This window comes from Acanthaster planci, linkage group LG08 (assembly GCF_054643075.1).
Source record: "Acanthaster planci isolate LZ-2023a linkage group LG08, COTS_SCS, whole genome shotgun sequence".
NCBI classification, from domain to species: Eukaryota; Metazoa; Echinodermata; class Asteroidea; order Valvatida; family Acanthasteridae; genus Acanthaster; species Acanthaster planci.
In genome coordinates, this window is record NC_141784.1 from 11287528 (window position 1) to 11504766 (window position 217239).

Below are 217239 nucleotides of genomic sequence, written 5' to 3' on the forward strand. Positions count from 1 at the left end.
GCTAAACTATCCTCAGGATTTGATCGGCCCTGCCCTTGCCAGATCACGTTTGTCCTGTTCACTGTTGTCTGCGTTTTGTCAGTCATTCCTGTATTTGCTTGTTTATTCTGTCATCCACTAACATTGTTGTTTTGACAAGTGACTCTCGTTTTAGTCCTTTTGTTTTTCCTGCAGATACTGACTGGACGTGCGACTGCCTGGCTGACTGGATGTGCGACTGCCCGGTGTCCAAGTTGAGTAGTTTTTACTTCTTGTGCGGGTAGCAGGGGTAGCTATACTATCCTCAGGATTTGATCGGCCCTGCCCTTGCCAGATCACGTTTGTCCTGTTCACTGTTGTCTGCGTTTTGTCAGTCATTCCTGTATTTGCTTGTTTATTCTGTCATCCACTAACATTGTTGTTTTGACAAGTGACTCTCGTTTTAGTCCTTTTGTTTTTCCTGCAGATACTGACTGGACGTGCGACTGCCTGGCTGACTGGATGTGCGACTGCCCGGTGTCCAAGTTGAGTAGTTTTTACTTCTTGTGCGGGTAGCAGGGGTAGCTATACTATCCTCAGGATTTGATCGGCCCTGCCCTTGCCAGATCACGTTTGTCCTGTTCACTGTTGTCTGCGTTTTGTCAGTCATTCCTGTATTTGCTTGTTTATTCTGTCATCCACTAACATTGTTGTTTTGACAAGTGACTCTCGTTTTAGTCCTTTTGTTTTTTCCTGCAGATACTGACTGGACGTGCGACTGCCTGGCTGACTGGATGTGCGACTGCCCGGTGTCCAAGTTGAGTAGTTTTTACTTCTTGTGCGGGTAGCAGGGGTAGCTATACTATCCTCAGGATTTGATCGGCCCTGCCCTTGCCAGATCACGTTTGTCCTGTTCACTGTTGTCTGCGTTTTGTCAGTCATTCCTGTATTTGCTTGTTTATTCTGTCATCCACTAACATTGTTGTTTTGACAAGTGACTCTCGTTTTAGTCCTTTTGTTTTTCCTGCAGATACTGACTGGACGTGCGACTGCCTGGCTGACTGGATGTGCGACTGCCCGGTGTCCAAGTTGAGTAGTTTTTACTTCTTGTGCGGGTAGCAGGGGTAGCTATACTATCCTCAGGATTTGATCGGCCCTGCCCTTGCCAGATCACGTTTGTCCTGTTCACTGTTGTCTGCGTTTTGTCAGTCATTCCTGTATTTGCTTGTTTATTCTGTCATCCACTAACATTGTTGTTTTGACAAGTGACTCTCGTTTTAGTCCTTTTGTTTTTCCTGCAGATACTGACTGGACGTGCGACTGCCTGGCTGACTGGATGTGCGACTGCCCGGTGTCCAAGTTGAGTAGTTTTTACTTCTTGTGCGGGTAGCAGGGGTAGCTATACTATCCTCAGGATTTGATCGGCCCTGCCCTTGCCAGATCACGTTTGTCCTGTTCACTGTTGTCTGCGTTTTGTCAGTCATTCCTGTATTTGCTTGTTTATTCTGTCATTCACTAACATTGTTGTTTTGACAAGTGACTCTCGTTTTAGTCCTTTTGTTTTTCCTGCAGATACTGACTGGACGTGCGACTGCCTGGCTGACTGGATGTGCGACTGCCCGGTGTCCAAGTTGAGTAGTTTTTACTTCTTGTGCGGGTAGCAGGGGTAGCTATACTATCCTCAGGATTTGATCGGCCCTGCCCTTGCCAGATCACGTTTGTCCTGTTCACTGTTGTCTGCGTTTTGTCAGTCATTCCTGTATTTGCTTGTTTATTCTGTCATTCACTAACATTGTTGTTTTGACAAGTGACTCTCGTTTTAGTCCTTTTGTTTTTCCTGCAGATACTGACTGGACGTGCGACTGCCTGGCTGACTGGATGTGCGACTGCCCGGTGTCCAAGTTGAGTAGTTTTTACTTCTTGTGCGGGTAGCAGGGGTAGCTATACTATCCTCAGGATTTGATCGGCCCTGCCCTTGCCAGATCACGTTTGTCCTGTTCACTGTTGTCTGCGTTTTGTCAGTCATTCCTGTATTTGCTTGTTTATTCTGTCATTCACTAACATTGTTGTTTTGACAAGTGACTCTCGTTTTAGTCCTTTTGTTTTTCCTGCAGATACTGACTGGACGTGCGACTGCCTGGCTGACTGGATGTGCGACTGCCCGGTGTCCAAGTTGAGTAGTTTTTACTTCTTGTGCGGGTAGCAGGGGTAGCTATACTATCCTCAGGATTTGATCGGCCCTGCCCTTGCCAGATCACGTTTGTCCTGTTCACTGTTGTCTGCGTTTTGTCAGTCATTCCTGTATTTGCTTGTTTATTCTGTCATTCACTAACATTGTTGTTTTGACAAGTGACTCTCGTTTTAGTCCTTTTGTTTTTCCTGCAGATACTGACTGGACGTGCGACTGCCTGGCTGACTGGATGTGCGACTGCCCGGTGTCCAAGTTGAGTAGTTTTTACTTCTTGTGCGGGTAGCAGGGGTAGCTATACTATCCTCAGGATTTGATCGGCCCTGCCCTTGCCAGATCACGTTTGTCCTGTTCACTGTTGTCTGCGTTTTGTCAGTCATTCCTGTATTTGCTTGTTTATTCTGTCATTCACTAACATTGTTGTTTTGACAAGTGACTCTCGTTTTAGTCCTTTTGTTTTTCCTGCAGATACTGACTGGACGTGCGACTGCCTGGCTGACTGGATGTGCGACTGCCCGGTGTCCAAGTTGAGTAGTTTTTACTTCTTGTGCGGGTAGCAGGGGTAGCTATACTATCCTCAGGATTTGATCGGCCCTGCCCTTGCCAGATCACGTTTGTCCTGTTCACTGTTGTCTGCGTTTTGTCAGTCATTCCTGTATTTGCTTGTTTATTCTGTCATTCACTAACATTGTTGTTTTGACAAGTGACTCTCGTTTTAGTCCTTTTGTTTTTCCTGCAGATACTGACTGGACGTGCGACTGCCTGGCTGACTGGATGTGCGACTGCCCGGTGTCCAAGTTGAGTAGTTTTTACTTCTTGTGCGGGTAGCAGGGGTAGCTATACTATCCTCAGGATTTGATCGGCCCTGCCCTTGCCAGATCACGTTTGTCCTGTTCACTGTTGTCTGCGTTTTGTCAGTCATTCCTGTATTTGCTTGTTTATTCTGTCATTCACTAACATTGTTGTTTTGACAAGTGACTCTCGTTTTAGTCCTTTTGTTTTTCCTGCAGATACTGACTGGACGTGCGACTGCCTGGCTGACTGGATGTGCGACTGCCCGGTGTCCAAGTTGAGTAGTTTTTACTTCTTGTGCGGGTAGCAGGGGTAGCTATACTATCCTCAGGATTTGATCGGCCCTGCCCTTGCCAGATCACGTTTGTCCTGTTCACTGTTGTCTGCGTTTTGTCAGTCATTCCTGTATTTGCTTGTTTATTCTGTCATTCACTAACATTGTTGTTTTGACAAGTGACTCTCGTTTTAGTCCTTTTGTTTTTCCTGCAGATACTGACTGGACGTGCGACTGCCTGGCTGACTGGATGTGCGACTGCCCGGTGTCCAAGTTGAGTAGTTTTTACTTCTTGTGCGGGTAGCAGGGGTAGCTATACTATCCTCAGGATTTGATCGGCCCTGCCCTTGCCAGATCACGTTTGTCCTGTTCACTGTTGTCTGCGTTTTGTCAGTCATTCCTGTATTTGCTTGTTTATTCTGTCATTCACTAACATTGTTGTTTTGACAAGTGACTCTCGTTTTAGTCCTTTTGTTTTTCCTGCAGATACTGACTGGACGTGCGACTGCCTGGCTGACTGGATGTGCGACTGCCCGGTGTCCAAGTTGAGTAGTTTTTACTTCTTGTGCGGGTAGCAGGGGTAGCTATACTATCCTCAGGATTTGATCGGCCCTGCCCTTGCCAGATCACGTTTGTCCTGTTCACTGTTGTCTGCGTTTTGTCAGTCATTCCTGTATTTGCTTGTTTATTCTGTCATTCACTAACATTGTTGTTTTGACAAGTGACTCTCGTTTTAGTCCTTTTGTTTTTCCTGCAGATACTGACTGGACGTGCGACTGCCTGGCTGACTGGATGTGCGACTGCCCGGTGTCCAAGTTGAGTAGTTTTTACTTCTTGTGCGGGTAGCAGGGGTAGCTATACTATCCTCAGGATTTGATCGGCCCTGCCCTTGCCAGATCACGTTTGTCCTGTTCACTGTTGTCTGCGTTTTGTCAGTCATTCCTGTATTTGCTTGTTTATTCTGTCATTCACTAACATTGTTGTTTTGACAAGTGACTCTCGTTTTAGTCCTTTTGTTTTTCCTGCAGATACTGACTGGACGTGCGACTGCCTGGCTGACTGGATGTGCGACTGCCCGGTGTCCAAGTTGAGTAGTTTTTACTTCTTGTGCGGGTAGCAGGGGTAGCTATACTATCCTCAGGATTTGATCGGCCCTGCCCTTGCCAGATCACGTTTGTCCTGTTCACTGTTGTCTGCGTTTTGTCAGTCATTCCTGTATTTGCTTGTTTATTCTGTCATTCACTAACATTGTTGTTTTGACAAGTGACTCTCGTTTTAGTCCTTTTGTTTTTCCTGCAGATACTGACTGGACGTGCGACTGCCTGGCTGACTGGATGTGCGACTGCCCGGTGTCCAAGTTGAGTAGTTTTTACTTCTTGTGCGGGTAGCAGGGGTAGCTATACTATCCTCAGGATTTGATCGGCCCTGCCCTTGCCAGATCACGTTTGTCCTGTTCACTGTTGTCTGCGTTTTGTCAGTCATTCCTGTATTTGCTTGTTTATTCTGTCATTCACTAACATTGTTGTTTTGACAAGTGACTCTCGTTTTAGTCCTTTTGTTTTTCCTGCAGATACTGACTGGACGTGCGACTGCCTGGCTGACTGGATGTGCGACTGCCCGGTGTCCAAGTTGAGTAGTTTTTACTTCTTGTGCGGGTAGCAGGGGTAGCTATACTATCCTCAGGATTTGATCGGTCCCTGCCCTTGCCAGATCACGTTCGTCCTGTTCACTGTTGTCTGCGTTTTGTCAGTCATTCCTGTATTTGCTTGTTTATTCTGTCATTCACTAACATTGTTGTTTTGACAAGTGACTCTCGTTTTAGTCCTTTTGTTTTTCCTGCAGATACTGACTGGACGTGCGACTGCCTGGCTGACTGGATGTGCGACTGCCCGGTGTCCAAGTTGAGTAGTTTTTACTTCTTGTGCGGGTAGCAGGGGTAGCTATACTATCCTCAGGATTTGATCGGCCCTGCCCTTGCCAGATCACGTTTGTCCTGTTCACTGTTGTCTGCGTTTTGTCAGTCATTCCTGTATTTGCTTGTTTATTCTGTCATTCACTAACATTGTTGTTTTGACAAGTGACTCTCGTTTTAGTCCTTTTGTTTTTCCTGCAGATACTGACTGGACGTGCGACTGCCTGGCTGACTGGATGTGCGACTGCCCGGTGTCCAAGTTGAGTAGTTTTTACTTCTTGTGCGGGTAGCAGGGGTAGCTATACTATCCTCAGGATTTGATCGGCCCTGCCCTTGCCAGATCACGTTTGTCCTGTTCACTGTTGTCTGCGTTTTGTCAGTCATTCCTGTATTTGCTTGTTTATTCTGTCATTCACTAACATTGTTGTTTTGACAAGTGACTCTCGTTTTAGTCCTTTTGTTTTTCCTGCAGATACTGACTGGACGTGCGACTGCCTGGCTGACTGGATGTGCGACTGCCCGGTGTCCAAGTTGAGTAGTTTTTACTTCTTGTGCGGGTAGCAGGGGTAGCTATACTATCCTCAGGATTTGATCGGCCCTGCCCTTGCCAGATCACGTTTGTCCTGTTCACTGTTGTCTGCGTTTTGTCAGTCATTCCTGTATTTGCTTGTTTATTCTGTCATTCACTAACATTGTTGTTTTGACAAGTGACTCTCGTTTTAGTCCTTTTGTTTTTCCTGCAGATACTGACTGGACGTGCGACTGCCTGGCTGACTGGATGTGCGACTGCCCGGTGTCCAAGTTGAGTAGTTTTTACTTCTTGTGCGGGTAGCAGGGGTAGCTATACTATCCTCAGGATTTGATCGGCCCTGCCCTTGCCAGATCACGTTTGTCCTGTTCACTGTTGTCTGCGTTTTGTCAGTCATTCCTGTATTTGCTTGTTTATTCTGTCATTCACTAACATTGTTGTTTTGACAAGTGACTCTCGTTTTAGTCCTTTTGTTTTTCCTGCAGATACTGACTGGACGTGCGACTGCCTGGCTGACTGGATGTGCGACTGCCCGGTGTCCAAGTTGAGTAGTTTTTACTTCTTGTGCGGGTAGCAGGGGTAGCTATACTATCCTCAGGATTTGATCGGCCCTGCCCTTGCCAGATCACGTTTGTCCTGTTCACTGTTGTCTGCGTTTTGTCAGTCATTCCTGTATTTGCTTGTTTATTCTGTCATTCACTAACATTGTTGTTTTGACAAGTGACTCTCGTTTTAGTCCTTTTGTTTTTCCTGCAGATACTGACTGGACGTGCGACTGCCTGGCTGACTGGATGTGCGACTGCCCGGTGTCCAAGTTGAGTAGTTTTTACTTCTTGTGCGGGTAGCAGGGGTAGCTATACTATCCTCAGGATTTGATCGGCCCTGCCCTTGCCAGATCACGTTTGTCCTGTTCACTGTTGTCTGCGTTTTGTCAGTCATTCCTGTATTTGCTTGTTTATTCTGTCATTCACTAACATTGTTGTTTTGACAAGTGACTCTCGTTTTAGTCCTTTTGTTTTTCCTGCAGATACTGACTGGACGTGCGACTGCCTGGCTGACTGGATGTGCGACTGCCCGGTGTCCAAGTTGAGTAGTTTTTACTTCTTGTGCGGGTAGCAGGGGTAGCTATACTATCCTCAGGATTTGATCGGCCCTGCCCTTGCCAGATCACGTTTGTCCTGTTCACTGTTGTCTGCGTTTTGTCAGTCATTCCTGTATTTGCTTGTTTATTCTGTCATTCACTAACATTGTTGTTTTGACAAGTGACTCTCGTTTTAGTCCTTATGTTTTTCCTGCAGATACTGACTGGACGTGCGACTGCCTGGCTGACTGGATGTGCGACTGCCCGGTGTCCAAGTTGAGTAGTTTTTACTTCTTGTGCGGGTAGCAGGGGTAGCTATACTATCCTCAGGATTTGATCGGCCCTGCCCTTGCCAGATCACGTTTGTCCTGTTCACTGTTGTCTGCGTTTTGTCAGTCATTCCTGTATTTGCTTGTTTATTCTGTCATTCACTAACATTGTTGTTTTGACAAGTGACTCTCGTTTTAGTCCTTATGTTTTTCCTGCAGATACTGACTGGACGTGCGACTGCCTGGCTGACTGGATGTGCGACTGCCCGGTGTCCAAGTTGAGTAGTTTTTACTTCTTGTGCGGGTAGCAGGGGTAGCTATACTATCCTCAGGATTTGATCGGCCCTGCCCTTGCCAGATCACGTTTGTCCTGTTCACTGTTGTCTGCGTTTTGTCAGTCATTCCTGTATTTGCTTGTTTATTCTGTCATTCACTAAAATTGTTGTTTTGACAAGTGACTCTCGTTTTAGTCCTTTTGTTTTTCCTGCAGATACTGACTGGACGTGCGACTGCCTGGCTGACTGGATGTGCGACTGCCCGGTGTCCAAGTTGAGTAGTTTTTACTTCTTGTGCGGGTAGCAGGGGTAGCTATACTATCCTCAGGATTTGATCGGCCCTGCCCTCGCCAGATCACGTTTGTCCTGTTCACTGTTGTCTGCGTTTTGTCAGTCATTCCTGTATTTGCTTGTTTATTCTGTCATTCACTAACATTGTTGTTTTGACAAGTGACTCTCGTTTTAGTCCTTTTGTTTTTCCTGCAGATACTGACTGGACGTGCGACTGCCTGGCTGACTGGATGTGCGACTGCCCGGTGTCCAAGTTGAGTAGTTTTTACTTCTTGTGCGGGTAGCAGGGGTAGCTATACTATCCTCAGGATTTGATCGGCCCTGCCCTCGCCAGATCACGTTTGTCCTGTTCACTGTTGTCTGCGTTTTGTCAGTCATTCCTGTATTTGCTTGTTTATTCTGTCATTCACTAACATTGTTGTTTTGACAAGTGACTCTCGTTTTAGTCCTTTTGTTTTTCCTGCAGATACTGACTGGACGTGCGACTGCCTGGCTGACTGGATGTGCGACTGCCCGGTGTCCAAGTTGAGTAGTTTTTACTTCTTGTGCGGGTAGCAGGGGTAGCTATACTATCCTCAGGATTTGATCGGCCCTGCCCTCGCCAGATCACGTTTGTCCTGTTCACTGTTGTCTGCGTTTTGTCAGTCATTCCTGTATTTGCTTGTTTATTCTGTCATTCACTAACATTGTTGTTTTGACAAGTGACTCTCGTTTTAGTCCTTTTGTTTTTCCTGCAGATACTGACTGGACGTGCGACTGCCTGGCTGACTGGATGTGCGACTGCCCGGTGTCCAAGTTGAGTAGTTTTTACTTCTTGTGCGGGTAGCAGGGGTAGCTATACTATCCTCAGGATTTGATCGGCCCTGCCCTCGCCAGATCACGTTTGTCCTGTTCACTGTTGTCTGCGTTTTGTCAGTCATTCCTGTATTTGCTTGTTTATTCTGTCATTCACTAAAATTGTTGTTTTGACAAGTGACTCTCGTTTTAGTCCTTTTGTTTTTCCTGCAGATACTGACTGGACGTGCGACTGCCTGGCTGACTGGATGTGCGACTGCCCGGTGTCCAAGTTGAGTAGTTTTTACTTCTTGTGCGGGTAGCAGGGGTAGCTATACTATCCTCAGGATTTGATCGGCCCTGCCCTCGCCAGATCACGTTTGTCCTGTTCACTGTTGTCTGCGTTTTGTCAGTCATTCCTGTATTTGCTTGTTTATTCTGTCATTCACTAAAATTGTTGTTTTGACAAGTGACTCTCGTTTTAGTCCTTTTGTTTTTCCTGCAGATACTGACTGGACGTGCGACTGCCTGGCTGACTGGATGTGCGACTGCCCGGTGTCCAAGTTGAGTAGTTTTTACTTCTTGTGCGGGTAGCAGGGGTAGCTATACTATCCTCAGGATTTGATCGGCCCTGCCCTCGCCAGATCACGTTTGTCCTGTTCACTGTTGTCTGCGTTTTGTCAGTCATTCCTGTATTTGCTTGTTTATTCTGTCATTCACTAAAATTGTTGTTTTGACAAGTGACTCTCGTTTTAGTCCTTTTGTTTTTCCTGCAGATACTGACTGGACGTGCGACTGCCTGGCTGACTGGATGTGCGACTGCCCGGTGTCCAAGTTGAGTAGTTTTTACTTCTTGTGCGGGTAGCAGGGGTAGCTATACTATCCTCAGGATTTGATCGGCCCTGCCCTCGCCAGATCACGTTTGTCCTGTTCACTGTTGTCTGCGTTTTGTCAGTCATTCCTGTATTTGCTTGTTTATTCTGTCATTCACTAAAATTGTTGTTTTGACAAGTGACTCTCGTTTTAGTCCTTTTGTTTTTCCTGCAGATACTGACTGGACGTGCGACTGCCTGGCTGACTGGATGTGCGACTGCCCGGTGTCCAAGTTGAGTAGTTTTTACTTCTTGTGCGGGTAGCAGGGGTAGCTATACTATCCTCAGGATTTGATCGGCCCTGCCCTCGCCAGATCACGTTTGTCCTGTTCACTGTTGTCTGCGTTTTGTCAGTCATTCCTGTATTTGCTTGTTTATTCTGTCATTCACTAAAATTGTTGTTTTGACAAGTGACTCTCGTTTTAGTCCTTTTGTTTTTCCTGCAGATACTGACTGGACGTGCGACTGCCTGGCTGACTGGATGTGCGACTGCCCGGTGTCCAAGTTGAGTAGTTTTTACTTCTTGTGCGGGTAGCAGGGGTAGCTATACTATCCTCAGGATTTGATCGGCCCTGCCCTCGCCAGATCACGTTTGTCCTGTTCACTGTTGTCTGCGTTTTGTCAGTCATTCCTGTATTTGCTTGTTTATTCTGTCATTCACTAAAATTGTTGTTTTGACAAGTGACTCTCGTTTTAGTCCTTTTGTTTTTCCTGCAGATACTGACTGGACGTGCGACTGCCTGGCTGACTGGATGTGCGACTGCCCGGTGTCCAAGTTGAGTAGTTTTTACTTCTTGTGCGGGTAGCAGGGGTAGCTATACTATCCTCAGGATTTGATCGGCCCTGCCCTCGCCAGATCACGTTTGTCCTGTTCACTGTTGTCTGCGTTTTGTCAGTCATTCCTGTATTTGCTTGTTTATTCTGTCATTCACTAAAATTGTTGTTTTGACAAGTGACTCTCGTTTTAGTCCTTTTGTTTTTCCTGCAGATACTGACTGGACGTGCGACTGCCTGGCTGACTGGATGTGCGACTGCCCGGTGTCCAAGTTGAGTAGTTTTTACTTCTTGTGCGGGTAGCAGGGGTAGCTATACTATCCTCAGGATTTGATCGGCCCTGCCCTCGCCAGATCACGTTTGTCCTGTTCACTGTTGTCTGCGTTTTGTCAGTCATTCCTGTATTTGCTTGTTTATTCTGTCATTCACTAAAATTGTTGTTTTGACAAGTGACTCTCGTTTTAGTCCTTTTGTTTTTCCTGCAGATACTGACTGGACGTGCGACTGCCTGGCTGACTGGATGTGCGACTGCCCGGTGTCCAAGTTGAGTAGTTTTTACTTCTTGTGCGGGTAGCAGGGGTAGCTATACTATCCTCAGGATTTGATCGGCCCTGCCCTCGCCAGATCACGTTTGTCCTGTTCACTGTTGTCTGCGTTTTGTCAGTCATTCCTGTATTTGCTTGTTTATTCTGTCATTCACTAACATTGTTGTTTTGACAAGTGACTCTCGTTTTAGTCCTTTTGTTTTTCCTGCAGATACTGACTGGACGTGCGACTGCCTGGCTGACTGGATGTGCGACTGCCCGGTGTCCAAGTTGAGTAGTTTTTACTTCTTGTGCGGGTAGCAGGGGTAGCTATACTATCCTCAGGATTTGATCGGCCCTGCCCTCGCCAGATCACGTTTGTCCTGTTCACTGTTGTCTGCGTTTTGTCAGTCATTCCTGTATTTGCTTGTTTATTCTGTCATTCACTAACATTGTTGTTTTGACAAGTGACTCTCGTTTTAGTCCTTTTGTTTTTCCTGCAGATACTGACTGGACGTGCGACTGCCTGGCTGACTGGATGTGCGACTGCCCGGTGTCCAAGTTGAGTAGTTTTTACTTCTTGTGCGGGTAGCAGGGGTAGCTATACTATCCTCAGGATTTGATCGGCCCTGCCCTCGCCAGATCACGTTTGTCCTGTTCACTGTTGTCTGCGTTTTGTCAGTCATTCCTGTATTTGCTTGTTTATTCTGTCATTCACTAACATTGTTGTTTTGACAAGTGACTCTCGTTTTAGTCCTTTTGTTTTTCCTGCAGATACTGACTGGACGTGCGACTGCCTGGCTGACTGGATGTGCGACTGCCCGGTGTCCAAGTTGAGTAGTTTTTACTTCTTGTGCGGGTAGCAGGGGTAGCTATACTATCCTCAGGATTTGATCGGCCCTGCCCTCGCCAGATCACGTTTGTCCTGTTCACTGTTGTCTGCGTTTTGTCAGTCATTCCTGTATTTGCTTGTTTATTCTGTCATTCACTAACATTGTTGTTTTGACAAGTGACTCTCGTTTTAGTCCTTTTGTTTTTCCTGCAGATACTGACTGGACGTGCGACTGCCTGGCTGACTGGATGTGCGACTGCCCGGTGTCCAAGTTGAGTAGTTTTTACTTCTTGTGCGGGTAGCAGGGGTAGCTATACTATCCTCAGGATTTGATCGGCCCTGCCCTTGCCAGATCACGTTTGTCCTGTTCACTGTTGTCTGCGTTTTGTCAGTCATTCCTGTATTTGCTTGTTTATTCTGTCATTCACTAACATTGTTGTTTTGACAAGTGACTCTCGTTTTAGTCCTTTTGTTTTTCCTGCAGATACTGACTGGACGTGCGACTGCCTGGCTGACTGGATGTGCGACTGCCCGGTGTCCAAGTTGAGTAGTTTTTACTTCTTGTGCGGGTAGCAGGGGTAGCTATACTATCCTCAGGATTTGATCGGCCCTGCCCTTGCCAGATCACGTTTGTCCTGTTCACTGTTGTCTGCGTTTTGTCAGTCATTCCTGTATTTGCTTGTTTATTCTGTCATTCACTAAAATTGTTGTTTTGACAAGTGACTCTCGTTTTAGTCCTTTTGTTTTTCCTGCAGATACTGACTGGACGTGCGACTGCCTGGCTGACTGGATGTGCGACTGCCCGGTGTCCAAGTTGAGTAGTTTTTACTTCTTGTGCGGGTAGCAGGGGTAGCTATACTATCCTCAGGATTTGATCGGCCCTGCCCTTGCCAGATCACGTTTGTCCTGTTCACTGTTGTCTGCGTTTTGTCAGTCATTCCTGTATTTGCTTGTTTATTCTGTCATTCACTAAAATTGTTGTTTTGACAAGTGACTCTCGTTTTAGTCCTTTTGTTTTTCCTGCAGATACTGACTGGACGTGCGACTGCCTGGCTGACTGGATGTGCGACTGCCCGGTGTCCAAGTTGAGTAGTTTTTACTTCTTGTGCGGGTAGCAGGGGTAGCTATACTATCCTCAGGATTTGATCGGCCCTGCCCTTGCCAGATCACGTTTGTCCTGTTCACTGTTGTCTGCGTTTTGTCAGTCATTCCTGTATTTGCTTGTTTATTCTGTCATTCACTAAAATTGTTGTTTTGACAAGTGACTCTCGTTTTAGTCTTTTTGTTTTTCCTGCAGATACTGACTGGACGTGCGACTGCCTGGCTGACTGGATGTGCGACTGCCCGGTGTCCAAGTTGAGTAGTTTTTACTTCTTGTGCGGGTAGCAGGGGTAGCTATACTATCCTCAGGATTTGATCGGCCCTGCCCTTGCCAGATCACGTTTGTCCTGTTCACTGTTGTCTGCGTTTTGTCAGTCATTCCTGTATTTGCTTGTTTATTCTGTCATTCACTAAAATTGTTGTTTTGACAAGTGACTCTCGTTTTAGTCTTTTTGTTTTTCCTGCAGATACTGACTGGACGTGCGACTGCCTGGCTGACTGGATGTGCGACTGCCCGGTGTCCAAGTTGAGTAGTTTTTACTTCTTGTGCGGGTAGCAGGGGTAGCTATACTATCCTCAGGATTTGATCGGCCCTGCCCTTGCCAGATCACGTTTGTCCTGTTCACTGTTGTCTGCGTTTTGTCAGTCATTCCTGTATTTGCTTGTTTATTCTGTCATTCACTAAAATTGTTGTTTTGACAAGTGACTCTCGTTTTAGTCTTTTTGTTTTTCCTGCAGATACTGACTGGACGTGCGACTGCCTGGCTGACTGGATGTGCGACTGCCCGGTGTCCAAGTTGAGTAGTTTTTACTTCTTGTGCGGGTAGCAGGGGTAGCTATACTATCCTCAGGATTTGATCGGCCCTGCCCTTGCCAGATCACGTTTGTCCTGTTCACTGTTGTCTGCGTTTTGTCAGTCATTCCTGTATTTGCTTGTTTATTCTGTCATTCACTAAAATTGTTGTTTTGACAAGTGACTCTCGTTTTAGTCTTTTTGTTTTTCCTGCAGATACTGACTGGACGTGCGACTGCCTGGCTGACTGGATGTGCGACTGCCCGGTGTCCAAGTTGAGTAGTTTTTACTTCTTGTGCGGGTAGCAGGGGTAGCTATACTATCCTCAGGATTTGATCGGCCCTGCCCTTGCCAGATCACGTTTGTCCTGTTCACTGTTGTCTGCGTTTTGTCAGTCATTCCTGTATTTGCTTGTTTATTCTGTCATTCACTAAAATTGTTGTTTTGACAAGTGACTCTCGTTTTAGTCTTTTTGTTTTTCCTGCAGATACTGACTGGACGTGCGACTGCCTGGCTGACTGGATGTGCGACTGCCCGGTGTCCAAGTTGAGTAGTTTTTACTTCTTGTGCGGGTAGCAGGGGTAGCTATACTATCCTCAGGATTTGATCGGCCCTGCCCTTGCCAGATCACGTTTGTCCTGTTCACTGTTGTCTGCGTTTTGTCAGTCATTCCTGTATTTGCTTGTTTATTCTGTCATTCACTAAAATTGTTGTTTTGACAAGTGACTCTCGTTTTAGTCTTTTTGTTTTTCCTGCAGATACTGACTGGACGTGCGACTGCCTGGCTGACTGGATGTGCGACTGCCCGGTGTCCAAGTTGAGTAGTTTTTACTTCTTGTGCGGGTAGCAGGGGTAGCTATACTATCCTCAGGATTTGATCGGCCCTGCCCTTGCCAGATCACGTTTGTCCTGTTCACTGTTGTCTGCGTTTTGTCAGTCATTCCTGTATTTGCTTGTTTATTCTGTCATTCACTAAAATTGTTGTTTTGACAAGTGACTCTCGTTTTAGTCTTTTTGTTTTTCCTGCAGATACTGACTGGACGTGCGACTGCCTGGCTGACTGGATGTGCGACTGCCCGGTGTCCAAGTTGAGTAGTTTTTACTTCTTGTGCGGGTAGCAGGGGTAGCTATAATATCCTCAGGATTTGATCGGCCCTGCCCTTGCCAGATCACGTTTGTCCTGTTCACTGTTGTCTGCGTTTTGTCAGTCATTCCTGTATTTGCTTGTTTATTCTGTCATTCACTAAAATTGTTATTTTGACAAGTGACTCTCGTTTTAGTCTTTTTGTTTTTCCTGCAGATACTGACTGGACGTGCGACTGCCTGGCTGACTGGATGTGCGACTGCCCGGTGTCCAAGTTGAGTAGTTTTTACTTCTTGTGCGGGTAGCAGGGGTAGCTATACTATCCTCAGGATTTGATCGGCCCTGCCCTTGCCAGATCACGTTTGTCCTGTTCACTGTTGTCTGCGTTTTGTCAGTCATTCCTGTATTTGCTTGTTTATTCTGTCATTCACTAAAATTGTTGTTTTGACAAGTGACTCTCGTTTTAGTCTTTTTGTTTTTCCTGCAGATACTGACTGGACGTGCGACTGCCTGGCTGACTGGATGTGCGACTGCCCGGTGTCCAAGTTGAGTAGTTTTTACTTCTTGTGCGGGTAGCAGGGGTAGCTATACTATCCTCAGGATTTGATCGGCCCTGCCCTTGCCAGATCACGTTTGTCCTGTTCACTGTTGTCTGCGTTTTGTCAGTCATTCCTGTATTTGCTTGTTTATTCTGTCATTCACTAAAATTGTTGTTTTGACAAGTGACTCTCGTTTTAGTCTTTTTGTTTTTCCTGCAGATACTGACTGGACGTGCGACTGCCTGGCTGACTGGATGTGCGACTGCCCGGTGTCCAAGTTGAGTAGTTTTTACTTCTTGTGCGGGTAGCAGGGGTAGCTATACTATCCTCAGGATTTGATCGGCCCTGCCCTTGCCAGATCACGTTTGTCCTGTTCACTGTTGTCTGCGTTTTGTCAGTCATTCCTGTATTTGCTTGTTTATTCTGTCATTCACTAAAATTGTTGTTTTGAGAAGTGACTCTCGTTTTAGTCTTTTTGTTTTTCCTGCAGATACTGACTGGACGTGCGACTGCCTGGCTGACTGGATGTGCGACTGCCCGGTGTCCAAGTTGAGTAGTTTTTACTTCTTGTGCGGGTAGCAGGGGTAGCTATACTATCCTCAGGATTTGATCGGCCCTGCCCTTGCCAGATCACGTTTGTCCTGTTCACTGTTGTCTGCGTTTTGTCAGTCATTCCTGTATTTGCTTGTTTATTCTGTCATTCACTAAAATTGTTGTTTTGACAAGTGACTCTCGTTTTAGTCTTTTTGTTTTTCCTGCAGATACTGACTGGACGTGCGACTGCCTGGCTGACTGGATGTGCGACTGCCCGGTGTCCAAGTTGAGTAGTTTTTACTTCTTGTGCGGGTAGCAGGGGTAGCTATACTATCCTCAGGATTTGATCGGCCCTGCCCTCGCCAGATCACGTTTGTCCTGTTCACTGTTGTCTGCGTTTTGTCAGTCATTCCTGTATTTGCTTGTTTATTCTGTCATTCACTAAAATTGTTGTTTTGACAAGTGACTCTCGTTTTAGTCTTTTTGTTTTTCCTGCAGATACTGACTGGACGTGCGACTGCCTGGCTGACTGGATGTGCGACTGCCCGGTGTCCAAGTTGAGTAGTTTTTACTTCTTGTGCGGGTAGCAGGGGTAGCTATACTATCCTCAGGATTTGTTCGGCCCTGCCCTCGCCAGATCACGTTTGTCCTGTTCACTGTTGTCTGCGTTTTGTCAGTCATTCCTGTATTTGCTTGTTTATTCTGTCATTCACTAAAATTGTTGTTTTGACAAGTGACTCTCGTTTTAGTCTTTTTGTTTTTCCTGCAGATACTGACTGGACGTGCGACTGCCTGGCTGACTGGATGTGCGACTGCCCGGTGTCCAAGTTGAGTAGTTTTTACTTCTTGTGCGGGTAGCAGGGGTAGCTATACTATCCTCAGGATTTGATCGGCCCTGCCCTTGCCAGATCACGTTTGTCCTGTTCACTGTTGTCTGCGTTTTGTCAGTCATTCCTGTATTTGCTTGTTTATTCTGTCATTCACTAAAATTGTTGTTTTGACAAGTGACTCTCGTTTTAGTCTTTTTGTTTTTCCTGCAGATACTGACTGGACGTGCGACTGCCTGGCTGACTGGATGTGCGACTGCCCGGTGTCCAAGTTGAGTAGTTTTTACTTCTTGTGCGGGTAGCAGGGGTAGCTATACTATCCTCAGGATTTGATCGGCCCTGCCCTTGCCAGATCACGTTTGTCCTGTTCACTGTTGTCTGCGTTTTGTCAGTCATTCCTGTATTTGCTTGTTTATTCTGTCATTCACTAAAATTGTTGTTTTGACAAGTGACTCTCGTTTTAGTCTTTTTGTTTTTCCTGCAGATACTGACTGGACGTGCGACTGCCTGGCTGACTGGATGTGCGACTGCCCGGTGTCCAAGTTGAGTAGTTTTTACTTCTTGTGCGGGTAGCAGGGGTAGCTATACTATCCTCAGGATTTGATCGGCCCTGCCCTTGCCAGATCACGTTTGTCCTGTTCACTGTTGTCTGCGTTTTGTCAGTCATTCCTGTATTTGCTTGTTTATTCTGTCATTCACTAAAATTGTTGTTTTGACAAGTGACTCTCGTTTTAGTCTTTTTGTTTTTCCGCAGACACTGACTGGATGTGCGACTGCCTGGCAGACTGGATGTGGGACTTCCCAGCCTACTTGAAGTGGAACTGCCCGGCTGACTGGATGTAGGACTGCCTGGCTGAGCAGAAGTCTTTCTGGCTGATGGGACATGGGACTGCTTGGCAGTTTGTTACCGATGGTATAACTGCTTAGCTGACTTCATGTGGGACCGACACCCTAACATCACGTGTCGGGCTGAATGTGGAAATGTGTGTTTCTCGGGATTATCAAATGGACTGCACTCGGGACTGTCAGGCGGAATGGGTTACTCTCTTGACCACTTCACGTTTGGCTGACAGGGTGTATGACTTCCTGAATGGAGTTTTGACTAGGGTGAAACATATTTCAAACAACCTACCTCCAAGATATGTCCAACACACCAGTCCTGATAAAGGCACCACTTCTTCAACTACTCGTGCTTTCCATCTCAACTGCTTCTGGAACAAGTGCCACCATCTGCTGCTCCGAACTTGTTTTATGTATCACTGTACTTGGAAGTCCCTCCCTGTAACCTGGCCATAACCAAGGGTGAAGTGGCCTTGCAACACCTGCATGCACTGAGAAATAATGTACAGCTGTTGTAACACCAAGCATCAGGCTGCCGCGGACATCTCACAGTTTAGATGAAGAGAATGAGATAATGTGCTTCTTGTACATTGTGTCATTTTACATTTGAAATACATGTACCTGTCGAATTTCGTAATCATTATATTCAGTTTGCACTAAAATTTATTGCAGCATTTTCTAAAATTATCATACTTGCGCTTTACAAGCAAAATTTCTTGGCTTTTAAAATTCAAATTTCTACTTTGTTTTTGTAACAATGTGTTATTATAGTAAAAGGTTACTCACAAAACATGCAAGAGACATCCAATGTACGTTTAACACTTGTATGCAACATATCATCTGGACCTTTGGTATACAAGAAAGATCACTTTCTGAAAATACATACAGATACTAGGCGATAGCTTGGATGTAGTTTGTACTCATTCTTCATATTTATGACAAGTTATCTGTTTGCATAAAACATCCATGAAAAATTGTCAGCTTACTCATATGCGTTAGATATGTGTTTCATTTACCATTGTGTAACTCCAACCAAATATTCCAGACCAGACACAGTATGATTGACTCCGTCAGGTGGACCCCAACAGTAATCGATCAACTTTAAGCTCAGAAAAAGTTGTTTGCCCTTCATTTCCATACCGAATAGTATTTAAACACTAAAAAGTTCCATTTGCTAACTTGCACATGATAAAAATCAATTTTCTGCCAAATTTTTGCCTGTCTTTCTTACGAACCTCGTAAGTCAGAAGTTGGAAATGAAGCCAACATTTTAGAGGGGAAATTTTTATGTTCGATACTAGGATCCGTGGTTGACATTTCAGATACAGTGTTCAACTGTACACAGGGCTCATTCTAGACAGTATTGCATGCATTCTTTAAAACCTGGCTCTACAAGTTGGCCAAGCAAAAAAAAGCTAAAGCTGAAATTTATGTCTCTCATAAATGAGTTAAGTTACATGCAAGTTGAATTTTGTACATACAAAATACGCTGTTTATTGGGTCTCGTATGACTTATTCAGCTTAATAATTTTAACCTTGAACATAAACTTGGCTTGTACATGTATCTCATACTCGGTTACGTCAAATGAGAGAGGAAAATTACTATTTCTGTCATGCAGCTTTGTACTGCACTAAAACATAATGTCTTTCTAAAAACATTACCGGGTAATTACTACCTGTATGCACTTTGACAAACTTTAAAATGCAAGATATCTTACAGCTCAGATGCCAAGTTTCTTCAAAGACAATGCACTTCTATTTTTGATGTGAACATTTTGAAAAATAACATTAAAATGATGAGTTATGGAAGCATTTATGTTATAACTAGGTATGTAAGAATCTATATATGTAAGAACAGAATTCAGTTGTCCCAATTTGATGAAATAGCTTGTATGCAGTAATATGAACTATATGCACTTATAAGTAATACTAGTATATATATTTTTTGTAGAAATGCTGATTTTTTGTATGAGTTTCAACCTTTCTAAATATCCAAATTAATTTTGTTTTGTACCGTTGCATGATTGATCATTGTTGCAAGTCGCGTAATACAGATTTTGAAATAGTTTATTATTTTTGAAGATCTGCTTTGACATTTTACTGCAAGTAACTGAACCAAAGACAAAACTTGCAGAATGTAGTTACTTGCTAAGTACAGTATTTCTCACTCATGCTTTGCTGTCATTTTTTAAAGAACTGTAGTTGCAGGTTAACTTGCATGAAAACTGTTTCCTTGCGCTTAAAGTTGTAGGAAATCTATTTTTCTGCTAGATTAAAAGACCCTTAACAGCTTTCTTCAGAAACTAATTTCTTGTCAATTTATTTGCAATTGCAAGGGTGTAGGCTGGGGGTGCCCCCCACCAGCAGAAGGGAATTCTGCTTGAGGTGTTCACATTTTTATTTTTTAAAATTAAATAGCAGTACGCTATTTTATTAAGATGAGAGTACATGGGATTTTGATGACAGAAAATTAGAATAGCAAATACATGTATCTGGGGCAATCTGCTTTTCACATGCACACTTGCCTTCCTCGTAAAAATGCTGGTAGTTTGTAACTATTTTGGGTTCCATCCCTCATTTAAGTTTTCTTTAAATGTGGTTAAAACATATAGATCTAAAGACAAATTTTACATTCTTCAGTGGCATAACTGACACAAACTTGCAGTGAAGTATTATTTCGTGCCAAAATAAAGTTAAGCCCACTATCAATTCAATATGGCTGACTTGTACAGCAAATTTGCTAAGATTTTACACGTTCAACACTAGTACTACCTTTGTTTTTGGAGTACCATCTTGAATTGAACATGCAAAATCTTTGCAAGGTCAGATTTTGATTTTAATGCATGTTTAGAATTTGTTTTAACAAGGATGTTTATTACTTGGGAGGTTTTCTGTATGGTGACTAGAATTTGCTCAAAGCGGACATGACGCACACAGTTTTTAATTTCACAGAATTATGGAACATAAGAATAATTGTTTTGCTACATTAACTTTTAAACTTGCAGGCAGAGACAATAAAACGGGACTTCAACTGTTAAATTTGTGAATCTTTCCCAAAAGATGTTTGGATCAACTGTTTGTCCATGTAAATTAGTGCGATAAACAAAATTATTTCACACTAGAATGTAACTAGGGTTAAAATGGCCAACTGGGATCCAGTGGGAACATATGAAACAGCCCCACTTAAAAACCAGGTGGCCCCAGTGTCAGCCATCCATTTATCACTATTGCTACACTCCTAATTTCAAACCCCAATAACGGGAAATTAATATACAGGGCCCACTATACAAACCACAATTTCCATGGCTTTCCATGCCCCCTTGAAAATTAATTGCACTACAAACTGTATTAAGAGCAGAGGAACTTCCAAGTTCATTCAGGAGATAAACAAGATAATATGCATAATTTTTCCAGTTTCAATGAACTGGCAAATTTTACAGTAAATTGAAATTATTTGGCAGGAGTCTCCTACGGCAGCTCATAAAATTATACAAAATGAAACTTCTGTTTTGAGAACACAAAGTATATTTATCGCCTTGTAGCAAGTAACAAATCAGGCTTTTCCTTGCTTTCGGTAATCAAAGTGACATTATCAAATGTATTTTCAAAGTGTCAAGTTCGTCTTAATGAAATTGGACTCTAAAAGTAGAATGCTGTATCATCAAATGGAATTGTAGATCATTGCCTTCTGGTGTTCTTTTAAAGTCAGTGAACAAAAAGTTTGGTACTGTGGTTTCACTTGTCTTTCATTAATGGTTTATTTAGCCTTCAGTGACTTCAGTCAACAAATTAGATTAATTTCATGTCCTAGTCTCAATATTACATTTTAGATGAATCCTTAAGGGGAGGGGTTTGTTGTTTGTCCAGATAGGCAAAGACAAGCCGCACCATTTCAGTGGATTGAAAGAAGTCAGCTTGGTCACAAACCAGCAACCAATTCCTAATGTTGAATAGTCTGAAAAAATTTCTTCATACATACATGTACAAAACAAAAAGAGAATGTGCACTGCAGCTCTGTGTTTGACCCCAAGATACCGTCACACTTCTGTTCTTCTGCATATGCCATGAATTGTGTGTTTAAAGATTCTAGTGCACAAAAAGCTGGGAAATGTCAGGGTCAGCTTGGGCTTGCGCTGGTTCTCAACACCATCAGTAGATCGCCCTCTGGAAGTGTGGTGACGGGTGCAGTAGTTGACATTGGAGGAAGGGTGCGAACAGCTAGTGAGGCAGCATCCGTATGGGCCACAAATGACGACGTCAAGTCAGGATGGCCAGCTGCCTACAAGTAATGTTTGCCACTTTTGGTGACATATTTCTACGCTCTGTAGTAGTGATGAAGGGATGAAACATGAACAGAAAGATCGTAACGAGATGCCAACAAAATTCCAAACTCTGAGCCAGCGCTGTAACTTGTCCAGTTGGACAGCCATGCGGTAATGCAGTCCACCGTCTTGAAACCAATGTGAGTAAGCCCACATAACCAACCATGCAGTTCTGCATGCTGCAAAAACATCCAGGATCTTCTCTGCAAAGGCGTTACATGAAGACACCACATCTGCAGAAGCATGGCTGTATGTGATAAGATACTTAATGAAGCCTTTGTGCATCTAGCTGTGACATGGTGGCCGTCTCTTTCCTCCAACAACAAACAACAAACCCCAAAATGTCACCCCGCCAGTCAAAGGACATTTTATATGGATAGCGTGAGACACAAGATTTGCATTCACAATGGACCTAATCTCCGCAGTACACCCACGGTTATCATCCCAAGCCCCTCAAAAAAACATCAAAACAAAAACAAAAGAACACAGTCAAGAAAGCTACAGATGCACATGGTTATCATGGTTGATAGGAATGAGCATTTTTTTAAACATTTAGGCCTATTCTCACTTTGGAAATGTAGTTAATGGTCCAAAGCAGCAGACTCTCCTCCGAGAGAGGGACTTGGTCAAGAGGCGAGTTTGCTGGGGGGGGGCGAGTTAGTAAGGGGGCCAAGTCAGCCAGGGGGCAACTTAGCTAGGGGGTGGAATGGTAATGGGCGAGTCGGTCAGGGGGCGAGTTGGCGAGGGGGTGAGTCAGTAAGGGGCGAGTTGATCTACAATCCTTAGAAGTGGGTGTTATAAAATTGTCATGTTCTGAAAAGTATATGTCTCCAAAAAAATGTCACTGCTGTTACAATTTCAAAATCTGGTTTTGCACCTTACAGTGTTTTGTCTAAACCTTTTCATCGAGATGAAAATTGTTAATTCTTCCCCTTCAGCTTCACCAATCATCATTACATATTTTGTGGTGATAATCTCCGCACCTGAACGTGTTAAAATCCTAGCTAAGTCCTTTGATATTTGTCCAAGATTCATCTTGGTGTCATTTTGAAGTAGCCTACCATTTCAACTCTAGGCCGGGTTCGTCAGCCATCGAGCTTCCATGGACAAAGAACCCCGGAGTTCTAGGTAATTTTTGAAGCTGATTTCTTGCTCTTGACGGAATAACAATTAATCTGTTGATGGATGTTTAAAAGAAACTTATATTCTTTGTCAAATAGGCCTACTTAACTTTCCCTGACTCCCATCAGTTAACAGCGCAACGCAATCCGACATAGGCCCTACCCACTGTACATGATCAGACCTCTGCAGGACCTGCAAACTGAGTTTCGACTTGTCATTTTTCCTTTCAGGAAGATTCTGATGGGATTTCAGTGTCAAACCTTTACCTTTTTAACGTTTCTACATTTTTAAAAAAGTTGTATTGTAGGCTTACGTTTGGCGTTGTACCAAGGCTGCAATGCCACTGCACTAGTCACCACGCGGTCGACCGCGCCCACTTTCCCCGCTCTCGTGGCGTGGCTCTCTCCTTCATAGAGGGCGCTATTTATGAGGTCGTGCTGGGGCCGGAAGAGGGCGTGATGAGCTGAGGGGTGCATTCCACCAAATGGTTGTATTTCTGCGCGCAAGATCATTAATATTTTGTGATCCCACCGGGTTTTTACAATAGGACAGGCCATAATCAGGAGGCACCATAGAAATATTTCTGTAAATCTCGAATTTAGGGCTGATGATCTTCAGTACTGGGTATTTCTTTCACAAAAAGCCCGAAATTGCGGACATATCTTGGAGCGGGTGGTTACATTCAGAAATAAGCGCTTAGTTTTATTGCTATTTTGGGGGTATCTTCATTCAAAGGCGAATAAAAAATTTTTCGTGGCTAACCCCTACGAAACTGAAAAGAAAAGTGATCTTCTGGCCGTAATCTTGAATTTCCAGTGAAAAAAAACGGAGGCCAACCTCTTCCCGAGAGTCAACAGGCGGCGCTATTTCGGTCCGATTTTGCACTGTTTTCTATGGGCGCGTACAATTACAATTGATGTAGTGCAACCTGAGCTGGCCTACGGACGTGTATAATAAAATCTGGACTCGCAATGCCCTTAATCAGCTTATAGAGTCATTGAATCCACTCGCAGCCATTTTACCGAGCCGAATACAAAGCTTTCCTGGTAATCCCGCCTTTGTTCTTCCTGACGTCAATAGTAGGGAGCCAACCCACGCCTTTGTATTCGGCTCGGTAAAATGGCTGCTGGTTGGCTTCTTTTTCATACAAAGGCGTTGCAAGTCCAGGTTTTTTTTATATACGTCCGTGAGCTGGCCAGCTAGCTAGTCTGGTTCCCTGCCCAAAGATTCCCTCTGCACTGATCTCTGCTATACTGACAGTGGATTCCCTGACGACACTTGACATTTGCTCTTGACAAAAATCGACAAAGTAGTAGGAGATTCTTGGTCTGGGAACCAGACTAGCCAGCTAGCTAGACTGTCACAGCTCGAGATGGCCGGTGTTGTGCGACCGAGGTGAAGTGTTTTTCCTTTTTTTCTTTTACATGTACAGTGTGTTTCCTTTGAAACTCTTTTATCCATATTTAACGCAAATGACTAGCCAAAGTCATTTCCAAAGATATTTTTCTGCCTGATACCCATGTTTTCCTAGCTTGGGAAACCACGAGAGCAAATTTGCATGATTCGGCATGCGCATGTTACGCCCCAACTATAGCATAAGTCCCAACTATAGTTGGGACAGTCCTAACTGCAGTGCTGCAGTTGGGCTGGCCCAACTATTGTTGACCAAGGTCTGTGGGAAATGTCTCAACATTATCCAAGTCAGTGTGTCTCACACTTGACACAAGTCATCTAAAATGTGGCACTTCATCTCTTCATCTAGCCCTATGACCAATGACATGACATTTGTAAACAATATGCACATGCTGGGCACATCATGCACACAGGACCTCTCTGCTATAGGTGGGCCGGCCCAACTGTAACACTCTAGTTGGGACGGGCCTAACTATAGTTGGGACGGGGCCAACTATAGTTGGGACTGATGCTATAGTTGGGGCGTAACACGCACACTAGGGCCTATACTTATCTGCTTATACTATAGGCCTAGGCCTTAGTCCAACTTTAATGGTTTGCTCACATAGGCCTAGGCCTATGGGAGGAAAAGAGAAATTTCCCCTTCAAACGGAAATGCTCTTGTCGACGAGCTCAAACTCAAAGATGCCATCTTTCCTCAAATAGCCCCTTATATTGTTTATATCAGTACATGTATATGTTTATGTCCTGTTGACAACGTCATGGCACGCCAGCCTAGCGAACCATTCACAGACAGCATGCTGTGTTAGCACATGTGCACCGACGACTGTTTCCTGAGAAGTGTAATGTTTAGTGTACAGTTTTGATTAGTTCAAGTAACTTGAACCGTACAAATTGCCTTTTTTTACCATTTGGACTAGCCCAGGTGGACTCCCTGACTGTACTACGTTACGTTATGGAGGGAGTTCAGCGGGGTTCTCCCACGTACAAACTTGCGTATCCGATCTGATATGCAATTATTTCTGCCTGATACACAAAAAACAGGCTGATACCCATTTTTCATCCCCAATACGCACAATGTTATTATGATAGTATGGCTCGGAATTATCTTACAAAATGCAGATTGCATGTCTGGAAAATCTAGACGAAAAAGCAGTTAATAGTCCTGCATTTTTCAGTGTACATATACATACGATAGGTAGCCTAAATAGTATACGCATTGTGCACCATGCGTCGGCAGCCACACTGCACACCGTACATGTACATTGGCACCGAACATTCCTTGTGGGAAGTGTCGCATGAAATCTGAACTTCCGTCATGGGCGTCGTACATGCACCCGCGCACATGTGTGTTTTCTCTGTGCCGTGTGCTCAATACGCCAGTGGGGCTGCATTTACGAAGGTCAACATTTTATACTACACCATTCACAGAACTTACAACGTTGGCAGCAGTAGCCCTGTGTAACAGTATTAACCCTAAGCTTTCCCAACCACACAGAATTAAACAGTAATAAAGTGTTTAATTCTGTAGGGATTGGTCTGGTAGGCCCATAACAGTTGGCTTTTGCATTGGGTTTGGCATACCTCAGAAAATCAAAGTCCAACAGCCTCTGTGCACAAAGTCCCATATGGGTGTTTAACTCTGTGAATGGGGAAGGTTTGGGCCAGCAACCCTTGGGGGTTAGGGTTAATGGCATCCACGACGGGGAGGTATTTCCGCGCCAGGGCTTCGCAAAATGTTGGTAAACCACAATGGAAATCCCCCACAGTTTTGAAAAATCCTGGGGAGAACCCAGTCTAGGACATAAAGGGTCAAAAATTGGGCGGCAAATTTTATAACTTAAATTTTCAACACTTCCATCTTTTCCAAGGAGCCAATGTCACATCTGTAACTCCTGTACCCCCAGAACTGTAGGGTGCAACATCTACCCTGCTCCCACAAACTCTACAGAAAACGCACTTTTTTCACCAAGAGTTCTATGTATGTTAGCTTACATACCTTCCTACTTTGTACCAAGACAAAAACGGGCCAAAACCATGCCGATTTTCAAAAAAAGGTGCAAATATTTCCAGATCAGCTTCCGAGAATCATGTGGTTCACATGTGTACTTGTGAAAACGAGCCGTGACCAAATGGTTGACTATGGCTGCTATCAGTACACAGGACATGGAAATTGGCTGCAGCCGCTTTCCGTACAGAAAGGGGGAATGGAGCAGCATTTCTATGGGTACATAACCAGAATAAACCATTGCACGTTCGTGCCCTGTTAAACGTCATGTAGAGCCTATGGCACTTATGATTACAGAGGACAAACAACTACGCGTGAAAGTTTCCAGATGGTTGATGTACATGTAGGCCTACGGGAGGCTGAGGGTTTAAGAAAGCATCTGCTTTCCCCAACCCCCAAACCGTATGGATTAGGAGATTTTTTTTTTTAAGTCGACACAGTGTAGGTATATGTCAGTTGCTCTAAAAATTAACTCGTCACTGCCAATTACAAATTAAGTCTGCTTTATTATATGTTCAGTTTACGAATGAAAAAAAGGAAATGCCAATCAACGGCACAATTTGTGCGTGATTGCTACTTACAGCACGTGCGCGCGCCAGCACTGCCTCTGCATACTATGTTCCCGATCAGTATAGCATCGTTCATCATGATCATCATGCCCGCAATGCAATCCTCTGTTTTTATTCCTCAATTATCAAGATAAGTAACTGGTTCATTTTAATAAAAATCAGATCTCTACAATATTGTGTATTTATACATCTTCAATCAATAAAAATCTACTAACAAATTAAACATGTTCAACACTTCAAAGAGAGATCGTTGATGGACATATTCCCATACAAGAACCCTGCATATTATAAAGCCGGCTATGCTGACCGAAGTTATTGTTGTAAAATAGCAGGTTGTTTTGCAAATTAACTCTATTAATGTTTATAAACCCAAATATAAAGCAGAACAAACTATGAATATTTAGGGCCAACCAATAGGGGATTAATCGGTCAGTCTGAAGCCGCCGATCTGACAAAATGGGAACTGCATTTTTTTATATCGGCAATTTGGTTAAAGCCAGGTACCAGTCACAACCTCCGTGTAGCAGGAACGTGCAACAGACCATCACTGGAAATCGCGCAAGCGTAGTGCGTGCACACAGCTCCGGGTTAATTTTATAGAAAGAGGGCAGGGTTTTGATTTTTTACCGAAAATTATAGGGTAAAAATTATAACACCGACACAGACTTTTTCAGGGCGGCCCTTATTTGTAAAAGTAACTAAAAAACATGGTCCCAACATTTACAATAGACCGTCATTCAAAAATTCTGTTCTTTCAATAAAATCTTCCCCCAAAAGCTGTCTAAACTGATCCATTTCTCTCTTAAACTTATGACCTGGGGTTTAAGACCGTGCACCTGACTATTTTGAGAAGAAGTGAGGGTTAGTGAGTTTTACTCATTACCCTCTCATTCTGACAATAACAGTCCAAACACACCACATACTTTGTAGGCATTATACACTGCACTTGTGTCTGGTAATGGCCGACCATTGTACAGCATACCAGCTTGACCAGCTTCAGAGGTGGGGGATAGAAACTTGTTCTCAGTGCTCGTCCGACCAGTACAACTGTAAACAAACAGGTTCTAAATCTGCCTTCATGTACAAAGATTGTGTTATTGCAACATTTCAGAGTTTGTGGATAAACCTTCAAGAATATCCCTTCCCTCCACAGCTTTACTGTGTAGTGGACAGTGCATACCTGCCACATCAACCCGAAGACACACAAGGGAAAATAAAATTACATCCCCCCTCCCCACCTCCGAAAATTGCCCTGTTGAGCTACTTGAGTACTTCAGTTGAAATCAGTGCTGTATTACACTTCAGCTGTTCCATCGATTTCAAATGTTATTTTGTAATGCTGTTAAAGGAAAATACATGTATCATGGTTTCGGTAAAGAAAGCCACTTCGTAAACATAAATAAGAAAATGTTTTAATTGATTAATGGTAAATGTGAAAAACAGAGAAATGTGCATGTTATCTTTTACCTTGGACAGCATTAATTTTCTCTGTTCACCACTAGCGGAAGGTTTCACAGAGAAGATTTTTATACTCTCTAAGGCCAGCAATGTTCATGCATGTGTATCGTCCATTTATTTACAGTGTTAAGATAGGCGCTGGTGCAGTGGTTTGTGTGGAGGCCGAAATTCGTGGTGATGTTACAATAGGTGAGTACCGTTGTGTTAATCTACTGTTTTATGCCAGTTTCCATCTATGGATTAGATGACACAAATCAAACAAGCTGTACCAACTCTTCAAAGAGGATGCTGATGTCTAAAGAACCATAGGTGTTAGCTCAACGTTTTGGTTGGCTGTATGCTGATTGCCTGCCAAAAGAATGATAGTTGCCAGAGCCTATTGATCAAAAAAGACCAAATTATGAACCAGTTAACCAGCAATAGGTTTGCTAATTAGGATGAATCATCCTCAAAGGCTGGTCATACTTCAGGTGAACGCAAAAGTGCACCGAAGTTGATGTTGTGAAATATTTGCAGCGAAGTTTGCTCGAGTTGAAATGCATTGTGCATTTGCAAATGTGCAGCAAGAGTATTTGATCCAATGTCACTGTTTAGCATTTGTGTCCAAGTGTGAACCAGTCTTAACTTTGTTCGCATGTTTGTCATTCAAACCCCAAGGTGCCCGGACGGTGGTGCATCCGAAGGCCAGAATCATAGCTGAGGGGGGACCCATAGTGATTGGCGAGAGTAACCTGATTGAGGAACAAGTTCTTATCATTAACAGGTGCGTTTAGACTGGACCACAGTGCTCTCCACAAATGGTTTGAAGAAGATAGGCCACCCTGTTTATGAATATTATGTGGCTTGAGTTGTGTTATCCTGGAAATGCTATTCCGTTCCAGGTCTTCCAAAGTCTGCCAGGAGGTTTTGAAGTGTTTTTTGGGGCCTTCTTTTTGCACAAGGTGCATTCCTTGATGTGGTTGTTTTATTGTGACACAGTGAAGGATTTTGGAAGATGCAGGAAAGTTCCTATAAAAACTGATCAATCTTAATTAATGCCCTTGGCATTATTGCTAGGATGCAACCTGAATCTTTCAAAATCGTCCAAGTGTCTCGATGTAAAAATATGGATACGCCCCCAGTCCTCCAAAATCTTTTTGTCTTGAATGCATTCCTTGGATGTGTGCCCGCAGCCTCAATCCTTCAAAATCCTCTGGCATTTCCTGTCATTACGTTGAGGCAGTGCAAATGGTAATAGTATCCTGTTGTAGTGTGGATGATTTCACATATACATGTATACTCTGGGCTTGAATTTATGAAAGGCTGAGCATAAACAGCACAAGGTCTTACCCAAGACCTTGACACGATGCACCCTTGACAATCAGCCAAGCCTCTTTGCCGTACAGTCTCAATCTTACGAAATCCTCTGGAACTGTTCTGAGAATTTTGAAGGATTTGGGAAGGTTAGGGTTCCATTGCCATTCTACCAAATCCTGACCTTCCTAGTACTGTTTACATCTCGTTTTGTCTCATTTTACCTGCCAACCAAGAAGGCTACCAGACTTTGTGCATTCCTGATTGATGAAAGGCACATTAACTTCGTTACATGTCGTTCTGTACAGGCAAGCTGATGATTCGCCAACAAAAGAAGGTGGACAGAAGATGGTGATAGGTGCCAACAATGTCTTTGAAGTTGGCTGCCGTATCCTTTCACAAAGATGTGTCTAAACAAAGAAGGGCATAAGTTGTTAACAGTGAGCCAGTGCATCTGTTAGACTCTGCTATGAATCTGTGCCAGTGTTTGCTCCGAGTTTGTTTGTCCTTTAAACAGCAAGCGTTCCATCTGCTTTGTCTTTGTTAAGTTCCTTGATGCATTTCCCTGATAGGTTGTGAAGCGCTCCGCGTCGGTGACAACAATGTCATAGAGGCTAAAGGTGAGAAAAGCCCAACCCTAAAGTCTGTCAAGTGCAACAATATCCAACTTTGGTTAATGCTGTTAGATTATGCTTGAATAACGAGTCAGCAGAATTGGCAAGGTACACGTGGAAGGAAGTTAGCGACGGAGCCAGATTGTCGGCAGTAGTTAGGTAGTAGTAGGTAGTTTCCTCATCTTCCACCTCTGTCGCCTTGGTTCAAATCCCACCCAGGCCATTGTGGATTCAGTTTGTAGTTCCTGTCTCATTCTGTAGGGTTTTTTGGTCTGAAATGTCCTTCTGGGACATTTTTCTTGGTTTTCCTCCTCAAGGGGTATAGTGTCTGCACGTTTTTGAGGAACCCTTTTTTTTTTTTTTTTTTACCATAAGGAATTCAAACAGGATAACCATAGAATACAGCAAAACCCACTTGTGCATGTTTTTTTCATTCAGCAGTATTCTCATTTCAGATTTACATGTAGCTAGTTGCCTGTAGAAACCCTGATGAGGGTTTCTCAACAGCTTATCTTGTTCCCAAAATGGGCAGTTTTCGATTTGGTTAATTTTGGGTTACCACAGTTCCCAGAAGTTTGGACATCCTGTAAAGTTCCAGATAAATTAAGCCTTTTCATGGCACTTTTAATTTTCCCCCAAACACAACCTTAAGCTTCCCCTTAAAAGCAATCAGAAAACACTAAGCAATCAGTAACTTGTCAAATTATGTCAGTGGAAGGTAAATCCCAGTATTAAAAGTCTGAATGTATGTCAGTGTCACAGCAAAAACCTGTAATTAAAACAAGAAATGAACATCTCCCCGATGCAAAGAACATCTTGGAAAAAAGTCTAACAGTGTTGTGGGAATCTGAAATATGTCAGTTCCATTTGCTTTTTAACCCAGTGCCCGCCGTGGGGCAGGTCAACTGTCTGATATCTAACCCACCCCCAAGGAGCTGGTAAAATTTCTGGTATCTTGTACTTTTTGTTGAGACTTCACTACACTCTTCATTCTCTCTTCAGCTGTGGTGGGGCGAGATATTGAGCTAACCAGTGGCTGTGTCATTGGGGCCTTCTGTCCAATTACCAGCAACGAGACCTTGCCCGAGAACACGGTCATCTACGGTGAAAAGTGTGTGCGGAGGGTTCAGGCTGAGAGACCACAGGTAAAGAAAGAAACTGCAGTCCCATCACAATCCAACATAGCTGAGGAGACTTGTATTGGTCTCTTGCCTCTTTGGCATGACACAACTGAGAATGTTCCCCCTTAGGCATCATCCCCAAATTGACTACCTGTTCAAAGACGCAGACATTCTGCAGATTCTGCACAAGCACGCTCACCTGTGCCAAATAAAAGAGCCCTTGACAACCTGGCCAGTCTGCGTACAGTTCACAATATGTAAGGGTCATGTTAATTAGCAACTCATGAATACGGCCGAGATTCTGCAGATTATCTGCCGGCTGCATTGTAGGAGTATTAGTAATTTGAATATGAATGAAAGAGTTGCAGATGCCCACCAATTGGCAGTAAAGTGTTAAAGTGAAGTGTTAAAGAAATCACTACATTGTGATCAGATCCCGACTGTAATGAGTGCAATGATAAAAGTGTTTCATTGACAAACACAAAATAGGAGACAAATGTACGACGGTTTTATCTACATAGGGGCCAGCTTGTCAGTGTTGTTGGAACTCAGATGGACGGACAATTTCATCCTGACAAAGTCTTCTATGGCTGATGTTGTGTAACAAGACTTTATCGACCAGGATGTATAGACTGGTTACCACATTTCCATCGCGTGCTCTTTTGCATGGGCGTGGCACGATGGGAACCAGTACAGCATTCCTGTAATGCATTGAGTTTTGCACATGTGTTTTCAACACGGCAATAGTGAAACGTGAATGGAATTAATGAAAATAAATTCCTTTTCAAAAGTCACTAATTTATTTACTGAAACATATAAAACCAAGCATTTTAACGTTAACAAGATTGTTCAGAGGTGTTTTGCAAAGACAAAAAAGGCAACAGAATTTATTATTTTATCTTTTTTTTTTCTAAACTTGCTGATATAATAATGAAAAAAAAAAAGAAAAAATTTCTTTATTTCCATAGCCAACTACCATGATTACATGTACGGCTGGATCATGTAGGACGACATTAGGGGAATATCACTGTCTTTTAATAGGGGCTTGTTGGCAGGGGTATTAAAATAAAAATAAACTAGACACAGGTACCACCTTTGTTTTCATTCGCAGGAATCTCTTTTTTTAAACTGGGGGGCTCTGAAAAGAGTCGTTGGGTTTTATGCTTGGATGATGTGATACACGTCGTGGGACTCTTCATGTTTACTTCTTGTTCTTGGTTATTTTTCATGAAACTGATTCAACTAGTAAACTATTGTATTTGATATATTTGAAGAACCTTGGTCTCTAGTCAGCATTCTTTCCAAGGACGGTGCCCACGGCCATGTGGCCAAAGGGGAAATTTTCCATCAGTCTTTTTTTCGAATGGATATCGGCATTTTGATTTTTGAGATTTGCAAACACTTCACAGATCTGGCAAAATTCTGTCACAACGTATACATAGTCGAATTTGACCAAATGAAAGACAATTTTAGTCGGCCACCGCGAGCGCTAAATCCAGAGAGCACTGCCCTGCCCGGCAAAATCTTTTTTCCACCAGGGTTGCCTTCAATCATGCTTCGATTAGCACGAGTCCGACTACTATCAGAATCCAATCAAATTTCATTCTGCACAGCCATTTATAACGTCATTGACTGAATATGGAGCATAGGGGCGCGGCTATTGGAGATTAGCGTACAAAATTTCTGTCTGAATATACACATTGGATGTAGTGAGAATTTAGGATTATTTGCAGTAGGCATACCGTACCTTGCATGTACCTTGCATGTGCTTGCTTGGTTGTTGCTTAATTCTCACCACGTGCAAGTTACAACCATTGTGTGAAGCAGGGCCACTGTAAGTTTACTGTACATGTGTTTATGTTCATGCACATACATCTGTCTAGCCCCGCAGGTGCGGCCTACCTTGTTTACCATTTCTCGTTGTATTTGCTTTTTATCAAGTTTTCTAGCGTGCATTACGTTTGCTATCAATTCTGTGCCATATTAAAGCCAAACATCCGAACCAACCAGTTCGGTTCTAAAGAGCCATGTTCGATGATTTTTAGTTCAGTTTGGCGGTCAGACTGCAGCGCTTGTCTAAAGTAAAAAAAAGAGTGACTCCAGTCCGAATCAGCGACTCGTCAACACACATAATTTCGCGGATGATAAGGGACTAGTAATAAAAATCACCTTAAGAAACCGATTGAAAGGAAGCTCCATTCCATGGAGTGCGCTGCTCCCAAACAGTTGCTTTTCAAAGAATTCCAGCTGCCTTGTATAACATCCCTCTACTTTAAAGAGACGCTTCAGCTATGCTGGTTCGCAACAAGCTTGGTGTTAGAAAATTGAGTCCTTAAATACAGTTGCCTCTGACAGGATTTTTGTTTTTGAGGCGCAAACAGGTGAGGGCAGAATTGTAAACCCTCATAAAATTGAGCAAAACTCCTCAAGTTTCCCAGTGGAACTAGTGCCACTAGATATTTTTATTTTCTTTATCTTTATTTCAGTTAAGAAAACTGCAATACAGACATTTGAAATTTTACAGTGATTGGCTTACGACATACATGTAAAAATTTTTAAAAATGAAATTCCCCAGTTAAATTGAAATAAAAATTACAGTAAAACAGTCATAAAAATTATTTAAAAAGTAATCAAACAGATTAATAAAGTTAATGACATGAACAGTTAATGGGATGGTGATTTTTGGTATCTGCTTGTACGCCAATAAGGAATCACAAGACAAACTTTCTGCAAGTTCGAATGATAGGTTGTGAGGTTCAAAAAAGGGGTGACATTACTCATTATGAAAATACCTACGATGAATGTCCTTTCGGCTTGTTGCACCCAGAAAATGTGCATCATTACAAGTTTGCAGAGTTGCTTTAGGCATAGCCAATTCATCTTGGATTTGTGTGTTTGGCTCCCCTCCCTGATCACTGCAATCTTCAATGCAGGCACAAACTCTCCAGCTTGACTTCCTGATGAAGATCCTGCCCAACTATCACCATCTGAAGAAATCAACTCGACCCAAGAACCCGGAGAAATGAACAACCCCAAACCGGTTCTTCCAGTTGAGGAGTGCGACAGTTGCTTGAAGGATACACAGGAACACGTGCACATTCAAGGTGGACCATTCCTTCAATTTTGTTATTGTTTTACTTTGTTTGGGGGGGCTCTTGTTTCGTTTGGAGCTTTGGACATTTTGAGCATATCCCAGGTTTTGTTGTGTTGCAAATTCTTATTTGGTGTATACATGCAGTTGCAACTCTGCTGATTTTTCTGGTTTCTGCTTATTTGCTGTGTTCCGGAAGTTTTTACGATATTCAAATTGGGGAAGGAAAATATGTATAATGCTGGAAAGCTTGATCTACATTTTGTCTTTGTGAACTTGTTGACTGTACTGCTCGCAACTTGCTCGCCATTTGCATGACGTTGATTCCTGAACAAATCTGTTGATTCTTGTGGCAAAACACTTGCAAACAAAAACCATCAGACTTTGCTTCTGAATTTCACGCCCAACGTTGGTTTTTGCCACGGATCGAGATGATATTGAAACTGCTTTGATACTGTCAGCCTTCTCTGCTTAATCAACGGGAGCCATATGTGCGGTATGATTTTGTGCAATGCCAAGAAATTTACGTGCATGTGAAATGGAAGTAAGGTAAGGCCATAGGACATCTGAGATTAATACTGCATCAATGCATCCACTGCCCGAATAAAGACAATCTCACCTTGTGGATAACGACTTTGGGAAGACGTCGTCTATTGACACGGGCACCGCACAGTTATAAACCACTACTCACTGGCTCGACTTCTGCTCCTAGTGACCTCAGACATCAGTCGCTTTGTGTCACGCCAGTCCTTGTGGAAAGGAAAGCTGTCACTTTATAATCTTACTGTGTCCATCTAAGATTCCAAAAGATGTCTAGCCTGAGGGTTTGCCAAGAATTAGAATTTATAGTAGTTGTTTTTGCCCTTCGATAAGGAAAACTAAGGTTTCAATGTGCAATTTAAGTTCTATTTGCGGAGATACTGTTCAAACGAAGCCTCCTGTGTTTCCAAGTTTTAAATTCTTATGTTGTTTTTGCGGAAATAATTGAATTGTTGTTTCATGTCATTGAGTATATTATGTCATTTAGTTATTTCGGCGAGCATTTTTGGTGAGAGAGAGGTTAGTATTGGCAAGTTTTCAAGAAATCCAGACATAGTAAGACTTAGTCTTTTGAAGCACTTTTAATTGGGTACATTGCTGAAGAGGCAAAATTTGGTCTCTAACATTTTAAAATGATTGAAGGGTTTTGTTCGCTCTGTGTGTCTACTCTACACTGATGATGGCTTTGTACCTAATTCTGTGAGTATTTATGTCTGGCTTGCATGCCAGCATTTGATTGGACCGTATTTAGGGAATATTACATGTACCATCATTTTGAAGCAAAATGTAAAGCGCACTGCTGCTAACAAAATTGTGCTGTTCTCGTGTGTTATCTTGAAGCAAGGTTATTGTTTCATTAGACCATTTATTGTTATTGACTGTGCTTTTTGAGTGGTTTATTTTGGAGTTGGGGATATAGTGTTTGCCACACCCATGGGAAGCATGGCACCAGTGCAAAGGCCAAGCGTGCCATGCTTTCATACGGGTTTTTAAAAAATCCATATCCCACTCCACTGCAGTCAACAGTACTTAACAAATAATCTTGGGAAATGCAAAATGTAGTAAATGCGCCGAGTATGTGTGTGCAGCACTGCAAATCTGACAGACAGTTTCCCTATTCAGTTATGCGCAACGTGACCATGTATTAACATTTGATAATGTCTGCTGCGATTTGATAATGCCCACTGCATATAAACTCGCTGACACCTGGATATGAGACAGTTTAGTTTATTCCTATTGGTCAAAGAGTCTGTGTGCCCCATGGCACACGGAACTTGCCATGCACGCACGAAGTTCATATAAGGAAATTCTCCTGTACTACTTGCACAAGGAATATACCATGAAATTGACAGGGGTGTTCAGGAAGATAAAAGTAGTAGCCTTGAACAAAATCCTTGGAAATGTATTGTATACTTACTTCTTTTGACTCTCTGACTAAAAAGGTATTTATAAGTGGGAATAAATATGTGCTTGGTTGGTCTTAAACTAACGTTGGCATTAGTTGTGTCAATTCTCCTGAGCCAGTCTTGAAGGCATGTTTAAGACCAGCCAAGCACATATTTATTCCCTTGTTATAAGCATCAGTAGACCACACTAGACTGAATTGGAATGTCTTGTGTGCTTCTTTTGGGGGAAAGGGAATGGCCCCATTGGCCCCCCAGGATACGCCCCTGATTTCATGAGGATATTGCGTTCACTGTGCAGTTCGCTAATATCAAGTTAAGAACACATCATTGAGCATCATTCCAATAGTAAAGACATCATGTCAGTAGAGTTGTATTAGTCTGTTTGAAAATAAGTAGATTTACCCTGCCACTGTTTAGTGCTTTTTTTTCCCCTTCAACTCATCCTGTTTCAACTCGTCCTGTTCATCTGTAATCAGCACATCATATATCATCAGGGTAAACACATACGTGCATGATGATCAAACATTAAAAAAAACAGAATCCTGTAACTTGAAAGTTGTCCAAAGCGCTGGATTTTTCTTTCTTTTTTTTTCCCCTCTTTTTTTGCCTCATGTTCCCCAGAGACAGTGGTTAAGGTCAACAAGAATAGGCCGGAAATTCAAGAGTCCATCTAATTTATCCCTTTGGGCTTCAATTTCTCTCGTCCAAAAAAATGGAGGAGAAGAATAGCAGTGACGTGGTCAAGCGCAGCATTTCACACTGGTCCGTTATTAGGTTTAATTGACACTCCCAGGTCTGCCATTGCTCTGAGAGTGCATTATCATGGTCCAGTAGTGACACTTTTCGATTGCAAATTGCGATATGCCATCTAGACCAGTGAACAAGTAAGCTGCCCTTCCACTAACACCGACACATCAAAAGGTTTGCCTAACCCCACGTTCACACCGTGGCTCTTGATGTGAAGAATTTCTTCCCGCCAGCATTGAAAAAATTGTCATAATTTAAAATAAGTACTGTTACTCTAGAACTACAGATGTAAAATTATAACAGAAATAAGGGACCTTCCAAAGTTTACATTCTGAAATGTGTGGCAAGAGCATACCAGAACTATACTCAGAATGTGGTCCCCTGTAGAGACTTCCGTAAATCAGCCGATTTCCCTTTTTTGTTTTTAAACTTCTTATCTCAGCCATTCATTGATTTGAATATATTGTTCAAATTGTGCAACTTGATTTTCCTTTCCCCCCAACTACCTAGTTTCATGTTTGCTCGATTGGGAAACCCAACATCTGAGCTTATCTGTGACTTTTTAATCAACCTGCCATACCTTTGACTTTGCTTTGGGTCACTGCAGTGTAAGGCAGAATCCAGCATTTGCAGTCATGAATTAGATTTTGAATGGTCTCGTTTATTGTCAAGAGGAAAGTTCCCCGGGAGAAAACAGATTTTTCATTTCTTTTTCTTGGGAAATGCTAATAAAGCAGTACTGATCAAACTTGTTCCTTGCCAAATGAATTTATTTTTGTGTCTGTTTTTCCATTATTTGTTTATTGTGTATGAGAGGGGTTTGGTCGTTTTAACCGTGAAATTCAAGACAAGATGAATACGGCTATCACAGCACATTATAGAGTTGGGGGCCATTTTATGATCTGCTCATTAGCTACAAGTACGAGCCAAGTGTTTACTCCTGATACTGATTTGTTGGCAGTTGAGTTTCAGTAGGCAGTTGAGTTTCAGTTTTGTAAAGGGATCGCAGGAGGGAATTCAGAGGATAGCCACAACAAACAGTGAAATCCAGTTTCTCAGTAAAGCCCCAAAAGATTAGATATTTTGCAACTTCCTGCTTCTCAACATAATACATTTCAAAATTTCAACATGTCTGGCTTTGCAGCAATGGCAAGCATGCAAGGATGTAGAATATCAAGTTTTGGGGGGGGTTCCTAAACAGTAACTGTGGACTGGTACCTTGGTATGTTAGCACAGTGTGTGGTCTTACATTAACGAAAGCAGATGCCATGCCACCCAGCCACTGTGAATATGCAGTAGTACTTCGCTGATTCACTAAGTCATTTCACCCTTATGAGGTTTTCACAGTGAGGAAAACTCAGACCATCAGAGCATCACCAACATCAGCGTTTTTGGTCAACCTTGTCTGATGATGATAGTTGTTCCAATGTGGCATCTTCTGCTGTGGTGTACTTTGGGGTTGGGGGGGTTAAGGTGTTCAAAAAAGGGGGGAAAGGAACAGGGTTGAAAATAAAATTCACAGAAACATCAGAGTTAGAGCTGAAATGTGGCTTCATGTGTACACTCAGTTATGACCAAATAGTATCCATCAAGTCCCCCTTCCTCCTTGAACCGTACGTTTTGCCTTTGGGGTGTAACTGGGATACACATTGTGGGGAGGGGGTACTTTGGGCTCTCATTTCTGAAGAGGATCACTCTATGGGTTGAAATATTGACCAAGGTAGAAAGGCATACTATCAACAGATTACATTTCCTTCCCTAATTTCTGAGTGGGGCAGGGAGGGGTTTAGGCCTGGGGGGATTTCCCTGTCCCTATGTCCCCTTTAGTTATGGTAAGTCTGGGTTTGGTTACCTACCTGGGTTTAGTTACCTTTCAACTCCAGTGTGGAGATTTAGTCTCTTCAGAAGTGACAGTTCCATGTGTTTGGGGCATTGGAGTATTGTGAGGGGTGGGGATACAATTACCATGTTCATTATGACAATTGTGTGGTGTGAAATTGTGCAGCTTGAAGTGTGAATATGTCTTGTTGCCATTCTTGTTCCAGTATGGGTGTAGGCTGTTGTTGGGGATTAACCTTCGCACGTGAACATTTCATGAACCTTCAGAGTCAAAATTTGTAATGTATTGACTTGAATAGCACAGTAAAAAGTGTGCTACTTTATCGTTCGTTACCTGTGCAGTTTGTTGGAATTTTATATTTTTTATGTTTAAATGCTTTGAGAGAATTTAGAAATCGCAGTGTTGACACAACTGTAAGCTTTATTTAGGTTTTTGCCAGTTTCTGTTTTCAAATTCACTATTTTCCTTTCCAACCTTTCATTTTTGTTTTCAGTTCATTGTTATCTTTCTCTGGAAAAAAAAAGGTTGGAAATCTTTAATATGCAAGGTATGGAATGTCAGAATAACTTTACTTTCCTTTTGGAATACTTGTGTGTTGGGAAATGTTTTCAGAGTGACAGAGAGACCTCTTTTTGTTTTTCATTCTCTTGGTTCCATATCAGGCCAAGTTTTGACAACATGGAATTTTCAAGCTGTTGTGGTATTTCAAAACAGTGCCATATTTATCTCGGAGATAAGGGAAGGAAATTTCCAGTCGATTGTTGTCCTGAGAGAACATTCCTTTGTGGGGTGAGGAGTTCTCGCAATGTGGTGTGGTCAGGTGTAGGATTTTGAGTTTTCCCCTTTGTCTTGAAATTCATTTTGGCAATTTCTTGTGAATGCCTGGAATCAGATACCACATTAGGCTATTGTTGTCATTGCAAAATTAGTCAAATACTAGGAGAAAAAGCATGCCACATTTTGATAGGTAGTTGCTTACTGCTTTGGGAAATGTCATTATCATCTCTTGCACAAATCAGTGTGAAATTTAGCAATAATGTTGTGAATGCACAAGTGCCATTACATTTAATAGGAAATGTGATAAACCTCAGCTTAGTGTGGCAGTGTTGAATACGGCCGTTTCACAATAGTGTGCCACCAAGTGTTCCCAACGCATTGGCCAATCACAATGTGCAAAATTTGTTGACCCAATGCGCATTTGGAAAGGGTCGACAAATTTTGCACGTTATGATTGGCCAATGTGTTGAAAACTCTTGGTGGCGCACTATTGTGAATCGCCCGTATTGTTCCTGGATCAAGCTGGTGCTGAATGAGAAGATAATTGGGGATGCCAGCTTTCAAAAGATAGTCATATTCCTAAAAAAAAGTAAATTAAAAAAAAAGGCATCCAGAATAAAAAGTTTCATAAAAATGTATTCCTTAATTCTTTTGTTTTCTAACTTTTGTAGGGAATTCAGCTCAAGTATCCTTTCATACACTGTTGTTTTAGAAAATACAAAAAGACCGATTCTTGTAGTATGTACGCCTTGAGGGCACCACACATGTTAATTTCATGTGCTCCAGTCTCAGTGGAGAGTGGTGATATTTAAGCTTGGAAAGTGAGGAAATGTCTACATCATCATAACAAGGTAAGTTGCTTAGGTCATCAAATGTCCATCAGCCCACACCCGATGCAACCATCCGCGAGAAAGGTTGAATTCTGTGGTGAACAAACTTTGTGTCATTGAGACCTGTACCTGTCTCTGGTTGCCATGGCAACAAATAGCTGAAGATACACTGAGCAACAACCCCCCCGGAAAGCGAGAGATTAAGCTATCCAGTGTGTCATGCCGTTCAGTCAGTTGGCAATTCTTGGGTTGTGTTTAACTCGGCCGAAGGCATCTATACATTGTTGGATTTGGTTCAACGTGAGAGATTGATTCACTGCAACTCCTCATGACAGCCATGTGGCAGTGACTTGTGAGAACCACATAAATATTCATGAGATTGAAATGATTTTGTGTGCATATTCAGAGAAAATTATCTGAAGTTCCAATAACGTGCATGAGAACATTAATGCAGGTGCCATCTTAATCCTGATCAAAAATCTCCCAAATGGGAGATAGCTTCAGAAAGCTTGAACGTAGCCGGAAAAGCATATGCTCACTGAGCACTGAAAACAATTGCTAAGAAAGGTAGCTAGGTTAATTGAAGTTAGTGAACAATCAAGGTGTTAATTGTTTGTGTTGAGTATTTGACATCTTCTGTTGCTGCTGCATGAATGAGGTGTCTACAACTTTAATATGAAAAGTCTGTGACACCAATCTAGTAGAATATACACACAGTTTTCAGGGTGGCAGACCCTTTATCCTTCTTAAGCGCGACCCAGCATTCCTAAATCCAAGTGAAAGTGAGCAATTTTGATGTTTACAATCACCTACTGTCAATTTTCACCATCCAGGATAATCCAAAATAAAAGAATAACGAATCAACTGCAGAATGCCTTGCTAGTAATGGGAAATGAAAGTTGTGGAATTGTATTTTTTAGGTTTCCGTGAAATGCAAGTTGCCACTACTTGTTTATTTGAAGCAAAGCAGTAAATGGTTGACTTCGCGTCGGAAAAAGATTTGGCTGCTGCGGTTTGCTATCTATTGCCATCCTGAAGGTTCATAATCAGATGGAGGTCAGTGATACCTACATTCCCACACCCCCACTTCAGAAAACGATCTGTTGCTAGGAAACCAGCCCAATTTGCTTCCCAGTTTACGGGCACCTGGGATCTTGCAGAACTTCAAAGCGTGCAGCCACTTCTTCATTGATAGTCAACCCCTAATTCCTCCACCCCTTTAATTTTTTTCTTTTTAAAGATGGTCAAATTTAATCTCAGAGTGTTGACCGAGTGGATTATATTTACTGAAACCATATTTGCATTTCCCTGGAAGTCTTTGGCCAATGTGGGCCCTGCTGGTTCTGGTCTGTGCCTGATATTTATTGTAGGGCAAGATCAAGTTTGTAAAGGGTCATTTTGAGTCACAAAGTGTGTAAAATTTCATGCATAAACATCGGCCTGAAGAGTGTAATTTGGTAAGTAAGTTGGTCTTCTAATTACATGAAATTCATGTGAAGGTCTGTGGTTCATAACCAACAGTTTTATTTTATATGTATGTTGTGGTTCTAGACAAACATGGGGAAGGTGTTACATAAAAATTGACCAATTATTTGTGGTTATTTATTGATCTTTAAATTTTTAACCAGACAGATTTTGAAGAATTAAACAATCTCAGGTTAATATCAGTTTTTTAAATAATTTATTTATTCTTTAAATTTTTTGGGCATTAAGGGTCCTATCCACCCCAAGTAAAATATTTGTTTTTCTTTGTGAAGTCACAGGCACTAACAAAATGCCCATGGCAGTTAGGGGCCATCCAGACTTTTCAACATTTTCACAGTTGTACAAAGCATACAAAGGGTGGAGGGGGTCGTAGGCTGCATACGACTTTTCAGGTCCTGTAAAATGTTGATTCTTCAGTAGTATTTTTCATTTGTACAAAAAACATGAAAAATCAAGACAAAACAAGCATTACATGTAATCACCAGTCATGCAATGAGAGCTGGCTCCGATGGAGAGTAAATCCGCAAGGTTCACATGCATTGTGCATGTACATGTACTGTCCATGTACCACACTTTCCAACAATGTAGTGCCTTCAGGAGTTAGTCGATATTTCAGGATACCGATAGAAAAATGTTGATACGCTGTAAATACTGCCTTGGGTGAGGGAGGCGGCCTTGAAAAATAGTACTCTGGGTACCACTGTGAAAATGTTGAAAACTTGGGACGACCCCTTACCTACAGAATGGTTCATGTTCACAGCCACATGTCACGAAGAATGGAGAAATTTATGCAGGCTGTTTTATAGTAGGATTTGATGTTAAGGTTGGCAAGACTGCTCCTATGGGACTTAGTAGTCGGCAGATTAAACCCCAAGTGCTTAGAACTCATAGCCACTTACCTAACCCAATTCTTTATGACATTAAATGTTGTGCAAACCTGCCCTCCAGTCAGGTTCCCGTAAAATTGTCTCCAACTACATAATGTGTTTTCAACGTGTGTACTGTGGTTATAGCACAAGATACCTAAACATGTGGAACTCCCTCTCTGTCCATCCACCTGCTACTTCATGTGGAATCAGTTGTTGAAGTTCCTTGTTTAATAGCCACATGTCAAGTTGGGGCACTTAGACCGTAACCCTCTAGGGTGTATGTAAAACAGTATTGAAATCAGAGGATTTGGGACTGTTAGGGATTTATAAGACAGAATTGTTCATGTAGTACAAGTACTCGGAATGAAGTCTGAAGTATCACACTTCTTTGCATGTTATCATATCTTTGTGCTCTGTGTTCCATCCAAGCTGAACCATTTGTCAGTTTCGTGGACCTGCCGAACACAGAGGCATGCTTTATCACAGACGATATCTGCTTGGTTGTTACAACACAAGTCAGAATATCCAGCCATTTCTTTTGCTTCTTCATGAGATTTGTTCCTTGCAGATATTTGAAATTTGGTCCTTGTTGTAATGGTGGCTATTAATTAACCCTTTGTGTTTTCAATGTTCATGGCTATAAGCATGGAGGAAGGAAGACATAAGGATGCCTTTCAGACACAGAATATCAGGGTAAAATTTATGTGCATTTGCCCACAAGCCCTTTGGGGATGAGGCAGAGAAATTGCTCCATCCATTACCATTTTGAGGCCTGGAGCTTTTCAAGAGCCTTGAAATTTGCACGCCACCAAGGGAGCAAGGGGTTGTTAATAATGTTACCGTGCGTTTATAATCAAAATATTGACTTCTCAAGCTGTACTCTCTGAGAAATTATGCAGTTTTTTTATTGCCAACAGAGGGCTCAGTAGGCTGGTTTTGATGCTTGCCCTTGACACTGAAGTGGAAATTGAACTGGTTCATATAGCCTTGCAGGAGCACTACCTCTCATGTTGGACAGTGTGAACAACTGAAAAAAAATGAAAAGAACAACTAAGAAAATTAACTAATGAGAAGGTCTGCTGTTGAACTGAAGTTATTGACTGAGCACAGGCTGTAGAATCATCGCCTGAGTTATGCCATTCTTCCTTCATCACTTAACGTAACTACAGAGGGGGGCGGGGTGCTGGGGGGTGCCCATGCTCCCTTGGGTGCTCCCCCCCCCCATTTGAAATGTGTGAATAATCTCCAATGAGTTTATGTAGGCCAGTTTTAGTTTTTGGATTAGGAAGTGAGCATTTTATCTGTTTTGATGGCTTTTCTTTACAGTCAGTATGTGCTTTGTGGACGATCCTTGAGCAACAGAGACCAAGTCGATTACCTCCCCAGCTTTCTTTAGTTTGTTAATCTTGTGATAGTTGCCACAGCAACGGCTGCTCAAGCCAGATTATTGGCTATGTAATTGTATTCTTCAGCAGCACCACGAGTTGCCTTCGGGGCCCAAATCGAAGTCGTGGGAAATTAAGGTCAGCCTCTTCTCTCTTTTTTTTTGTGAGGGAAAGGAGGACTGTGGAGGAGACGCCTGGCAATCTTGGAGGCAAAAAACAATTTGACGAGGGTTTTCCCGTCTTCCATCTGGAAGAGCCTGTGTGATTTTGGGCGATAGAAATTCTGCCCTGATTAGATGATGTGCCAGGCTTCTGGCCCGCTCTTACGCTCCGATGGGAAGGAGGCAACCTTGAGTGCAAAATGGAGAGAAAAAAAGATGCAGATAAAGGGGAGAAGTTCTATTTATCCAGCCACGCCGACAAAATGTGAGGCACCCTGTAATGTTCGCCTCCAAGGTCCGAATGACTCATTTTAAATATCTTTTCTCCTCTTTTCCCCTACTTTTTAGAGACCTCAGTGCTTTGAAGCAGAAATCAGAAGAGCAAAGAATGTTTACATAGCTCAAATCAGTTATGTGGTTAGGATGTCACAGAAATGTTATCTGATGTGTCATTTTGGTTTTAGATTTCCCCGAACATTCAGCACATAAGTTTAAAGTGTAGTCAATTCTGCGGCAGGAGAAGTCCAAGAGTTTGTTCCATGGAAGAAATATTTTTGTTTGCCCATCGCAGCCAACACTGGAGTCATAGCCTAAAGGTAGCCCAGGGATGGCTAGACCAGGCTGAAAAAGGTTGGCCCAAGCCCTGCTTGCCACAGCTGGCTCAACTCTAGCCAACTTTGGGCCGACTGCTGCAGGAACTGGTCCAGGTCAGTTATGGCTCACCCGGGCCAGATCTCGGACAGATGTAGTATGTCAGTTGTGGCCCAGAGCTGGCAGCTGGTTGGCCCAGAGCTGGTTCATATCATTTCATCTTAGTTACTTAAGAGTGCCGACAATATGAAGAGGCAACAGAATTTCTCAATGTTTGGCCTTCTAACATTTCTTGCAGATCTATGTCCACCCAATTCAAACACTATTTCAGTAGCCATTGATGATTGCTTTAAGTAACTTTGGTTTGCTTGGACACTGATCCCAAATCGCGAAAAGAAGACAATTTTAGACCTGAAATAATGTTTACTCTGTGAAATGAAAACATAAATGTGGTACAATTTTAGGTGGTGATTCCTAAGTTTTATGGTCATATAGCTCCATTTTTTAAAGGGTAGGGAGATGATTCCACCCCCCTTCCATCCCTTTCTTACCGTCTACTTATGCCTGGAGTGGACTGGCCCAACCCTGACCCAAAGCTGGTACCAGCTTATATGGTATATTAAACGATGCCAGCAGTGGGTCATCAATGGTCCAGGGCACAGCTGAGCCAACCCCTGCTGGATCATCCCAACTCTGGGCTATGCCTGGGCCGACAGTTTGGTGTTTGCTGGGTTGTGTGTGTTATAAAAATACAGAATTGGGTTTGGAGGTTTGTAAATGTCAGTGTTAGCTGAGGATGTCAAGGCACGTCTTTGTGTGTTCTCCTTTTAGTGAACTGAAGAGGGTGAGATTTCATTACTTAATATGTAATGCCTAGATATGTTTCTTTTGTTCGTGAAATAATTTCTAATATCGGAACTGCCCCAAACCACTCCTGAGATAAGAATTCAGCAGACATAATTTTTGACTGTCGTCTTCAAGAGAAAAGGGAGTATAGCCCTAGTTTCTGAAATTGACCTAAGAGGCATGTAAACTTTTTCATTATATTTTTCAGTCAAATTTAACATGAAAAACAAATCTCCAGACAGTGTCTCCCAATGTATGCCTGGTCAGTACACATTTGACATTTTGTAAACTGAGCCATCCGCACGTGCTGGTTTGAATCAAACCGGTCCCATGTAGTCAGTGGATAGTCACGACACTCATGGAAGTTATCATCTAGCTGTACGTCATCTTGAGTTCATTGTAGGTGAAAAGATGGCTACCCATTGGTTGAACTGAATGAGGGACCTTCTGCACATGCACACATACGTCTACTTTGGTTGTTTTTGTGTGCCATTTAAAATACTGTGTGCCATTTTTTCTTTTTTTTAAAAACTCTTTTCTAAGGGTTGAGTTTCATTTGAAGTTGTGAAAATAATATCAGACTTGGGGTGAAAGATGTTCTTCTGACAAACAGATACCGTTAATCATGACACCAGATTAACATATTACTCGGGCAGATATAACTTACATTGAAAAAAAATCTGTTTAAAAAGTTCCTTTTTTGCGCAGTGCAAAGCCCGTTGGAAACCTTAGAGATTAGTTGAACAAATTGTCACAACAGCTCGTCTCAAAGTCCCCAGAGAAAGGTGATTAGTTAGGAGTCTTTCAATCTTGCGAGTGTGGTTTTGTCAATGCTGTGGTAATATGACAGCCCAGACACGCAAATCTTCCACGTGTCTGGAGTGACCAATGAAGCAGCGACTCCAAGCCATCTCGTTTGACAGTAAAACTGCCGCCTCATCTCCCTAAAATACTAAATGACATCGTATTCCGCCCCTTCCTCTCTAACTGCCTCTCCCTTCTCTGGTCCTTTTTTTTCTTAACCTTTCTCCATTTTTGCCTTCAGCTTGTACTTCAACCATCCAGAAAGATAAAAAAAAAAACCACAACCTGAACGCAAGGGTAGGGCGAACCGGTGCGGGTTAAAGTCGCAGAAAATGCCTCGATTGCATGCTCGGTTGGGCAACCGAAGAATAGCAATGGGGGGCCCTGGGGAGAAGCAATTTGTACATTGCTTTTGATTGACTTGTCGATAATTGGAAACGGGGGAATAGTTGGAAAGTGCAGGACCGCATGTAGTTGGGAGAGAGCGCAGAGGGAGGGGAGGTGAGTTGGGAAAGACAAGGGAAGAGATGCACAGACAGAAGGACACAGGGACATGGTAACAGACCGAACGACAGACTAGGTGGGGCCGAAAGCACTTTCACAGTATGTAGAGCCATATTGATTTCAATGGGGATTAAAAATTCTGTAGCTCTGATACTTTCAGTAAACATTTTAGTAATGATAGAACAGTGATTTATGTGTTCATTTGCCTTGGGGGATGGATACTGTTAGGGTTTGTAGAAACACACCGTGTCCAAATTAGTAGATATCCATAGTAAAAAGCTGCACACAGTGGCGTACCAAGGATTATCAACAGGGGGATTCAAAATGCATTTTTTTTTATATATGAGTTTATGATTTTGTAAGTATTTATTGGTAAAGACAGATGTATCTTTTTGTTTGTTTTTTGCTGTCTGCAGTTGATGTTACTCTGTTTTAGCACAAAAAGACAATGTTGAAAATGTTGCTTAAACATTGAGATTGAAATAGAATTCACAAAGGAGAGAAGATAAAGTCGCACTTGGAGAAGCAAGAAAAATCACAGAGGAAAGAGATGGGGCACCAGCCTGAAAAGCAATGTAGTTGGATTGCAAGGAACAAGACAAATGGCAAAAAGAAAAGCATTGCAGTGGATGAGGTAATCAAAAAGTTCAATTCAACTCAAATGAAAGTGGCTTGAAATTAAAGAGAATGAGAAAATTATAAGGACTGAAAAGAAAGAAGAAAAACATGAGACTGGAGGAAGAGGCTAAGATGCTGGAACTTGATGGGTTGGGAAGAAATAAGAGTGCACAGCGTCCTGTAAAGGAGCAAGACACAATGGCGGGAACAAGAAGGTCAAAAGGAAAAACAACACCAAATCAACTCGCGGGAGGAAATCAGACAGGAGTGAGGACAGTTGGCATCAGCAGAAAAGGAGTTAGTACAATGAACACCAATCAGCAAAAACAGCAGGAGTGAGACCAAGACAAGATGAAGAGAGTAGGAGCCTGTAGTAGTGATAACAAATGATGAAAGAACAGCAGGAGGCCTGCGTTTTGGTTTTGCCTTCACTGTTGTCTTTTCGTCTTGGCTGTTGTTTGCATTTTACATTCTTCTTGCCTTTTTCATCTGAATTATCTCTGTATTCCCCTAACCTGGGAAAATGAAGGAAGAGACAAGAAGTTAATGAAGGAAGAAAAAAGATTTAAGCAAAGAATGGAAAGTACTAGCTGTAAATTACCTTGTTTCTTTAAATGAAACTTCAAAACGTGATCTTTATTTTAAATCATGTATTATTGCAATGATCGGTCTTTATTTCTGATGAACTCAGAAGTGCCTCTTTTGCTCAAGAAGATACTCCTAAAATCTCTGCGGCCCCTTCCAGATGCCAAGGTGATTGGAAATAGGAAAATCTAATATTTTCACCATGAGTGGCTTCCTTGCGTAAACACAGCTGGATTGAATAAAACATGAGCAAAATAAAACGGCTGGAAAAAGAAAAACTTGCATGAAAAAAAAATTCAAGCACGGTTGAGTTGATGCCCTCTTGCGGCCCTTTAGTCAAATGGGCTGGGTAGGTCGCATGGCAGGATCTTGACCGGCAGTGAAGGTCTTACCATCTCAAAGATTTGATCATGGTTGGGAGGGAGGTGACAACATGAAGGAGTCGACAGGACAGATCTGGACGTGCAGCGTAGGGGTTTTGCTTGGTCTCTCTCTCTCCCTCTCTAAAGTGATGCTACTGACTGGATCGCATCGGATTATGGTAATTGAGGCTCCGTCTTCCCTTGGCAATGACTTTCCAAGAGGTATGCCGACCTTGACAAGCCTCGAGATGCGATCAGGCAGGGATGCAGGATCGTTGAAGCCCCCCGTCTAAGTGGCAGGCACGTATCCGGTCTTTGTCAGTCTGGACAGGCACGATCATAATTGCCATCCTGTGCCACTCTACTGTTTCCCCTTTTTTTTGTTAAGTGTGTGTCCATCAGCTATGTACATGTATAAACCTTTTTGAAATAATCACATACTTGTGCAGAATGAATTCATTCTTTCAGTCTTCATCTGCATTTTCATATCATGGTCAGTCTCACCTGTGATGTTTTCCTTTTGTTTCTTTACTTGTGAAAAAAAAGAGCTATTGGAAAGTCTGTATAAAGTCAGATATGCTGATATTTTATTGGCTAATTACTTCTTGCATCACAAGCCTCAGGTTTAATACCTGTCCTGCAACAAGATGTACATGCACAATTATATGTACCAGAAAATCATTTGATACACCCCAGCAATAGTGTGTTCTCATATCTAAAAGTTGAGTTAAAATGTACCAAATATTTCAAAAAAAAAAATCACTGCATCTGTTCCAACTGATTTTAGCTTGCATTGGGTGTACACATAGGACCCTTTTGGATGAATCATTGCACGCTGACTCTGGAACAAATTTTGGAACAGATTTTTCTCCTTGCCTCCCCCCACATGATTGCAAGGGTTTTATTGGTGGATACAAAGGGCCCCCCAAAAATAAAAATTTATTTTGTTATAATGATTAAAAAAAAATTGGGGGTTGGACTGTATCACGGCTCTTCTTCCCGATCACATGTGAAAAGCCCAAAGATATAACCTCACACCACAGAAAGGCTGGAAAAGGTTACATAAAAATATATATATATTTTTTTTTTGGCTTCACCCCACCTAACACTTGGTTCTGGATCCACTCTTGCACATTTTTTAAGGTTCAGCTCATGTGAATACATGACTACATCATTGTTCACAGATGTATTTTTTTTTTCATTGTTATATTCGACATTATATCTTCAGCGCCTTCTCCCCAGTGCACAGAATGCCCTCCTCAGGAAGGAACAAAATTGCCCCTTCCCCAAGAAACGATGGGTAATATGCATGATTTCCATCCGATTGGATGTGAAGTCAGTAACCTCTACGACATGTGAGACTTAACCGCATGATTGATCCAAAACTGTAGAATAGCTGAGGAAGAAAAGGCCTGATTGGTCATTCTTACACCCAAATAGGACCTACCACATCAGCTTGGGTCATTCCACAGAGTCATCCTCTTTAGAGTTTCCACCAAGGGAACTCAAACCTCCAAAGGATACATTCCCCAGCATTCAATACAGTGAACTCAATGGCTGTAACCCCCGTTTTGAAATTCAGTTCCATTGGAAATGCATTTTGTAGGGGAGTGAAGTTGGTTCAGTGGTTACTTCTCTTGCCTTTCACCTCTGCAACCTGCGTTTGAATCCTTCCAACAGCAGATGTGTGGATTGGGTTTTCAGATTTTATATTCCCTGAATACTTCTTTTACATCCCTAAAACTGAGCATTTTTAGGGCCTCCTCTCTTTCAGTTTGTCCTTCCTCTTTTACCAATGAACTGCGCTGGAAAAAACAGTGAGAAAATACGTGTGGGCTATCCATGATGAATGTAAAATAAGTACTATAGTAGAAACAATTTCCTTAACTTCAGAGAGATCTGTCTAGGGGTCCCTTTTGATAGCAAGTTTATTCCATCTTTAGGTTTTTATTCATAGAGATGATCCTTAAAAAGTAATGTGTTATGAAGAAAGTCATATTTGAAGTAATTAATCATTCATCATAGCAAAAGAATCCAGCTCCACCTAAACAGTATAATGAGGGAAAAAAGCGTGAACATGCCATGAGATATTTCACCTCGAAACCCTGAAGCTCCTGGTCTTTAATTCCCCCTCCCTTTCATGAGTCCATCCTTCACACTGCCTTCACTTACGTTTGTGATGCATTCTCTCCCCTGGAAAGTATCACAGTGAAAATCTCTTTTTTTTTTTGGGCTCAAATGAATTGTTTGCAAAGCCTGCCTGCACCGGATGTTATCCCTTCTTTCTGAGATGGCAAGGTCACATGTCTTGGCTGCCTTGACTTTTTGCACTTTATTGGGTGAAACAGTCGGCCGTCGAACCCTTGATAAGTGCAGTTTCATCAGTACAAAACAGGAAAAAAATTACAGTTATGTTGACTGATCAGTGTGGCATACGTGTATGTGTGTAGGACTTGGTTACTGATACGAAAGTACATTCATGTGAAAATTCTCAGTACGGTTGATTTTCCTTCATTTGTTTTTTTATATTTACTTCAATTAATTCTACCATGTTTAATGCACTTTCTCCAGAAAAGGGATGTGAGTAACCTTTTGTACTTCCAGTATGTCACAACATAGACATCGGGAGGGGGGCTTCACTACACCCACAGAAACAACTGACAAATTAAAACATGGGGAGAATAGAAATGAAAAGTGACTGAAATAACAGGAAACCGTGATAAAAATCACTAAAATGCTCAAACAGTCCCGTAAAGTTCTCCCTTTTGGTACTGATGAGAGCCTGCTCCCTGGAAAATATTCTGGCAATGCCAATGCTTAGACGCATCCTCACTGCAGACATCTTGGGATAGTCTTTGACTTCTCATCACTTAATTGTTATCAGACTTTCTACTTTTCTTGTAGCCCATTCAGGTAGCTTAATCCCCCCCCCTCATTTGACTACGTGTTGTGATAAATGTTGTATGGTGCTAAAAACTGGATCTCATCCTCGAAATGGATAGGGTTGTAGTTATGTCAGTCTGATTAAGTCCCAGCGTAAGTCACTGCCAGTCCATCACAAGTAATCTGGTCTCAAGTTAGATCACAAGTTACTGAACTTTGGCACAAGTATTCCGTTGTTGTCACTTATCCTGTCACTTGTAAAAGGACTTGTGGCTGGACTTGTGTGATAGACAATGGTGCTGCAAAATGCCCTTAGATTACAAGTCTATAAGATTTTGGATGCATTCTGTAATCCCCATGACATGTCCCTCTTGTTTCAAGGAGGGGAGGGGGAAGATAACTATTATAGGGTCGTAATGAGAGTCAGTATTGATTCAGTGTTGTTACCAACTTTATTCAAAAGAACAACCGAGAAGGTTGCAATAGAATTGTAAGCTACTGTTGACTGAATTGGAGAATGAAAAGCAGACTATTATAATAATACTTGAAACCGAGGATCTGTACAGTGATGCAGGACTTATACACAGTTAGAAACAGGAAGTACAGTAGTTAAAAATGAAGATTCTGAATGCTAAATTCACTAAAAGAAATAAATGCAAAATAATTCAAGTGATTGTGCAGAAAAGGCGACACTACCCTGGCATCTTTCCAGGGCTTGCCAGCTGATAATTCCAACCCCTATGTATAGCTTTAAGCCCCACAATTGACTAGCAATATTTTTATCCCCTTAGAAGATATTGATGCTTTTTCAGGAGCTACATGTATATATAGATAAAGATGGAGTGATTTCAAGAAGCTTCCTCTTCTTTGAAAGTCAATTATTGACCTGTTCTTTAAAAAGTGCAGTTTCGATTGGAATAGATTGGGTGCACTGACCTTAACACTCAGACTGTCCAATATGTGTACATCTTGCATTGAAGCAGACAGAGCGTATGTTTAAGCAATTTGTTAAACAGAGAGGTAAAAATTAGTGCAAGCACCAAACAAATGACTTGCTTGTTTACATGTCAAGTGTTAAAACTATAGACTGCTTGTTTGCTTGGTGCATGTGTACATTACCAGCGGAGTTACTACTTGATGATAACAAAATCTTACAGTTTTTGTAAAAGTACGGGGCAACTTGAGGTGTTAACCTTATTTTTTAAAAATCGAATATAAGTGTACAGTGTCAAAATGACATGTATGGGACATGTAGAAGGAAAGATGCAAAATTGAAAGACTGAAAATAGTTAAACAGGCTGAAAAGTGTGTTGGAAATGGGACAACAAATGTGCAAAGAGGCAGATTTTTCAGTTAAAATATGTATGTGGTGCACACACATGGGGTACTTTGGTGGGCTGTTTCTTTTTTTTTTACCTGTAATTGGCAATGCATTGTCAGTGCATTTGGCATGGTTTGGGGAAAATAAAGCAATAACAACGGTCAAACGATAGATCACAGTGATTGCAAAAATTGTTTATGACAAGTGAGTCGGGAGAATTGTGCCAGTGCATGGTACCTTTGAAAAGGGGCTAGGGAGGAGGGCTGGTCATCGAATCTAAACAACAGTGCTTTCATGGTGAGTACATAACCTGGCTACTTATTTTAGGAGCTTTTGTTGGCCACTGTTGAATGTTAATATATCCATGTATATGAAAAGATTGCTGTGGGTCATCCACTCTGTGTTCTCCCCTTTGTTCCTCTCTCCTCATTTGTCTCCTGTTCCATGGGGGAGGTGATTTTTAGTGGGGAGTGGTTGAGGGATATGCTTGTTAGCTCCTGACCAGCAAAATAAGGGGGAAGAAATGTCTCCCCCCCCACCAGAACCCGCATTGAGGAAATAATGAGGCAAGTGATTAGACTCATTATAGTTCTAAAACGAATGGCTCCTCGGCCTCCAATGTCAGATAGGCTCCAGTGCATAATTGCAGTTGTTATGCAGTGAGATGACAACAAGATGAGATTTCTTTGTCATTTTGACTTGTCAGTAGGAATAGATCCGATTATCCCAGCAGGTATTGACATCTCCCCATTTATTGTCCAAATAATGAGGGTATGGTCTTTCTCCCAGTTTTGATTTAGATGAAAGGGTTTCTTCAAATTGTTCTGAATCATTGGAAGTTATTTTTTTAAGTGTGAGGATGTACAATATGCCTTTTGCCACCCAGATAATGTTGTCATTACTTCGCTCTCAAACATATCCGCAAATGAATATTTTTGAAGGGGATTAATTGATTTTTGCATTGATTTAGTTTTTGGAATTTTCTTTTGTTTCATGGGCTTTGTGAGTGGTGTTTTCTAAAACTAGATATATATATATAAAAAACATGTTTTGAAGGTGGTATGAAGGGAAAAGATTAAAGTAAAATTTGTCACATGGAAAGGTTGACAAAAAAAAGAAAGAAAGTGATACACTTTTTATTTGCAGACAGTACATGGCAAGAGACATTATTCTGCCACTCACAGCAGTTCCCACGAGGAGCAAGATTACACACATTAGCTCACCTATTGTGTCTGACAAACATCAAGCATTTATTCCCTGCGGCTGTCATGTCCATCAGTCATGCAAATAGTCTTTTTTTTTAATTGTATGTCCAATCAGACAGAAGCACAACCTAGCGATCAGGAAAAAAAGTGAGCGGGGATAGGGGGAGAAAGAAATATGTTCTAAACAAAAATCAATGCGAACCAAGGAAAAGAAATATGATTATCGTAGTGTGCAGATGGGAATTTCTGCCCTTTGTGGTCTGGCTTGGAGTACTGTGACTAACTGAATTACAGCGGCTGTATGTGGAAGCCCCTCTGAAGCGGCATTAGTTTAATATAATGACACAATGCATTTAATGGAATCTGCCTGTTCCCTCTGTCAAGGTTATTCCCTGCCAGTCTCCCTGGAGTAATTCTGAATAAATCTTTTCTGTTCCCAGAGAAGGACAGTGAGGGAGTTAGGAGTTACTGGCCCTGCCATGCGAGTTAACCAAAATGTGTTCCGGACGCACACGGTCGAACCTCTGCTCTTAGAGCATCAGCTCGTTTATGACACTCGACCCTCCACAGACTTTGGATTTGGGATCCTCTTCTCTTTTAAGCCCCGTCTTATAATGCCACGGGAGAGACAAAGATTTCAAACAATGAAGGAGCCATGGATCTGAGAACCTGGACCATTGTTCTTTCAATTAGCGAAGTACAAGCTTAGATGGCTTCCACCTCGGAAGAATTTAGGCATGGATGAGATAAAAAGAAGAAAAAGCTAAGCAGCTATTTGTTTGGATGAAATGGGCCCAAGGGAAGAAAGGGGGAAAAAAAGGCAGAAAAGTCTGGGGAAAGTAACTTTGTAGAGTTTAGTTTCAGTGAATGTGTTCAAATATTTAAGCTGAATGCCACCAGTATTACCCAACGGTTTTTACCTTGACATTGTGGCCGAACATTCTCGTCTTCAGATTGATTCTCTGCATCCCCGTACTTTCTTTTGTCTGCACACTGAGCCATGCAGTGGCCTTCAGGGAAACAGTAAGCAAAAAGTACCGCACAGGTACCCGATGACAAATGCACCCATTCCATTAAGCTCTTTTCGAAAAAAATTTATTTCCATGTATTCGTTTAAAGGATGGCATTGAATAAACAGGAGAATGCGCATAGCTGAGCTCAACAATAAATGCAAAAGGTAGAAATAAATTGCTAAAATACTGAACTGTATGGGGAGTCAGGTTGGCATATTGGTCGTTTCCTCACCTTCCCGGTCTGTGGTCCTGGTTGGATTCCCACTTGATCCGCATGTGGGTGAGGTTTTCAGTCCCTGCCTGATTCCCATGGGTTTTACCCAGAATATTCACCAAGGGTTCTCCTCCCACCTCTAACACTGTGACTGCTTCTCATTGTCTCTTTGTATGCCTTTCTTCAGGCTTGTAAGCTACAATGCCCAGGGGCTTTTGAAGAATCCTTGATGTCATTACCAGAAATAACTGAAAACAGTAATAATAGTATGATGGTAAATGCAAGTGATTAATTAATTTATGAGCAGATGTGTGAATGAAGGAATGTGTATCGAAAAGAGTTTTCTTCCCCATAAATGTTGAAAAAATCACTCAAACTAGGTGCGCATGAGTAAGGATGCCTGCTTAGGGTTCACAATCTTCTGTTTGGATGTGAACTATCAAGAGTTGGCTCGGACATGCATCACATCAAATGTGGCAGGTACAAGCTCAATCCAGCGACTAATGAGACAGCCAGTGAGTCCACACAATTGCACAGTGAGTCAAAGGGTTCTTTCCCAGCACAAAGCAAGTGTGCAAATCAGAGAAATGGACTCGCTCTGTCTACCGGCATAATGTGCTGATGAGACTCTGCTTGGTTGATGAAAACAAAACAAAAGTTCAGTTCCTTTTGATCCGTAAATGAGACACAGATGTCAATGACCTTTCATAATTATCTGATTCATGCTAATATATAGCTGACCAAAAGCGACATTTGTCAATGTAGCTCACCTCAGGCTGTTGTACAAAAGGGCATGCATTGTGTGCCCTTTGACCCTTTCCTCCCCACTTAAAAGCACTTCATTTTTCTTCTTTTCCTTTTTCTTTGTTGGTAGAAGTTGAAGTAATAGGATTGAGACTTGAGGACATTAGGATCAAGAGACTCCAAAGACCAACCTTTCATGAATGTTATCTCCTTTTGGCCTGAAATATCCATTGCTTTGCTCTCCAGATTTTTCTGCAATTTTTCAGTACCTTCATCTCAGTTGGAGGTATTTTTCTTGGGTTGATACTCATCTGTAAAAAAACATTTCAGTGATTATTTGGGAGACGTTAGATTTTTAGCATACAGCATGGTGGCCCACCTATCAACCCCATACATGTACATCAACATTCAATCTCCGACTGATCATGTGACTAAATCTTTTCTGAAGTTGAATTCAAATCAAGAGCATGTATGTGCTTGATTCTTTGATATTCATTAGGAGTAGTGCTGTCAAGTTTTACGGCACTTTTGCATATCGGTAATTCCAGAAATAAAGGGGCCCATTTTCTTTGTGTCCCTGTCACATCTGACATATGATTTTGTAAGTTCAGAACACATTTTCTAATTCCCAAGAGTGATAAATTTATACAAATTACTTGCCAAACAAAGAGTAATAGTTTGTAATCAATCCCAGTGATATTTCCATGTCAAATAACAAAGGTCAGATGTAACAGGGACACAAAAATGTCACACTTTTGGACCCCTAATTTCTGGAATTACCTATATAGCAGCAAGAGGAGCAGAAAACCACGTAAATTGCAAACAAAGGAAGAACTGAAAAAAATCCAGCTGTTACAGGCAGTTTTCCTAAACCTCAGGTGGGCATACAAAGCCTATTCTTGGAATGGCACAATTATTCTTGACTTGCCTTATGATGATACGTTGCACCTGCACAATGCATTTTTCGGAATCACTTCATTTCCTGTCTGAGCAGTAATTTCTCTCTACCTTTTGTTCCTCATTTGGCCCCTCCTTTGTGGTTGTTAATGCTTCATTATAAATGAAGAGTGTGCTCTGTTGCAGTGTTGAAATGTGAGTGAACATCGGTAGTAATGCATTTCCATATTTCTGGAAAATGTGAAGTTTTTGTTCCTTTTTTAAATTGCTTACAGGAAAATCCTTTGGCTGTCTAATGTATGAGAAACAGCTTATACAAATACAGGAAATTTGTCGCTCTAGGAGAATTGTCCAATCTTTTGTTCGCATAGATAGAGGCAGATGTACATTACCAGATGAGGGAGGGAGGGAGGGTGGAAACAAAACTCTAACCATAAAAGTGCTTAAATGATGGGTGATTTCTGGAAAAGACTTCCCTTGTGAATCCCTCTCCTACTTCCAGTTTGGACTGGTTGACTTGGACTCATACTGGAAGTCTTTCCTGGCTGTTTTGAGCATGGTACAGAATACTGTGATCACCGCTCCATGCTAAATGTAAGCTCAGAAGCCACAGTGTTGAGACACACATGTGCATGCACACAGCTAAATTCTTTGCCAACCAGCAGAACAGAACAGGCTTATACCTTTTTGCACATTCCCTGGCCATAATAGCCAAGATTTTTCATATACAGTAAGCAGCTTTCCCTGTCTTAGCTCACTTGCTGCTTGGTTTCCTTAATAAATTTTTTTCCAATGATATTAATTGGCTCTGTGCTGGGATGGTATTTTTTATACTAGGTTTTGCCCGTACACAAGCATGTATATTTTTACTGTATTGTCAGTATCATCCAAGAGTTGTGGAAAAATCAATGTATTCATGCCAAACTTTGCCCGGAGAGTTGCAAGCTTTATGTCCAATAAAGATTCTGTACCATTATATGACGCTGTGAACCTCAAAGCTACGTGCAATACTGTTCAAGTCAGGCATACTTAGCATGGACCTTGACTCAGAAGTCCACATAATGTGGGGTTAGAAGGTGATATGTGGACTTGCACACGTCCACACACCCATCTCTGAAAAATTAGTTCAGAGGAATTTGGGAATCAGGGTTAGGCCTATTCATAGCGAAGTGAAGAGCATAGTCTGGGAAATCATTGTTAAAAATGCAGCTCGAGTGAGCTGTCAGGGTGGAAGAAAAAGGAGCATTTTCCAAAAGTTTTTTTCGCACAGGATAACAAAAGCATACCCACACTTGACATGTGAAACAAAAGTGGGTGTGCATGCTGTAAAAGCCAAGACTAGAATTTTTTTGAATGCCCCTATCTTTAACTCCCAGCCTCCAGCAAAGCAGCCCACAAAAACACACTGCAATCCTGTCACATTTGGACAGAGGGCACACCTACAGTTACTTGAAAGTTCTTTGAAATTAACCTTGTCATGATTGTAAACTTTGGCCTTGATTTTGCAAGTCTACTGTTGAAAGATCTCGTATTTGTCTATTCCTCTTTTTCTGTTAGCATAAACGACTCCTTCACAGTATACGTGTACATGCTGTAGAATCTCAAAGACTCGAGTCCTGATCCAGTCCTCAGCAGAGTAAAGTTGAGCTCCACTGCTGATGCCTCCAATAGAGTCTCATGCATACAAGAACCTTTCCTTGTACTTCTGCTAATGCAATTAATTAAGATCGTGCTTTGATTTGGAAGGAAAAATCTACCTGATCAGGTTTCTTGTGCTGGTTTGTGGCATCATGTGACTGGCTTGATTGATTTTGGCTGTAATGATATCCAATTTTGACAATCTTTGTCAAAGATAATTTCATTTCGAGCCTGAGAGGACATCAAATGCAATTAATGTGGTATTTTTATCTTGATTACTTGAATATTTGTTCTAAAAACAAGTTAAAGAGAAATCCATGCAGATAAGAAATGTTAAAAGAGAAATGTGTGAATATAATCAATTTTTCCTGGAGAAGATTTTAAAAAGATGGAAATCATTGCCTTTGTATGCCTTTGTACCGGTACTAATTTTTGAAATTTTTTGTGTAGTTGAGACTTCTATATTGGCCACCAAAGCTTGTTGTTCAGAGCTGTAAAATGAAGTAAAAATATGGGTATGGGTAAGGTCACATTAACAGTTATTTAAAAGGTGCATTTATTCACAAGATGTCATGAGCCATTTAAGTTACCATGAAGGGGTGGATCCATGTGTGAGTCGAGAAGGTTTGGCTTTATGGTAGGTCAGCTGTCGAGGGGAGTCAAAAGTTGTCTGTCGTTGTTTTTCTTTCAGTTTCCCTTCTGTATTTTTTCTGCCTCCGTAAGACAAGAACTAGTATTTGAAGCATACACATTTGGGGAAATAGAGAAAAGTTTGGAAGCAGCAACAAAAAAAATTGAATTATTCATGTGCATTTTCTACAAATAAAGCAGTGTTGAAAAGAAAGCATATGCAAGTGATTTCCTGATCCTGTGTGTCTTTTCGGACTTGTGATAACTGAGATAGATGGTCAGTCGTCAGCCACTGATAACACTTAATCTGAATGTGAAACACGAGAAGTGAACATCCACTTCATTGCATACCATGCATGAATGGGGCATTCCCATCCAGAGTGCTCAAATTTTGCGAGAACGCCAATCTCCCTACAAAGGTAATCCAAGTCTGTGAATTTGTCAGTGAGCCATTTGATTGTCACATGAGACCATTTGATGACTGTTGTCTTTACTTTGATGTTATTCAAAGCTGTATCTGATTTCAATTGAAAACAAAATCACTCAACCAAAAGAATCTTAAATGAGACTTGTAGGTTTGCATCCATAGTGGATATGAACAAAGTGTGGAAGGATTGCAGTTAAACAACATGGAAGTTAATCTCTATTTTGAGTTGTGTGGTTCTGAGAAGATTCTAATGAACCTGCTACCACTACATTTTCTTAAAATGCAGTCAACTCCCCCACCAAAAAAGAATAAATCTGGAAATTTTGGCATTCAGAAAATGGTTGTATTTCCCCAAATCGTAACCTTCTTTGAGCATTTTTTCATATCTACATCCACAATGCAATTGAGTTCTCAAAGCTGGACTGTAGTCTCTCACTGTCGTGACTCGTTCTTCAATCTCGTCTGTACTTCTGGAGTGTAGCTTGCTTGTGCCATACACTACTGTCCCACCCTTGCCATGTCGACACCCACAACCCATGCCACACTGTTCTTTTTCTTTTCAGTTAGGTTTTAAAAAGTAAACCCACGTCAGTTTTGTACATGCCATCTGTAATGGGTGAAATCTTGAAATCCAGTTAAGCTGTACCTTTCATTTTTTCAGGATTACTGCTAATCACCCTACTCATCAACACTGGATTGCAGGATGTGGATAAACAATCACCTTAAAACTTGGGTTTATTTATTTTGTCTGTGAACCGCTCTGTAGTGCATAGACCTGAATTTTGGCTAGCACCACCTCCTGCTGGTTTTATTACAATCACTCTTTCACCGGCCTTTCTCGTCCGCTGTTTTTTATCAAATTTGAAAAGAGGCAGTAATTTTGTTTCACACATGGCTCCCCCAATGAAATTTTTTATTATCTCTGCACTGCATGGGAACATAGTGGTTACTACCACTGTTATTATTTTGGTTATTAGTTTCTCTACCTTTGCAGTCAGCAAGGGTTGGGACTTTAGGAGGAAAATTATAGCACACAACTTCCGATACCTGATAAATCAAGTTATTATTTTTTTCCTTCCTCTTCTAGTTTGCTTCCTCTTTTTTTAGGGGGAAGTAAATGTAATATTTTTAACTGAAACACAGTGTTTTGCATTGCTTCTCAAAATTGAATTCTAAGGTACGCACAGAAAAAGCTCAACCTGTCACAATTTTTTGATGCTCAGAGAAAGGCCAAGGAATTTGTTGTCGGAGTCATGCAGTTTCGCTTTGGCATTGAACCTAGTGCAAGGGAAAGGCAGTACTTCAAACTTTGAACAAGCAACTTGATGCAAAGATTCAATTTTCTATTGGCACAGCCTGATTAACTTTGAACTGCAGTCTACTACAAGTACTTGCATCCCTCAAAATGATTCGGCTGGCTTGAACCACAGCATTATGACTCACCTTAACTCTGCATCCAAAAGTACCACATTTATTCATGCTATGCTATTATTGCCAGTATCTCGTCAATTTCAACATCAAATTATGTTATGCTTTCCCCTAAAGTGCATTTTTTATGAGGGCATAATCCGTAGTCCTGATACACTATGAGTCGCACATGGTTTGTTCTTGTTTAATTACAAATCATATTTTTAAGGGAGAGATATTTCGCATTTTTTTATTAACAACCCACCCCAACATCTCTTCCACCCCAACATCTTATTTCAAGAGCGCAGGTGGTTGGGGTTAAATCCCTACCCTGGGGACTAAGCACCACTCAGGTTAGATTCCCAGGCTCTGAAAGTCCAAGCTCCAATGGCCATCATTAGACAGTAATTCAAGCCTTTAGAATAAATGGAGGCTGGTGATTACAAATCTCTCACATTACTGTCATTTGAAGGTAAAGTCAGCTCCACAGGCATAAAGTATATCTACACTTTTGATCTCACGCTTGTTATGTGGCGGAACAGCGGTGACAGCTAGACGCTCTGGATTTTTTTCTTGAACGCTTCTTTGAAGATGATGCAAACTTGCATTACACTTGATGGTATTTAAGACAAAGTGGCTCTCATACAACTGTACTCCATGATGACCGTTGTTTAAAAGCCAGTCGGAACGGTCTGTTGTTCAGACTTTGCTGAAGTATTAACAAAAAGACTTTAAGGATAGATAGCTGTTGTGCAGAGGACCTGTGAAGTAATTTCGTGTAATCTACAGTTGTCAAGGAGACCAACATTAGGGGAAAAAAGCCAGAAAATAAGCAATGAAGGGAAGTAAAACCAACAAGAAATTCAACAAAACCCCTCTGTTTCAAACAAGTCCTTTGGAGGAACTTACAAAGTGATCAGCAAACAGTACTTTCCAGAATTAACACACAACAGAAAAAAAAAGTTTCAGAAGACGGTAAATGCAGTTTCACCACAAATTTGTACCACTCTTAATTTTTCTAATCCACAATAACAGGCTGGGACACCAGCTAGACTAGACACAGTATAACCACCGAATGTCACTTTTGAATTAGAAATTGTTCTCTTGGCATCAACAAACAGTTTTGATCATTGTTCCGAAATATTAGCAGCCAAGATGCTTTAAAACATCGTGGCATTTGTAGTCTCTCAGAAAAAGAATGTATAAGCCCCATGACTGAATACACTTCATTCTTGTAAAAGAAGTATAGTGGTTAGTTGTGCTGGTTTATCCAGTCTTGTAATAGAAGTGTGTTAGTTGGTTGTGCCGGTTTATCTGGTCTTGTAATAGAAGTGTGTTAGTTGGTTGTGCTGGTTTATCTGGTCTTGTATTAGAAGTGTGTTAGTTGGTTGTGCTGGTTTATCCGGTCTTGTAATAGAAGTGTGTTAGTTGGTTGTGCTGGTTTATCTGGTCTTGTAATAGAAGTGTGTTAGTTGGTTGTGCTGGTTTATCTGGTCTTGTATTAGAAGTGTGTTAGTTGGTTGTGCTGGTTTATCCGGTCTTGTAATAGAAGTGTGTTAGTTGGTTGTGCTGGTTTATCTGGTCTTGTAATAGAAGTGTGTTAGTTGGTTGTGCTGGTTTATCTGGTCTTGTAATGGAAGTGTGTTAGTTGGTGGTGCTGGTTTATCTGGTCTGGTCCTCAAAATGACTTGTATTGAGGTTGTACATGATGAGCCCAAATTCATCCAACCTTTTTTTTGCACAGGTAAGGGAAAAACATTGCGAATATAAGATGGTGAAATTTGGTTTGGAGTTGTGTAGCAGATGTTACATAATTATGTTTTTACTTCATTGTGGTAGAGGCTTGAATGTCTGTACATAAGTTTTCCCTTTTCAAGTGATTTGGTAAGCTGCACATTCATTTTTTGGTAATATGTGCCCAACATCCTGTATATATGTGTATATGTAAAAATGAATTAATATACACGTAGAAAGAAAAACTTCACACAACTGTGCACTTATAATTGTACTTCCTGTTCTAACAAAAAAAAAAAGAAAGAAGAAAAATGAAGTTTAGCTGTACATCAGCACTGCAGTTCAGGTCAGTTAGTACTGATGTTTATGGAAAATTAAGAAACAACATTCTTGTTTAAAATCATTTGGGAGATCTTGCCACAGTTGTGAAACCTATCATATTTACATTGGACCTAACACTCATCAAATATGAGTTAATTTACCAACTAAAGTTACAGCCAAGATGAGTTTTCTTGAAATCCTACACACTGGTCACATAGATAGAAAATGCACTGCATTTTATAATCATCTTTCAACATAGAATTTCCAGATGATTTGCATTAATGTGTTGTTTTGCTGGAATACAATTTACAGCATTTCATACATTGGCACCTTTAAAGTTAATCCATTGCATTTGAAATGTTATGTTTAGATTTTAATTTCAGAATGTCTACCTATGATGGAAAACCATGGAACCAGGCTTTGGTTCTTAACCCTTTCCACCCTGTCTTTTGATTGGTCTGAAAGTTTCATTTACATGAATTATTTATCAGCTATCCCTATCTTCACAGGCAGTTTATCCAATGTCAAAGTCCACCCAGCCAATCATATTTCCTGTTAGATTAAACACATTGAAATATCCAACATTAATTATTCATGATTTCTTACCTTGCCCACTTCATGCACTACTGACTGGTGTGAGTGTACATGTACTCATTAATCATTCAAAACCCCCAGCCAATTGGAGTCAGCACGAGACCCTGCTATTAAGTATTCATGAGAGATTTGGGGGTGTTTTACAAACAATTATTGATAAACTGGCATGCACACCAACAAACTAAGAGGGGGAAGAGTGTCTTCACTTTCTGTACAGACCAATCATAGTCAATCACTGTAAATTTTTTATCAGGGTTTTGCCTGAATGATTCATGGTACACTCCAGCTGAGAAGGTTCAGGGAGGGTATTTGGTGGTTTGGAAAAGCACAAGAAGAAAGACCCGTGGAACTACCCTGATTAATTGATGCTAAGCTGGTACAACCTGTTTTGGAGCAGCAGACACTTGTGAATATTTCATGCCGAGCCGTCCATTCCCTCCATGTTTAACAGCCTTTTCTAGATGAAGTATACTTGCTGGCCGTGGACACATTCTCTGGTTGCTAAAGCAAACATCTCTCCAGGGGGCGTGGTCTTTTCTTCTTTTGTATATGGCAATATTTAATTAATTAATCAAACCATGACGAAATAAACATTTTGAAAACCAACTGTAAACTGTGAAACATTCATGCATCTCAGTGGCAAGTACAAACTGACTTACAAGTGAGCAATTAGTGTACATATGTAGATCCAACAATGTACATGTAGTACTCTTCATTCAGACCAATTTATGACCGCTGTTAGTTGTGTTCTGTTGGTGTTAGATTCAGGCACACAGCCCAAAACAAAGACACTTGGACTTGGAAGTAGTGAAATAGGAGCTTTCATTTGTAATTGATTGCTTACAGAAGGGGGCACCCTGCAGTGTTACACCTTCAAAACTAGGCAAAACTAAACTCTGAAACAGAATAGGCCTATGTGCTTCTTGATTGACAATGTATTTTGGAGTTAATAGTGCTAAATGTAGGATGTAGCAAGCCACATGGTATGTTGTGGCATGCATTTGTGCTACGGAGTGGGAGTGATGTAAATTAACATATTGCCCGGCCATGAGAATTTGGAGGGGGGGGGCTGGTTGACACCATGTGACACTTAGGCTGTTCATGAAACAAATATACATTTTAAATATGTATACTCATTTTTACACCCCTGAATGGTTTATATATTTCCTGTTTACATTTTGGTTGTTGGGAGTACAAAAATTCCACACAATCTGTCTTCAATTATTTTTTTCTCTGTTGGGGCTCTCTTAACCACAGAGTAGGCAACAGACTTTTGCAGCACTATTAAGATGTCGATGTCCAGTCTGTCCAGAGGAGTCCAATTTTGGTGCTTGGGATGGGAAGCATGCATGAGTTTCCATGTCCTTGTCATGATTGGCTCTCCATTTTGTGGTTAAAGGGACCATGTAATAGAAATTTTGTACCGATCCTTGAAATTGCCTTTTGCGTTTAAATTAACCTTATTTTTAATTTTTGTTTTACTATTTTTTGGTCTATGTTCTGAGGCCTTTTCAGTTTATGCTGATATGTATTTGCCTATTCATAAGCAAAACTGTGATGTGATGCAAGGCACTGAACCTCAATATTGCATTGATACGTGTGCGAAAAGCCAGATTTTTATACTTTGCTATTGAAGATTTCCATTTCCCTTAGCATTTTTGTTGTATAAGTATATAGATGGCATTAACCTTTTCTCAGAAATGTTTTTAAAGATCAAATTCAATACATTTTGGTTGTTTGGAAGTAAAAATATTCCACACATCAGTTGTCTGGGGGATGATTCATTAGCCCATCACTCAGTCAAAAATTGATGGAGGTATATACTTCATTCCCCTATATAAATATATGTACCCCTAATGCTAAAGCAGACAGGACTATTCATTCTATGTAGCTTTATATGTACACTAACAGTACTGACATAGTATGGTGCTTCACCCCATTAGGTATGTACGTTCCTCATTCTAAATGGGCATTCATATATTTTGTGAACACTTGAAGTTTATTAGCTACGTACGTACTGCTTTCTACTATCATCAATGTTTTTGCACAGCAGTCACTGGTACCACTGAGTCTCATATTTTCATCCATGCTGTGTCTTAAGTCCATTTGGTGGAGCTGTCACCCAACATCTATTTTATTATGTAGACTTCTATAACCCCATGAACTGACCCGAATCCCACACCCCGCCCTATATCTTTCATTCTTTGTTTAATTTCATACTTATAGGGGGAATACTTGAGCCTTAAAAAGGATATCCTTCTTTTTGTGTCTAGAGGATATGGTGATGTGTGAAATGCCCGTCTTTCTGCCTCAGCTTATTCGTTTTCAATGTTTTTTGACCTGGCCATCCCAGGAGCTACCTTATGAGAACAGATGCGAATAAGATGAGCACGAGGATGTTCCAGAGCTCTCAGATATTAAAACCTCCTTGTCTGGAGTGTGTACTCTCCTGATGTCTTCCAAATCTAATCATCTCTCGTGGCCAGGGAGCTCGTGTCGCAACTCCTCTGGAAGAGCGACCGCTGCAGCCCGCACGCACAGAGATATTATGTTGTCATGCTTCCATTGATCCAAGGAACATTGTTATAATGTGGATATATTAAGTACCAGAAAGTAACTTGTCGATACAAAGACATTTTGACTGTTACTCAGCACCTCTGAATTGCAAAGCTGATAAGTATTCAGGGACTGATCTGAGAAGTCTTTTTTCCATTATATTGCATCTAATTACAATGGAATCAGTCATGAGTTGTATTTTCACTAATGAACTGTGGCCTGGAAATTTGTTATTGCTTTTTAATTGTTTGGTTCATTTTTGTTTCCAGAGGTGTCTTTGTTTCCTAGTCTGCACTCATTTTTGTCAAATTTCTACAATAAATGTCACCTTTGTTCTGGAAGGCATTGCATACTTAAGCTATCTGAAGACACTTCCTATAAAAGTCACAACATTGGTGATGATAGCTCTCAAGCCTTTCTAACATCATTCATTTTATTGTTTCTTGGGTGGGCCCCAAATGATCAGTGATGTCATGCAAAAATGTGGCACACTGAAAATACTCCCAAACCAGTGTGCCCAGCTGTTTTCTGACTAAATCAGTGTAAAAATGAAACCAAAAAAGTCATTGGATGTCATTTCCTGGGGTTATCAAGGCAAGGATAACCTTGCAGCCCTGTGTTGTCTAGGCCTCAGTTCCCAGCAGTGACATAGCAAGATAAACATTGGAAACCGCACCCCAACCATGAGTGTGAGACAGTTCAACCTTCCTCCCCTCTCCCATCAACATGGTTAAAAGCCACAGGTTGATGAACTGGCCATAACAAGTGGAATCTCACCATATCCCTGTATTTCTATGCAGAAGAACCCCTGGGAAATTTCACCGCTCAATATTCCTATTTGCTCTGTGCACGATCCATTGAGGGCGCTATACCTGCACAAAACTAGTCTTTTCTTGTTACTTTCACAAGAAGTAACAGAAGTCACAGAAGTGCATGCCAATTACATGTGCAACATAGCACAGCCATGCATTAACACCTTTCACCCAGACTACACTTAGGGAGCCAAAGTGTACCCGAGTACAAATAAGACAGGACACAAGAGAAAATGTCACCAGGCCATCTGGTTTTCTTCTTTCTTAAAAATTTTCACTGTTAAAGGGACAAACTGCACATTGTGTTCAGCTTGGTTAACATTTATAATAGTAATATTTTACCAAATCCATGAAATTGCCTTTTGCATTTAGATTACCTTATTTTCAATTTCTGTTTTTTCCTATTTAAAGTTGGGGACCACTTCTACAGCTTTATGTGTCACAGATGCGGTGAAAGACAGCATATCTCCGTCTCTCAAGATTTGGGGGAAACCTACATACTTTTTAAATTGTTTGACTATTGTCCTAATCCATGCTTGTATAAATTGTCTGGTCTGTCACAAAGTAATACTCCAAATTGGTCAATATTTGTGGATTCTCAGTGTTCTCAAAATTGCTTTTATGCATAAAGAAAGTGAGATTAAGAGGAATAGAGTTCAGACCATTGAGCCACTTAATCATCTTCACCACAGCCTTTCATATTCCTTGCATGAATTATTCCTGAACAGTTTTACCAAGTTCCTTCAAAAAGAGGCAACTTTTCAGATGGAAATTATTCTTTTAGTTAAATTTATTCCTTTTCCCTTTATTGTTTGTTTTCATCCTTAATTCCCCATTTCCAACTTACTCCATTTAATTCCCAGAGATCAATTTTCAAATTGAAAATGATCAGGGGGAGGGGGAGACTTCCTCAGTAGAGACTGAATTTCAGTTTGCTATTTTGTTGCTACGGATCTAATACTTTGCAGTTGTCCAAAGAAAATAATAATTCATGTTATTCATAACTCTTGTACATTGAATGAAGGATTCAGAAAGATAACAAACATATTATTTTCTGTGAAGTTTTTCTCATTTCTTATCCTGTAACTTCTGCTCTTCTTGTCCATAGTTCCGTCTGCCACCCCCCTCCCAATTTCTCCTTATAAAGTCCTTGCCTGCAATCTTTAGTAATGAACACACCGTAATGAACAATGAAACAAGAAAGAAGGAAAAAACACGTCTAACTATATCCTGCCCAAAAAATTAACGTTCGGTCTTGGCGTAGTGAACAAAAGATGCTCCTAAACAAAAGTAATCACACAAAAGCAGCCCCGATGGCAAAATTTGATTATTTTGCCGTTCTGGACGTAATTATCATGTGCGTCCTTTGGTGTTCATCTCCCAGGGTAATATGCAGTATTTTGACATTGCCGGCGGGATTTTGTTTTCACCAGTGTTGTTGTAGATGCCCAGCAGAGGGAAATGAACTGCCTTTTTTCTCTCAGTAGTTGTGTACCAGCACTTTGGAGTTGGAGATAACAAAGGTAGAAAAACTCACAGACAGACCAACCATTCAATCAGGCAGATTGGTTGAAGAGAAAAAGTGAGTATGCTAATGAATGTGGTCTCGGCTATTGCTGGGAGGCGCTGTGCTTGCCCTCTGTAGTGTACTATTCAAATTAAGAACTGAAATTTCGAACATGCATGGAGAAAAACTTTAAGATTAACCCATCATATTCAACCATCACTCCCTTTGAATATACACAAGATCCTCACTATGGGTTTATTGTTAGGAAAGCACCAAACATTTACCTCAAAATGCATGTTTTATATCTTTGAATCTCAGGCTAATTTGTTAACCACAGTGCAAACCCTGCTACTCAATCCACATTTTGACAAGGGTTATGATAACGTTTTGTTATTTGGAAACATGAACTTAGTGAAAGAAGACTAGCAATAGGGAAAATATGAAAAGGAAATGTTTGGAATTTAAAAATGCTAAGATTGAGAGTGAAGTCCACAGTGCAAAGAAGCGTCTAAGTAGAAGGTTTCTTTAAATCTAAGTCCCTGCCAAGTGATAAACTTTGTACATCTAAGATCATCACGTGCCACATTCAATTTACTGAAAAAGTGTTTTAAATTAAATTTATGAACAAATAACACATCTTTCATCAGCCTAGCTAATTTGTAAACCTTATGTTTTTATCTTAACAGAATTCATTGAACACTTGTTCTATTTTTAGGGGGCTTGGCATTTCTCTTTTAAATTGGAATCTCAGACTGAACAAAATAATATTAAAAAATGAGTCTAGTAGTTCTGCATATTTCACTGACAAGTAATTATGCACATTTCACTGATAAGCAATTGTCAGGCTTCTTCATCGCATACTGTCTTCTGACAGAAAGAAACATTGTGTTTCAGCTTACTTCAACTTATGAAGGAAGTCTCTGAATAGGGTGCATATTATCAATGGAAGTTCTGATATACATATTCAAAATTGTGGTACTCGTGAATTTTTTTCATAGTGTAAAAAAAAACTGTGGGCAAATGCATGATGTGACCATGAATTATCAATAGCAGCAGAGTCTGTTTGTTCGCCACCTGATTTGAACATCTTTGGAGAAGTTGCAGCAGAGTAATTCACCTTCGGTCGTTCCCATTCTATAGAAAAAAATGTGCTTCCCCTCCAAATCTGAGGGATGGAATAAACCCAACTTTCCTGTCTCATCACATGTATCCATCAGATTTTTATCCTCTTCTCCCTCAAATCCCAAGAGGCCCAAGTTGAAACCCCTGATTCCCTCAATCCTTTAGAAAAAGGGGGATTTTCATATTTGATAAGTCTTATTTGCCGTTTGGTATGAACCTGCCGGCACACTTAAGCCCCCCATTGTGGTGGCATGGGATCAACTGGAAAAGGGGAGTGGCCAACTCTAGAGAAGAAAGAGAGAGAGGGAGAGAGACACGGAGAGTGCCTCCGTCTGCTCACTGCCAGCAGATAAGATGCAGAGGTAGGGAGAGCAAAGCAGCATTGTTTTATTTCCCTCTCAGCAGTGTAGACCCACGTCGTCCAAAAAGGAGAAGTAGGATTGCACTTTCTGTTTTTTGCTCCGAATCAGTGCCTCTAAGATAAAAAACATAGAAGTTGGGATTGAGAGCTGCTTGCTCTGGAGTCATTCTCTCTCTCTCTCTTTCTTTGCCGAAAGGTAAGTTATTTTTCTTCTCCAAAACTTCTCTTTGTAAATTTCTCCCTCGGTCAACGCAGGCACTTTCCATGTTTATTTAGTGTCATGTTTGATATTGGTGTTAGAAATACATTTGGTGGCCAGAGTTTAACAAAACACTAAGCTGAAGAGTCAGTCCAGTGCTGCCAAGACTTCTTGCAGCAAAGAAAATATTACAAAAAAAATCAGTTTTAAAAGTGTTCTTGGCATGTGACAATATCATGGCACAAACCCATAGTCACATTTTTTTTGCCACCTGCTGTATCTTTTTAGACAAACAAAAGGTCACATCATATGTTAAGTGACACCATAGTTAGTCTTGAGTCAGTCATCTTACTAGCAACTGTACCTTTACAACTAGTAGATCTTTTGTCAATTATTGATTTTTAGCAGTTTATTGACCTCCACAGAAATGGGAATAATGCATCAACATACACATTCACTTGTGAAAGACGTTAGAGAGGAAGACAGTATTCTTGTTTGTGTCTTTACTACATAATAATAATAATGAGTAATAACTACCTGCATAAAAATTCTTTGTATAGAGAGCAAACATCATGCCATAGGCCTGCTGCTACTGTATAATGTGACCCTAAAAGATGATTGGGTCATTCGCAAAAGTGAATGTTCAGAGGATTGATTTTCAATCATGTAGAAAATAGCGACAATGTTTTCTTTTTAAATCATAGAAGATATTTTGTACATCCTTGTATTGAAAACTTATCACTCTTGAGGTAGTGTGTGTGCATGTTCTGTGTTCTTCCCATATAAAAATCTTACACCATCACATGGCTTAAATCCAACAACAGAAAGGTTTTTAGATTTAGATTCAGGAAGGGGAGTGAGGCAACAGCTGTCTTCAGTAGCCATGTTGATTATGTTGGTCATATGAAGAGAGACCATTTGTAGTTTGAGTTAGGAGATATGCAGATTCTGATCTACTGTTGCAAATGAACTTCAGTAAGCATTGCCCGCTGATCCCAAATCTCTGGACAACAGGCAAAAAGTGTTACAAGTGTGTCACTGTTGCCTTAAAACAATGAAATACAGCAGCAAAAGTGTTCATGGCTAGTGGATTTTAATGGTTTTAATTGATCTTTCATGTCATCATCAGGTTGTGATGTAACACAGTTGATGATTTTAAGCCCTTCTTGTTTGAAGCATTTGCTTTTTCATTAATACTATTTTGATTCATTTCATTTTGCAGCTCCTTGAGATCATTTATCTCCAATAAGGGTAAGTTGCTTTTTGTGAGGCTGGCTGAGTTTTCTTACCTGGTTGCTCTTCCGGGCAAATGGGAGTGGGTAAAGGGGTCGCATTGGCAATGACTTGACCTATGTCATCAATCCCAAGATAAGTTTACCCTTTTATCACTGTTGGAAGTCAAAGATGGATGGATTCTTGATGAGACTGAATTGTTTTTTGGTGAAGGGGGGGCATGTTTTCAAACAGAGAATTAGGTTATCTTAGTATTTTGGAGGGAAGGGCTCGGTTCCCCCAATTGGTGTCTTGTTGGTGAATTATGGGGAATTTTATTAGAGCAAAGGGTGGGAATTGTACATGCACCCATCATGGTAACACCACACAAGTGCCATGACCATCATCATCATCACCATCATCAGTGGCACCTCAATTTATCACCATTACACCATCACCGCACCTTCTTATTTCCAGTACAACTAGCTCACCCACCACACAGCTGCCCCACAAAAACAATATTTTTATGTGAAAAGAAAAATCAGTGCTGGATAGCCCCTTGTGATCACTTTCTGATGCAAGTTAACTTGTCAGAAAAGTTTGTTAAGCTGAGCAAAATTTTCATCCACACATTGATGGATGTGGCCCCTGATACATCACCAAGTGGGGCGCAAATTGTGTATTACCACTTAAACATGACAGAAATCTAAAAAAACTAAACAAATCCAACGGCAGAAGGTCAGTGGTTTTTTGTCTTCTTTTTTGCATACTACAGAAAAGCATGCCCAACTGGCAATCAAATAAAATGCTCCTTCAGAGTGCAGCTAAGATTTCAAATTACCTTCATTTGAACTTGGCAAGATATTTGTCCCTTTTTCCAAGCATTTTTGTGCCACATTCTTATGATAAGGGCCTCTCCCTGAAAAAAAAGAATGGTGTCATTCTCTCGAACTGTTAGGGGAAAATGATAACAGAAAGCTAAGAGTGCATTGCCTAGGGGCAAACCCTTACAGCTTACACAGTTTCTCTCAGGGCATTTGGAAAAGCAGCAAATATTCCCTTTCGTAAGGGAAAAAACTCTCTTCATCCAAAACAAGAATAAGAAAATATTTCGATTAAAAAAAAATTCAAACCATTTCGTTTGATGAAAACCAAAAGCACTCATCCTCTTAAAAATGCACCGCTCCCTGTCTTGCAAAATGTACGCTCATCCTTAGATGGCTGTCTTGTTTCCATGGCAACGGGGATTGTCAATGCTAGATTTGTCATCTGATTACTAGATGGGATGCTCTGCTGAGTCTCATTAGGATGTCGGGAGAGGCAGTTTTCTTTTCTTTTTCTAATTTTCCCCATGCCGTAGGGTTTCTCTCAACCTCAAGTGCTTTTGGATAATTAATGCAGGTGGTTGATTGCGTGTATCAGGTTTTGCAGAGTTTTCTTAAGGTTTGAGTCAATGTGGAATTTTGGTAATGTTAAAAGTTACTTTAACGCTTTTCATCTTTTTGCTTGCTAGTTTTTAAAAGGCCAAAAAACAGTTCTCTTGCATTGTAATGCGTGGAATAAATTATCAAAATATAAGAAATTAAAAGCAATCTGTGAAAACCCTCCATATTACATTTAGATCCTAATGTCAGACAGGACAAAACGAAGTTCTTAGGCTGAATGTAATATTTCCACCAATAAATTCCCTATCCAAAGCGAAATTATGCTGTTAGCTTGTATGCTGCCCATTGATTTCAACAAAGTTTAATTCAGCAGCCCTCCGTTTCATTAAAAAAGATAGACATGATTTTTATTGTTCTGAGTCAGCTTCCTTATATTTTGCTTCCGATCCGCCCCGGGATCTTCTCATGAACTTTGAATGATGCAGTAACAGTGTTGGGGTTTCCTAGCAACTTTGTTGTCTCTTGTCTTGCTTATCTCCACTCTACCTTGAGAATGAAATAAGGGAATTCCACCGTCAGTTCTGTTCAACCCTTGAAACAGCTAATAGGTGCCAGATACAAAGTGACTGCAGATTTGTGTCATCACAACACACGAGTCATTCTTAAAAAGTTGGGGGCCTATTTGTCCTTTCCCTGTCACATCCAGCATGTGATTTTGTAAGTTTAGAACACATTCTCTAATTTCCAAGAGTTATTAACTAATGCAAATTACCTGCCAAACAAATAAATGATGTAGTTCTTTTTCAAATTATACAGGTCGGATGTAACAGGAACAGGGAAAAATATCATACGTGGACCCCTGATTTATAGAATGATTCAGATGGATTTATAGTTCATATTCCCATACCCCAAATTCACCATGAGGCAAAAGGGGGCATTACACGAGTACATCAACTGAAGAATGGTTGCATTATATTCAAAGTTTGAAAACAAAGATGCAGACTTAGTGCCACAGTAGTAAAAGGTCGGTACTTTCAACTTTGTCCAAATTAACAGTCTTCCGGGGAAAAAATCAGTCTTATTTTATTTTATTCTAAAATGAATTTTTTTTTATCATTTTCCCAAATGAGGTACATTTGTGACAGACGGAAAGAAGGAGAATTTGCAGCTATAAATGTGGCTCATACCCGCAGAACATTCAGTATTTAAAATAACCAAAAATGAAAGTATAAATGCTGCTGTAGACTTACTGGAATCTTAGATTCTTAAGTTTTTCAAACGAAGTTCCAAATGACATTGTTATGCGTATGCTTTTATCAAGTAACCAGCAAACATTTTTTTCTGTTTTGCAACTACTTCTAAATAAGGAAAGAAAGAGGAAAGACTTCGATGAATGTGACAGAATTGTTGTTTCTTTTTTATTTCAAATCTATTTCCCTTTATAAAAAATGCACACAGAGGCTTTGATTTGGAATCGAAATAAATTGACATGTAAATGTAGCACTGATTATCATTACGAGTGAAGCACAGTGCAAGTAAAAAAAACCGAACATGATCAGTTTTCCTCCCAAATGTGTTCTTTTACGTTTGACAAAACGTTTTGTTCGAATAAAATCAAGGGAGAGGTTTTAAAAGTTTTAAGGAATTGGCCTTATGTACCTGCTTATTCTTGGCTGTTGAGCAAACGATCTGTGATTGTTGTGGCGCACTCGCGCGACAGGTGTAACGTCGTTGCCAACCCGCCAATTATTTTATATGTCCAGCTCTCCCATTGGCCAATCGAAAAAGCAAAATCTAAATAATAATCAAGGAGGCAGTGCCTAAAGTGATGTCCAACGGCCGTTTAATTATGTATGACATGTACATCTGCAACAGTCGTTGTATTACAGCAGGTTGACTTTCTGGCTAGCTGGCTCGTCGATCGAGCGAGCGTGCATGTTTTTCAGCTATCCATTTAGTGAAATGGTTGTCAGCGGCGGCACGCGTACGCACAGCACTGTCAGTTGCTCGCAAGCATCACACTCACAAACCGCATGCATGCCACCATTTGTCGTGTAACATCGTAGATCGAAAATTTTCTGGCCAGTTTTAGAAGGAAAAGAGTAGCTAGCAAGCCGTTGCTGGTGCTTGACAATCACTTTTGTCACCGTCAAACAAGCCGAAACACCCTTTCCACATGCACCGACACTACAGCACCCGTGTTTCGTAGTAGGTTTCATTTTCTTTTTTTTTCCTTTCTACTGGTTCATTTTATTTTTCGTGTTGGCTTGCGGTCACTTTGTATGCATAAAATTTTTATTGCGTCTGTATTTTTTCTCAAGTGAAAACAATGTCCTGTCCCGTATGTCACCACAGGCTCACCAAGTATTCCAGCCGCCAGGTTTTAACCCCTATTATCGCCAGCCGTCAACACGAATTCCCTAAGTCACCCGGTTGGGCCCACGGTGAGCTGTTATCTGCAGCAGCGCCAGGGACCACCGCCATCCACCTCGGCCGGCGTTCCAGCCGACCAACTCGCACCGACGCCGCCCGCCGCCGTTCGACCACAGCCGCCGCATCACGGCGTCTTGGTCGGCCCCGGCGCGGAGAGCCAACCACCCGGTAAAGTGGGGAGCTACGTGGAGTGCACTGCTGACGAGTCGGAGCCCGTCAGGAAACGGCTGAAAATGTCCACAGTTAGTATGGACTCGTCTGCTAGCACCGCCGGAGAGGACGAGGTGAGTTCATAACCATATTTCATTTTTGATCCCTTCCCCGCACCGGTTGGATGTCCCGATTTGCCCTATTTCTTTGCAAGCTCAGGGATTTTATTACATTCATGATGGATGCAGTGTTTTTTGTTCTTTTATTTTTTTCTTTGTTTATTAGGTATAGCTTTTGTATAATTATAAACTAACTGAACTTTTTATACCCAAGTTTCATGCTTTTTACCAACCTGCTTTGGGCAGGCACGCTCTTTATTTTGTAGGATTTTCATAGACTCCTCTAGAAATTCTTAAACTAACTTAGTCTTGCAATACTGGACTGTTGAATATATTATGTGTGCATGCATACATCGTGTTTACACTTTGTTCAGTGCCATTCTTAGGTGAATTCATAAAAACTGATTCAATGTTGGAAGATTATTTCTTGTGAACAACACGAGACAGTGTTTAGTCCATAACCTATTCAAGGCTGCAGTCGTTGATACCTGATAGAAATATGCACGCACAAGGGTGATTGGACACCCACAGTCGGCGCGTTGCTTGTGCCTTGTGACACATTCATGGCACCTTCGACAGTGGTGCATTCATGGCTTACTGTGATGATTTTTTCCACTCGCCTTAAGCAGTTGTCTCGATGTATTTAGAAACTGCTCAAGAAATGTCAACAGAGTAAAGATTGTGCTTCATTGTGTGGCTCGAAACAAGCAGGTGATTTTAAAATCCGTTTGGATTTCATCATCACTGCCAAACGAGGAGGTGATATCAGACATGAGATGATTTCAATTGATTCAGTCAGCTGTTTGCCAACGTTCCTGCTGGCACCGTTGACTTCCATTGAGCTGCTTGGACGCCACCGGCCAGCTCAGATATTGACATTGAATATCCCCTTCATACATTTAGCCATGGGCTTGCTGTTGTTAGTCTGCCCAAAGTGTGGAGAAAAAAAAAAACCTCTACCCCCTGGCTCAGAAGTGTCAGATTTCCTGCATTGCTTCAGAGCAAATATGATCGTACCGATGAGTAGAGTGTTACTGCATAAATTTCATGCAGAGTTTCAAAATAATGTCTGCATTTAGAAGGTAATAATTTGCTGTGGGAAGTTGCCACAGTGTCATGTCCTTTCCGTGCTTTTGCGGCTTCGGGTATTATAGATTTTTTTTTTAAAAAGCCTAGTAACCCTTCTCTCAAACCATTGTGTGGTTGAGTTGATCCGATTCCATTTACAATAGTGATCCAACTGGGCTGATTATGTAAGCATCTTCATGCTGGGCCATTGGAACCTTTCATGGCCATTTCAATGGATGCTAATGAAATTTAGTGAACCAGAGGCCATGAGATAGACTTGTACTCCCATACTTGCCTGTGTATTAAGGGTCATACGGTACCTGTGATCTGTTGAACATGAACAAGGATCCCATCATCCCTACCAAGTGTGCCTATTGCAGTGGCCAGAGCACACAATACAGAAGCTAAAGTCAATTTATTGGACATGTACTCCATTTCCGTCTTATCTGCTCTCACACCCCCACTTTTCCTCAAGTCTGCCAGCAGATGAGTCACTTCATGGCCATTGTCCACCTCATCTTACTCATTATTCAGTGGTGTGGCTTTAGCCGATTAAGCCCCCCTGCAATAGGAGGGCTTGTAGGAACTCTGTGCAAACAAAAAGGTAGATCTTTCCTGCTTAACAACCCTTGGTCATGAGAGCACCTGAAACTGATCTGCTCTGGGAAAGTACTCTTAATCTCTAAAACCCTGTGATCCATCCCAAGACCCCATTATCATATTGACGGATTACCATCCTTGGCTTGAGAAACTAGTGATGTCAGTCACTGTGTACCTTGAAGGACCAGCGCACGCACCCATGTTCCAAGAAATGCTGTATGAATTGTGAAACACTCCTGCTAGCAGCAAGGAAACCCAACAACTGCTTGTGCCTCAAACACTTACACTAAATTGAGTCATCTACCCTCTTCACAGTCATCAAGTCACAGTGCATGAAATTAGGCAAAAAAAGTATGGACAAAACATACTAGCACGATCCAGATTGCTCTGCAGTTATTGGGCTTACACCCTGTGATCAGACATACACCAAGGTCACGCATGAACACACTCTTACACCAAATGCCATTTCAGCACAAAAACCTGAGCCAATGCCAGTAGGTTTTTGACTTAGACACTTTTACTGTGATAATTCTTTCAATCGTTTTGTCCAACCAAGTCCGCTTTTGGTCACACAAATATCCAAAGTGGCTGGAAAATGTCTGATGTCCAATCATAATTTCACTCTCTGAATATTGTTAAGGAGTTTGCCTTTCACAGAAAACTACATTTCAGTAGTTCTCAAAGCAGCATGACCCCCCCCCCAAAAAAAGTTCTCCATCTTTGAGAATGCATATACATGTTCATACCGATCTGGGGGAACATTTTCACAATGTTCGAGAATGACCGATATCTTTAACATGCTTCTATACTCTTTCAGGTATATGGTACTTTGATCACAAGTGCCTTTAGATGATCATAAATTTTAGCAATTATGGAGTAAGGTTGACTCCATCAATATCTTACTTGTAAATTATCGTCTGAAAGCATGCAAACAAACACTCTAAGTGCATATCAGCACCAAAGTATGTATTTGTGTACACAAGCCTGCATGATATGCATACAGCACTTAACACAGCGGTCAAAGACTGCACTGCTTAGGCGTCAGCATTGTGCTGTGGCTAACCTGTAGGCATTTGTTCTTCTTGTCCAAGATTTTTAAACCCTCTGTTAACTGCCCATATAATATCAGTAACAGCTAGCTGTCTGCCTCGGAGCATGGCGTGTGTGGGGACAGTTTTTGTGCAGAGATGTTGCTGGTAGTGTCGTGCTTGAAGCCAGCAGAATTTTGCAGAACCTTGCTTGTCGCCGAGGATTATAAAGGCTCGGATGTTAATTTATTTTGGTTGACTGATGAAAGAAAACTTGATCCCTTTGGAATAACCAATGGTTGGCTGGAGGGTAGCAGGTCAAAATGCGCCATTAATCAGTATTGAATTTCCAAAGGTGATTTTGATGTTTGAGAAATCAAAAAGTACTGGAGATTGAAGATACCTAGCAGTTTTTCTAGTTTTAATTGCCAGCAACCTTCCCTGATTTTTAGACTTCAAAACAAGTAATAAAGTAAGAACTTATTCATTTGTATTGAAATTAAAATTTTGTAAGCTTTAGTTAGCTGTTTATTATCAAATATGACACTGTTAGCTTTTTATTATCTCTTTTGAAAACTTCAGTAACTTGCGAAACCACCTGTTGCCTTAAAGTGTGCAAAATGGAGCTGCTTATCATTTTGAGAACACAAATAACCTATAAAATATAAAGAATATGTTAGCTTCCACTGCCCTTTTAATAGTTACTGTTGTTTTAATGGGAAAAAATAAGAGTTCTAGCTCATTGGGAGAAAGAGGTGCCATAATGAAAAGGCTGTTCTCAAGGCTCTTCACTGAAAGTTTTGTTGCCTGTTTGCCCTTGAGAAAAGTACATTGCAGAGTTATCATCAGGGTTTGTTGGAGCTCACTGCACAGTCTGTACAGACTTATTTCATTTTAATTGCTTGGTTTTATTCCCTTTCTTTTATATGCTCTGCTGGTTTAACAGCTACTTAATCCCACCACCGATGTCAACAGGAAAAAAAGTACCAGTAACACCATTGTCATTTGGTTTTTCTTGTTGCCATGGCAAAATGAAGAGGTACCCTCACATTTTGTGGCTAGGGATGAATTTATGCATACATGTACAATGCTTGGCTAGAATGATAGAATGAATTCTTGTTGGGGGAATGGGCATGTGGTTCATTGGTGTGGTGAATTGAATGTTCATAAAATCCATCTAGAGTTGTGCCTGTTTACATAGTTGCGAGAAAGGAAACATTCTCAAAGTGAAAACTGTAGGGGGAATTTATTGCATAGGAAGGATGGCCCAAATTGACCAATGATATGTTGATCTTGCAGTAACGTACAGTACTGTATGGGAACAAACCTATATGTATATGTAATATAAAGCTTAGAATACCCAAGTACATGTCACCAAAAAAGAACCATTTGAAATCCATTGTGTTGGGGAGTTTCCCAACATAGCCAAAGCACAAAAAGAAATACGTTGTTGAAAATATGCCCCACAGCAAGAGGGGGGAAAAGGGAACAAAATCAACCTGTGTAGTAACGCAAGTCACACCTAAAATACACCTCTTTATCAGTCCATTCTGCCAACACAAACAGAGATAAATGTATGGAGCAGGGGTCATTATTTACTTGTGGGGTCAAGAGGCCAAGTGATTGGCACTTTGAAGCACTGTGAGGAGCGGCAGTGATTGTGTGTGCTTAAATGTCTGTATAAAACCGCTAAAAGGGATTTTTTTTAAGTTGTGCTGTTAATAAGGCCTGTAAAACTGAATGAAAGGCTCTGTGTTGTGTGCAGTTTGAGGCATTCAGGTTCACAAATCAAAAAGTATCATATTTGTGGTACTTTTACAAAGAAATGAGCAACTAGTAAGACTTTCAATTTGCCGGGACTAGCCATTTCTTGAAATGATCCAATTCAAGGAAGCCTGTGGAGCTCTATCTGTATTCCACTGTTTGTTTCATTTCTGTGGAAAACGTTTCATGTAAATGCAGATTAAGAATTTGTTAGACAATCACACCTGTGGAGTGCCGTTTTGGAACTTATGCATGATGGCTCCCTGACCAAAGAATTTTTGTACACACATTCCAGAGATGCGTTCTAGGGTTGCGCCGAAGCAAAAAGAATTAAGAGTGACTCAGGTCGACCAAATTAAATTTTGGTTTCAGACGGACGAATTTAATACATACATTTGCATTGGGTTGGGCCTATGAAAAGAGTGACGTCTGAAACCAAGTCGCTCAGGTCTCATTCCCGAGTACCTTCAGGTGTCGATCTTTTGCATGCTAGCGTGCCTTGTCACTCCTAATTGTTTCAGATGTCAAACTTTTGCCATACTTAATTCAAAATTTGCTTTTTATGACAGGAGTTAGTACATACAGCGACACGAGTTTGTTCCAGTCTATCTGAGAATGGATAACATTAATGTACCCAAGCTCCATTTTGACATATGGAAGTGTGAGTGTCAGAAATCACCTTGTGCATTCACCTTGCAGTTTTCAGTGCTGCATAATACATTTGTATTTCACGACTTCAGGCATTCATTTAAGAACAAATGTTTGTTTCTTTCACAGTATGTTGTAAATTTGGGGCAAATCTCAACTTCCACACAGACTCTGGTGGATACACGTGCACTTCCAATGTAGTTGTAATAAATTGCACACCTATATGTATACGCCACTCCAACATTTGAAATTAAAACCAACAGCAGCATACCTAGTGGGATTATAAACAACAAAAGAAACGTGAGAACTCACAAACTTTGGGTTGAGACCATTTTCTTGGAGAATGTTAGTTTTTGTGCACGTGTGCACATGTATGTTCATTGCAACGTTACGCTGTCGATTGTCTGCATGAAAAACGTGTCGCTGCGATCTATTATTCATCCCATAGATGCAGCCTGGTCGGTGGAAGGTTGACTCAAAGACCATTGAGGATGGGCTGGGGGGAGTGTCGAGCGTGATACTTGATTGATAGTCCCTGCTGCCGCTGCGTCTGTTTCACTGAAATATTCATCCCATCGCATGTTCCTGCAGAGCTAGTGCCTCCAATCCCCTCTCCTAAATAAACCCTTTGAAATACTCGGTGACACTGTACGATTGTTAGAAACAATGCAGTAGTATTTGTGATAAAGTGAATCTAAGCACAAAGTGTTGAATCGCACAGTAAAGATCAGTCACATCATGCCAAAAGCAGGCAAAGCAGTATTTAAGCCCTGAGGCATCACAGCAAGTTTCTAATTCATGGGCGTTGCTATTTGGGAAGGGGGAAGCACTCATCAGCAGCAAACTGATAAATCGTTAACAGTGGAAAGGGGTCATTTCGATATATTTTCAAGCAAATATAGGATTTTCATCCCCGTTCCATTTTTGTTCTGGTGATTTTCTTCTCTTCCCCTTTTTTCCTCATTTTCGGTTGGGGTGACACACCCTTGTGCCCCTTGCAACACTTGGGGTCTGATTATTGCAAGGTTGTTGTCATTTCAAGTTTTTCCCATGGAATTCACAATGGAGGCGCCAAAAGCTACTGGGAGAATAAATATTTATGCACTGTACAAGTCACAGCCAACTGAGGTAGTATTCTTTTTCTCCACATGGACTAAAGAGTAAGAAATATCAAGTTCTGTTCAAGTAGTCTGAATAAAAACAAAAGCCTTCTCTATATTGCGGACAGACTTGTTGTTTATCCCATTCTGCTAGGTGAAAAGATAGTAGTGTGTGGCTCTGAGTATAGTCACCAGTAAAACAGACAAAAACAATTCAGAAGAAAGTCACTCGCCTCGGTTCCTTCATCCCCTGAGGGATGTCTGACCAGCAGTGACACAGTGAAATGTTGACGTTTCCAACAGCAAAAACACATCTGGAAGACCAAATCATTAGTCAATTCACAAGAAAAATCATCCAAACCCTCGTATTTCAATATTTGTTGCAAATATTAGAGACCCAAGTTTCATGCTGCTGCCCATGGCACTCAATATTGTAAAGTGAGAGACCCCAAAAGAGGCATTATTGCATGTAGCCGCAAGACCAGTGTTGGGAATTTTATGCAAAAACAGTGGCTTTTTCTTGTGGTTGGATGCTGTTTTCTCGTGAAGAAATCTTGGGAAAACCCACCTCTAGAATATACAATACAGAAGCTACATGTACCGGTAATTAATGAACTCCGCTATTTTAATAGGAAGTTTAGGGAATGCAATTTTGTGAGTTAATTACCATGGAGGTTTTCTTCACGTCAGTAATTAGAGGGTTGAATTTTTTGTGCTCCTACAGCAGTAAACTCAGTAGTTCAAAACTGAGCATGCATAGTGAAGGCAGAGGAGTCTGAACAGGGCATACATGTATGAGTGTCATCTCAGTGTAGTGTAGGAACTTCATTTGTAAGCACTATGCAATTTCACTACTTGGTCTATCCATTATCAAGCATGATTTGAAGGGGAATATTCAGCTGCATCCAGATAAATTGCTCTTGGGAAATGTGGGGTAAGCCATGGTTCAGAAAGTGCATACCAGTGGTGCAATAAATATGTGCATACAAAACAGGATGCAAGATTAGACAGTGTCGTTGATGGCGCATTCAGTGCCCACGGACCACCTTATCTTCTATTGGGGTTTTGTCGTGTTTTGGTGATTGTCCCTGCCTGCACTAGTCACTCTTCACTTTGAGATTCCCACCAGTAACTTGAGGATGCATTTCCCATCACTTGGGCATCTCAGACGAGGCTTAAGGATTTAGAGAGGTGGCTCATGTTCAAGGATGGTAGCAGGAAGCCGATCAGGTCTAAGGATGTCTGCAGAAGATGATCACATTTGCTGCTCGGCCACTTTTGTAATGATGTTGGCATCTCTGTCTCACTAACAATCTGACAACTCAGGCCTACTTATTATCCTTGAAGTTGAGCATTCTGCCCGTGCAGTAGCCTTAATGTCTTAAGGGAAATATGCTGGGTAGATTTCAGTAATTGGCAGTTAAATGTAGCTGGGGCAGGTCTGGTAATAGGTGGCTTGCTGATTTGTGATTTTTTTCACAGTTAAAGAGTGCAGGTTTGGGGTTTGGGCTTCAATCAAATTTCTTTTCTCCCCCATATGTGATAATTAGTAAAATTTTGTTATGTTTCATTTTGTTGACGATGGTCGTCTGTAAAAAAATTTTTTTATAAATCTGAAAAATTTTTGGATGTGACAAATATCTACCAGGAAAAACATGCGACAGAAATTAAACTATGCAATGACAAAATTGTATTTTGTTATCTTTCCTTTTGGTCTGTTTTTCAGTAGCATTGACAGAGCCAGCGCATTTGCTTTTTGCTCATCTTTCACAGACCTACTTCCTTTTAACAGCTAACAATGAAAGTTCTTCCTTCCTCAAGCAGAGTACAGAAAAAAAGAGGAGGATGGATTAAAGAGGTCCTAACAGCCAGTTCTCCATAAAGCTTAGCACCACAGATGCAAAGTAACTGCTTCCTCATTCCAGCGGGGCCCTCATCATCCCTCTCAAATTAAACATATGCCAAAGCCTGATGATATTTCCTGTCAGAATGAATGTCTATGCGATGGTCTAGAATTACTTGACCAGCTACCTCACTGCATACTATGCAGTGATTTAGAAATTCCTGTAGGTGTGTGGGATTGCTTTTGCATTTATTCTTCTCGAGTCCATTTTCCATTTCTATCAGTAGTTGAAGATGCTGTCCAGTTCTCTACATGAGATGGTAGCTGTTTTTAATTGCTGGAGCCAGAGACCAATCCTTTCAGGAACTTTGTGATTTTTGTAATAGCTCGAAATAGTTCAGTCCACAGGATCCTGTGAAATCAAGATGTGTTAGGGCTAGTTGAATAGGCCATACAGCTTGCGTCAGGCTAGATTCTGTCTAGAGGAACAGTAGATCTGGTATAGTCTTTGTCTATTCCAGCCAAGCACATCCAGTGTTTGGATAATCCCCTGTTGGACAGAGGTGAGAAAATACCAGGAGGAGAGCATAACTAAGCAGCAGTTCACAGGTCAGCTGTTCAGATGGCATTTTTCTCTTCCAGAATTCCCACTGATCTTGCAGACTGGCACCCGGAATTAAGAAAATTTATTTGCCCCTCCCAAAAAACAACCTAGTGGTCAGAAAGAAATGTTCATGCATGATTTACAGAACTACAGCATAAATATGCATTGTGATGGATGGAACCTACATGTACATGTACATTGTGCACAAAATGTACATGTATGTAAGTCCGAGTCTGGCTTTAGAAATGAGAAGAGTTTGTTTGAAGTGCACATGAACACTTGCCTTCTGTGCTTGTGAGCCACTTACTGTACATGTGTTGAATACCCCATTATGTTGCCAAGCTTATATTGCAAAGTGCAGGCATTTGTGTTTTTTTAAATCAGAAACTGTCACAAATATTTCCTTCATGGGGTTATTGATCCTCTCCCGAGCAGTATCTTCCTCAGGACCCATTGTTAAATGTAAAAAGAAGAACCCTAGGCACAGATGCATCCGCACATCATCCTCTGTGTTTATTGTTCAGCACAGGTGAAATCTTGCCCCACAATGTAAGTCCTTGATAAGAGCTATTTTGCTTCAGAGCGCCTTCCACTTCCTTGTTGCTGTATTTGCTACTCTCTACGTTCACAGCAGTTTTGTAATAACTACACATATAAGTACACAAAGACTGCTCAGGATTAAAGCAATTGCCTCATCGTATATAACTTCTTTGTTTAATTACTTTGTTTTCAAGGATGGCATTTTAACTAAAATTAAGTCATTTGATAATTCAAACAACACATACGGATATGAAAAAATTAAAACTTGTGCCATGTATGGCATAAAAGCTTAGTCAACATGGCGTGTAATTCACTATGCCAATCTGGCCAATGTTGAATATGTGTGTGCATGCAAAGAACTTGAGTGAGCAACTTGTGCATATGTTCACAGTAGCAGAGAGCTTCAGAGTACCTTGGTACAACACTAAGCAGGAAACCAAACGAAGACCAAACACTCAAACCCAGCCTGATGCTGGAATGGAGTAGGGGTGTAGTACGGTGCTTATGGTGATTGAGGACGAATGGTTTATTAGACCAGCTGCAACCTGAGATGGCCACCGTGCTACACTGAATACACTCAAGCAGGCACTACTTTTCTTGAGGGGGGCTTACGTTGCTTTTAGAAAAAGAAACAGTGGTGTGGAATGGGGGGGACGGCAAGGAAATTGATCTGCCTGCCACAGAAATTAGGTATTTTTATGGCTGCACTTCAGGGTTAGAAATGAGTCTGAATTTGATACTGCCGCTGTATGAGGACATTTTGGCTGTCAAAACAAGGGTGAATATTTCCTCTTGTGCCGTGACTGTGCTTAACTTCAGAATATTCAAATTGGAAGCTTATACAGTGTGCATGATTACATTTTCATATCCCAAAATTGAGACATTCATGTGAAATGGCATCTTTTAAAAATCGGGGAGTGATTGTTGGATTTTTTCAAAGGAAAGAGTTTATGAGTGGTACTCTGTATTACTGTAAAGAAATACATGTACATGTAAAAACAAAACTCCTCTCTTTAAAGTGCAAGTACATGTACGTCTTGACTTTTTCATCAGGCTTTTAACAAAATGGAATCCAGTTGAAGGCTTTGGAGACTTGATGGCCCTGTAAAATCAGAGTTGTGTATTTAAACTGGACTTTGGCCGGCACAAATGCGTCTTAAAAATGTGCCTTACATCACGTCCTTTAGATCGTGGTCATAATATTTATAACATCGAGCCCTGTTTTTACTTGATGCCCTGTTAATATACGGCTCGGACGAAAACAGCTAGTGTAATGCTTGTTGGCCAGGTTAGTCCTGAACTATTGCTGTTACAAAAATAATTAACCTCCCAGGAAGGATGCTTCTTTAGAAATGCACAATTTGTATTTCAGAGCAGCTATAAGGGTCATAAATACATTTGTATGGGTAGTACATGTACATCTACTTGACATTGATCTCTGCGACCATTGAAATGCAACTCTGTAATATCATGGAGACACACTGCTCTCTGCCCCTCATCATGCCCAGGGAAGCACTACTCATTCGGTGCCACGCTACCGTCTTGAAAATGATCAAATTCAATGTTTAACGCAAGTTGAGCAATAATTAACAGTATCCCGTGCTTGTTAAGAGGCCGCCCTGTTTGAAGTGGCTTGACATGGTTTTTTGGCTTCCTGTCCTTTGGCAGGGTATGCTGTCTCCTTTCAAAACATGACAGCTTCAAAAGCCACAGAAGGTGCTCCGCAAGAAAAGATGGTCTTTGCACTGCCAAGTGATATATTTTGTCCTCTGTCCTGTCGTCAGTCTCAGTTATATTGTGAAAACTCTATCGTACGCATGTGTATTAAAGTCAGTTTCATCTGTCTGCTTAATTTGTAATACATGTGCGTGTGCGTGCCTCACCCTATCCACTCCAACATGCCAAAATCTAGCTGATTGCTTTGCACAGAGTGTGGGTATTCTACACTGTGTAGTCCAGTATCAGTTACAGAAATCATCACATTGCTTCACATCGCTGTCAATACAAGGCTCAATGATGGTGGATTCTGAAATTTTAGTCTACCATTGTTCATATACAAATTCAAATCATTTAAAATACAAATTTTGTGTGCATTTGCTTAAATCTGTGTATTCTAGTTACTTGGTGAAAAGATTTCTGTTTCTTTAATTGTATTGAAGCAGCAGCCTTCTTCCCGAGGTGTCTAATGCCCTCCTAAGCAGGTGGAGACTAAAAATATCTTACATAGTTTTCCCATGTCATATCATTGTCTTTTTAGTTGAACAGAAATAGAGGGTTAGCATTAACCCTGAGACAACTGGTTGAGCGCTCAGGGTTAATTCCCATTCCTGAGACAACATCAGCTTCTCAGAAAAACACCCAGCATGTCTGACTCATTCAGTCACTCTCTGGTCTCTGGTTCCCATGTTTTTTCTCTGGGATTTTGCACTTTGTTTCGTTTCTTCAGCCGAAGGTCCTTTTGGTCGGGTCTGACTTAGACTTTTTCCTCCCTCTTTCTAAATTAATTACTTGAGTGCCCCCTTTCTATTGTGGAGGCCCTTCCCCTTGGGCTGGGGAAAAGGGAATAACAAAAAACATCAGAACTGACAGTCATGTTGTGTCAGATGCAAGGGGGCAAATTCTGACCGGTGGAGCATGTTGCATAATGCAGCGACAAATTCATGTTTAAGTTACGCTGAGGAGTAGTTGGGCATGGACACATTCCGCTTGTTTTGTTTAATCTGTGGACACCTTGTGACTAAAGCTGTATGAAGGCCCAAACACTATGAGTACCGTGGTGGGCGTCTATGCTAAAAGGTTTTGGGTGCCCTAGTTCATAGAACCTGAATCATTTATTTAATTGGTCTGTTCCCTTAATATGATATTGGTCAAACATGCATGTGTACAGGTGTGTATATATAGGGCAATGGGAAAAGGGGAATGCCTTAATTACCAAATGCTGGGGAATATGTCTGTGCCCACTTCAACATTGTTGATTATGCATAGAAGAAAGAATATTTGGCTCTAGTATCGCTTGGAAACAAAAACCTTTCTGAAATATTCTTACGTGGCTGCATGTGTTGCCATGGCAACTACTGATGCCTGTGTATTAAAATTGTTCACAAAAATAATCAAATGCATGACCTCACACATCCATTACATATTTACCTTGAGGTTCTTGTGACAGCATGTCCACAACGGTTTGAAACACTATTGGCATCCGAAAAAGATTCCTCACTCTTGGGCTTCTTTGGTGTACCCTGTGACGTTAAGGGATCTGATGACATTTTGTGCTGGCCTCACTCTTAGCCTTTTAATATCCTCACGAGGGAAGTGTGAATTAGGATTGTACAGCAAGATAAAAAGGCGGCTCACTCTGCAGACAATGAGGAAAAGACCAAGATAATATGTTCAGTGAGCTTGACTGCAGGTTAAGGCACTGCCACTGAGATCTTGCACTATGAAGTGAAAAATAGCATTGAGACAAGTGATACACATGTTGTAACTGGGTAGTTGTCTTGTTTCTTTTTGCGACTAGTCAATAATTACTGACTCCATTACAGGTCATTCCCTGTTCGTGCAAAATTTGGTAGTTGGTATGTTTGCGAAGCTGTCCCGTTTACAGTTTTATACAATAAACACAGAATAGTAATCACTAACTGGTCATAACTGTTTATCACAGATCTAAATCTACCCCAAAAGTAATCCATAAACAATGAATTCAACACATATTATAATTATGACATGCCACCTGAAATGTAAGGCACTGTAAAGGAATTGCACTGTAAAGGAAGAATTTGTGCCATGCAAAATTTACATGCACCTGTAATATAGCGTGGGAGACATTTCTCCATTATATTGTCTGACATGATGGTGTCTGGCATATTTAGTATGGATGTAACTGCATTGTTATGCTAAATACATCTTAATACTTGACCTTCCTCCCATTCATTCAATATGGGAATCCACTAGAGCCCAGGGCCACTGGTTATGTAACTGTCTGGGATCTATTAGAAAATAGAACTTAACAGATCCTGAATCAACCTGTTTTTAGTCTATCAGATTATCACCAAGCTGTTGCAGAGTCATTGCCCCAGGCTGGAAAAGTTGCTGGTCTTACTTGTGATCTTTCCGTGGGTAAATTTGTCTGTTGGTGAAAGTTCATTCTCTACTTCTGAATTACTCAGGGAAGTTACTAGAAAGTGGAGAAAATCTTTGTTAACAATAAATATCAGTGAATGAGATGAAGTGTCAAAGACATGTATCATCTAAGAGCTAAAATTCCTAAGTTCAAAATCGATTTGTGTGGACCAGCAGACGTGTTTAACATTCTTATAATATTTGCCTCCCATCAGTTTGGATGACCTATATATCCGTTTGTCAACAGCGTTGTATAAACCCCTCCACGCACGAACTAGGAGGAACAACGCAAAAGGCTCAAGGGTAGCGCAGCAACCAGCTAGTGTCGATGTGTGAACGGGCCAAGGGCTCATAGCATTCTCACACCTTCCCCGAGTCCCATGGCAAATTCATCAGTCCCCCTTGGGTGGGCAGTACAAAATGGTTCTCCGGGTTGTGGTCGAGTGTTGTTCGGTGTTTGAACTGTTTGGGAGACAGAGTGACCAGATTTCCTGGCACAGTTTGTATAAGCACTGCACGTACTTGATGAGGCACTTAGACAGGAGTGGGTTTGTGTGGTCATAAAAATAACTGGATTTTTGTTGTGGGATTCATAGAAACTAAACAGTGAATCAGCGTGATCATTGAAGCCACAGAAGTGATTAAATAAAATCTTAGCTTAAGGTGTTTGACACTCAAGAGTATGTGCTCGTATTTTCTGAACAGTTTTAAGGATATGCCATTTCCAATGAAGAATTTTTGTTTCGTCGTCCTCCATGGTGAGTCAGTTTTGAATGCAGAACAGTTGCAACTGGTTGACCCAAAGTTTTGCTGTAGTCTGTAGCATGTAACAGAAGTAGCATTTGCATCAAACTCTGTCACCTTGAAATTTGATTTCAAATCACTTTGTGTGGCTCGGTGGTTTAAAGTGTGTGACTAGAATTTTGAAAGGAGCAAACATTATAGTGGTTTTTGTGCTTGCCGGCTAGGACTCTTGTACTTCCTGTCCAGTGTTATTTCTCACAAATACTCGAGGACAAAGAGGTTTCTAGGTTTGGCTCCAAGAGCTGTTGCTCTTGGGTGTTTGGTCAGCCTACACGATTATGAAGGTTTGTCAAGGAGGCCAGGTGGAGATCTCCCATTATGCAGTGTTGCAGTAGTCTGTTGTGGGGATGCACCCAGTCGGAAATGAATCGAAATGATTCATTGTGGGAGACAGAGCTAGGACCCAATGCTACCTTCAGAGGAATTCTTGAGGGTTTGCTGAAGGCCACAGATTCATCAATCCAGTCCCAATCATCTTGCTCATGTCAAGGGTTGCGCTCATGTCCTCCTGTGCATGTATATACAACGTGTCAGCATTAATTGAATGAACCTCTTACTGCACACTAAAAAAGCTTTCAGTGCCAGTTTTGATACATGCAATGTATGCGATGAATTACAGGCTATGGGCATTCATGAAGAAAGTGCACAAGGAGTCCCTGTGGATGCTTCAGTTTTATCCAGGTCACAGAACTGATGCAGCTTCAATGGTATTTATGCTAATAGTGATGAGTGTTTGTTTAGACAGTTTATATAAATTTTCAGTTTTCACTTGGTACAATTAGCGGAGATTATTTGTTGTTAACTAGCTCCTACAAGCTGATACAGCCAAAATGTAAAATTGTGTCAGCCATTAAAATAAACATCATAATTCCATGTCAATCACTGCCATCAATGCCCTCCTTACTGTATAATGAGTTGTTTGTCTAGTAGTGGCGTGTGAGCGTGCCTCACTCAAAATGGCCGAGTTACAGGCAAATCTGATTGTGAAACATTGTTATTGGCGGCATCTGATCGCTCGATGTTGTTGACTCAGTCAATATCATTAGTGAGGCATTTAATGTGGGACCTGTCAGCACTCTGCTTGAAGAGAATATAGGATTTGTTTGAGTGAGACTAAGTCAAACATCGAGGTGCAGGGACGTTTTGAATGTTCTCCAGGGAACTGTGTAACAAAACTTTAAAAGGATTTTGTTATGTATTAACTCGACCAAATTTTGTTGACCAGCAAAATGTCACCAAACACATGTATATATATGTATATGTTTTACTGTTTTCTGTTTCCTTCCCAAGTTCCCACTGTTTGTATTAGATTCAGTTTGTCTCATTTAATATATACACGTATGACACTTACCTGGCAACAAAACACCTGAAGGTTTTTTTACCATGCCACATTAATTTAATGTATTCACAGTTTCTACTGAGGATTCATGCACGAAGCTTCACAATTCCTACATAATCAGTGTAAACTTGATATCATTAGCTATTGCTTTTAATAACCCACTCTCCAAAGAAAAATTATCTGCTGTATGCAGCGTTTCATCCTTATGAATACAACTCCTGTAATGCTAGACGGACATTATCTTAACTGTAATGAATATTGACACCTCATAAATAAACAGAAATAAGTAAGATTCTTAAGATCATGGTGCCAGCCTGTGCAGGGAATTACATGTACATGCAGCATCTACAGCATGCATTTAAAGTTACCTCTTACGGGCTTGCGTTGTATTATTTTGCTTCTGGTGTCCTTTCCGTCTTGTTCTTTCTCTCTTTCAGTATCAGAGGCCATCTTTGCCAGAGAAACACTTTTGACATTTGACTACCTCTCTTCATTTTTCTTAGGGGCCATCAGTGTGTAGGGTTCAGTGGAGATGAGGTGACTGGATAGATGGCGGTTTTTGACAATTGGCACTTGTCCGCCTGCGACTCGCTGCGAAATCCAAGCTGGGGAGAGATATAGCAATTTCTTTATGATGCAGCAAATCCGCAATGAAATAGACTCTCTGTCACATTTGCAAGATTGACTGCGAACGTGACGGCGGGCTTCGTGCTTGCAATGAGTTTTGGATCTTAATGTATACTCATTCACAGAGACAATGTATACTCGTTCAATTACAAGAAATTGGTTTTAATCTCAACATTTGATATCTTCATGCAGCCATAGGTTTTTAATCATACACGTTCATGCAGCTCCAGTATTTTGTTTTATATTCCGAAATAGTGCATTGCCAACAACAATAATCTTAAAAATCCTCACTTTATTTTGTAGCTGTGGTAAATCCACTGGTGGATCTAGTGGAGAGAAGAAATATTGCCAAGCCCCTATTTTTTGGGGGGGGTGTTTTTAGTGGCTGTTGCTTTTGTCTTTTGTCATTTTTTGTTGAATACAAAGAGCAGGAAAACTCTGGTAAATGTACGTGAACTTTCCCCAGTACAATGTATGAAACACCCCAAAATCTAGCCTCACACCTCAGAAAGACCGTAAAGATAACATGAAAAAATCTTCACATTGTTTGTTCCCCTCCCAAAACTTACCTTTGCCCTCAACCCCCTCCCACCCAAAATGGTTCTGAATACCCCTTTTTAGTAAAATTCAGGATTTTTTAAAGGGAAAGGCTGAGGTGTGTAAGTTTAGTGATTTTCAAGTATAGTGGGCTGACGAGGCTGTCAAAGTCAACATGGATGGATGCAAGAGACTTGAAGCAAGGCCAGAGGCAATGAACCAAGACTTGCACTGTTGTTTAATGGTATTGCAGGACAAGAAATATATACAAATACTCTTTTTCATCAATGTTAATAATTAATGTCGGCCAGACAGAAAGGGAATGATCAGTCTCGTCAACTGGCACACCTCACCCATTTGCTTTACTGACTCACTCTTTGAAGTGGAGTCCACAGGTGTCAAGTTGTCAACAACAACAAAGTAATTTTTCTCATCCTTGTAAAGCGCCTGAAGGTGCAGGTGGTTTATAGTAGTAGCCACTTGTTTTTTGTGCTTTGTGTGATCAGATTATGGACCCAACATTATCAGTCCATGTGTTGAATCAAGAGCATTATATAGGCTTAATCCCTGGTCTCTGTGTGTTGATTGCCTGTTGCATATAGGGATCATATGACTGATATATTGATAGTCTTGTCCTGTGGGGGATGTTGCTTGCTCCTGATATGATGGCAAACATGACTTTTGGGTGGGAATCATGTTTTGAACTCCCTTATTTTATTGAGGAAAAGATACTGAAGATGAGGGTGTAAAGTATACTTAAGTTGTCACATTTTGTGCATGGTGACTAAAATACCACGTGTACCTTCATTATTAATGCATTTCATGTAGGGTATAGATTTCTGAACTATACAAATGGGCAACTTGTACATGGGCAACTATGCTGCTGTATTAATTTGATTTATGTAATGGTGCAGATTTGTGTATACACTGCATGATCTGGTAAGCTTCTATCGTGTTATTAATATAGAAATTGATGTCAGTGTCACATTATGCTGGCATGGACCCAGCATAGTCCTACGGTAGGCTGAGGAAGTTATCCAAAGTGCAGTAACACAGGATATTGAGTACAGAGAGGAGATCCGCAGGTGTGCCATGTGTTCTTCTGTTGGTTGGTTCTGTTGTGTCTAGTCCGCCTGTGATGAGCATGCACAATACACTGTTGAATCCCTAAGCTAAATGTCTGGGCTGCACATGTCCATGTGTGTCCATCGCAGGCCTACCACGTGTCAGTTATAATTAAAGCCGTTGAATTATTCCGCAAGAGCCGCGCGCACTGTCTGTTCTCCTGTTCAGTGGCTACGGTCCAGTGACTGATTGCATGCAGCAACAAGTGCTGAGGGCAATACCTAAATGGCCTTCGTGTGCACTTCATGTACGCATCATTTTTTTGGATTGCTAGTCAGCCATGCAGTTTGCCTTGTACGATACTCGTTGATTCATGCATATTATGCAAACTGATCACTAAAATATTTGCAAAAATGAAAACACATGGTATTGTTTAATTGTACAATAAAGTCCAAAATGGTCATTTTCAGGATAATGCTTTGCCCAATTCAAATGGAAATGCCCCTAGATTGTGTTTATTCAGTCTAGAGTCTAATAGTAGGCCCATGCCCCGTAGCACTGTGGATAATGCAGTACATCAAACATGGATAATGTGTATAATGTGGATGTCTCTTGAGATTTACATTTGTTTTGCATATGTTTCAGACTAAGTGGCATTGTGTAAATTTTACTCTTTATATGACTGCCACTGTCTGACTTACAATAGGCCTAAATGCTAACTTGTCTTCTGAGTTGGTATTATATTGTAATAATCATAGCATTTTAGTACAGCTCATTTGGAAATGTTGTTTGCGCAACACAGAAAAGAACTAAAAATTTGAAATTGGTATAAAAAGGCAATGAAATCGCAGAGAAACTCCTAACTTAATCTTATTGATTTTTGGTTGAATGACTGATTGACACACTTTTTAATGTGCTAACTGATAACGATGCTGTTTCCAGGCTTTTGTTGATTGTTGAGGTTCATATCTGCATAGTAATAATTGAATCCTATGTCACAAATATGGGTGTTTCAGGAAGAATGCTTTAAACATTCCATTAAAAAGCGCGACCCTCTTTCCCTCAGAGAACAGGAATTCTGCAGATTAAAAAAAAAACCAGTAACAGACTGAACATGAAACAGTTGAAGTGTGATACAGCCCAAATGTTGTAAAACTCTTCATGTTGCTAGGGTGAAAGAAATCCCAGGCCATGGTCGACTTGACAGTCAAGCTTAATCAGGCCTTACACCATGGAATTACCTCCCCCCCCCCCATCAACATCAAGATTGGCTCAGAGAGGTGGACAGTTCAGGATGCATGCTGTGCTGCGTGGGTGATGAGTGAAGACCTCTTGTTCTCCGTGCCCCCTTCTTTGTTAACATGCCTTGGGGAACCCACTGTGATATTGTCTTCACAGAATAGCTGGTAACCATGGCAGCAGTAATGGCGCTTTTAGTCAAGGAGAAGGTTATTTTATGAATGCTTTGTCAATGCTCCTTGTGATGCGTAAATTGTCCATCAGAAGATGGTTGAGGGATCTCTGTGAAGTAATGAAAAACACAATAAAGACAAAAACCTGAAAAACCACTTGCACAGGTGAATTGTAGGATAATTCAGAATAGTTGAGTTGTAACATTAGAACATATTTTTTCACAACGTAATCATTGATTTGATGTAAATATTTGCAGAATTGATGTTCCAGTCACAGTTTATTTTGATGATTTGGAAGATTTGTCTCCCCAAAACATGCTGATATCTTATTATATCTGTTTGCATTGGAATTTCCTCCCTGAAAGCAATTTTAAAGGTATTTTGGGATAAGGATCATTTACCACAAAATGAAAAACAAAGACAATGAATAAGTGTTCACAATGCAAGGAAAGGGAGTATTTCCTCTAGAATTTTAACTGCAATGAAAACAAAAGAATGCCCACACTAGGGTATGGAATGTTAATGCGAGTGTATGTTCATACACCTGCACACCGTGGTGTCATGGCATTAAGCAGGTGTACTTGGAAGCATAGCCTTGTGAAACCAGCATGCATGCATTTTCACTAACCCCAATGTCTTCAGAAAAACCAGCCTGTTAAAAAAATGAAATTAGTGCCTCATATGCCACTGGGTCCTTGCATGATCTTTTCAGTGGTGTGAGTGTCTGTTGTAGAGTGTACATGTACATGTACATTGTAGCTACATGTATGAAAGAACATTCCGTCCAAGCTACATGTACATGTATGGCCTATGGAATGGTTTTCCAGGTGAGTTGTGCCTTTAGCACCTATTTTTTTTCCCCCTCTGGCATCAGCTGCGAACCTGCCTGGTGTCATGTAGAGCTGTGGGTAAACGGTTTACGGTTTTTTAAATAATTCACCAATGTTTGAACGTTTAAATGGGATGATCACAAAATAATGCTGCACAAAACCATTTTACACTCGCATGAATTACGTGAACATGTGTACACATGTATGTGTGTCCGTACAACAAAGGATCTTTTCTCTCAATTTTTCTTAATTATTGAAATGTTATACCTGTCTTCCGGTATCTTATCAAAGTGCACTGGTATAAGACAATTGGCTTTTGTTCATTTTCAGGTTCTCTGAATCATCAGAAAGTACAATACTTAAACTTCTCTCATTTTCAGTTGCATTATCAAGGAGATATCAAGGGTAAATCCAATTTCAGTAATACTGGCCTGAATTCTCTTTATGTGCTTTCAGGAAAAATTACTATTACTGAAAAACAATGAAAATGGCAGTCTTCTTGTAGTCAGTCTATTGGACAATTGTGCTTTTAAAGAAACCACATTGTGTTCAACTCCCAACAAATTCTTCAACTGTGGATCTATTCTCTGTTTCAGTAAATTTAACATAATAAGAGGATTAGTCATGAATTCTCTGCAATTCCAATGGTATCAGGAAATGAAATACATGTACATGGTTACTTTTATGAATTCAGAAAAAAAAGATTAACTCTCTTTTCACTACACTCCTTGTATTGCCCTCGCTTACTGCAACCATGCTGCAACATTTGGTTTTCATTGCACTAGAAATATCAGGCATCACTGAATTACCTTACCCTTGTAATTCAAAACCTGGTCATTGAAACCTGATGATTGAGCTAACAGCTCTGTCACTCTTCCAGAAAATGTTGTTGGGAGATGCACAAACAAACCCTGGTGGATTTCCCTGCCCTGTTTTTATTTTAATTAGTCTGCCTTTGCAAGCTTGACTGTTCCCAACAACAGAGAGCTGTCTAAATAAACAGGAATAGGTTGGTACAGTTAAACTGCATGATATGAGCCCATCCAAAATCTGCATTGGACGCGGAGCCAACTGTGAGATTTTTCAGTATTTGTCAACAAGAATCCATGCTTCCACAAGGTTAAAACATGCTTCCTCAACTCACATTAAAGCATGCCCTCAGCGAGGCATGTCTGAGAAGGGTTACTCACATAGTACATCAAAAATTAGGGCCACCCCCAACCAGTGTCATATGAGATAGCATTGCCCATGAAATATGGTTTCCTTTTCTTCATTGACTCCCAATCAACTTCCTTTATCTCATCAGAGGGTAATAGGAAATCAATTGAAATTTTATTTTAAACCAAACAGTGGTTGAGGCTAAGAGTTTCATGATTCATCACATCTATGATTCATTCTCCAATGAAAAAAAGACGCCTCTATCCAACAAATGGTTGCGGTGCTCTCCCTCGGCCCCTTGGAGAAACAGTTTGTGATTTCAAGCATGACATAATCAGTCATAGTGGCGCACCCTGGCAAGCCACAATGTCCCCCATCACTTCAGGAATACATTATCTCAGCTGGCAATCACAATAATACTGACCATTTCTCATACAGCACAATTTCCAAGCAGTGCCGACATTCGATTGGACGGATACAAGCTCTCCTGAGCAAAGGAATATTGCAGAGATATTGATCGGTGCATCTCATAGCCCATGTCAGTTTTGTATGCAGGGACAAAAACGACCCCTCTGCCTCGTACCATATGCACTGCGGAAGAGTGTGCATGTAACAATTTAAAACACAGTATCTGGTCATGTAGGTATACACAGCTTGTGGTGCGGTAGGTAGGGCTCCCAGCCAGCATTGTTGAAAATCATTTTTGCTCATGTATATTGTACATGTGGACACTGATCACTGACAGCAGTAGGGCCCATGTGATGGTAAAAGCTTCGTGCCAGTGCATGTCCAATAGAACCAGGCCTTGGAAGTCTACCATAGCAGTAATGGCTCAGTGGCTTAGCCATGACTGGGGGCCTGACCAAGTGCAGAGTGATTTTATGCTTGGATTTGTGTACAGGAAATAAGCTGACCTGCTGCAAGTTCAACGTTTGTAAAATGGCATTACAGTATATGATGCTGCTTTAGCTTTGACAAAGGTCCCCTCTAGAACTCCAGGACACCAGATTTTTGCCCATCCTAATTGGTCTGTCTCCCTGTAGACCAGACCTGGAGTTGTAAGACAGGCCCTGTCTTAGCAGCCAGTCCTGGTTTTAGGGGCTTGGGATCTTACCAGGTTGGCCTGCTCGGCACCCAGGGCACCCACCCACACATACAAATAGCCCTAATCCCTTCTCATTAGCCCCACATGTAGCAGAACTCCGGGCTTGAGTTTATAATACACATACATCCCCATTCATAGTCTTTCCATGATGCATGTTCTTGGTAACTGTAGCCACAATGCTGGATCTGAATTAGTTTCTATTCATCAAGCTGCTGACACATAACCAGAAAATGGAATGTTTTTGGTTATTTTAGCAATGCTGGGCCCAGTGACTTTGATACTCTGGCTGACAGGAGTGGAATAGGAATAGGCCGGATGTTTCAGATTTCTCCCTGGGCTGTAATTATGTCAGTGGTATGCTTGATGAGGTCATTTGGCAGTTTGAGCAATGATGATAGTGTTTCCTTTTATAAGTGATCACATGGTCTCTTTGACCCTCAAACTGACTTCGAATGGAGCTTTTAATCATAACATTTGCATTTTTGGTTGAAAGAGAAACTTTTCTGAAATAAATTACCATTATGGGATGTCATTCTTGTACTGGGAGGGCAGCTAGGGCATACACATGTGATTGGATTTTGCCGTAACCCCAGATTGTTTGGACTTACAGGAATCTGGTTTCTGAGGGATATGCTGTGCATGTAGGTGATTCAAAGGAATGTGCTGTAGACTGTGATATTGAAGACAGAACGACCAAACAACATACAAGTTGCATTTGGCATGTATACAAAAACAGCATGCTCAGTTTGAACCAATTACTACATGGCACCGAGGTCATTGGCTCACTAACACAATTTATAAACAGTTCTTTGTTTTAGTTTTGAGGTGGGAAATGCATTTTTAAGTTTGCGACTTGGCTGTTTGTGTGGAATATTTCCAAGAGCTTGCCCACGGTGTTTGGGTTTCAGTACTGGTCTGCATCTCCTTGGCAGCGTTCATGCTGTAGCTTGCATTATTCACAGAATTAATACTCCTTGAGAATGGGAATTGCTGTATAATCTGCCTGTAAATGCATCAAGTGGGCTGAAAAGGGAGGGCGAAATTCCTTGCCATGAACCCGAATCACATGTCCATGAACATGGGCATTATCTGCTGGTATCGCATGTATTTGAAAAATGAATGAGCCTGAACAGCACTACCTCATTCCTGTATGCAATTTTGAATGGCCCGGCAAATGGCAATTGCATGGAGATGCATGCAAAGGCATTAGACAGGAGCTTCTGCATACATATTTGTATGCATACATGTACATGTATCCGATGCAGCACTTAATATGCATTCATACTGTTGAAAGGGGCATATCAAGGACAAATTTTCAGGTAGGCCAAGGGAGGGGAGAGACTGCCTAAAAATTTCCTATGTGTAACCTCTTAAGCCTTTCTGAGTTGTAAGACTATAACATTTGATGCTTTCTACACAGTATGGCCCACTGCTGATATCCTTAAATCCACCAGTCAATGATTGAATTATTAGATATTTATCCCCAAAGAAGCAAAGCATTAATTGGCAGAGACTACGCTGCTAACCTTAAGTTGCAGTTGGCTATACTGGTGAAAATGGCCAGGGAAAAGAATTAAATACATGTGTTCTTGACGCAAAATTTTGTTCTTTAAAAGGGGCCATTTCTGGTTCCAATATTACAGCGCGGGAGTGTTAAAAAAACTTGATCAATTGGTCCTTCCCCATTCGTTGGTAGGGTGAGCATGTGTGGTGATCATTGTGCATTACTTTCTCCTCATCGCCACCATTGTTTGGGGGGATTGATCGCCAATAGTGCTGCCATTCCCCTCAGTAATTGTTTTGTCAATGCAATTAACGACGTCGTCCATGGACCTGACCTGGACGTTGGGAACTCTTCCATTAAGATAGTGAGTGGCTGGCGCAGCATTTGCCGTCATTGGTTTGTATCATGTACACATGGATCTGTGTACATTCCCATCCATCCAGAATGCATTGGCATGGGATGTGACCCCTTTGCTACGGTGAGCCCGAGTATTTTGTGTTGTGTGCACACGTATGTGACAGGTATTCGGAATGAATGCAATTTTTCTCCACCTAAATTGCGTGCATTGTAACACTTTACTATTATTTTTATCATTAATTTATTCAGGCAGATTCAAAATATACAACACGTAATATACAATAAAATTATATCCAAAAAGAAGATCAATACAGATTGAAAAAGGAGGCACACATGTAAACAGTCAATCAATATAAAAGATGAGGAATGATCAAGCAAGAGACAGACAAGACAGACATACATAAGAAAAAAAAACCAGGACAGTGCAGGACTGCCTTGGAGAAAAACAAGAGTGAAAAATATCACTTCCGCCAGAAGGGTGCGTGCCACTCCGACCCTGCACAACAATCAGTCAGACACACAAATAAACACAAAACGAGGGACATCACAACGACAAATGCAACCAATTTGTAAACACACCACACGGACACTTACTTGTTTACGGCAGCATCACTCCCTCAGATGCTTTTTTTATGTGCACTTTGTTTTCCAATAAGTATTAAAGATCTGTCTTGTCAGTCTGGGTCTTTACTCTCAAAAAAATGTGGTTTTCATTTTTACAGTGACGGGCACCTGCAACAAAATTGCTCCCCGATTCCCCAGACATTTCGTGGTCTGTCATTGATTCTGTATTGGCTTATTTTGTGCTCCCGTATGTATGTGTAGCCACACCATCAGGGTATCACAGAAGGCCAAAATTGCAGCAACCTTTATACTCGTGTATCTTTCCCCAATGATTCAGATATACAGCACAGTGGATGCAGCTGGCAGCATCATTAGAATACATGCAATATCTAACAAGGCAAACACAGTTGGAAAGCATTATTGTGTTTGCCACCATATGTTAGGTACCACTCATGAATTTGATCTGGATCAGCACACACATTTTAAAAAACAAATTTATCAAAGAGGCCTATATATAGATATCAATAGTTACACAAACTCTTGCGCTAATTTGGTGCCGGTAGGTTCCAACAGTCAAACATAAAAAATTGTATGAATTTTCAGTCAAGTTGTGACAAGTAAAAAAAACACATGCATGTACTTGACCCCTGGCCTTTGCCATATACATGTGCATGCTGCGTTGCATAACTTGAGGTACTGGTAGTAGATACCAAACTACTTTTTAATTCATGAATTATAAGAGCAACCCCACTCCCTCCCAAAAGGATGCATACCGGTATTACCAATCAGATAGGTAGTCACTGACCATGACAAACCTTTCATTAGAACAAATTGCAGTTCTGAAGCCACTTTCTTACATTAGCGGTAGAGGGACAGTGACCTTCAGTGGACGAGTTGGCAAATTGTTGAAAATAACCTCTAAAAGGATCAGGATGCGATCTTTTAATGATGACATTAGTAAGCAGCGGCTCTTTGTGCACTCCATTATGCGGGCTCTGCACAGGTGATACACCATCTCTGAGTAGGTGTATATTGTACAGCAAGCAAGAAATAAGGCCATTACCCAAATCTGACGTCAACAATGCACTGCGTCTCATTGCCTCTCCTCTCACAACTAGCCTCCTACTGCATCCCCTGTAACCTTCTCAACCCTGCTTCTGTCCTGCCCCAGCCACATTGTTTGTCTAACCCTGGTCCCGTTTTGTCACATCATCTGGAGGTATCCCAAGGAGCCACTGTAGGGGGCCCTTCTCTCCTGGTTGGTGTGAAGTGAAACCCAAACCTCCTGGGAGAAAGATTTTTTTTTCCTTTTTTTTTTTAAGTGAGCTGCATTGGAGATGAGATGGGATGTTAGGTGGAGATGAGACACGGTGGATCAGATGGTAGCAGATGGCAAAAGAGAAGTAGAGAAATGCATCCCTGGAGATGGGCACAGATATATAACCCAGCTCCTGGATCGGACTGCTTCTGTCATTACATGGACAGGAAAAAGTGAAGGTTGTTCTGAAAAACCTGCAAATGATCATTTGTTCGTCTGTCATGTTTCAAGCAGATATTGTACAACAGCACACATGGAATTCTGTTTCAAAGTGAGGCATTTTGCTCTATCTCAGGGGATGATCAGCTTTGTGAATGCTATTTAAGTCACCATCTATTATATAGCAAATATCTCAAGCATATTACAAATGTTTTCTGATGAAGCCAAACTTGGCCCTGAGCCTCTCATTACTTGCCGAAGGAGATATCAGATGTGGGAAAACTCAAAATGGCCTCATTATCAACATGTCTGGTTCATCTAGTCATTCATATTGCACTGAGACTGCTATTGAGCTCGGGGAATCACTGATAAACTAAAAAACCCACGCATTCCATCCTTAAGAACAAACCCCCTCTCTCCCCTTAAAGCAAAAAATAATGAACACAGATGTCCTCCCAGGCACTGATAAAAAGTTGGCGCTCATTATGAGTCTAAAATGAAACCATTAATGAACTCCCTGGTGCAATCAGTGCTGCTGGGGTGTATCCAGTGACATGTCTTGATACCCCAACCCCCAGAGTCATGTTGTGTCAGGCTGGTCTTAGAGGTATAATTGGGAAGAAAAATGCGGTTTTGTTATTGGCAACTTGGGAGTGCGTCACTGGTGGTACTGTTGACAGAAAACATAACAGTGTTATTTTTTTTTAATGAGGTGTGGAAAATTTGTGGTCAGACTTCAGCAACACCGATGGTTTTTTAGTGCAGTTTGTTCTTGTGTATTACCCAATATCAGGGCGGCTATTTTCCAGTACAGGAGACATTGAATGTAATAAAAACTGGAAGGACTCAATTGAAAACAGAAGCAGATACTATGTGTACTTTTACATACCTTTTTTAAACATTGTTTTAACCATAACAGTCCCAAATCCTCCAATTTCAATACAATTTTACATACACCTTTGTGGGTTAGGGTTAACACCCTTCAAAACACTTGGAACAACTTTTGCACACATTATGTGAATGGTAATTTGAGAGCAAGAGCTTCAAGTAGGACGTGTGATATGTCACAGAATTGATATAGTTTGTCTTGAATGTTTTGTAGAGTGGTTTTGTATATCCTAGGGCCTGGTACACAAGTGGTATGTTAAGTGAGCATGCAAATACTTTTACGGCTGTGTGCTACCTCCCTTCGGATTGTTCTCATTTCCATAGTGTGCTCTGGTGAACGGGAGAGGGTTGTGGGCCTCTGACTTAATGAATAGGCTTTGTAAAGTACTAAAGTGCACCCATGTTTCATTGGATTCATTTCCTGAGATTGACGACTTGGAGGCAGGTGATCATTTCCATTAATTATGCTATTGGAATGGCTAATCAGCTCACATTTATGATGCACATTCCAGGCCTGGCATGTACAACCTGACCTAAGAAAATGAGTCCCAAGTTGTCAGAGCCACTTTCAAGTTCAAGGCTTCTAAAAAGAATCTTACACTATGTAGATCAATAGGAACCCTCACCATAATTTTCTGTACCAACATAATATCCATTTTCATCAGTATGAATTCAGTTTGTTCTTTCCAGTGGAAACTCACTCAAAACTATGGCCTTAGTTAACCTGGCTGACATACATGTTGATCTCTTTCAGTGATTGGTGAGAGTTTTCAAATGCACCAGTTCATTTTCTGTTTCAGCTGTCACTGAAAACACGTAGGACCAACATCCTGTGTCCAGTTACTCAATTCTACATCGGTAACATTTTGGAGCAAGCAGGGCATAAAGCTCATTTCACATCCAAATCCTCTGAAATGCCAAATGTAAATTTATGCACAGTGGTGGCACCATGCTGTACAATTTGGGGGTGGGGTGGATTAAGAAAGGTGCGTGGAAAGGGGGGCGTTTCAAAATGTTGATTTATCTGGTTTTTTTTTTTTTGTCTTTCCAACATATCCCTTCCTTTTTGTCCCATCCAGCCCCTTTGCCAGCTTTGGGCATCACAGCTGGGGGAGGAAGGCACATCACAAAAACAGTATATAGTTTGATGCTTATGATTTTTGAAACTGATGGGCCAACTGCTCTTAAGGCCCTGGCGATGGGCCTGGTTCCACCACATTGATATTACAATGTATGTTGCTGTCATAATGTCATAGTTTTGTTATTCGAAGAGAATCCCTTGTTTTATGAAAGTAGGCCTACATGTAGAGTGAAATGACAACAACCTCTTTGTTGTTTCTTTTGACAAACATTTAAGGGGGTTCTCAAGTTGACATTCAAAATATTTTCTCCCAAGTTTTGTTCCATTTAAGTTTTTTTCACCGAATCAGTGATTTCTTAGTCCCTTGGTGCCGTTTTTACATTTTCCTGATTATATATTAGGTTTGAAAAGGTTCCCTACCTGGGGAGATCAGCCTGGGGGGCAGGTCACACAGCTGAGGTATGGACTGTGTCATCCTACACTTCAGAGCTTAAATTTGATATGTCAGATGTGAGTAGATGGAAGACATGATCACTGAGTGGGCCCTCTAGGCTCTACAGAAAATGGTGATAACCAGTGCTATTTGTGGTGACTTTGCTGCTTTATTTTTCAGAATTCCAGCAAGAATTTGGTTTGAAACAATGCAGAAACAACAATTTACTGGGATTCTTGATGATTCTTGAAGGAATGGTACTGTAGCAAAGATGTCAAAGTCAGTGCATGCTGGCACCAACAGGCAGACTTAAACAGTAAATAAAGACTGGCCCTGTGGTCTGGTGTTATCGATTGTACTATCTGAACTGTCAATTTTGCAGGTTGGTCAGTAAATCCTGTGTCCTTACAGGTGGTCAGATGGAAAGAAGACAGTTCATCCTTGTCACAGCCCCCTCCAACCAAAGGAGAATAATCTTGTGTGTGTACTTAAATGCCCAGATCTTCCTGTGATACTGCATACAATAGTACATGTATGCGAATAATCCTCACTTAAATTAATGCACACCTTTTAAAGCAGGAAGTGATGTGACCAAAATGAAGTTAACCACTATTCAAACTTTGCTGTATCAACAGTGTGTACATGTATGTACATGGACATGTAGAAAATGAAAGAAATATTACATTTACATGTTTATTTTCAAAACTTCATGTTTTTTTTTATTTTGATGGACTGGTGAAAGTGGATTAGTGTCAATAGAAGCTATTTTCAGTAGTTTTTGGGAGTAACATTTGGAAGAATAATGAAGATGGAATACCTTTACTTTTGGAAAGATTTCATCATTTATTGGTCTCTCTTTTTGCTAAAAATTGGCAGGTTATTTTTAAAAATTTGAATTATGTTTATTTTTTGCTGTCATGGAGAGGTCTGTGCTGTTACATTTTTGAAAAGCTTTTAGGGAAATAAACCAGTAAATTGTTCACAGTTTAACCCCCCCATGTCAGACTGCACCGAGTCTACTGTTTCTTCAGAGGGGGAAAATTTGATGAAAAGGAAGATAATGCATTGCTTCAGAATAATGCCCATCTCTCCTGCTTCATAAAAGAGTGAGCACTGGTGGTTGGACAGACAAGGTCATCTGATAAATTCTCCAACATGCAGAAGAGGAAAATTGACTGCATTGTAATGGTTGTGCACCACCAACCTGCCTGCATGATATGTTGGAGCAGGAAAACCTTAATACAGTGCGGGCTAGCGATATCACGTTTGTTGTGTTTGCAGAGTATTCCCCAATCTTCTAATCGGAAAAGGGGTTTTAGTCCAGGACTTGGCCTTGTCAGTCAGTGAAAACGCTGGTGCAAGATATCATTTGGACCCCACAATTTCCACTTCATGTAATTCAAGGCAAGACTTTTTTCGTGCCTTGATCCTGCCTGCCTTGTGCATGTACTTTGTGCATGTAAATTAGAGAATTGGAGGATGAAAGTCAAAGATGCTGTCTTTGGCTATATTAGTCTGTTTTTTGACATCCATAGCCCTTTAAGCATAAAAGAAAAAAAACATGTAGTTGGATTGAAAAGAGTGCTTATCATGATTGAATATCCCCAACAAAGGACAGCTTGAAGGTTGTTGATTCATTTGCAGATTTGCTTGACATGTTTTTTCACAAATAAGCGCTGGGCTGGCTGTTCCTATGCTGGTCTCATGCCAGAAGGATTTCATTCAGAAATGGCTAAAAGTCCCTTCAGAGTGGTTTCTCCCGGTCTCAAGGGACTTCCATCGTCCGATCTCTCTCTGTCCTCAGGATGTGTGTGGATCTGCAAGCCATCAGATTCGGGGAAGACTACATAAGTTGCATTTTGTCACAAAGCAGAAAAGTACTAATGGACTGAAGTTTGTGAAGAAAGGATAGGGAATAATGTTACGCTCCTCTCCGTATGGTCTGAAAAGAGGATTTAAAATACCCGAGGGGATAAAGAAATATTAATTCAGGATTTGGAAAGTTTGGCCCCCACCTATGCCGATGTAAAAAAGATGTGGAACTCGTTGAAAAGTTGGGTACTGTACTGTGTTGAAGTATCCATGTAATGCATATGTCCATGCGTGTTCCATGTATAGAACTAGTACATGTGCTTAGTTATATAATACTGTATAAAGTACCATTTCTTGTTTGATTCAGGCTGGCAAACATCCATTGAGACTCGGCATCCTTCCACCTGTCTGTGTAAGATTAGCATACTATGCATAATTAATCATGCATAAAACCTGATCCACATGATCCATGTGGAAGCTTGGGCAGATGATAGTCTTTACCATTTACAAGTAGGCCAGAACCCCATTCTGAAGTGGTTAATTAAACTTCTATATTAAAATCATTTGCCTACGAGTACTTAAGCAGTATCTTACATTATTTCTGCCTTAGCTCAGTCTACATATATGTTTACTCTTTGTAACTAGTAGTTTTCCTGAAAGAAAACAATACAGTGTTACTGTTATGGTTATGAAATTCTTCCGGCAGCATTAATGGAGGAGTTGATTTGATTAGCTCCCTTTCATAATAAGCGCAGACCCACGAACTACCAGAGCTCCCTCCTCATTTGTCGCATGTACATGTACATGCAAGCCCTACCTTTTAGAGCTGTGCTTGAAAACCCAGCAAATGAACTAACCCAATTAACCTGGGCCCTAACCTCAATCTATGTGCACTCCTGCCCACGTTGAACAAAGTGAATGATTGAATTGGGCACGTAGGAAAGTATGTCCCGGACTGCATACAACAAATATTTGATGTGAAAGCACGAACGTTCACGTCAATTTTTTGGCAATAAATCATCAGGGGGGACATGCTTTCCGGCTTTTCCTGCATGGTCCGGCACATCTCGGTCAAGAAAGTATGGCTTTGACTTAAGCCTGGCGTCTGCACATGGAACTTGATGTCGGTGATAGCAAAAGCCGTGGTATGATTCCTGCAAATCAGATCATCTTTGCCGATTGAAATGTACACATATGCGTGGTAACGTATCACACAAAATGACTAACATGTACATCTTAGATGTGAGTGATTAATGACTTTTCATATGAAATGCAAGATCTTGTCTTGCCACTACAAAATATAATTTCTCAAATGACAAATGTCAGCTTTGATCTGGTATTTGACATGTTTTTGACAGCTTCACTTGACATCTTTCTATAGAAAAGTCAGTCAGTCATACAAACCGGTACATACATGTAAGATAATAAAACAATTGTGGAAATTGTTTCAAGGTTCACTTTCATTATTTCACATAACTAAATGTAAATAAGCTGTGCATTTCGTACATTGAAAAGGAAATTTTTCAACCTGAAACAAGAATTTTTTTCAAACAGACATTTGCTACAGATCTTATTCAGTGAAATATGAGGAAGCTAGCTATTTCTGATTTACTGTACAGTAATTTCCCCATGGTTCATGAATCCCTGTATCGTGCCAGTTTGTAACATCTTTGTAAATCATTCCAACAATTTTTTCCAACACCTGGAGTTCAAAATTAGTATTTCAGAGAAGTATCTCTGTATGCTGTGAACGGTTATTTGATGGACGTATCCATTACAGCAGTCCCAGTATTACAGGAAATATATCCACTCCCAGCACTGGCTTGTCAATCAAGTCCCAGTTGCACTGTGTTTATTTATAATACAGTGCATAGTACATGCAATTGCCCTGCAGTTCATTTATGAATAGACCTGTCATTCCATCATGTCTTGCTTATTTATGTCTCTTCCCTGGACGAGTATGGCCTATATATTTCATCTTCGAGAGACTGTGTAATATTTCAGAAGTTTCTTTTTTCTTATAATATCCAGCGAGATTGCAATTAACTGTGCCAAACATTGCAGGTAATTTGGAAAAATACACTTGGAAGTTGGAAGAAATACCTTTTGCCAAAGAGAGTGTTTATTTTATATGCCTTTGTAAAGTCTGATCATTGGCAAGAGGTTGCTTGTTTGTTTGTTTGTTTGTTTGTTTGTTTGTTTGTTTAAAAATCTGCTTGTTACAAGATTCATTGAGTAAGTGAGTATTGAGTATTTTTTTTCATTTGCTTTAATCAGTGTGGTGTTCAGTAATGTGAAAGATGGTTTACTATTCTCAAGTTCAGAAATATGACCAGTTAGTGCTAGTTCATGTTCAAAATCCCCCTAATGAAAAGAATTGTGACATAGTTTTATGTACATACTACATGGTAGAGAAAGATGAGTAGAAGATGCTGGTGCCTGTTTTGATCCACAGAGGTTTGTTCCTGAGAGCCCCATAGCCCCTGTTGTCCACCATTTCCTAAATGCTGTAGTCAATCACCAGGCCCAGACAGGTTTGTTTGCTTCCCTAAGACTGCTCTGAATACATCTGCTTGTTCAGGCCACCTTCCTGAATATAAACACCACCCATTGAGCAAGCAGCGTTCCCAAACTTGTGGTTGGGGCCCATGCCTCATCTTTACACTTCCCCCCTCCCTTGTATCCCAATCGATGGGAAAATATCAACCTGTGTTTGCAAAGAGTTGAAGAGCCTTTAAGGGACCACTTTTGAATAGGGATGGACAGTGCTTTTGTTCACCCCCTGGGAGGCGCTGTGCACGCCCGTAATTTTGGTAGCGTAATCCGTGATGGAGGAGGAAGAAGTGTTAACATAAGTTGGCACAATGCCTGGGACAAATGGGTGCATGGAGGAGATCAAGGGATTAGCTGTGTTTGGGGCAAGGAGGATTAGGGCTTCTGGGCAAAGCAGTTGTTGTATCATTATGTCCACCACACCAGCCAAAGAGCTCTATTTGTGTATGTGTACATGCTTACCACATCCAGGCTGACAGAAAACTTGCATAAATTTATAAGTAGAAGATGATGTAGACCAATGGGGACCTGCATATGTTGTACATGCAAATTTATGTAAAACAGATAAATCTATATCACCGGTGTGGCCATGATTGTTGATCTTGTGATTGTGTAATGACAGATGCGTTTCTGGCCATATTTTACACCATGCTGTAATTGTTGGCATCTGTGCTGCAGAACTAACCTACCTGTTTTCCTACCCCCATGGTCTTACCACCCAAAGCCATGACATTGAAGCGTCTGTGATCTGTCATGCAGTATGCGTAGTAGATCACTTTTTCCTTGTTTCACTTGTTTCTACATTTCTGTACTTTTTGCCTTCGCCATTTCAGGAAGTTGAGATGCCCCGATTCCATTCTGTTTCCAAATCCATTGCTGCAAGTTGTTCCTGCCTGTTTGGTATCACCCTTGAATGGCACATCAAATAGAAATTTGTCTTGCCGGGGGGGCCAGCAAAGTTCAGGAATCTGTCATAAACATGTACCAAAGTAAAGTTACCAAAAGAAAAATCAGACTTGTCATATTAATGGGATAATTCATGTCCCCTGTCAGTGAACCAGCTCAAAGCATCACTGAAGTACACAATTTACGCGTGTTTCACACGTAGTGGGAGCCATAAAAACTTTTGAGAAAGACCTTATTTTGGCTACAGGGTCCACTTGACTTCCCTTGGCTATCACTATCAGGTTCACCACCGTTCGTTAAGTTTATTGCGAGTTGATTGTTGGGGGAGATGTTGATCGGGAAATGTGTAGGCATGAGAACCCCAGCTGACGGGGATCGGGCTGTCATTACCAGTCAGGTGTGGCCACATGTTTTCCCCTGGCACTGTCTTACACAAGGAGGGCTTCATTTTGGGGAATCAGGGAGTCTCAAACAGAAGTTTTAAAGGTCGGGTACCAAATTAATGAAGAATTACAACCCATTTGCTGTGAAATGCTAGAAACTTACCAGAAGTGGGGTACAATACAGGTTGTAGTGGCACTTTGGAAACCCATCGAAGATGAATACAGTAGAATTAGAAAATCCAGGAGTTTTCCACAGAGTGGTTGAGTTGTGACAGCAAGGTGTTAAAATCAACATTCACAGAGACACAGAAGCCTTCAGCAAAGAACAGAAACTTGCATTATGTATCATAACATCAAATTTAACATTTAAGCATGAGGGGTTTGTGCAAGGACCTTGCTCTATGGGTTAACCTCCCCCAACAATCCACCTAAATCTGCCCTTGATACATGTACTGCGCATATTTTGTGTGTGTGTTTCTCGTAACACAGAACCTGGCTTTACATGTACATGTACATGTACTGGTACATGCTGTGACCACTGCACAGATAAATGCATGAAATGATACAGCTGTACTGCTGTGCACTTCTCAATATGGGCGTTTCGCAATAGTGCGTCTCCGAGAGTTCACAACGGGTTGGCCAATCACAGTGCGCAAAATCTGTCAACCCAGTGCGTGTTTAGAAAGGGTCGACAGATTTTGCACGTTGTGATTGGCCAACGCGTTGCAAACTCTTGGAGGTACACTATTGTGAATCGCCTGTGTTATTGGAAATCAATATTACTTTAGTGAAATTTAGGGAAAAGAATAATCGTTGGATTTATCTGAGGTTGTAAAGATTCCTTTCAATCTGTATGTTGACAAATCAGTGCAATTCTAATTTTTATTATCAGTGTATCCTCTTTACTTCTCACTCACCTAAATCTACATTGATATCAAAATTTTAACTTGCCAAAGTCCACATCAGTGTCATCTCCCTTGTGTACTTTAAATTGGCAATGTAACCATGTAGAACTTACAGAGAAAGCACAGAGAAATTGCTCCATCACAGGGCATCTTAATATCACTACCAATTTATTTTTTTCCCCTTAAACTCTCAGCAAAGCAAGAAAACAAGACCTTTTCCTAATCCCTGCCCAACTAGTTGTGTTTTCAACATGTTACCCGGGACTGAGTCGGTCCCAAGAGCTTCAACTAAAATTCCAGCTGGATCACAGAAAGCATTGCCGCTGTCAGAGAGCAGGGAAGGCTCTGACAGATAAACTATTCCATTGGCATTTTCGATTTTCATGCCCAGATGAAAGAGAAAGATCAAGATGAAAGATACATTTTTTTTTTGTTCTGGCCTTTTATAAATACATAGATTTCAAGAGGAAAAAAAAATTACGCTCCTGCCACTAACATGTTCTTTGTATGAACCGTATGAAAAACTTCATTTTCAAAGCAAAACACTTGAGTGTGTGTTTTGTGTTTGAGTGCGGGTTTTTTTTTAATGAAGAAAGGACTTTGAAAATAGCCGGTTTACTTGGATATTCAATCTGAGTATACATTTGTAAATCTAAGGGACATGAACCTCAAAACTGAAATTACTTTTTTTTTTAGTTAAGATATCTATGTCATCATGCAAAGTGTTCAGAGGTCTTTCTAAAAGAAGAATGGAGTAGTAGCATTGGACATATCAGAATTTGTTGAAATGAGAACCCCAGAATCGATCAGATCCATATTGGATACTGTGTGTACATGCCACATCTAGATTAGGAATCATGCAGACGTGTAGGTCTATCTACACACAGAAGCCTATATTTCATTTCATAGTCATATCTTATTCCCACATGTGCGTTTGAATATTTCCGAGGGTCTTCCTGCTTCATTCATTCCTCTATCAGTCTTCCATCGGTGGGTGACCTGATGCGATCCTGTTTGGTTATGATTCCTGTGAGACCCCGCCAAGCTTCTGTATGGTCAAACCTACATCCCTCCTTCAAGATGGACAGGTGTACATCCCTGTCTTGTTTTGATTCAATTGCAGCGGCATATAAAAACCCAATAAAAGCCATGATTACATTTTAAGATCTTAAAAGTTTATCTACTGACAGCATGGACATAGAAAACCATGCAATAAACTGGCCACCCTATTTCCTTATTATAGTATATGACAAACTGAAGGGCTAGGCGTATATTGATCCAGTCTTTTATCACCCTATCATAGTTCCCAACATTGGCTCAGCGCAAACACTGCCCAGGCCTGTATACAAGGATGTAACTGGTAACTGCTATGTTTGCCTTAATGATCAGCACAGTGGGTAAGGTTTGTTTGCCCTCTGTTGGGCTCTCCTTGTCTCCAGACTATAAATTTAATAATGCCTTTTTTTCCCAGAGGCAGACATTGCAGTCCGGGTGCAGCAACTGCAGATTTTGTTTCAGTTTGAGCAGAGAGATTCTCATTACATGGCCGCCACAGCCCAGGTCTGTGTCAGCAATGGAAAGATAAAACTTAAGTCAATAGACACTGGGCCCTTCATTCCTCAGTCACCCTGAACCTGATTTGACCCTTAAATTGACCTGAGTTTCCAGCCGTAAAGCTTGACCATTAGGAATTTATTCCATGAATAACCCACCCCTACCCTCCTTTTTTAATCCATTTGTTTATAAAATGTAACTTGTTTATAAAAGACCTGTTATAAGAAATAGGAAATCTGGCTGCAGGTTATTTTTGACTTGTTTTTGCAAGCATTGTAATCAAGCCAATAACATATGTCCACCCACATTTGTAAGAGTTAAAAGAAAAAAAGAGCCTCTTTCACATTTCCTCTGAAGGGCTTTTTGCTCACAAATTATAAGACCGGATTTGCAGTGTCTCATGTACATTTAATTGACGTTCACTGACTTCGTTACAGTTCAGTGTTGCATTTTTGTTTCATCTTTATTCCTTAGAATTTGCATCCATTCACCTACGGCTTTTAAGGGAGAGTTACTCATGCTGCATGTCACAGGCAGAAGGGGAATGATATAAACGGCAATAATAAAATGTAATCCCAACTCTTTCAAAATAGTATTTTTTTCCACTTCATATTACGGTGCTTTTGTTGGCATCCCTCCGCTACCCTTTCAACTTTATTTGTAAGACCTGCTAAAATGCCAGAATTGGCTTTTCCAACCATAGAAGATATCAGAGTTGAATTCAGACCTCCAAATGAGTAACACTACATACAATGTCTTGGCTTACCCAATAACAGGTTAATATTCCTTCAGATGTAAAAAAAAAAAAAACACATTCCCTCAACTACAGGCCAATAAATCTTCATTCAAGGGTTTAACTTGCTATGGCATATGTGTGGCTGCCCAGCCATTATCAAATTATATTTGGTTTCGCATTCTCCCTGAATGGAGGACCCCCTCTGGTTTTGCCAGTCTATATGACTATTTAGCCCTTTCTTTGCTGAGGGGGAGCAGTTACGGGGTAAAATGAGAAGCACCTGTACCCAGTGGGACTGATTGTTGAAATCAGAAAGATTGTGGATGGTGATTGAATGGGAAATGGACCCCTGTTAAAGCTGTCCTCTGCTGTGGCGTGTCACAAATTTCAGTGGATTTGGAACTGTGTGAGCTAGTATGCTGATCTCCGCTGAAAGCTGGACACTTTTGAGTATTGAGCAGTCAAAGATGGCACTTTGCACAGCTTTGAATTTGGAAAGACGTTTCCATATTGGAGGATTTGAAAAAGAGGGTGACGTGCCAACTTATGCATGTTGGTTTACGGCCACAGGCATATGCAATTTGGTGTTCTGGTTGAAAAGCCTGTGGAATCTCTGCATGCAGCAATAATGCATTTCTGTCTTTAGTTTGATAAGGTGTGTGCATCGTGAAAATATTTCTACATGTACACATATATTTGCAAGATTACCTCACAGTGGAAAGGACATTTCATTTGTTCTTGTCCAAAGGCCTGAACTCCTTCATTTCCCATCGCCAAGAACTTGTTCTTGGCAACCAGATATCGAGAAAAGGCTCTCTTGTGTATTTAAGTGCTCAGCAGTTGCCGGGCTGAGAGGTGTCCTGGCAACGGACATGTAAGCATGTAATTAACAAGCACAGCAGCACCAAGTGTTCAACATTACAGTGATTACGCCTAAGGACTACACGCTGCATCAGCCGGTGGTTGATCTCTTATCAAACTCCTGGTCATTCCAGTCTGCAGTGAGGGGAGAATCGAGTCGGCGTATATTATTATTGTTGTGATTTTCTTTTTCAACTGCAGAGTGATCGCCTGTAGCTCAATGAACCAGAATCCAATCAGGGCTCACATTAAACTAGGAAATTTACCTGCATAATCCAGTTAGGGCAGCATTAGCCTGTTGCCTAATCCGGTTTATGCTGAGCGGTAATCTGGTTTGCAGGAGCGTAATCCTCGCTTCTCTGATCACTTCTCCCCCATTACCACTTGATTGATGCTTCCCGCAATTCCTCGGTTCTTGTTTTGATTATGCTCCTGTTTGATGGGTGGAAGATAATATTTTCCCCTAAATTTGTGAACATGACAGGTTGTATGTGTACATACGTACATGTACTGTACATTTACTTAACACAAGGGAGTGCACCTTGGTCTGTTGGTGACATTTCTCAACTTTGGAGTGTGGTGATACAGAACACTCAAAATCAATTGATTAGGGTGGAAAAACGGAGGCTCGTGTAATGAAATTGGCTTCCTGTCTCATGATGAGTTGATGATCTGGAGATGATGGTAATGAGAGAGTGGTGGGGGAGAGATTTAGCTGCCAGCTGAGTTAGGGTTGATTGAACTTAAGCTGTTTGGTGTACTTATACATTGTGACTGGCTGTATACAGGAAGGTCCCTCGAAACAGCAAATTAAGGCCAGTAGACATTCAGCATTTGTAGGGAATGTTTCCCACACCTTTTCTGTTTTCCTGCAACACTACCACACAGTCCGTGCTTCAACCTTTCCAAAAGTTCTCTCATAACAATTAAGGTATGGGACCCTGTCTTTTAAAATGAAAAGTAGATGATACCTGAAAGCATAGGCCTATGTCTGCAATGCCATCAATTTACTGAAATGAGCTTCATTCGCCTTAAAACTTTTTCCATCCTGCAGATAGGAAACCATTTTGTTCTCGAGGGGTCTGTATTTCTGAGTGCAGAGGCTGTTTTTGTTCATCATAATCTTCAAATGATGTTAATCCCACTTTATGTTTAACATTTAAAGTTCCAATGTAAGACAGGCAAGACTTGTTGGTTGTCATAACCCATGTGATATATCTGTCCCCACGTTTAATTTTAGCTGGTGTTATTTACTAGTTTGATGTTTAACATAAGCTAATGGCATTTATGCAGATTTGTGCACACATCCATGAAAAAGAGCCTGGCATGCTGTTCCATTGTAGTTTAAGCATTACTTGGAAAGTCATTTCTCTATTTAATGAATTTTGGAACCACCTGCACATAATTCCACAGAAGTACTCTTTCAGTCCACAGCCAGGGCTGAATTTTGTACTTCTGATGTCCATAAATAGCATTCAAATGATGAATGTGGAGAGGAATATGTTATTCCGTATCAGCCTAGCAATGATATCGGAAAACGCTCTGCTCTTGCCGTGAAGAAAACCAGACCACAAGCACACAAACCAGAACACGAGCACACAACGTGTCAGTTGATGTCCTCACGATGAATTTTTAATGAAGGCATCCGGACTAAATTCAAAAGATAACCCCACCGCGGGCAATTCTTTGGACATCACAGATCAATGAATCAAGGCTTAGGGATCTGACGAGCAAACTGAACTTAGCCACGTGTTGTACAGGGCAGTATATGTGCTGGTTTAGGGCTGCCTGAGGACTCACCAGTTTGGTTCCAATCCAAGCATGGACGAGGTAAACTGCAGTGCAATCCACTTTAGTTCAAGACACAAAAGGAAGTGGTAATAAAACTGTGGAAATGTGTTCCAGGATAAAAGTACAAAGAGAACAGAGTTATGGGGGGAAAATCCAGTTATTTTGGACAACTGTTGTTCCAAGGATAGTTTTTTTCAGTGAAGGAACATTTCTCATTGTTCAACCGACTCTTACCACCAGCACAAGGACAGATTTGTTAGGAGGGGCGAGGTTGAACAGTTGTGGTTGGTATCAGGCATGTTAATAGGGTCGACCATTAACATATGCTCTGTTCATTGCTGGAGGCATTTGGTCTCTGTATAAAGTAACTTTCACACCTGAGCCACCCCCCAACAAGTCCAAGATGCCACATGTCAGCCATTCCTTTTAAAAAATCTGCCACTGCAATACTTCATAGGTTGACTTATTGAGTCATACCTTCAACACTCACAATTTGAGTCAAAAAGGAGGACTAATTGCTTATGCATGCACTGAACACTTAGTTCAAGTGTTGGACACAAGACATATCAGTTCAGCTTTGACTTAAGGCTCTGTGATATTTTGAAGACCACTCTGTCCATTTCTGGCTGTAAAACGGTTCCCCCATTCCTATTTCAGAATGTTAAAGACCCATCCACTGACTCGGAAATCTCTTGACGAGTTGGCCACAAGCAGGTCTGAATTCAGGCACACAGTGCTTGGCTGAAGAGCAAGAGAAAAATGGAATGGAGCAGTTTCTTCATTAAAATGTCAAGATTTCTTGTCGCAACGTATCAGTGTGTCCAAAGTACAAACAGATGATGTACACTGCGGCACTAGATCTCCCCTCTCTCTGATGTGCAGTGCTGAGTGCTGAATGTCAAAATGCTCGAACACTAATAATTTCCAGGGGAGCTCCTTACATTTCTTTTGAGATGTTGCTCAAGTTTTTCTGGGAGAGAGCAAGCTACTCCCTGCCAGTTCAACCCTTCACAGACCATGTTGCAGCTGCCCACTTCTTCAGCTGTATTTTGGAAACATTATTGATCTTTTTTTTTTTAAATTTTGTCTTGTGTGAAAATTCTCACAGGGAGGGATTCAGTTATCAAATTAAAAAAAACATTACTTCTGTTTGAGAGAGCACCTTCCAGCTTGATTGGAATTGACCTTGAGGTTATTCAGTTCAGCGCTGTCAGCAAGTAAATTTCAACTTGCAAATTGAGGCAGCTGAATAGATTGACTGTAAGACGAGCGTAAAAACATCAGCTGTCAGATTGGAAGATAATGAAATGGGGAGTCAGGTTGGGGCAGTGGTGCCTGCTTTGCTTGTCCGCCTCTGCTGCTTGGGTTCAAATCCTATCCAGGCTGAAATGGGGATGGGTTTTTCAGCCCTTACCCGATTCCGTGGTTTACCCTGGATTAAGATCCGCTATCTTTCCTCCCACTTCTAAAAACAGAAAGGTCCCATGTCTCCTGGCGACAGTGACTGTATGCTTTTAGGAGCCCCTCTTGGTTTTATCAGAAATATTTAAATTCTGATAGATGCACATCCCCTCAATGTAGCATTTTGGCTTTCCCTTGTATGCATTTGCTGAGAGTGGGGAAACATTTGGGTTAGAGGAAGAACGTTCCTATAGGAGACCAGTTGCTTTAAACATGGAAGTACTGACATGTTCAGAGGAGATGAAAACAGAAAAGATGTCAGTAGCCCTTATATTGTTAAGTCAGCCAAAAAAATTGCTTGCCTTTGTTGGAAAAAATCCTTTACAAATTGAAATACGTATACATGTAGGTTTTGTCTTACCATAGCTGGATGAAAACTTTAATAATCTTTTTTTCCCTTACTTTAATTGGTCACAAATTCTGCTTTCGAGTTGTGTACATTTACGGGATTTTCCAGATTTTAATAGCTGAGACCAAGTAACAGTACAAAGTAGAAAAAAGTGAAATAAAACAATGAAAAATATCTGAATGTCATCAATGTTGACATCCACACCCGTTTGCCATTCTGAAAGAAAACCTTCTCCATGTTCCCAGATTATGGATGAATTTCCCCACAAATCTTGCCTTGTATGAGGAGGATTTGGAGGATTGGAGATTACTGCCCTTGTTCTGCCCTGCACTGTACAATCTGCATCGCTGCCTTGTGAGACTCACACAGTCCCCCAAGCAACCCATTACGCGTCAGGGTGTTCAGCTCCATAAGTCGCCACATGGCAAAAGATTCAGTTTCGGGCGGGGTAATGATTTTCTGGAATTCTCTGTGGCAGGTCGATAACATTCATTTGAATACAGGTATGAAAATATAGACTGTACATTATTTGCCTTCAACAGGATAAATACTCAAGTACATACAAGCGTCATCAGACTCTGTCAGCACGCATGTACACAACTTTAAACGCTGGGTACACAAGAAATTTGCTTTCCGTTAATAATTGAATGCATATGATAATCAATCCAGTACAACATACAACAAGTAAACATCAGGGGCTTAATAGCAGGAGGACATTTTGTTTTCTTAAGGTAGAAACTCATTGGAATTGTTCTTACAGCTTGAAACGCAATAAAGGTAAATTTGTAGCTGGGGGTGTGAAATAGGGGTGGGGGGCACATGCACGTTCTAGTTACTTTTAAAACTGCATGTTGTTGTTAAACTGTTCTCTCGAATGACCAATCAGATGCATGCATCAGACACTGTGTGTCCCCGCTGACATCCTGGAGTAATTTTATTCTGCGTTTTTAAATGTGCATGTGCTTTGCAACTGATGCTGTACAGTGTATACCAGCATCCTTACACACATGTAGGTTGCCTACTCAGTCAGAACTGACTCGTTCGAAATTGGTACCAGCACAATTTCTGTATGCCTGCACAAGCTGACTGCAGAATGGTCTCTCACAGGCAGTAATTTTTAGGGAAATTGTAGAAAGGCACAATGTACATGTTTTATTGTCCCTCAGCGTTTTATACCGGCCATATTGCAACTTTTAAAAGTTCTTTCAAGGTTTTTGTATGTTCGTGACATATAAGTTCAACAGATTGGTTGCATAGACCATGTGCAGCTGTCTGAAAAATAAGAGACCAAAGTCTGTCTGAAAAGCATTCTTACATGTAGGTTTAAACTATTATAACTATTGAAATATAACTATTGAAAGAGAGCCATTTCCAAAGATATTTGAGTGACACAGTTCTGGAAATTTCCATGAATCCAAGGAGATGCATTTGGTATGCATATTGTGTGCCTGAGATGTGAATACATTTGTCAATATCTTGCTTATCAGAGACACATGACATGCATCTGTGTGCATATGACCTGCATTCTAATTTGACACAGCTTCTCTTGACCCATGTTGTGGGACAGAGAGATATTGTGTATTTTCTTGATACGTTCGGTACTCATGAAATTGAAACTTACTGAGGTTAGTTTTTTAAAACAAGTCTTAATATATTGGGCAACATAAGTAAATTATTTGTGTGATTAAAAATCAGATGTGTGTCAGTTTAATGTGGTTGTTAAAAGTCCCCCCCCCAAAAAAAATGGAAAGTTTCCCAAAATTTCAAAATTGCAGAGAATGTTTGTCCTCGCACATCAAAATGAAAATTATGGAGAAAAAATAAACAAAATCCATCAAGCTTTTGGATTTGCAAAGGCTAGACACAGCCTGAAGACATTCACAAATTTATCAATGACTGATTGGCAACAGAAGTTATGACAATGTCTGTCGTCAGGTATTTTGCCCAGCAACCACTCCTGATTTTGCGGCTGTGAATTTCTGATTAATAAATGGCATGCCCCAACACGCTTGCAGTGTGTGCCTAATGGTGAATATCTTTTATAGCTTTAGCCTGTACATTATGATCAATATCATGCCTGGATACAACATACTTTATGTACTGATTAAAGATCAAAGAAAATGTATTTCTGTGCCTAAGTTATGCACAGTAATTACAATCGTTGTTTTGTTTCACTTCCACATGTATGTTACGTTTATGCACAATTTATATACTTACAATATACATGTAAATCTCATTATGTTACGTTTATGCGCCGTCTATATTTTTACATATATCTCTAATTTTTGAAAACTCTGTTTGGAAAGGTTCCTGGTATAGTTTTATACTTTGAGTACTTCTCTAAGGTAATAGTTTAGGGCCTATCATATTCAGGATTGGTAATAATTTAGCAATGCCATCACATCCATTTATTCTAGTGGTGCATTATTCATTCTGTAACCCGCTGATGCTAGATCTAATTCTCACTTTACAAATGAATTTTTAAGGCATCGTATTCTTTCCTGAATCCAGTCCCCCTGACCTTTTGCCAATACCTCGAGGCTTGAACGCTAACTGAGCCACATTAAGTTCACATCCCTGGGAAAGGAGATCATCCGCTTTGCTCTTAATCCCACCCAGAAATAATCCTCCAGAGAAAGGTCCTTTCAGCACCCTGTCAATACTTCTCCTTGTGCTGTCCAGTTTAGCCAGGGCTGTGCTAATGTTTAAGCTTGCGTTTGTTAATCTTCTGAAATTCTGCTTAAAAACGTTGTGCTGAACATTTCCTCCTTCCAAATTCTCCTAATGAGGTAAGCAGAAGATGTGACAATGCAGGAGACTTTTAAGGATTATGCCAATAATAGGATGGTTGAGGTTGTTGGTTTACAGTGAGAATCTGCTGTGTATTTGCTGTGGTAGCACATAGAAGTAAAAATAAATGAGTCAGTCTAGTACATGTATATGAAGGGCATTGCCAGGAATTCTGCAATATTCAGAAATTTATCATTCACGTATGCAAAACCATTCAGAGAGGAAGGCGGTATCCCGAGTTCATCAGTCAGTGCAAATACCCCGCTGCTTGAGTTGTCCGCCGTGATCTTCCTTCTTTGCACTTTTTTTTTTCTCGAGTCAGAAGCACTTTTCCTCAGCCCTCGTACACCGTGAAAAGAAATCACAACACAAGATTGTTTGAACGGCCGCCCTCAGGAATTTTTACACTCACCCCCTTGGCGATTGCCAAAAAAAGTAAAGGAAGAATAAAATGGGGGGGGGACTGATCGATGCTGATGAACTTTCAGGCCATTCCTGTTGAGGATGCAACTATTTCAGCTTTGTTGGATAGCTGTATTAACTGTCAAAGTGACAAGTTGATTTTTGTGTAATGGCAGAAGCATTCTCTGACTAACAACCTTGTTTGTGACAGCTGTGGTAGCATTTGATTCATAAACTCAATCTGGTGTGCCTGGAATAGCGTTGAGGGGCTCTGACTTGGGCACTGAAAAAGAGAAAATAAATGGCCATAAATAGAATGCCATTGCTTCAGCCTACTTAAGATGTTTTTTCCTTAGCATAAAAACAGGCCTACACTTCTCTTTAAGAGTTACACAGATGGCACCGGGATGACTTTGACGGCAGAATCTTTAACAATGTTACTTGAGCATTGGCTTGGGAGCAGAATTGTTTGCAGGTGTATTTTTGTTGGTCAACAATTGTCAAACAAACAAATTAACAATTTTTAATTTCACCTTTGACCATCATTGAATTCTTGATATCTTACAAATTACCATTTCAAGTCATCAACAGAGTCCTGGTCTATTGTCATCAGTGGCTTTGCTCTTGATTGAGTGGCATCTACTGTGAAAAAAAATCCCTTCAAAAATTTTGTTGGACCTTTAACTTTACGATATCTGCAAGTGTGGCATTTAATTTTGATAAACCATGCTCAAAATCCTAGTCTCTGATACTTCCCAATCCATCAGTGCACAGTTTTATGACGAGTCTTCCCCTGTATGTTGACACGCACGGGCTACCGGCTAATTGTCGATTCCCCGCATACATGTGTGTGTACACGCGATCACGCTTTACGTGCAATCCGTCCTTTATTATTATAACAAAGGCACACAGTGTGCAATTCCCCGCCGAGATGCGGGAGCCCGGTCTTGCGCTGCCATCGGACATGAGACGGTTTCGTGTCATCGGCATGCTTGATGGGCTGACATGTTTAAAGAAACATGGGACTATGCTTCTCCTCGGTGTGAACGCTTTGGTTTGAAGGATGGCTCGGCTGAGGCTTTGTTGAGGTGGTGAGTGTAGCTCAGCTGAATGTTGGAGGAGATGGGAGCTCAGTGGTGGTGATAGATTACAAAAAAAGACCATCAGTGCATCTCATACAAAGATGACAGGATAAAATAGACATAATGTAGGCATGCACTTCAAGTAGTAGGAGATGGTGACTCTTACATTGTATGTGTCTTGTTAATATCAAAGAAGAACGTACTAATACTTATAAATAAAAGAAAAGAATTTTTGAAACAAAACACCCACAAAATCATTCATGTCTCTTTAGTGTTCAAATACTCTGAGCATTTACATTTTTGTGAAACAGTTTTTGTTTTCAGAAAAATTACAAAGACCCATATGAACTTAAAACAGGGTTCAATGATTCTTCAGAAGAAATATGCAGTAATAACATTTCCATACTCTTGTTTCAGTACGTCATTGATCAGTGCGTAACTGTTCTGACAACATGCCTCATATGCCTCTCACATCAGTTAAGACTGCCTGCCTGCATTACATGTCTGCATTCCCTATCTCCCCTCTACCTTGTAATCTATTCCACCTGATTCCCGTCCCGTTAATGCAATTCAGCCGTGCTGGAATATCTACCGATTTGTACGCACTTTTGCCTTCCATGCTTGAACGTGTCTGCATTCTCCCTTCCTTCTCTCTCTCTTTCTCTCCCTCCCCTGCACAGCTAAACGTCAGGTTTTGTGTGGGGGGGATGTACCCAGAGGGTATACGTGTGCCCTTCTCAATCCATTAGTGACAAGTTTGGTTGTGCTTGTATCTGCAGGATTTCTCCAATGTCTTAGGGCTACAAACTTAACCCCCCCCCCCACACACACACGCATGGTGTTCTTATGTCCACCCACTCTCTAGACTTTTCCATGTCTTGATGTATGCAGGACTGCAGACCGAGGAGCTCAGGGGAATTTCTGCAGACATATGCAGGAAATGTTCAGCTAGTGATATGCACATGTAGCTCAATCCATGACAGTTTTGCGTATATTTTACATCTCATTTGTGTATTTGATTCTCAGGTGCGGTTTCTTAAAAGACAAGCATTAACGTCATGTCAACCCATTTGGTGATGCAAACAACGACGAAACAAAAACAAACTCAAGACTGTCATTTCTCAACTTCTGGCCCAGAAGGTTTAATTAAGTAACCCCAGTGCTTACCATTGTAGACAAGTATGTGTTACACATGTATATGTACTTTACAGCCACCTTGGTCAGTTCTACAGTTTATTATTTATTTACTTATGGTTTTATTTATACAGGGTGGCCATGTCAGTTACAAACCCCTTTCAATAAGGGCCTGATGCAATGAAAATTGAGACTTAAAACATTGAATTTCATTAATACCACTAAAATTTGAATACGTAACACTATTCTGATTTTAAAATAATGAAATACAGGAGCTGTAAAAACGTGTCCCCGAAAAAAAGAATGGAGACAAGACAGGGGGGACACAATGAATAAAAATACAATTCAAATAACACAAGCTGATGATAAGACTACCAGGACAGATCAGTGCATTCATCAACTAAGAGAGCACGAGCTATTATGGGTGATTTTCTTTGTACCCAACATATGCTAAGGCTTCAACACTCACACTTTTGATTCAAACCCATGAACAGCTTAGGAACAAGTAAATTGAAATCAAATTTACAAGTAGCAAGGGGACTTTCGGCTGTAAACGTCAACCAGAAGCAAACCCCGAAGTACATTTTCATTTTTGTTTTGTTCAGGAACATTTTCTTTCGTGAGATAATTCACAACTTCTTGAGTGAAAGAACTAATTTGTTGTTACCTCAACAGTTAATTTTTCACAGATGCGATTCATAACAGTTCTGTCACATGTAATTCAGCTAGTAGTGATGGAAGTAAACACTTAATTCTAATTTATTTGATCTAATCTATCTGATTTGATTTATCAAACTGAAATCCACTCAAGCCACACACTGAGCCTGTTTGTCCACTGTTAGCCCCTTTATTTACACACACACACATACATACAGAAACCAGTGAGAGAAAATTCAAATGAAAGAGCAAAAAGTGATCCTTTTCGTTGGCAGGCAAAGGGAATGCGCAAGATTTCCAGGCGAGTTTTAATTGATTCGCACGTACTCCTCTGTAGCCTGCAGCAAAGCAGTCTCAAGCGAGGGAGCCCTACTGTAGGTAGCGGACAGCCACGGTCAGGGGAACAAGAAAGCTGTCAGATTATGGCCTGAAGCAATACCCGTGTGTTGCGAATTCTGCTTGTTCTTCAGCCAAAATAAGAAAAAACCTCAAAACTGTTTTTAGGATTCTATCAGCATTTTTTCCCAGTCCCAAACTCTCACATTTTTTTTTCTGTTTGGTTATTTTTGGTTCGTTTGATGCAAAATTAATTTGTTCACTGACTTTGAAAGTTGTTCCAAACACAAGTCTAATTACAGTCTTGATGAGTTGTTAAAGTGAAGTCTTTTAATTGTTTTTCTTTAGACAAAATCGATGTGTAAAATCCTTGCATACATTTCCTATGCACAATTGGGAAATTAATTGAATTCAGCATATAAATAATACGCATGTAGATTGTGTTGTAAATAATAACAGATGTCCTTGACACTAACAAGAATAATGATTATTGTATTATGACTTTCCCCTTTTTCTTTTTCTTTTTTCACTTGTCTTTTCTCTTAACATAAGAAACCTTGTTGACTTCTTGATGCATTGCATGCTTTGCATTGCCAACCCAATCTCCAAGTTGTAATTTCCTCTGCTTCCACCGGACGGCGTATTTTTAACATGTACATGTATAATGTGCAAGGGGAAAGATTGTCAAAATCCCCCATTTAACCTTGCTGCAGGTGTTTTCTTATTTTTAGGTGTAGCCACAATATTATTATCCTTGGATGTTGATGATAGTGGGGAGGGCTTCCTGTCATTCCAGGCAGCAGCCTGTATTGTCACTTGCTCGTGTCTCCCCCCCCCCGCCACCCAATCCATTCTGCTGTTTCTTCCCTCCCTCCCTTGTTCACACCGTGCCTCATGGCCTTGACTTCCGTGGAGATTGAACAGCGCTGAGCAGGTTGGGCGCGCACATTGCTGTTTGGAAATTGCTTCATGTGTCATACCAGCATTGAGCACATGCACTTCTATGTGCACACGAAGCCAGTCCTGGTGTAATGCGGGGCAGGCGCATGTATTATATTCATGTTGGGGCCCATGTGCATGTATAAGGCCTACATGAACATGTAGTAAATCTTTGATGTGAAGTGTCCTGGTGCTGTACGAATTTCATGCTGTTTTCAGGCATGCCAAAATAATTCACTTGTTTGATGTATTTGCAATGAGTCTCAATGTAACTTCTCACAACAAGCAATTTTCATACCTCTCCTAACATGCAACGTAGTTGGCATTACACATACACAGATCCTCCCACACGTACATGTAGTTGTATCACACCTGTCTGCTTTAGAAGCATTATACATGTACATGTATCAGTCACTTGACTGACAATTTGATTGAATTGTACCGAGAATGCAATTTAGTGATATTCAATTAAACATCGGTGCAGAATGCCTGGTGTCTGGTTTGGCAGGAACTCTACATGGGATGTGAATATATGTATATTTGATACGGCGCAATTGCTTGCTGATATCGTGTACATGTGCATGCATTGAAGTTCTTTTAACCAATGTTTTGGTCTCTGCAATTAATATTTAACAAATGAATTCATTTTCTTTAAAACCATTGCGAACCATGTCTGAAGGCATTTTAGACATATTTCAGTTGCTTTCATTGTTCCGGTTTTCCTAGTTTAATATTGGCTTTTACACAATGATTTTAGCCCCCCCCTTATACTGTGCAGTAGCTGTCCCATTGATGTATACTGCCTTTCCATTTTTTGGCACTAATGGGGAAGTAAGTGGACCTTCATGTCTAGAGAAATTGATTAATTTTCCATCAAACTGGGTCCGTTTTTTTTAGATATGAGGGGTTTTTTTTCAAGTCCTCCAAGGGCTCAATTTGATTTAAGAGGAGAAAAAGGGGGGAATGCATCAGTTAGGGAAAATGGACGTAAGCTACATCAGGGGAAATTGGAAACTGAATTCAGATATTTTTTCCCCTAAAAGTCTTTTTACAGTGTTTTGAGTGGGCTTAAGTTGACTTTGTTCCAGCAAACCAACAAGCATTTTAGTTACAGGCCAATAATCCCCGGTTTCTTCAAGTACTGTGTTGTGAGGTTTTCATCTTTTTTTTCTAAAAATAAACTTCACTCTCTCAACTCTATTTTGCTGTTCACTCTTACGAAAATATGCGAACATAGTGGATCATGTCTGATCCAATGTGTGGATGTGTCTTATCTAAATAATCTCAGGCAGTGCACACATGTAGAACATGGCGTGCACTCTGATTTACAGCTGCATTAGAAAATACAGACAACACCTAAAAGGCAAAGCTATTTGCCTACGTTTGTCTGGAGTTTACGTTATCTCCGCACAGCATCACACAGTGATGTGTCAGTCCTATCACAATGGCAGATTTGGTCGCGTGCTCAAGGTCTGTTGTTGGTCAGACAAGAGGACAGGCGATGAAGAGTATGCCAATCTCCTGGGCCCAGTTTTGTGGGACGGCTTTGAAGCACAGAAATGTGCTAATTCACAGAAACTCCTTGCTTGGCGAAATAAAAAGGGTTTACCATCCAAAATGCCATGGGATGCACACTGCTAGCATCTGGTTCACAGTGACTCTTGCTTTGCACATAAGTCCCTGAGCCACTCTGTCTTCTGTCTGTGGAATTGAGCTTTGATTGTAATCCTGCTGCCTCCGTAGACCTACATGTATATGAACAGACTGGAACACTAATTGGTCATTCCCTGTGTGAAGTTTTGATGCCCCCCCCGCAGACATTTTTAATTCAAGCGCAGATTTGTAGAACATGATAAAAAAAGATAGATTGAATTCCAAATCAGGTTCATGTACCCTACATGCATTGTGTAAGTAAAATGTTGGCAAATAACATATAGCCTGTTTTCCTGTCTTGTAATTTTGTATCTGCAGCACATGTGTTTGACTTACACTAAGCAAAACCAAGCACTCATTTACTGATTGTGTGTTCTGCATCTTTGTATCAACTTAATTGATGCATCATTTTAGAATACACACGCGGATTCATGTAGGTCTATGCCTACGAAAGCCTCTCAAAACTTGACGTTTTTCCATTGGTTTGTGCACAAACATGGATGTGCCTAGCAGGATTCACTGTACACATTGAATTTAGCGCTTTAGTAGTTATATATACATGTTGTTCAGTATGCTGCATCACTGTCAAGCATTGAGGAGCTTGCTACTGACTTAAGACCAATGCTGCGATTCCATGTTACACTTGTGTCGCTATGTCTCATGTTTTATTTTCATGTTAATACTTCAAAATACCTCAGCTATACAAAGGTCCACTGACAAGTTTCTCATGGATTGATCAATATCCCCTCACTCAGAATTTTTTCATCATACCTCCATAAATGAATGAACGTAACCTTATTTGCTTAATTGTTTTTTCCTACATTTATTATTTTTAATGTCTTTGGGTCCAGCTCATTGATGGAACTGATTATTGGGAACCTATTTGTGCTCTACCATATCCTGCTCAGTCACTTTACTTGGATTTTTCCTTTCCAATGCGATAACTCGGCAGTCTGCGGCATTATCACATCCATTTCCAGCATCTCAAACATTGGGTATTGATCATTTCTTTGACCCAGTGCATGGTAGCAGGAACACTCCGGTATTCATCCCATTCAAAGCACTTAGAGGGGGGTTCCAGACACATCCTCCTTGAAATGTCAAATGCTTGCCCACCGTGTAACCCACATTCCCCGTTAATCCCTAACCTGCTTTTGCTCTTCCCCTCTTGTTCTAATCTGCCTTTTTTTCCATCTTTTGGTTGCCTTCCCCAGGTACGGACATTGTTCGTCAGTGGATTGCCCATGGATGCAACACCGCGGGAGCTGTACCTTCTGTTCAGAGCGTATCAGGTACGTAATGACGTGTGTAATTGGCCCTCTTGTCTCGGGCATGGAGCCGTAATTTGTGCCCCTGTTAAGACTAGGCAGGGTTCCTCCCAGAGGGATCTCTGAGGCCCGTGACAGGTAACAGGATGTGGAGCAGATCAAGTGGCCCGGTTTGCAATTTTAAGCTGTCCATAGTCTTTGTGGCTGCTTGCCTTGCATTTGTGTATATATTTTTGATTAACATCACACCGAGTTCACTGCCCATACCTTGTTCATTTCTTGGAAATGGAAATGATTTTGCCTGTTTAGTATTGATATAGTTTGAAGAAGCTACTTTGTCAGAGATGTTCTTTGGAACATAGAAGTTCCAACAAAAATAAAAACAGGGCTTCCCCCTCTCCTCCAAAACGTTTTTGCCTTTCTCTCTCATAAACATGATAAATCTAAGAATAGCTTTTCGATAACATGCTGGCATCATCGTATCCCCACTTCTGTGAAAAAGTGTCTTTTTATTGTGTCGGTACCCTCCTGTGTCCAACAAAATTCAGTGACACCACAAGTGTGGAAACCCTCTGTTTCGAAAAACACAGCATCTAAGACTTTCATTTTTTCTCTTCTGATCCTCATAACCAAATAGTAACTGCTCCATGATGATGTACGTACCTGTACACGTATTTCATAGTTCCCGTGCGTGTACACGTACATGTTGATACACACCTTTTTAGAGAAGTGTAATGCTATATGTAACATTGAAGTCTTTCATTGCGAATTCATGTGCAAAAATGTCATGCCAAGCCAATTGCCTCTAGCATTCTATATGTGGACCCAAAACTGAGAAGCCCTCTCTTGACCATACTTTTTCCTCTACCACGCAAAAGATCAACTTGTCAAAAGCTTTCCATTCTGTTTGACTCCATTCAAAATTTTCCCCTGCAGAGAAGTATCCTGCTCCAAAATGAGTATCAGTTACTGTCTTAAGTTTCAGCCACTTTACACGGAAAGAATCTCAGATGAAAAGCAAAAGCTGTGCCTCTATTTATGATGAGCGAAATTCATCTGATGGTGTGAACGGATTACAAAAGGGGACCTATTTTTTGAATTCACGGGCTCAATTTTCCAAATGGTGACACCAGAGTACAGTATTTATATATTCAAATTGGAGTTTCTGCCATTCAATTGTCAAGACGTGGATTTGCAACAATCGGCTTGTGAATAATGGTGGGTGCTTTAGTACCATTATAGATGCTGATGTGAGCACTCAGCTTTTTAATAAATTGAGATACTTCAAGCCTTAATGCAGATGTTAGTTGCAGTCAAGTGCATAATTATAAAGTACTCATGTCAGAATGAGTGGAGCAGTATTTCATCAAACTGGTTATGTGATGTGTAATTACATTGATGGAGTTTTGTGCATGTGGGAAGAAAGGGTTACTTTTTGCTCTTGTATGTTAAAGCTTTTGATTTGGGAGGATATAGCAAAAGCAAGCAAACGTCAATACATTCCAAAACTCCTTGCACGACAAGCTGGGGAAGATTAATATGGTTTCGAGCAAATAAATCAAGAGTGGAGTAGAGTTTGCATACAAGGGGAAATAGTGTGTAGATAAAGCAAGTCTGATGGGCTGTACTGCCTAAAAGCCTGACAGGAACGTATGCATTTCTGTGAATGCTCTGTTTAGTATTAGTCTTTGGCGCTGACTTTTGTTTGCCATTAGCTCAATCACTGTCTGTCTGTCGCTCCTCTTCCCACACATCACCCACTTAGATTCACCAGGAACAGCATCTGCATTTGTTTGTAGGACCCCCTTCTGATATGTCCTCATAAGGAGAAGCGCTGTATGCCGCAACTTCAGAAAACCCTTTTTTCATTCTCAGTTGCCTCCGTCATAATTTAAGATGGTTAAATTTATCCGCGATTGCTTATGGCTTCAACTCCGTATTCGTAGAGCTCCAGGTCTGCATTCTGAAATTCAATTTAGGCACTGCGGCGGACGACATGGGTGTTATTGTAGGGAGCGGTGCCGTTCGTGCCGACGATTACATTCAGCCGCATTTGTTTCCAGCGATTAAGGTTCGGAGAACGATAACAGGGCTGAAAGCATGGGGAGAGAAGGGCATGTTTGTATTTTGGCCGTTTGAAGCGCACGCTATCAAAATCAAGAAACCAAGGGGGAAGGAAGACTCATGCTTAGTTCAGAAAGAATGGTTCACGAAGGTCCCTTCTGCAAAGGTGTTTTCGTAACATTTGAGTGGAGAGGCAAGGATGTGCCAGTCGTGTTGTGTATACAGTTTTGTTTTTCCTATTTCTCCGTATTCTTATTTTCAACTGTCAAAACATGTCAGTGGATGATGTTGGGTGCTCAAATTTTACATTTTTAACATCCAGCTGGTTGTGCATACAATCTCATTTCTTAAAGTCTCGGTTTGGAGCTTGTTCCTTCAACATATTTACTGCAGAAATTCAATCAGTATCCAAACTTCTTAAGGTCTGTCCATGAAGATATCACTTTTCATCTCCTGCCCTTTCAAAGATGCATCTCTACTAATGACAGAGTATGGAAGTTTATCTGTTAACCATTATTAACAGTCACACCTGTTTTAAATGAGCCCTTGGCATGAAGGAGCCCACTACGGGATTCACTCTCATCTGGGGTATGGTTATGCATTTTTAAAATCCAATCACCAGGGGCAGGTGCACACGGGCAGTGAATCTGTGACTTGTGTTGTACGAATCGTCTCTTCCCAACCCCCTTTATTGGCGTCGTTCAGAAATCGCCCTGTCATCACCCCATGTCATTAAAGCTTTTGCTGCACTAGGGGCCTAATTACGTTCACTGAATATGGTGCAAAAGCGTGGAGCACTTTTTTTTTAAGACACCAGCAGAATCAAATTAAATGTGCCTGAGCATTAAATGAGGGTAATAATGCAGACCATGTGTACATAGAAAGTCCATTCGTATTCTGATCAAAATTCAAGAACTGATCTCGTTAGTGTTCTTGTTGATTGGAGATGAAAGTGGGGGTTGATATGATGGATGGTCAAATTCTAAGAATTATTTTTCCATTACCGTTCCCAACTTACGATATGTGATGGACAAAGGAAGAATGTAGATGTAACTCTGCACCAATTTCTCTGGGAACTATGCAATCACTCTGCCAAACAATCTGAGCAAGTAAGGAAAATGATTTAAACCAGGCAAGTACCACTACTATTCATCCGTTAAATTTTGAAATGGTAATTTTGCAAATCCTCTCACTGCATTCCCCGTGGGAACAAAAAGTAGCCATTCCAAAGAAGCAACTGTTAGAGTTTCTGCTGTGACTGATATTTTTCCTTAAAAGCCTTCCTCCCAACGTCATCCAGAAAGAACCTCCAGTTTATTTTGTGATCAGTTCCCTAGCCTCCCTCTCCAGCCATTTGTATTAACAGAGGCAAACCCACACAAAGGGTGAATAGACAGCTCAACTCCCCTGTGGTTCCCCCTCCCCCATTTTAAAAATCGTTGCTTCTTGTGTGGACTGCTTCAAAATGTATTCACTTTTGTCATTCAGGGACTGAAATTTTGGAGACAGAATCAAGTGAATGGCATTGGCTGTACACAAATGGCTCTCGTTGAATGCATGCATCCAGATGCATGAGCATGGCCATGAGCTGCTCTCCAACCAGTCCGGTTGTCTTGTGAATGAATGAAACAGAATTGACAGCAGGATTCTGCTTTCCTTCTCGACTGTATTTTTGGAGGGGTTTGTATTGCCGTTCGTTGGCTCCCTGAGGCAGTTCAAGTAATTGGAAAGTCTCTGTTTTCAGTGCAAACTTAGCCTCACTATTTGGATAGTGATCGTCACATCCTGCTGAAGCGAACTGCACTCACGGATTATTTACAGCTTTTTGTTTTGCTTTCTTGTGGGAACGAGAAGCTGCAGGAACTGCTTGATATAGACTCTGCCAACTTTGATTGGCGAAGGTCGGCGTACTCTGTGTCCCACTGGATTTAGAAATGGACCGCTAAATTACTTTGTGTGCGCGCGAAGACTTGCAGACATGAACCATCAATATGGAAATGCCTTCATTGCAAGGCAGTTTTGTATGGCAGGTCATTTGCGTCAGAAAGACAGCTTAAAAATACCAAAATGGAAGTTTGAACCTCCTTAATAGGCAGATTGCACTATGTGTTAATACAGCATGAGATGACCGTGACATGTTTATCTGGACTGTAAAGAAGAAAATGGGTTGCAGTTCAGTCAAAATTACATATTCGTCCAGAAACCTGCTGCCATTTGACCATGTTTCTTGTTTATATGTGCATGTAAGGTACTTGTAGAGGCAAAAACATCCTAATAATCACAAGGCTGTGCAAGACTGGTTGGTTGAGATGAAAATCCAACTGCCGAATCGAAGCAAAATTTTTGATATTACAGTAAAATGTAATTAACTTTATCAGGTAATCTTTTTGCACTGTAACCAAGCAGACAAGGTAGCAATGATTCCTCTCATTGTACGAGGGTTGTTGAAATGTGAGGTTCAGACTTGGCTGATGACCAAACTTTTTGCGCCATCTTGTCGAGGAGGTTGTTGGGAGAGGGGCAGGGATTGACACAGGGACAGTTGTAGAATTCAGAAAGTATCCTTTTGAAACACCTTGCAAAGGTTAGTTATAGGCTGATTTTTTCAATTCCTTAAAATACCGTTGCTCCTCTTTTGTTGCAACAACTTGAGCACCCTCATTGGACGGGCTTTCACTGTGTTTAAGGGGCAGTTTCTTTTGTTAATAGGCGAGTTAGGACCAACTTGTGGGGGCTTCGCTCTCTTCCCGCAACATTTTTGGTCCCCACAAAATTGGTGTAATGACAAGTGTTTATCCCCATAGCGATGGGACAAGTAATGTGCTCTTGTATGTGTAGCTGTCTCCCGAAAAGCACCCCGACGCTTGCTAAACCACTCTTCTGCTTAGCTTACCTCTCACTGAAAAAGACCATTAAAAGCATCTGTAGATGCTGCCACTGGTGAAGATAGACTTGATGTTGCCAACCAACTGCACCAAGCTGTGTTCTCTTGAATGTCCCATTTTCGAGGGCCCCTCTTTCTGTACATAGATGATGGCCTGAGGTTAAAGTTGGGACAGTTTTTTGGGGGCCGTGTGAGCCATCCAGCAACGGTCGAGAGCTTGTCACTTCTAGATGTGTGTGGAATACACAACCTTGGGGCTGTTTTGGAGCTTTCAGGATTTTTCTCTTTTTTTTGCCTTTTTACCCTGTTTATGTGTGCATGTGTGTGTGTGTTTTTTGGGGGGAAGGGTGATGTGACTTGTAGAAGTGAACACTGAACAGCCAGCAGATCAAACATGAGAACAAAACTTGATTCTTCTCCTGTTATTTTGATTAGTTTGATTTTTTAAGTGACAATGTGCTTTCCTTTTTTGTCTTTTGCCTCAGGGTTATGAAGGCTCCCTGTTAAAGCTTACAAGTAAACCTGGAAAGAGTTCCTCTGTAAGTATTGCCTGGTTGGTTGTTTGATCAGTATTTTGACACTGGTCACTTTTTACAGGAAAGGGGACATTTATAAATTCCCAGCACTTTAAGCAGGGTTTTGAATTGAAGGGGAAAAAAAATCTCGGATGAAGTCGTGTGTTTACTTTTATAGGCCCAATCCCAGCTACAGAAGCCTTGAAGTCTCTTTTCTTTCAAAAGATCTTGGGAAATGTCTGAATCTTTGCAAAAGTTGTCTTCCGCCTGTTGACTACATTTGGCATTCTTTTTGACAAGGACTTCATGATCTGTTTGTATTTTGCAACACAGAAACAGGAAGTTACTTCTTCAAAAACAAATCTGTTTGAGCTAGCTGTGTGTTTTTTACTGCTTTTACTGCCGTTGCTCTTAAAATCTCAGAAAATAAATTCAGGCTTTTTGATGAGATACTATTTATTTGAAAGTGAGCCAAGTATTCAAGGAAAAACACATAAATAATGATTGCTCAACAGAAACAGACTATTTGATTTATTTAAGAAACCGTAGTCCTCTACAAAATATGTTAGTCAAGGGTCTTCCTATGATGTCCTCTCTTATGCGATAAACCAGGAAGCACAACTATATTCCACATGAAGCAGGACCTTTATAGCAACCATGGAACCAGTTTGCATGTCGATTTGAAAATCTCAAGTGCCAACAGATTTTTAAACCCCCCCCAAATAAAACGGGAAGGCTGGATTGATCTGTGCCCGGATAGCATTTCAGTTCAGCTGGCCTCCGGATATAGGACGTCGGCGTTTTCCACCATTATGACGGAAGTAACGTCTTCCAGCATTGGAAATCATTACCCTTCTAATGGGGCCCGCTGAGCGTGGCCAGAAGCGCTTTGTGCAGTGGAGATGTGCTGGGCCAAACTATTGACTGCCGTACTGCAACTCTCTCAACTTATTTGTTTTTCACGGTTAGTTGTATGAAGGTCTGATGTCGGAATATTAGATTGGGAAAAGAGTTGGGGGACAGGACAGTGATGAGAGAGATGTCACTTCCAGGAAAAGTAGTCAATAGCTTTCAACGCCCACAGCTTATGAATGTGTCTTAATCATTGCAATTGCTGCCTTCCTCTTCATTGTCACTGTCATCCGATTATATAACCATCATCTTGCAGTCATTGTCAATGTCTCAACCTGTCACTGTCATTGTCAGTAGCACTGCCATCCTTTTTTTCGTGCAAAATTATAACCATGGGGGTCACACCCATGGTCTTGTTACTCGCAATGATGTCCTCCCTTGTGTCATTTTCTCCTCCATCTACCACATTGATACCGTTGAATTCATCGTTGTCTTCAATTCTGACACCCTCACCACCATCAAGCCGTACACTGTCATTGTCCTTTCGTTGTCATTGTCCAACCTTATCTGCAGACTTTGTTGTAGATGTCATTTGCATCATCCCCCCTTGGACCACATTATCATTAGCATCATCCTATCCATTTTTGTCATCATAGTCATCATTATCATATATGATAATCTCTCTTCACAAGCCATTGAGCAGTCCCTCTCCAAATGGTGCCTTCTCCGTCTCACAGATTCCTTCTCTTTCTCCTTGTCTTTTGCAGCCTGTAGGCTTTGTCACGTTCGATAGCAGAGCAGGTGCAGAGTCGGCAAAGCAAGCGTTATCAGTGAGTACCAACACCCGAGACGCAAATGGAAGAAGCGAGGCAATCTTGGAATTAATCTTTCAGCGCATCGCACGGTCCTGGGTTCTTGCAGAGTGTGAAACAAGACTGAAACTGCATGACCTCGACCTTTGTTATCAAGGGTCAAAATGGGAGGGGGGGCTTTTTTAACAATTTGTAAGGAATGTAGCTTGGATTTTTCATTTGTCAATGAAAACAGCAAAGACATGGTTGATGACCATTCTCGACTGTTGTGTGCTTCTTAAAACATCAGTAGAGGGCATTGTTTGTCTTGGTCAGTGCTGATGCCTCAGATGATGCACAGGGACATGGTTTTGTGATCAGCTGTAGAGTAAGATCAAATGGAGTTGTCACAGACCAGTTTTGTGTGCAATGCTAAGTTTCTTCAGCAGTGATCCAAAATTTTATTGTATTGTAACGTTCCCGTTTCGCGCAGCTGTTGTTATGATTCCCACTGCAGTTACGGATGAAATTATAAAAGAATTAGTCCTGCCGTATGTGTTCTCCTGACGCTCAAATATCACTAGCATGTGGGACAAAAGCAAAGAGCGTTATATAAAAACTATAGTGCTGGCGCACATACAAAGTGATGCCTTCTAGGTGCATTCATGTTTGTGCACACACCTACGGGAAACTCAAAATTTTGCACGGCTTTTGTAGGGCTATTTGCATATCTGTGTCTGTATTCTAAAAACGATACGTCAACAAAGCCAATGTGCAAAAACCTAAATGCACAATCATGAGTGTTCGTTTTGCTCTGCGCAAACGACAGGCATGCAATTTTTCCTCGGATCAGCTGATTTCCTCATTTCTCAGGTCACACTCATTCCATTGAAAATTGGAAAACATTGTACCGGTACAAAGTCTTGTAAAGATTGGAATTTCCTTTTTGTCAAAGTCCAAGTTACATGCCTGAAACAAGACAAATGCATTTTTTCTGGAGTTTATCGGTACCCGATGCACATTGCATGCCTGGGATGGCGTCATATTTTCTCTGGGCAGAGAATGAGAAGTTAACACTCTAATAATTGAATATAATTCTACGAGCAAACCTGATATAAATATGGTCATAGTGCTGCTCACAGTTACCCCAGTGCGGCATGCAGAGTTCATTTATTAATACCTCTTTATCCAGCAGCCCATTTAGTGCCAATTACAGGACGTTGGACTTCAGTAATCCTCAAAACGATGCGGCACAAAAGAAAAAACAGAACTGTAACAATTTGCCCCACAATAGTTGAATATGTCTGCCACCAAATGTCCCTAACCATCTGTTCTGTAATATGCAGACACTACAAAGGCTGTTTCTACCAGTAACTAGTTGCTGGAATACAAAGTACAGGAGGAATAATGGTCACGGACCAGTTCCTTCTTGATTTCCCCTTGGGTGGATATCCCCCAAAATACAATTGCACATCAGTTGGATGTCAGCACATGGTAATTTGCGGGAGAGCACCTGGCTCTAAATGACTGTTACCAATTTGGAGGGGGGAGGGGAGGGGAGAAGGGAGAAAAAAACCCTTGGTGACAAAATATGGCCCCAGGCCAGAAAATGTGTTACCCAGACAAGCCATGCCATTGAGGTTGACAGAGAGAATGGAAACCCGCGCTTTGTGGCCAGTTTTTTTTTTGTCATGGCATGTGAAATGTGAGACCACTTGTTTATTGAGGCACCGTTCTGATCTTTGGAGGCTTAAATGACAGACTTCAATACAGTCGTATGTGCCGAGCTCACTTTTGTTTTGGCTGTCATAACCTACAAGGAACAGGGAAGAACAATCTGCCCCTCTTTTGGTACCCCCCCCACTGTCACTCCTTCATCTCCTTCACTGACCTCAAACTTGGATTGGTTTCTAGTAAGTAGCTGAAATGCACCTTCAGTCCGAAATGATGTAGTCCTAGTTATCAGAGTGGACTTGGACCAGATTTTCTCCCAAATACTGGAAGTCACACGTTTTAACTTATTTTTGTTATTTTTTTTTCTTAAATCAGGGTGTTCGTTTTGATCCCGACCAACCCCAGACAATACGACTGGAGTTTGCCAAGTCCAACACCAAAGTTACCAAGCCGAAGCAGACGTCTCCCCAGCCGGCCAACCTGCCCATGGTGGGGCCCCATCCGGCACAACTGACACCTCGAGATCCCTGTGAGTACCTTCCAACTGGAGGACTCCTCCCCAAGTTTCACCAACTCTCTCTGGTTTTGTTGGACTTAACCGGTGTTAGTTGTCACCTAGTGCAAGTTGAACACAGGAACGAAGAAGAAAGCATACTTTAACACGTACTGCTTTAAAATGCCTGGAAATTTGAAGCTTGAAGCTCTAAGCACACACATATTCATATTTACATGGAGCTACATACTGTGTTATCTGCATATCAGTTGCTGTTTGCCCAACTAATTACACTCATCACATTTCTTGCCGCAATCTCACTGCTCACATCAGGACACTCACCAGGAGACACTCTATGTTCACACTCTCTGACAAACATCCACTGGTTGGTGTGGGTGTGTTTAATACTTTGATCTAGACTGCTTTACGCCCCCAGTAATGTTTGTCTTCAGTTTGTCAAAAAAACACCTTGAAAAACAAAAAATGTATCGCAAGAGCTTTACCAGTTCACTAAGTGAGGGTTGGACGGTCCGTGTCATTACGAGCAGACCAAATTTAGAAACTCAAGGAATGTCCATGGGTCAGAGCAAGTGTCATGTAGATTGTTAATTTTTTGAAACAAAGGTCACAGTTTTCTTACATATCAAGTGCTTTAGGATGTCATTTCCCCAGAGCAACATTTTGGAGGCAGTTTCAATCTGAGAATACTTTTTTCCTAAATGCGAGCGACCAACTCATACCCTTGCTTTCCAAGGAAAGCAAATCAAAAGAACGTAAGAGCCAGGCCCTAAAGTAACGTTTCACTCGTTAACAATCCTTTGTCCACACTTTCACTGTTATACTAACCCATTTGTAGTTCTTAGCTTCATTCCAAGATGCAGTTTTGTTCTGTCATCATCCTAGTCATGCTACCAAGTACAAGTCTTTCACGTCATGCACTCACCTCATTTTTTCCACATTTCTCTGCTTTCTAATAATGCCTCTTTGTCCCCTTTCCAAGCACCAGCATTGTCTCTTTCAATTTTTTTTTACCTCACGTCCACCATTTTTATTGCAGTTTAGAGTGGCAAATGTTATGTGTCTAAAATCACACATCTTTGAAGGCGCAACCAATTTAATGGGTCACGAAAGTACTTTGCGCCTTTTACGAGGTAGTTCTAGCATATGTTGTTGTGTGATTTCGAGGAACACAGTCAAGTTTTACCAGAATGCTGAACGTCACACGCGCAGTGCCTAGTGATGCTGATGACGGTATTTTACTGTGCTGCTGGACTAGTGGACTTGAGGCCATACATGGACTTGAGCTAAAACATGAAACAAATAAATGGAAAAGAACAGGCTCAATTTTACTTCAGTATTTTCAACTCTCTCGGTTTGCTGTCCATCCAACACTTTGGATGGAAAAAAATCACTGATCAATTTACAAAAAGAGGAAGGGGTATAGACTGTTCAGTAACTTACAGAGTAGCTAAATATGTGACCAATAGAGGGCGCTCAGAGAGGAGCATGGTCAGAGCTGTCTAAAAAGAGAGCAGCGCCAGCTTCCTATTTTGGAAAAGAAAATGGCTGTTCATAGCGTGCAGCTGTTATATACCAACTGTCTATGTGCACTGGTGCATACACCTGCCAGTTTGTTTCCAAAAATGGTGACACTCATGTTGCAACTCTCTACACATGGCTCTGAGCATGGTCTCCTAGCAAGCACCAGCATAAAATTGCATTTACCAACATGAGCTGCATGCTTTGTCACAGTGAAGCTTGATGTTGAGTACTTAAAGAATCATTGCACAGTCATTGGATTGTCCATATGAGACCTCGAGTAACTTCGATGACAAGTGATGTTGGATGGGTAATATGGAGATCACATTAGCTCATACTAATGAAATTAATGACAACATTAACATGCCAAGCTTCAGTCAGTCAGTTGCCTTGGGAAACATCCCCTCAGCAGATTTTTTCCTGCAACCAAGCAAAGCCACTGAGCATCATGTGCAAGTTTCATGTGATACTGAAAAGTCATACTTGGCATTCAGTTTCTGCTAAAAGGATTGGAGTATTGTAAATTGGATATAAACAAAATTGGTTTGATTCTCAAGAAATAATCTTTGGTTGTATTGAATTAAAATTGTTTTGATTCATCATGGTTTATGAAGGGAAATTTTTTCAGTGTGGTTAAATCTGAGAATCTTTCTCTTGATAATTTGTCACATGGCATCTTACGGTCAATGACTACACTCGGTTGCAGGAAAAAAGCACTGTCATTGCCTTCATATGCACACTCTTCCACGAAAGGACAATTTGGTCTTGACAAAGATCTTGTAGCAGTGTGCATTGACAATAATGCATCGTTCTTTTTTTGTTTTCGTTTTTGCATGTTTCAGATGATCTTAGCACTGCTGTGTTTTTACCACACGCTGCAGAAGCATGGGCACACCATCCGTAAGTTTTTTCTGGCCTGGGCACTTTATTAAAATGACAGCGGACACACCACATTCGTTTATTTGATACCCATTGTTTTTCCTCCATTTGTTTTATTTCAACTTCTGACAAAGATCTTACAGATTGGGTTTCAATTTTTTTCCTTTGTTTTTCTTTATTTGACTGATTTTTGGTAAGATTCCCAACTAGGTTTGGCAGTCACAGTTGGGCCACATCCGAGTCAGCAAGCTGCAATTGGTTTTGACACACATGTACATGGGGAGGGCAGCAGCTGGTAGCCAGTGGCTTCCCAATAGATGTACATGTTATTTTTCAGCCACAGCCGTAATGTTTGAACATGGGTCTTGGCTTTCTTACCAGTTGAGATCATCCATCCATTGGCCTGTTTATGATTTCTTACAGTCAAGGTTCAACATATATTGTATGCATATACAACGATAATTTCTATGCTTACGATGTGCCGTATTGCTCGTCTTTGGAATGATACATAATAAGGCCACTGGTGAAATTGTGAATATAAAACCAATAAAAAACAAACTAATGAACAGACAAAGAGATCTGCACAGTGTAACTCATCATACACCATCGATCTGTTCTTTCAAAACACCTTCTCTTTCTGTTGTACGGGCCAGGCACAGATCAAAGAAATTGAAAATTTTATCAGCCTGAACGGAGAACATATTGAAGCAGTAACGAGAGCCCTGTAGTCTCTAGTTGGTCTTCACCATACTTACATGTGTGAGGAGTGTAAACGAAACTCCTTTGTGTTGAGAAATATCACAGGTGGAGCGTGAAATTTGAGATTCTGCTTGCAGTGCTCCAGCGAATAACTCCAATGCTTTCAAGCAGCTACTTTATTTTTCTTCCTTTTTGCCTCCTCATTTCGTTGGGGAATTTGTTCAGTTAGCATCTGTTCATCCCCTCTCGGATCAAATTTGACTAGCAGTGTTTGGTCAGGGAGTGTTGGAGAATGCAGTTGAGTCAGGGAGAGGAAAAACATGTTCCCCCCCCGGCAATTGAATGTTTTAAAATCAGAGACATGCAGCTTTCCTTGGATCAGCTTATTTTGTAAATTTTTCATTTCTTGTATATACTGTTGCAGAATGAAAAACACTGCTTTAAGTCCGCAGTTTAGAATTTCCTCATTTTTTTCTCAAATTGTCAATGGCATGTCTGTAACCAAAAGTACTCCTTTGCCTTTTTCCTCACGATTGAACTAAGACTCGTCGGCATGAATTAAGATTGACTGAGGACTGATATGTACATTTAACGCAGACACTAAGCGCGTGCCAAAGGCCCTCCAAATTCAAAGGTTTGTTTCTCTTCCATTGACAGCCTGTCAGCCGCCTATGCCGATTTGACCCCTGCCACCCCAGTGCACCACCATCCAGTCTTTGCCGCTCACCCTGCCTTACACGCACAAGTGCCCGCAGACGGCGCCAGGGTAACTTATGTACTGGTACGTTTGTCACAAATGGTTGTCCAAATTTGAAAAAAAGTATGAATTAAAATGATAAGGAATATGTACACTCCTTTCCGTGCTGTGCACTGGTGTGTGTTTAATGGGCAGACACTTTTATGACAGTCGCAGTTTGGAGAGCCGTTTCTGTTGCGTGCAGTCTCAGACGAATCCAACATGTGGTTTCTTATGCAAGTCCAGAGCACCAGGCTGATCTGCTAATGTGCAACTGCATATGTCTAAAAGGGCACCAGGGTAGACTTGTTAAGGGCGCCGTCCTGATAGTGCGGCCTGGCTTTCCAAACTTGCCCATTCTGCTACCCCTTACCTGTCCTTTTTACCCATGACACTTTGATTTTCTTTCCTTCTTTGAAATCTTGGAGGGTTCCTGGGAGGTCTGCTTAACAAAATTTGTTGGCAGTATTTACATGTACTATCTTTAGCTCACAGCTGATTGAAAGCTTCATGAATGATCTGGATCTTTTATCGGCTTTGATGCACTGGTTGGGGGGTTCTGCATTGTTTTCAAGTTTGCCTTCACATAGATTTTCATCTACTGTTTCAGTTTTTATTTTTATTCTTTTTTTTTAAAGGAAAACAAGGATCATATTAAAATGCCCAAAGAATACATTGTGAAGATTTTTGTGCACGCTCAGAAATGAGAGCCCACCTTAACTGAGGAAAAGTTGTTTTGTTCCATTTGCGATGCATTATCAGTGAGAATTGTCAGTAATCTAAATGAGCCATCACAAGTACATTACCACAGGCTGCTGTCATGACGACCAACAAGTTAATGCAGTGCATGCTCGGGTGATTGTGTAGATGAGCTTGTATGTACATGTACGCCACAAACTAGCTGCCCATCATGTGTTGCATTGCTGTGTTCGTTAGTTTGCGTTTGCTCAGTCATCTTAAAAAGAAAAAGCCCAAGCTCCTACATACGTGTACCACCTGTAAATTATATGTGCAACCTTGTTAGGAATTGAAATGGAAGGTTTGGAATACAGAGATTTTATTCCGAGCGCATGTGTGTGCATCAGAGATCACATTATTGCCTTTGGGAAAATGAAAGAGAGAAATGTTTGGGAACCAGAACTCTCAAACAGCAGATTTGGTTATTGTAAAACCATGTGCAATCATTAAGAAGGCAGAGATAGTGTCCCCACATGCGTCTGTGTGCTAAAAACGTACTAACATGTAATTCAGTCCAAAGGTGTTTGAAAGATTGTACTCTCGTGTAGATCCAGAACTTTTGCTCAATTTGACTGGCAGCCTGTGCAACAGGTGGTTTATCCTCAAGTTAAAATGTCAAATCTGGAAGTGGTCATGCACAGTTGGAAATATTGTACTGATTTGGGGGGCACACTTCTTCCAAATCTGTTGTGTTACTTGTGTGGGTCAGTATTCCATTAATGTTAAAAGATAACTGATTCTAGTTTCAAATAAGAGTGATCATGTAATTTATGCATTGCACATTCATGGTTTGCCATACTTCCATCCCAAAATGAGAGCAAATACGTACGCAAGCCTCAAAATGTGTTTTCAGCAACAAGCTCACTCGCTGTGAAGAAGCCACCACCAAAGCAAAATGTCCAAAAAAGAGCCACGTTCTCAACTTTTTTTGAAAGTTATTTCTTTTTATTGTGATTATTATTTTTTTTATTTGTTGGTTCTTTTCACAGCCCCACCATGCACACTCAACTGTTGCACATGCCCCCCACCCCCACCCCTCCACCTCCCTGCCCCAGCAGACACTGCCCATGAACGTGGCCAATGCGGCCACCATGGCGGCTATCGCTGGCTCCGCACCATGCTCCACTCTCTTCATTGCAAACCTGGGCACCGGTGCCAATGCTGAGCAGGAGCTGAGGGACCTGTGTAGCAGGTGAGTATATCGGGACACACACACACACACACCTATCAGCCGTAAACTTAGCAAGTACCCCGGTGTCAGAAGCAGTGACATTACCAGTGGGGGGCGGGGGGAAAGTTGCCAGGCCTTGAGAAATTTTGCTACTTTTTTTTTTTTTCCTTTTGAATTGAAAGCACCAGCATTCTTGAAACCATGCAACTTTTTTAAGGGGGTGATTCTCTTGTGGATGAAAAAAGAGTGGACAGTCTTTCTGGGAAAAGAATTTCATTTTATCCACCTCCCCTGTCTAACACCTGGATATGCCATTGGTCAGAAGGCTTGTAGTGTGTAGACCTTGTACCAAGTGTGCAAAACATGCATTTTGGTTAACTTGTAACTGACTTCTTAAGTTCAGAGGCAAACCAACCATAATTGTTGATAATGCCAGTACGTAAATTATTAAGATACATGATTTGTTGGTGGTACTGCCAAGATTTCAGGTAAGGCACACTGTTATGTGGTGTTGGTTTAAACAACAAATTCCTCAACATTCTTACTTCCCCAGCAACATGAAAGCCAAATCAGCACATCATCAGTTTTGTTGTCCTGAAGGTTGCATTTGAGTCAAAAAGTTAATCTGGGTTTTATAGTCTGCAGTATTGCATGAAAGTGAGGCTGATCATAAGTCAGATTGAAGCCGTGACATGTATGAACTCCTTGCAGTGTAAACAGAAGACAAAATAAAAAATTTCTTCTACAGGGGTCCATTGCTCCACACTGGTCAAAAGTTTGCTTTGAGAGACTCTACACATGTAGAAATTGAACATTACGACTAAGCCATGTAAAATACCTGTAAAACTGAATGCTGTACTGCTGTGCGTTTGATCTGAGAGCCCCTTAAGAGCCTCTTGAATGCCATTCAGCTAGGCACGTCTGGCACTTCCACAGAAACACTGAAGTTTTGTGTGCATTCAGATGAAAGTTGACGGCGCATACTCATTGCCACAAATGTTAAAATCTGCACGGAGCTCCACATTTGTGCGGTGTTGTCTGTTCACAGCATCAAAATGGGACTTCCAGTTTGAAATTAGCATGCAGAAGTAACTTTTGCTATCTTTGCCTTCAGTCCCGAAGTTGATTCTTTGAGTACCCTCCAGATTTCAGAAGAGGAATGACCGTGTTTCTTTGCGTGCACACTACTCTTCCAAAAGGACACTGAGAAATATTAAACCCTCTCATTTTAAGCAAGTGCATAAGGCACAGCACATGTTCATATACCAACAGTGAACTTAAATAGCAGAATTATTACATGTAAGTGCAAATGCACTGGTGCGTTTTAGCTGCAGTCGTTTTTCTGCACACCTGGGTGGCGGTATGTCTCTCTCTCAACCAACGTCTTCTCTCCTAGTATATGACTGAATTTTTCACCTGAATCTAGGCAATTTGCAACTGTTGAAGTCGCCTACACCCTAGCACTTTGACAATACACACACTATTTGAACACCGCAGAATGTACTAAAAATTCATGCACCCATCTTTCAGTAAATCCGCACAACAAAAACTACATACCAGATCATGGATAACACTTGATAAAATCCTTTCTGAAAAGCATATATATTTTTCAGGTATGTTGTATTAGGCCCATTTGAATTGTCAGGGGACAACTTTTGAAAAGTTGTGCTCTTTCTTACATACTCTACTTTGTGGTTCTAACGGCAAGATGCAAGCGTTTGTCACACCACCCACTTCACTCAACCCAGGAGTTCTTGGACAAATTTATTTGTTCCTCCCTTGGTGAAACAAATAGAAACAAATATGATGCAGATTTTTTTTTTATTAGCAGTATTTGTACTGACAACTTAAACCTGATCCTCTCCTTTTTTTCATATCCAAGAGGAGGTTTTGAAATGAGTTTGTAAGATAGAGGAAGAGTCAACTTAGGTGCTGTTGTTTTACGTTGGGCTTGATGCCTGCTTTGAAGGTGGCATTTAGTTCCGGTAAATTGATTGGTTTCTGAGGGCTCAAAGCAGTTCAAGTAATAATGTGCTGAGAGTTGGGGTGAAAACTTTCATGTCGTAGTACGTTTGAGGAGAGCAGATTGCTGCTGCCCACCAGATGTATGCCCAATATGAGCTCAGGTTAATTTCTTTTTCTTCATTTTCCATTCTTTACCCCTACTTTCCTGACACCCATCTCTCCTCCAAACAGCATTCCCGGTTTCACTAGACTACGAGTGCACAACAAAGGCGGTGCCCCGTGTTGTTTTGTGGAGTTTCAGGTAATTTTGCCAAGCTGAACTGATATTTTTGCCCTGAGTGGAATTTGTCACAAAATCGTTCATCTCCCTTCTCAAGTAACAGATAATTTGTCATTACCATTTGACAGCAGGACATTGATAAGCTAGTGAGGAGCCCCATTATCTTTAAAGCAAGAATGTTGTCACTCTCATATGTTTTAAGAATATTCTTACATTAATAAAGGTCCCTGGTTCTGTTTGAATCAAAGTAATATGCCACTGTCACTGGTGACCCAAAAATTTTCTTGTGAACATTGTAAGGTTCAGAACAAAAAATGTAGTGGCCCTAACAGCCCTTTGAATAGTCTTACAAAATGTCACTGTCATTAGTTGCTCCAAAATTGGTCAAAATCCTCCTCCTGTGACCTTCACACTCACCTGACAATTTGTCATTGTCATTTGTCTTCAGAATATTCCTTGTGCTACACAAGCCTTGACACATCTGCAAGGTGTGCTGCTGCCGTCCAGCGACCGCGGAGGCCTGCGGGTAGAGTTTGCAAAGGCTAACATGGGAGAGGTAAGATTTAGAGAAAAAATGTCTGCAGCATGCTTGCATTAATTAAAAGTTAAATCTTGGAAAAAGTTCCTTGTTCTTTAGAGCTTCCTTTAAAATTTACTTTAAAGGGGATTGCATAAAAGACTGCATGAATGCCCCCCCCCCGATGCAATTATGTACTCTGTTATGCAGGCATTAACAGCTGTATATATTTTTCTTCAATTTTTAGATTTGTTCTTAAATGTTGTAACAGCTTTGTGCAGTTGACTAATAAAAGTAAAAGTGGATATTGAAGATTGACCTATTCAGCTTCATCCGGGGAATCCCTTACCATAATGTTCCTTTTCGTGTGCCCCTTACAAGAATCTTGTAGGATAAAAAAAATACAATATCACTTTCATGGAGAGTCCAAGTTCCTTCCAGTATGTTGTAAACAACCTGAAGAATGATGGTCAAATCTGGACAGTGACCCGAGTCCTGTAGCCTTCAAGGGTAGGGGAATTCACCCTTAAGTTAGCATGGTGTTCAGGTGCCACAGAGGCCACGTCCAAGACAGACTCTCTCTGCCATCCTTTTGTGTCTTGTTCTGTTGGAGTGATCTGTACACTGTGAGTGGAATAAGAACAGTTGTACAGCATTCGTATTTCTTCCCTTGTTTTATTTCACCTGGTTCTTTAGCCCAGCTTATTTGGCAGTCTGTCGTGTATTGAGCTTGTCCTGAAGTGACTTAGGATGAAGCCAGTTCATTAGTTGTCAATTGGCACTTGATATAATTGATGTGTGGTTAATGTAGGAAACATGCATCGTCAATCAGATTTAGGTTTTCTAAAGAAATCACAGCTCCAGGCAAGACGGCGGTAGCTTGATTAAATTGTGATAGCCCCAGGAGAATTATAAAAAACTACAAAACAACCCTCAACTGAGCCTGTCTGTTCTCCCCCCATGTCATTTTTATGATTTGCCAGAAAGCACTCGAGTTGGCCGGTGGGCTAATCTACTCACCATCACCGGCGCACCACCACCAAATCGGAGTGGCGCCCATCAACCGTACGGCAGCTAGCCCCATATTCCAGTTCTGATCCAAACCAAAAGGCACGTGGTGGGCTATTTCAGTGTCCAACTTTGTTTTTCATTTTGTTACCACAGTGCCACATTCTTTTTTTAATCCTTCCAGTATACATGTTCATTCCTGTGCATTTCTGATCACAGCTCCATTACCTCTCCCATCTCTGTCACGGAATGCCCACCATGTTTCCTCTGGGCGCCACCGTCAGAGTTCTATGCCTCTGTAGTGCTAGATTGTAGAGTTCTGAGTGTGAACATTTTGCTTTGGTCATCTTTCCCCATAACCCCACCAGCACTAGATTGTATGTCATCAATAACAATCCTGTGACCAGCATTCACAGGTTGGTGTATTTAGTACTGAATATTGAACCATTCACTCGTGTAGATAGAACCATACCGAATGCCTCACCATTAGTGGCGTAACTATGGGTGGGAGAGCACATGTCCCTCCCCAGTGAATGCCTGTGTCCCCTCGGATGCCCCTCCCCCCATGTGACATCCATAAACAACCTCTGCTGCAGTTCATTGTCTTTTGGCGCCCCCTTGAAAAAAAATGTGTGCACCCCGGGGTGCCCCCCCCCGATAAAATAGCCCTAGTTACGCTACTGCTCACCAGTTAAAAAGGGTGGTTCAGTGCCTGCTGCAGTCCGAGTGCTCCGGTTACATGCACAGTACCACTACTTTATTGGCTGGCAATCAGTAGCCACGCTGTAACCTAATTTTCCCCAACAGCACATCCATGGTGGAAGGTCCTTGATTACAGACTAACACAACTTTCTCCACTAAGCAGTCACGCAGTGAGTCAGGGAAACAGACTGACAGCTTGAAAGAGTCAGTACTGCGGTTTATGGCAAGAGAAATGTTGCATCAATTCTCTGTGAAGCTTTCCCTGAGCGAGCTCTTTTACCATGGACACTAATGCATCTTTTGATTTAATAGCTTGTTTAAATGCACCCTCATTTGAGTAACTTTAATGTCTGGCTTTTTTTCTAGATGTTTGCTCTGATGGCATGGTGTATTTCAAAGGGATTTGCTCATTCCTTGGCATTCTATTACACAGTCTGCATTTGTCTGATTGTCAGCTCATTACATTGCTGAAGACCATTGCTTTTTGGTTGTGTTTCACTGCATGGTTTGAAAGCTTCGTCACAACCTTAAGATTGAACAACTGCATTGAAGCGTTTTGCATGATTTTTAGGTACCGTATAAGACATCAGTGTAGCATAACACTGCATTTAAAAAACATCAATTTAAAAAAATTGCAGTGTAAGTTTCAGGGAAGTTTGTAGTTGCAGATAAATGGGCTTGTAAGACTGTCAGTAACTTTGTAATACAGGATGTCATGAAATCAGCAAACCATGATTCAGGGGTGAACTGCTCAGCAATTGATAGGCATTTTCCATAATCTTTTAACTGAAGGCTCATTTCTGCATCTTTCATTTAATACCAGCAAGATGGTGCTTCGGTCACGTTTGACTGCTCAAAGACAATTTGAATTGATGATCCCAAAATGTTCTAGTCATGCGTGGCCCAAGCACTGTCTTGCTGGTATCATGTGAAAGATAACAAAAATGTAAATAAAATATACACTTATGCTTATTAGGGACTGAGTAATTCAGGCCGAAATCCTTTTTGGGGGGGAGGGGGAAAGGATACCCTACAGAAGGTTGAAGATGACACTTACTCTGATTACCATAGTCGTATTTGAATATCACCTTATTTTGACATTATTCTCATGGAACTCTGGACAAATCCTTACAGAAAAGGAAAAGACCACTTTCAGTCACTGGTTGCATCAACAGAAGGAATAGAGCCCTGAAATCGAAGCTGCAAATTCTGTCCCCACTCTCTGATTGTGGTTTCAACAAGCTGCCATTTTGTGGAGACCGACCCGGAGGGGTTAACTAACGGTTTCTTTTGAGAAAAATTCCATTTACTAATATCAGTCAAAGTTCTTCCATACTCAAATGTACTTTCAACTTATTATTTAAAGAAAAGTTAACTTCCGCCCAAGTTTATAAAAGGTTTTGGGCAAAATCTCAGTGAATGGGGAAAAAGATTGTTTTTCAGCACGGATCCATTTTCTCGTTTATTTTTGTTGGCATTGTCTGGATCATGTGGAAAGATCGGTCTCACAGATTTCCTTGCTTCCTGTGGTACTGTTTGTTTATCTCATTTTCCCCCCTTCTTTCTCTTCCAAACCAACAGCCAAAGCGTCTTGAAATCATCCCAAGGATCTCTCCTGTGATGCCCCCACAGACCGTGCTGTAAAGGCCTCCCATCAGAACCTTGGCCGACAAAGACATTTTTGGATTGACAAAGGCATTGTGGGATTGATCAAGGAGTAACATGTGATGCAGCACAACCTGTCAAGTTGCTGCAGTGGATGACAGTATTGTCCTGGCCACAGGGGCTAGGCTCATACTGCAGGTTTCTGTCTGTTATGATTTTGAAGTAAACACATTTTTCTTTAAATATTTTATGTACATTAATGAATCGTAGACTGAGAAATGAAATCGACTTATTCCATAGCAACATTGATTGTGTTGTGCATCGCTGTGGAGTGTGGAGTACCATGTGAAAGATTCCAACATCAAGTTGATGTGCATGGTTAACTTTCAGACATAAACATTCTCGTTAAAAGTAGATCCACACTCTCATTAACAGAACATTGTTTCAACTTTTCAGCGTAACTATGCAATGTTCCGATGTTTTGACTTCTTGGCTCAGATTTGAATGCCTCCGTGGCTGAAAAGTGATTTGTAATACCCACAGGAAGTATATAAATGAATGCCTTGACCAGGCAAGCCTTGTAATCCTTTGCATGACACATAACTTTTGGAAAGATCTGAAGAAATATCCAGGATTTATCTTCTGTTGTTTTTTTCTTATAAATGTGGAGATTTGAAATTTGGATTGGAGACACCATCAAATTCCAGTAAGTTGGAAATTAATCTGGGATGTACTGCTGAATTTGAGATTTTGCAGTCTAAGAATACTGTCAGTTGTCAGTTCAGACACCGGATAGAAGGTTCAATTCGATATTATTTGTGTTTTGTCCACTGGGACAGAGTTTTGGAGAGCGGTAAACAATCAGAAAGCGAATAAATTTCATCATCTCAGGTGGGAACTCTGTCTCGAATGCTGAGATTCAAACATAAAAAGTGTCTTTCAATCAGAAGAAACAGAGTGCTTTAGAGCCACATTGTGGCTTGGACTTTTTACGTTCTTTCTTTGATCAGAAATGTGCACTCGTGGTGTGCTCATGGTTTTTACCCCATTAAAACTGATCATCTTTATACAGAGTGACGTTTTGAGGCCTTTTTTGGCCTGTAATAGGTTTCAACGGTGTGTAATAATTACTACAGAAATTCTGAAACTATCTGTGTACAAACAAACTAGAAATTCTGTTTTGTTGTTTGGCATTTTGGCCATTCACAGGAAATGGGTTACACATGACTGGGTCAAATTAACAAAGAGGAACCCTCTGTTGACCTCATTTGCATGATGCGACCAATCACAGGGCATGTCAATGAAGCCAGATTAAATTTCAGGAGCCAATCACAACACTCGTACTGTAGGAAGAGAATGTTGCTGAGAATGATGGATTCGAGCAGTCAGCTCTTTTATTTCCTGTTCAGGATCATTAAGCAAACCAAATCAGGGTATTCTTTGTTAAGGTACTGAAGTGTGTGACGAAAACCAACATTTATACAGGAAGAGAACTATTAGAATGTGTTCGGTAGTTTCCGTTTACACAAACAAGTATAGTGCATCAAAATTGTTCTGTGTTGTATGGTAGTACAAAGTTTGCCTTACGTAATACGACTGTGAAATTTAAACTCCTCAAATGGACTTTGTAACTTGCAAGAATTGTTTTTTTTCCCTGCAATTGCCTCGTCAGATTTTCGTCCATGCTTTCGAGTTTTCTGAAACAAAGAATGAGGAAGGTGATGTTTAATTTTTTTTTTCTTTTATGAATGTTGATCAAAAGTTTTGATCTTTAAAATAGTGAATTCTTTCTTTCATTCCCTTACGTTTTTCTTTGAGTTCAAGTGACTCGTAATTTAAGATTCAATTTTTTTTTTAAAGAAAGTTGTGTGACTACCCTCTTTTCTCCATTCAAGTCTTTCTAATTATCAACCAGATCTGTTTATGCATATCAGCATGCACAGAGCTGAGTGTTTACAATACGATTTTTCCTCCCCTTACGAAGGGTTTGTTGAATTATTACCGTCTGGGAACAATTTGGGGGATAAAACAAGATTTTAAGGGGGAAAAAAGGCTGAATTAAAAAAATAAACTTGGTGTGTGAACAACTTTTTGGAATTGTGTCTTTAGTCTGTTTTGACCAAAGACCAAATTGTCCTTAATGTGCCCTTTAGGAGTTGATCCCTGAAGGGAACTTGTAACTTGTGGCTGTTGGTCAGTGTTTTTAAAGTCAGAGTAGACGGTATGTGTTATCCGCGCACAAAATCGTGGTTTAGTGATGCTCAAGTCATTTTGTTTGCCTGAGAGAATAGCCAGTAATAGTCTGCCTGAAAATTAAGAGAAAATCACGTTTATTTGTCAAAATGCCTTTGCACTCTGTACTGCATATTTATACTTTTAGACAAACTATTTATGTTGGGCATGTTATGATATAGTGGGCAAATTTTTCTTGTGTAGTTATGAAATTATGCTTGGTTAAGTTCTTCATATACCCAAAAAAGATTTATTGTTATTTTCCACTATATACGCGAAGTCACATATTTTTCAGGAAACATCCGAGCATTATTTATCAAGATAGTCTTTTGTCAATACCAAGGGTGGATCCAGGGGGGTTATAGCCCTCCCAGAAAGATGCAATTTTCTGTTTAGATAATAATAGGTGGTTTGGGGATGTATTTCATTTATCTTCCTTTCAGACTGGTGAATAAGTCTCAAAATGTTGCCTCACCCCACAGAAAGGTCATGAAAGGTCACAAAATTTTCCACACTTTTGGTCCCCCAAAGTTCCCCTCCCCCCGGAAAAAAATGGTGCTGGATCCCCCCTTGGCCAATACCAGCTAATAAGCTGGCTGTGCTGAGTGTAAACTGTCCTGACAAATTCTACCACAAACTTAAAAAAGCAGCTATGTTTTGTTTCTGGCTCTTTGTATTAGCAAAATGATCTCGGCACCCCCCCCCCCTTAAATTTTGGCAAAAGTTGAAAACTGTGTGAACATCCTCTCCCCTTAGAAAGATAAATACATGTACATGGACACCGTACTTGCATACACAGAGAATTAGCAAGATCAAATTCTATGGGAAAGTTCTGGACAATAAATGATTTCTGTTGCCAACATTTGTGGCCATTTGGTGTCCGCACCCCACAAATAGCTTGACAATATTTGTGCTGTCAGTGTTGAATTGTTACTGCTCTTAAAGATAAGTTATCATCATAGTCATTTATTCCTGTGTTCTATATAATCATGATTGTCTATAATTACGTGTATACTATTATTTGGCTGGAAATTGTAACATTTTCCTATCTAAATGCTGTTTTTTCTTTTTGTGCATGCGGTAATTTTCAGAAAAGGTTTGTTTTCACAAAGCTTTAAAAACATGCACAAATTGATGGGGAAAAATTACTTTCAGTTTGATATGCAGATATGATGTGCATTAATGACTGCTTGCTGATCGTATACTTTGTCGGTTTCTCAATAGCATAAAAACCTGCCCTGCTCAGAACAGCTCTGACATAGAGAAAGGAGTGAAACGCTCCTAACTGCTACCATGGAGGAAGGACACAGAAGGAGTTTGAACTGCCCAGGCTATAACATCTGGCCAATCTGGCATGCCCGGGATGTCCATGGCCAGAGCGCAGCGCATGCTTGCTACGCACCGCCTGTTTTGCAACCATAAGCCCCCCCTTTGTACCCCATGATCATAGCCACAATTTTTCGTTGGTAATCTGCATCCCTAAAACATTGTGTACTGCAGTATAGAAAGTTGAATATTCATGCCATCATTGGTGCTTGATATGATCTGACAACAGCATCAAATTTAGTGCTTGCAAAGTTGCTTTTACTGGCCCCACTTGTCCGGCTAAGCTGCAGGCAGTAATCAGGCATTTTTGGAATGTTAACTATTGTTCGTCTGACCGGGCGGTGATGATCATCCAGCACTTTGATGTGCCAGAGTTGTAACTCCTTCTGTGTCCTTCCTCCATGGTTGTACTAATACTAGTTTGTAATGCAGTGTATTTTCAGTTGAGGCAAAGGATCTTGTGTCCCTGCCTTTAGCAGTGCACCCCTCCTCCTCTGAAAGGAAACTGAATTTGTTCATATTGAATCACTTGATATTATTAATTAGCATTTGGTTTGTTTTAGGATACTCAGTGAGCCATTCCGTGAAACTAAAATATGGTCCACGAGGAAAGACAGGTTAAACCAGTTTTCACAGTTCTAATTAGGATAAACTTCTTCATAATTCCAGCATTGTCAGTGTCACTGTGTGTGCAAAGAGCATGAGGGAGACAGGTTTTGGACAAGTGCAGAGTATAGTAAGTGCCCATTTGGTCCAAACATGCAAAGTTTCATTCATAATAAAGGGAATCCACGAAATGGTACTTTTCAGCAGAGGTACAAACTTTCAGAAGCCCTGTATGTATAATGTAGAGTTTATTTAATAAATTTGATAAGCAAGCATTGTTCTTTTCAGAAAATTAAGATCATTTATTAAGTTTCCTTAATTAAATTGGTCTCTGAATTGGTTTGAATGAATTGGTTTGTGCATATCTAGGCATCCTTAGGCTCCTCAAATTAAGAAATGAGATTTTAAACTTGAAGCTGTGTTTCTTCTCACTCTCTTTTTAAAAGATTTTTTCACAGTCGCAATCATCAAACTGGATGTTAGCCCCTGCAACTTCTCTGCCCCTGATAATATTGTCAAATAATGTCCAATACACTAGTTTTCCTTCTGAATGATCTTGAAATGCTGACAGTTTGGCCTCAACTCCCACATGCTTTGTGCAGACTTTTTGTGTCTGCTAAGTTTAAATCTACGTAGATACTTTGTTTACTTTAAGGATATTTTCTTATTTTTGTTAATACATGGCCAATACGGATTTAACAAATAAAATTACGTTTAAGAGTGCTTTAGGATTTTTTCAAATTTAAACTAGTTAGAAGATAGTTGTTTTTCTTCCTTTTTTGCGGTTGTGGTAGGAGAAGGTGATTACTGTATTTCTGGCTAAGTATTTGTCTCGTGAATATTTCAACCAAAGATGTTTCTTTCAAAACTTCACTCGGTGCAACAGTTTAAGTTTTATTATTTTGTAAGCATCTTTGTGCAAGTCAACAAACTTTGCAGATGAAAACGTCATCAAAATTAGGCTGTGGAAAGTGTGGTTCAAACTTGTGGAAAATTGTCAGGCAAATAGTGTGGTTAAAGATGCCTTAAACTATTTTGAAATAGAAAACATTTTTGGAAACTATAGAATGTAGTTGCGGTATAGGAAAGGGAAAAAAATTAAATAAAAAAATTAAAAATTCAGTAGCAGGGACGATTCTAACTGCTGTAAAATATTTAAAGAAATATTACAAAAGTAATATTTCGTGTATTTGTTCTAAAGGAAGGTTTGTATATACTTATGTCAACTTGTTTAAATTTATGAAGTATGAGTCATTAATGTAAAGAAAAAAGATATCTGGCCTTTGGTTTTGTCTTAGAATAGTTTTGATTATGGGCTGTATTTATTGAAAAAAATGAAGAATGAGACTTGATGCATTGAACAGGAAAATCTTATTGTAAGGATAAAAGTGACTTTTTCAGAGCTTAAATTATTGATGCAAACTATTTGTAATACAGATGTAAAAAATTGTTTCAAGAAAAATACTTCTTTTTTTCATTTACATTTCATCATTTTTTTTCCAAATTGTTTTTCATTTGAGACTGACGACCAAACATTTTAAAAAGCTACATGTAGGTGTGATTCAAAGCTTTAGCTTGATAAACGTGATAGTTCAGAAGTTGGGTGTAGTGCAAATTGGAATTAAGTTCCCAGAGAAGTCAAGAAGCTCATTATTGAAAACGCAAAGAACAGAAAGCCAACCAGTGAATTTGAATGATTACAGGGAAATGTGAAACTCTTCATCTTGAGCCTATTCTTCGTTGGTCAGCGTATGGTACGTAACGGTGAAGTACTCGAGGCCATTTTTGCCTTCTTTGTATGGTATGAAATATACAGTATCTTCGGGACAAACAGTAGTGTTTTATCTGAATTCTATTGTCTATTTTAATAAAGTGATGAGCTTGCTATAAAAATCTGTGTTTGTTTGTTTGTTCTTTATTGGACTATATCGTCGTTACTAATGAATAACCGATATGAGTTTCATTCCGAGCTGGCTAGAAAATGGGCACCGTGTCGAAGGCCTACAAATCGTTTGAGGATACCCAAGTTTTTGGCGTCTTCGGGAAAGCTGGGGACTAATTTGTGCAGCTTGATGTCGGCATGCCCAGTTCAAAGCTCCAGCTGCAGCACCTACATGTACCACGGCTTTGAAATTGGTGCTGGGCCCTTTTATGAAGTAGCTTGGGCCTACTGAACACTATAAATGCGGGCATGAGGCGCTAGGCGCCTTGTACTAACTAGCCTTTGATCAAGGCGCCCGCGGCGAAATGGAAAGACTAGTTTAAGCACAAAACCAACGCACGAAGAAAGGCTACACGACGAACCGCACGCCCGGCCCGATATGCGCACAGTCGAGTCCACGACACACGCAGCCCGGTACTGCATGCGCACGCATGTTAATTTCGGGCTTGCATGCAGTTCGTCGTGTGGACGTGACTATCCGTTTCGCCGCGGGCGCCTTGATCAAAGGCTATGTACTAACACGCTTCTGCATATCAAATCAGTGCTCTGGAATATGTGATTGCCGAGCTTTTGGTAACTGAGTACCTTCTTCAGGGCAAGCAGATTCAGTTCTGAATGAACGCAGACGAATCCACGTTCATTCCCTGTGGATGCAGCGTTCCAAGTTCGAAAATGACGCGCTGCTCCAGTTCCTTACGCTATACACAGGCAGATGACGCTTTCCAGCAGGATGCAGACGCTTACGTCACCGAGAGAATATGTGGCGGCGCGCGAAAGTGCTGAGCAACAGCATGATTGAGACCACAATCAATTTATATATAATGGAGATCAATGGTTGCACTACACCAAGTCAAACAGTGCAAAATCAGACCTAAAGAGCGCCGCCTGTCGACTCTCGGGAAGAGGTTGGTCTCTGTTTTTTCACTGGAAATTCAAGATAATGGCCAGACGATCACTTTCGTTTAAACTTTATGGGGGTTCCCGGAATATACCCCCAAAAATAGTTGTAAAACTATGCGCTCAGCTCTGAATCTGGCCGCCTGCCTCTGTCCAAAATAGGCCCGCAATTTGGGACTTTTTTGTGATAAAATACCCTGAACTAGAGACTGTCAGTCCCAAATTTGGAAACATAGAAATATTTCTATGATCCGTCCTGATTATGGCATGTTTTGTTGTAAAAAAAAACCCGTGGGATTACAAAATATTAATGAGCTCGCGCGTAGAAATCCAACGGTATGGTGGCATGCACCCGTAAGTCGAGTTCGGGCGAGCCGTTCTTGACACGGATTTCGTGTTCTCGCGCTCGAACGGTGGGAAAAAGGCCAAAGAACACTGTTCTCAGAACAGGTTGACACACCACCTCCTCATCAGGATTTTACACGAACACACGGAAAAGCTCGCGAGATTCGGTTTGATTTTTGAACAGCCGCAAAAAGTACCGATAGGGCTTTACAAAGCCGACGACAATGGAAAGTTTTGACAGAAAGGAATTTTTAAAATGTTAAAGAAGTTAGCCCAGTTATCCAACATTAAGTACCGAAGAATGCACAAAGACGCTGCCATGTAGCATGTTACTTGCCACAAATAACTACTAGCGTTAATAACTGGTTGTACATTCCCGGCGTTCGAGCGAGCGACCCACGAACAACAAATCGAGCTGTTCTTGAACAAACGAGAACAAGCCGCCCAAACTCAGCCATAGAGATCAGTGCGTTGGCACCGTACCCGTCCTGGTTCAGCTGATTTGCATATTTCTTAGACCACGTGAGGTCGCTCTTCGCCTTGATTTCGAGGGTACAGTCCACTTTGAAAACTGTGTAAAATCAGCACTGTTCAGGGCCCAATAACATGCACGCCAACATCCCCGAAATTTTTGAAACACAAATGAAATTCTTGTCTGGTCACTTATCTTTCAATTTCTTTTCATTTTTTGTCGGTTAACCAATTACATTTTTAATTATTCCCTTAAAACAAAATCCCCCCAAAAAAGTGATTTTCCGAAGTCTGATTGTAGCCGTTTTTCAAGTGGCAACTCAACTTTCTCGGGCACTTAGGACCATTTTTTTTACCGTAGTTTTTAGCCATTCTGCTCTCATATGAAAGCTCAAAGACCCAGGGAGTTGATCCTGGCAAGGATTTACACAATCTCACGATTTTGGGGGGCCAAACAATCTCCTTTTTCAAAAGATACTTGGGGTGCACTTTTAATGCTAATGAGCAGGCTAGAAACTCTCACTTGAATTAGTGGTCTTCACCCCGAGCGGCTGGTGCGTGCCGCACACGCGCTGTGACGAATGACAAACGCTTTGACCAATATCTAGCCAGGCCAGCAACATAATTAGTTCCCAAGACGTTGTTGCTGGCGTGGGTAGTTGTGGTTCGTGCGTAATTCCAGCCACAGACATAAACGCATAGACCGCTGGTCTTGCGCGTAAAACCGTGATTTTGAAAAGTATGGGCAAACAGTGAGCGAAGCAATGGATGGCAGTGCGTCCAGTGCGCATTACGCGCAACGTACTTACATAATATTATGTATGGATGCGTTCGATTAGCTTCCCTGAATACAGCAGTGTTACACACGAGGGAAGCCTCGAAATGAGGGTAATCGAACGCTGCTGTGTACTCGCCAAGGCATTCTGGGAAAAAGGTCAAGTCTCCGCCACATTAAATCATGTACGTCCATGCACAAACAGTCCTTCCGTGACGTCATTACACTCGGGCAGCCTCCAGAGACCCGCTCACCAGCCGGGGTAGAAGTGGCTGACACCAGGGCAAGCACGAGATCACGTGATGGCTAAACAAACGCTCTCGTGTAAGTTTGACTTACACGTGTAAGCTAATCGAACGCACCCTTTGTTGCGTGTATCATTTATTTACCTGTGCTCCCAAAATTCGTTCACCTTTTTTGGTCTTCTGTACTGCTAACTCTTCTTTTCAGATGTTGCAACCGCATTATTTTGAATCCCTACGTGCCAGATTAAGTAAATAGAGGGTTTTTTACAATCGAAAAATGGCTTCATAGAATTTTATGACTGGAATTCTTCAACTATGCGTAAATTCGCTATACTTAGGGTAAACGCCCTATATGATGTCTTTGGGCTGGTCTTGTGAGCGCCCTCTCGCGTATCAACAATAACGTTTTGACCAGAAGCCTGCTACAAGGCGATGTGTTTGTTGTGCGTGTTATGTTGCGCATAATATTTGCATGAGTACCTGTGAAATGAATTGCGCCCTCTAGCTAGTATCAGCTCGGTTTCAACTTCCGTCCCAAGGAATACAGTGTTACTAACTGAACCGATATTACATGCACGAGCAACTTAAATGACACAATCGGACCCTCCTTAAGACAGTTGTGTTGGGCAAGAATAAATCGAGGGAGGAGGGCATCCATGGTTGTACAAATTTCGAGGGGGCACTGAAGCAAATAACTAAATTTTGTGCATCTGCCCCAACTCGACTTCGCTCGTTGCTCAGTGGGTTCAGGGGGCGACGAGCGAACTATCTGATACTCTTCTTTATGGAAGAGACAGAGTGGTGGTGGGGAAGAGGTTTTGGTGCCTTACACACATGGGAGATCACACTTTGGGTGCGTTCGATTAGCTTCCCTGAACACACCAGTGTTACACTCAAGGGAAGCCTCAAAATGAGGCTTATCGAACGCTGCAGTGTGTTTTCCAAGGCATTCTGGGAAAAAGGGTAAGTCCCCGACTCGTTCCATCATGTACGTCCATGCTCGAACAGTCCATCCGTGACGTCATTACACTCGGGCAGCCTCAAGAGACCCGCTCGCCAGCTGGGGTAGTGGTGGCTGACACCAGGGCAGGCACGAACATCACGTGATGGCTAAACGAACACTCTCGTGTAAGTTTGACTTACACGTGTAAGCTAATCAAACGCACCCATTGGTAACGTGTGCTCAGCGCGCGCGTCCCACACCAAAACTGCATAAACGTGTATACCCACGAGGCGACCTCCCACCAAAGGACCATCGTTGGTTCATGTATATATGAAACTTCCCACACGGAGCGGAAAGACTAACAAACGTCATTTCACTAGGTTTTCTCTATTGCCCCCTTTAAAATTTAATGGCAGAAATCATTGTTTAGTGTGACTTGTAAAGAGCGAATCTCACGGAACAGCGGCTCCATAAATGCTTACCGCCATAGGCAGGGGCCAATGCATCTAATCAGTGATAGTGTTACCAAGGTCACTGGATTCGTCCATAGGCATCCCAAATGGTCTATCTAAGTCTTCGGGGGCAAATGGATTTTTTAAAATTTCTGTGAAAGAATCCTGATCCCCAAAGAAAGGTAATATCGCTTCCCAAATGCTGCCACTTTTAAATCCATCTGAAAAGGCAACGTGTGTGTGTGTGTGTGGGGGGGCTTCCCCCGCCCACTGAATACATTACTGAAGCCCCCACCCATTATTACGTCACTGCCTCCATCCAGTACGTGTGGGTTGTGAGCTGCGAGTCGTTTGGGTTAGCTTTCTTGAAGCAGGAAGGGAAGGGGTGTAGGGATGGTGTTTCGTTGGTCCTTGTGTCCCTTAGACCTCCTACTCGCCTCTGAGGTTGGCCTACCGGCATCACGAACCTCGTGGCGTTCCAAACGACGGAACCTTGCATTCCACATGCCAAGTTAGTTGTGTGCAAAAATCGTATAGCGCTGCGTAGCAGCGCAAGATGGGGAACTTCACCATGAATACGCGTAAACGTTGCAGTGGCATGGTGCCTTTATTGCATTGACATGGTACCAGACTCTCGCGCGCGTTCTTAAACTTCAGACATGGGTGCATTGCGGCAAATCATAACACCCTGTTCGTCGAATCAGTGTGTATGCAAGCGTGGTGCCACTGCAGTAATGAATTGTATCTGGTGGTCATATCGGATGATGTAATTCGAAGCTTTCCTGTAATCGAAGTTTTAGAGAAATAGAAATAAAACTGTCAAAAACTGTTCCGTACGAAGCCCCATTGGTGTCATTTTTACCGTGTGATTATATTTCGCAAGGTGGTGCGTATTTTTCATTATCTTTTTTTTGCAAGTTATTATTGATTTATATTACTTTGGCAAATCTCTGAAAAACGCGCACGTATCACTTTGTGAAATAGTAAAAGTGGCACAAAATGGGTTTCGTTTGGGGTGTGTGTGTAGAATGGTCGTAAACACCCTCCCCCATTTTTGTAGGCCCAAAGCACAGCGTCTAGTTTCTAATCTAGCCCGGCTGTCTACTTCGCCCCTTCCGCCACACGCATACATTGCACGTGTCGGGGCTGGGATGGACAAATTTCATTTACAAAATGTTGTGATGGAAGTGCAGACGTCACAAAGCATTGTGGTTCGCACACTACCTAATCTTTTACATCATCTGTGTTCATTCAGCGCACTTTCACGCAAGCGTTCACCTGCGTCACTGTTCAAACACGCTCTATCCAGAGAGAGGTAAGAAAAAAATACGTTATGTATCGTGAAGAAATTAGCCCATCCCAGCACACTGCAGGCAAGGCAACACAATTAGATGTCATGCCAACTGGAACTAGTTTAGTATGAGTGAAGTCGGCTGAGGGTCAAAGGCCCAGAACGCTTAAATTATGGAGGCGCTTGTTTCGGCTTATTTATGTTCATATCTACTTTTTAGTGATGGACTTGTAAAAGTTTACCATCACGATCAGACCATCACCGGCCACTCCTCTGCGTACGCGTACCCAGGGCGCAGTCCTCGACTGATCACGTTTGTCATTCACATAATGACAACTGCGGGTGTGTGGTATTGAGGTTGTGAGGTAAACGGGGCACGGTGAATGGTTCGATGTTTGTTGTCGGATTACTCATCACGAAGCACGGAACTCAGACCGAATTCTAAATAGTATCGAATAGTACACATCGGTGTTCAGGCGTCCACCACTGTTGAAGGACAGTATTTTCAAAACTGCATTTTGAGTTATGTTATTTCAAATACCCTCATTTATTTAAAACTGTTGACTTCAAACCACAGAGACGTTATCCTAATAAAAACATTGTCAAATGCATATTGTGTGGAAGTAGTATCGACGCTTTTCAGAGATCGATTCCTAATAATATAGGCGTACTGCCGTTACCAAGCCAGTAGGTCACGCCTCACTTTCATAGGCGCTAGGCCCAATGAGTTTACTCAATATCCCATGTGCATGTGCCAACGCTTGTTTTCGCACACATGGTGCTGTCGTTGATGCACTGACGTGAAGTATTTTTGTACTCTTCTCGAACCCCAAATCCCACGAAGAAAACATGGGTTTTTCCGACTTCTTTTTCTACCCGGATTACTACGGGTTAGTGAAGACATTTTTAGTAGAGATGCCAGAATATTATAGCACAGAACCGGTTCACCCGGATGGATTTCTCGGGGAAGTGCGGACATATTGTGAGGCGAAATGGAGCGATCTGTATTTGGTTGTGCTGTTGGCCATCACGTGGACCATTCTCCGGTACCTGCTCACGTTGTTTGTTTTGAAGGTGAATATGATGATGATGAATAACTATCTGTACACCTGATGGTAAACGTTCAGGAAGTATCCCCTACAAATAGTACGCCTATTTAGTACGCCCATGGTAGGACTAACGTTGAGACGTTAGGCCTACCGACTGTGAATTATCGGCTTCATCGTGTTCATGGTTACACGTCATGCATGTCGTCTGTTAGTGTTAGTTGACATGATTGAGACGTACAATAAACCTTTTTCACATTTCTTGTGCGCAAATTAAGCTCAGACATTGTCAGAAGGCTTAACAGAGGGGAACGAATTCATGACAACAACGTTGTGTAGGCTAAAGTTTGGCAAATGGATGCTCGCAATTGTTATTGTAGAAAATTTGTTCCCCTTTAGCTTTATTCACTTAACTCGCGTGGGGGTGCTAAAATCAACATGGCGACGGAATGGGAAATTTGCTTGATGTTAGACCCTGTTGCAGAGTGTTGTTTTATTAATGATGTAATAAATCATAGATGTACGCCTTATTGACAAACGTGACAAAGCTTGAGTGACTAAGTTTTTTTCCTGGGTGATTGTGAAAGGACTTTTGGGGAATAGTTCCAAATACAGATGCCAGTAATTATTACCTACAATCTCCTATGAGGTGTCAGAAAGCAAAAACATGTCCAGAAAAGTTCAATTTAGGAGGGAAAAAAATCAAGTCGTTTACTTAGAAAACGTAGAATTTTTCAGACCAGTTTCACTGGAACTTTTTCTGGGTTTTAGTTTAACCCTACTAGTACCGGGCTGTTGTTTGGCTTAGAGTACGCAGTACTACAAAATACTATGTAACACTCTGAGCCTGAAGGACCTAGCGCTACAAATTACTACTTCTGGCTAGGTTTATTCCATTGTTACTCGTACACAGAACAATGAAACCAAGCATTCATAGTGCCACAGCACTGTATGGTACATTGTCTTCTCTATTGTATTTTATAGCTTCAGAGAATAATGACATCATGTCCTCTTACAAGAGATAGGGCTGAGTACTACATTTCACTACTAAGTAGTACTTAGGAGCATTCGGGATTGTTAGGGTTAAAGGATTGTGTACATTTGCAGTAAACTGAATTACAGATAAATATAAGCCACAGGGATTCAGTCAACATGTACAAAAAGGGTGGAAAAGAATTCTGTATCTATGTAGTTGCCTGATCCCTTATTTCACCGAAATTTGAGACTTGATGATTAGACTTGAAATCAAGTCGTTAGTCGGCCGTGTTTGTCGTCCAGAACAATATGAGCTGGCATGCTATGTTGTTTTACAATTACATGTAGTACTGAGCAGTACTGAGCCTGTTCACTGTTGCCCGGGATCCAGTGTGCTGCACTGCTTCGGCCGGGAAATGACGCGCGATCATGGGCTGTTTAATTAATACCCGCATAACGACTGACTCTGGATGGATATTCATGTACATGTACATGTTTGCAACAACTGCACTGCATATTCATCTTTTCCATACGTTTCCAATAAGCCACTTGCAAGTTAAATTTGAATAAAATCTGGTACACTGCGTTACCTGATTGCACAGAAACGTAACAATTTGAATTCCCCAGACTAAAGACACTGTTGTTATACCTCATGATTCGGGGCAAGCTTTAGCATAGCGACCACCATCTCTGGGATGGACTGGTTCCTTTGTGCCGTTCTTATCCATTAAGAACAATGTATTGTTGCAAGGCGTCTCTTTTGTAACTAAGCAAAAGCTTGCCCTGAATCACAAAGTATAGCAACAGTGGTTATAGTAAGGAGAATTCAAGTTGTTGTGTTCATGTGAATTTAAAAAACTCAGTAACTCGCAAATGGCTTATACATGTAGTAGCCCATGCTACATAACAGACCATCAATTTTATACAAAGGGATGTCCATATTTGATTAGTGCCAGTTTCTTTCAAATCTTACTTTAATTTAATATCCCTTTTAATCTGACACTTAAAGTCCACTTGAAAATAGGTTGTGAAGTTACGGACCTGGCAACTATACGGTCATGACGGTCACAGACGTTAGTATGTGTTTGATAATTTTAGGAAGGAATTTCTACGGACACCACCTGACACCATGTACCCAAACCCATTAGACTGGATTGAAAAATTGTGTTTTCTAAGTAAATACTTCAATATTTTCACTGCTAAATTTGAGGACATTTGTGACCTGTCACCACAAACTGTGAAAGTCAGACTTTTCAAAAATTGAGATATTGGTTTTTTTTTTTAAATTCAACAGAAAAAAGGCTTTCCAGTGGTATTAATACATGTACATGGAAGACTTAGGGTAGAAGTACATGTATAAGGTGCCAATGTGACATTATTCTGGCAGCTTTGTGTCATTGTTTCGGACATTTTTTCAACATTTCTGACCAGGCACGAATAATGCTGAGATAATGACATTTTTAAATATATGATCCTGCAAAACGTTTGGAATTTGTTTTACATAAAAGACTGGTCACTCTTTTCAAATATTTCAAAACCCCCCAAAATGGACCTCCACTTCAATATGACTTTGAACCTTCAAAATAGGTGAAAGCAGGATGCAACTTTATGTTCATTTTGTCATGATGGGTCACATTTTATTACTTTCAGATGGCTTATAAGTCACTGCAGGGAAAACTGAGCGGTGTCCATTTGTGGAATTCTTGCCGAATTTTACAGTTCAAGCCAAAGGATAGATGATTGATATGAGACTTACATGTACCACAAGAGGGTTGGAGAGCATCTTGGCGGCTCTATAAAATGGCCAAAAATTAGATTAAATTATCCTGTTTTTGGCGCATGATGATCACCTGGTGATTGCACGAAGGTTGCCGTTTTGTGTTGTAGTATTCATTGCTCATGATGTCATGACCGTTTGAGGACCATTCCTTTTTTGTGTGTAGGGAGTATACGTGTTCAGTCCATTGTTACATGTGGAGAACGCACGGCAGAAGAAAATCAAAAGACGGGATCATGGGCAAAGGACAAAAAGGAACTAATTTGGAATAACATTTAATTATAAACTTAAAACCAGCAAAGCAATAAGTTTAAGCAAAGTAAATCTAGTGTTTTATTTTCTCATGCAAAAACACCGTGAATTTGGACAAGCAAAAGCATAAAAGTAAAAATGTTTACATCAGGGCAGCCAAGTACAATTATACAGTGAAAATTAGCATGCCGGCAAAAACATGTTAATGCACAAAGAGGCAAATTATATTCGGCCGAGCATAATTACCATAAGCAATTACCACAAGCAAGCATCTCCACACCCTGCGCCAGAACAGCCCAGCTCAGACAGGTTGGTCACTGTTGGTCTTCAAGGTTCGGCTTCTTTATGGAGCCACGACACTCAAGGGTCTGGTCCCACAGCTGTGTCAGCCTCTGCCACAATCTGGCAATGAAGAGGAGAAGACGGCACGGAGGTGCTGACCCAACTCTGGCTATTTTGGAATGCACATACTAAGAGCATATACAGTAAAATCTTGATAACTCAAAGTCGGTTGACTCGAAACTCTGCTTAATTGGAAGAATAATTAATTCCCGCCAAAAGAATAGGCTCTTATGAACAAGAACATATCCGTAACACGAACTGCTCACGTTGCCGGATTCATTTACCTCGAAGTTTTTGTGTAAGCAGATCCAAAAGAAACTGCCTCCAAAATACTTCCAGGAAGCGTAAACAGAATGCGGGTGTAGTTCTGAATCATTTCTGACACGCACACTTCATCTTTTCACACCGGAACACTTGCAAGCGCGCTACAGTGACGATCGATCTAGACACGTAAACCATACTGTGACTGCAAAATCCGACTTGCAGGAATTGGCCCAATGGTTACAGTGGGCCCATTGTAGCCAGTGCGTCAGCAGGCCAACTGATGGCTCTTTGCGGTGGCTGCGGCAATGCATTGGAGATCTTTGTGTATGCGTCACATGTACGGAAGTTAAGTCTGGCCTAATGGTCTGGCCCAACTGCTTGCGCTCGCCCTTGCGATGGCTGCCCAATTAGAGCCACGAATCACAGTATGCTCACGTGCAGTGGACCAACCACGTGACTGCAATGCAGAGCTTTTGCGTAGCCAAATCTCACTCCCCAAAAATAAAAAGTTTGAAAATAAAGAACAAACAACAACAAAAAAACAGACACCAATAGCATTTTTGTTTTTACGAAATTTTATTGAAGTGACAAAAAGGTGCGCCCTCATGTGATGAAAAAAGTTTTCTGACTCATCGGGAAACCCTGCCCGAGTACGCATGTGCTAGGCTCTGCGTTGCGGGGCGATATCAGAAAAGGGACCACCACAATGCGTAACACATTCAGAATGCAAAAGAAAGATTTGCCACACAAAGGTACACAGTTTAAATGATTGACAGTACATGTAATGTGTTACATGTATTTATCAGCCGATTGACAACAAAAATCCTCCACAAAAATGTCTTTCTATGAACAAAAACTTGTGGCACCGAAATGTATAAAATAACCACAATGTCATTTCAAAAGTCATCGGGAGATTTACGGTAATTGTGCATCAGCGTATAGGTACATGTTATGATACACATCGTAATATTGACTTAACTTCAAAAGAAATTGGAACCTTCTTTTAACTCGAATTATGGATTACTGAAATTTTTTGTCCATTCCCCAGATATTCAAGGTATTGAGATTTTACTGTACATGTAGGCACTGACTGAGAACAAAACAAATGACTATGGAGTCTTTTAGAGGTTTTTAAAACGTGCGTAATTTCCACACGTACCTTTTTGGGGAGACACAAGGATTGGGATCAACTGGGATCGTAACACCATTCATTTGGGTGTACAGTCTGCATGGTCCAGTATGCAGTTCTGAGTGCTCAGGATTGAGTTGAAAGCCAAGGTGTAGAGCCGGCTGCAGCATGGGTGGTGCGCTCAGCCCTCCTTTGATTCTCATGAATTCAAGGACCTGACATTGTGCTTGAAAATAAGTTTGGTTACACTTACAGGGCAATGATTTTTGTCTTTCTGTGTTCTATGATTTTATGACAACGTATGAAAAACGTACGCCACTTTCTTATTGATAAGTGGTAACATGATCATTGATTGTCAATATTCAGGCCAACATGCTCCATTGCTTTAGACTTTGGATTGTATTGTTTGGAAAGGAGGGTCATTGTACCTGGGCTTGATTATTTTGATTCAGAGTCATGAGAAGTAGTGAGAAGTACCACCAAGTCTGTGGGGAAGATAAGTGGCAAAGTGAAAAATACCAAGTAATGTGGGTGATAGGGTCCAAACCTTAGCCGTGAGTAACGCGTCCATGATAACTGAGCATACTGCATAGAGTACCAAGGTGATTACGTCATGCACCCAATTAGTGTGTAAAAGGCATTAGCGCAAGAACCAGCGCGTGAACCAACACGTGCGCGTACTCCATTCGTTTAAACTGCACTTTCTGGTTCACAGTGATGTCACACTTCAGTACTCCATAGAGATAAAGTAGTGATTTTGACAGGATAATATTGTTTTGCTGTGCTTTCTGCTTAAAGATCAACCCATTAAGTTGCTGTCCTCTTGTATAAGCCCAGGGGCTTCTAGTGCAACACATCAATTACATGTACATGTACTGTGCCTGAACACAGCTGAAGGTGCAGGTCCCTTTTGCTTCACAGACCAAACACCTTGCAGTAAATTTGGGCCCGACTCCATTGAAATGCCATGTGCTTCTTGCCCAAGTGATTAAAGAGAAGCCGCTCGGTGTTGGTGATCTTGTTAAAACTTTGGAAGTGCACAAATTATTGATAACAGCATGATGTTGTGATATGCCATTGTGTGAAAATAGTATTGGGGGTACCCACAGTACCATAATAAAGAGCAAGGTTTTTCGTTAATTTCTCGTAGCCTTCCCCTAAGGGTTGGATTTTGTAAGTTACTGAGCAGAGTTGGCTGCCTGGAAGTCCAAAAGTGCTGTACATTAAGGACAGATTCATCAATTCTTCCCACTTTCTCCCTTTTCAAATGCACTGGAAAGGGCATTCTTGTATGTACATGTTGCTGTTCATTTTATTCATTTACATAAAATGACACTTTCATGTGGAGTTTAGTAATAGACTACAAAGTTTATGGCTCATAGTGAAAATGTTGATTGTTGGCTTATCTTGTTGATTTCTATTCCACTAGTGTATTGCTCAAGTGTTGCCCTCAAATTGGAAAGTAATTCTGGTACATGTACATGTAACTTTGTTTCAAATCAAAGACCCCAGTCCTTTAAAGAGAAGAGAGAAAATACAATAGAGGCAAAAGAAGTCAAACTTTTTGTGGTTTGTATTCTGCATGAGTGCTATTCATGTGGGGGTCATTCTAAAAATTCAGGGTCCAAATGTGTGACATTTCTGTGTCCCTGTTACACCTGATCTGTGTAATTTTACATGGAAATATTGCTGAAATTGACTTGTTTGGCAGGTAATTTGCATTAATGCATCTATGTTTGAAACTAGAGAATGTGTTCTGAACTTACCAAATCACATGTCAGATGTGACAGGGAAATGAAGAAAAATGGACCCCTAGTTTATGAGATGACCCATGTGCCTATTTGTACCACGCCTACAGTACACACACGCATACACACGTTGGTACTTAGAATGTGGAGCAAAGGGCAAAGAAATTTGTCTATGGAGGTTACGTGTACCGGGTACCATGGCCACATCAAAGTATGATAAAGGAGGCAAGGTTGGGGTCATGGCCATACACTCTAATATGTACATGTACTACAAGTGAATCTTTACCACCTGATGGGCACGCGTATACATGTATGCACATAGTAAACTTGCCTGTGCAGGCACTGAATGACATGTACTGGCACAGGGGTATATTGTACCGGTAGGCCTACATGAACTTCATGAATTTTGAACGTGTTTGGTTCCCAAGATTTTCCAAGAAGTCAGCATTATTCATATTTTTCTATTTATTTATTTATTTTTTTGTGGGAGGAGTTGTACTCATCCCAAACATGTCAAGGTTATTGTCAAGTGGCTTTGCCCCCCAATTTGTGGTTACATGTACCTGTACCAGTAGGTGATCCACTGATAATATTCAGATAACTCAATATTATGCAGACTCCATAAAGACTAATGAAAGCCATGTTTGATTCAATATTTCATTCTTTATTCAGAACATCTTCAGGATGTACATGTACCTGTACCCTGTCACCTTGGGTTTTCTCATGAGTGGCCAAACAAATACATTCATGTACGTGTACATGTGTATGTGTACATGTACCAGTGTAGTATGTGTTTAATAGATGTAGGCACATTTATGGCATTTTTTCTCGGGATGTCAGGTTTTGGTATGAAATTTGGGTGTTGTTTGAAGTTTTAGAAGTGAGTTTGGGTCAGTGTTCTAGCTAGGACCATTTTAGTGCCGGGAAAATTTTTGGATTACAAAGCCTAGTGAGTGCAGTTCTTAATGCTTTCTGATGCTTGAAATACGATCCAATTGATACATTTAAATTTTCAGTAATTTTCAGTTCATTTTTAGGGAAATCCGTGCTGGGTGGCACAGCCAATTTCAACCCTGAGTGCCGGGCGGAAATTTTCAGTACCGGGTGGTGCCACCCGGCGCCGCCCACTGCGGCTAGAACCCTGGTTTGGATACTTTGTATTTAGGCAGCACAGAGTAATGGAATAATACAGCTTCAGTACATCTAGGCCTACATGGTCTGGTCTGTTTATGGAAGTAATACATGCACATGTACTACATGCTTGTACATGTATATGTAAGCACTGGTGCCTTTCAGTGAATGAGGGCCCCAGCTGTGCATACCGGGACATGCATGAATGGTCAGCTTCTTGATAAATTAAAGAAGAAAAGGTTGGGATTTGGCATACATGTACATGCAAGAATCCTTTCCTCTACTGTATAAACCGATGGGTGCTTGTACGGTACAGTTACATGTAGCTGTTTGGTTGATTTTGTCATGGTTTGAGATTAGGGGATGAGCAATGTGCAAAGTATCCGGTAAAGCAGTTGTAACAATGGCCAGCAAATACTGTGACTTCTAGTAGCTTACAAGGTATGGGTGTTGTCACAAAATACAATGTAGCTGATATCGGTATTACGCAAATCATGCACTTTTCTGTACCGAGTGCTAACATGTTACAAAATCTGGATGGGAAAAGCCTCTTTAAAAAAGTCACAAATTTTTGAATAGAAAACTTGTTCAAATCTGAAAAAAATCCCAAGAAATCAAACCCCAGTCTAAATGTAATGTTCCCTGGTACTTGTAGCTCGCTCTGGTTTCCTACCACAGTGTCTGCTGTTCTTCAGTGATTACTGATCATGCGACCTCTGTGGATTGCAAAGCAAGGGGAGGTAATCAATCATTTGTGGTGTAATTGCTACATGTACAGTGCAGGCCATACAGGGGCATCCATTTTTGAGCATGAGATTAATTTGCAGGCAGTTTTATATCATGCTGCCAAAGCCATTAGTGGTTTTCATGTTTGTACATACCGACATGTACATGTACTCACATGTATACATGTACATGTACGTGTATTTTACACGTACGTGTATACAGTGTACATGTACTTGTACATGTATACAGTGTATTTGTACATGTATGTGTGTACATGTACTTGCAGAAGTGTACGTGTACATGTAGTTGGCTTCAAAATGTACTGGTTTGGACACAAGGGGCGTGCTGAATTTGTACTACATGTACATGATTAAATGCACTGAACATGCACATCTACCGACAAATTCAACAAGGGTTTACACATGTACAGTACGGCACATCCTTGGGAAGGTTTAAAGAACTGCTCAAGAAATTAAGAACACTTTTAAAAATTTTGTTCATTTTCTGCTGCTGGAAGATTGATCTTTATCTCCTGCCTTCCGAAACAGAAATTCTTTGGAGGGTGTACATTTACATGTAGGTACATGTGCTTGTAATAGAGCAAGGCTTAAATCACAATTCTCAAAAATAAGTGGTCTTGTGGAAAGATTTGCCTACAATGGGCTGTATGGCATGGAAGGATATTACATGGTAGGAACTTCACAGAGGCATCATAAGCAATTACCTTGATGCTCCTGGTCCTTACCTCAATGCCCACTTAAATGTCCCCATAGACAAGTTGATTTTCTAATACAAGTGGCCTGTACAAATGAGAAATTGCCTTGCCCTTTCAACACTGAAGTTTCTGCCCTGATATTACCCATCTTACAATCTTATTTAATGTGCGAGACATACATGTACATGTAGAGCACACATGTAGGTGTCTCCCTCAGCTGAACATTGTTCCAAACTTCCCACATGTATTACAGTTCATTCCAACTTTCACTTTCCTTCCGAATGAGACTTTCATTCTGCTGTCAGTATTTCTGTCATTGGCAACAGAAAATGGAATTTGGAATGTGTACAGTGTACATGTACAGTCATGTACAGGTACATGTATCACTACTCTTGTGCATTTGAGGGAAAAGAATCTTTAACATGACATTTTGCCAGGATTTAAAATGTAAATGTAAGTCCAAACCTCATGCACATATCCTGATACCTTTTGGGTACATGTATATGTACTTCCTGCGCTGCAGAGGTTGGATTTGGACGCTAAGAGTGTGTGGACGTTCGTATGTACATGTACCGTACATGTATCAGGTAGCATTTAATGAGCTGTCTATGGGTCAGATGATCTGTCATGTGCAGCATGTGACCTAGCACATTCGCTGAAATTATGCCAGACATGTTTGTGTAGACTGATGCAGGTACATTCGGCAGATGTGTGACAGAGAGAGTGCGCCGTTGGTTGGTGCCCCATGCCCTCACTGAGACCCTGTGTAAATATCTGCATGTACGTCAGGACGCTAGGTATAGTGCCCTCTCTTGTCCATGCATGGAGTCCATTACATATTTAATTTACAGATCAGCAGATACCACTTTTGTTTTTGTGAGGTTGATGAACATACACACGTTCACAGTATGCTTGGGCGGTTCCGGCGGGTACCTGATTCTACCCAGTTCCAACATCGGGAACCGGCACCGGGTATCAATATTTTTCAGAACCGGGTACCCATAGAGGAGTCAGTTCCGAGTGGTAACTGATTCCTACCAGGTACCCGCAGTAGGGTGTTGAAACTGAAGCCTCACTAAAAGGCTCCATTCCGGTACCGAATTTAAGGGAGGAAACCTCTGAAGGCCGTCCTCTGAAGAGATTTGAAAGACAAGCATTGTTTATCTGCCTCTTCGGTTGAAAAAAGAGAACTTTTTTGTGTTTTTTATCTAAGGGTTGAATAAAATCCCCTAAGTTTTTTATAAAATATAACTGCTGTGTCAAGTGCCGATCGGCAGCCCCCAATCCCACCCCCTTGAGCTTGTTAGTTTCGGTTGCCCCAACATGGATAGTTGTAAACAAGGTGTGACGTGTCAATCAAGGGGACAAAAATAATCAGCCAATGACGATACCACATGTATTCCATCCGGGGATTTGATGCTTCATTGGCTTGCCTTATATGGAATGTTGGGTTTGGTCAGGAAACTAGAAGCACAAGTTTTTTTCTTTTTTGGGCGTAATCATGCACATCTCATGTACAAATTTACAGACCTGTATATGTAAATTGGATAGCAAGGATAATTTTCTGTGACGATTGCTTCCATTAACCCTGCCTTGATTAGCTCTTTAGTCCCCACTCTACCTTGACTCTGCAGACATACATATGTACCGGTACATGCGTGAACATGCGCTTATACATGGGGCCTTGTGGGGTACCGGAACAATGGGAAGTACCCCACGAGGCCAGTTTTTACCTTGTGGGGTACCGAAATTGGTACCCCACAAGAATGTCCCAAAACTGATATTTGGAAATAACTCAAAAAGGGGAAATTTTTGGTGGGTAAAAATCGTCGCAAATTGAAGTGTTTTATACAAGGGATGTACAGTCGAAATTTCAACCCAGGAAAGTGAATTTAGTTTAAATTGGTGTGATTTGAAATTTTTTGCGTGTTGTGTGGGAGTTTTGTACATGAGAACAAAGAAAATACCCCACAAGTATAGCTGTGTAAGGATGGGTGTACATGTGCATGTAGAACCCTCAGTCTGACCCTCTTGATAACGACAGCCACTTTACATGTACATGCAAAGGTACATGTATTGTGTAGTAGTTGCCTGCAGTTAATGAAGACTTTAACAGATGATGCATGGAGAAGTTGTTGTTATACTGAAAATGTGAACATCTTTGCCTCATATCGTACATTGGGAAAAAGTGATACACGTATGTACATGTACGTACATGTATTGCAAGGCTAGAGCTTCACAAGGCATTGTTTGTGGATACGAGGCTCCAGAACTGGTACAAGGGTTGTACTATGGGTGTGTGGTTTGAAAGACCACAGCATTAACTGCTCAGTGTAATTAAAAAATCAATGGTACAGCATCACCTGTGGGACAGTACAATGCACGTACTGTATGCATATGTAATTCATTTTAAAAGCAATCTTGTAATCATTACCAGGGATTGTTGCATACAAAACAGTAGCATTCGTGTACAGTTTCTAGTACAAGCCGGTATAATTGATGCATGAAGTGAATAATACTAGTAAACATGTACTTGAGGGCAGTGCTGGAAAGTGTTGTCACTGGCCCTCATGACAGTGGATCTTGTGAAGTGTCTCTAGAAATTGCCAGCTGTAATTTGCATTCATTGCGTGTATGTACAGGGTACATGTATTGTAGTTTTACATCTGTGAAAATACTTCCTATCAATGATGCGCACAGTTCCTTGAATTCACTTCTGTTTTTGCTTTGGCCATTATGGATAATTAGTCATGTGGAGGGATCCATTTGCATGTAGATTGTGTGATGCCTCGTACCTTGCTCACTGGAAGAAATGACTCACCTGTTGTGTGGTACCTGAACTCCCCCTCTGTGTGTGAGCTACATGCAGTACCACACATTCTGAGGGCTTGGTACGGAAATTTATGCAACATGTGCTTTTGCTCCAGTAATTGGTAAAATCCGAGTAGTGTGAAGGGAAAACAGATGGATTAAACACTTGCTAAAATTGCGTAACTTGTAGATGGTACATCACTGTACTTATACATGTGTAAGCAGTTGCATATCTTGTACAGAACTCAGTGTGATAAATTATGAAAGGCAAGGCTTATCCAAAGACGCTTCAGTCTACCATATTTAGCACATTTACTCGAGACATTTTCTTCATCACCCTGCATTTGAAAATTTACTAGTTGACCTGAATTGATGTTCTGAACAGTGGTGTCAAAATGCGTACATCGGCAGAAATTTATCTATATATTCAAGAAAGGTTGGTGAAACCAATTTTGTTTCAGGAGGCTGCGACTTCCATGTCCTCTCCCCTACAACCCCCCTCCCATCCCCTCCCCAAAGTTCTTCCAGGGGTCAAAATCTACCTCAGTTTTTGGTAAATCCTTTCTCAGTGAATAAACCCAAAGCATACATTTTGAGCACCATCGGTATCTCCTTACCACAAAACAAAGGGTATCCCCTAAAAAAGAAGACAAGGATTTTAGAGTGAAAATGGGTGTTTCACAATAGTGCGCCAGCAAGGTTCGCAATGCGGTAGCTATTGTACACAGTGCACATTTGAAAAGGGTCAACATGATTCAGGCATTTTGATTGGCCAACGCCTTGCAAGCTTGCACTCTCGTGAAACACCCGTATTGCTCATGAATTTTTCCCCCACATGTAGGTATATTGTACATGTACAAGTATGTATACATCCATACATGTACTTCATATGAAAGTGCTTTTTGTCCAGTTCCATTTGATACCAGCAAGATGATGTTTGGGTTATGCATGACCGATCTGTGACAATCTGAATTGGCGATGTCAAATTTGGCTTTGTTGCCAAGATGTGGTTGTCAGAGTTGGGTGCTAGTAGTCTGCACAGTGCATATAAATGTACCAGTACCGCTATACTGTGCACCTGCTGGGGTTTTGTTTTTGTTTGTCATTTTAGTACGCTGTGGGAGAGTGTCTGTGTGACGTGCCCATGGATGCATTTATACTAATTCTTACAGAGAATTTGACTTAAGTTATGTTTCAACTGTGGTATGAGCAACATGTTTCCTAAATCGTTAACTGTTGTGTCAACTTTCTTCCTGTATGTATTTCTCCTCATTGCAACTTACATGTAGCTACATGTAGCTGTCAGTGGGTTCGCATTGTATTGTGTGATAACTACCCAATCATGTGGTCAGTTCCGGTATTTGATCACAACTGGGTTGTGACTAACCCCCATTGCAAACCGGTACTTGATCAGGTGACGGTGACATGCTGGTCTGCTGTTGATGTCATGAAGCTTGCTCTTTATTGTGTTAAGTTTTGGGAGTTTCTACAGGTCTCCTTGAAAAGCCCTCTTTACATGGATGCCTTTTCCCATCAGCCAGTGTTAAGTACAAAGTACTGTACATGCACAGTATCAATACGTGTTAGTTTTATGAATGCATTGGTATACCGGTACGTGCATGCATGTGCACATATTAGTGAAATGTAAAATAAATTTTTTTGATTCTGCAGTCTTGGTACAGTCTGTACACAAGGCAAGGGTCACAGAAGCATACTGGTGCATATGCAATATTTTGCAATTCCATAGAGTGACTAAGACTGGTGCTCAGGCACATGTAAGTGTACATGTATCTAGTGAAGAAATGAATTTCAGCGCCGCATTAAGTTTATGTACAGTAGATTCTTTCAGTGCCATTATTTTCAGGGTGAAATATGCAGCACCATGTTTGTACATTTGATCCTCCCTCATTCCTCCGCCCTCTCCCTTCCACCTCCCCCCCCTCCATGTTGCAACTGTGAGGTCATCAGACATACATGTACACTGGCTGTTCACATACAGGGTACTCAGAATTTTCCAGGAAAGAAGGCAAGGTTTCCTGTTTCCAGATTTAATATAGTATAAGGCCTTGAAACTTGGCACTCGTGACTGAAATCAACGTATCTGGCAAACAAAAGCTTTTGGGAAGTGGAAACAGTGAAAAAAAAAAACCCATTTGTCTCAACATCGGCCTCCTGTTGCCAGGCACTAGACAAAATAAATTGTACTCGATGTGGGTGTTTCGAAAAAAATTTGCAGCCAAACTGAAACATAATGAGTCAATGAAAATACTTTATGCCTGTACATGTAAATGTACGGTGTCTGACCCATTCTGTGAACATACACTGTACAAAAAATATGCCTGCAGTATGTGATAAGCCAGGTTTAACAAGATGTACTCCTGCTCAGTCACTATGGTCACAGAGATTAGATTTATGAAGCTTGTTGTGTATTTCCATGTACATGTGTGCACTAGACATGGACCTGTAGCATCACATTGATACATGTTTGCAGTATTGTATGTACGTACTAGTAGGCACTGTATAACATTTTCATGTACATGTACATTGTATGAACTGCTAAGCTGTCACCTCAGCCATGCCTGTCAGCTCAAGCATGGCTAACTTACCAGCATGTTTCGTCCTTGTGTTGGTTTAATTGTTGCACGTGCCCATATAGAACAGAAAGAGGAACGAGACTTGGTAGTGTGAGTTCATCAGCATGTTTTGTTTCCGTGCAAGGTAGATAAAAATTGAATTGATACGCAAGCACGTTGGCAACAGAAGGAAGAATAGACTTGACCATGTAAATTCAAGGCTCATTTCAATTCCACATTAAAAGGGGAAAAAATGACGCGGCCCCGCATGTTAAATTTCTTATCTATTGGCACAGCTACATTAATACTGTTGAACTGCTGCATTTCTGATCAAGTTTTCCTTTTCTTTTTCTCTACTGTTTTATACTGCAGAGAAATTCCATGATAACTCACACTTCATTTAACGGTGATGTGACATAAATTTGGAGCTGTTATTTTATGTCTGCTTGGTATCAAGGTTACATACATTTTACATACAGAAAGTATTTTGAAAACATACATGTAGTAACAAAAATATGAAAAAGAATTCAGCGAACTCTGAAAAAAAAAATTTTGCCAAAAAAAGGATGTGGCAAAACTTAAACACCTTTGATTTGAAAGCCTCCGCAAACACTGCATTGCTGGCAGAAAGTTTATGGTACTGTGCGTTCCATGATCATTTTTACACAAAACAAGTACTACTGAAATTTTGGAGACACGAATTCCGATACATTGTACTTGGTGTTTCAGTAACTCATGCATGTCCATCATCCATGCATGGGGCCGTTGATAACAAAAATTACTTTACAGTGCAATCATATGCACTCGTGCTCACAGTTATCAACATACATGCACAAGTTAAAAAAGTGTATTACAAACAATAATTCAACAAGGTAATAAAATTTTTTTAGACCACAGAACACACTGCAGTACATTACATCTCAATGGCATACATGTATGTATGCAAATGAAAGGTATTTTTTCCCCTTTTGATTCAATACAAAATTTGTTGTTTTGGTGCTTGGGTTCAGTTTGTAGACATGGCCACTTTTCCGCTGAACTTCCCTTCAAGAACCCAGAATTGAGTGGTAATGTTGTGTTCTTTGGAGCAGCAAGACCTGTTTCTGCCTCACTACACGTTTCACAGATTGCCAGCCCTTGGTTTGCAGTTGCTGTTGCCTCAGTGTGTGGGAGCATATCTGTGCTCTGAGCTTCACCCCTAATAATGGCCTATCCGTGCATATTATTTGAGGCCTCCCCAGTGAAATCTGTGGCATTGTACTCAAGCTCTTAAACGCCATGGTTATATCTGAGTGGCTCGGCCTGTGGGAGGGCGAGGAAAAGATCTAGTACGTCTGAGTGGCGTACACAACTTGTTGAGGACAGTGACTGTATATAATACACAGCACCTTCAGGGACCATCAGGTGTAGAAGGAGGTACCAAGCTGAATGCCTCGAGGCATCTAATGCTTTTACATTTAAATGTGTTGTACTTCGAATGCAGCATGTACATCAAATTTTTTTTCTGTGAAGTTTTTGTTTTTGAAGCCTGGGCAGCTGGGTGCCTCATATTTTTCTCCCGCTTTTCAAATGCCCATGATGATGAAGCCAACAGAAAAAAAGGTTATGTTTCCTTTTTCCCTATCTACCCTGTTTTGGACATTACAGTCCTAAAGGTTATTTTATAAGGAGTAGTTTGGGAAAATGTTAAATTGGAAGTAAAGAAAAAGCATTTAATTTGTGTGAGTGTGGTGCAGAAAGGTTCCATGAACATGTACTTATTTATGCACGCAACTTGTACCCTTTAAGGTGTTGCTTATTTCATTTGAAACAAATGTCACCCGACCTCTCCTGCCGCTATTTTGAACCAGTATAAAACAGGTGCCAAAAATATATGCATTTCCTACCTCTATATAACCTACTGGTACATGTAGTTTTGGATGCCATGTACCGGTAGTGCATCAACCAACATTTTCGGACCCACACTGTGCAATGATACACACACCAGCGATAAACATGGTATCGAACCTTCTGCTTTCTGTTGTCCATGGAAAATCAGCAGTGTATGATGATGAGATGAGATACATGCATCACATAACTTGGCTCAATGAGTAGCATCATGTCTATAGCATGCCAACATAAATGGGTCATTCCGTGAGGTTGGGACACAACTTGTGGCGGTGTCCTTTTATTACCTGACATGACCTGTAGCGTAGGTCATTTACTCTGTAAAAATAACACACCTTTATATTCAGCCTTGCAAGATGTATAACAATGTCAATTTGGAATCCAAATGCAGGGAAATAGCTGTTCGTTTTTACGGAGCCCATGTACCAGTAACAATTGACACTGTCACAAATTGTGCCCCAACCTCATGGAATGACCCAAATGAAAGGTGCATATTTTTGATGTCCCGGTACCCTAACGTGTCGCCTTCGAGCTTTGTGAGAGCAAAATTTCACCTCAAATTTTACGCATGAAATTTCATCTCGCTGTTAACATTCCTGGTGATAAGTCTTAGTTTATGTACCCGCTACTAAGTTCCAACGAAATTCTATTTTTGACTGATTTTCAGATTTTTTTTTCAGTGCACAGTAAACTCTTTTAAAATGTGCCCCTAAATGAAATAATTTTCGTTCAAACTCAAGTTGGGTGCAGGAGTGGCAATAATAATGATTTATCAGAATTTATGATCAACTTTAGAGAAATTTTTAAATTTCAATTTCAGATTTTCTTAGATTTGTTCAAGTTGAGAACATTCATGTTGAGAACACACAGCTGAATTTGTGCTGTATTTTCAAACGCCAGCATTTTTAAATTATAGGTTGAATTTAACGACACACTGAAATTGTTCAGAAAGTGTTCAACAGCATATATTGAGGAAATACTGGTCAACTGGCCAATTTGGAAATTTCTAACAAAGAAGCTTGTCAACACTGCAGAAAGAAAGTCAAGGGAAACGTGCAAGGGTGCAATGCTACAGGATCGATTATTTAACAATTTCAAAATACACAAGTACATTTTCATTCAACATACATTCATGTACTGCACATACGTATACACTTGTACTCCTGTATCAGTACGTTTATGTGGTCATGTGCTTGGAAATTTCTACTGTAGAAATGTTTATCATACAAGCTTAAGGTACGAATCACTTAAAAAGAAACAAGAGTGGTTGGAATCTTTATCACTGTAATAGTGGCCCAGTGAGATCTGTGCACATGGTACACATGTACACATAAATGTATTAGACACTCATGCTGTCTCCAGATACTGTATACAGAACATGTATTTTTGTATTACGTCGTATGAGTACTCTGAGCAGTACTGATTGTAGGCTGGAACATGTTGGTGACAGGCATGTGTGAAATATCAGACAGGATATCCAAGTTATGCACAGGCATGGTACATGTACATGTATGTGAGTGAGCAAGGGTGTGTCTTTCATTAACACATTTCGAAGACATTTTGTCTGCTTGACACACACTGTGTCCACACAGATGTACATGCACTGATACATGCATATTGCAAGCTACATGTAAGGGACTATGGGTGACCAAAGTGACTACACATGCATGCACATGTACAGTAGTTTGTACATGTAGTGAAATGAAATGGTTGGCCCAGCTTCTGTTCTCTCTGCCACTGCTGTGAGAGGAGCGCAGTCCACAGAGCCTATGGGCATGAAGAGATACTGGTTGCAAAGCAATGTCTGAGCCCTCCCTACAATGCAGGGTGTAATGCATGTACATGTACCATACGTCCTTGCAGTTATCTTTGGGGGACGTCCTTGCAGATATCCTGGGGTACATCTTCGGAGTTATCCTTGGGGGACGTCCTTGCAGATATCCTGGGGTACGTCCTTGCAGTTATCCTTGGGGTATGTCCTTGCAGTTATCCTTGGGGTACATCTTTGCAGTTATCCTTGGTACACATACATGTACCCCAGTAACTGTAGGCCTGTAGATAACATACATGCACTGTACATGTACATACATGTATGTATACCCTGGTATCATCAACAAATAAAATGTTCATTGTTGAATTTCTGGGAGTACTGTCGCTAAAAGCAATAAAACATTAACCTATGCTACTTTTTGATTAGGTCTGACAAAACATTTAATTTAAATGTACACGTACATGTATGTACATGTATTGTACTTCATTTACATGTACATGTACATGTTTGTAGTACACCGTACACAAGTACTGCAAGTCTGCACTACTGGTGTACCGGTACATGTATCATGTACTTGTAGCTGTGTACGCATACATTTATGTACCAGTAAGTACAAAGTGTAAAAAAGAAATGACAGTTGTCAGCCCTCTAGTCCTCAATCCTTCATTTGCAATATGATTTAATGTAACACCCTAGGGAGCCAGGGTTAAATACATGTAACTGATGAAATTATTGTTGACAAGCACACTGGGTCTAAAGACAGTTATGGCTCTGTAAGCTCACTGTTTTACATGTAATTGGGCAAAGCTCACACAAGTTGACACAATGTACACACGCACAGTAGCTGTTCATCAATTCAGTGCACAACATCGCAGAGCTGCGATGACCTAAATGAGAACGTGTCACAGACCCGAATTTGGACCTACTTCAAAACAGGACTCTGCAACTTGATTTGAAATTGAGATCATGGAATGTTGTTTTCCTTTGAATATAACTGAACTCAAACTTAAGGTTACAATCACTCTTTTCATGCATTATTTATGTATAGCACTACCGGTACCAAGTTACTGGTACACGTACATTTTATCATTAGTGTGCTCAAATGACACTTTCTTCCCGTTAGTCAATTGATAAGACAGGTCTAATATGCTGTAATGTACATAAACGAGCAGTGTTACCAGTATAAGGTATGTATTTGACTTTGTACATACCGGTGTATATTACAACATATCAAACATGTCCAATCATCTATCAACTAAAGATCTACTGATCTGTATAGTCAAAGCATGGTACAGTAAAGTACATTGTTTGACATTCTGGGACGGTACATGTATGTGTGTACATGTACCGATACATGTACATGTATGTGCTCCTGGGTAATGAACAGTTTATTCACATGTGCTGTACATGTTCATGTACATTACTTATACACATAAAGCCAGTGCACAAGTGTTCATGTACATGTACATGTTTTCATCTTCAAGCAAACTTGAATTCTCAGTTCTGATTTTTCAGTCCATGGCAACAAACAGTGTGATACATAAGTGACCTGCATACATGTCCATGTATATACCTGTATTGCACGGTTCTTTTCATAGTATACCCAGCATAATGCACTATTTGGACGTTAAAAGCAGAAGGCCTAGCAGATAGCGGTACACACAGAGGCCTCTATAACATCTTCACTGCACTCAAATTTGCTTGAAGATAAATTTGTTAATACACTCCCACTCGTGGATCACAGAATAATGTACTCTACAAGTAGTACATCTGTGTCCCACGTACATTGTACATGTACAGTACCTTCACGGTATACCAGACATACACAGTACAGTATTCTGTGTTCCACTGGCGCTCGTGTGATATATAATACATGTATGTACACACTATTTGTAAAAGTTATCATGCTACAGTGTTAAAGATGATGTTCTTTGCCAGTCCTTCACTTGAACAGCACGTATGCTGTGCGCTGCATCCATGTGAATACATTGCATTTGAATGTTGTTTCCCATCTCAACCCTTGAACAGGTTTGTCTGCGTGGCATACACAACTACCTCCATCACATTCGTGCGTACCGCAGACTCGTGCATGCGCGTAGGAATCATTCTTAAAAGGAAAGAAATCCCTTGAATCCATCATGTCTCCCTGCATCCAAAGCTAATAAAAACACCGAAGAGAACAATAATAAACTGGTGTAAATTCAAGTGCTTCCAGCTTAAGTAACTCCGCAGAAATGTTTACACGGTGTCCAACAAATCAATCACGTCGCATATTCTTCTGTCACCTTTTTAGCCTCACACAGAACTATCTTTGGTGACGTTTACACTGTAAATTTAGAACACATGCATTATGTGTATCATGCGATGAGATTAAATAAAAAGAGTCATTTGTCATCCCATTCCAACTTGTTGAATTTCGTTTTTTTACAAATTTTTACAATGTCAACTTTATTCCTGTGGAAATCGCAACCTTGAAACAACTCTCGGATCAACAGTTAGCAGAAGTTACCGGTACAACACATAAAAAGATCTGATTTTTGGACATTGTATTTTGAGAGATTTCTTTAAAAAAATATTTGATAACTACTGTAGTTTCCATGATTGCATCACATATACATGTAGATCTACTTGTACATGTACATTGGTCCGGTACACAAAACTAGACAAGCCCTGTTCCCTCTGGACTCTTTGATGACAGTGCGTTCAGATGATCAATTAGACAAATCTTGTTCCAGTTCCATACAGTACTTCAATAGTGAGAGCAGAGATCTATCCACTGAGCACATAATGCAACAATATCTCAATATTTGCTCACATCGGAATACAGTAGAGTATGTACTGGTACACGTACATGTACATGTATGCACGTGTAATGAGTATGGGCTTTGCATTCACAGAGTTTCAAAGGTCCTGGCCGTTAATAAATTCTGTGTGAAAAATCAAGGAGCGTCAATGTGACATCTACATGTACAGTACATGTAGTTATCTACTAGCAGTTTGCTTTGAGTGATTATTTGGCCTGGCAAGTACAAACTCCACTACCTTGGCTTTGGTTGAATTGGAGAAAAATTGCTACTTGAGCCTACATGTAACAGGGTATTGAAAACTGATAAGACATGGCAATCTGTGCTCTCCTCCCATGCTGATTACATATCGTCTGGTTCCCAAGCAGAACGCTTGAGTGAGTCAGTATAGCATTGGTATAGACCTTGTAACCAGCCTGTTCGGTGCAGATCCATACCAATAAGTACTTACATGTACATGTACTTTATTCAGGCATACTGGGCCACGGTGCACTTTGACCCAATCCTCAGCATTGTTCCCTATTGGGTTTCTTTTATCTCTGGTTTTGAGAACCCATTGCACTTGCAGTTGCCATTAAGTTGTTTTCCTTTAGGCACAACAATTTATGTGTACAATGTACATACATATCCCCTTCCCATTTGCCGTGTTTGGAATCTTGATTATTAAATTAAACCTACCAATATTTTAAATCTATTGTTCACAATTTCTTCATTGATAAGCCCTCAGCTCATAGTTCAGGAAGCTTTTGGTGTGGTTCTACACAAGCTTCATGTTCACTTGAGGAGGGTCTTTACTAAAGCACAGTCTTCAATTGCAGGCTCGTTTGGGTCCTCGATGTCAGCACAGTTGCCGAAGTCAGCCGTGATCGCTTGTGTTACCCATGTAGGCCTGCATATCGGAGCTTGTTGCAGAGAGAGCACTCGATCCCTTTAATAACACCTGATAAGTCAGATTACATTTAAATAATGGGTAAATAGGGAAGCACAGACTTTCTTCCAAATGCTGGTACACACACACACACACACAAAGAAAGAGCGGAAAAGTTTAAGAAACCTTAGATTGGAGACCTTTACAAGTACATGTAATCATGTCATACAGGTAGATCTGCACTGGTACATTTGCATGCCATAACAGTGTAGATTCACTCGCATCATTTAGTTCTACGGTATCGTACACATGTACATTTAGAAATGACGCTTTTAGCTTATGGTGTAGTCCATATGTCATCTGTTGGTATGACCATTTTCAGAACTGTAGACACAATAAAGCCGTGTTCCCATTGGACATTTTCTTCCGTGGGTGTACAGAAACTTACCGCGACATTCCTTCGTGTCAATCTACCATGCATTCCCACATGGACTTTTTAAAAAAACCGTAACGGAATGTTTATTCGCTCTGCTAAGCCCACCAGTAATAAGACCAGCTGATTACATTGCCTATGTGTATCTCGACCAAATCGGTGTGTAGCTTTATCCAACACGTTTCACAGTGTGTGTGTGTATGGCATGCTGCTGTACTGTAGCACGGAGCTAGCTAGAGACTGGGAACCATACAACCATTTTCGCGTGCCTGCTTTCAATCTCTGTATTGGCAGTAGTCTGCTTCATATGTTTAGCGTGGTCGCGGTCAATCTACATTGTATGGGAACTGTTCCCATTGGGTTTTCTTGCACCTGTGCTAACTTACTGTGGCTGTGCCGAAATCTTCCGTGACCCTTTTCGGCCTGTTAGTTTTACATCTCAATCGCAGTAAGTTGACAGGGACGTTAGTTTACGTTGTGTTCCCATTGGATTTAGTTTTGTAATTCTACAAGAAAGTTGCTGTAAGTTAACCAAAAATAGTCCAATGGGAACATGGCTTAAAATGATACAGACAATAAAATGCCGGGCAGTTTTGAGGTGTAAACAGCAGGACTTTTATTGAGGGAGGTTTGTGCCCTCAAGCTTGGGGTCCTGTTGTGAAAAATCTAGTCAGAGGGACCATTCTGCTACTAACATGGAAAACTGAATTTACAAAGGTCATGCAGGTGTGCAACCATGAGTAAACCTTTTAAACCTACCGGTACATGTACATTACTCATTGCATCAAGTGAATGGATGGTAAAAAACAGGCAGTTTTGTTTGTGCACAGACCTATGGGCAAAGTGAACCAGTTTAGGCCAGAGTTACCCTTATTAAATATTCACATGTTTAACATACGGCAGTGGGGGGATTATTGCATTGGTCATTCATAGTTTTTCAAAATAAAATATTAAAGATATCGGAAAGAAGAATGACTTGCCGACCCCAGCAAGCTGGGTGGTCGAGGGGTTAAGACATCTGCACTAGTAAGCAGGAGGTCGTGGGTTCAAGTCCCACCGGAGTAAGCTTGTGAGGTTTTTTCACGAGCTCTCAGACAAGCACTGAGCATACAGTACTTATTAACCCTAACAGTCCTCAATCCTTCACCTGTTGGAGGACTGAGGACTATTATGGTTAATATACGTTGGGTAAGGGCAAAACTCGTTATATATAATTAACATCTTCTTAACGCAAAAATACATCTGGAAAAGAAGAATGATGTAGGGAATCCCTAACGCCAAACAAAAGAATAGATGTGCTTCTTATTACCATGATTACATTGAAGGAAAATAGGTTGGGTAGGTGGGTAGTATCATAATTTCTTCTAAGTTTTTGGGTCAAAAATTTTAGGGTGGGGAATTTTTTTGAAAGAACACCTCTAAGGAAAACATGTTTTCTCTTTTTATCTGTTTAAATAAATATGGAAGCATCCAAATCGAACGCAGTGTCAGTTTTCTTCAGAGCTCAACAATAACAAGCTTAATTAAAAGGGCTTTTTATCTGTTCATACCAAGATGCAAATTCTGAATGTAGATTGCCTCATTTGGAGAAAACAGAAAATGAGGGGAATCCTCGCCCTGTATTTGTAGTGTAGCCAAACAACGCATGTAGCTGTTTATACACAAGGCTTGCGCTTTGAGCTGGCTGGTTGCACATCAGGTACGTATCACTGAACGCAGGTACATGTATCGGTACAGTGTACAGTAGATTAAGTCACGTGGATTACAGAGCTCTAGTACTGTTGGTCTTGGCCACGTTTGTGAGCCTGCCGCACTAGCGCTTGGTGACATCGTAAGAAAAATTGTACTTACATTGTGGTTCCATGACAAAGATGATCTGAAGTAAAAAAGTTCAGGTATTTTTCATGGCAAGAATGGAAACATGGGCGTAAGTATTTGTGCCTTTCTTTGTAATTTAGGGGCTCATTTTTAGACAAACAGGCACTTTTTAGCTTCCTGCGCCATCTACATGTATTTTCAAGGCCTGTGAAGATTTCTACCTCTTTGTATTTTTATTTAGGGTGGCAACAAATTTTTTTGAGACTGTATCTGGTTGTGAGTTGATGAGCAGGTACAAAGTACTTGAGATAACATAATAGAAAAAAATACATTTGAGTAATTACTCCCCAAAAGTTTGTGTGTAAAATGCATTGCTTTTTGTCATCCCATGCCTTGATCAATTGAGACTGTCCAAAAGGGTTTTTTTCTTACATAGGATGCCACCTTGTCATATGGTAGATGGCCCGCCGGCTGGGCCGCAGAGAGAGGCTAATCTCAGAGAGACTGGATTTGCAGTTGGCACCGTAACCTGTCTGATTTGCAGAGAAGTTACAAGCCTTGTACATGTACATTCCTGATCCTCAAGTGGTGAAGGCACTTGTCCTTGTCCTGTACATGTACACGAACTGCTGCAGGGCTTGGAATTACGTACAGCAGCAACTCATCCACTCTTGCACGCTCATTGCTTGTCATCTGCAATCCTGGACAAAATAGTTGGAACACCTTGTGGCAAGCGCAGTAAAAGGATCCCCCTCTCCCCCATTCAATGTTGCGGTCATTTATTGGACCAAGATTAAGCCCAGCTTACCCAATGAGAAACAACATTGACAGCGGGCGAGGGGGAGGCATGTTCCAACGAGATTTGTCCAGGATTGTCGCTAAAAAGTCCGCCCAATCTTAATAGGGAGTGTGTACATCTCGCCCTTAAAAAATGCATACTGAGCCTCACAAAATCCAACAGGTTCATGTGCTTGTCTATGTACATGTACTTAAACATGCAGGCTACTTTAAACTCCAACAGAATGAGCCCGTTGGAGTTTGAGTGATATGGTATGGATGGGTCTATGCAGTATAGGATGACTTGCACTGAACAGTACCAAACCTGACGAAATCAAGCATAGTCCAACAATTGGTACAGCAAGCCAGACACTGCACACAGTGACCCGTGTGTGTCCCAACTCACACAGAATCCAACATCATCTCCCTGGGCCTTTCATCCCAAGTCTCACAAAATTCAACAACAAGTTCCTCAGGTACGGTACCACACCTGCCGAAACCTCACAAAACCTGCTGTTGGAGTATGGCAGGTTTGGGCAGTTAGGGTTAAATAACTATGTATTTACATATACATGTACATGTACTTTCTTTGGGGGGGGTTATTATGCTCTTGATAGGGCATACAACCACATTTTGCATATAATAGTCATTATTTATTCCACTCCATAACCATCTAATGCCAACAGCATCACACGGCAGTGCCTAAAACAGCAATGCGGCAAAAGCCCGCCCTCCTGGACCCACACTAATGACACCCACTTTCCACTAAGACACTCAGACAATCCTGAACAAAATAGTTGGAACACCTTGTGGCAAGCGCAGTGAAAAGATCCCCCTCTCCCCCATTCAATGTTGCGGTCATTTATTGGACCAAGATTAAGCCCAGCTTACCCAATGAGAAACAACATTGACAGCGGGCGAGGGGGAGGCATGTTCCAACGAGATTGGTCCAGGATTGTAGACTGTACAAGCATGTTTGGGTTTGCCCATCACACATGTGCATGTGCTCGTCTGTGGATGGTTAAGCCAGTGTGCGGCAGAGTTGTGTATGATGTTTGTTTAACCTCACAACTCCATGTGCTTGTAGCTAACCATACTAAGTCTTTTGGGAAGCATAGGGATGTACTGTGCATGTATGTATGTACTACCAGCATATGTACCTGTACCGGTACATACAGTGTATGCTGATCATGACACAAGACTGTGCTCCATACTGTACATGTTCATATGCATAATTTATATGCAAGGTCAGGTTGCGACATTTATTGTTCATAATGGTGTGAACTAGGACCAGAAAATGTAATAGAGTGACTTTCACCTCCTTAAGTGTAAACACAAGTAATACACGTACATTGAGACTTCAAAGAGCACTTGCAGTTTTTGACGAACAGTGTTAAAAATCATTTGACCACTTTCAGTATGGTTAGTTCACTTAGTTTGAATAGTTTTGGGTCATTATACACATATGTATTTGGGGTACAGTTGTTCATGTGGCCCTGTCACATCTTAAATATGATTTTTGTAAGCTTAGGATCCATTTTTTTTTTCAATTTCCAACATTAAGTAGTGTAAAGTACCTTTTAAGTCAATTCCAGTGATATATTCTATGTCACACAGTTTGGGTGTAACAGGGACACGATATATCACAGCTGATCCCAATTATTGCATGACCCGTGTAGAAGGTTCACAAATGTCACCTAAATCATTTGACTCATCCCACGGTCTAGTGCAGTAATGTTAACATTTCCCCAATGACTTAGACATCTGATGTCATGTGAGCACTTAACAGTGGTGTTCATGTGAATTTGTAACAACCGCATGAAGTCTCTCTCACAGCAGTTTTATAGTGGAAATCTTCTGTAATGCGTTCTTTTTAATTCTCTTGAACGTCCTACAGCCGACTGCTCTCAGCTGCAACCTCACTAAAGGCAATGTCACTAAGATGGCCGAGAGTTCCTGGCGCATGTTTTTCTATGTCATCTCCTGGTCCTACGTCGCGTATGTGGTCAGTCAGTCAGAATTTGATATATTTGGGGATCCACCATCTATCTTTAAAGGTGAGAATAGACAAAATCAGCCGGCCACTTACCCCCCACAAATATGCCCCTCCCTCCACAAAGTTATTACCCCTACACTGTACATGTACATGTAGTTCTGTTCTAGCTTGTGTAAAAGCCATTACTCAAGGCAATCACAAGATCTTTTAGACCTTCTGCACAGTATGCTGAGCTCTTGAAAGCATTTGTAACCAGCAGTGAATCGAGATGCGTTCCAGTCTTTACCCAAGTGCAATACGCTGCATGTAGTAGAATAAGATTCAGTCATCCAAGCAATCACTTTGGCCACTTGTGCCCCAGCTCAGTCTGAATTAAGAGGAGTTTGGCACCTGTAAAGAAATGGTGAGAAATCCAGGAATTAACAGCAAGAAAAAAATCCTTTCAGTGACGCTCTGTGTTACCATTTTTGTCTTTTCTTCCTCCGTTTTTTTTTTAGGCTGGCAACCAGCCATGGTAGTGCCCCCTCTGATCTACTGGGCCTATGCAATCGAATGCAGCTTCTACCTGCACTGCTTCTTTGCCACCATCTTCCTGGACGTCTGGCGGTCAGACTCGGTTATGCTCGTCATGCACCATGTGCTCACCCTCAGCCTCATAGGTTTCTCTTATGCATCCAGGTTGGTTGAGCCAGCAGTCATTGTTTTCTCTCTTTCAGTGAGGAATGTTCTCCTCTGAGAACTGTCAAGCGACTGTGTGTACATGTCTGTGCATAAATTAGAGTCACTGTTAAAGGCTCTGTGTATGTATTAATATAAGAATTGATTGATCCCATTCCTTTAAATGATACGTGAAAGTCTATGAGGAGGAGCTGCAAGGAACAATCTGCTCCATGCATAGATAACTCCTTACCAGTTGGCATACAGTGTACTGGTAGAAAGGATGGGGCAACAGTTGCCATGGCGTCCATTTGCCCAGTGCCAAAACAAACACGCCACAGACTTACTAAATGATAGATTCTCGTGTACAGTGTGCTGCTTCAAGGTAGGGGGAAACTTGACAGAAAGCTTCCTTTCACGATTAAGCTCAGAGTCTGCGTTCTAAATGCCCCTGAAAATACCAAAAAACCCCAAAAAACCCAGAAGTTAGACGCGCATGTAATTTCATGGGACCACTCAGTGCAGAAACTTGCCCCGCAAAAAAAGCAGGACACCAGCCCAAATGGCATGCAATCGTGTGGCTGGTCCGTTGGCTGATCGAATTTGTTCATCAGTACATTCCGCTGTGGCAGTGCTATGCGTTTTGAGATATGGCCCAAGGTTTTGCAGTATTTTAACGGATGCAGGACTGTACATTTAACAGCTCTGACACTGTTGGTGTTACATAGGGATTCTTATCATATTCTAGGTCAATCATAGCAGTCCAAAATGGCAGTTGGTGATATGTGTCACTAGTGGAGGAGGGGTGGCCTGTTATCTCTCATCCAGGCAAGACATGGTCAGACTTGACCATGTGGGCAGAGATCAGAATCCAAAATGCCCAATTTTTTTTGTGTTGGCGTCAAAGCGACAAGCGCCATACCAGGGCGTGTACAGTTGACGCCCAAATTAATGCGCGATCATTTCTTTGAACCATGCAGAACATGCCTCCGTTTGTCTGCAGAAGTTTATGTGTGGAAGATTCAAAGCTTCTTCACAAAGATGTCGGGATTTTTCCAGGTTTTAGATGGAATGGAAAAGGAGGGTTGGATTTTTGTAGAGTCAGTACGCACGCCCTGATGCTAAATCAGGGTGAACTTGAGGCATGGGCGCCTTTGTAGTGTAGGTGGTAGAGATGCATTTGATTGCCGATTGCAGTGGCATCTAATCTGAATGGCCTGTGTGGAGACCCGTATCAGCTGACACTCATTCACGCTCAGCTAGTTTTAATGCAATTTCACGTGGCTTTTTGGGAGGGATCCACATGAAATACTACCCTCACCTATAAACAGTGTGATTAAATTTCTGCATTTATGGCAGTGGAATTTGGTACTGAAAAAAGCAGCCTGTGTAATTACATTCACATTAAATCACAAGAAAGCCCTTCTGAAATACATTAAACCTCAAATTCCTATTTTAAGACCTAAACTTCAGTTTAAAAAAAACAAGTTCAGTCACGTGCTCTTTCTCAAAACGTTCCGAGCTACATGTAGAAGTTTTTAAAGGGACATACAGAGTCACTTTGGAAGTCCTTATTATTGCACCCTTATGTACCCTTTCATGTATTTTCAACTTTTTTGTTTATATTTTGATGGCTTTTTTCCTTTTGTACTAATGTGAATGTACATAGTTATGAACTGAGTGCAGTGCCATTTCTGGAGGAAACTTTAAAAGTCATAGCCATCTCCGAACAAAATTTTCCCAGAATTTTGGCTGTTTTCCTGTATAAAAATTTCTGGGTTTTTTTGGGGGGGGGCCAATTGTTTAACAGACTCAAATGAACAGTTTGTTTCTGAAATGACATCATGGCACTCTCATTTGTCAGGAAAAGCTAGGAAAAGATTTTCATGTGAAAAAAGGTGCACATTTGAGTTTTTAGACTTCTGAGAGAGGTTGAAAGTAATGCAGAATAAGCATGCCAGCCACTTTCATGTCATGTTCCTGATAACGGTGCATTGCATAGGAGGCATATCCCAACCCAATAAGCTCAGCAGGCAGCTGCCCATCTCCATAACACTGCAGCACTGACCAGGCTAAGAATGTATAGTATTATCCATTGCTATAGGCTGGTTACCCCCCCCCTGCTCTCATTCGTCCTCTCTGCAAGGCAGTAACAGTTGGAATTATCAGTATGAGTATGTTCATAGATGGAATGTCAAAATCAGGAGCTCTCTGAGGGCAGGCAAATATATCAATAAATTGGACTAGCTCGTTCTTTTTAGTTGAGGGAGGTTTTGAGAATGCTCGGTAACAGAATCTTATGCAGCTCTCCAGGTGCACAGCGTAAAAGTGCATTCCATTTGAAAGCAAAATGGAATGTAAGCATCCGCAAGTCCTTGTATTCTGTATATGTAGTTGATTGCTTATTTTAAACCTCACAGTGCATGGTTCACACTTTCAAAAGGAAGATGCGAATTAGGGAAGTGAATTTGACATCACAAAACATTTGCAGCGAAATTCCTTTTGAGATGAAATATGTTGAACTTCTCTGAATTGGCAGCATGAATATTTAAGCTGACATCAATTTCACGTTTGTTTTGTTTGTGCCAAATATGAACTAGCCTATAGGTTACCAGTTAGGTGTAGTGAAGGCTGTCAAATTATTTGAAATTTTACTCAATTTCAATACGGAAAGTCATGTGGCGTGTGAACATGAGTACTGGGTTGCACAGGTTGGCTTTGGCGTTGAGAACTGAACCGTAGGCTCTGCTCATTTGTGTGTACGTACACCTTCAAAAGTTGACTTGTCAAGGTGTTTCTGAATCTCACTCCCAGGTATCATAATGTTGGCATCTTAGTCTTGTTCTGCCACGATTTCTGCGACATCTGTCTGGAGTTTTCAAAGATCAACATTTACTTCAAGATCAGGGCAGATGGAACGTTTCACGGAATCCACGAATTTTTAGCCAACGTTGGCTTTGTTGTGTTCACCTCATCTTGGTAAGAGCTCTTTCATTGTAAACTTCAAGGTTCAAGCAAAAATTGCTCTTTCTAATTATTTGTTTTGGAAACTTTCTGGCCACCTACAAAAAAAACATGACTCCGTTTTTAGTTGCGGGTATTTTCTTGCCAATTTTCAGTTCAAAGTTAGAAAACATTTACCTTTTGCATTTTAAACATGTGTTCAGAAATCTTTAAGCACAAGCACCAAAAAACGTCAGGTTCAGCCCCAGCATTTTCACACAATCATTACACTCGAGTTTCACAGTTTTTTTTTTTTTGAATATACAATTCATGTTAGAATTTTTAGCATTGAATAATGATGCATTTCCATTAACAAGGCTCTGGAGGGAAATTTAAGTCTGTGTAATGCAGCACAGTGCATGAAATTAGGCCAAGAAATGGTGCAGACAAAATGTACCAGCACGATCAATTTTTTTTTCCGTCATCAGCTTTTGATCAGTCACATCAAGTTGTACAAAGGCACATGAATACAAAGTCACAGTTTGTTAAAGACACAGAAACCAGATTCAAGACACCAACAAGATTTTGCTTTTGAACTTGTCACCCTTACATTTCCTTCGGACATTATTTTGTCCTTCCCCATCTGCTTTTGGTTGGTCGCATGCCAAAAGTGGTCAGAAAATTGCTAGTGTCCAATTGGATCATACCATTACTGCAGTAGACCAAGGAAATAAGAGGAAAAAAATCGATACCAAAGTTTAACTTCAATTTATTTTGATGTCTTTGATCTCCAAAAAGGCTGGTGTTGCGCATGTACTGGTTCCCGCTGAAGGTCCTGTACTCTATCCTGCCATCAACGGCCAAGATCTACTACACGGACCATCTACCATTTGGCATGGAATTCAACATCATGCTCTGGCTGCTGTTCGGAATGGACATCTATTGGTTCTCTGTAAGTGTTCGCTTGGTATTAATAACTCAGACACCAGGCTTATGTGACGCACAGCTGGTGATTACTCATTGTTGCCACAGATGCTGGTGTCTGCACAAGATGCAAGATATGGGGCGGAGAGAACCCCCCCCTTTGTGTTGGCCATTGTTTGATCGGAATCTCAGGAATTCTTTACAGACTTCTTGGGGGGGATGTGTTAGGTAACAATAGTCTCGAGTGTATACAGGGATTGGACATGTGGGGGGGTACTCTTGGGCCCCATATCGTGCATGGTATTGGTGTCTGTATCTGTTTCTTAATAGTGAAGTGTTGTTTGGCAGAGCTCGTTGGTCGAGTCTCTCACAGGAAAAAGAACAGTTCCGTCACGATTCACAACAGTGACAACAGAAACTGTCACAAATTCATTTGTAAAATGCATTGCCTTTTTTTGCCTTTGAGAAAGATTCTGCCAGGATTGAAACGTCACACCTTCTATATTTTTGTGAGAAATTCATTTGAAAGGCTTGTACTTCACTCTAGATTGCATGACAGTGGAGATGGCTTCTAATGGTCATATGATGGCCCTGAATGTTGTAAGCAGGGTTTTTATTTATTTTGAGCTCTCTTTGTTCAGAAAAGTTCAGAAAACTTGGCCAACACCCAGAACCAGCAATTCTGCAGAACTGTCCCCTTGCACTATGTTGTGTTTATCGAGCTTTGGATTCTGTGTGACAACGGGAAAACCGTGATACTTCACTCAAAGCTAATCAGTTCAGGAACCCCTCACCAACCAGTTACCCTGCATTGCTTCCACCATGTTGCATGCATGTGTGCATAGTTTGATTTCTCGGCAGGTTCATACTCAGCACAAAGGCAGATGTGAATTCAAATCTGTGACCTCTACATCTAGCACTTCTGCTTTTGATTGGCTCAAGTTGAATGCACTTTGACTCTAGGGATTATTTTCTCGGCAGATGCTCCGTGGCAATCAAATCCATTTCACAGTCTCACACTCTGCCTTCACGTGCCGTGCCATAACTGAAAATGTCGGCACTTTGTTCATTGACTGACTTTGTTTCCTTACTTCTCAGTTCATTGTCATCTTCCTGGTGAGGATTGTCACGGGCTCCATGAAGGAGCTGGAAGACATTCGGGAGGAGACAGACGAGGAGGTGCTGAAGATAAAGAAGACCAAGGAGCTAGAGGAACTGCAAAAGAAGGGCGGTGCAGAGACCACAGAACAAGTCTGCAACGGGTAGGTGAAGCTGTCGGACTCCCGTGACAACTTACTGAGTATGCCAGTCAGAAGGGGACAAAGAACTAATTTTTGTGGCGCAGGTCTACATGAAAGTTGGAAATTTGGTCGCTGTGTTACTGTCCTCATTATCATTGGTAAATCTCAAAAGTTTTTAAAAGACAGTGGAAATAGTAAACAGCACCATTACTTTTACTTCTTCTTTCATTTTTTATAAATCTTGAGGCAACAATGTGACTGAATTTCCAAAGTATATGCAGAATTGCTCTAAGCAGAAACCATCGCTCATAAATTAAATTGCAAAGCAATCCAACAGCACTGTTTTTTGGCAAATCCCCCAAATTGCTGTTTGGATTTGTTTGGATTCAGGAGGGTTGGATAAATTGTCCTGAGGTAGCACAAGGACTTGAGGAAGGAATGATGCCACACTTCGTTTGTGTATTGCACTTTTCTGTGGTGGTCAGTGGACTGTGGGCCCCACTTACTCCATAGAAAAGTGCACATGGGCACAAAGTGTGATGTCATCAGTACAGCCCGTAAACTGAAAAAGTTTTTTTCAAAATCCAGAATTAAGTCTGCAGCTAAGAGGTTGTTGTCCATCAGACTTTGTAACAACTTTTCTCCTTTTTTTGGCACAGACCCAAACCCTCTTTATGCTGGAAACATGGCATTGTGGAAAGAACTATTCTGTACATCTTGTGCAAATGAATGTCAAAAGCACTTGAGATTTCCCACTTGTGGGCGAGAATTGGCTGTGGCACTTTGTGCTAAAAAGTTTAGATATTGCCCCAAGTAATACCACACCTGGGACTCCTTTTTGTTGTGAAACGACATCCTCTACAAGCGTTTCAGCAGCAAGTGTCAGGTTTCTTTTATCTCTCAGTGTTTGATACTAATTGTTCCATTGGCTCCTGTCCCTTTCTCATCCAGGGTTGTTGATGGCACCATCAAGAATGGCGACGGACTGAAGCAACGCCATCCACATCCAGACGAGAATGGCAAGGATAGTCACTAAGGGAGGAGGGCGCTGAGATGTCAACTGATGTTAGTCAGGTGCACGAAACATCTGTGAAGAGAATCCCCTCTAGATGGTAGTATTTCATCAATAAAAAAACAAACAAACAAACCAACTACGGCATAGAATGTATTGAAATGGTGTGCCCAGGATTTCCTAAAGGTTTTTTAAGTCCACCCAAAATCTTCTGGTGAACTTTGGCTTGGGACTACTGTGCCCTGAAGGGTCCCCCTGTGTAATGTTGGATTAAGATTAAAGACGTCTCAAATAATGGAGAAGGTTGATTAGTGGTATAACATTTAGTCGTTTTTAACTTAGATTTTCAAATTTGCATCTCACCAAGCCCTGTTTGTCAGTTTTGGGGGCATCCTTGATTAAAATATTTTCGGAATACGTTGATCATGAAATATATTTTGTACATTTGCAAGAATCAGTAACTATTTGAATCAGTATCCGTTTTTCCCTCGCAGACTGGAGAGTGCATGGCATAAGCAACAGAAAAAAATACTTGCAAAAATTGTTGAAAAAAGATGTCTTTGTCCTTATACATGTAAAAATAAGATTTTATACGTATTTATGACCATGAATTTAGAGATGTAATTTGTAATTTTCAAAAAGTGACATTGTAAGATGTGTATTCTGCACGAGAAATGTACAAGTTTAGTAAAGAAGTGTCGTGTTGCTCAGTGATCCGGACAGGTCTTTGTTTACAACTTGCACCACAAATGTGGATTCATTTTGTATCTCCCTCCAAGTTGATTGCTACTAAGTGAGCCTTAAAGCATGTAATGAAGAAATACCTAGCTCGGTCAGAGACCACTGCTCCACTTTCTTGCAGTTGCTGATGAAAAATACTGCTCAGCAAATTTCACTTGCTCAGCAAAGTACCAGTAAGAAATAGCCTAGAGTAGTACACATCACATAGGCTGTGTCCAAACAACTTGGCACAAGAGTCTTCGGTAGTGGCTGCAGCCAGTTTCCACAGAGTTGTGCGTAATTTTAAGCCGCAGCCAAGTGATTTGGATGCAGCCAAATTTTTGGCTCATAACCTGGTAAAATTTCTTTGCTCAGTAACAGAGGGATCTGGTCAAGAGTATTATGCATCACTAAGTTTAGCTGGTGGCTTGGGCCCAATTTCACGGCGCTGCTTACCGTTAAGCAAATTTTTTGCTAACCGTAACACAAAATAGTGCTTTACCCTAATAGTCCCAAATCGTCTGATTTCAATGTAATTTTAATGGTGAACATTTTACGGTTACATGAGTGCGAATGGTGATTTCCCTTGTTGCGTCACTAAGTTAAGCACATTTTCCTCCAAGGTAAGCATGCTTTTTGCTGTGCTCACTGCTTACGGTCTCCATGAGAGATGTGGAGCCTCTGTTAGTGTAAAATTGTGTGCTCAGCAGTGCCTTGAAATTGGGCCCCGCTAAAAATTTCTGTGCTCATGAGTTCATGACATTGATCACGGGTGCCAACTTCCAACATGAACTGGCAGACTTGCACAGAATATGCATTTGCCAAACTCAATTTGGCACAAAGCCTCAGCCAGACATGGTTAAGAGTGACCACTCGGTGAGACTCTTCTGGCCAGCAAATTGCAAGCTCCAGTGGTCTCTGTCATCAGGCTGTTTCGACACAAACCGACTTAGTTTGATTTGAAATGGTGTAGTTTTATCTGGTGCAAGAATGCCATAGCTAAAAGAAGATGAAGGCACAAACTGCAGTGGCATGCAAGGCCAGACTGTCATTTGACCAACAAGCTTATGCTCATGCCCAGATATGTTGTGCCAATGCATTTTGTCCATTGTTCCCCCCCCCTCACCTGTCACTGTTTTATTGCATGTACAGTCTCCGCTGTTGTAGTCTTTATGGTGACCCTCGGGAAAAGTTCCTGTGATCTCAACAGGTGTCCTGTCTGGACTATTTTTCACCGGGGAGATGCAGATTTGAATTATATTTTGGTTGCCCTCCACCATCATAACCACCAGCTGACTTTGAAGACCCTGGTTGATGAATAGTCTAGACATCTGCAGCAGTATGCAGCAGGTCACGGGTCGAGTCCCCACTGGAGGAACCTTTCAAATTTTTTATCTCTCTCAAGTTTACAGAAAGTATCAAGCATACAGTGCTTACCACGTGTAAGTTATGTGGGTGAAGGGCGAAAAAACGTTGATTCAAAATAAACCCTGGCTTTGCTTTACAGTATTGTAAGTGTAACATTGTAGCTTTTTGTTTTGGGGATGATTGGAGCAGTTCGCTTTGATGGACTGCACATGACTTTAAGCACGATACCTTGCTACATTATCAGCAGGTAGCAGTGGCAAGGACTCGAGGTTCCAATCCACAGTGCAGACAGTGAGTACATGAGCCACTCTCATAGACTTCACAAATTGCCAGGTGATTTGCCACAACCTCTGTGTTTCAACGGAAATGAATGTGGCTGTGGTGAAGTAATGATCCGGCCTTTGGACACAACCAATTAGATCTTCGGTGTGCCACATGCTGTTCTGCTAAACCTGCGTGTATAAGTTCTGTAGACGGAATGCTTGCTTGAAAAAGCCTAAACATTTGTAAAGGAAATTTATATGGGATGAATTTCGTATACTTATTTTTACGACTTCTAATCTGTCAAAAGCGCCTTAATATTGTTGAGTATGAAACAGCTTTGCATTGACATCAGAGAACTTTTGTGCTGTTAGCTTTGTTTGGGGATGAATGAGGCAGTCTGTATACAGTTTGGTTGGATTTTGATTGACTGCTCATGACCTGACTATGAAGCTGCATGGAAATATGACAAAACGACTACATTTTATCTTTTGCATTCAGGAATGTTGAAGATTCTGTAGTCATTGCATGCTGTATATTCTGTCTCACAAATGCTCAGCGAGCAAGAAGTCAGTTACAAATGTCCACCTGTTCATTTCCAAACACTGATAGTCCAACTCCTAATTGCTGGAGGTGGATTCAGCCCATGGGCGAGTTGTAGACTTCTCATTGTAAATCGTCAGAATTAGCTTTGAAACAAGAGAGGTGGGATGTTTCCCGAGAGCATGCCCAAAAGTACGGCAGCTTTATTATGTACAGGACTTGAGAAATAAGGACAACTTGTTTTTTTTTTCCCTTTAAATGGCATATGGGCGTAGTGTTTGGAAATAAACAATTCAAATTTGTGGGGGCTTGGATGTTGACTTTGCATGTCCAATTGAATCTTTAGCTTCATTTGCTTTGATTTTTATAACATGCTGTTCTATTCTGTATTTGTATTTTCATTAGCAAACACTGGTAATGATATCTGAACAGCACAGGTAAACCAGGTGCCACTCATTGCTTGTAAAATTAAATTAAAGCTCATTAAAGCTGGGCGTGACAGAGTGAAAATGCAGCCTTACAGTGAAAATGCTTTTGACATTAAAATGGCTGATTTAATGGGAGTGTTTAAAAAGTTGTTTCAGTGAATGGCGCAAGAGTGACACACCTTATCCATCTTTTTGTACATACTTATTGGCAGTTAATGTGCAGTTATGCAATTGAGCTATACATTAGTGTTAACAAGCAGGAATCTCGGTTAATGGGTTAAATGAGTCATTAAACATAGAGGAGTCAAAGATTGTATGTTTTTGTTTAGACTACAGTGTAGGAGCTTATGGTGACCACAGAATTTTCATGTCGGAGGTGGTGTCGCTAAATATTTTAAAATCAGATATTGTACCATATCATTACATTCTGTGGCAGTGCGTTGGCAGTTTTTGTCTTTGTAAATATCTTTGATATCATAATTTCTTATGATCAATTTTGCAACTCTTGAAAATCAATTTGATTTGGAAGTATTTCAGGTGTCTCGTTTTCAGTGCCATGTAGGACTTGGTCTGGTTCCCTGGGCCATCTTCCAGGAACCATGGGTGTCACCCACAGATCACATTAATGGTGCCACGGTGCAATGCTATATGATCATTGGTTGTACCAGGTGTCTTAAACTACAGTACCCCCTTACTTAAAGCTTGCCTTTTCCACAAAAATATGCGTTGTGACGAGACTGGCAACTTTGCTTCACGGGGTAATATTGAGTGGGAAAACCAAACGCCACTGTGTTGCACGACATTTCACCATGGTTTGGTTGCTTGGCATCATCATTTGGCACTTTTTGAAATGGGTATCTTGGCAAGGACAGCTGAAGGTTATGGTGGTGTGTACCTGCACAATCCTGCTTTGCACTTGACTGCAACAGCAGGACCTACACAGTGAAAATGATGTAGGGAGTATCTTAACTGACACCTTCCCCCCTTTCATTTTCGATCTAAGTCTGAACCCCCCCCCCCACCCGAGATCTGCTCCTGCTCTTGGCCTGGACACCCACACCACTGTACAAGTGATTTCTACTGCACAGCATTATGATGGATAAGCTTAGTCTTGGTCCAAAGATTTCTAGAGTTTTTTTTGGGGGGGGGTTTCTTATAGATTTCTGGCCTGTGAATGGTGACGTGGGAATATCATTGAATAGGAAAGGAACAAAAGGAGCAGTATGCCGTCCTCCATTGCACATCTGCTCGAAACCATGGGTACTTTGACAAGTTCATAGGTGCCTTGCACAAGAAAGGCCGCTTTACCACCTAGCCATAAAGTTCCTTGGGCTTGACACGCTGCATGCACACACTTGTTCATGTACATAATGGCGATGAGAATATTTGAATACTTTCAAGCCAGAAGGGTTACACCGTCCCAGTCGCTGGCATCCAAGCAACAGCTCAACCTCTCATCACTAGTGAATTGAAAGAGCATATGTGCACCAAGTCTATAAACAAATCTAGTGACATTACATTGAACATTTCCAAAGGCCACCATTCATGATGGGAAGCATTGTACTGGATTTTGTACATAGCAGCTGTCACAGAACAATGGCTTCGATAATTATCACAATGCTAACCATGTGCTGGGGCGTTTCTGAACAACCAATTGTGACTTTACGATAGTCATTGGATTTGCCTATAACCAAGGATTCAACTATAGTCTTACTCAGTGTAATTTGTGATTCCTTGCCTTAATGGTTTTCTGTCATGATGAATGGTGTCCTTCAGGAATAACCTTGTACTTTCATAAGCCCGCCGCCTCATTCCCAGACTGCCCCAGGTGCTGTAGCCATTGGTAGGCTGTGACACCCCCCTATCAAGGGCCAAGTTCAGTCAGCGACCATTTGTGGAACCGTTAGTCTATTCTCTCTGGTAACACTGCACAAACTGTTTATTGGGTTCCAGGCAAAACCAACTTCTTGTTTGTCACTGATCAAACTTGGCCAAGTATGGGCATCACTTGGCTCATGAGCAGAAACCTAAACAAAATATTTTTAAATAAGTTCCGGGTCAAAGTTATTGATCATGCCGAGGAATGGTGTAAAAAGTAGATGCTTGAAGCATTAACTAGAATATAGTATTCTACAGTGTGAATAGTTGTGATTTAAAACTAATGAAACTGAAAAATGAAAAGCATACTACATAAATAGCTTGTGATCATTTTTTTAAGATACTGTACTCTGTAAGGGTTGTCTTCCTCTTGCTGGTCCTGTATAGTGTGTGTAAAAATGGAGAGGTTTAGTTAACTTTCAAGCTGGACTAGTTTTTGGAAGGTGCATGAAGATTTCACCTACCTTTGTTGGCCTTCGTTAAAGCTTGCATCGAGAGTCCCTTTTCATTGATGTCATTTTGATTGGATGAATACCGATACTGTTATTCTTACTGATAAATTTTGACAGCATTTGTGGAATGTCCACTTGCTTTTTTGTTCTTTTTTTTGTTGGAGTAATCACATATTTGATTTTTTTGGATATGCACTGTTTAAATTGATCACACAGCGGCCTGGAATGTTTGGAAGGTGCACTAAGGAGTGAGCAGCCAGACTTTGTTTTTAGATTTAGACGATGTGGATAATTAGTTGTTCGATTTTTTGTTGTAATAATTTCTCTAGTGTGTTTAAGTGTAATTGATCATTGTAATAAAAAGTAACAGAGAATAATGTATGGTACATTTATTGACTTGGTCGTTTTTATGTGTGATTTTGTCGCAGAAACAAATCAAATTCTCATGCCTGGTTTTGGGTGTGTGATTTTTACACACAACGTAGGGGGTTGCAGTTAGGCGGAAAACATGGATTTGAATGATGGTTGAAACTTCAACATATTTTCTTGTTTGTACCCTGGGTGTACATCGGCATAGCCAGGGTTTTCACTGTTTGGGGATGAACGGGGAGCTGGATTTATATGGGGGGGGAGTACAAGGATCAAGTTTCTTAATATCACTGCTTTGTCTTCTAAATTTCTAGTAATTTCTAGTTTTTGTTGGCGCCCCACACCCCCAATCTCCTCTTCCCTTTTTGCCATTATGTGCGTGTTGTCAAAAACAAATCATACAAATTACAGTATGCCATTTTTTTTCTGACAAAGGAAGAAGATGCTTCCATTGACAAACAGCATTTTCGAAATGAGTGGATTCGGTTAGACTGTGGTTTGGCTGGTTCCAGCCATTTTGAAGCAGCACTCAAAACTACTTGTTCAAGCTCCAACTGGAACACCGACACCGAAGTCTAAGCCGAATCCACTCGTTTCGAAAACGCTCATAGTGTTCGCCTTATATTTTTGAATGTCTAAACAAGTAAAATTTAAGAAAAGATAAATACCAGTAGCCCTGATAAACTTATGAACAAATCAGAACACGGGAGTTATATGAGGAACCACAACTTTATCAGTTTTTGTTTATTTTACAAAATACACAAGTTCTGAACATTTTTAAAGATTTCAAAAGCCTTTGGGATTCAGTTCTTAGGAGCAATTTCGTTTGTGGTCTCTGAACACCTGTTAAGCTGACCGCGCTTTATCAACGATTGGTTATAGGTTAATGTCGCAAAAGTTTGGACCAATTGTGTCTATTGTAGTAAATTGGCCAATCAGATTGTACCTACTAGAAATGTCGGCCGAGGACCAATGCACCATGTGCTTGCGATCGCGAACATGCTGTGGTTTTGTGTAACTAGGTGGTACGGTATAGGTTTTTGTCCTTCGGGTGCAGTGGGGAGGCCTATTTCGTGAGAAACAAGATGAGTTAGGTATGTGAACTTGAAACAAAACTGAGATCAGCCGGTTAGTTTCTTAACAGAATTTAAACCTTGCCTTGTTTTAGGCAGTGTGAACGTTGCTTGTATCATAAATTAGCGTGGGAAAGTTGTTTCACGGTAGGCATTGGCATAGCCATGATGGCCTAAATCGTGGAGCCTAGTCATGCGCTTGTCATACGAAGCCCCGTCCATGCCATGGCCACTGATTAATGTCTGAACCTGTCCTGTGTTGCTTAAGAATCTATTCTTGTTCGTGCTGTCAACAGTGTGCCCTGGAAGACAAGATTTTATAGTGTTTTCAGTGGAACTATTAATTTTTAGTATTGAGTATTAACCAATAATACCATGGCTCGCGGCGTGGCCCTGATGCCCTGATCATGCTGGTCCCTTAAGCTACTTACCGTACATGTACTATATGTATATGTAGCTGCCCACTTTTATCTGATCTGGTTGTAGCATGGAGAATAAGATCAGAACACATTGTAGGCCTACATATTCTGGAAAGAGGTCCATACAGACAACACTTGAGGCCCTGTACACAAACCTACTGATAATAGGCCTACCGGTTTGAGACTTGAGTGAAAAAACCTGTTTTTGAAAGTGTTTTCTACCGTAAGTGAATTATGCTTTGGAATTTTCTTAGCTAAATTTCACTTCTTAGGACATGTTATCACTTTCTGACAGCTGTTAGAACATGTTAAGGGAAAATTTGTGTTGTCTGTATATGAAACTCTAACCCGTATTCCTCCTTGAATGTACTGCAGGCCCCGCCATTTCTTTAATTTCACCAAAAGGTGTATTCACATGTTTGCAATAGTTAAGCAGACCGACAGACTAGAGAAAATAACTCGGCCTAGTCCTTGGCCTCTTGTGTTTCCAAGAAGTATACTATTATAGTTAAGTCGTATCTCATACGTAGTCGTATTCAATTTACCGGTAAGCTCTGAAATTGACGCCATATGGTAAAGCTTCTTATATACACTCTTACCAAGGACAGATTGAGTATAGAGTAAAGCTGAGTTTGATCCAAACCCAAGTTTAAAGACAAAACCAGTGTCATCCTAAGCTTTGTTGGGATGCATCCATCTGTATCATAATGTACAGTGTATGTATGGTGACAATAGTTACATGTACATTTAGTAAGTTTCTGGATGCTCTCATTTTTCTTGTGGGGGAGCATGCCATTTGTGTCCCCATTATGCTCATGTGATAAATTTCGTAACTTTGCAGCATGATATAGAAATGTGTACCCAACTGATGCCGACTTACATGTCTGAGATACTGTACCTGTTGCAATCTCTGCTTGAGAGATTGCAGTCATCTTTGTGGAGGTGTTTACAAGTGAATCATGTGTAACAAGTGATCAAAAAGAAAGTGAAAGAAATATGTCAAATTCATTAGTATATGTACATGTATACAATAGACCTGTGCCATGTATACATTACTTGAAAGTTTCACCGACATGCAAGGAATTATTCCAAGTTGGTTTCTTATTATCTTTTGGTTCAGCCAGACTGAACCTTAATGGAAACGCACACTGTATACCATTTACACTCACACAAAAATAAGCAGTTCCACCTCCTGAGCTTCTCAAATTGTAACCCTTTGTCAGTTCATGCATGAGCGTGTTCCTTGGCCCAAAATGAACTTCATACATGTTGGCCCTATTCATTACTCGCTTGCATATTGTGTGAAAGTGCTTTGTTCGCTCCCAAATTTGTTCAATGAAGTTACTGAACCCAGAGGAGACCGCATGTAGTTGGCCAATCGCATAGGAAAGGAAGTAAGGGCAAAGAAGTCCACAATACGTGTATAAGCACACATTTCTACAATTTAAATTAGCAGTAGTTGTGTACCAGTTGTTAAACTTAAATGTGATTGAAATAGTTCAGGATGTTTGCTGCTAAGCGATTATCAAAGTGATCTCAAGCATTCTTATTTCAAAGTTGTTGGGACCACTCATTTCCGCCTGTACAGCACAAACGTTGCTACGGTGTGCCGGTATTGTGGGGATCAAAATGCTGGGATTACCCAAATTCCCCTTAATCCAGCCCAAATATTCCTAACAAAAAAGGTTCCCCCCCCCCACTGTGAGGTGTCAACTAGTTCATTTTAATACAAACAGAAGTGTAACGAATTGGGAAATGGGCACTTCCCTTGGTTTGCAGTGATCCCCCATGTACTGGGAGCTGGTTTCTGAGGGCACATTTATATGTGCGTGTACAGTACCTGTACATCAAGGACACATTCATAGAGGTATTAAGGGTAACGGATGTTTATTTTGAAGATGTCCTCAATCACAGGTATGGTATGATGCAAAAAAAGTGTTGGAAAGTGTTTATTATCATGTCACACCAAAACTTATAAAAACTGAGGGCTTCTCTCAATATACACCATAAATTTATGCTGATGTTTGTGTGGGCAACTTGGATTGATGTAGTTCTATTCATGCCAGTGTGATTGTGTTCTTGCCAAAGAGACCACTTTTATCAGCTCTCCTAAGCAAATTGAACATTCCAAAGGGCAAAGTTTGAGTCACTGAACCCTGCTGCACAAGTTACACATACATGTACATGCTTTCCAGACGTCTTGTTGATATATAAGCTCAGTCCTTGAACTCTGTGATTTGCACAGAGTTTGAGCGTGGGAAGGATACTCTCAAATGATTGGGACCCCCCCAACTCTTTGGTGTTGTTGAATCAACTACCAGCCCATTTTGGGGGGAGGGGTTGGATTTTTATATGTATTGTGAAAGATCAATTAGGGCCTACCTTGTTTTTCATTTTGTGACTTATCACCAGATAACCAGCATATCTTTTAATTCCTTGATTTCTGTTTTGTAATTTTTCAAGAAAGAAAGTTTTTTTCAGAAAGTATTTACATTAACTCAAATAAGGTGTAGTGTGCATTGTTCCCAGTTGATTTTTGACAAAACATCCCACTACATGGTCTGACTGGGCTGCTTTGATCTGTTTTCACTGTGAAACTTCAGCCTGATTGGCTTGGATATGAAGACTGGCACAATCTGTCTGGTAATATGGGCAAGCTTTCAAATAGACTACTACCCAGTGAACGTGGTGAAGCTAACATCCTCCATGTAGGATTTTACGAAGGGAGCTTTTAGATTGAGTTGTTAAAATCTGTCCACAAAAAGGGATAGACCAGAATTTGCAATGTTGTCTCAATTTGATTTTGGATTAGGAAATTAGAATATTTGTTCCCTATGTTACACATCCACCAACTATGTTTCAACCCCCCCCCAAAAAAAAAATAATACGTATGCTATTATTTAGGAGGATGTAGAACAGGATCCCTTGCCCCTTTTGATAACATTACTGATCACCAAGGGGCCCCTTAGTTTTCATGTAGTGAAACTTGGATTTTTTTCCTCTTTTTTAATGAAAACTCTGCAGGATGATGTCAGGACCCTACACATTTTTGAAATTCTTGGGACCTGCCATGACCCAAAGGCCTCAACTTCAGCCAAGCAGGGTTGAGATTGGTGGGAAAGTCTGAAGGCTGAGCTCTTCTAGACAGTTGTTTAGTTGTGATCAATTTCTGTACGTTATTATTCACCCAACTTGTCCTTGACACTGAAAAAAAAAACATACGAAAAGAGAATGCAAATTGATCATTTCATTTTGAAAACCCTGGAATAACCATACCAAGAATATCAAGGCTTCACACTGCATTATGGTTGGCACCAGTTGGTACATGCGTGCCAAGGTACATGTACGATAAGTGGGAATGTGCAACATATACAGTTTCCATAAGAATGAGTCCAAGAGGGAGACTGTTTGAAGTGCCCCTTGCCAAAGTAAAGTTCAACAGGTACCGGTAAATCGTCCAGACAAGTTGGAGCCCAAATTTGCACAGGAGGATGGAAGTGCAGTCAGAAGCCAGTAATTATGCTGTAATATCAGAGATTGGGACGGGGGCCTATGGCACGGTGTACAAAGCTCGAGATCTGGAGACGGGGAAGGTGGTGGCACTGAAGAAAGTACGACTCCACACGTCGGGAGAGGAAGGGATACCAATGTCAACTCTGCGAGAGATAGGTTTGCTGAAACACCTTGGCCAGCTGGAACCACAAAATATCGTCAAGTAAGTTCTTTTTGGTAAACTGAATTCAGATAAAATACTTCATACTAGTAATGAAGTATTAGTACTAGGATACATATGTGATACTCAGTACAGCTTGTTCCAACTTGAGCAGTAGTTTAAGAAGTTACAGAAGTGCATTCTTTCGTTTGCCTGAAGGTCATTCTAAATTAGATGAAACAAATTCATATATTTCACCACATTATGTTAATGGAGCTTTCACCCCAGCTTTCTTTCTTGAGAAATTCTAGGGAGTTACGATGCAACAGAAATAACCTGGACAGGCAGGACAGTTGAAAATAATGTGTTTTTCCCCGATACTCATCTTCTTAAGTTAAAAATAGAATAGTAAGGGCCCTGTAGACCTCAGTTCAAATTTTCCATATGTTCTGCCGTTTACATGACTTGACATTAAGAAACTCTGACTTTTTTTCTTATGTTTGTCACTTGGACAGACAATGATTTTGATGTATTTCACATGGACAAACACTTTGTGTCTTAAATCTGAATATTTAAATTCAAAATATGACTAATAATTACATGCAATGTATTACATATTCTTTCTTAGTTACTTTTAGATTTTTTTCATAATCACAGAAAGACAACTCCAGTGTTAGATAAACACCATTTGAACAATTATTTCACGAATGCAAAGTAACGCTTGTTACTCAACAGACATCACATGTGCCACACGGACTTACTTTTTTGTGTTTGAATTAAAGAATGGAAACACCATCGGTTGTAAGCCAAACTTGTTTAAATGTTTTCATTTTTTTCTAAATGTTATTTTGTTAAAAAAAGACTATTAAACTTCAGTTTAAATGAACACCGTGTAGGTTTTTTGAATGAGTAACATTAATTAACCACTTAGCGCCGGTTGACCCCATATGGGCCACATTCTTCTGATCTACACAGCCGGACAGCCTCATGTGGGGACCAGAATGACTGCTGTGAGTCACCATTGGCTATAATCCTCCTATTGTGAAGTACAATAGCATGAAGTATCACAGCGCTCTAGGCCAGCCTGGCCGATGGATGTGTCGTCCAGCCCACCATTGTTTTTTGCCCATTGTTTATCTTACAGGGCTGAGGGTGAACAAAAAAGCCGTTATGTAACAGCCTAATAAACATAACAATGGCATTTTTTAAAGGGCCCAGCCACCATTTAAATAAAGGAAGGTGAATACGAATGTCAAAATCGTAAAACACTGACCGGCAGCTTGTAATTCAAGGGAACTTTTTACCTGGGTTGAAGTGAAGAACCTAAAAAACATAAGTGGATACAGTAAATGTTCATGTCCTGCCAGGGGCCATTTAGCTGCTTAAGCACAGAGTTTGCTCAAGTACGAAAAAACTTTGCTTAATAAACAAAGGTTACCAGCTGATTGTTATGCTAACCAAAAGACTGGTTAATATCATTCCAAACTTATACACATCACAAGACGTTTTGGCTGGTAACCTGATTTGTCAAGCAAGGTTTTTTTCATGCTTAAATCAATTTTTCACTTAGGCAGCACTATGAAATTGGCCCCAGGATCCCTAAAATAAGCTGTACATTTTCATCAATTTTCTGATTATTTCAATAACCAAATCCTATATTAATGTGTAACCTATGTATATGTATTTCTAAAGTGAAATTGTTAAAGTTCATTTCTTGACTCGCACCGGTGTTGGAGGGGGAGATGATTGTGGTTGTGTATAAATGTACGTGTTAGTGGGGCTATGTACATGTGCATGTATGCTGACTTCCCTGAGGCCTGCTGGCCCCAGCATGGAGTAAGGGCATATCCTTATTGAGTTTGCATTTTGTCTTGGATTACTGTTCTCATGGCCTCCTGTCTTTGTGTTTGCTCATTGATTTGCTGAGCTCTGCCCCATAGTGTCAGGTGGCTTGGATGAAAAGCCCCCACATTCCTTAGGATTTGAATTTGAAAAGGTCACACAAGGGCTTAAATAAATGACTGCAGTTTTCAAGGGGTCAGAAAGATTGTGTTACTTTACAGTATAAGCATTTTCTTTTTCTCTAGTTGATGGTAGAAAAACTGTTTGGTACAGCTAAAATGCTGCTTAGATGTGTACATTTTGAACCTTTTATTTGTTTTGTTGTAGTGTCCATTGCAGTGTTGTTCGACAGAAGTGACCAAAGATCCAAGGGAATTGATTAACTTGTACATGGAACTGATATTTATGGGGTTTACCTCAAGACAAGGTTATACTTGAGAGTCACAGAATGTACGTAACCAACTTCATGGAACTAAAACCCCACATTTATTCACCTTTTTCATCATTGCTCTTTCATGCAAGATATTGATGATTTTGTTTGATTGAAAAGTCCCCGGCAATTTCAAACCTGTTTTGTTTTTCAGAAAATAACAATTCTCGATCTCGATGGTTGAAAGTGCTTGATACATCTTACCAACTCCTTTACTAACAGGCTGCTGGATGTGTGTCATGGGGGTATGACAGGCAGCAATGAGATGAGTCTGACACTAGTCTTTGAGTACATTGACATGGACCTGGCCACTTACTTGGAAAAATGCCCCTCGCCAGGCCTCCAGCCCTCCAAAATAAAGGTATACAAAAAGAATATTAAAATTATAATTGTCTGTAAAAAAAAAAGGTAAAGTAGGGGAGTGACTAGGTCCTGTTAAAAAACAAAGCTACCATGCACACCTTCATCTTAAATTGCTAGCTCTGGTATAGCTGCATCCTAGTCCCCTGTGGTGCAAGGTGGGGGGAGGGGTAAATTCTGGTCCCAACCCCCTCCCCTAACGACAAATCCTGGGTACGCTACTGCTTTCCTTAACTGGTATTTACACTTGCCTGATCACGGCCAGGTAAGTATTCCTTTTTACTGGAGTATGTACATGTGCTCACTCAAGTGTAACAGTTGAAAGCTACTTTGTGCAGAGAACTCAGCATACATGTGGTAGGGTGCCTGCTTGATATTTTCTGTTGTTTGTATTTAGCTACATCGATGAGAGATTGGATCTCTGATACCAATTTGTTACATTTTAAACTGAGAATGGGTGATGGGGAAAAGTAAATCTTCTGAAGATAAGCTTTGATTTGTAAATGCTGACGTGTGGGAAAATGGTTATGATTTTAATTCAATAGATCAAAGCTTTACAGTGCCAGTAACAACTCAGTAATTTTCAGTACAATTTATTGAAAAAACTCTCACTGTAACATTGTCCCATTCTATAGAGCAGTTGTTGCCTCTACGGCAAACAAACTTGTTTGACCAATGTGTACATGCATGTATGATCAAAAAACAAAGTTAAAACTGTCACTCTATTGTCGTTTTTTATTGTGTCACGATACAATTTTTTGGAGATGATGGCACACATTCTGAGCAATACTGCTTCAGTGAGGTGCAGTGTTGGCCAAAACAGAATCGTATGGCATGAATACAGCCCAGTAAAGCGTGTTGTGTGTTCTGTGATTTTCTACCTTGGCAGGAGCTTGCCTTCCAGCTTGTCTCGGGCGTTGATTTCCTCCACGGGCACCGCATCATCCACAGGGACCTTAAACCACAGAATATCCTGGTGACTTGTGACGGTCACCTGAAATTGGCGGACTTTGGCCTGGCTAGGATCTACGGCTTCCAAATGGCTCTAACATCCGTGGTCTGTTTTAAATATATCTGTTAAATGTTACAAAAGCACTGGTAGAAGGAGGGGCGGATTACTAATTGTCATGTTTATTAAGAGGTATTGCCCTTACACCGACGTATACTCATAAACACTGGATACTCAGTGCCTGTCAGAGAGCTTACTTGGGTGGGGCTCGAACCCACGACCTGCTGCTTACTAGTGCAGGCATCTCAGGTTGTGGCACCAGCTGGCACATCTGACTCGGACCACCCAACTGACTTGAACAAGCTCAGTGGTCGAGTAGTTCAATTGTCTGCACCAGTAAGCAAAAAGTCGTGGGTTCGAGTCCCACCCGAGTAAGCTTGTAAATTTTTTCATTAGCTCTAGGACAAGCACCGAGTATGCAGTGTTTGTGAATATACATCAGTGTAAGGGCAAAACGTGTGATTAAACTTAAACATCTTGCTGATGCAAAGTACACAACTCAAAAAAAGTTAAGGACCACTTGTTATTTTGGGTATACTTTCTTATATGAGATATTTTACTGCTGATAATGTGCAAGTGATGTTTTGAAACATTTTTTTAAAGTTTTTTATTTTTAATGAGAACACAATCTAGAAAAACAAAAAAATGAAAGAACTGGACCCCACTCATTGCTTGAAAAAAAAATTAAAAGTGGTCCTTAACTTTTTTGAGTAGTGTACATCTTGATATACATGTACTAATTGTCATATTTGGACTGAGAGAGGGGGATACATGTATACGTGTACAAATGTATCGCCCTGTTATCATCCTACCCTTTTCTATCCCATCTGGTGTCTGCCTGTTCTATCATAGCTGGTAACAGATTTACAGGTATGCAACCCTGAGTATGGGATCGTGATCCCTGAAGAAAATGGGTGTCTAGAATGTTTGGTGTTGTTTGTCTGCATACCTTGATTACATCGCTGCAGATCTTTGCTTTTCCTTTTTTTTTTTATTTTCTTTTCCTTCACCTTAAATTTTTGTTTCTGCTCTTGGATCTAAGTTTATTGTGCAAGAGTATATCCCTGTATTTTATTTTGCATGACTTGCAAGATGCAGTGTTGGATTCGTCCTCAATTATTAAATGTCAAGACAAATTAACTGAGATACTATGCTCTAGGCATCATATTTGCTGCCTGTGCATGTACATCAGCACAATTTCCAACACAGTTCGCAAGGAGTGCCAGTAGCATCTTGAACTTGTTACGATCAGAGTACTGAGTCTCAAACAGTACCTCAGGTTTGTTCTCTTACATGCAAAAATTGAATGCAAATAGGACCCCAGAGCAAAATGTAGTTGGTGAATGGAGCAGTTACTATATGAGCGATTTATTTGAAGTTGCTTGGGTTTCAGTTCAACTAATCAGCTCTACAGAAACATGTAGCATGGATGCAAGCAACCACATGCAAGCGCATTCTGTTCTTTTGCAGTATGGGCGATTCACTAGTGCGCCTCCAGTAGTTTGCAAGGTGGCCTATCACAACACGCGAAATCTGTCGACCCCTTCCAAATGCGCATTGGGTCGACAGATTCTGCGCATCGTGATTGGCCAACGCGCTGCAAACACTTGGAGGCGCATTATTGTAAATCATCCTCCTCAGTCCCTGAGTAAGGTCCTTACTTTGTATTTTTTTTTCCTTCTTTTTTTACCAATTAATATCACTTTTTGTTTGGTATACGCGATTTCAGTTTGTGATTTGTTGCTGTTTTATGATTGCATGGCCATTGCATGTTCCTTTCCCCCCCGACTCCCTTCCCAGGTGGTCACTCTATGGTACCGGGCCCCTGAAGTTCTCCTACAGTCCCAGTATGCCACTCCCGTGGATCTTTGGAGTGTCGGTTGCATATTTGCTGAGTTGTTTAGACGAAAGTAAGCTCTGTTTTTTGGGGGGGTTTTTTGCATGTTATAAGCGGTGTCGGTATGTAATTTTTAATTTTTTAAAATGTTTTCTCTGTGTCAGATGTCCAAAAAGATGTTTCTGTTTAAAAATTGGGCTGGTGGTAATAGGCAGTCTGTGAATATTAAACTAATGATGGAAATGTGGTTTCAGCCAGTGAAAGCACTCCTTTGTTGCTATTGTTGATTAGGCCTATGTAAAGCATTTCTCAGGTTGTATCATTTGTACCCAGTTCTATGCTTCCATTTTAATGCTAACAGCTTAATATCCTACTGAGATTGCAACCTCATAAGCTCCACTCAAACCCACAAACTAGAGTGACTCCCTCCCAAGATCTTTACTCAGGGCACCAGGCCCCAAGGGCACTAGCGTACATTTGGATGGGATGACAATCACTTTGTTACATCATGCCCAAATCACTCTCAACCAGTCCCACTCATGGACTGTTCAATCACCAGTCGTGAAATTTGCAATCAGATGGTCGCAAATATGAAAAATGTTTGTTTTCTTTGACTTTTAGAACTAAACCCGTTTGACCAGCTTAAAGCACTGATGGCAATGTCACCAACAAATCTCCAGTTACAATGCATTACCACCTCAGTCCTTTGCCATAAACATTCCTATGAGTGTGGCAGATGAGGGTAGGAATCAGTGAGACTATGCATACCTCCTATGCATTGCATTTGACAGTTAAAATGCATTACCACCTCAGTCCTTTGCCATAAACATTCCTATGAGTGTGGCTGATGAGGGTAGGAATCAGTGAGACCATGCATACCTCCTATGCACTGCATTTGACAGTTAAAATGCATTACCACCTCAGTCCTTTGCCATAAACATTCCTATGAGTGTGGCCGATGAGGGTAGGAATCAGTGAGACTATGCATACCTCCTATGCACTGCATTTGACAGTTAAAATGCATTACCACCTCAGTCCTTTGCCATAAACATTCCTATGAGTGTGGCTGATGAGGGTAGGAATCAGTGAGACCATGCATACCTCCTATGCATTGCATTTGACAGTTAAAATGCATTACCACCTCAGTCCTTTGCCATAAACATTCCTATGAGTGTGGCTGATGAGGGTAGGAATCAGTGAGACCATGCATACCTCCTATGCATTGCATTTGACAGTTAAAATGCATTACCACCTCAGTCCTTTGCCATAAACATTCCTATGAGTGTGGCAGATGAGGGTAGGAATCAGTGAGGCCATGCATACCTCCTATGCATTGCATTTGAGAATTGGTCTTGTGATTCAGAGTCTTATGTTGGTGCAGGTTGACCTGCTAGGGATTTTTTTATTGATGCATGGCATTTGCACCCATTGTTCGACCTCTGTGACTGTTTGGGTGATTAGGGCCTATATATTTGTTGAAGAGATACACAGCTCAAATGGTAAAATGAGGGTGAAAGACATCGTCAAATGCACCATTGCCACGTGTAAATTGGTTTGTTGCAATAAGAATGTGAAATTTCTTGTTCTTTTAGACCGTTATTTTGTGGAAATTCAGATGTTGATCAGCTCTATAAAATATTTGAGTAAGTACACTGTACTTTATTATCTCATCAGACCAGTTGCTAAAATTCAGTCACTGAATACAACAGTTTTCCCATTTTCATTCAGAAGTTTCATGCAGAAATGATAAAATTAGCCTGTTTGTGTTTTTGTACATGTACCAGGTTTTTTGGTATTAACCTAACTTCAGATTTTTCTAGCCAAATACTCCACTCTTTATGTACTGTATATGCAAGTGATACATGTTGAGACACTTGTGTTAGATATGTTACAAACACTCATTTGGTCCGGGAACCATCAAGATGTAACCGCCAAGCATCTGAGAACTGTAATCAAACTGTCACCGTTATAGTTAGTGTAGTTGAGTTTTAAACAAACACTGAATTCATCAGTACGCTTTGCTGAACGTCAATATTGATGTACATGTTCAAGGTGTACTATTTTTAGAGTCACAGGATTTTGGTTGGAATGAACGTCTGAACTGTTTATCGTTTGTTTTTTTAATGTCTTAGTGTGATTGGTTTGCCACCTGAAGAGGATTGGCCTGAAGTTTCTTTGCCTTGGAGCTCATTCCGCCCATCACCGCCTCGCCCTCTGGAAAACTATGTCAGTGGCGCATGCCCACAGGGGCTGGATTTGTTACAGGTAACAGACTGATATTTTTTTTTTCTCTTAAGTTGAAAACATGATTTATGTGCTGATAATGTCTCAGTTTGTTTACATACACTTTCCTATGGAGCTAGTGGGAGCCACGGAGCGCAACACGTCCACTGAGCACAATTGGAAAGCATGCAAACTGTAGTGTCTTCAGTGTCTATTACTGCCCCCCCTCCCCCAACAAAAAAAATTCAACGGATACTCCATTCATTCAGGGAATAAATACGTGCTTGGCTGGTCTTAAACGTGCATTTAACACAGCCGGCATTATCACTTCTCAGCAGGCATTATCAAATGTTGATACATGGTCAATTCGCAAGTTGTTGCATAGGGTGACTGTCTGAGGTATTTAGGAATTTGTAATAATGTATTACAAGTTGTGTTGCATATTCAGGCTTTGGTGATAGAATCAAATTTATTATTTTTTTCGGGGGGGGGAGGATTCTGGAAGTGAACAGCCATTTTGTGGAAGGGGTAGTCATGCAGATATTTGTACAAATTATTGTGCTCATGTGTCAAGCTGTGTCACAAATACTGACATTCCTTCTTAAGCCCTCTCTGCACCGAACTTTTTTTTGGGGGGGGTGGAAGTAGAGCTTACGTCGACGATGTGCACTTTTTCCATTTTAAGTCCAGTGCAGATGGCCTTGGACATTTTCCTTTTTGTTGCTTTTCCTGAGTCCAGCAGTTAACTTCCAGTGCTCAACTCCTGGTCAGGATAACTGATAAGATAACGTTTCCCGAGCGGTAAGGACTAGTGTGAACCAGGGAAGTCTGTAAAGTAGCGCTGGAAAGTGTTCTTCCAGCCTAAGAGCAAGATCATGCTGCGCAGGGACACCATGCATGCCGCGCGCTTTGCGTGTTTCCCTGTGCTGCAGCGCGTATGTGGCAAGTTTCCAGTGCGTTGTTTGTCCTTTGGGTGTAGTCATGGAAGACATCATTGATACAGTCGGAAGTTTGATTGATACTGCCAATGCATCATTTTTTAAAGCACTTTCATCAGTTTATTTGGTTTCGGTGAAGGTTCCCCGCAGTGAAAGTCCAAGTGTGGACAGTAGTCAATTTTGATCATTTTTCATAAGACCATCATCTCGGTAGAGCCTTAAAAAAAAAAGTCAGTTCGGGCATGGCTTTATTCACTATATCCGGTCAACGTAGCCTTGGTATCTATGTAATTGGGCTTGATTATTACTTGTACCATACCAGCATTTCACTTTACTTGATGCCTGTGAAAGGAACTCAACAGTTCAAAGTGGACAGGTGGAAATTTCTGTCCCATGAACCTTTTGAGGGTGTGATCAATTGCAACTGCAGATCCATATCAGCTTGCTTGAATGATTTACCCTTGGTCAATCCCTCCCCAAACCTACAGAAACTGCTGTGCTTCAGTCCTGACAATCGGCTTAGTGCAACGGAAACTCTGGCTCATGGCTACTTCCAGGAAGGCACAAGCCAAGCGTCGGCCTCCGAGGCCTCCACCAGTAGCTCTCAGTCATCAGCAGAAGGCAATAGCCAAGGGTCCAATCCAGAAATGGTGTGCCGGTAATTGGTTGATTTTGTCAGAGGGCAGGTTTTTTTTCATTTTGTCTTTTAACTGTGAGGTGCTAATCATCTCTCTTTGTTTCTGTAATGTTACTGGTTGTTCAAGGGTGGATCCAGAACCAATTTTTTTTTTGGGGGGGAGGTAAAATTTGGTAATGTCTTTATGAAACCTTTCACAACCTTTTGGGAGGCTTTTTATGCACTTTTGAAAGAAGGGAATTGAAATGACGTGTAAAATCACTTGTTTTTCCGTTCCCCCAAATTGTTCCTTTTGATAGGAATGGTTCCATTCCCCTACCCCCACCAGTGTGGTTGTGTCTCTTCATTTCTTTTTTTGGGGGGGAGGGGAACATGTAATCTGAACTTGTTTGTGGTGTGTCTGTTTTGCTTTAATTTGTTATTTTTTCTGTTGGCCTCAGTGGACTTGCTTTAAATACTTTATTGTCAATGCATCAACATCACATGAAATGTATTAGAATTGTACTAAATTAGTACAGAGATATACTACGAAAGTTGTAGCTTTTGCTAACAAAAAAATAGTCGTGCGCAAATCAAAATATTACAAGCAATAATTATAGTTGTTAATTCTGAGTCTCGTACAAAAGGGACCAAATACAGAGAGAAATTATATTTTCATTATATTTTGATGTGAAATATGTAAATGGTGTAACTTTAAATGTGGCAATAAAATCTGGAGGAAGAAGCCACTGCCACAATGTTCAAATTGATAGTCCACAAGTCAAATGTTTTATATCTGTGAACCAAAACTCGGTACAAAAGAAAATGCGGAGTTGCTCATGGAGAGACTCACTAGAGTTTTAACTTTGGAGTTCCTTTAAAGCATGTTTCTATCCCAGTTTGGCTGAGGTAGTATTCTTTCCATTTGTTGCTTTGAAACCGACTGGTGAGTATTTTGTGAAGTATTCGATGACATTCTTCACGTAAAACTGTCAATGAAATTGGAAGTGTCAGGGATATTTTTCTTAAGCCAGCAGACTTTTATATTTGGTACCACATTTGTCTAATATTTTTGTACTCTTCTGAGAAAAAGTCTCTTCAATAACTTTTTTGTATTCTGTCGGTCATGTGATGAACAAATGTGGCCAGAAATGGACCAAAATACATACTATTTACCATTACATAATGTGGTAAAATATTAGTAAGAACATCACTGGTGCTAATCAACCCCTATTCAGCAGATCGGTGGTTCAAATTGGTGCTGTCATTATTTTCATACTTCAAATGGTCCCAGGTGATAACAAACCAAAGTAAGCTAATCAGTAAAGGCCAATGTGTGGCACCATACCGATACATATGGCAGAAATGAACCCTGATCTATATTTGTTTGAAGTTCAAGCATGGAAGGCGCAGTGGAGTGGCACTTGTATTCAGCGTTGTATTCAGAGCCTGGAGGACCCAAATCAGATTTCCGTCCATAGCAATGCAAGTTTCAGTTATCACACAGCCCAATTGTTAGTTAATTGAATTTAAGTGAAATAAACTGACACTCACCTTGGGTTATTTTTCATTCTGAAAAAGCAGTGAATTAACCCTAAGAGTACTGAATCCTTGGCTGTTAAATATAAATTGAATGAGTCTGGCTAAATATGAAGTGACAGGACTCATCTGAGAACATGTTTACTTTTTGAGGTTCAAAGGTATTTGTAAGGTTTCGTGTTTCGTCACAAAATGTAAAATGAGTAGAGAGGTTTGAGGTCACTCTCGGTCCCTAGAACTTGACATTTCAAACAGAGCTGTGCCCATCTTCAAAACTCTGCTGAAGATGACATCTGATGATTTTTTGTCTTCGGTAGCGGTCTGAAGATGAACATATGATGCTGTAGAGCACACTGTTCAAAATGTCAAGTTTACCTGTTCTTGGTGTTCTGAGTAGTTTGCCGTGCTCATTTTCAGGATTCTACCGAGAACTAAGGCTGCAGTTAAGACAGGTCACAAGCTCTTCAAATGAACTGTGACAAGAGAATTCCCATGTCATATGTAGTCCTGCTGCATGAGACTGGACTTGTGAAAAGGCCATGTGAAGGACTCAACAAGAACCTTGCCGAATTAAACAAACACTGCTGTGCTCAGCCGCAAACTTCATGTTAACTGTTTTTCTTCGGAGGCACACAGTTCACATGGAGTTA

At 41.0% G+C, this 217239-nt stretch overlaps 4 protein-coding genes and 1 long non-coding RNA gene across 11 annotated transcripts; 4 read left to right on the forward strand and 1 right to left on the reverse strand.

Annotated features, from left to right (window-relative positions):
• The first annotated feature begins 23743 nt into the window (after positions 1–23743).
• dctn6 (dynactin subunit 6) lies at positions 23744–37515 on the forward strand. Of its 2 annotated transcripts, XM_022244145.2 has the most exons (7): positions 23744–23902; positions 28080–28144; positions 28613–28718; positions 29557–29636; positions 29821–29868; positions 30865–31007; positions 33917–37515. In XM_022244145.2, the coding sequence occupies exons 1-7, from the start codon at positions 23880–23882 to the stop codon at positions 34007–34009; spliced, it is 558 nt and encodes a 185-aa protein (XP_022099837.1). In that variant the 5' UTR covers positions 23744–23879; the 3' UTR covers positions 34010–37515. The 2 variants fall into 2 exon arrangements, with proteins under 2 accessions (XP_022099837.1, XP_086996390.1); XM_087140264.1 differs by lacking the exon at positions 23744–23902 and having other exon boundaries at positions 28030–28144.
• A 4074-nt stretch (positions 37516–41589) lies between these two features.
• On the forward strand, positions 41590–154544 carry LOC110984191 (protein couch potato-like). 5 transcript variants are annotated; one of them, XM_087139670.1, is made up of 14 exons: positions 41590–41671; positions 71232–71260; positions 74962–75323; positions 127322–127399; positions 132809–132862; positions 134458–134520; positions 136531–136684; positions 139030–139087; positions 140423–140546; positions 142229–142431; positions 144607–144676; positions 145104–145211; positions 146156–146282; positions 148464–154544. In XM_087139670.1, exons 3-13 carry the CDS (start codon positions 75273–75275, stop codon positions 146267–146269), a joined length of 1077 nt encoding a protein of 358 aa, XP_086995796.1. In that variant the 5' UTR covers positions 41590–41671; positions 71232–71260; positions 74962–75272; the 3' UTR covers positions 146270–146282; positions 148464–154544. The 5 variants fall into 5 exon arrangements, with proteins under 5 accessions (XP_086995796.1, XP_086995797.1, XP_022099808.1 ...); XM_087139671.1 differs by lacking the exon at positions 41590–41671 and adding an exon at positions 68313–68402; XM_022244116.2 differs by lacking the exon at positions 41590–41671 and adding an exon at positions 69869–70006.
• LOC110984192 (uncharacterized) lies at positions 70003–74410 on the reverse strand. Of its 2 annotated transcripts, XR_002598836.2 has the most exons (4): positions 74266–74410; positions 72063–72140; positions 71299–71397; positions 70003–71012 (listed from the first exon to the last, which is right to left on the reverse strand). It is a non-coding gene; the product is annotated as an uncharacterized LOC110984192 (long non-coding RNA). The 2 variants fall into 2 exon arrangements; XR_015426108.1 differs by lacking the exon at positions 74266–74410 and having other exon boundaries at positions 72063–72576.
• A 6184-nt stretch (positions 154545–160728) lies between the features above and the next one.
• cers1 (ceramide synthase 1) lies at positions 160729–200668 on the forward strand. The gene is made up of 7 exons (XM_022244119.2): positions 160729–161086; positions 187757–187916; positions 188353–188533; positions 191327–191491; positions 192254–192407; positions 193478–193641; positions 194572–200668. The coding sequence occupies exons 1-7, from the start codon at positions 160862–160864 to the stop codon at positions 194654–194656; spliced, it is 1134 nt and encodes a 377-aa protein (XP_022099811.1). The 5' UTR covers positions 160729–160861; the 3' UTR covers positions 194657–200668.
• Positions 200669–201607: 939 nt separating this feature from the next.
• LOC110984198 (cyclin-dependent kinase 4-like) lies at positions 201608–217034 on the forward strand. The gene is made up of 8 exons (XM_022244127.2): positions 201608–201745; positions 205168–205858; positions 208290–208428; positions 209317–209484; positions 211237–211346; positions 212866–212916; positions 213406–213538; positions 214923–217034. The coding sequence occupies exons 2-8, from the start codon at positions 205635–205637 to the stop codon at positions 215094–215096; spliced, it is 999 nt and encodes a 332-aa protein (XP_022099819.2). The 5' UTR covers positions 201608–201745; positions 205168–205634; the 3' UTR covers positions 215097–217034.
• The last annotated feature ends 205 nt before the right edge of the window (positions 217035–217239 follow it).

Excerpts from the sequence above, each read along its gene's own strand:
- dctn6 (XM_087140264.1), top strand. The coding sequence starts at position 28,045 with ATGTTCATGCATGTGTATCGTCCATTTATTTACAGTGTTAAGATAGGC. Across the intron at positions 28,719-29,556 it reads CAAGTTCTTATCATTAACAG|GCAAGCTGATGATTCGCCAA; the intron begins GTGCGTTTAGAC and ends CGTTCTGTACAG. Across the intron at positions 31,008-33,916 it reads TTCAGGCTGAGAGACCACAG|GCACAAACTCTCCAGCTTGA; the intron begins GTAAAGAAAGAA and ends TCTTCAATGCAG.
- cers1 (XM_022244119.2), top strand. The coding sequence starts at position 160,862 with ATGGGTTTTTCCGACTTCTTTTTCTACCCGGATTACTACGGGTTAGTG. Across the intron at positions 188,534-191,326 it reads GGTTTCTCTTATGCATCCAG|GTATCATAATGTTGGCATCT; the intron begins GTTGGTTGAGCC and ends TCTCACTCCCAG. Across the intron at positions 192,408-193,477 it reads TGGACATCTATTGGTTCTCT|TTCATTGTCATCTTCCTGGT; the intron begins GTAAGTGTTCGC and ends CTTACTTCTCAG.
- LOC110984191 (XM_087139670.1), top strand. The coding sequence starts at position 75,273 with ATGTCCACAGTTAGTATGGACTCGTCTGCTAGCACCGCCGGAGAGGAC. Across the intron at positions 140,547-142,228 it reads CCAGGGTAACTTATGTACTG|CCCCACCATGCACACTCAAC; the intron begins GTACGTTTGTCA and ends TTCTTTTCACAG. Across the intron at positions 145,212-146,155 it reads CAAAGGCTAACATGGGAGAG|AAAGCACTCGAGTTGGCCGG; the intron begins GTAAGATTTAGA and ends ATGATTTGCCAG.
- LOC110984198 (XM_022244127.2), top strand. The coding sequence starts at position 205,635 with ATGGAAGTGCAGTCAGAAGCCAGTAATTATGCTGTAATATCAGAGATT. Across the intron at positions 205,859-208,289 it reads GAACCACAAAATATCGTCAA|GCTGCTGGATGTGTGTCATG; the intron begins GTAAGTTCTTTT and ends CTTTACTAACAG. Across the intron at positions 213,539-214,922 it reads AGGGGCTGGATTTGTTACAG|AAACTGCTGTGCTTCAGTCC; the intron begins GTAACAGACTGA and ends CCAAACCTACAG.